Source organism: Phascolarctos cinereus, unplaced genomic scaffold, assembly GCF_003287225.1.
Source record: "Phascolarctos cinereus isolate Bilbo 61053 unplaced genomic scaffold, phaCin_HiC Scaffold_1;HRSCAF=81, whole genome shotgun sequence".
In the NCBI taxonomy this organism is placed as follows: domain Eukaryota; kingdom Metazoa; phylum Chordata; class Mammalia; order Diprotodontia; family Phascolarctidae; genus Phascolarctos; species Phascolarctos cinereus.
The window spans coordinates 142,445,158-142,688,950 of NW_027555514.1; the positions used below are offsets into that span (position 1 = coordinate 142,445,158).

Below are 243,793 nucleotides of genomic sequence, written 5' to 3' on the forward strand. Positions count from 1 at the left end.
AATAGTGAGGAAGAAAGAGGGTATAAAAACATTGAGAAGAGTGAGGTGGGACAAAAGGGGGAGACAGAAAAGAATGTTGCAGGGAGTGGTAAATGCTGCCAATAGGTTTGTCATGGATGCCAGTTAGTGCCTACACCTCGGTATATCATTGCGCTTTGACAAACATTATCAAGAGCCAAGTGTAAGATACTCTAGGGTAGTGAAGATAGCAAAAAAAAAAAAATACAATTGTACCTGCCCTCAAGGAGCTAACTTTTTTTTAGGGATATGCCAGATACACAGACACCAGGTGATTTAGGGGAATCAGCTCAGAGTCAGATAAAATTTCATGGAAGAAGTAGGTCTTGGGTTGGTCCTCGAAGGATGATAAGGCTAATAAAATCAGAGATGAGGAAAGAGTCCATTTCAGATTTGTGCAAGTGCCCAAGGAGGAGATGAAATACAGAGCTGGAAAACAACTTGAGGTCCAGCTTGGCAAGAACAGAGAGTACATGAAGGGGAATGATGTTTACACATTACAGCTATAAAGGTAGAGTTGGAGTTACATCTTCTGTTTAGTAAGTAGAGAATATGGTGTTAGTTTTTAATAGCTAATATTTGTCAGACTCCCCGAGCACATTTTTATGCAGATATAATTACTAATTAACCAGGCTCTTGCTCCACTTGGGTACTCAGAAAAGGATGGGGTTCTCCAGGGTGGCACAGCAAGAAACTCTAGAAGTTATGGAATCAAAAATATCTGTGTTTGAAGAGATCTCAAAAGCAGTCTACCAGAACAGGAATTTCTGTTGTGGGAATATTGTGACAGAGTTGTCTGCTTACAAATTTTTTCTTGAGATCCCAGAATTTGAATTTAAACCACTAAATTTAGACTATTGATACTATTATTTCCAATCTACTTGGTACAATTACTTTCATTTACATTTTGGCAAAATGCACACACTATGATCTGCTATACTGAATGTGTTGTCAATCAATACTCAATCAATGTGCAATTACTAATCATATACTTTGTGTCAGATACTCTGACAGGTACAGAGGAGACAAGAAATAAAACAACTACTCTCAAGCAGTTTACATTCTATCAGGGGAAACAACATTAACACATATAAGTAGGTAGAACAGAAACAAAATAAATGCAATGTAGGTAAATGTAAAGTGTTGACATCAGTGCTAAAGATTACTGCCTTATAGAAACTTCTCACTCACTGGTTTTCATTACTATGAATATTAATCAACAGACTTAGAAGACCTATATATTCAGCCCATCTCACTCCTGAGCTCCAGTCTCAAATCTCCAACTGCCTACTAGACATTTAATGACTGGAACAGTGGTGGTGCTTTGAGAGTATTGGGAAGTTAGGAAGAGGGGAGAATTTGAGAGGGCAGGCAGGGTGTTTGGTTTTTGGACATGTTGAGAGTGAGATGGCTACCGGACATTCAGTCAAGATGTCCAATAGGCAGTTGGAAAGGTGAGTCTGGAGATTAGGGGAGAGGTTACAGCTGGATAACTAGATTTGAAAATCATGAGCACAGAGATGATCATTGAATCCACGTGAGCTGATAAAATCAAGTGAAATAGTATGAAGGAAGAAGAAAAGAGGGTCCAGAACAGAGCCTTGGGGAACCCATAGTTAGTGGGGGGTGACCTGGAGGAAGATTCAACAAAACAGACTAACTGCTTCATCTTAGAGTCTCTGATTTCCTTAAAAAGTCATCTGAAATGCTACCTTTTACATTAAGCCTTTCCAAGCTTCTAGTGCCCCCCAACCCCAATTTACCTTTTAATATTTTGTTTATATCACACACACACAAATGCTTTATAATCCAATAGAATGTAAACTCCTTGAGGGGAGGACTTTCATTTTTGTTTTTGTATTCCCAAAGTTTAGGACAGTGCTTGGCTTAATAAATGTTGGTTGGTCGATTTATAGACAATTCGTATCTTCATCATCCCATAATGTATATCTTCTAATGTCATATTCTTTTTTTTTTTTTAGGCAGTTGGTGTTAAGTGACTTGCCCAGGGTCACACACTAGTAAGTGTCAAGTGTTTGGTCTGAGGCTGCATTTGAACTCAGATCCTCCTGACTTCAGGGCAGGTGCTCTATCTACTGCACCACCTAGTTGCCCCCTCACGTCACATTCTTAACAGAGTGATTTTTAGTGAATTTCATTCCAAAGACACACCCACTGTCATTCATCAAGTCTAATTTGTCCCTGTGGCAGATTAGGCAATGCTAGGTTTTAGAACACCAGAGAGGCTGAGATTCTGAAGCTCGGTAATATTTAGATGTCTCTATACATACATATACAAGTAAATATATACATATATGTATATACATACATCAGAATATATGTAAACATTTGAATACACACATGTACAAATATATGTAAACGTGTGTATACATACAGATATGTGATTATGTATGTATATAAATATATATACATATATAATACATACACATATATTTAGCACCTACTAGGGCATTAGGCTATGGAGTAAGGACACAAAAACAATGAATTAATCAATCTCTACCCTCAAGGCATTTCCATCCTATTGGAAGATACAACAAATACTTATATAAGCATACAGACAATACATACAAATAAATGCAAAGTTGTTAACTATAGGGCAGTTTGGTAGGGAGGGAGCATTCGGAGGAATCGGGAAAGGCTACAGGTAGAATGTGATGCTTGAGCCACACCTCAAATGAAGAGAGATTCTCTGAGAAGATTTGAAGGTAATGTATTCCAGGTACCAGGAGCAGTCAGTGCAAAGACAGGAGAGATGTACTGTCTTGTATGAGAAACAGAAGAAAGGCCAGTTTTTCTGGCTCACTCACAGAATGCAGAGGTGGAATAATAGATACTGAAGCTGGAAAGGTTGGTTGAAGCTTTAAAAGCTAAACAGAGGAACTTCCATTTTATCCTAGAGGCAGCAAAGAGGCTATGAAATTTATTGAGTAGGAGAGTGATGTGGTTACTCTACTCAAGGAAAATCACTTTGATAGTGTGTAGAGATGGAATAGAGTTGGGAAAGACCAGTTAGGAGGCCATTGCAATAATGGAAGAATGAGGGATTATTTTAAGGTAGTAACTGTATGAGCTGAGAGAAGGGATGGGATGCAAGAGAAGCTGAGGAGGTAGAAATGGCAAGATTTGGTAAGTGATAGCATATGTGAGGTAGAGGAACCAGTGAGCCAACTTGTTATGTTTTAGCCTAGACAAAGAACCTTAGTTTGAGCTTGGTGTAAAGAGAAGAGCAAGGAGGTACGTGATAGCTGTAATCAAATATCTGAAGTGTAGCAGGGGTGACCCCACTGCTCTGGCTCCATGGGGATGGACAAGCTTGTCAATTAATCAATCAACATTAAGCATCTACTATGTGCTAGGCACTGTTCTAAGAGCTGGAGACAATCCCTGCCCTCAAGGAGTTTACAATCTAAAGGGGGGGAGGGGACAACATGAAAACAAATATATACAAAAGGAGCTATATACTGGATAAATAGGAAATAATTAAAACAGGGAAGGCACTGGAATTAAGAGGGGTTGGGGAAGACTTTCTGTAGAAGGTAGGACTTATAGGTAGCTCCGGAGGTCAGCAGCTGGAACAAGGGCCAGCCACACCTTGGTCTCTTGCTACTTGAAGACACTTCACCTTGTTGAGAAGCAACAAGAACTCCTGAATGGTTTCTGTGTACCTCCCCTCTTCCCCTGACACATAGTAGGTGATCATTGGGGGTTGTGTTAGTGATCACCATTCCAGACAGACTGTTATAGAGAAAACTGCCCTCAGAGACTGTAAGAACTAGATAAGCTCCATCTCTTCTCTCCTTCAGGCTGCCCTTTCTTAGGACAGATCCATCCCCAACTGTGCTGTGAACTTTCTGCAAGGCAGGAATCTCTTTCCCACCACCTCCTCTTCCACTAGCAATGGCTGCCACAACAGGGTCATATAGCAGCGAGAGCATGTGTTTGCCTGTCAGACCTTAGACCAGACCTCAAATCCTGGCTCCCTCTTCTGCTTTGTGTTTCTTTCCCTCTAATCCTGAGACATTTCAAAGCTTAGCAAGCAGCTACTTCATGTGATTGATAATTCTTAGGCACCTGAGTCAGTGCCCGCTTCCCAGCAGGAAGTGTTCCCTGCAACTACTCTTAGGATAAGAAGATAACCATTGATACCCCTGAACTTGAAGGAACCCAGAGTCCCTGGCTGGCCACAAGACTTCAACTTCATGAACTGTTCAGATAATATAGATCCCAGGTGAAGGTTAAATATCTGTTCAGCAGTTCTACTGATTTTCTATCTCTCAGCAAGGTGAGATTGCCATGAGGGGCAGTTGTTTTAAAGTATTTATTAATATGCATTTATGAGTCTTCTGGGTTTAAGCATTTCCCCTGTAGTTGGAGGGGAAAAATAGCTATCCTATACATGGTATCTACTTTGTACACAGTACTTTTGCTTAAAATGACCCAATTGATCAGTCCCTTTCAGGGAGACCTTAGATACCAGCCATACCCTTGGCTTTATTTTAGAGATTTTCCCTAGAGTTATGTTTTGTCTGGCATAACCAGCCAGAGTAAGAAAACACCTCTCTTCTTTAGGGTCATCTTGCCCCCAGGATGAATCCAGGCCCCATAGCCTCTTTTCTGGCTCCCTAGGCATTGGTGGCTGGTTGGCATTTGGAAGAAAGCTTAGATTTGTTCTTTTGGGATCCTTACACACAATTAGGAACAATGGATTCAAGTTGTAAGGACACAGGCGCTAGTTCCATAAGAAGAAAAACATTCTTAACGATTTAAAGGAATGTTAAAAATTTTTTTTTACAAAGAATTGGAAAAAATAAAATTTTATTCAAAAATAAATTTTTAAAAAGATGAATTGTAATGACAGTTGACTAAGAAATTCTCCATAGAGGCAGCTAGGTGGCGCAGTAGATAGAGCCCCGGCCCTGGAGTCAGGAGGACCTGAGTTCAAATAGAGCCTCAGACACCCAGTATCACTAGCTGTGTGACTCTGGCCAAGTCACTTAGCCCCAACTGCCTCACCAAAAAAGAAAGAAAGAAAGAAAGAAAGAAAGAAAAAGAGAGAGAGAGAGAGAGAGAGAGAGAGAGAGAGAGAGAGAGAGAGAGGGAGGGAGGGAGGGAGGGAGGGAGAGAGGGAGAGAGAGAGAGAGAGAGAGAGAGAGAGAGAGAGAGAGAGAGAGAGAGAGAGAGAGAGAGAGAGAAAGAAAGAAAGAAAGAAAGAAAGAAAGAAAGAAAGAAAGAAAGAAAGAAAGAAAGAAAGAAAGAAAGAAAGAAAGAAAGAAAGAAAAGAAAAGAAATTCTCCATAGAAATTACTGGCAATTGTTGAATGGAAGACTGACATTAAAAAAAAATGGTTTGCCATATAGGGTTTCCCATTCCTGGAAGTCTTCAGGCTGTTACTGGATGGCCACATAAGTCAGCGCAAATGGATGCTGCTAAAATACAGTATTTGATAAAGTACATATAGAATTCTGCCAAATATTTATTAAATGTATATTGTATATAGAACTTGGTGCCTGGCCCCGGGGGAAGAGTTTGGGTAGTCCTCATGGAACTTAGTATTTGTTTGCAAGACATCTATCTATCTATCTATCTATCTATCTATCTATCTATCTATCTATCTATCTATCTATTTATCTATCTATCTATCTATCTATCTATCTATCTATCTATCTATCATCTATCTATCTGTCTGTCCGTCCATCATCTATCTATCTATTTATCTATCTATCTGTCTGTCCGTCCATCATCTATCTATCTATCTATCTATCTATGGCCTACTTTGACCTAGTTAACAATCACATATGTTAATACACAAACATTTACTAATCTATGTGCTAGGTACTAAGGCACTAAGCTCTAGAACTAAATTTCTTTTAAAAAAAAGCTGTGGTGTTTTTTTTTGTAACTCGAACTCTTTATGAACTAAAACGACCCCCCACGCCAAACCCCTGACTAGGCGCCGAGGTTTTGCTCGTTACTTATCGAGAAGACACAATCGGGGTTTTGAATCAATCTGTCCGCAAGTATTTATTAGTCACCTACTATACGAAGGGTACTGTACAAGGAAGCAAACAATTTCCATGCTTACATTAGCACATACCCTGACACATGATTCTAATTTTAACATTTCAAAATCTGTTTAAAATGTGAACATCCGAATCCAAACACACGGAACACAAATGCGACGAAGTCCGGCCGTCCCACGCGAAGCCCAGAAAGGGGGGGGGGGCGCACAGATTGAAGCCGCGAGTGTCCCTGTGTGTGCTAGGGGTGAAGGGCACAGTCCGAGTGTACAGTGTAATAACCCCGGAGGGGCAGGGCGGCGCACAGGAAGCACGTTCGCACCCCCGGCGGCCGGACCACTGGCCAAGAGCCCCTTCCCGAGGAGCAGAAGCAGCGAGACGAACAGGTGCCGCCCCTCCCCCACTCCGATCCCTTTCCTCCACCCCTCCCCCTCCCACGCGCCCCCGCCCCCGCCCCACCGGGCCTTTGTGAGCCGCGCAGCGCCGCCGGAAAGGACAGCGTGGGGCGCGCGCGGACCCGGGGCGGGAGCCTAGTGAGGGCGGCTTGCTTAGGGGGCTGGCTCGGGGAAAGGGAGGGGGGGTTCGCACGCTCAAGACGGCCTCAGATATGAGCTATAGGGTTAGCCACAGGATCAACCGGTTCGGCCAGGTGCACAGGAGCCGCCCCTCCCCCCTTCCTTCCCTCCTTCCTCCCCGCCCTCGCCCCGCCTCTTCTCTGGGCCCAGCCAGGCTGAACGGCCTCCCGGGCCCCACCTCAGGGCGGCTCCGCCCTGCCCCGCCTCCCGGAGCCTCGCTCCGTCAGGTCGACCCTCCCTCCTTCCTTCCCTCCGCCGCTGGGCCGCCTGGGTCTGGCTCGTCCCCAGCGGTCTGGCCGCCCTGACTCTCGCCCTCTTTCCCTCCTTCCCTCAGAGGATGTCGGGCCTCCAGATTAACTTCAGCCCGCTTAAGGAGCCACTGGGCTTCATCAAGATTCTCCAGTGGGTGAGTGGTGCCCATGGGCCCAGCCCTGGGGACCGGCGGGAGCCGAGGGCAGGGAGGGAGGAAGGAAGGAAGGAAGGCTGGCTGGGGAGGAGGCCCGGTGGCCTGACCCCACCGCGGAGGAGGCCTTGGCGGGGTCGGAGTGGTGAGGCCTCGGACGCCCGGGTTCGGCCGGGAAGGCCTGGCCGGTGCCCCGCCCCTGAGGCCGAGCTGGGCAGCAGGCGGCGGGGGATGGGGGCAGGGGGAAGGAAAAGGCCCCCGGGGACCGGGCGGATGCGGCTGCGGCTGTCAAAGGGGATCTGGAGGCTGCGGCCCGGGCCAAGAGAGCCCCTCCCCCTCCCCCGAACTTCACCTGAGGACCGTGGCCGGGGGGGGGGGGCGGGCGAGGTGTTGGGGGGGAGAGAATGCTTCCTCTCGCGATCTAACTGAAAGTCAGTCTTCACGCTTCCATTCCCGAACCTCCCGTTTCCTCAACTGTCTTGAAATTATGAACAGGTAGGAGAACACGTGCTTAAGAAATCTGGAAACCCGCTTGAAGGTGATAACAGCTTAGTAAGCGCCTAGAAGTTTAGCGGTTTGGGTTAGGGGGGGAAAGACAAAGAACTTATTTTTGATAATCTGCTGTAGCATGAAGCCAAACTAGTATTTGAATTTTTTTTTCCTTGAAGCAAGCACAAAAATGAACAAGTCCATTAACTTTCCATTGTTTGTGAAGTCCATTAATTTTCTGAGTTGGAGTCGACATATTAAATAACAAGGTTTTAAAAAAGTTATTGCACTAAGACTTTTGGAAACTCTCATGTACAGCCCTTCATTAAGACTTTTGGAACCATTCAGGGTGCCCTAAAAGTCTTAATGCAGTTTTAATTGGAACAAAAGGTGTTTTAGTCTCAGTGTGGTTTTATGCTAACCCTTCAGCTAGACTTCACGAGGACTTCTGGGATACCCGGTAAATACTTAAATGAGCTGTAGATTCATGGGCGTGTGTGTATATTTGCAGAGAGGCAACTGTGAGCCTGTGCTATATAGAAGTCAGCTTTTCTCCACCGTTTAGAACACCCACTGTCTTTAACATTTAAGGAATCACTGATTTCCTTATCTTACATACACGGAGGTTGGGAATTTGCTGGACACCAAAGAACTTTTGAAATATTGTGTGCTTTGAAGGATGATTTTTCATGGTTGTATTTGCAGAGAGCATCTTCTTGTTACACGTAGGATAAGTATGCTGTAGAAAAATTAACAACTCTTTGTGGTTGTGTTTTGGTGAAAGGTAGGTGATAAGCATTTCCTAGTACTGCCACCACCATCCCCTAATCTAAGCCTTTGGTGAGTGTTTAGGAAAACTGAAATTATGCCAAGAAACACTTAGTTTTGAGTTCATGTTGAACGATTTGCTTTCATTGGGCTTGTAGAATGACGTAAGAATGGTGCTGATTGGGAAAAGCCATTTGTCTATGAAACCTAATAGGAAGATTGTAGATTCCTACAGGTATTTGCTGTTTTTAAATAATTGGCAGTCTTTAATTTGACTCATGTAACCAAATTATTCTCTTTTGCAAAACAAAAACTAGGTATAATATCTAGTGAAAATGAATTTATTAGGAAGTTTGAAAACAAGATATGAGTGTTTGGTGCCTGTCCCTTCTGGCACTAGTGAATATGTGTGGTTAGGGCTTTGTGGTTTTGTTTTGCTTTTTTTTTTTCTGTCCCCTCGGTGGAGGCCATCAGGGTTAAGTAACTTGCCCAGAGCCACACTGCCAGTAAGTATGAGGCTGGATTTGAACTCGGAGTCCTCAACTGGAGGGACTGTGCTCTATCCATGCACCACCTAGCTCCTCCTTTGTGTTTAATATTGAGCCCACCATTTGACACCAAAATAAAAGGGGAAACCTCACAAATTAAGTAGCCTTATCTAATGTAAAATAAACAAAATGTGCTTTTTTAAAGCTGAAAGGAACCTTAGACATTGTTTCTTCAAATTCCTTTTTACAGATGAGGAAACAGACCCAAAGAAATGAAATGACTTGCCCATCATCAAATATTTAATTAGTGATATTTGAAGGAATGCTTCAGACTCCCAAGTTTGATGTTTTCTTCACTATACCACAGTCTTATTTTATTTGCACCTCAATTTATTAATATATTTTTAAAATTGTGGTTCTTAGAAGTTTTAAGTGCATTAAAACTTGTAAAATGAACAATTTTAGAGTACTATAGTAGGACCAATAGTAAGGTCATAGAAACAGAACTGGAAGGGCCTGGGGGAGGGAAGTTCAGCAATAGAACCCCCTAATTTTTCATATGGGAAACCTGAGACTCAAAGAGGCTGTAACTTGTTCAGGGTCTCCCAGGAAGCCAGGATTCGAAAGTGTGCTTTAGGTAGCTGTGTATTTTCATTGGAAACAGTCTTTCCTTAGTTACCTAAGTTGCTGAAATACTTAGAAGTTTATTGCAACTGGTTGGATTTTTAATGGAAAGACTGCTTTTAGTATTTATAAACTCTTTGAAGGCAAAGATAGTGTTGCAAACGTTTTAATTATTTGCCACTCCCTTTCCATGCCTATTGCCTTAAGGGGGAGGGAAATGTGCTTTCAGTTGTTAGGGTAATAAAAGCAGCCTCTGTGCATTTACAACTTCAAGAGTGTTGAATATTAAACTTAATTCTTGGGTAGTTACACAGCTCCTTCGTCTCAAGCACCCTAGGACTTTGTGTCTAAACGACTGCGGTATACAGCTCCCTGTCTCACCCCCACCCCAGTTGCTTTGTTAGACCAAGGATTCAGTTACACTTTAAAGTGAAGTATATCTCTCATTAGGATAATAACAGGTGTGACTAAAGTGTGTTGGTATATGTGTGTACATATATCTTTTATATATATGTAGTGCTTTGAGGTTTACATAGTGCTTTGCAACATATAACACATCCATAAGGTATATATTTACAAATATTATCACTTATTTTTCAAATTAGGAACCTAAAAACTTGGAGAGTTTGTGAGCTCTTAATATAAGGTACTCTCCTATCATATAATCCTAGCATGTAATGAAAGGAGTCCTATTTTTCTTATCTTCTTTTGTTTTTGTTATGATACAGATAAAATGTGTTTAATGTTTGTGTGAGCTGGGTTGTAAACTACTCCTGATATTTTATAACTTAACGTTCCATAAAATATTGGCAGCCTTAAGAACCTTATTTTAATTTGTTTAATATCTTTAAATTTTTAAAGGACCACATTTCTGTATAAACAGCTTCCTGGTCTTTTTAGCAGATTTAAAACAAGGCTTCTAACCACTTAGCATAATTAGCCCAGTTTTTTTATTAGGATCATTTTTATATAAAATTCCTGGACGTCTCTCTTCATAGATTTGGCATTTGGAAACAGTTGCGTTATTTTTTAAAAGACAGTTCTCTAGAATAGAGTCTAGCTTTTGAATTGGTATATAAAAATAAAGATATGGAAATATCAAATACCTTTTGTATTTTAAGTGCAAATTTTAATTAGATTTTTAGATAGCTGAGAAAAGAGGGAGGTACAGGAAGAACTAAAAGAATTGTTTCAGATGGGAATTAAACCCAAACACCCATAGACTAAGTAATTTGCTTTTAGATAGCTTGGAATCAGACCAAAGTAACCTGGAATTAACGTTATCTGTGTTGTATTCTTCATTTTGTTAAATATTTCTCAGTTATATTTTAATCTGATTTAGGTAGCACTTGAGTTTTGCTAGCCTTGAATTTGAGGACTCATTTCTTGGGGACACTAAACATATATAAGATCCCTGTAGGCCACATATTGACTAAGAAAACTGCGTGTTAATATTATCCATATTTTATTGCATATTTATTTTGTTAATTATTGCCCAATTACATTCTAATCAGGATCTGACCATACCTGGCAATGTTATCAGCTCCATGCAGTCCGTGGCTGTGTGTTTGACACCTTTGATCTCATTTTTTAACTTCAGCATTTTCTGTTGCCCTGCTTGATGATTACCTTTGCATATAAGTCATTGACTGTTAAAGTATGCATACATATAGATTTTAATTTGAGAGTACTTCATAAAATTTCTCTGCCTTCTGGACTTATGCTACAGACTGGTGCATAGACCGAAATTATCTTTATAATTGTCTTTGTGCAAATGCTTATCTGCAAAGGGTGACATGACAGCTATCACCTATGAAATTATATTTCTTGTTGACTTTGGATGTTTGATGAAACCAAATGCTATCTCTTTTATTTGCCTAAGGAGAACTAGTGAGGCATCCTTCTATTTATCTGTAACTTCTTTTGTCTTGTTCCATTTATAGTGAAAATGCCAAGATTGATATGGTTCAGTACCCTCTGTGGCATGTCCATTTGTCACTAGACAAAGATTCCATGTTTGTATCTATCAACTGTTAACATTCTAAAAACTGCTTCTCAGCACCCTTTGTTCTACATCGTCACTGTAGAATCAGAAAGGGGTCCTATAGGACTTAAGGATATTTCCTATTTTTCTTTCTTCAAGTGCATTGCTGTAACCAAGGAATTCACACACTTACTGTCCAGGCTACTGGTGATAAGCCTCTTTGTGAACTAACTGGGCTGTTTCTCCAAAAGGAGACTAGCCTGTTGCCAAGATCCTACTGGACCCTTTCTAGTTTGTTATAGCTTTTCACAGCTTGTACTTCTTTGAGAATCTATGTTCTAGGGCAGGGGTGGGGAACCTGTGGCCTTGAGGCCACATGTGGCCTTCTAGGTCCTTGGGTACAGCCTTTTGACTAAATCCAAGTTTTACAGAACAAATCCTTTTATTAAGGGAATTTGTTCTGTAAAGTTTGGATTCTGTCAAAGGGCAGCACTTGAGGACCCTAGAGGGCCACAGGTTCCCCACCTTGTTTTACGGTAATTGTCCTGCCACAAAAAAGGCATCAGAGTACAGTTTGATACATTTCCAGTCGTTTCAATCAATCTTACTTGATTTTGTGTTATGTTCTAGTCTGGAGATCTTTTGGGATCCTGTTTATAATCCACAATGTTAGCTATCTCTAGCACTGTCTTCTGCAAATTTGAGAAATACGACAGTTATGCCTTCATTTAAGTCATTAAATTTTGCTAAATGCACAAGACCAAAGAAACTACTATAGTCTGGAGGTGGAACTAAGAATAAAAGAGACATTTAGACTAGATGATGAAGTCTTAAAGTGAGGCTTTTAAGCAGAATGGAGATAGTCAAGAAATCCTGAGTATTTAGATCATCAGGTTATTAGCCAAAGAAGATAGGTTGCTTGGTGTATAACAGTTAGAGTGCTTGAGGGTTTATAAAGCAGCCTTGTCACAAAAATTCTGAGGTAGAGAACCATCCTTACTTCATCACTAGTGAGACCAGTAACTGAGGTTATGAGCCATCACATGACTTATTCAAGCTCCTAAAGCTGGGGTCCTAGGATTTACGGTAGGAAGGAGATTAGAGATAATGTACTTTATGATTTTACGAAAGGAAGCTGAGGTCAAAAGAGATTCTGACTTCCCCAAGAACAGACCATAGAGTGAGTAAGTATTGAAGGGAGGTGACCTCTTTTGAATCCTGACTTTGAATCCAATATTCCCATCCTTTTTCTTCCCCTGAATTGGGAGGACTGAAAGAAGAAATGACCCTCTTTGGAGAGTGCTCCAGTAAAGATAATGCTAGTGACTTTTCCAGAAAGGCATATGAAGGTGGAGTAAAAAGTAAGCTCAGCAAGGGAAAAGAGTATGTGAGGAAAGAGCAGCTGGGATGAGAGTTATTTGTGTCTCAGCTAGCAACTCTGAGTAAGTAAATGGAAAATAATAGAAATGGAGGTCTGTTGGGGTACATGGTTATTGGAGAAGGATATAACGTTTAACATTATCATTCTCAGTTTCTCATTAGAATACTGATCTTTGCCTGTGACTCGGGTGATGTTGCTGGTTAATTACAAGCCCAGCAATGTATGGGAAAAAGGGAATGAAAATGTATGCCACAAGTTATTAAAAATTGCCGTGATTACTACATTGTGTTACAGTTAAAAAAGAATTAGACTTGGGGTTAGAAATTCAGGTCACTGCTCCAGCACATACTAGCCCTGTGACCATTGGCAAGGTGGCTTCTCTGAGCCTCTAAAAGATGTGTACAAGAATTCCTGTACTAATTATATTACAGGAACATCATGAGGAAAGTGCATATAAATGTAGGAGCTTAGTATTTATAATTCCTTTGAATAGGAATCTACACAACATTAAGATGTGATTTCTAATGGTGATGAGATTCTGGGATGAACAAGAAAACAGTGCTTGGAATCTCATTATTTATAGTGCTGATAAAAAGCTAATATTTGCATGATACACTAAGATTATAACATGTTTTACATAAACTTACTTGCTAAGAAAAAACTTAGGATTAATTTAGTTTACCATTTGTTGTTGCTTTAGTGAACATTCTTTTGTTGTTCAGGGTAGGAGAAAAGGGGAAGTTAGGAATGGCTCATGCTATAAGTAATCTAGTGAAATTAATTTATTCTAGTGAAAGATCATATTAGATATGATTAAGATCTGTTTGAGAACATAAGATATTAGCCGCCTATCAGCAATCAAACTGGTTGTATTTCTGTATTACTAACGGGTAGTAATTTGCTATTGCCAAGTGCAGCAAACGATCTTTAAGCACTTTCAGTGGTAGGCACATTCAAAGAAAAAAACTGGCTGTGCTTGCCCTCAGGGTGCTTATTACTAGAAGGATATGTATGTAAATGTAAAAGATAATTTGAGGAGGAGGAAGGCACTAAAAAATTGGGAGAGAAACTAAACAGGCCCTCCTGTAAGATGCACCTAAGCTCACCCTCAAAGGAAGACAAGGATTCTGAGAATAGAGGTGAGGAAGGAATGCATATCAAATATGGAGGGGAGGGCCTGTGTGAAGGCGTGGAGACAAGAGATGGAAACTATAGTTGGGGGTTAGTATAGCCACTTTAATTTAAAAGTAAAGTATGTGTGAGAGAGAGTGATGTGAAATAAAACTGGAAAGGTAGCTGGGAGCCAGATCATGGAAAACCTTGAATTTAATCCATCTGAAGTATTTGTATTTTATTCTAGAGACAAATAGGAACTAAAGTTTTTGAGCAGGGTGGTCATGTAAGCAAGAACTGTGTCTTGGGAAGATTATTTTCACCAGCTTTGGAGGATACATTGAAGAGGGAATGCATTTGAGTGGATATAATCAGTCCTCCAGGATTTATTAAGCACTTAATATATGCTAGGCACTGATGGTAAGCAATAGGGACAGAAAGTGAAGCCAGAACAGAAGTGATGACCTACTGAAGGGGACACAGGGCTATTTTATGTTTTCCTTTGTTTTATGGATTGCCTTGTTTCATATAGTAACCACCCTCTGCTAGCTGTAAGTCTTCATGTGTTTAAGGTTCACATAGAAAAGGGGTAGTCTGTTCCTAGGACCATATGCAAAACTTTTCCAGCTCCGTAGTCCTTGCTAGATCTTGTATACTGTATAGTCTGAGAACCTAGGGTCAGCTTCTGTGCCACAAGGAAGGTATTTGAGCAGGACTTTAGGTTACTATTAAGAACAAGACTTTTGTTTATTGTACTTTTTTTAATGTATACTAGTTTTCTCTTCCCAACAAATTATAGCTGCTTGATTATAGCCTTTTTAAAAAAATTAATCTTTTCATAGTGGCTGGCACATAATGAGCATTAAATAAAGGGAAGGAGTATGATTGGATTTAAAGTCTTCTGTTATTTCAGGAGAAGAGTTTAGAGAAGAAAAGTATGCTTTTCTTTTTAAAACAATTTTTATTCTTCTTTTTTCAAAAATACCACCTGAGGTCTAAATATCTCCCTCCCACCCTCCAAGTTTCACCTTTTATAACAAAGATGGAAGAAGGGGGAAATTTCCAGCTGAGAACTATCCAACACTTCATTTCAGTTTGACAGTCCACTAGTCCCCTACCTTTGTAATATATTTCTAACAGTGTTAGAAGCAGAAAAGTTGCTTAATTTGGAAATGTTCATGTGAAATAACTTCGGACTTCAAAAAAAAACCCAACTAAGTATTTCCTAGGAAATGTCCTTTATAATGCTAGAAAATTTTTAAAGTTTAATAGAGATAATATGCACACACAGTGGCATTTCATTCCTTCTAAGAAGACAAAGATCTTTTTTTTTTTTTGCCGTCAGCCTATATAAAAACCCCTTTCCTCTTCTAAATTTCATGCCAATCCAAATTCAACCCTATTCCTTCAGTCCCTCTCTCCTTTGCCTTCTTCTTCTTATGTACTCTGGAACAGCCTCTCCTCCCTAATTGTTAACAAAATGTCCTTTATCTTACAAGTCTAATTAACATAATATCCATCTTAAGCTGATAGAAACCCAAGACATTTCATTTCTTACCCTTACCCTTCATGTCTTACTGCTCTTTCCAGATTTATCTTTTGTCACCTTCCTCTATAATTCACTCCTTAACACTAAAATCTACTGGCCTCCTTGCCTTCCTTTTTTAAGAAGTTTAGTATCTGACTCAGTTTTTCTTCTCCACTAATCTTTTCCTTGTTTATATAGGTCTGTATATTAATATTGTTTCTAGTCACTGCATTGATAAGAGTTATTAAGTCAGAGGACCTCGACCTATCAGTTTATCAACCTTTTCTGCTCTTGTGATTTATATCTCCAGTCTACCTCTGCTACTCATAAGGGTGCTCATTTTCTTTTGGCCTATTCCATCACATCTGATTTTTAAAGTTTATCTTATTGATAAATTTTGATTTAACGCAGATGATAGATATAAATTTGGAAAGTGTATTCCTCGAAAACAAGGAAAATAACACTAAAGAATAACTATAACATTAGGTACCTACTGTGTGTACTGTGTACTAAGCCCTGGGGATCCAAATACAAATAAAGACAAAGAACAGTCTTTGCCTTCAAGGAGCTACCACACACATACCTTAAAATCCAGCAACACCTGATTACTGGTTGTCCTCCATCCATGGAAGGTTTTTTGTCTCACTACCACCACCTCTGCCTCCTGGCTTCCTTCAAGATTTGGCTCATATCCCACTTGCTGTAAGAGGCATTTCCTGGTGTGCTGCACTTCTTCCCCTGCCCAGTGCCTTTCCTTTGTACATAGTTGTTTATGTGTTTTTTCAGCTGTAGAGTGTGAGTTCCCCAATTGCTGAGCACTTAGCTTTTGGTTTTTTGGTTTTCAATTAATAATTTATTTTCTTCTCTATCTCCTCTTCCACTGGGAAAAAAAGAAAAACAACCATTATAATAAATATACACAATCAAGCAGAACTAATTCCTATGTCCAAAAAAGTATGTCTCAGGCTGTCCGCTGAGTCCATACCTTTGATAGGACATGAGTAGCATTGTTTCTGGTCACTACATTGATAAGAGTTCTTAAATCTTTGAATTGTTTGCCTTTCTTGCTAGATTTCTCTGAAACTGTCCCCCAAACCATTTTTTTAGGACACAGAAGTATTCCTTCACAGTCATGCACTATAACTTGTTTAGCCATTCCTTCAGTTGATGGGCATCTGCTTAATTTCCAGGTTTATGGTACCGCAAAATAGCTGCTGTAAATATTTTTTTGGAAGTATATGTGGGTCCTTTTCCTGTTTAATCTTTTTGGGATATATACCTGGACCCAATATCACTAGGTCAGACGTTATGTAACAGTTTAATAACTTTTGGGGCATAATTCCAAATTGCTTTCCAGAATGTTTGGACCAGTTCATAAGTCCACCAGTAGTGCATTAATGTAGACATCCACTTTGTTTACAAGTGGTGTGATGTAAAAGTTCCTCCCTTTGGAGGTGTGTGCTTAATGGCAGGTTGTATTATTGGGTCAGAGGAGATACATATTTTAGTGACTTTGGTTCTACCAAAAGTGTATTTAGTCCCCTCCTCCAGTTGCCATCTTCCTTTTTCATCATCTTTGCCTACCCAATGAGTATTGATGTATATCCTCAGAGTTTAGTTTGCATTTCTCTTATTAGTTGTTTGAAGCATTTTTTCATATGGTGTTGATATCTTGGATTTCTACCTGAGAGCTGAACTCCTGCTCTTATCCTTTGAGGATTTACCTATTGGGGAATGAATTTTGATCTTATTTATTTTTATCAATTCCCTACATATTTCTAGTATGACACCTTTATCAGAAATTTGCTACAGATCCCCAGGCCTTTTCTCTGTTAACTGTTTCCCTTCTAATACTAACTGTAATGCTTTTGTTTGTGCAAAAACTTTGCAATTATACGTAAGCTAAATCGTCCATTTTGTTGACTGTGGTCCTTTCTATCTTTTATGCAAGAACTCTTCCCCTATCCATGATTATGAAAGGTATCCCTTCTGTTCTCCCCTAATTTGTTTGTAAGACTTTTTATAAGGTCATGTATCTATTTTGAGCTTATTATGGTATGTATTGATCTAAACCTAATTTCTCCCAGTTCTAATTTCCCAGATTTGGGTGATGGATTGGGCTTATGCCAGGAAGCTGCCTCTGTTGATATAACCACAAGTTTTTATTATTAATATGGTCCATTTTATGTATAATTTTCCTATTACTGAACCAACCTTACCTTGCTGTTATAAATCCAACTAGTTGCCTAAAATTATAACTCTTCCATGAACCTGACCTCTGGAATTTTCCTTTTTGATTTCATTTCCTATCATGTCTCCTGACAAGTCTTCTAAATCTTAAACTTTTGTTTTTGATCCACACTGTGATAACACCCCAGTTCTTCCTTCTTCCACTCCATTACTCTGGCCTATTTCTTCCTGCAGTCTTAGCCCTGTAGTTGACCAGTTTAACTATGTACTATCTGCTGCTTTGGAGGAGGTTGTACAGGCATGCCAGTGGGTCCATTACAGATTCTTGTTATCTGATTTCAACTGGGCTGTCACTACTGCATGGTGATTTTATTCTTCCCTGACTGAATGTCATGAATTTTTTTTTTCATTCTGCATCCACTTCTCTTTTACATAAAAAAATGTGTATTGTGCATTTCAGACTGGATGTCCTGCAAGCATCTCTGACTCAGCATTTGCAAAATAGAACTCACAACCTTTTCCCCCCAAAACCCACCTCTGTTATTGTCAAGGGTGCCATCTTCCTTGACTCATCACTTTCCCTCCCCCAACATAGTTAGTTGCCAAATCTTGTCATTTCTATTTCCACAGCATCTGTTATGCCTTTCACCTTCCCCTCGCCTCACAGTCTCCACCCAAGTTCAGGACTTCCATCATCTCTCACTTCATTGAGTAGTTTCTCTTTCTTTCTTTCTTTCTTTTTTTAAGGCTAGGCAGTGGGGTTAAGTGACTTCTCAGGGTCACACAGCTGGTAAGTGTTACGTGTCTGAGGGTAGATTTGAACTCAGGTCCTCCTGAATCCCAGGGCTGGTGCTCTATCAACTACGCCACCTAGCTGCCCCTAGTTTCTCTTTCTTAATTCTCCTCCCTTTCCAGTCCATTTTCCACACAGCTGACAAAGTAACTTTGCTTCACCACAGCTCTAGCCATGACACTTCTGTAATCATTAAGCTTCAGAGCTTTCTTCTTCCACCTAGGATCAAATGTTTAATGTTATTTCATCTTTTTAAAAGTTTGATAATATACATAATGGACTTTATGTACGTGATTTATAAATAAGTAAATATGCATTTATCGGAGGTATGTGATCAAAGTAGTTTGGAGGTCTCTGGCATGTAATCATTTGGGATATGCTACTGTGTGTACATGCATCTGTTCACATACACGTGTATATTTAACATCTCCCTACTTAGATTGTAAGCCACTAAGTGGCAGGGACCCTGTATTTTTAATCCCAGCACCATACCTTAGCTATACTTATTTGTTGCTTACTCTATCTTTCTGAATTACTGTTAAACTTTTGAAAGATCTGTGATTTATTCTGTATAGTATACTCTTTAAATAGACATAGAACATTGACTTTCCATCATCTCATTAGGTGGTTTTATGATGTTGTAGCAAAAAATATTTTTTGGTGACAACCATTATTGTGCCAAGCCTGTGACTTAGTGATATATAGATTCACTATACTCCTCTGTCAGTAAACATTTGTTAAGCACCTACTATGCACCCAGTACTGGTGATACAAAAAGAGGCAAAAGAGATAGTCCACATCCTCAAGGAGCTCACAGTCTGGTGGGGGAGACAACAAGCTCTCTGTTGGACAAATGAGAAATGAGAGAGGGAAGGCACTGGAATTAACAGGGGTTGGGAAAGGCTTCCTGTGGATGGGGTTTTAGTTGGGACTTAAAGAAAGGCAGAGAGTCGGTAAGCAAATGAGGAGGGGGTGTTCCAGGCATGGGGGGACAGACAGTAAAAACTGCCTAGAGTTGAGAGGAGTATCTTGTTCAAAGAACAGCCAGGAAGCTAGGGTCACTGGATGGAAGACTTATTTCACGGGAGAGTAAAGTGTAAAAAGAGTGGAAATGATAGGAGAGGCCTGGGTTATGAAGGGCTTTGATGTCCTTCCAGCTAAGTAAGACCTAGGTGTCCAGAGTTTGTGCTTCATTGGCATGTTCTTCACCCACAGTCACCTCCGTACCAGAATGAGGCATCCAAGGACCTTAAGGGAGATTACTATCATACTGTACTTTTTGAATCAGTAAAGTACAGTGGAAAGAGTGCTGGATTTGGAGAGAGGACCTGGATTTATACCCCTTGTTCTGCTACTTACTAGGTGACCTTGGGCAAGTCACCTCTATTTCCTCTTTATTTCTGATTCTATGATTTAACTTTTCATGTGACTTCATTGTGTTAGGACTTCGAATGTGATTTCATTGTGTTATGACCTCACAAAGTGTTTAGATGAGCCACCTCTTCACACATATATAACCCAGGGAAAGTGTTGTTGTGAAAGATTACTGTATTAATAATTCATTGAATTTAAAATCTGTCAAAGGCAAAGTGTTTCTCTATATTTTTCATATTTGAGACTTCTTATATGCCTTCTAAATCCCTTAAAGTACTCCATTTCCTCTAGCCTGTCCTCCCTCACCTGAGTATTGGCCTCCCCTTTCTGTACCTGACTTGAATAATGCTTCTTGCAAAAAAGTAACAGAGGCAACATGTTTAACATTAAAAAGCCATGGCTATTTACTGAACTCCACTACAGTATTTTGGTAGTAATAACAGCTCAGGTTTCCATATTACTTAATAGTTTACAGACTTTCTTCTTGATTATCCAGTAAGGTAGGTAAGTGTGTATACTGTGTCCATTTTATATATGAGGAAACTGAGGCTTAGAAAGGTTAAGTGACATGTGTTCACAGTCACACAATTAGGAAATGACAACCTAATCATACCCAACTCAAGTCTTTTTTGATTCTAAGACAAGCGTTCAGTCTTCATATCATACTTGCCTCTCAGGTAGATGGACTTCACATGGTAAACCATATAGGATGTTATTTATGGATCAGTCATACTCAGTAATAGTGTAGTGTTTTTAGTCCATTATTTTAAACTATGTTTTAATTCTAGTCCGTTATTTAAAATATTCTCTGATGGTTATTTTAAGGCTGGTTAAGAGAATAAACTCTTTCCTTTATCCTATCTCAATTTTTATGTAGATAGCTGCCATTTTTTCTTTTGCCACTTGTGGAGGTTTTAAGGGCAAGACAAGTTTCATAGTTTCCTGCTCAAGTCTGAGTATTAAAAATGAGACAATTGAAGCTGCCTTTGCTTATCCATTCAGGTAAGTGTATTTATCCATCCTTTCTTTTCCCCTCCTGTTTTTCTTTAATACTTTGCTCTCTGTGTGTGTGTGTGTGTGTGTGTGTGTGTGTGTTTATGTTGTCACAATAAGATTTTCAGTTGCAAATTTGCTTCATTTTTGTGTTTATATGGTGTCTGTTACATAGAAGTTCCTTAATAATGCTTGTTAATTGCTTTAAGTAAAAGTAATATTCTCAGTACCTTGTTTGTTACACTGTGCCTCATTTTAAGCAATGTATGAAAATGAAGTATTTCCAAAAAGATAAATTACAGAACCAATTATTATTGGTATGCAATAAACTATACTTCTTTCCTTAGTGTATCTTTAAAAAACAAAATCATCAAAAATTCAGTTCATACAAAGTTAGGAATCTGTTTCTGTCACATGAAATATACACACACACATATACATACATATATATATGGTTTATTCTGTTGGAATACAACTTTATATCTCAAACAAAGCTTGATTTATTTGAACTTGATATGGACTCTTATCTGGTGTGCTGCTAAATGTTTAACAGCTAGCTCTTGGGGGATCCACAACACTTTAAAAGTCTAGACAGTCAACAAGACAAAAGCCTGTTTGTCAAAGTAGCATTCATGTGTGTGGCAGTTTTCAGTTCTAGTTAATAACTAATAATTTTTACCAACCAAATTACTTTATTTCAGTATGTCACATATAAAAAGTTTATTAATTTTAAAACTGTCAAATAGAGAGAGGCAGTCTGGTGTAAAAAGAGTACCAGTCTAGGAACTAGGAGAGCTAAATTTTAGTCCCACTCTTGCCATCAACCATCTTTGGGCTAGTCACACCCTCTCTGAACCTCAATTTCATCTACATCTGTAAAGTTGATTTCTAAGATATCTTTTAGCTTTATTATTCTATAAGCCTGTGATATGAATTTAGTTAAACATTGATACATATATCCAGAAAAGGCTCTTGGCCTTTACCTAAATGTGTCCCTGCATTTTTCTTGTCTTCTGTCTTCCTATTAAAATGTGTTTAAAGCTCTTTTTTATCCTCTTTGAACCTAATTACTTAAAAAAAAATTTTTTTTAGGTTGAATCAAGTTTCACTTCATGCAACAGCAGCGCAGGATCCTCTGTGTGGTGTAACTTGGAGCAGTTATTTTCTTATAGGAGATTTCTCTTCTTCTGCCCAGTTCTATGTTACATTTGCAGTCTTGGTTTTCCTATACTGCATTGCTGCACTTGTACTTTATATTGGTTATATGAACCTATATCGGGAGAGTCGAAAAATTCCCTTTATTGTAAGTTATATTCACCTTGATGTTGTTTTCTTTTTGGAAAAAAGTTAAGAATGTCTGCTAATGTGTTTATCTGACTTGACATATAGGTTCTCATATATTGGAATACTTAAGGCTCCAGTTTTGTAAATATCATGGATTCTAGAATCAGAGATTACTCTAATAATTTGAACAGCTTTCTGTGTAGTAAACATATAATTTCAGCTCCTAAGTGGGGAGAGATTTTAGTTCTTTAGTTTATTTTAGATTTTTAAATATGCTATTGGGTAGAAAATAATAGGCTATTAAGTATACTTTAATTCTAAAGAATGGCTTAAATACCAAGAACTTCAAAACTTAAGTAGCTTTCATAGTTCTTTTTTTCCCTTCTATCTCTCACTCTCCCTCCCCCAAAACAAAAATCTTAATAACTTACTTTAAATTTACCTCTAAGACTTTGAATTCCCTCCTTTTGAATCTAAGCAGACGTTTTTTATTTGTGATATCCATGAGCTAATATTTCTGAGTTTGTGATGCTACAAAAGTATTTGGATTTGACTTATCTTGATTGCTGCATGACCACAAAAAGTAATTCTATAGATCTAGACTAGAAATAGCAAAATCACTGATGATTCATAATAGCAGGCTAAGCAGATCTCTACCATATGTGGAATATCTGTAGTTTGCCCTTCATATAACTAGATTTTGTAGTATGTCCATAAGACAATGGCATCAAGTGCTAAAGACCATTGGTCTTGGTATGGTGTCCTTCACTGCCACTAAATATCTTGGCTTATACCGGAAGAGATAGTCTGCCTGCCCCATAGAGGGGCAGGAAGAACAACTACTACAGAACTTAGTTCTTAGGAAATGTCTACCATAGCATAAGCAGAAGGAGGCTAAAAAACTACAAGAGAAAAAACCTTAGTAAGCCCTAGCACAAGCAAATAAGGAAAATTTATTAAAGAAATTAGGAATTAGTTTAGGTCAGGTATTAGAGCTTTTAGCGTAGAATTGAAGTACAATATTTGGCTCAAGAAAAAACTTAAGGATCAGGGATCTCCCAGAACAACATGACTTTTTAAAAAACAAAAAAGAATGCCATAATGCAGTAAATAATAAAAGAAAACTGTCTAGAACTTAAGAATACACACAGCAAAGCTCATTAGAGAATCCACAAATTGCCACACACTATAAAAAACCCTCTTCATTGAGAGCAAATTTTGCAAATGGCTAGGATAAAGACCTTCAGATATCAAGGAGGAAAAATGTGTATAACATGGGATAATTCCACAGTCATGTAAAATGGAATAGCATATCCTAAAAAGCAAAGGGAGATCAAACTCTGCAAACCATAATATCGTACCCTGTAAACCCGAGTCTGTTCATCAGGAATAAATGATATCTGGCTCACAAAAGGAGGGGAAGAAAATGATGTCTGACAAACTCCCAAATCAGTCTTAGTTCCTAAAACAATTATTTGTGCTGAGATTTTGGGAGTGGAGTACAGAAAGTGCATTCATGATGCTGGTCTTATATATTTTTATGATTAATAGCTACACCCTCTCTCAAGTTAATCTACCTGTGCCCCTAAAACAAATAACAATGGCATTTAATTTTAAAATATTACAAATGAAAAGTACAAGCAATATATAAAGTATTAGTAATGTAGAAGATTCTACTCGATGTAGGCAAATATAACTTCTTAGCTCTTACTGAGACTTGGTGAGATGAGATCCATGTTCTGCCTTTTGGAACCTTGGCTTTAAGAGTCAGAGAGACAAACTTAGGCTTGATATAATCATTAGAATACTATTCAAAAGTGGACTATCTCAGGAAGTCGTGTGTTGGTTGTCCCTCAGTGGAGGTCTTAAAGCAAATATATGTTTTGTATGAATATATATCTAGAGGCCGTAGAGGCCAGGTATCATTATATATGGGTTAGACTAAATGTTCTCTGAGACCAACTCTGACATACAGTGATACTTCCAGGAATTCTAAATTTAAAGAAGGTATTTCAAACATTGCCCTACTTTTAAAAAAAAGGTTTTTTTTGAATTAAAGGATATTGAAATTGCTAAGACAGAAGCAGTTGCTTAAATAAGCAGTAAAATGTTTTATTTTTATTTTTGCTGCATGGCTAACAATAAAACAAATGGTAAGTATGGAATATTTTTATCACCTGAAGTTGCTTATTTCCTTAGAAACTTTGCAAAGGTTCTGTTACCTTATTTTAAAAAATTCTTCTGTGTCTTAAGTAGGGCTTAACAGGAAGTTTAAGTACCTATTTGGTAGGAACTGTAAACTAGAATTCTTTGAGTATAGTCTTTGTAGTGTTTGTAAGACTGGTTTATAATTATGACCATCCTATTCATGCTTTGAATAAAATTTCTTGTAGTAAATTAATGCTTTTCTCATTTTCTTAAGTTAAAAAAATTCTACTGTGTGTTAATAAACTACAAATTAAAAATTATACTGAAAATAATTTAATCTGATTGAGGAGATTTGATCTTATATGATTAAGGGACTTTTCAAAATCCTGCAGTGCCTAAGAGTCATTGATCTGTCAGTCAGCAAATATTTATTGAGCACCCTACTGTATACCACGTGCTATATACTAGGACCTAAGGATGCAGGTACAAAAAAATGAAACCATTAACTACTCACAAGGAGCTTGTTTTAATGGGGGAGACTTCAAGGGCAAATGAAAATATTTACAGCATAAGCATGAAGTTTATAAATAGGTAAAAAGTAGTTAAATACAAGGATATTTGAGAGGAGAACCCTAGCAAGTGGGGGATCATGAAAGGATTCATGTAGAAGATTGTGCTTGAGCAACATCTTACAGGAAGAGAGGAACTCTGAAGTAGAGGTAAGCAGGGAATATATTCTAAGCCTGTGTGAGGGCCAGTGTAAAGACACTGGATTGTGGGGAGATGAGGAATATCCTGTGAGGAGCAGGAAAAAAGGCCAGTGTAGCCAGATCAGAGAATGTGAAAGGCAAAGTGATGTTAGCCAATTGCAAAGAAAGGATGGGAGCTAGGTTTAAAGCAAAACAGAGAAGTATATGTTTTACCCAGGAGACAATAGAAGCACTGGAGTTGATTGAATAAGAGTCATGTGGTTGGGTCTGTGCTTAAGGAAAATTACTTTCAGCAGTATGTAGTTTGGATTAGAGTGGTGAGAGACTTGAGGCTGCTGTTGTCATCTAGGTAAGCAGTGGTCAGGATCTGAACTAAGCTGGTAGTTGTGTTAGAAGTGGTCAAGATGCAGGAAATATTATAAAGGTAGATAAAGACAAGATTTAGTTGGCTAAGTAGCGTGAGACAGTAAGGAGTTCAGTATAATGCCAAGTTACAAACTTGGGAGACAGGAAGGATGGAGATGCCCTTTTGTCACCAGCATTAGGGAAGTTTAGAAGAGGGGGAGGGCTTGGGAGAAAGATGAGTTTAATTTTAGATATACTGAGTTTGAGATGTCTGGTACATTCTAGTTGAAAAGTCCAATAAGCATTTGGTGTGATACAGGACCAGAATTCAGCAGAGAGACTAAGGCTAAATGCATAAATATGAGTCATCTGCATAGAGGTATTGGTATCTAATAAGATTACCAAGAAGGATTCTCTGAGAAGAACAAGACAGAATCTTAGGGAATACCCACATTTCCAAGGTATGATGTGGTTGATGGGCCACTAACAGTGGTTGAGAAGTAGCGAAAGTATGCAGGAGGCCGGGGTGGTGAATAGTGTCGCAGGAAGCAGATAGTTTGAGATGGTTGAGGACTAAGAAGAGATCATAAGAAATTTTGAAAAAATAGCTTTGTCTAAGAGTTTGAGGGAGAATGGTAAGGTCTGATGAAATGATAGTTAATCAAATTCTGGTTGATAGGTTGTTGAATGAAGGTATAAGAAAATTGTATACACAAACTTCCAAAGGGGTAATAGGTTTGATCAGCTCTGTTCTCTCATACTGTATCTTAGACAAGTCTGAGTGTCTTTGCTTAGTGGGATCTTAAAAAATAATGTGTAACTAGAGTTATCTGATGTATTAAGTATATAAGTAATTATTTTTCTTTTAGGACTTCGTTATTACTCTTATTGCTACTTTCTTATGGTTGGTGAGCACTTCAGCCTGGGCTAAAGCTCTGACAGACATTAAAATGGCCACCGGTGAAAGTCTTATTGGTCAGATTGACTCATGCAGTGATAAGGATGTACACTGCTACTTTGACTCTGTGACCAGTATGGGATCTCTGAATGTATCTGTGGTATGTATATATTTTTTCCAGAGATTTTGTTTTGCTTTTTAGAAATGTCTTACCTGGTAATTAAAGAAAGTATCAGCTTTTTAAGTCTTAATATTTAAGACTTGTTAACTGTTGTCATGTATAATTTTTCCTTTTAAGACTAAACATGCTATTAAAATCTTAAATTAAGATCCTAATGAATTTATAACATAATTAAACTGAAATAAGAATTGTCTTAATAGTAATAACATTGAGGTGGAATAAAATACTTTGCTTAAAAAGAACAAACTTTTTAAAGACTATTTTAAAATTATTTGATACTAAGTACAACAGATATAAAGTTGGGAAGGGGCCTCAAAGGCCCAATTCAACCCTTGCATTTAAATATTCTGTCCCAGTTTAGTCTAGTATTATAATTGGAACTGTAAACAAGGAGCTTTGTAAAAAAAAAATACAGTTTGACCACATAGCATTATCCAAAATCAAAACATTGGAATGGGGTTTGTTTCTACTCATGAAGATATTCTTTTCAATGGCTGAGTTAAATTTCAAACAAACTTTACATTAACTAATTTGAGATAGAATATTAAAACTCACTGTTATCCTGATATTTTTAAATGGCTCTTTGGGAATTAGGTGTCTTTTTCTTATTACTCTGAAGAGCCTTTGTGGTAGTTCAATTAATTTGGCTCTATTACATTTCTTAGGAAATTCACCTCTCTTTAGAATTGGGGAGTGGAGCAGGATTTGAAGATTCTATTCCACATTGCTCCACCTAACTTTGGATCTTAAGGGGGAGGTGAGAAAGAGAAAAAGAAAAAGGGAGGCAGAATGAAAGGGAAGGAGGAGAAGATGTTTTCTAAAGCAAGATTCACTTGGAAATGAGAGTGAAATGAAAGCTATGAAAAGAAGACTTTGGAGCACAAGATATACTCCTCCATGCAAGATAGTTAGTTGCCTACCTCCTTAAATCATAATATGCTCAATGCAGTTTGGGGCATGTGCTTTTTAAATTCTTATGATTTTAGAAATTTTCATTGAGAATTGCAGGGTCAAAATTTACTGTGAAAGAGAAGTTATACATTAAATTTCTAGTACTTTAGAATTTCATTGGGACATAGATGTTTTCTTCTGAATGTCATGGAAAAACTAGCTTGGATTGAAGAGATTTTTTAAAATCCTTTTTTTTCCCCCCTCCCATAGATCTTTGGTTTTCTGAACATGATACTTTGGGGAGGAAATGCTTGGTTTGTATATAAGGAGACCAGCTTGCACAGTCAGTCAAACGTTTCTACCCATGGCGCAGGAACAGTTGCACCTCCTACAGGAATGTAATTAAAGGAGAGAACTACACTGTGTGAAATTAGAATATATTCTACAACGTATTGCCAGCATCTTTAGAGACAGTGCAATTTGTTTCTAATAAAAGTAATGGTGTTTGCAATAAATTGATGGATTGAAAATTCTGCTAGTTTTTACATGAAATATGTGCCTTAGATACAAATTTTGGATGTAAATGTTTCAATTTGTAGACTCGAAGATCTAGGGATTTATTATGAGGTTGTATACGTAAAAATAAATGTGCAGTTTCTTCACTAAATTTTTTGCATAGCAAAAGTGTTTACCCCTTAGGCCTTAACACGTGTATCTTTATTCAGGAAGTGGATGTATGATTCTATTTTAAGAAAGGAAGAAACTGCATCTGAATTACACACTACTGTAAGTTTGTACAGTTCATATGCTTTAAGACCTGTCTTTGTTTAAAAAAGGCTTATTGCATTATAAATATAGCATGGCAAAAAAAAAGTGTTTAGTTCAGAACTTAAATCTAAATAAATACGGTTCATGTTAAACAAAAATTCCTGAATGCAGAGATAGGTTTTAAAATAAATAACTTTAAATATTTAATAGTTGTACAAAAATGTTTTGAGGATAGAGATTGGAAATTTCAAGTGTGTATAAATGTTCTTTGATACGGTTAATACAGTAATGCTACAATTCAAAGTGTTTACATTATGCTGGTTGGTTTCTTAGACTAAGTATACTCTAAATATGATTCACCTAGACACTTTGAAAATTGCAGGCATAGTCTTATTAATATTTGTCCTGTTATTCACGCTACTTGGTTTCAGGATGGGATAATCCTACAAGTGTAGGAAAAAAAATTTTAAGTTTTTTCCTTTTTTTTAACCCATTGAGAGAAGAAATTAAGTTTGTTTTTTATTTTTGAGATGCATTTAAATGTTTAGAGTCAATGAAGTTACTATTGGAAGCTCAGCACTGATATTATGAAAATAAGAAATGAGATCCAAATTTCATTTTTTTCTTCATGTTCTCATTCTTACTACATAAATGGATGATTTAAAAAATTATGTATGTGTGGTAAACAAAGGAACACAAGTGAGCTAGCTACATAATGGGTGCCTGTTTCTTTGTACACATATTTGGTTGTATTTTGAGTATGCACAAGTCATTCACATTATTTGCTAATCTTTATAGTTGCGTTGTACAGAAATTCAGATTTTTTTTTCTTCCAAATTGATTGTTACTTTGTGAAGCACAACTCACTGTTGCCACATTTTGGTTGCCTTTATTCATGACAAGAATTGTCCTTGTAAGAAATGTATGTCTTTTATGCAGCCAACTTAATAAAAAAAAAAGTTGAAAAATGAGTGAATTGATTTACAGTAAGTCCCATAGTATATACATACACACCTTAACGTTTTTAAGGTAAGTTATAGTTAGGCATAAAGGTATTTTCCCTCTGAAAATGGGAACTGATTGAAACTGATTTCATGGAGTATTTTGGCAGGGAATAAATCAGGGTAGAGTTGGTAAAATCTTAATGTACAGTCTGATTCTATCCTCTCCTTTCCCAGTTCCATTTCAAAGATTGACTTTTGCTCTGTAGATGATTTTTCCATATAAAATTAAGGACATGTAGGAACTTCACCTACATAAGTGTCCTTTGATTCTTGAAGGCAGTGTCATTGAACACCTGGTTGGATAGATACTACATGGTATAGCAGAAAGAACATTGGATTTAGAATGAGGAAATCCTGGATTTGAGTACAAATTCAGACATTTACGAGCTTTCAGAGCATGAAAAAGTCACTTCACCCCTCTGAGCCCTAATTCCTTCATCTCCCAAATGGAAATAACATATGAAGCACCTAGTTCACAGGATTGTTGAACTCAAAAGAAATAATACATGTAAAGTTTTTGTAACCTTGAAGTACTATATAAGCATTTTTTCCAGCTGTTGTTGTTACCCAGTTAGAAAGATTTCGGGTATGGGCCTGGAAAGAGATTGTTACCTGAGTAGGGAGCAGATCAGCACTAGAACATTGGTCACCAAGTGATAGAATTTTATTTGACAAGCCGTGAAACAGAAAACCACAAAATATCCCTAGGTCATTCACGTCTAATCCCTTTTGAATTGATGGCAGGCAGCTTCTAAGAATCAAATTTTAATTAATCTATGAATAGTGACTTGACTGTTAATATATTGGTTTGGTCCAGGGGTGAGAAACCCGTGGTCTGGAAGCCACACATGGCCTTCTAGATCCGTTGGTGTGGCCTCTAAGTCCAAGTTTTCAGAACAGATCTTTTTAAGGGGATTTGTTCTGTGAAGTTTGGATTCCGTCAAAGGGCCACACTTGAGGACATAGAGGGCCACATGTGGCCTCGAGGCTGCAGGATCCCCACCCCTAATTTGGTCTTTGGATGAACGTGAAGAGTACTATTGATGGAAAAGACTTGAGGGATTAGCCTTTGTAAACCCCTCATTTTATAGATGAAGGGACTGAGGCTCAGAGAGGTTTTAACTTTCCCAAAGTCACACATGTACGTAACAGAGTCAAGAACAGAACCCAGGTCCTTTTGAATTTAAATACAGTGCTTTTTCCAAAAGCTAGAAATTTATTTTTTTTTAGTGTTTTGTTGTTGCTCTTTTTAAATATGATTGTCATTTCCCAATGATTCCACCTAACCCTCTCTCCATAAAACCATTCTTTGTAACAAATGCAGTCGAGCACAAATAAATGTATTGGTCATGGCTGAAATGTATGCTTCTCTTTGGTCACTTAGAGTCCACCACCTTTCTGTTGAAAGATTACCTAAAATTTATTGCCAGCTTTCAAGTCATAATTGGTCTTTCAGTAATCTTCCCAGTAGCTATGCTTCCTCCATGATGTTTTCCCTCCAATTTTTACTTGTTAGTGCTGCCTCCTTCCATTTTCCTTATTCTTCACTTAATTGTGTACCTTTTGAATTCCCAGCATCTTAACAGTGCCTTATACCCCACCCTCCTCTATAATAGGTGCTCATTAAGTTTAACACTATTGAGAGTGAGGAGTAGCTGGAGCGTTGGACTGAATGATGAAGGCTTCCAAGATAGTAGATTACCTATGAGATGTACAGATTAAAATAATATGGGACAAAAAGGGGTATGGACTTGTTGAAATCTGTACCATTAAAGGGAGTAAGTTGAGTTGTTGATTTAGATCACTGCTCTCTGTCTTAGTCGTTGATAGATTTTATGAGTTATTGTGCATGTGGCCAAAAAACACATTACCTGGTGGGCAACCTTCTTGTGATAAGCCATTTGAAAATTGTGAGGCCTCAGAAAATACCCTTTGAGTTTATTGCCAGATCTCATGGTAGGACCTGCCAGAGCTTATACCTTCCATAGCCATAGCCTTCAAGAAACCAGCACCATCTCCATGCCACAATGAGGCATCAAAATAGAACTTTGAAATTGGGGAAATTTGGACTTAGTTGGGAAAAGCCTGTTAGAACTTGGTTCTGCTAAATCCATGGGGCAGAAATTGGAAGACATTAGTATAAGTAACAGGCAAATCTGGATTCAAACTTCCTAACTATGAGTTATGATTTTTGGAAGCGACTGCCTCAGGCAGTACATAGTTTCCAAGCACCAGTTTTCAGGCAGAAGTTAGATGTCCACTTGTTAGAGATGTAAAAGGGAATCAACGAGCATTTATTATTAAGTCCCTAGTCTACACTAGGAAATGCTAGGCCCTTGGGATGCAAGTACAAAGAATGAAATAATCTCTCCTTAAGGAGCTTAAGTTCTTATGGGGGAGATAAGTACATATAGATAGTATAAATAAAGAAAATAAATGGGATATGTTTAGAGAAGTCAGATACAAATTAGTTCGGGAGAGAGAACACTAGCCAGTTGAGCCATGAAAGGCTTCAGGTAGAGGTTAGTGCCTGAGCTGCATCTTGAAGGAGAAGGGAATCTGAAGTGGAGGGAATGTATTCTAGGCATCTGATAAGAGTCAGTGCAAAGGTGCTGAACTGAGGGGAGATGGAGTGTTTTATGTGAGCAGCAAAGGACAGTATGGCTAGATCAATGTATTTAAAGGGAAGTGATTGCTATATCCATTGGTGCTGAAAAGATGGCTTCAAGCTAGGTTGTATAGGTAGGGCTTCTAAACCTCAGCAAAGGAGCTTGCATTTTGTCCTTGGGACAAGAGGAAGTGACTGGAGTGGTTGAGCAGGAAAGTCACATGGTCAGATCTGTGCTTAAGGAATATTTCTGTGGCAGAAGTGCATAGGAAGGCCTGGAATGATGAGACGAGGCAGGGAGACTCATTAGGAGGCTGTTGCAGTAATCTAGGTTAAGAGGGATTGAACTAAAGTAGCTATGTGAATGGAGAGCTGGGATGCCATGGGAGAGATGTGGCTGTAAAAATAAAATCAGATAATATGTAGATCAGTATGACTTGTTGATATGTATATAAAATTCACTAATTATATAACATAAAATGGAGATTAAATGAGATAATTGTAACAGTACCTGGCACATAGTAGGTAGGTACTTAATAAATAAATGCTTGTTCCTTTCCCTGTCCATCCTTTAGAAATGGCCAGATTGACATCTGATTAGCTATGTGAGGTGAGGAGAAGAAAGAAAATATTGAGACTTCAGAGCTGGTGCCTTTGACAGAAGTAGGGAAATTTAGAAGAGGAAAGAGGGTTTGAAGGAAAAGATGAGTTTGGTTTTAGACATGTGAGATTTTGAGATCTCTCCAAGACATCCAGTTTTAAATAGCCAATATGCAGTTGGTAATATGGGACTAGAGGTCAGGAGAGACTGGAGGTGTAGAAGAGATTACGGAGTAGCAGATGAACAACTTCACTGGTACCTAGGAAATATTAAAAGACATAGAGGAATGTCTCTGGCTCATTGGGCAGATCTTGAGAATTTGGGAATTCACAGGTAAGAATAGCATAGGATGAGAACAGATATAGGTTAGTATCCAAGCAGTAAGATCAGAGATACACTGAAGCAGTTCTGTGCAGTTAGGTAGTACACCTTAAATGGTCTAAGAACAGTTATGTAAGGATTTGGGAACTGAAGTATTCTTTGGAAATGCAATCAGCTTATTGATATATTCAGATTTTTTTTTTTAAATTTCAGTCCTAGGTTGAGTTTACTCAGGGTTGGCCAACCAGTGACAGTTACTGTACAGCTGTGTGTCAATAGGTGGTTATGCACATTTGTTTAGTGTCTTCTTTCTGGGAGGGTGGTAGAAGTGCCCTAGAAAATGCTCTGTTTACTTAATTTTTTTTTTTGGCTAGGCAGTAGGGTTAAGTGACTTGCCCAGGGTCACACAGCTAGTAAGTGTGTCTGAGGTTGGATTTGAACTCAGATCCTCCTGAATCCAGGGCCAGTACTCTATCCACTATGCCACCTAGCTGCCCCTGCTTACTTAATTTTCGAAGTGGCACATAAGGAAGGTCTAAAATACTTAGATCTGACAACTTCATCTTGGTCTGCTGCTTTTTCCAGCAATCTGTAAAATTTGTTTTTCAGTGATAAGAACTATGGACCTGCTGCCCAAGGCCCTTTCCTATCATATGGGGTGGGGGGGGATGGATAAAGGGTCACTTTAACACCTTAGTATGACTGGTTTACTTGTCAACTTGAACCCAAAAGACAATCTGTCATCTTCACCTTAGATATTTTACCTTCCATTATTCCCACAGCTCCCTCATCAGTCCCAATTTTAGAAATATCATTCATTACACAAGTTTACCTTTTCGGTGACAACAGAAGAAAGGCAAGGGGGTGTCTTATCTGACCAATTGTTCTAATTACAGGAGAGATTGAAGGTGGGAGCTGGAAGTGACCTTTGGTATTTCCTCATGCCATTCCCTTAATATTACCTTGTAAAAAAGAAAAGATGATGTCAGAGAATCCTGCATAGTATAAATTGAGAAGGAGTCTAATGAGCACAACTAGAACAATATATTCAAGAACAACCTTGTAAAAAAAACCTCAAAAACTTGAAAAAGTGATCGACCATGTCTCCAGAGGACCTATGATGAAGTACGTTCTCCACCTCCTGATAAAGGGGTTATGGACAAAAAGTACAAAAGGAGACAACTTTTTTTTTTTTTTGCCCATGTCTGCTGTGCAGATTTATTTTGATTGGCATGCTTATCTGTTACAAGCTTTTGTTTCCTTAATGGGATGGGAAGAGAGGAGTGTTAGCAGTAGTTATACCAGAAAGAAAGGGAGGTGGGGCTGAAATATTTCTTAAAATCCATAGTTGAGAATAGAAGGAAACACAGGACAGTTTTGAAAGTAATGTGTGGAATATGTATGTGTGTGTGTGTATGTATACATATACACATACACATACACATACTTAAAAGCAATCAGAGATGGAGTTAATGATTTCATTTATAATCTTTATGTGTTCTGCGATTTGTGTGTGGAAATGCTCTATTGGAGGTATTTATGTTCAAAATAATAAAAAATTTTAAAAAGAATTTGCTAACACACTGGAAAGTGAAATAAATTTTCTATTGCTTCAGAGTACTTACTCTGAAGTGTCTTGTGGGCCATTAGGTGATCTTTGGCTGCCATTGAATCAGGCATTTACTTATTCATAATTCACATAGTTTATTTCAGTATATGTCTGCACTGAAGCAAGGCAAGTGTATGCTATGAAAAGTTTGTTAAACTAGGGTTCCTTCAGAGCTAGCAAGCTATTTGAGAGTATAGGGTGGGGGTAGAGTTAGAAAAAAATAGGCTTGGCAACAAGTAGTAAGACTGGCCCATCCCTTCCCTACCCAGTAAAACTTTTCTGGTATCATAGAATCTGTCATAAGATTAAGATGTAGTTAGTCAAAAGTTCAAATCTTCCAGTTTACCCTCCATTGGCGAGTGCTTCGAAGGAGGCTGGATGACTGCCATTCCCCTTCCCAGGCATGAAGCTCCTACTTACTACAAACTTGGAGCTTCACCATCTTCCCCTTGTTCTTCCACGTGCCAGTTCCCCCAAATACAACATGCCTGAGTAGGACCAATGAGAAATAGCACTAATACCTGAGGCCCCCTCCCATGCTCTGCACAAGGGCACTGCTGACTCTCCATGCCCTCCCCACCTTGGGTCCGCTAGGGTAAACAGCCAGACTATATTTTGTGCACTTGGGCAGTTCATGACTGCTTTGAAGCTGGTCATGCATCAATAATACTACTTTACAACTTTCATCTCTTGCTAGCATCAAAGAAAGGTAACCCATTGATAAACAAGCCTGCATTAGAAGGGCCCAGGTTGTGACAGGTACTGCTAGAAGTGAATGGAAGGGTGGAATTTGGGGCATGTACTCACTGGAGGAACCACACCTGTTTCTGAATGTGGTAAGATGCAACCACTTAACTTTTCCTAGCTTGTTTTGAACACTGAAAATGTGCCGAGGTGAAAATCCTTTCTCTTACCACTCCCTGTACTCTGATCCTTATTCCTGGATCTGTGACAATTTACCAAGCTGTTCTTTGAGGCTGATTTGGTCCTACACCTTCATATGTGACTTTCTGGGAGTCAATAGGCTCGTAGTTGTTAACGGAAGGGATCTCAGAGGCCATATACTCCAGCTCCCCTCATCTAACAGATAAGGAAAATGAGGTACAAAGAAGTTAAAATAATGTGCCCGAGGGGTCTCAGTCACACTGGCCAGCTCTCCTGAGAAAACGATAGATTGTGATATCATCCTGATAGGCACACACCCTCTGAACCAGCCAGACTTCCATCGCTTCAAGTCTCAGACCCAGCAATCCACTACAATGGGCAAGATGGATTCACAGAGCTATGTGACACCAGACTGTCCCAGTCAGTTTGGACTAGAAGAAAGGAGATCTCCAATCTGCTTTCCAACACCGTGAAACAATGGAGAGAGTGAGAGATTTGGAATCAAGAGACCTAGATTCACATTGCAGACTTGCTACACGTGACCTTGGGAAAGTCACATAATCTCAGTGCCCTGTTTCTTCATCTATCAGATGAGGGTCTTAGGCTAAAGGACCTCACTTTTCCCTTTCAGCTCTAGATCTGTGATCGTATCTCCCTCCGTCCAACCCTTCTAACATCAGTGTGTTTCCCACTCAGAATTCTGATGCCAGGATAGCATGATGCAGAGCAAGAGTCAGTCAGCCAACGAGCAGTTGTAGCGAGTGCCTGTCACGTGCAACATAGGCAGCTTGATGCTGGATGTATAATTTTTAAAATGGAATAGCTTTGCTGTCAAAGTACTTACATTCCAGGCATGAGGGGGCAGCCAGTGCCGTCACAGAATGAGAAAAGGAAGAGCAAGGAGGTTACTTCAACTGGCCTGTGGAGTTCCCTACTTGTATTACCAGTATTGTTTTTTAAAAAACCAGAAACAAAACCCACATCTATGCAAAGCCCACATTCTGAGTGGCTCAGAAAAATCCAAGGATAGTTTTTTTAAAAAAATAATGATAATAGATCTTTCAGGTTCTCAATTTGAATCAACCCAAAAGTTTGGTCTTTCTCTTGATTTCACATGAACCATTCTCCTTCCCCATTTTTTTTCATATTTCTCAACCTTTTCTTCCTCCCATTCCTTTCCCTTTCTCCCCTCCTTGCTTCTCTCTCCTCTATCTATTACCCTTTTTCTTCCTCTCCCCGTTTTCTTTCCCCTTCAGTGGTTTGGATTTTGATGGCTCAGAGTAAGTGTAAATAGCAATTGTCTCTGTTCTGGCCAGAACACTGAGGGTCTTCCCCTCCCCAGACAGATGCAAAGGCAAACTAGACCAACTTTTGCCTCAATTCTTACCTAGCCTTTAATTACCGAATGGGCATTGCCTCAGAGAAACTGAGACCTGGGAAAGACCTTAGTTTAAAAAGGCCAAGGTCTCTCACTGCATCCAGGGCCATCACCAATCTTCTTGACCTGTGTCTTGCCACTGGACTCAGATGACTCTGGAGGAGAGAATGAGGCTGATGACTCCGCACAGCCCTGCCTCGCTTAAATCCAATTCACTTGTAAGTCAAGACATCATCCTCTGGGGATTATTGGCCCTCTTCAAGAATGAGGGATGAACCACAGACATCTTCCTTTCCTAATTCATGGTCACCTGCTGCCTAAGTAGAAACCTCCTTTCCCTTATGAACACTTCCCATCTCTCATCACTATCCACTTCAGCCTTACCTCTCTCTAGTTGTTTTTTGGCTCTGACTACCCTTTTAAAAAAATTAGTTTTTCTCAATTACATGTAAAGAGACACTTTTTAACATTCGGCCCTCAGGAACCTCTCTTCTTTTAATAGATTCCCGTTTATCTTGGACTTTTCTTCTCATACTTTCTGCCTGTCCTCCTTACTTCCTTACCCCTATTGCCTTCCTGGTTGTCCTTTCTAGTACTAAAAGTGCTTCTTGTGCTCTCCTCTGAACAGATTGGCTGAGGGAAAGCAGTAGGCATACCCCCTTCCTCATACCTGTAGACCCTCCCTCTATCACCATCACTCAGCAACTTCAGATATATCAACCTATCCAGATCTCATTGGCAGTAATCTACCAGTTCTCAGGTCATTTCCCCACCTTTCTCAAGGATTTTAGTACTGGCTCATCTTCTTCCCCTCCTTTCCCACTTCCTCACTAACACTTGAGGTCTTCAGTTTACATGTTGATGTCACCTCAAACATCCTAGCTTCCCAGTTCATCAACTTCCTCATTAGCACGAACTATATATCCACTACACCTCATTCACCACATAGGGAGGGTTATACCCTTGATCTAGTCAATCATCACCTTCATTTTCCTGCCTTCCCAGTTTTGACCATAAATTAACCAATTCAACTATAAACTTTCCTCAAGTTTCTTTTGTCCTATTGCCAGATGACACCTTGACAAATCCCCAAATCTGGGTTACCCTAACCATTTGCCTTTCTTGCTGTTACTTGTGCTACTGAGAAAGGAGAATATCACACAATTGGGCAATATTCTAGGTACACTACATATTTATGTTCCCTAATCTCACTGTTGTATAGTAGTTCTTTTTTTCTTTCCCAATTGGCTATCAACCTCCCTGCCCCCATTATGGCTGATCTCTGCAAGCCTCCACAACCATTTCCCATCATTGCCAATGAAGGATCTCTCTTCATCCAAGAAAAGAGGCCTTCCAAAACAAAGTCCCTCTTTTCCCCTATTCTATACCTCAAACCCCCTCAATGTCATCCCCCATTCTCTGCTCCTTAGCTCCAATCTGATGTAGAGGTGGTCCTTTTTACCTCATCCAGCCTTCTAGTGCCCCAAATTTGATCCTCTCGTGTCTCTTATAGAGGCCTCAGCCATGCCCTTCATATTCAATATCTTCTCCTTCAGTGATTCATCTCCTGCTGCCTCAAACACGCCCAGTGTTCAAAAAACAAGAACAAAGAAACCTTCGCTTGACCTTGCCATTTATTCAGGCTAGCCTATAATTCTCCTCCCTTTCCCAGCTACAGTCCTAAACTCATTGTCCATATTTCCTCTCCTCCCTCTAATTTCTCAGCCCCTTGCAACCTGTTTCCCACTTTCCAGCCTGCTTGGACTATTATAAACGACCCCTAATTATAGCCTCCATTCTCTCTCCTGTCCAAGCCATCCTCCCCATAGCTGCCAAATTCTCCTGCTGAAGATGCTACAGTTGCAACCTGCTGCCTCTCGGATTGTTTTAAGCTTTCCTAATCAAGTCACAGCCCAGCTTTCCAGTTATTGATCACTGTTCTTCTTTGCACACTGTATATTCCAGCCAAACCATATACAGTATATTGTTTATATGTTTGTTATTTATATATTGTTCCCCAAACTCAGCACTTCATCGCCCCCTCTCCATGAGCTCTTCATACGGGTGTTGCCCCATGCCAGGAATATAAACTCTCCTCTCAGAATCCCGGGCTTCATTCCAGGTTCAGCTCATCTCCCATGGCAATCCCCATCATTGTCAGGGCTGCCTTCCTCCTCTTATTCTGTATATATGCCTATCCAATTCAGTCTAATCCTATAAACATTAAGTTTCTGCTATCTTTGAGCCTGTTTCTTTTTCAGCAAAACGAGAGGGTTGATATTTTGGAGAGCAATTTGGAACTATGCCCAAACGGCTATACCCTTTGACCCAGCAGTAGCACTTCCAGAGCTATATCCCAGAGAGATCATACAAATGGGAAAAGGACCCATATGTATAAAAATATTGATAGCAGCTCTTTTTGTGGTGGCAAAGAATTGAAATTGAGAGGATGCCCATCAACTGGGGAATGGCTGAACAAGTTGTGGTGTATGAATGTAATGAAATGCTATTGTGCTATAAGAAATGATGAACAGGCTGACTTCAGAAAAACCTGGAAAGACTTGTATGGTCTGATGCTGAGTGAAGTGAGCAGAACCCAGAGGACTTTGTACACAATAACAGCCATGTTATGCAATGACTAAGATTGTTAAACAGAACCCTTCTCAGCATTACGAGGATCTAAGACATCTCCAGAGGCGTCGGGATGGAAAATGCTGTCCACATCCAAAGAAAGAACTATGGAAGTCGAATCGCTATCACTTATTTTTACCTTCTGTTGAGTTTTATTTCATCTTTCTGATGGTTCCTCCTATTGGTTTTAATTTTTACTTACAACTTCACTAATGTGAAAATATGTTTCATGGGTATGTAAATGTAAAGCCTATATCAGATTGTGCGCGTCTTGGGGAGGGTGGTGGGGGAGGAAGGGGGAGAAAAATTTTCAACTGAAAAGCATATGGAAGTGATTGTTGATAAATCAAAATAAATTAATAAAAAGAAATGATGAACAGGCTGACTTCAGAAAAACCTGGAAAGACTTGTATGGTTGATGCTGAGTGAAGTGAGCAGAACCAGGAGAATGATATACACAGCAACAGCCACATTGTGCAATGACTAATATTGATAAACTCAACCCTTTCCAGCAATACGAGGATCTAAGACGTCTCCAAAGGCCTCGTGATGGAAAATGCTATCCACATCCAAAGAAAGAACTATGGAATTTGAATGCAGATCAAACCATACTAATTGCTATTTTTTTTTCTCTTCTGTTGAGTTTTGTTTCCTCTCCTCTAATTCTTACTTACAATATCACTAATGTGAAAATATGTTTAATAGGAATGTGTATGTATAGCCTGATAAATAAATAAATTTTTTTAAAAAAACAACAACAACAAAAACCCGAGAGGGTTGACCTAGATGACCTTTAAGGCCCCTTCCCATTCAGAATTCTGGAAAAATCCCTACTTCTCTCCTGATTAGGGATTATCTAGCTCAGTCCACCACTCCATCAGGGGCCCATGGATGCTTCTGTAATTCCAGGCTCAATTCAGTCTCTGGAATTCTCCCCCACCTCACCAGATTCCTTGCCCTCAAACCTTCCTCTTGACTGCCCCCGCCCCTCTTTCCCGCTTCTCTTTGTATTTCTATCCCCCATTGCTTAGCACCATTTTTGGCACATAGCAAGTACTTAATAAACACATGCTTTAGGTATCTTTTCTCCATGGGAGAATCTTAGGCTACTGGATAGACAGAGAACGGATTAGGCAAGAGGAGGACCCTGGAGATAGAGAGTTAAAGTGAATATTGATAGAACTTTTGTGTCCTGACAGTGATGTTTCTGTACATTATTTGCCTCATTTCATATTTTCCCTCAGTTCCCTAATAAAGTTTTTTAATTTTACGGAGTGCACTGAAGCTGAGGCCAGAGTCAATGAAATATTCCCATTCTCTGTGGTTTTGGGGGGATGCTTGCAACAGTGGGGGGAGAGCACCTTGCTCCTGGTCCAGGGGAGCAGGGCTTATGGAGCTTAGGGGAAATTCATTCCCCGGCTTCTGAATCTTCCAGTTTTCTAGAACCAACCTCTTCACTACTTTTATAATTGCTTTCTTTAAACATGCTTCTCCCTCCTATATGACTCTTTTCCCACCCTTGGAAAGTTTACTTGGGAATGTGATGAAAAAGCATTTAGGGATTAAAGTTAAAAGAGGAGTGGGGTTAGAGGTAGTAGGTAAGTAGAGCAATAGAAAAGACAGTTTATCCTTGCTGCTGGAGAAGAATATGGAGAGGCAAGAGGCCAAAGGGTCCCAAAACAGACAATGACAAAGGTCATACAGGAAAATCCCAAAGGATCCGGCTTCCTTTAAATTTTATCTAGTGGCAAAAATTGTGCAACTAGGTGGATAGAGTACTGGGCCTGGAGTCAGGAAGACCTGAGTTCAAATCTAGCCTCCGATACTTACTAGCTGTGTGACCCTGGGCAAGTCACTTAACCTTGTTTGCCTCAGTTTCCTCATTTGTAAAATGGGCTGGAAAAGGAAATGGCAAGCCACTTCAATATCTTTGCCAAGAAAATCCCAAATGAGGTCACAAAGAGTCAAACACAACTGAACAAGTGGCAAAATCTTACTTTTTTCCTCAGCATAGGAGCATCCAAAAGCTTCAGTCTCATTAAACAGAAGCATCTCCCCCCCCCCCATTTTTTTCGTAGGATGGGCCATGGAGCTTGTAAGTGAGCTAAAAAGCCAAGGCAAGGTGTGTTAGGTATTGTCAGCATGGCGCTGTTTTCTCTTCCATACAAGTTGGTAGGGAGGGTAAGAGGGAGAGGGAGGGCAGAAAGGGGAAAATCAAGGATTCGCAATGGCTGGCTGGAGTCCCAGATGGGAGGTTGCAGGGAAAGTTGAAACAGTGTATCCAGGACTAGCTCACTCAGTCAAGGTCGGGTTAAGGAGACAATCGGAGGAAGCCGCTGAGCAAACCATTGTGCAGACATTTGGCAGCGATCAAGAGAAGGCAAAACCCAGCAGGGGACAATCAAAAGAGCTGCGGAGGCCGAGCACTTGGAGCAGAAGGGGGCCTTACACACCTCCTACTACCTCATCTTCTGACTTCTGAGGGCAGGCTATCCTTACCCCACCTGCGTGACCTTGGACAACTCACCAGTGCCCTGAGCATTAGGTTCCTCATCTGTGAAGTGAAGGGGTTGGACCAGGTTACTAAGGCTCCTTCCCACTCCTGATGCTATGGTCCTATGGGATAAACTGAGTCACAGGTCTCTTAAAATCTCTTCTCCAGTCAGGCTGTTCTCACTGTACCATTAGCAAATCCAGCTTCCTCTCACCTCTGGCCACTCCTTCCATTGTTCCGCTCACCTGGAATGGCTTCCATTCCCTTCTCAACCCAATAAAAACAAATATTTATTAAGTCCAAGGAGCCATGCTTAGATGGTAGGGTTAGGAACTGGACTTACGCTTTCAAGGAGACGAGCATCATCCTTTCCCGAGGCAGGTCGAAACCTTGGCTGCAGCTTGAAATCTGAGAGGGTTGCCTTGAGCCTTGAGATGTTAAGTGACTTTTTGTCCAGGGTCACCCAGACAGTATGTGTCAGCAACAGAATTTGAATCCAGGTCTTCTGCTTTGAAGCTGGCTCACTATCTACCATAATATGCTGCTTATCAGGGGGCAGCTAGGTGGCCCAGTGGGTAGAGCACCGACCCTGGATTCAGGAGGACCTGAGTTCAAATCTGGCCTCAGACACATAACACTAGCTGTGTGACCCTGGGCAAGTCACTTAACCCCATTGCCTAGCCAAAACAAAAATAAAGTAAAATAAATTTTAAAAAATATGCTGCTTATCAAGTCGCCTCAGTGCTAGGGAAATGAAGACAAAAATGAAATAGATGGTTAAATATGAAGAGGGGAATGATGAGAAAACCAAGGCAAACAGGGTTAAAGATTTGCCAGGGTCACATAGCTAGTGTCTGAGGCCAGATTTGAACTCCAAGCCCTGACTCCTGACTCCAAGCCCAGCATTCTATCCATTGCGTCACATAGGTGCCTCAATTTCCTCATCTGTAAAATGAGCTGGAGAAGCTAATGGCAAACCACTCCAGTATCTTTGTCAAGAAAACCCCAAGTCGGGTCATGAAGAGGTGGACATGACTGAAAAATGATTAAACAACAACAGGAAATGATGAGGGCAAGATGCTCTGAGAATATTAAGATTTGGAGCTGGAAGGGACCTTAGAGTTCACCTAATTCAACCCTCTTATTTTAGAGATGAGGAAACTGAGGCCCGAAGATTTTAAATGACCTCCTCAAGGTCACATAGTAAGTAGGAGAACTGAGATTTTAATTCAGGTCATCTGAGTCCAGATTCAGTGTTTTCTCCACCAGGCCACACTTCCTCCAGTGAGGACGGAGGAAACATTTTCATTTGAAATGATCAGCAAAATGTTATGTAATAGAGGTAGCATCAAAGCTGATCCCTAGAGGAAAGTAAGGGAATGCATTCCAGAATGAGAGACAGTCTGTGAAGATGCCATGTTCTGTGTGCAGAATGGTTAGGAATACAGTTTAGGAGGAATGAAAGGAATGAGGTGAAATATTAATGGAAAAGTTATATTGGAGCCAGATTGTGGAGGGCCAAGCTCAAGATTCTTTTTTTTTTTTAAGGCAATTGGGGTTAAGTGACTTGCCCAGGATGACACAGCTAGTAAGTGTCAAGTGTTTGGTCAGAGTTCGGATTTGAACTCAGGTCTTCCTGACTTCAAGGCAGGTGCTTTATCCACTGTACCACCTAGCTGCCCCTCCAAGCTCAAGATTCTTGCATCCTATAGGAAGGTTTCTGAACAGAGGAGTGACATGGCTGGCCTTTAAGATTATTTGGGCAGCATCAATTGGGAAATGGCTGAACAAATTGTGGTATGTGGAATACTATTGTACTATAGGAATTGATGAGTAGGATACTTTCAGAAAAACCTGGAAAGACTTGCATGGGCTGATGCAAAGTGAAATGTACTGTGTACAAAGTAACAGCAATATTGTAAGATGATCAGCTGTGAATGACTTAGCTATTCTCAGCAATACAATGACCTAAGACAACTGTGAAGGACTTGCTATCCATCCCCAGAGAAAGAACTGATGGTGTTTGAATACAAATTGAAGCATCCTTTTTTTAAAAAAAAACTTTATTTTTCTTGACTTTTTTTGTCTGTTTTCTTTCACAACATGACTACTATGGAAATGTTTTTCATGATGACACATGTATAACCTATATCAAAATGCTTGCCTTCTCAATGAGGTGAGGAGAGAAGGAGGAAGAGAGAGAATTTGGAGCTCAAAGTTTTAAAAATGAATGTTAAAAATTTGTTTTTGCATGTAACTGGGGAAAAACAAAATACTAAATAAAATAAATAAAAATTAAAAATAAAAATAAATAAAACAAAATACTAAGTAAAAGAAAAGAAAGATCAACAGAAAAGAAAATGTAAAATATGCAAAAAATAAAGATTATTTGGATAGCTGAGGAAAACATGGAACAGAGAGGGCAGAGACTAAGGGTTGCAACAATTAGGAAGTCCTTATTATAGTCCAGGTAAGTGATGGTGAGGACCTAAACAAGGGGGATACCAGGATGAAGTGGAGAAAAGAGGACAGATGCAACTCATTCAATTTCACCCACCATTTCAAGCCCAGTTCTGGTTCTTTCTCTTCCATGAAAACTTCCTTGACTACTCTGGCCTTCCTTATTCTCTCCAGCCTCTTCTATATTCTCATAGCACTTTAGTCCTCACCATGTATTTTAGCATCCAGCATACAAAGCTTTGTATAGTTTGCTATTGTCTCATATACATTAATCAAATATCTTCTGCTAGGATAAGCTACTTCAGGGAAGGAACCATGGTCTATACCTTTTTGGTAGCCCCTAATAATGCCTAGGGATTTCAGGAGGCACATAGAATGCCTTCAATAATGCCCTGTTGAATGATTGAGAATGAGCCCATTAAAGGGACCCTTATAGCCAAGCTCCTAAAGGAGGTCAGTGCCACAGAGTGACCTTCTAGAAATCCTTCCATAGATGCTGGATTGGGTAGATGGATGGTGCCGTAGATAGAGCCCTGGACCTGGAGTTAGGAAGACCTGAGTTTAAATCTGGCCTCAGACACTTACTGGCTATATGAGCCTGGGCAAGTCACTTAATCCCCGTTGCCTCAGTTCCTCATCGTAACATGAGATGGAGAAGGAAATGTCAAACCACTCCAGTATATTTGCCAAGAAAACCCCAAATGGAGTCATGGAGAGTCGGGCATGACTGAAACAATTTGACGCCAACAAATAGATCATAGTCAACGTGCGTATGTCAAGTATCTACTATTTGCCAGGCACTGTGTTAAGCTCTGGGGATACAAAGAAAGGCAAAAAACTGTCCCTGCTTCCAGGAAAGTCACAGTCTACTAGAGAAGATGATATGCTAACAACTATGTGCAAATAAGATATATACAGGATAAATGGGAGATAATCAGCAAAGAGAAAGCACTAGAATTAAGGAGAATCAGGATGGGTTTGCATTTTCTTCAGCTCATTAATCCCTTCCCTGGAATATGAATCACCCCTGCCTTTCCTCTACTTTGAACTTCATTCCTCTTCCCCACCCACCCCCGATGGAGTAGTATTCCTGTCAGGGAATAAAGCAATGATTACCAGCTGGTCCTTTCTGAAACTAAGACATGCAGGCACCCCAAGGGAATGAAAAAACATTCTGTATTAGCACTGGTCTTTCGACATCACACCAGGCAAGGATTTCTCCTGGCTCTCGCTGGGTCTATTTCTCCTTCCTCAGCTGCCAAAGTAATCATCCTAAAGCCTACAGACAAACCCCCTGAACTCAACAAACCCCTCACGATGGGGCCCCCGAGCTATCTTCCTGGGCTGACTGCACATCACTCTCCCCTCCATTCGTTATATGTTGCAACCCAACTAACTAGCTTGCTCTTTGCTCACCAAGAGCAGCTTGCTTCTGTACGGGTCCACAAATCATTTCACATTCCTACATTTGTAAAGGCTGTCCCCAGGGCCTGGAATATGCTCTCTCTTCTCCCTTTGCTCTTAGCTGCTTTCAAAGCTTGGTTTATTTGCCTTATTCTATGGCAAACCTTTTCCTCATCTCCTTAGCTGGTATTGCTCTCTTCAAAAATGAGCCTGCGTGAAACTTCTTCTTGAAGTGCTGTTCCCCCTCTCCTCCCACTGTATATGCTCCACCCTCAATCCCCAAATGTGGAACAGAAGCTACTTCTTCGGGGATTGTTTGGGTTTTTTTTCCCTTTTGAACCACCAGTGCCTAGTAGAATGTGTTGCATGCAGTAGGCACTAAACAAATGTGTATTACATTCGATTGGATTTGTTAAGGCATAGTTGATTTGTTAGCAATTAAATGGGGTCTGTTTAGAAAGGATCAGAGAAGAAATCAAAAAACAACAGATGGTATCTTTAATGTAACAGTAAAAAGACATCTGAGTGTAAAGATCAATAAGGATTTTAGAGGACCAATGATGAAACATTCTGTGAGAAAGAGGTAATGGATTCATAATGTGACCATGTTTTTTTGGACATGCCGATGTAGAAATTTATTTTGATTGACTACACATATTTCTAATAGCTTTTGTTTTTCTTTAATGGGGGTGGGGTGGATGGGAGGGTGCGAAGGTGGATCCTGGCCAATGAAAACAAAATATTTTTTTTAATAAAGCCTTTCAAAAAATGAGAATTGAGAGGAGGGGGTGGTTGGGGGTAATGTGACAGAGAAAGAATATATGCCCTGGCTGTCAATAGATAAAAATAATTTTTTTAAAAAAAGAACATATGGACTGGAAAAATGGAATCAGTGACTTAGTTCTCCTTTGGTACATAGGAATCCCATGGAGGTGCATTTGAAGCCTTCCCAGTTGCCTCACTGGATTCCATAGGCACTTTAGGGCAGTACTATAAAGAAGACTCTTCTTCCAGAAGCTTTAACCTAAAGGGTAGGTGGAATTTCTTTAAAGTTGGGCATTTACTGGAAAAATCCTCAATCCCTCTAAGTTGATTACAGCAAGAACATTGGAGGTTAAGTAAAAGGAATAACTTCCTGACAGAAAGGTATGCATACCTGCCAGAAAGAACAATGTATACACCCAACATTTGGGATTCATGGGCCTGCTCCAATTATTTACGTTCAGACTTACCCCATTACAATTTCTGGGGCCCTATTAGTATAACATTCCTGCAAACATCCCATTGGGCAGTTAGTCAATAAACATGTATTAAGCACTTTTGTGCCAGGTAATGTGCCAAGCCCTCAGAATACAAAGACAAAAATCCCTGCTGTCAAGGAGCTTGCATTCTAATGAAGGAGACAACATGTAAACACCATGTATAAACAAGATATATACAGGATAAATGGAAGCTAAGCAATAGAAGGAAGGCACTAGAATTAAAGGGGTTAAGGAAAGGCTTCCTGTAGAAAGTGATATTTTAGCTGGGACTTAAAGGAAGTCAGGAGGTAGAGATGAGAAAGGAGAGTGTTCTAGGCATGGGGGAAAGCCATTGAAAACACTCAGAGTCACTTTCAGGTCACTTGACCAACAAGATTGAGAACTAGACATTTTCTCTGATTCTAACAGACCTCTCCAAAATAGAAATTATGCACCAAAGATTAAGCAACTCCAGTTGTGTCCATGGTCTAGAACACCCAGAACCCAAAAGAAGGTTAAAAAAAAAATATGAGCTGAAATGTACTTTGAGCTTTTGCAACACTCCCTTCCCTTCTGCCCACAATGCTGGCAACAAGGCTATACTAGCTGATCTAAGGACCCAAACCACAAGCTGGCAATGAGATCCAACCCTACACTCCCATTCCCCCTCCTCTCCTTCCCTTTTTCCAGTGTTGTGGAGATCTGGGCTTTAGGTTACAACATTTGCAGGAGCCTTGGTGGCTGGCACAGCCAAAACTTTTGGAGTAAAGAACCCAGCATCCAGCTGGGGCTAGTTCTGTCTGCTTAAATGTCACTTGAGGCATGGACCTAGTCTGGTGAACTGTAAATTGCCCAGTCTGGGAGAAGGCTGAAATGCTTTGATGTTCAGCCCCAGAAGACCATTGTCAAAGGGGAAGGAGTTAAAAATGTGAATGACAGGGGAAGCAAAGAAAAAAAAAGACTAAAATTACTCAAGAGCTCAGAAGAAGGTAACTCAAAGACCTTGAACATAAGCTCATAAATCAAAAGAGAAAACAGTAACAAAAGAAGGAAACATGACCTCCATATCCAATAAACAAGTTCAGTTATCTATGAAAAAATGCTGCAAAACAAAGAAAAACAATTCAACACTTGAGACAGAGGACCTTGCAGAATTCAAGAAGAACAAGGAAATACAACATGATGTTCCTGAGTGGTTTAAAAGGGAAATGAGAATTATGAGAGCAGAATTTATGGCCTACAGTACAGCAAAAACAATGGCGGAATAGGAAAACTAAAATCTGTGATGGCAATTCTCACTAAAGAAACAAAAGAGAGAACAACATATTGAGAATGCAAATATACAGAAGTGAAGGAAAATCTAGAAGAAGAGAAGCAAAAAACAATAACATAACAAGAAAATGTACTTACTATCTAAATATCAGATTCCTTGAAAACAAGATGCATAGGGATTACTTAAGGAATATAGGTCTCCCAGAAGAACATGACAAAACAAAAAACCTGAACACAAAAATGCAAGCAATAGTATAAGAAAATTACTCAGAACTTCTGAACACAGAAAATGAAATACCAATTGAAAGAATTCATAGATAACCTCCAGAAAGTCCCAAAGCTGCAAACTCCAAGACATATAGTATTTAAATTGAACAATTCAATTCAGGAACTTCAAGTTCTGCCAGCAAACTGGTCAAAGACCCTTAAATACAAAGGAAAGGAAATTTGAATAACTCAAGCCTATTCTGCTACATAATAGAAAATGCAGGAGGAAATAAAATAATGAGCAGTAGAGCTTAGGATATAGCCCAAGCAAATCTGAGCTTAACCGTAAGTGAAAAAAGATAGACATTCAATAATAAAGAAGCATCTGAAACATTCTGAGAAAAAAAAACCAGATCTGAAGAGATCGTTTGTTTCTCAAACATGCCAGACATCAAAAATGAAGGCAGTGTGAATGAATGCAATAGCCAAATCAGCAACAGAGTGACAACAAAGAGACCAGTAAGAGACTTCAACATGTGAACAAGGACATCGGAGGGAAGGTAGAAGTCAGGTGGAGATAAACCATGGAGCATGGTTAATGGTTAACCATGGTTAACCATGGGCCTGGGGCATCATGAACTGAACTTGATGACACCTGCCTACAGGTGAATCCATTTGTTTGTGAGGCTATATTACCAAATAGGACAGTGTATGAAAGAAGTGATGGGAAAGGGGGAAGGGAAGAAAGTGTGTGATGTACATGGGTTAAATCAAGGGCTAGCAATGAGGGGAAAGTGACCTTCTGTGTGGTCTCTCAAGAAGAAAAGAACCTGCAGGTAAGTGGGTGAGGAGAGGGGGGAATGGATTGAGAAGTGGAATGAAAGAAGGAGGGCTTGTTTTGGTGGTAGGAGGGCATTCCACTGATAAATGCTGCTATGGGTGAAGAGAGATGTTTTGTGAAGGGAGAAAGGGCCTTGGTGCTGGGTGCTGTCTAGGGAATTTGTTGCTTGGAAAGACCATTCATCCTACCTCAGAAGGAGGTGAGGGAAGCTGGAAGTCCTGGGGCAGCTGGAACCTGGGGGAGTGGGAAAACATGGACCCAGTGAGAAAATTTCGAGGTAAATGGAGAAAGAAGGTAACCATGGAGAAAGTATATAGTTCACTGGCAGGCTATGTAATCAGTGACATGGGTGAGGGGGGTGTCCTACCTTGGGGTAGTGAATTCTGTCACTTGCAGGAAGTGGCATTCTAGGAGAGAGGCACAACGGGAAGGGGGAATCTAAGGGTCAAGCTCTATAAGGCAGAGGTAGAAATTGCTTAGAGGAGAGAACCCAGAATGGAGACCTCAGAAGCTTTTTGGTTTTGTTTTCCCAAATCCAATTCTTTAATTTTTTCTTAGAAAAAGTAATCACTTAAAATCTCCCTCTCTTAGCCCCATATAGCATGCAATGCAGTTGTTGTTTTTTTTAAATTGGAGAGGTTTGTTTCTTTAATACCTATTTCGATGGTTTTGTGATTTATTTAAACATCACAACATGTGGGAGAATCTCAAATATATTGCAAAGTAAGAATAAAAATAAGGCGGGGGGGGAAGGCGGGGCAGAATAGATACCAGTAGTTTACAACATAAAGAGCATCATTAACTAAGCCGCAAGAAGACATGGACAGTACCACATTATTGACAAGAGAGTTCAACATCCCTCTCTCAATTTTGGATAAATCTAAAAAAGATAAGCAAAAAGGAACATCCAGAACTGAACAAATTGCTGGAGAAACTAGAGATAAAAGACTTCTCCTAAAAGTCATCTTCTAAATGAGATCAAAGAAGAATATACATATTTTTCATCACCAAAAAGAACTCTTACGAAAATTGACCATGCATTAGAGTACAGTAATATTGTAAACAGAAAAAGGCAGAAATAATAAATACATCTTCTGCAGATCATAATGCATTAAAAGAAAGTCACTGTGACTTTCAAGAACCATAAGAAACACAGACCCAAATGTACACTTAACAAAGGAATCTTAAATAACAAGTGGGTCAAAAACAAATTATAGAAACAATTAATAATTATTTGAAAGAAAACTATAATGATGAAACAACATAACAAAATTTCAGGGATACAGCTAATGCTGTCCTTGAGGGAAAATCATATCTCTACAAACATATATTAACAAAACAGAAAGAGAGGATTAATGAACTGAATATGCGTTTTAAGAATTAAGAAGCCAACAAACAAGCCTGAGAGGAGCACAAGAGATAACATATTTAAAGAAAAAAAGCAGAAATAGAAATGATAAACAAAAATAAAAATTGGTTCTTTGAAAAAAACTGATAAAACTGATAAATCTTTAGCTAATCTGATTTAAAAAGGGAAGAAAAAAATCAAATCAATAAAATAGCAAATGAGCAAGGAAAATCATAACAAAACCACAAGAAATTTAAAAATAATAAGAACATATTGTACACAGTAATATGCCAACAAAACTAAGAACACAAAAGAAATCTCCAAAAATATAAAATATTCAAACCAGCAGAAGGCCAGAGATCTTAAATAGCTTAATCTCAGAAAAGGAAATAAATCTAGCCAAAAAGGAGCTATGAAAGAAAAACTCTCCTGGTCTTTATGGATTCATAGGAGAATTCTATCAAATTTTAAAAGAATATTTAGTATAAATACTTCATAAATTATTCTCAAAAAATGAAATAGAAAGTGCCCTTCCAGAAACTGTGAGACAAAGCCTAACCCAGGAAAAGATAGAATAGAATACTTTCAGCCAAAATCCTATCATACAGACTACAGTGATTTATCCAAGAAATCATTCATTATGAACAAGTAGGATCTATGCCAGGGATGCAAAGATGGTTCAACATTAGGAAAGCAATCAACTTAACTAATCATATTAAAAACCTAAACATCCAAAATTACTTGATCATCTAAATAAATGCAGAAAAAGCCTTTGACAAAGTATAACATTCTTTTGTGCTAAAAATCTTACAAACTGCAAGTATAGAAGGATCTTTAAAAAAAACTATCCTTAAAAGCATCTATCTAAATCCAAAAGCAAGCATCAACTGCAGTGGCGATACACTGGAACCTTTTCCAATAAATATGAGAGTGAAAACAAATAAGCCCAATCCCCTCACTATTTTTTTTGCAAGGTAATCGGGGTTAAGTGGTTTGCCCAGGGTCACACAGCTATTAAGTGTCAAGTGTCTGAGGCGGATTTGAACTCAGGTCCTCCTGACTCCAGAGCCATTGTTTTATCCACTGTGCCACCTACCTGCCCCTCCCCACTATTATGGTGATGCTAGCAACAGCAAGGACAAGAGAAAAAAAATTAAAGACACAAAGATAGGTAAAGAGGAGATAAAATTATTTTTATTTGCTATTTATATACTTGGAAAATCCTAGGAAATCAGCGAAGATACCAATTGAGATAAACAGCTTCAGCAAAGTTGATGGCTAACAAAACATCTCCTCCCAAGTCAGCAGCAAAACCCAAGAAGCAATGATAGAAAGGAAAATTCCATTACCAATAACTGCATAAAAAAATGCATAAAAATGCATTAAAAAAATCTGGGGATAAATCTACCAAAGCACAAAGACTTGTATAGAATCAATTACAAAATGCTTCTTGAAGAAATAAAGAACAACTTAAATAGCTGGAGGAATATTTAGTGCTCATGTCAAAATCCCAGCAATATAATAAAAATAACAATATTACCAAAGTGATTTTACACTTTTAGGGCTATACCAAATTATCAAAGGATTAACAAGTTATAAAATAATAAAATTCATTTAGAAAAACAAAGATCTAGAAATATCAAGGGGAATGATGAAAGGGAGTAAAGCTGAAGGAGGAATAGCACTTTTGGTCCCAATGTACATTATAAAGTAGCAGTCATCAGAACCATCTGGTATTGGTTAAAGAACAGAGAAACAGATCAATGAAACAAACTACAGAAGGACAAATTCAGAAAAAAAAATGGAACTCAATTCAGCCTTCAATAAAGCAGAAAACATATATATAACATATAAATATAAAACATTATACATATATACATATACATATATATTTAGAAAAAAGACCTTTTTTGATAGAAACCTCTTGGAAAACTGAAAGTAGTCTCAGAAACCAGGCATAGAGGGGCAGCTAGGTGGGGCAGTGGATAGAGCTCCAGCCTTGGAATCAGGAGCACGTGAGTTCAAATCCAGTCTCAGACATATGACACTTACTAGCTGTATGACCCTGGGTAAGTCACTTAATCCTGATTGCCTCACCAAAAAGCCAAAAAAAAAAATTAGACTTAGACCAGCAACTTACACCACATTCCACAATACATTCTAAATGGATACACAATCTTAATTTTAAAGAACATATTTTTAAAAAAATAATAAGAGAAGCAAATCATATGTCTCTAACAGCTGTGGGTAAAAGATGTATTCTTAACCAGAGATGCAAATAAATGCAAAAGTCAAAATAGATAACTTTGTTTACACAAAACTGAAAAATTTCTGCTCAAAATTAATACACCAAAGCTAATAAGAGAAACAGAACCTAGAGAACATACGCAATGATTACAGCAATGTACATGCAAAGAACAACCACACACACACACACACAAAAATCAAGAGTGATTGCAACAAAATTCTAAAGATCAAGCATGACTCAAATGAAGAAATATGAGGAGACACTCCCAACTCACCCCATTCATGGAGGTCCACAGGTGTTACACACTTAATGTTTATGGATTTTTTTCAATGTATTGCTCAGGTGTACTGATTTTTTCCCTTTTTCTTTTACAAATATATGGGTTGGCTCTCTGATATAACTAGTATAAAGTGAAGGGAAGAAGAAGAGATACTGAAGAAAACTATGATGATGTAAAAAATAGAAGACATCAATAAAAATACAACTTTTAAAAAAAATTAAGTGAATTAAAAAAAAAAGAAAGAAAATGTCCGGAGCTAAACAATGGAGTTTCAGGCTCAAGGAACAGCAAGGAGGACAGTATCATTAGATCACAGAGTATGTGGTGGGGTTTATGGTGTTTGTTGTTGTACTTAGTTCTTGAAGAGGACCCAAATGACATCACTGTGTTGAGGTCGAGGTGTAGTGTATCCATCTGTGGCTGATCGGACCAATGAGTTCGGAAGGCTCTGCCATAAGTCTGGCACAAATAGTTCATATGAACATTTGGAGTGGAGATGTCTCTAAATTTACGTATCTCACATTTCTTTTGAGCTACTGCAATTCTGCTTTGCTCATACAGCACAGATTCTTCTTTGATGTAGACACACCATGCTGGGCAGTCCTGTGCCAATGTCTCTCATGTCTCACAATCAATTCCAAAGTTCTTTGGAGAGACCTTGAGAGTGTCCTTGTATCACTTCTGACCTCTATCTGAGCACTTGTCTTGTGTGAATTCTCTGTAAGATAGTCTCTTAGGCAAATGTATGTTTGGCATGTGAACCATCGATGTGGCCAGCCCATTTGGACTTGTGCTTTCTGCAGTAAAGTTTGAATAAGTGGCAGGTCTTGGATCTCAGTATCTGGTACCTTATCTTGCCATGTGATCTTCAGAATTTTCTTAAGACAATTCAAATGGAAACGATTCAGTTTTCTGGCATGTCTCTGGCAGTGTCGTCCAGTTTCACAGGTGTACAGCAATCAGGCGCATTGGCTCTGCAGACATTCAATTTGGTAGGCAGTTTAATACCTCTTCTCTCCCACACTTTCCTTTGGAGCCTCCCAAACACTGAGCTAGCTCTGGCAATGTGTGTGTCAACCTCATCATCTATGTGTACGTCCCTGGTAATGGTATGGGTGATGTCTTTTGACTTGCGCATAAATTGGATTTAAGTGAGACACAGTTGCAAAAAGTTGCCAGCTTCACTCTCTTCCGGAGTCATGAGAGTCCGTGACAGGACAAAAGTCAAGATGGCTGATAATGGCCCCGGGACACAGGGATGACCTTGGCATCTTCTAAGTCTGACCAAGCTCTAAGTCCTCCACAGTGCCTGCTTCAGCGCCTTCACAGCAAAACAGGCAGATGAGAGCAATTTGTTCCAATGGCCATGAAGGCAGCAACCCTTTGACCCAGCAATATCACCACGAGGTCTATGTGTACAAAAATATTTATAACAGCTCTTTTTGTGGCGGCAAAGAAAAATTAAGGATGATCAGTTGGGAAATAGCTGAAGAAGTTGTGTCATATGATTGTGGTGTTAATACTATTGTGCTAAAAGAAATGATGAGCAACCTGGAAAGACTTACATGAACTGATATAAAGTGAAGTGAGCAGAACCAGGAGAAAACCGTACACAGTAACAGCAATATTGTATGATGAAGAATTGTGAATGACTTAGCTAATCTCAGCAATACAATGATCCATGACAATCCCAAAGGACACATGATGAAACATACTATCTGCTGCCAGAGAAAAAAAACTGATTATCTGAATACAGACTGAAACATACTATTTTTCACTTTCTTTCATTCTTTTTTTTCCCCTCTCCAAAATAACTAACATGGAAGTGTTTTACGTGATTACACATGTATGACCTATATCAGATTGCATACTATCTCAAGGAGTGGGGAGGAAAGGGAAGGAGGGATAGAATTTGGAGCTCAAAACTTATTTTTAAAAAACAAATGTTTTGTTTTCAGTGTTCCATGATAAATAACTTTTTTCTTGTTCTAAATTAATTTATTTTAAACATAAATACTAAAACTTAAATACACAATAAGAAAAGAAACAGAAATACATTATGAACTTAAATACTAAAACTTAAATACAAAATAAAAAAGCATTACCATGTGCACAGCAGAAAGTATGAAGATTAAAAATATAGAACAATGAATTTCTACTTCTAAAAAGCCTATCTTATATAATAAATACTATGCATTGTGTTCAGAACTTTCCGTCTTTTCTTTGCTTCCTTGTAAGTTTTCTTTTGTTCTCTGCTATACATTTTTTACTTTGTTCTTTTTTCCCTCTTCCCTCCCCTCCCAGAAGGCTACAATTAAGCACAGATATACATAGATAGATACACATACACACACATACGTATACACATATATACATACATATACACATACATATACTTAGATGTCTATAATCAGACTCATATATACACTACTACGTTCACATGCATCTGTGTAATATCTCACTATACTTATTTATCCTCTGTTTCTCTGAGGGTGGATGAACATCTTCCTTCATAAGTCCGAGTCTTTCCATATTTTTCTAAGTCCACCATCTCATCATTTCCTACACCACAGCAATATTCCAACCTTATACTGTCTAGTTATTTTAAATAGTCTAAAACAATATTGATATGGCTGATTTCCCTATTTTACTCTTTTGATTAAATCTATTTAAAAGAAACAAATGTTAAAAATTGTTTTAATGTGTAGTTGGGGGGAAATAAAAACTTTTTTTTTTAAAGAAAGAAATTATGAGGGGGGGTAGTTTCAGGGGAAAAAAAACAATGGAAAGACCTATTTGTACCCATACAAAGTGAAGTGAGAAGAATCTGGAGATCATCATGGCACAATAACAGCAATGTTGTAATCATGATTACATTGTGAATGTAATTCACAGTTGTGAATGACTTAGCTCTTCTCAGTAATACAATGATTCAAGACAATTCCAAAGGACTCATGATGAAAAATGCTATCCCACCTCCAGAGAACTAATGAACTCTGAGTACAAATTGAAGTATAAGTTTCTCTCTCTCTCCCTCTCTCTCTCTCTCTTTCTGGTGATATGACTAATATGGAAATATATTTTGCATGATTTCACATGTATAACTGATATAATTTTGCTTGCCTTTTCCAGTGGGTGGGGGAGAGAATTTGGCCTTAAAATTTAAAAAGAATGCTAAAAATAAATAAATAATAAATTTGTGGCTCCAATTCCCTCACTATTCCAGTGGTTAGATCAACGGACTTGGAATCAACAAGACCTTGGTTTGAGTATCTTCTCCGACAGCTAGCTAGCTATGTGACTCTGTTCAAGTCACTTAACCTCTATGGCCTTAGTTTTGTCATCTATAAAAGGAAAGGGTTGTTTAAAAAAATTAAATTAAAAGTAAATTTTAAAAATAAAAGGGAGGAATTGAACTCGGTGGCCTCTGAGTTCCCTTCCGACTCATATAAATTCCCAATGCTGTACTCACTACTGTGCCAGCTACAGACAGCAGATTCTAGGGGCCCACTGGTGTGAATAGCACATTTGTCATTATGGCTGGCAAGTTCAAATACTTCTCTTATGCTTGCAACCTTATGCTCCTGCAGATAAATATAGAATGGCACATACTCTAGTCATTGTGCGTGCGCTGTGCGTGCATCGAGTGTTCTCTGTAAGACCCAGCTTCCCGACAAAGGGCTGTTTGAAAGGCATCTCATCTGCTGGCAAACAGCAGAGCGGATAGATCTGGCCATCCCGCCCATCTCAGGGCCCGTTACAGATAGTGCCCGAGTCTCCCTCCTCCACCTCTGTTGGACGGGGTCACTTGGGCAGGGGAGAGGCATGAACTCAATGAAGGACCCTAAGCATGTTTCTTCCCTAAAAGCTTCAAGAAAGATTTTTCAGCTTTAAATTCCCTTCCTCCCCCTGAGTTTCTGGAGCAGCGGGAAGAGAAGACAAAAGGAGGCTGGAGGGACGATGGGGAGAGAGCAGGGAAGAAACTTTGCTGTCGGTTTCATTTTCATAAAAGTCCATTTCTGAGAGGGAGGGTTTTGCATTTTTGCTCCCTGACGCATTGGAAAACAGACAAGCCTTGGGGTGGGTCCCTCTAGTGGAGAAGAGCTGTTCTTGCTTTGTGCAGAATTAGGGTGGGAGAGTTTTGGCTCAGGCTGACATTAGGCTTAGGCACGTGCCTTGCTCTCTGGCACACAGATGTGCAGTGGTTCTGTACGGGTTCTGCAAGAGAGAGCCGAGGAATTCCCCATTTTAATTGCTCTTTAATATGTGCCTATTACGTGCAGGATGCCGTGCTAGCTAGCAGAATCACAGAATGTTAGAGCCTAGATTTTAGTCCCTTCAATTTACAGATGAGAAAACTGCAGCCCAAAGGGCTCTCAGGATCACAGATCTATCTAGCTAGAAGGGAACAAAGAATCCAATTGGTCTAACCCTCCACCCATTTTTACAAATGAGGAAACTGAGGCTCAAAGGGAGAATGCACAGAACTGGGATTTGGACTAAAGCATTGATTGAAATCTAGGACCCGATATGCAGGAAGGAGGTACAAACATAAAGCTATGCCCCACCCTTGCTTTTGTTCTTGGGGAAAGGAAACCATAGCTGTCACTCCTCCGACTCTTGACTTGTTGACCCTGGAACTTAACCTGAGAAGAATTATTCTCAGCAGGGATTAAAAAAAAAAAGTTTCTGCTATTCCTCATCGAGAAGGGGAGGGAGGGAAACCTGTGGACAGAAGGCTAAATAGCCGTCCATGGGAAGAAAAGAATGCTGCTGCCCACGTGGAGAAATCTCTCTGTGCCACGGACCTCATCATTCACGTTGGAAAGTCTGAGATAAAAAGATGCTACCCTGACTATAGAAAAGTCACCCTCCCACCCTCATAGAAATATCTGCTGGCCTCCATCAAGTGCTGAGGTTACAGATGGGGTGTACAGGTCCAGAAGGAGTCACGGAATAGGTTGTGGGACATGAAAGCTGTTTTAAGACACAATACTAGCTAGTTTTGTGAAATCAAATGACTCCTGCTGTGTGAAAAGACACACCAGATATCACCCAGTTGGAGTCAGGATCACTTTTAGCGTCAGAGATTTAGAGTTAGAAGAGACTTTTACAAACCTTCAAATACAGCCTTCCCCTCCCCCACCCCCCTACATTTTGCTGATGAGGAAATTGAGGCATGGAGAGATGAAGAGACTTACCCAGGGTCACACAACTAGCAAGTGTTGGAGGCAGGATTTGAACCCCAATCCTCCTGACTGGTTAGGGCTCCCACTGACCTATTCACTAATCCTATCCATATTGCACCATTCTTTAGAGACAGGGCACTACAGCTGATAAGTAGTCTGAAAGTGGTCTCTCTATGAGTTGGTCTTCTAAACTTTGGAATCCTAGTCCTTACAAGCAGCCTCCATGTAGCAGGGAGAGCAAATAGTAGTGATGAGAGACCACCAGACAGAGGTCCCAGAGAGGACGGGCTACTCCTATTTCCAGAATTCCACCTACCTTATAAGAATTCAAAGAGTGAAGATTAATCTGCAGGCCACTGGGCAAAAGGCCACATCGCCCACTGGAGTTAGGGACATTTTTGTCCCAATATCCCCAGCACCTAGCTTGTTGCCTGACACATAGTGGGTGCTTAATGAGGTTTTTCTTGGTTGACGTATGGATTAATTGACAGCCTGCCAGGTTTGTGGATGGAGAGACAAGGCTCCAAAGGGACGTCATGAAAGGCCATCCTTTCCACTCAAGGCAGAAGGCCCAGCATGGGCGCTGACCAGCCAGCAGCCTGAGACACTGGGATCCATCCCCAGAACTCTCTGCCAACCACATGCTAGGATCTGCCAGGGACCAGTGCTGCAGCTAATGACAAATCATCTCATTCTGAGAACAAAGTGGGGCTTTGTGGCTGGGTGTCAGCATATGCCCTCCCAGGGCTAGGCTCTGGGCTGCTCTGGTCCATCCTGCCCAGGGTAGACAATGGAGCTATAGTTGGGTCCGGGCACCAAAGGGAAAATCAGTGTGGAAAGCTGCAAAACCAAGCAAAGTTACTGACAGCCCTGTCCAAACACGCCTCTCTCCCTTTGAGGGGGAGGCAACCAGCCCAGCTGGACTGGTTTTCTGAAGGATAACCAGGCAGTGATTCAACAGACTAAACGAGAAAAATTGATTCCTCACCCAGTCTGGCAATAACCCAGTCAGGCTAAAGAGTCACCCGAGCAGGGCATGATGGTCCTGCTTTTAATCCCCTGGGTCACTTCTTTCCTCCTGATGCATTAGAAGTAGGCAAGTTGGTTTGTGTGTCCAGGCTCTCAAAAAAAAATTTAAGGCAATAAACCAAGGAAAATCAGGAAATTACTGCCTTTCCTTGTCATCTCTAGACAGCACTATAACCAGGGCTTTGCTCCAAGTTGTCAAAATTGGGGGGGGGGGGTGAGACATACATTGATAATGTTTTTCATTAATAATTATTTATTAATAATAATTAATAATGTTTATACTCCTTCAGCAGTCTGAAAACTATACCTAGTTTTTGAGACTTGGTTAAAATAAGAAGATGCTGTCTTGCTTTCCTCTCTCCACCCAGATGCACTCCTCTCGTCCTAAGTAATAGTGACTTCGCTGTATTCAGGAGTCTCTGTCCATGGGGCCCAGTGCCCCCGATTGAAAGGCTTCTTTCGTGCTGCTAGCCTGACAGAATGTTTTTATGAAGTAAAAAATAAGTAAAAAGTAGTGCTAGTTAACAGCTCTAGGTCTTGGTTTGGGTTTTAGTGAATTCTGAAGAAACTCTAAGGGAAGCTATTAGGTTTTCTCAACCTAGCAATCTTATTCTTTTTAGCCCAGCTCCCCAAATTCCTACCCGTATGAATGAGGCCTGCTCCTCCCCCCCATCACCACCTTTATTCCATGATACTGGCTCTCTCTACTGAAAGGCAGCATAACGTGACGTAGGGGAAAGGATTTGGGGTAAGAGGATCTGGGTTTGAATACAGCCACTTGTACTACCTATGTGACCTTGGCTGTATATCATTTCATCTCTCTAAACCTCAGTTTCCTTATTTGTAAAAAAACAAAAAAGAACACAAATTGGATTAGTGACCTCTAAGGACTTTTCTATATCTGAATCCTGTTGTTGTTATTCAGTCATGTCTGACTCTTTGTGATCCCATTTGGGGTTTTCTTGGCAAAGATACTGGAGTACTTTGCCATTTCCTTCTCCAGTTCATTTTACAGATGAGGAAACTGAGGCAAACAGGGTTAAGTGACTTGCCCAGAGTCACAAAGGTAGTTAAGTGTCTGAGGCCAGATTTGAACTCAGGAATAGGAGTCTTCCTGACTCCAGGTCCAGCAGTCTATCCACTGGGCCACCTAGCTGTCATAATTTGAATCCTATCATCTGGGAACGAGCAAAAGAAGGAAGCCTGAAGGGTGATGACATCAGCAAATAGAGATAGGACACAGTCAGACTTTTCTCGGCAAATATAATAATGTCTGTGACCTGATGGCTTTTTGAAGTAAATCCAGGCTGAAGTACCTTTGCACATCAGGAAAGGCCTACCCAGGCTCTCTGGCAGGCCACTTTTAATGTTGGGGTTTTTTTAAAATTTTTAATTTTTTTTAATTTTTTAAAATTTTATTAATTTGTTTTGATTTATCAACAATCACTTCCATATGCTTTTAAGTTGAAAATTTTTCTCCCCCTTCCTCCCCCCACCCTCCCCAAGACGCGCACAATCTGATATAGGCTTTACATTTACATACCCATGAAACATATTTTCACATTAGTGAAGTTGTAAGTAAAAATTAAAACCAATAGGAGGAACCATCAGAAAGATGAAATAAAACTCAACAGAAGGTAAAAATAAGTAAGAGCGATTCGACTTCCATAGTTCTTTCTTTGGATGTGGACAGCATTTTCCATCCCGACGCCTCTGGAGATGTCTTAGATCCTCGTAATGCTTAGTCATCGCATAACATGGCTGTTATTATGTACAAAGTCCTCTGGGGTTCTGCTCACTTCACTCAGCATCAGACCATTACAAGTCTTTCCAGGTTTTTCTGAAGTCAGCCTGTTCATCATTTCTTATAGCACAATAGTATTCCATTACATTCATATACCACAACTTGCTCAGCCATTCCCCAATTGATGGGCATCCTCTCAATTTCCAATTCTTTGCCACCACAAAAAGAGCTGCTATGAATATTTTTATACATGTGGGTCCTTTTCCCATTTGTTTGATCTCTTTGGGATATAGCCCTAGAAGTGCTATTGCTGGATCAAAGGGTATGCCCCATTTTTGTAGCCCTTTGGGCATAGTTCCAAATTGTTCTCCAAAATGGTTGGATCATTTCACAACTCTACCAACAATGTATTAGTGTTCCAATTTTCCCACATCTTCTCCAACATTTATCATTTTCCTGTTTTGTCATGTTGGCCAATCTGATAGGTGTGATGTGGAACCTCAGAGCTGTTTTGATTTGCATTTCTCTGATCAATAACGATTTAGAACATTTTTTCATATGACTATAGATGGCTTTAATTTCTTCATCTGAGAACTGTCTGTTCATATCCTTTGACCATCTAGCAATTGGGGAATGGCTTGTGTTCTTATAAATTTATCTTAGTTCTCTATATATTTTGGAAATGAAGGCCACTTTTAATGCTGCAAAGGGTATATGTCACTTTCCACAAATTCTCTCTCCATGTCACCTTTTGTATTTCTGGCAGCCTTTCTCCAGATCACTGCTTCTTTGCCAGTTTCCCCTTCATAAGGAGAACTGGGCTCAGTCAGGAAAACCTGTGTTCAAATATTGTCAGTGACACTAGTTATGGGGCTCTGGGCAAGTCACTAAATCTCTCTCTTGGTTTCTACATATGTAAGATGTAGGTGGTCTCTAAATCTATGATTTTATCATCCTTCCTTCACTTGCCATAAGTCCTCTCGGGCATAGAAACTCTATGCTCCTGCAATGGGGAATCTGCAAACAGGGAAAGGATATAATTGAAATGATAAACCAAATCTGGCTAAGAACCAGGAATGAGACCCCACGTCTGTGGTTCCATGTCAAGACTTTGCTCTCTTGAATCAAGATGGCCCAGGGAAGCCCAGTTTCTGCTCTTCCTGATTCTGTGACTTCCACTGAATAATGCTGGCTTCGGTCGGTCTATATCTTTAGGAATACCAATTGTGTGACCTCTCTGGGCCTCAGTTTTCTCATCTGTAAAATGAAAAAGTTGGACTAAATAAAACTCAGGTCCCTTTTAGCTCTGAAGTTCTATGATTCTGTGACACATTTCTTCTTGGAGGAGAGAGGTGTGCTCCATAGAAAGTCACTGTACACCTTCTCAAGAATCCAGAGAAAGGACAAATCTTCCCTACCTGGTTTCAACCACAGAACAGAACAGTATTAACACGCTAGCTTTCTAGTTCCACCAGAAAATCTCTTATACAAAAAGCAGACCATGTTTCTCTGCCTAATAAATGCTATACTCCAAGAATTTCTCTTCATTCTCACAGACTCCAATCTATGTCTCCAAAATACTTTCTACCACTACCACCCACCATCATTATTTGTTTTTTCACTCACTGAAAGCTGGGGCTGTTTCAAAATGTATCCCCAGTGCTTAACACAGTGCTTGGCACATAATCAGTGCTTAATCAATGTTTTTTTAGTCATTCATTTACTCTTAGAAAGTAAGGGGATTAATTTTACCTCATCTACCCCTTGTTATTTTGTACAATAGGTAAAAACCTCATGGGACTGTGATACTTTGCCTATTCATTTCCTCTACTTTATCTCCATTGACACAACCAAATGCAGACATTTCCTGCCAAGGTTATTGCAATAGCCTCCCAAGAAGCCTTCAGTCTTCTTCTCTTTTCATCCTTCTATCAATGCCAAACTTCCTTCTGTATAGTTTAGTAACATCACACTTTTACTCAATCATCTTTACTGGCTCCTTACTGCCTGAGTAAATGTTCAAACTTTTTTTTAAACTTTGAAAGCCTTCCATAATTCAATATACAAGGTAGAGAGATATGAGATAGATGATACATAGTACAGTTACATGGATTTGGAACTAGTTGAATGTAGACCCAATAAGGAGTCCTCAGCCAATTGGCCAGTATCAACTTGGAGGGAGTTCTCAAGTGGAGCATTCCAAGATCTACCCATGGTGCTTTACTATTCAATATTTTTATCAGTTACTTAGATGAAGGTATAGATAACAGCCTTGTCAAATTTGCAGATGACACAAAGTGGCAGGATAACCAAGTCGGAGTTGACTGAGTCAGAAACCCAAGAGATCTGGCTTTGGCCCCGCCATTTAACTGCTTTGCCACAATTCTTCATTTATAAAATTTGGGAGTGGACTAACCAGGTTCTAAGGTCCTTTGCTACGCCAAAGCTATGATATATGATTTCAGCATATTAGAATGAAGTGTCAAATTTCATAGCATGAAATTTGACATGGGCAAGTATCAATAGATTTATTTGAGCTTAAGGACAAAAAACAACTTCCCAAGTAGAGGATAGGGGAGAGAGGTCTAAACAATAATTCACGTGAAAAAAAATTGCAGTTTTATTGAATTACAAGCTCAATATGCATCAATATGGTGCAGAGAAGCAAAAAAAAAAAGTTAATTCATTTTCTAGGTTGCATTAAAACATAATGTCTGAGATAACCTAAGGTGATAGGCCTGTCCTTATGAGACCACATGTGGACTATTGTGTTCAATTCTAGGCACCAAGTTCTAGAAAAGATACAGATAAGTAGGAGTACATACAGAAGACGATGGGAAAAGAACATTTGGATTGGAGACCATCCCATGACAAGGAGTGATAGAAGGAACTAGAGAAGACTTAGGAGCTGTCATTCAGAAGAGATGTTAGATTTATTTTGCTTTACTTCAGAAGGTACAACAAAAAACAATAAGTAGACTTTACAGAAAAACAGATACAGGCTTAATGTGAGGAAAAAACTTGCCAGCATCAGAGTTGTCCAAAAGTGGGGGGACCATATTAGGAGGTAGTGGGTTTTGTACCTCTCCCACGAGGACTCTTTAAGAGGAGGCTGGATTACTGCTTGTTGGTATTGTTATAGGGCTCTTTGGCCAGTATAGGTTGGAAGTCCCATCCTACTCTTAGATCTTGTGATAATCTAGCATCATCCGACCCATAGGCATGCACACAATTTGGGCCTGTTGTGGGTTTCCAAGAATTCCATCTTGGTGGGTATAGATACACATCAGTTGTTATCAAGGATGATAATACCAGTCCTGGATGGGATTTGGCATTCAGGGCTCCCTGGTCCCACCAGAGATATGACAGATTCAGGAAATGGCAAATAGATTGTCCCTGATTTCACTTGAGTGATTTCTTGTTTACTTCAGTGGTCATTGACTTCTAAGGGGAGGAAGGAGGAAGATCTTTCTTCCTTGTTTGCACCACACAAGGAAGGAAAATGGGCACGGTTGAGCTCTTCTTGTTAAAGGAGATTTAGCTCAAAGCTCCTATCTTGGTTAAGCTGGTTCAGGATTTCTTTCTGGCCCTCTTCCAAAGGGAAAAGGGACGAGCTTAGGTAAAGAAGCCGATTCAATTCCCCACACCAGGTAATTCAGGCAGCTGTTTCTTAACAAATATCTTGTTCCTTCATTTCCTACAATTATTGTCACTGCTTATGAATCTATTCCCTCCACCAGCTGCCAGATCATTACATGGCATGATGAATGACCCTGGATAGGTTATTTAACCTCTTTGTGTCTTATTAGCTCTAAGTCTCTGATCCCAAAGGAAGCCAGTTATATAATTTTTTTTTAAGTTCAGACAACAGTTTAAGAACCCCTAGTCTAGGGGGCAGCTAGGTGATGCAGTGGATAGAGCACCAGCCCTGGACCTGAGTTCAAATTCAGCCTGAGACACTTGACACTCACTAGCTGTGTGACCTTGGGCAAGTCACTTAACCCTATTGCCTCGCCTGTGCCCCTCCCCCCTCCAAAAAAAGAACTCCTAATCTAGTGCCTCCCTCTTGCCTTTGGGTTCAGATACAAACTTCTTGGCTTAAGGTCAAAAGTCCTTTACAATATTGACTGGAACATATCTTTCCGGCTGATACATTACTTCCCAGGCACACTCAGCATACCAGCCAAACTGGTCCAATTGCAGATTCCCATGCAGGACGTTCCATGTCTCATCTCTGTGACTTTGTACAGACTGTCTCGGGGCTAGAAAGCCTCCCTCCTCACCTCTGCCTCTTGGAACCCTCATTTCCCTTCAAGACTCAGCTAAAGTAACAAGGCCTACAAGAGGTTTTCCCTGATTCCTCCAGGCATGAATACTCCTCCTCTGAAACTAACTGGTGTCTATTTGGTATTTTGCATTTACTTATCTCTGTCCACGTTTCTTTTGCCTCTCCGCCTAACAGAGGGCATACTCCATGGCAGGCGAGGTCTGCTTCATTTTCCTCAGTGGATCCTAGGCACCTTGGCACAGTGCTTGCCACATTATAGGTGCTTAAAAATGCTTTGAATTGAATTGAAATATGAAAAACCAGACCCCCCCACCCTTCCCATTGTAACACAGACCTCAAGACTATTACACAAAATAGAGGAAGACTTGGCAACTGTTTGGTCCTGAGGGCTTCAAGAAGAGTTCACAGGTGCTTGTGGGTGGCACTGACCAGTTATAGGCATAGGCAGGAGGGTAGAAGAAATGGAGGAAGGGTATGGAAGGGAGGAAGACCTTAAGGAAGGTGTGGTAAGGAGCAGTTTTGTGCCAACAACGGCACCGGGCGTTACTAAGGGGGCACTCATGTCTACCCCTTGACTGCATTAGGGCATCCTACTAAAAATCATAATTAAGGCAATACTCCCATTGAAACAGCCTTACAGGTCACAGGTGTCATGGCGCTACAGCCAAGGACTACGGTGTCCAACAACCTCTTACATTTATTCTCCCCACACACACACACTTCTTAGTAATTTTTTATTTTTTTTACCCAATCACACATAAAGACAATTTTAACATTCATTTTTTTAAATTTTAAGTTCCAAATTTTCTCCCTCCCTCCCTCACTTTCCCCCTCCCTGAGATGGTGAACAATTTTATGTAGGTTATACATGTGCAATCATGCAAAACATATTTCCACATTATCTGACTTCTGTTCTCAAAAAGAACAGAGAAGGGCTCAGGTGCTGTCAGTGATAGAGCTGTTACTGACTCTGGGGCAGAGGGATAGCATTACTTGGCTCTTTGTTGTACCATGCCTAAAACCTCAGAAAGCTTGCAACACAACATATGGCTTTTTCCAGGGGCATGTACACCACGGGGGTGAGATGGGGAGTAGGGGAGAGACACAAATACAGACAGAAAAAAACCTATCTTGGTAAACCTGAGTCCCCCGAGCTTTGTATATATGCTGCTTTACTACAAAAAACTTTCAACTGTCTTCTTGTGTTCTCCCTTCCCAGAGTTAAGAGGCACATTACTAGTATGCATTTGAGAAGCCTAGTTTTATATGCTGCCTGTATGTATAATCGGCTTCATTGAGGGGGACAGAGAGGGAGATTCATGCCCTGCAGCAGCTGCTCCCTGCCTGCTCCCGCAAATCAACTGCTTTGTTTCCCAGACTGGGGTAACCATACATACAAGGTAATTCAGTGGTCGCTAGTATACTGCTCATGAAACTACCTGTGCTGTCAGAGTCATTTTACTGGCATCACTCCAGCATGCCTTTCTTATACTAACCCTGGCAGGAAGGTGTTGACCATAAAGGAGAGCCCTTCATCAATGCTGTGTACAACCTCTCTGGGTCTTAGCATGTAGTCATCATGAGTTGCCATGGCTTTAAAAAACAAACGAAGAAACAAAAAACATCGGGTGCCCAAAATTAATGAAACCATTCCAGCTGGGGAGGACATGTCAGCAATCTCTTTCCACTGGCTCAGACTTCAAGAACCCACCTCCACGTCCTGGGGAGGCATCCAGTGGAAGTTTAGGCAAATCATTTGGCCTCTTCAGTATTTCTTACACCTGTTCCCCTTCTCTCCATCATAGCCACCGTAACTGAGATCCTCAGCTCTTCTCACCTACACTACTCCACTGGCCTCTTACTGGGTCTCTCTACCTCCTTTCTCTACCCTTTCTAATCTGCCCTCCATACACGTGACAAATTGACATTCTTCAAGCTCGGTGGAAGCTGGAGTGGTTACCTAGTCTTTTATTAAAAACACCTGGGGGGGGGGGGAAGGTAGGTGGCACAATGGATAGAGCTTCATCCTTAGAATCAGGAGGACCTGAGTTTAAATCTGGCCTCAAACACTTGACACTTACTAGCTGTGTGACCCTGGGCAAGTCCCTTAACTACATTGCCTAGCAAAAACAAAACAAAACAAAAGGGATGTGGGAAAAACACCTCTGTTTAACATTTAAAGTCTCTAGTAACCTGGTTCTAATCTACCTTGCTAAATGCAAAGCTTCTTAAACTTTTTCCACTTGAGGCCCTTTCAGCACTTCTTAAAGTGTGGGCCAAGACCCCATATGGGAAGCGCTAGCCTGTGCTATCAGGAAGCATCATCCTTCAAGATGGTATCAGCTTGGGTACTTACTCTTCATTGAGAGAAATGATTCTTTTTTCTTGTATTAATAACTAATTATTGAATGAGGACCAAGGTTTCTTCCCTTTCCTACTTCCTCTTCCAAACATCTACCAATGTGGGAAATCTAGGGCCGAAACTTATCCAGGCTAAGGTCTAATCAGACAGTAAAAGAAACTCTAAGTTTAGGCTAATAGATGGATTCCCACTCCTTGTGTTTACTCAGGGAGGTCTGGGAGAATGTGGATTCTCCCTTTTGTCAGACAGGTGATATGGAAATGATAAGTCTCTTTGACTAAGACTTGGGTGATGCAAATCAGTACCCCCAATATAGCCTGTCTGGAATATAGCCCAGCCCCTCATTGTAATATTCATTCACTGTTAACCAGAGGTGATTGCCACCCTCAGGAACACTGGCTCTTCCAAGAGCATATAAACTGTCAATCCACTGCCATGAAGGATCTTTGGTATTTGAGAGTGCCACTGACCCGTTTTTATTAGGAAGCATGCTAACCTTATTAATAAAAAGATGAAATTACCCAGAAACCATGTCTATTGAACTTTTTAAACATCACATCATCAATACTCTCAGTACTACCTGTCTCTCTGATTGTAGGACTGGAGGGTAAAGCAAAGAACTCTTCCCAAACCTGCTTCCATTGAATCAGGGTTCCCAGACTAGCCATCTCTCAATTTCCCATCAGCTTGCACTCCTTAGATTGGACTCCATCTCTTAATTTCCCATCAGCTTGCAGTCCTGAGATTGGACTCCATCTCTTAATTTCCCATCAGCTTGCAGTCCTGAGATTGGACTCTTTCTTTTTTAAATTTTTTAAATTTTTGTTTATTTTTATTTTTAGATTGGACTCTCTTGAAATGCCAGGTTGAATATCTTGTTTCACACACTCCCTTCCCCACTCCTTTTCAGCTTCCTTTTCTGTGTTGTCTTCCCTCATTAGATTGTAACCTCCTTGAGGGCAGGTACTATCATTCTTTTTCATCTTTGTGTCACCAGTGCTTAACAATAGTGCCCAATACATAGGATCCCACCCTTTGCAATCCCATTTGGGATTTTCTTGGCAAAGATACTGGAGTGGTTTGTCATTTACTTCTCCAGCCCATTTTACAGATGAGGAGACTGAGGCAAACAGAATTAAGTGACTTACACAGCTAGTAAGATTTGAACTCGGGTCTTGTCGCACCTTCCACTTCCACGGCACCACCTACCTACACATGTTTGACAAATAGTAGGTGCTTAATAAATGTTCGACATTACTTGCCCTCGAGTACTCTATTTTCCAGTCAAATTGTCTTCCTTGATACTCTTTGTCCAACACATTCCATATTCTGTGGTTGGGCCTTTGCATGGGCTAGCCCCTACATGAAATGCTCTCCTTCTTCCCCTTGACCTACAAGACCCCTCTGTCCCTTTGAGGCTCAGCTCAAATCCTGCCTCCTTAAAGAGCCTTTCCTCGATTTCCCCTATTATTAGTGTGACTTCATTTTGCATTTATTTTGCATGTAACCTATTTTTTACTTCCCCATAATAAGTTGTATCTCTCTCCCTCCATTAGAATGTACGTTCCCTTGGGGGTAAGGACTCCTCCTCTTGTCTACGCATCCCCAGCACCCAGCACAGAGGTGGTCAATAAAGGCCCATTGACTGAATAACTCAAACACTAGGTCCCCCCCCCCGTACTAGAGGCTCAGAGAGTTTGTGTCGTGTCCAGCATCACTTGGGTGGGAGAAGCAGAATCAGGACTTGAACCCGGGTCTTCTGACTCCAATTCTTCCCACTTTTCTACTTCAGTTGAGACTAAGAACTCTTAATATAAAAATATTTCAGATGCCCATATTATAGAAATCATGCTTCAGGTATGGGTGGATTGAGAAGATAAATATTAAAAAATAATAATGAATTGAGTTGTGCTTTTAAAATGAATTTTCATTTTACTTATTGAAACATCTACATACATTTGACAACAAGACTTAATGCATTTATGTGTGAGCATTCAGGCTACAGAAATTGTTTGCTCATTGATAGATTTGCATATGGATGCTTTGGGGCCCTTTTGCAATAACTCTGTCTCCCCCACCATCACCCCTGGGTTCAGCAGCCCCCAGGTTGGAAACCATTGCACTATTCTGCCTTGCCTCTTAGGAAGACCTGGGGAAAGGATTTCCCATAAGCAACCGAGGCTCACAGGTTTTGCTGTGTATTCATTATGTCTCTCATCACAGGCTATACACCAGCCTATAGCTGAGACATTCGAATACTCAGACTAGTATGGGCACTGCTACTCCCTTTTGTTATCTTCCCTACCCTTGGTCCTGTCCCTGTGAAGAATAAATGTATTTGATTGTAACAACCCAAAATCTTAGAGGTGTGCCATTTTCTTCACTTAAAAGACTCCTTTTCCTCAGTCACTGGAAACACGTCTCAAAGTTGGTTGGGGAAGGGGGAAAGGGGAGGGAAGGAGTGTGAACGGAATGGTGGGAAGAGAATGGGGAGGGAACAGATGGTATATACTAAGGCTACAAGATTTTTTTCTTCTGTTAATCTGAGAGTGGCCTGATTTGCATGTTATTTGCATAAATTTACATACCAAATTAATGCGCCTCTAACTCCCCCAATATAGGCAAAAATAAATTAATTGAGGCCATCTCTCCCAATTGTATTAAAGCCCAATACTCAGGTCTTGACCCATATGAAATGCAACACAAATTTTTAAACTCCATGGAGGCAAAGGGAGAGAGGTTTGCACACTATTAGCTCACAGTAGGGGTTTAGAATAAGATTACTATTTTCTCAAAGTAGCTAAAAATACCTACGTGGTCCCAGGGCCCCAGAGTGAGAGAGGCTTAAAAAAGTCGCTCCCCTCTCGTCTGCTTTTGTTTTTCTCTTCCAGGGGAACTGTTTCTCCAGGTTATTTTCTAAAACCAGGCAGGGGCAGCTCTAAGGATAAGTTACATTGAGTGGCAGTCTAGAATAATGGTCAGAGCTAGGGGACTTGTCCTTAGGAAGATGCGGGTTCAAATCCTGCTGTCGATGCTTATGTGGCTGTGTGATCTTGGGGAAGTTTTCCCATCTGTAAAATGGGTTTAATACCTAACCTCACAGCATTGTTGTGAATTGCAAAAGATCTCAAAGTTTGTTTGGCAAACTTGATGAGCTATGTAAATGTTACTTGTTATTAGGAACAGAAATGACAAAAACCAGAGACATCTAGTAAAGTAAAATAAGAGTGGATTGAAAGTCAGAAGATGTGGGTTCAAATCTCAGCTCTGCTACTTTCTGTCTGTGTGACTTTGGGCCAGTCACTCAACTTCTCTAGAGGGGCCTCTGTTTCCTCAATGGTAAAATGAGGTGTCTCCCACTCCCAATGTCTCTATTAGATTATAAACTATTTGAAAACAGAGTAGAAGGAAGGAAAATGGGGGCAGCTTGGTGGATAGAGTGTTGGCCCTGGAGTCCTGAGGATCTGAGTTCAAATCCAGCCTCAGACCAGACACTTTATACTTACTAACTGTGTGACCCTGGGCAAGTCACTTAACCCCAACTGCCTTGCCAAAAAGAAAAGAAAAGAAAAGAAAAAAGGAAAAGAAAGAAAAAAAACAACCTAGGAAGAAGAAACGTGTAGTGGAAAGAACACAGGATTTGGAATCTGGATGCCAGAGTCCAAATACTGGCTCTGATGCTTATTAATTGTAGGATCTTAAGCAAGTTACATGGAGAAGGAAATGGCAAACCACTCCAGTATCTTTGCCAAGAAAGCCCCAAACGGGGTCATGGAGAGTCTGAAATGACTGAACAACGATAAAGCAAGTCACAGCTGAGCTTCTTGGAACTTCAGTTTCCTTCTCTGTAAAATGAGGACAACAATATTTGTCTTAACCTGCCTCCCAGGATTGTTGTGAAGAAATGCTTATCTAAATGTGAGCTGAAAGTATTTTATCTTTGTATTTCTAGTGCCTAGCATAGTACCTCAAAGAAAGCAAATGATTAATAAATGTTTGCACAATTGAGTTGAGTCCCAGCAACACAATGGGTCCATTCGTTTTAATGGATCTTTGAGAACAATTCACTGGTAATGAATTTTCATCAGAGAGGGGACAGGGTGGAGCCCAGAGGACTCCTAAAAGGCAAAATGAAAGCTCATGGGGATGTAGATCATAGATCTAGAGTTGAAGTACCCCCCCCATTTTACAGATAAGGAAACTGAGGTTGAGAGAGTTTAAATGACTTGTCCAAAATCTTATGGCTAAGAAGTAGGAAAGCTGAGATTTGAACCTAGGCCCTTTAACTTCAAACTTAGCATTCTTTATATTGTACCACACCAGCTTCTCTCAGAAAACAATCTGTCAGACACAGGCTGTAGCCTTGTTCCACCTATTGATAGATACCATCCACCCAGTCCCGCATCCTTGCTTGTCCTTAATGTATTCCAATCATTTCCCTGGGGCTCCTTTGATGGTCCCTGTCTGTCCAGGAAAGGCTATGCTTTTGAGAGCCAAGGGATCCTCGACCCAGCACTGGGTGAAGACTATATGCTTTAGTCACTGTGAGTTAAATCGTACTAGAGGAATAGAAGTGAATTTAAAAAGCAGGAGGAGGCAGTTAGGTGGCTCAGTGGATAGAGCCCAGGATCTGGAGTAAGGAAGACTGGCCTCATACAGAAACTGTATGACTCTGGGCAAGTCACTTAACCTCTGTTTGCCTTAATCCCCTGGAAAAGGAAATGGCAAACCACTCTAGTATCTTTGCCAAGAAAAACCCATGAACAGTATTGGTGTGCTGTGGTCCACAGGGTCACGAAGAGTCAGATATGACTGAATAACTCAACAACAACAAAGAAAAACCAAGACGTTCACAGCCCAGGGCTATATGTACAGCTGGAAAAGTTCTCTGTTCTTTGGAATGAAATATTGTTTTTGTAGTTCATAATGTTCCAGATAGTGGTGTCACTTGTAGATACAAAAGAGACATGGACAGCTGGTATAACCACTGGTACAAAACAAGACAGCAAGATAACAAGTAGGTAGCTCTCTAGTGGCAGCTGGTTTGTCTAGTGATTTCTCAGATGTTTCTGGACTTCTTTGATATACCCTTTGATTCCCAAGTTAAATTTTTAAAGGTTAGTCATATGAATGGTTTTTTCAGACCCAGTCTTATTTCTCTGAGCTTTTGAAGTAGTTGGTAATGAATATGTATGTGTCTGTATATGACCTCAAACATGCCTCTTGCATCCGTAACCAGTGTGGTCCCAGATTTCCACTGTCCCTTGCCTTCAGCAAAAGTCAGTAAGAAATTGGATGTCTGCCATACCCCTACCCACATATTCCCTTTCCCCGTTTTTATAGGCATACCTCAGAGATATTGCAGGTTCAGTTCCAGACCACCACAATGAAGCTAATATCGCAATAAAGCAAATCACACAAAGTTTCCCAGTGCATATAAAAGTTATGTTTATACTATATTGGAGTCAGTTAAGTGTGCAATAGTATTATGTCTAAAAAATATACATACCTTAATTAATTAAAAAATACTTACTCGTCATTTAATCCCTGCTGCCTTGCCAAAAAAAAAAATTAGCTGATTTTCTTTCTCACAAGAGAAGTCTCACTAAGTGATGTTATGGGAGGGCATATGTCTGGAAATGATGTAGAAATAAATGGATGCTGTAGAAATAAATAAGATGAAGAGAGAAGGGGAAGGGAGGAAGGAGAGGGGAGGAGAAGAAAGAAGCAAGACATAGCTCTGTCTGGTTACTAGAGGAAAAGATCATATTTCAATATGCCCGTCAATTTTTATTTGTAATTATAGCAGTAATGTTTAGTTTGGGGGTACCTTCTGCTCAGTTCCCTTGATCTAACTTTTTATGACTGGGCCTCTAGGTCCATCACCATCATCTCACCTATTTTTATATGTTATCTAGTTATCAAAGTCTTTCCTGGTCATCTTCACAACCTGGCACCACATGTCCCAGCCTCTTCCCATCCCCCTTTCAAAATCTCTTTTATATATTGCTTTCCTTCATTTAACTGTAAGCCTCTTGAGGACAGGGACCTGATTGCTGGTGGTTGCTGAAGGTTGGGGTGGCTGTGGCAATTTATTAAAATAAGAGAACTATGAAGTTTGCCATATTGATTGACTCTTCCTCTTACTTGAATACTTAGAGGCCATTGTACAGTCATTAATTGGCCTAATTTCAATATTGCTGTGTCTCATGGAATAGGAAGTCTCCAGGAGAGGCAGAGAGATGGGAATGGAAGGTTGGTGGAGTAGTCAGAAGATTTACAGCATTTATCATTTCATTTAGCCATCTTACACGGGTGTGTGACTTCTGTGTGAAGGTTTGTGGTGCCCCAAAATAATTCTAGTAGTAACATCAAAGATCACTGATCACAGAACACCATAACAGATATATTAATAATGAAAAAAATTGAAATATTGAGAGAGTCACCAAAATGTGACACAGAGACACAATATGGGCACATACTGTTGAAAAAGTGGCACTAATAGATTTGTTTCATGCAGGGTTGCTAGAAACCTTCAGTTTGTCAAAACAAAAACAAAAACCAAACAAAAAAACCTGCAGTATTTGCAAAGGTCAATAAAATGAGGTATCCCTGTACTTCTTTCTCAGGAATTAACAATCAAACAGCCCTACATTTACTTCTATGAAGGGTGTCACATTTTACCATGATATGGCTGTACTTGGAATCTCTATACTTGTGAGGCTTAGGCTGCCTAGAGGAAAGCTACCTTCTCTGAACACTACTCCCTGCTCCGTAATTCACATATTTCAGCCACATCTACATTGTTCTAACTCATTCTTGTCATCTTTCTCTTACTGTGCCCTCTGGAACCCTTGTTTAGTTGTATATATATTGTTCCCCTTCCCCCCTCCCAAATAGAATGTAAGCTCCCCGAGGGCAGAGGATGTTTCATTTTGTCTTAGTATCCCTAGAGCCTATGACTCTGGCATTAATAAATGCTAGTTGAATTTAATTGAATTGTCTGTTTATGCCCTTGTGTATGTAAAACTCTGACAGCTAAACTTTTCAGCTGCTAACCTATATACTTGCATGCTGGAAGATGGGCAAGCTAGCTTTTAGAACGAGGGTTAATCACATAATTGACTTCCCATTGCTGACCACCCAGTTCTAAGCACATGCAATGGACTGCCTTGTAGTTTACCAGGGGTAGAATATAACCCGCAGGTCAGTGAAAGTTAAACCCCCCGGGAGAACTCTATCATAAAGCCAAGAGGAAGGTCCCTACCCCTGGTCTACACTTTCCACTTTTCAGCCAACAATGTGTCATCACCTTGGAGAGCTAGGTAACAAATTTCAAGAACAAGCCATCCAGTGGAACATAAAAGAAAACTATGTCAGGGTATGATGATAATAGTTCACATTAATGCAACACTTTCCCTTACCAGTGCTCCAGGAGATAGGTCATAGAAGTTTTATTATCCCCATTTTACAGATAAGGAAACTGAAACTTAGAAAAGTTAAGTGATTGGCCCAGTTCACAGAGGTAGTAAGTATCAGAACTAGCACTCAAACTCCTATTGTCGTACTGTTTGTCCTTAAGGTAACTGATGGCAGGAACCAAATGGTACAGTGGATAGAGTGCTGGAACTGGAGTCAGGAAGACGAGCTCAAACCCAGCCACAGACATTTCTCAGCTGTGTGACCCTAGGCAAGTCACTTAACCTCCGCCTCAGTTTCCTTATCTGTAAGACAGGGATCATAATAGCACCTACTCTCCAGGGTTGTTGAGAGGATAAATTAGATAGTATATATTTTTAATATATTAGATAATATATTTTATATTTATATATAAATATATATTTAATGTATTTGACAATATATTTTATATATTTATATAAATGTATATTTAATATATTAGATGATATATTTTTTAAATAAATTAGATAATATATATTTTGCACTTAGAAAGGAATGCAGTAGCATCTCCCTCTCTAGAAAGCAATCTCTACTAACAGGGAGGCAAAAAGCTGCAGGCTACCTTCAAATTTTATACAGCAGCAAGGTTATCTGCTCTAGACATCACCTATCGTTTCTCAAGCTGCTTCTTTGCACCCTACTTCATCTAGCATCAGATGTTTAAATGGGATCACTTTACTTCTCATACATCTTTCCAAGACTGCCACCCACAGGTCTGGGAGCGCTCTCAGGCTACTGGCCCCTGGCCAAGTTTCCAGCTAAAATCTCCTTCCAGTCTTTGGATAGATAATTATAATGTGAACTATGCAGAAAGCTGTTGTAAAAACCAAGATTTCACACTGTATTTTGTAACACTGTTTTGATTAAGAATAAACCTTATCTATTTCTAAGCTGTAAACAGTAAGGAGCTGTAAATTCAGTACTGGTTTGCGAGCATGCATTATGAAATAAAAGCAGTAACTGAGGACAACCTTACATAAACCTCTTGCTGCTTTTGTACAGCCAGGGCTACTGAAGAACACCGAGTAACGGCTTGATTTTGCTCTAAAGATTTCTGCTTTTCCAGCCCAGAAGTCTGGACTAGAAGACTTTTAAGGTCACTTCCAACACTTTGGGTTTTACAGTATCAGATCACTGAGTGTCATGGCACCCTGTGGAAAGGTGATGATGGTGCTGTGAAATCTAGCTGACTGTACAGACTCTCTTACCCCACTGTTCCAGCTTTCTGCTATCTTCCTTCAGCTTGCTAGGAAAAGACAAGAAGGAACGAAAGAAGGAAGGAAGGAAGGAAGGAAGGAAGAAAGGAAGGAAGGAAGGAAGGAAGGAAGGAAGGAAGGAAGGAAAGGAAAGGAAAGAGGGGGAGAAGGGAGAGAGAGAGAGAGAGAGAGAGAGAGAGAGAGAGAGAGAGAGAGAGAGAGAGAGAGAGAGAGAGAGAGAGAGAATTACTATTTGCCAAGTGTTATGCTAAGAGCTAGGGATACAAATACAATCAATCAGGTCCCTGCCCTCAAGAAGCTTACATTTGAATGAAGGAAAGCAATATATAAAGGAGATTTTGAAGGGGGGATGGGAAGAGGCTGGGACATGTGGTGCCAGGTTGTGAAGATGACCAGGAAAGACTTTGATAACTAGATAACATATAAAAATAGGTGAGATGATGGTGATGGACCTAGAGGCCCAGTCATAAAAAGTTAGATTGAGGGAACTGAGCAGAAGGTACCCCCAAACTAAACATTACTGCTATAATTACAAATAAAAATTGACGGGCATATTGAAATATGATCTTTTCCTCTAGTAACCAGACAGAGCTATGTCTTACTTCTTTCTTTCCCTCCCTTCCCCTTCTCTCTTCTCCATCTTATTTATTTCTACAGCATCCATTTATTTCTACAGCATCCATTTATTTCTACATCATTTCCAGACATATGCCCTCCCATAACATCACTTAGTGAGCCTTCTCTTGTAACAAAGAAAATCAGTTAAACAAATTCAGTTGACACAGTGAGCTTCTGTCTGTTAGAGTATGCTACACCCCAGACTCCTACCTAATTCCCTACCACCGCCATCCTCCCCACCACCGCTGCTGCTGCTATTGTTGTTTGCCTTTCTTGAAGAGGACCCTGACGTCAGGGAGGTGATGTCATGACTGCAAGTGAATTGGATTTAGGTGAGGGAGGGTCATGCAAAGTCACCAGCCTCATTTTGTCCTCCAGAGCCATCTGAGTGAAGTGGCAAGATGGCACTCTGAGGAAAGGAGGCAGAGGCAGGGCCATTTCACTAGGCTGGTTTTGACTTTTTATTGGCTTTTTTTCTAGGTGAAATACTCAGGTTATCCAAGAAAGAAACGGAAGCCAATTAGTCCTAAGCTCTGATAGACTCAAATAGCTCCTTGTGGTGTTTCATAAAAATGTGGTGCTCTCTCTGTCTCTATAAATATATCCACGATTAATTGTAGCCTCCAGGGTGGGGAGGGGGGAAGAACAAAGTAAAAAATGCACAGCAGAGAACAAAAGAAAACCTACAAGGAAGCAAAGAAAGATGGACAGCTTTCAACACAAGGAGTAACATTTAATATATAGGCTTTCTTGAAATGGAAGTTATTGCTGTATATTTTGAACCCTCTCTTATGTTCTGTTGTGCACATGCCATGTTTTTTTTTCTTTTCTTATTTTATATTTAAGTTTTAATATTTAAGTTTATGTTTCTTTTTCTTTTCTTGTTTTAGTATTTATGTATTTCTTTTGTATTTAATTTCTTATTTGCATTTATTATGTATTTAAGTTTTAGTATTCAAGTCTAAAATAAAAAAGATTTTAAAATGTGGCTTTCAGTAGCTCATATTATTGTTAATATGTTCTGGGTTTATTATCCCAGAGCTGGGCTGGCTACATCACTCCTTCAGGAGTCAAAGGGTGGCCCTGAAGGGTTGGGGTGTTTCTTCTCTAATGCCTTTGGCCTGAGCCTCCATTTCAGGTGCATTGTGTCCCCTATTCTCCCACTGTTAGTCAACAATAATTAGAGACACAGTTCCATTTCAACAATTAGTATCAATTAGCTTTTACTAAAGGAAATTCATTTCAAAGATATAGTAAGAAAAGAAATGCCAAAAAAAAAAAAGAAATTTCCTTCTAGCTCATTGGGGCCCACTCTCTCCTATGTCATCTTGATCTCTAACTCCACAGCCAACGTACTTTCAAATTTAAGGAGATTCCAAAAGCCGGGAGATGGAGATAACTGGGAGGAATCTGGAACTGGCACAGAGTAGGTGCTTAATAAATGTTTATTGATTGAGACTGATTGATTGAACTAAGAACTGGATGCCACCCTAGATACCTCAAGGGAACAACCCCAAAATTTCACTGGTCACCAGAGGTACTGATGGGGCATTCAGCAGCCTAGATATAGCTACTAAGCAACAAAATTCTTCATGCAAAAGCGCTTTTGGCTAGGCCCAGGGCATGTCCTATGTCAGTCTCTGAGTAGAATCTCTGTTGTGAACAGACTTTTCTTTTTTTAATAATATTTTCTTTTTTCCAATTACATGTAAAGACAATTTTTAACATTTATTTTTTAAATAAAATTTTGAGTTCCAAGTTTTCCTGTCTTGCCTCTCCCCTCCCTAAGACAGTAAGCAATTTGATGTAGGTTCCATACGTACAATAATGTCAAATCTATTGTGGACAGACTTTTCTTAAGGGACTGTGCTAGTTCCCAAGTCAAGTGACTTTTCCCAGGGTTGATGACCACATCGGAATTGGAGCTCAAGTCCCTGAGGATTCTCCTCTCACTCCATGGAGCATCTTTGTCAGAGACAGAGCTAACACTAATAGACATCCCCATTTCCTTCGGTGGATGAGTGGGCAGCTGGAGCTGCTCCTTTCTCTTCCATTCCTAGTGCTATGTCTACAAGACGTGTTGCTCATCTAAAAAGCCACAGAACCGTAAAGGAAAGCCCCAGACAGAAGAAAACCAGCAAGATGGGTCTTCTCACTGAGCCCACTTAACGTGTCGGTTGTACTTTGGGATTGCCCACAACTGAACTTCCCCATTCTGAGAAGTTTCTGGTCCCCGGCCTCCGCTCAAGAACCAGCAGCATTGACAACGGCCTCTAGGCTCTAGGAAGGTAGAACAGGTTTAGTTCAAGCCAGACACATTCTCTGCTGTTGGGTAACAAAGCTATTGCTCTCATTCCACTGGGAAAAGCATAAGAAGTGTGATTTACCTCATAGAGCTCCAGCAAAGTGCCTACTTAGCTTCTGAGGGACTCCTAGCTAGCTAGCAAATGATCATATTTGATGCCATTACTGATGCAGCGGAGGAAATTACCCAGTTCCCAGTCAAAGGATGTATCAAATAATGGGAAATCTCAAAAACTGGGATCACCCATTAGCAAAACTCAAGTAGATACAATTTGTCTTTGACCTACTCTAACTTCCCCTTTTACACTTCTCCCTTCTTCTCGGCCCCAGCTGCTCCATGCTTAACACACACACTCATCCTTACAAAAGTGTCAGCTGTAAGATGGCAGAGGAAAAGCAGTGACTTGCTTAAGCTCTCCCTCAAACCCCTCCAAATACCTGTAAAAAAAATGGCTCTAAACTGTCAGTTGATAGGGCTTAAGGTATTATCCCACCCAGAGTGATTTATATTTTTTGATAGAGAACCCTTAAAAAGGGCAGCTAGGTGGCGCAGTGGATAGAGCCCCCAGAGGGGGACTTAGGAAGACTCATCTTCCTGAATTCAGATCTGGCCTCAGACACTTAATAGCAGTTTGACCCCTGGGCAAGTCACTTAACTCTGTTTGCCTCAGTTTTCTCCTTTGTAAAATGAGCTGGAAAAGGACAGGGCAAACCAGTCCAGTATCTTTGCCAAGAAAATCCCAAACGGAATCATGAAGAGTCAGACAAAACTGAACAACAAAAAAGATCTGAAGGAATGACTCTTAGTGGTGGACTTTCATTCAGGCTGCAACTAGTCAGAGGTGGAACCATTTGAGATGAGAGCTTTTTTTGTGCTCCTCAAGCAATGTCAATGTCAGCCATCTATTTGTTCTACCCAGGAAGCTATTCCGGGTAAAATATACCATTAACCAAATTGACAGTTGTATAGGTTATGATCCAAAATCGAAAATAACTGACCTATAAATAAATTACAATAAACTTTAGGAGTCAGCGGTTGCCTTCTTTTTGGAACTCTGCATGTATGACCTCTAATCATTCCATCTAATTCAGATCTGCTCAGAATTGTACTCAGGTTTCCTATGGTTTTAAAACACCTTCCAGGGTATGCTACCCAAATTTGATGACACTGGAAAATTAATCACATGCTGATTAACCTGATCCTCTTGCATCTCCCTCAGATAGATCCTTTTTGTTGTTGTTATTCAGTTACATCCAACTCTTCACAACCTAATTTGGTGTTTTCTTGCCAAAGACACTGGGATAGTTTGCCATTTCCTTCTCTAGCTCATTTTACAGATGAGGAAACTGAGGCAAATAGGGTTAAGTGACATACCCAGGGTCACACAGCTAATAATTGTCTGGGGTCAAATTTGAGCTCAGGTCTTCCTGATTCCAGGTCCTGTGTTCTATTAGCTGCATCACCTAGCTGCCCAGATAGATCCTTAGAACGAATATTTTTAATAGAGCTTCTTAGTTCCTGTTCCAGAATGACAAATGCTTTCTTTCTTTTATAATCTTCAATATACCCAAATAGATGGCTTGGTTTGGTCATGGCCACAAGTCTGGGGCCTCCTTGTTATTCTGAAAACACTTTGGTTTAAAGTTGAAGATGTCATGTTATTCTCTGAATTATAGGATTATAGATTTAGAACCAGAAGACTCATTTAAAAATCATCTTGACCAAGGGCACCATTTTACCAAGAAAGCTGAGTATTGGTGCAATAACACAGGCCAGATAGGGGACAGATCATTAACCTGGGCTCGCCCAATCACGTCATCATTATATGACTTTTCAAGCTTTTCCCCTGTTCCCCCACACACACTTTTAACTCCTTAAGAAGCTTTTTCATGTGTGCAACATCATGCACCTGAAATCTTTCTGAGAACTGAGACTTTGGAGCCACTCATTACTTTTCGCAAGGGCAGTGTAGGTTCAATTGTAAATGTGCAGAGCCCTTGGCCCAAGCCTCAACTGTTGAGACACTCTATTCCAAGACCATTAAGCCACAAATCCAATAGCAAGGGCATTTCATGAAGACAGAAAAGCACTATAAGTAACAAGAGAGAAATGACTAGTAGAATCATTCTCTGGTCCATACACAGAGGGTGTCACACCCTTATAGGCTCCAGGAAGAATATAATCTAATTGCCCCCTTAATTTTCACACCAGAAGATTAGAGGAGCAACTGAATTCATGACCTCCTGGTAAATATATCTTAAGCTTAATTGTGTACTGCCTCAGGGGAAAAAGGAAGAAAATCTCACAGGGAATCTGGCCAACTGCTGAAGCCTCTTGGGATAAACAGACAATTGCTAAAGCCTGGTCACTTGGCTCCAGGATAATCAGGTTGATCAGGGGACAATCATTGCTATTGCTCCATCTGCACTGCTTCCTCCCCCGTGTTCTGACCACAGCCCAAGGCTGTTTTCAGTTCACAAACACCTACAGAAGCTCTGCTTTTTAAACCTCCTATTTCCTTGTAGACTCTCCATCAATGAGTCCTTAACACAGTCTTAAACCAGACACAGAGTCTTATGGGAAATGTAGTCAAGGAATTCTCCCAGTGAATCATGCTCTCAGGCAAGGAACACTGAGTCTCGGGCATTATAGGAAATGGAGTCCTGCTGATGTTTTACTCTCCAAATGCAGATCAATGGCTGTGTTCTCTGCAGGATTGTTTCTCATTGCAATTTCGTATTATCAGAAAACTTTTTTAGGCCAGCATATAGAAATCAAAATGGAGACAGGCTAGAATGCTTCAGCGGCGCTCACCAAGAGCCTGGTTGGAGTCCAGAGTGGATGCCAGTGACTTTTCAGGGCTCTACCAGGCTCTGCTTCTTTAATGAACACATAGCAATTAATAGAAGCCATCGCTTTCCTGGAAGAAGATGAGTGAGCAAAAATTTTAATCCAATGTGAAGGATGAGATTATATGGAGCCAGAACAAGCGATACATTTTTCCATCTTTAATAATAATGATGATGATTTTGTTCAGTCACGTCCAACTCTTTGTGACTCCAATTTGGGCTTTCTTGGCAAAGGTACTAAAGCGGTTTGCCATTTCCTTCTCCAGCTCATTTTTACAGATGAGGAAGCTGAGGTAAACAGGGTTAAGTGACTTGCCCAGGGTCACACAGCTAGTAAGTGTCTAAGGCCAGATTTGAACTCAGGAAGATGAGTCTTCATGTCTCTAGGCCCAGCACTCTATCTACTGTGCTATCTTAGCTGGCCCATGATGATGGTAGCTAACATTTTATAGTACTTACTATGTGCCAGGCCCTTTGCTAAGCAGAAGAAGAAGAAGAAGAAGAAGAAGAAGAAGAAGAAGAAGAAGAAGAAGAAGAAGAACAACAACAACAACAACAACAACAACAACAACAACAACAACAGCAGCAGCAACAACATTTATAAAGCACTTACTATGTGCCCAGCACTATCTTAAGTGCTTTACAATTATTAACTCATTTGATCTTCAAAACAATTTTGGGAGGTAGGTACTATTATTATCCCACTTTACCGATGAGAAGACGGAGGTAAATAGAGATTAAGTGACTTGCCCAGGGTCACACAACTAGTAAATATCTGAGGCTAGATTTGAACTCTGGATCTTCCTGACTCCAGGCCCCAGCACTAGCTGTTCTTTAAGACAGAACAGCCATAAAGCTAGTATGGCTTCGGGGATTGCTGGCCTGGACTAAAGAAACACATTGCAATCTATCCTCTGAGTGAGTGGTTATTGAGGCCCCCTGTCAGTGGCTCAGCCTCCTCACTTAGGAGGCTGCTTCAGAGATTAGGCTAATATGGGCCAGTTTGGGCTACCCATTCTAGAGTACCCTTATGATTCATAAAAAGCCCACTAAACAGATTATGTTCTACAGGAGCAAAAATAAAACAAATATCAGATTTATCATTTTAGTTTGATATTCTTTACCACCTCAAGCTCTAATGTAGAAAAGTCATTATACTTCGTCAATTTTTACCTCTACCCTGTGGAAGCTAGACATTTAGTGTAATTTCAAATGCTTTTATTCAAAGGCTGTGGTCTATTTCATATGGCATATGAATGAAAAAATTTCAAAATGACACCTGAGAACATACAAATACAACACACTTTAACAGGTGTGCAACGTGTAGGAAATAGAGAGTTGCTAGTGAGAAAGAGCAGTTAATTCATCCAATCCATAGCTAAGTGCCTAATATATGCATTGTGCTAGGACTTGAATACAAAGATAAATTGAATAACAATTCTGGTTCTCAGGGACCTTACATTCTTCTGGGGCTACAGCATATAAAAAGATAAAATTTGGGGAGGGGGAATTTCATCTTCCCTTACTCATATTTCAGTCATTTGCAATCTAACTTCTGACCTCACTTAGCTAAAACTTCTCTCCAAAGTTACCAATGATCTCTTAAATGACAAATCTAATGACATTTTTTTCAGTCTTCATTTTTCCTTCACCTCTCCACCGTGTTTCACACTGTTGACCACCTCTTGCTTACTCTCATGATACCACTCACTCATGCTTCTCTTTCCTGTTTCACCTTTCCTTCTCGGTCTCCTTTGCTGACTCTTTGTCCATATCATCCCCCTTTCTGGGAGTGTACCTCACAGATCCTGGGCCTTCTCTTCTCTTTACATTCCTTCTCCTGGTGACCTCATGAATCAATCAAACATTTCATAAGTGCCTACTATGTGCCAGGCACTGTGCTAAGCACTGGGGAATTAAAAAGAAAGAGTCAAAAGACAGCCCCTGCCCTCAAGGAGCTTATAATTTAATGAAAGACAACATGCAGTTCCTACTGTTGAATTGAATTTTGACCTCTCCACTAAGTCCAGAGATCTATACCCAACAACAAAACCTCCCCAACCTCTTTATTTCTTTTGGGACCTACCACCCTACTAGTCAGTCAAGTTTTCAGTCTTGAAGTCATTCTCTGCTTTTCCGTCTCTATCACCTCCCATGTCTAATCAGTTGTCAGGCCTTGCAGATTCTGCCTTCACAACATCTCCCCCATCTTCCTTCTCCATTAATCTTGGTTCAGGCCCTTATCTCCTCTCACCTAGACTGTGGGAAGTCTCTTGATTTGTCTCCCTCAAGTCTCTCCCTTTTCTCGTCCACCATCTACACAACTGCCATATTGATATTGTTGAGCACAGGTCTCATCATGTCACTTTCCTGCTCAATTATCTGTAGTGAGTCCTCATTGCTTTCTGGATAAAATAAACACGTTGCCATGTTGAACTTAAAACTCTTTACAATCTAGCTCCCTTCTACCTTTTCAGGTTTATTCTACATTACCCCTCTCATGTGCTCAGTGTTCCTGTCCGACTAGCCTACTCTAAGTAGGTAGATGGCGTGACAATCCATTTCCCATCTCTCAAGCCTGGAATGTTTTGCCTTCTCATGGCTGCCTTAGAATCCCTAGCTACTTTTGTGGCTGAGACCAAGTTCTATCTCCTATAAAAGGCCTATCCTAATTCCCCCATTTGTTAGTGTCTTCTACCCACCAAATCAGGTTCTTAAGACCATAGCATAGGTCTTAGAGCTGGAGAGGACCTTAGATACCATCCACTTTAATCCTCTTACTTTGCAGGCAGTTGCACTTTGTATTAACTTTCATATATTTTGTACTTTCTTATATTTGTGTGTGTTATTCCCATTCAATAACAATATAAGCTCTTTGAGCATAGCGGCTGTTTCGTTTTTGTCTTTGTAACCCAATCACTCAGCACAGTGCTTGGTGAACAGTCAGGACTTAGTAAATGCTTGTTTAATCAGTAAATGAACCTTTCTTTCTCTGTAGCTGTCCATAGCAAATTTCTACACAGAAAAACCAGTGACGATGCTGGCTTAGGATCTCACAGTGACCACAGACTGAGCAATCTCCTGCATCTCCTTCTCTTGAGCCCCAGGGGAGTTTATTTCATCTTGACAATTTCCTTTAGATTTGGATCTGTCCATTCTGGGCCGTTTTGCACATGTATTTAATCTCATGAACCACTGGGTGTCACTGTTGACCCATGACAATGAGATGTTATAAAGGGCAAACTTTGGTTGGTCTGCTTTTATCAACACATTGTCATTTCTGTCCCCACAGTCACTGGGAATGTGCAAGGAATTCTTATTTCTTGAGAAATCTTGTGACTCAGAAGGTTTTGGTTTGCTCTGTTGGAAATGAAGAAAATTGCTCACTCCCTTTCTAGTCCCTTGATAAGGTAGTCAGCCAGCTTAAAGCATCAATACCCTAAGGAGGACAGTTTCTCTTTCCCTTCCTCCTCCCCCTCCCCCTTCTTCTTCCTGTTCTCCCTCCTCTTCTCCCTTCCTCTCCCCTTCTCCATTTCTTTTCCTCCCCCTTCTCTTCCCTACTCCTGCTTCTCTCCCTTTCTCCCTCCTCCTTCCCTCCACTTCTCCCCCTCCTCCTTCTTCCTCTTCTCCCTTCCACCCATTCTCCCTCTCCTCCTTTCCACTTCTTCCCCTTCTTCCTCCCCCCCTTTCCCCAATCCTTCCTCCCTTTCTTCTTCTTTCCCCCTCCCTCTTCTCTCCCCCCATCCTTCTCTCCATCTGTCTCTGTTTCTCTACCCTGCCTCCCTCCTCACCTTCCTCTTTCCATCTTCTTTCTCTTTTGCTATGTAAAGGTACACCTGGCCTTCACTTTGAGTTGCTAAGACAGTTTTCTGACACTCTTCTTAAATTAACTCAGACTTTCCAAACTATGTTTGGACGATGATTTCACATTAGCATCCTCCCTTTCCCCAACCTCCCTTCTCTACATTTCAACCAAACTGGGCTATCTTCTGTTCCCTTTTCACGATATTCCATCTTCTCACTCATATCCGCCCGTCCCCACCTTGGAATGTGGTTCCTCCTCACCTCTGCCTCTTATAGGCTACAAAGCTCAACTCGAGAGTCCCCTCCTAGAGGCTGGGAATTTTCTGACGGGCCCCACATCCCACCTAGCTATCAGTGTTTTCTGACCCCTTGCCCCATAGAAACACCCCTCGAATGTAAGCTGCTGGAAGGCAAGGGCTCTTTCATCTTCTGTCTTTGTGTTCTTGGCATGGAACACAGGACCTGGGCACATAGTAGATGTTTTCTAAGTCCTTGTTGACTTGAATTGCTTCTGTTCAAAGGAAAAAGTTGCTTCAAACTGACCAGACCTTTTGGTACGAACAATATTTCACTAAACCCTCCTTTTTCCTCCTCTGTCTCAGATACCTCTAACTGCCACAGACCTGCCCTGAGATTATTTGAAGGTGAAGATAAGGCCGAGAGGCAGTAAGCTGAACTGCAGAGACAGTACTAGGGGTAGACAAGGTAGACAGCTGCCTACTGTGCCAGATGCAGGTAGGAGGAAGGGGGATAACATGGAACAAGGCACACTTTTTAATGTTGCTTTTTATAAATGCCTATACCTTCTGATGCCAGGAAAATCCATTCTCCATATTATATAAAGTGTAGGAGGGGAAGATCATAAATCTAGGGCTAGAAGAGAACTCAGAGGTCATCTAGTCTAACTCTCTCGTTTTACAGATTAGGAAACTGAGTCCCAGGAAGCGATTTGTTCCAGGGTGCCCAGGCAGTGATTGTCAAGGGTGCGATCTCCTCTGAGTTCTCTGACTCTAAAGCCAGGATATTTGTTTTGTGATTCATGGAGCCAAGATGGCTCAAGGCCTACAGTGGACTCCAATTGTAGGAGAGGTAGGGTTCAATTTTCAAATACTGTGGTGGTGGGGAACTTATTAGCAAGGCCAATGTTCAGACCTTCCTAGGGAGCCTCCTTACCTGTTGGGAGATAGCCTGCTGAAAATCCCAGATCTTATCCTTTTTTTTTAATTGTAAATACCTTTCTCTTTTTTCTAACAAATTTGTGGAATTCAGGGGCCTTACCTATCTCTAACCTTGAGTAAGGTGGTTTGGCTTGGGAGAGAAGAACTCTAGGATATGGGTTGGGAGGTGTCAAGTACCACAGTTGACTCTTAATCCCTCTTCCTATTGAAATCAGTGAAAAAGTCACTCAGGCAGGACTATTTTTGCCTTATAGGGGAATGAAAGTGAAACCTGTTAGCTACCCGAGTCCAAAGACAATTTCTTAAGTAGGTCTTTTCTGTACTGAGCTCCCTGTGTTCTGCTAAAGCAGATTATAGTGGTGGCACCTTTTGTCTGGCCTTCTCAAGCTGTAGGTACCCATCTTTAAAATCCCTACATTGTTTACATATTGAGACTACAAAGAAACGGGAAGTGGGGGCTGAGTAGTCTCAGGAGATTACAGTAACTAGAGTGACAGGGGTGTCAAAGGATGGGGGTGGGGGAGAGAGAAAATGGTGGGGGGAGCACAAAGTGTCTTTTCACACTTCCCAGGCCTTATTTTGAGGACTCTCTTGATCTGGCCATTCTTGCTCTCAAGCTTCCAAGGGGTCCAAACTGACAGCATTCGCACTTGAAAATGGGTGATCACATTTACAGCCCAATGGCTGTGGAGAAGAAAGCTGGCCAGCTGCCTCATGGAGGCATAAAGCAGTAGATGCCCTTTGAGCATTCTGGAGCCGTGATTGGGACTCCCAGGTGGACACCTGGGACACTTCATGAGGAAACATGGATAAAGACATTGGTTGCACTCCCCTTGGGCATCTGGATTAGTTGTTTACTGGCAGACTCGCCTAGCAGATGAGGTGTATCCATCTGAAAGCTAGGTGGGTCTTCTAGCTATACCTGAAATTGAAGAATTTTAGCCTGGCTTGCTGGCAAGGAACAGGGGGAGCATGGTGAGATAATGTTGTACTCCTTTCTTGTAAATTTGGTATCAGGGATGTTTGGAGGTACTTCTCTATCAAGCACTCTCTATTTATGATTCCTTCCTCTTCCCTTTGAGGACAAGGATGCATATCACAAAAGAGAATGAGAGTAGTTTTTTATGGGGACCAAAGGATTATCCTGGCTCAGAATCCTTTAAGAATTATCTTTTGTTTTTATTTTCCCCAATATCTCTCTCTATCTCCCTCCCTGAGAGTCATTCCTTGTAGGAAAAAAAAAATTTAATAAGAAAGAAAAAGAGGAAAAGAAAAAAAATCATCCAAATGGACCAATACATTTTAAAAAATCTGATGTTTTATGTAGTGTTCCATACCTGTGGACCTCCTACCTCTGCAAAGGAACAGAAGGAGGTATCTTTTCATATCTCTTCTTGGAGGACAAGTTTGTTTTATATAAATGGGACCAGCCTAAAACAATCAAAATTGAATATTATAAAGTAAACAGAGTTCTTTTAAAAGCTTTACTTATCTTGCTTTTGCTTCTGTACTTAATTCAAGTGAGTGTGTCAGTGAGTACCCCTTTCAAGATCACTTTAAACCAGAAAATAGACTGAAATCCTATGGTGATTAGAGCTAGAGACATTTTATTAGTTATGAATTCTTGTTGAGGATATCCATACCCCTGGATGAGAGAGAAATCTTGTAAGTTACTGGAAAGGAAGGCCAAGGGAGAGGGATGGTCCTCTGCTTCCACATGGGCTGCTTGAGTGAGCTGATGGCTCAGAGCCGAGGACGCCAAGGATGGTTTTGCATGTCCGATTGTTTGAACTGGTGGCTCAAGTTGATAGGACCACCTCACGGCTTTCACAGATAAAATACCCCAAGCAGTTAGTTACCTAGCCATCCAATTTAGTGCCAAGGTAAAGTAGTTCCTCCTAAGTGTGGGGGAACATTAATAACAATAATGATGATGCCCTTTAAGGTTTATATAGTGCTTTACAAATATTATCTTATTTTATCCTCACAACAACTCTTGGAGGAAGGTAATGTTATTATAGATTTTATAAATGAGGAAACTGAGGCAGACAGAGATTAAGTGACTTCTTCAGAATCACCATGTCTGGGTCAGGATTTGAGCTCAAGTCTTCCTGATTCCCCATCCATCACTCTAGCCACTGTGCTACTTAGCTGCCCTTTCACGCTGTATGAGCAGCCACTAATTTCAGGTATAGTTCATTCCTAGAAGTGATGGCTTAAAGTGGGTTGGGTCATTTCACAACTCCACCAACAATGCATTAGTGTTCCAATTTTCCCACATCTTCTCCAACATGTATCATTTTCCTGTTTTGTCATGTTGGCCAATTTGATAAGTGCGATGTGAAACCTCAGAGTTGTTTTGATTTGCATTTCTCTAATCAATAATGATTTAGAGCATTTTTTTCATATGACTATAGATGGCTTTAATTTCTTCATCTGAGAACTGTCTGTTCATATCCTTTGACCATTTATCAATTGGGGAATGGCTTGTATTCTTATAAATTTGTCTTAACTCTATATATTTTAGAAATGAGGCCCTTATCAGAGAGACTGGTTGTAAAAATTCTTTCCCAATTTTCTACCTTCCTTCTAATCTTAGTTGCATTGGCTTTGTTTGTGCAAAAACTTTTCAATTTAATAATCAAAATTATCCATTTTGCTTTTTGTAATGTTCTCTATCTCTTGTTTGGTCATGAATTCTTCTGTTCTCCATAGATCTGATAGGTAAACTATTCCTTGTTCTCCCAGTTTGCTTATAGTATCAGCCTTTATATCTAAATCATGAACCATTTTGACTTTATTTTGGTATATGGTGTGAGATTTTGGTCTATGCCTAGTTTCTGCCATACTCTTTTCCAGTTTTCCCAGCAGTTTTTTTTCAAAGAGTGGGTTCTTATCCCAGAAGCTGGGGTCTTTGGGTTTATCAAATAATAGATTACTATAGTCATTGACTACTGTGTCTTGCATATTTAACCTATTCCACTGATCCACCACTCTATTTCTTAGCCAGTACCAAGCAGTTTTGATGATTGCTGCTTTATAATACAATTTAAGATCTGGAATTGCTAGGCCACTTTCCCCTGCATTTCTTTTCATTAGTTTCCTTGATTTTCTAGATCTTTTGTTCTTCCAAATGAATCTTATTATTTTTTCTAACTCTATAAAATAATTTTTTGGTAGTTTGGTATGGCACTGAATAAGTACATTAGCTTAGGTAGAATTCAGCCATTTTGGAGAACAATTTGGAAATATGCCCAAAGGGCTATAAAAATGTGCATACCCTTTGACCCAGCAAATAGCACTTCTATGGCTGTATCCCAAAGAGATCATACAAACGGGAAAAGGACCCACATATACAAAAATATTCGTAGCAGCTCTTTTTGTGGTGGCAAAGAATTGGAAATGGAGAGGATGCCCACCAATTGGGGAATGGCTGAGCAAGTTGTGGTATATGAATGTAATGGAATACTATTGTGCTATAAGAAATGATGAACAGGCTGACTTCAGAAAAACCTGGAAAGACTTGTATGGTCTGACGCTGAGTGAAATGAGCAGAACCAAGAGAACATTGTACACAATAACAGCCACATCGTGCGATGACTAATATTGATAAACTTAACACTTCCCAGCAATACAAGGATCTAAGACATCTCCAGAGGCCTCGTGATGGAAAATGCTATCCACATCCAAAGAATGAACTATGAAAGTTGAATTGCTATTTTTTTCTCTTCTGTTGAGTTTTGTTTCCTCTTTCTGATGGTTCCTCCTATTGGTTTTAATTTTTACTTACAACACCACAAATGTGAAAATATGTTTAATAGGAATGTAAATATATAGCCTATATCAGATTGTGAGTCATCTTGGGGAGGGTGGTGGGGAGGAAGGGGGATAAAAATTTTAAACTCAAAAACATATGGAAGTGATTATTGATAAATCAAAATAAATTAATAATTTTTTTTTAAAAAGGTGGGTTGAGAAATCCCAAATTCATTACATTCGCTGTTTTCTAAAGGTATAAACATTGTTCCTTTGACTGTACTGATGGTGTCCTAAATGACTGCATGAATAGCGCATTGGAGAAAGAAACCTGGATTCTAATCATTAGTTTTGTGACTTTGAGTAAGTCACATCTCCTTTGCGGACTTCGGCTCCTTATGTGTACTGGGTTCAGATCTAGGTACAACATGCCAGCAAAGACAATTGATAAGCTGTAGCTTTTCCAGAAGAGGGTAACCAAGATGGTGAGAGGAGTGGAGAATGTACCATGTAAGGACTGGCTGAAGAAAATAGGTAGATTTCACCCAGAGAAAAGAAAATGGGGGGAGGTGGATATGATAGCCGATGAGTGTTTGAAGGGCTGTTGCAGGGAAAGGGGATTAGACTTGCTCTACTTGGCCCCAGAGGACACAACAGGAAACATTGGGTAGAAGCTACAAAGAAGAAAAGTTAAGCTTGATATCAAGAAAAACGTCCTAACAAGTTTTGTTGTTATTCAGTCATTTCAGTTGTGTCTGACTCTTCTGGACCCCATTTGGGGTTTTCTTGGCCAATATATTGGAGTGGTTTGCTATTTCCTTCTCCGGCTCTTTTTACAGATGAGGAAACTGAGGCAAAACGGTTAAGTGAGTTGCCCAAGGTCATACAGCTAGTAAGTGTCTGAGGCTAGATTTAAACTCAGGAAGATGAGTCTTCCTGAATTAAGGCCCAGCATTCAATCCATGTTTAAGGCAACTTTCAAATGAATGGAGCTTTAAAACATCTCTACCTATCTAAGCATAAAGACTCCTAACAGTGCCGCAAGATAGCTTTCTGCTTTCTATTAAACTCCTTTTAGAAGAAGAGGCTATTAGGGGCTAGCTGGATTTTTGTTTATATATTATTTGGGAGCTGCTTGAACGACTTAAAAGCCAAGATGAGAGAAATGCTGTTCCCTTTAAGTGATTCCTCGAGTGATGAAGTAGAGAGGGAGAGAGAAGAGAAAGGAGACACACAGAAAAAGGGGGGGGAGAAAGAAAGGAGGGGAGAGAGAGAAAGAGGAGGGAGAAAGGGACAGGGTTGGGGGAAGAGAACAGGGAGGGAGAAAGAAGAAGGGAGAGAGATGGGAGAAGGGAGAAAGAAAGGAAGGGGGGGAGGAAAGGGAGAGAGACAGAGGCAGACAGAGAGCTCATTGGGGTTCTTTAAGCAGAAGCTGAATGAACACTTGTAGTGAAGAGTCTCTTTCAGATAAGGGTTAGACCAGATGGCTGCTGGGGTCACTTCAGATTCTGAAATTCTGTGATTCTGTGGGTGGGAAGGAGTGCTGATTCCTCCTCTGTCATGACTAAGTCACACAGCCTAAAGCCACACGTCCAGGGCATGTGGACAGCTTGGCTGTTAAGCAGAAGTCAATTTGTGAGGCTGCTTCAGATCTAAACCCAAACCAGCCCTGGCAAATGGAGGCTAGTCTCTCAGCACACATCTTCCCAGCCAGAAGCCTGTGTTGACATCTGTGTCTTTCAAACCGGTTTCTGCAGCCTAGAGAAAACCTTGATTTTCTCGCTATCAAGAAAAGTAACATACATCCCCCTATTTCCAAGAAGTCTGGGAGAAAACCAATGGGAAAGGCAGAAGAGAGGGAGGTGGGGAAGAAGAGACAGAGACAGACAGAGACAGACAGAGACAGACAGGCAAAAACAGCGACAGAGACAGAGCAGAGAGACAGAGAAAGACAGAGACAAAGAAACAAAGAACTCTCATATCGTTAGGTAATAGTGTCCATGTTCCACTTTTCCCCATCTGAACAGAAGTGTGGAGTACTACTTGCCAGAGTCTTCAAGACCACATTTACAAAGCCCTTTGAATTGTTGAGAAAAGAGGTATTTTTTTTTCACAATTTTGATTTTAGATGCAGAACCTGGGAAAACCACAATCCTAAAGCCAACAGACCCAGACCACAGCCAGGATCCTTTCCTTTGGCCAAGAGGAAGAAGGGTTTTCCAGTGCTGACAGCAGAATCATATGCAAGCTGTTTTCTGTGAAGAGGTCCCAGGCTCAGGCAACTGTTCTGAGAACATGAGCACCGTAGGACCGAGCTGCCCCTCGTATTCTCGGCTTTACAGGCCAGTTAGCTGGCCATCTGGGAAGCGCCATTGACAAGGATGAACAAATGAAGTTGTCAGGACAGGGAATGCAGGCTCTTTATGAGATGCACAGACAAATCAGATAAGCCACCCTTCCGTTCCTCAAGCAGACAGGTCCAACCCTGAAGGGGTGACCTTGCAAGCAGACATTTTCTACATATTGTGGACAAAAAAGGCTTCTGTGTGCGGAGGGACCCAGAGCCAGACCTTTTGGCAGCAACCAGATGAGCCTCTAAGCTCTCAGCCCACCTCAGTGACATGAGCCCAAATAAGAAGAAAGCAGAATAGGTGGTAATTTGGTGAATCTCCAAACCTCTCCTCCCTCCCCACCCGAAACAACATAAAGCCCAACACTCTTTGGGGCCCCCTGGAAACCAATCCTCCCTGCCTCCTTCTTCTCCTCAGCTTGCCCCCCTCCCCAACATATCCAAGGCTCCTTCTCCCAATCAAAGGGGCCGAATTCTTCTGGCTCCAGCTCCGACTTGCCTTGGAAGGGGAGTGGGGGCTTGAAGCCATCTTTGCAGTGGAGCCAGCAGAAGCTGGGAGCAAAGGAACAACGCTTGCCCTGTTACCATGGCACAGGCATTGCAATCTCGCCAGGAAGCTAGTGGGGCAGAAACACTCTGGGGTTCTGCTTATATTAACCCACCCACAAGCAGCGGGAGGAACCACAAACAAATCCATGGTGCATCTGCCTTGGGAAGGGCCTGTCATTGGCCTAGCAATCGCATTTGGCTGCTTCCTCTAGACAGAGTCTGAGCCCAGTTGGGCAAGATCCATCATCAGGAATTCTTTCACCTGGGGAAAAAATCAATCGATATTGGGGAAGAGAGTTAAGATGGGTGAGGCGAATAATAATGCAAAGGGCAGAATGAGCATGGGAGAATTTGTACCGGGCGATGGGGCCATCCATCTCCCCAAAGAGACTAGTCCAAGTCCCTTTAGGGGTTGCAGCAGAAGGCAGACCGGGTGAGAATGGCACCACAGTGGTGGGACCTTAACAATGACAACCTGGAGGGGGGGAGGAAGAAACATGGTTCTGCCCAGTGAAAGACCACACAGCATGAAGATGGCACTCGGGAAATGCCTGGCACTTCAGGAGAGACATGCATGCCACTACTGCTCCAAAGCTACAACTTTGCAACAACAAAACTCTTAAAATACCTTCCCCTCTTTTTTCTACCTTTCATTCCTACCTGTGGTTAGTTTGTAGGAGTGTAATTCTTTGTTGTTGTTCAGTCATGTTTCAGTCATGTCTGACTCTTCATGAGCCCATTTGGGGTTTTCTTGGCAAAGATACTAGAGTTGTTTGCCATTTTCTTCTCCAGCTCATTTTACAGATGAGGAAACTGAAGCAGAGTCAAATGACTTGCCCAGGGTCACACGGCTAGTAAGTGTCTGAGGCCAGTTTTAGACTCAGACTCCTGAACTTCCTGACTCCAGGCCCAGCACTCTATCCACTGAGTCCTTCCTTTAAGCTCAATCTTTTCCATGAAGCCTCCCCTGATCACCCTAACTCCATGATCTTGCCTTATCCCGACTTCTATAACAACTATTGTCTAGGCCTATTTATTTGAAATATATTAGTCTGCCTTATTCATTTACCTTTTTATGTAAATCAGTCTTCTCTTCCCAACTAGACTGTAAGCTCCTCAAGGGCAGGAACCGTTTGTCATACTTCTGCTTTGTATCTCTCAGTGTCTGAAACCCATGTAGGTTCTCAAATACTTGCTCACTGATCCTCCTATCATTGTCCACACCCGAGATGGCCTAAGCATTTCAAAATGCATAGGGATATCTCTTGTTTTTAAAGATCTCCAGAGAAGGTGATTTCACAACCTTCCCTAATGTCTAATAACTTCAATTGACTAGAAAGTCTTTCTTGCTTTCATTAACAGCAACCTCAACTATCAATGGTCACTCTTAGCACCCTTTTCAACCCTTGTATATGGTATAAAAGAGTCAATGTGAAGAGTGGGAAAGAGTTCAAATACTGGCTCTACCACTTACTAGCTGTGTAACTCAGCGCAAGTCATTTAAACTCTCTGTCTCAGTTTTCTCATTTGTAAAATGGGGATAATCATATGCACACTACTTACCTCATTGAGTTGTTGGGAAAGTCCAGTAAGGTAGTGTATGGGAAAGCGGCTTTAGTCCCACTTAATCAATCAGCATTTGTCCAGTGGACACTGTGTCTTTGAAGTATGTGTGTGGCTTTGTAGCCATAAAGTATTCCAGAAATGTAAACAAATCTCCAATGTTCTTCTCCCCCTGCCATCCTACTCTGTAGTCATGCTGTCCATGCAGCACTTGGTCTAGACAACCTCACCCTCCTCATTGAATGTTCCTGGGCATGAAGGCCCTTGTTTGAAAAGTCTACTGAAGGTCTTGGGATGAAAGATGTGATACCAATTCAAATTATTAATAGCCTAAAACATTGCACTTTCTCTAAGATACAAGTACTAATTAGCCCTGATACCTTCCTATTTGTCAATCAGCATAATCATCTGGGTACTTATCGTGGGAAAAATTATCAGCCTTAGGAGGGCTTTCTACCTGCTACCCTGTCCGTCCCCTTGCAGAGGCAAGGGAGGGGTTATTATACTTTACAGCCATAATTCTCTATACTGTTCTTTAGGAAGGACATTCCAAGTTGTTTTACCTCATTTTGAGAGAGAGAGAGAGAGAGAGAGAGAGAGAGAGAGAGAGAGAGAGAGAGAGAGAGAGAGAGAGAGAGATTATGAAGAATCAAGAATTTGACTGAAGTGTGGACTAAGAAATTGACAGACTTGCCCAGAGTCAGTGAGGCCTTACAACAACTGAGAGTCCACTCAACAGAGAGGAGAGCGGCGAGCCACTCTAATTGTGGCTCTCCTGCCAGTTGCTTAGAGAATGAGCAGACACCTCAGAAATGTTGATGTTCAATAGTGATCACGTTCAGGCTTTCCTGATCTTGCTGTCATAAAATGTATTAAATAATTCCAAAAGGCAAACAGCAAAGCCACAGATGAGAAAGAGATGGGTTGTCAAGGACTTAAGGTGATATTTACCAAGCTTTATTTGTGAATCACAAATACTTTGGCAGTGTAGAATAATATTTGTATCCTGCTTCCTACTGAGCACTGTATACAGCTTAACTTCACATTTCAATGTCAAGGTTAAAACTGTTCATAAATGGTACCTAATAACACTCCCCTCCCCATTCCTTTTCCCTAAGCAAGCTGTCCCAATTTTAAGATAGTAATGAATCTGGGGAATAAACAGAGGATATGATAAAGTCCAGCACAGCTAAGGAAGGCCTTAAGTAGAGAAATGTGGGAAAATCTCTTACAAGACAATGACTTTGATACTGACTTCACCTTACCCTTCTCCCTTCCCCAAAGCTGATGAATTTTAGATCTGGTCCCTGACCCCCTGAATTCTCTCACATCCAGTAGAATGTGATATGTTTGGAAAAGGGCTAAACTTTCAGCCAGGAGATCCAGGTTTGAATTCTGTCTCCAATGTTAATAGCTACATGACTTTAAACAAATTCTCAGTTTCTTCATCTGTAAAATGAAGGGGTTGTACTATATAATCTCTAATGTCCCTTTCATTAGAAGCTGGGGAGGTTGTGGCCAATAAGGAAAAATGAGAATAAGATGTGCCCTGGAGCTTGCATAGGATATATCTACCTGCATGGTATAGGGCTGTCATTAACATCATGGCATAGTGGAATGAGAGCTGGTACTGGAGCCTGAATAGACCTGGGTTCAAGTCCTGTCTTTGACTCATACTGGCTAGGTGACCCTGGGCAAGTCACTACAAGGTTCCCAAAGGGTGCTGAGCAGAAGTGACAGATTTGCTCTTTTGGGGCTTCTCTCTATCAATGAAATCACAGGTCTAGTTCTTGTTTAAGAAAATCAAACTGTAGCATCTGGACTGAATTTAAGGGACTGGAAATGGAAAGAGCTGCCTAGGAATCAATATTAAGGAAACAAGAAAGGAGAACTTTCTGGTTATTTGAGGGAATGAGAGTGAGAGGAAAGTCATACTATTAGGGAAGAGCTGAGCATAAGAGTGTTTTCAGCAGCTGTAATTTGGGATAGGAAGAGGAAGTGTGAGTGTGACATTCTCAGTAATAACCTGCTAGTTCTATGTGACATAAGATTGCCTGTGGGCTTCTGGGTAGAGAGCACAGGGCATAGGTGTGCATGACAATAATGTGACAGCACTGTTTTGGAGGCAATTCTCTCACTGCCATGTTGGTCTTTGGAGGGGTTGGAGGGCTTGGAGAGGTAAGAGGAGAAAGAGGATTTCCTGGTATAGGTTATATGATCGGGGGTGTGCTGGAGTCAGCTTAGCCTGGTGGACAGCTGATTGAACTTTCAGTGTGAACATTTATACCTTGGAAATCTTAGCAAGCACTGATTTATAAATCAGGACTTGATTTATTGTTTTATTGATTGTCTAGAGCAGGGGTGGGAACCTGAGGCCTCAAGACCACATGTGATCCTCTAGGCCCTTAAGTGCAGCCCTTTGACGGAATCCAAACTTCACAGAAAAAAATCTCCTTACTAAAAGGATTTGTTCTGTAAAACTTGGACTCAGTCAAAAGGCCGCACCAAAGGACCTAGACGGCCATGTGTGGCCTCAAGGCTGCAGGTTCCCTACCCCTGGTACAGTTAAGAAAGTGATGGGAAAATGTTAATAATGAAGATTCAAATTAAAAGTGTGTTGTAGGTACATCTTTTCCCCTTCTAGAGGGCTGGTTGTGAATCATTTACTAGCACACCACTGCATTGACTGCTTCCCCAATCCTGGCACTTCCACAGAAGCCAATAATCATCTCCTTCCTGATGTGCCCCATTTTCCAGGGGCAACAAGAGACCCTGTCCTTTCTGGGATAGTGTTCTGGGTACAGTTCCCCATATTTACAACTGAACAAGCCCAGGTAGCTTGTGTTATCCACAAACTGGAGCAGACACCATACCCTTGGTAGAAAAGGGTGGCATTTTTCTGGATAACCACCAGCCCTCTGAAGCTGAGTACTGAGAGAAGCTTGCATACACTCACAGGAAGGCTGAAGCTTTGATGCCAAATCATCAGGCAGGAAATGAGGCCCATGCCAGGGTATATGAATGAATTCAGACATTTGAGAATTATTTTGCATTGAGAGGAGGTGGCCTTGGCAGAGACTTTAAGGTTTAAGTTCAGTGGCAAATTCTAAGACCACCTAGCAGTCACCATGCACCTGAGGATCTGACAGGTCCGATTGTCATACTAATCCAGTTGGAAAACAAACTAAAATATCAAAGGAGGTAGAGTATTGGACCCAAAAGATCTATTGGGGGGGAAGGGCATGAAAAATAAACAAATCTATGTAGCTGGATATCACCCAGCATGGGCGGGCATCCTAATGTTGGCAATACAGGATATGGTATGACCTTGGCTTTCGGCATCGAACCCCATATCATCTGGCCCGTCAGTGTTATTGGTCATAGGTTCAGGATCTCTAGGACCTCTAGAGATGCTGCCCAGAACAGGGAAATAGCCACTAGGGGTCAGCCTGGGGCTTTAGATACCCAGGGCTTAGCCGTACTAAGCATACCCAGACCTGAGTTTTCAAGGTGGAGGTTAGGCTTTTGGTCTATTGAAATGGAAAACCCAGACACAACTAGTCTGAGGCTAGGCTTTTCTCCAGGCACTAAAATTTGGAAGGTGCTGACAACACTTATTCTCTTTCTCCTGGTAGAAACAAATGAGCTTAGCAAGAATAATTACCGAAAACAGGAAACTGCAATAGCAGTTGCCACCCTTCCACTTCCTCCCCTCCACTAGCAACCTATTCCAGTTAATCTTTTCCCTGTTCTGATTCCCTTCTGCCAGGCCTTCTTGCCCAGGGGTGGTCTCTTGGCATCCCTGGATCTCCCTCACCCTCCGTGGGGTATCATGGCATCTTGTGTTCTGAAGTTTAATGTCTCCTCAAATTCTTCTCAACTGAGCTTGCTGTAGAATATCGTGTGATATTTTCTGTGGGTGCTAGAATTGCTTGTTATGATTGTGACAGGCAATGCTACCTTTCAACTGGATGGAAGTCTGGGAAGAAGAAATAAAGAACCCTGGGAAGAGCATTGACTCTAGAATCAGAGGAACTGGATTCAAATCCTTCTTCTGATGTTTACTACCTGGGTGACTCGGGGAAATGACTGAACCGCTCTGGGCCTCAGTGTCCTCATCTGTAAAATGAGGAGGTTGGAATAGATAACCTCTGAGGTCCCTTCTGGCTCTAGATTTATGATCCTGTTGGGTCCTTCTCAAGGATGGACTAATGGGGGTAAGGCAAAGATACCCCACTTTCCAGCCCAAGTCCAAGGTCATTAGACAGGAGAGAGTCTTTGTCTGAAATGCGTGGAAAAGAGCAAAGACCACCTTCCTAGCACTTATCAGGAGATTCAGGGAGAAAGGTAGTAAGGAGGAGACAGGATATTGGTGGACAGGACCTGAAAATTAAATGGATTAAAAAAATTAACTGAAAGGTTAAGTGATTTACTAAGGGTCACACAGACAATATGTGTCAGAGATAGGACTTGAACCCAGGTCTGGTATGTGCTACAGAATAGCACTGGATTTGGAGTCAGGGGGCCCATATTAAAATCCTACCCCTGTCACTTACTCTCTGTGTTCTTGGGCAAGTCATTGAGTTTCTCTGGGCCTCAGTTTCTTCATCTGTAAAATGAGGAGATTGGATGGCTTTTATGGGCCCTTCCAGTTCTAAATCTATAATGCTATAACTCCAAGACCTGTTCTCTATCCACTATGTCCCACTTTGAGGTATTCTGACCTAAATACACCCAAAAAAGAGAGACTTTTCTTTCTAGTGGTTGTCATCTGTTTGTTGACCTATTAACTTGACTTCTCAGATTCCCTCAGGGGCGCAGCTTCATCAAAACTCAAGGCTTCCAAGATACCCTTGCTGTTGTTACTAAGTGATTTTTCAATTGTGTCTGACTCTTTGTAACCCCATTTGGGGCTTTCTTGGCAAAGCCATTGTAGTGGTTTGCCATTTCTTTCTTATTTGAAAGATGAGGAAACTGAGGCAAACAGGCTTAAGTGACTTGCCCAGGGTCACACAGCTCGAAAGTATGAAAGTTTAGATTTGAACTCAGGAAGAAAAGTCTTCCTGACTCAAGCCTGGTACTCTACCAACTGTACCACCCAGCTGCTCCAAGACATCTTAAAAATCATCAAAGATGGTGATCCCTTCACTGATTTGAATGTCTGTCTTGCCCATCAGAAAGTTCCTCCTAAGTCTAACTAAATCTCTGTGATCATTAAACACAATTCCCTCTTGTGCTCGCCATCCATGGTGAAGGAAGAACAGCTGCTCACCATCCTTTGTTTAATAATCCTTAATGGGTTTACAAACAGTTATTAGGTCACCCTTCAGCTTTCTCTTAATCTTATTTTATTTAAATAGAGGCTGACAGCTTCAGAGCAAAGCATTTCAGTCACAAGCACACAGAGAGAAATAGCAGGAAATCCAACTGGGTGATCAGCCACTTTGGCTGTCCAACTGCCCACTTCAACCTAGACAGATGAGTCAGTTTGCTTTCTTTTGCAAACTTTTAATAGATGGGAGGGAAGTTTCCTGGCTATCACCTGAATTAAATAAACCACTCCTGACCTGGGTCAGAGAGTGAAGGAATGAGTCTATCAGTCAATCAATCAATCAAAAAAGCATTTATCAAGCAATTAGTCCATGTTAGGCACTGTCAATACAAAGACAAACATGAAACAGCCCCTGCCTTCAGGGAGTTTACATTCTACTGAAAGAAACGTATACATGCGAAGAGAGATTTAAAAAGTGTTCCACTTTGATCCAACCATTTTGGAAAGCAATTTGGAACTATGCCCAAAGGGCTATAAAAATGTGCATACCCTTTGACCCAGCAATAGCACTTCTAGGGCTGTATCCCAAAAAGATCATAAAAATGGAAAAAAGATACACATGTACAAAAATATTTATAGCAGCTCTTTCTGTGATGGCAAAGAATTGGAAATTGAGGGGATGTCCATCAGTTGGGGAATGGCTGAACAAGTTGTGGTGTACGAATGTAATGGAATACTATTGTGCTATAAGAAATGATGAGCAGGTGGACTTCAGAAAAACCTGGAAAGAATTGTATGGACTAATGCTGAGTGAAATGAGCAGAACCAGGATAACATTGTACACAGTAACAGCCATGTTGTGCGATGATTAACTTTGATAGACTTAGCTCTTCTCAGCAATTCAAGGATCTAAGACATCTCCAAAAGTCTCATGATGGAAAATGCTATCTATATCCAGAAAAAGAACTATGGAGTTTGCATGTAGATCGAAGCATACTATTTGCTCTTTTTTTCCTTCTGTTTCATTTTGTTTCTTTTTTCTTGTGGTTCCTCCTATTGGTTCCAATTCTTCTTTACAGAATGACTAATGTGAAAATATGTTTAATAGGAATGCATATGTAGAGCCTATATCAGATTGCATGTCATCTTGCGGAGGGAGGAGGGGAAGAAGGGGAGAAAATTTAAAGCTCAAAAGCTTATGAAGTCAATGTTGAAAACTAAAAATAAATTAATTAATTTTAAAAAAGTATTCCACTTTAATGAAGAGACAAAATACTGTCTCCACATTTGCAAAGAGAAAAGGCAAGATCCATTCTCCTATTTCAGGCAGGCAGATCAGAGTTTCTGGTGATGTTACCCTGACTGAAGGTATAGGAGGGGCTGTGGATTGTATAGGGTTGGACTGATTCCCTCAGTTACATATCTGTCTCTAATTATGGATAATGAGGGTTAGGAGGAGGGAGAGAAGAGGGGGCACACTCAGGGCTTAGGGGAGGCCTCAGCTGACTGCACATTTTAAAGCTTCCTCTCCCTTTCATGCTATATGTTTATTCTTGGTTCATCACTCAGATTGACAGGTGAAAGTCTGTGTTAGCTGGCTGAGGTGGGTTTCATGCTGTGCCTTGAGTCAGCACTCCAATATTCCCAATGAAACAAAGAGTTGCAGAGGAAAAGCACAGATGGGCTAGAGGAAATTTGGTGAGGTTTAAAAACCCTTTTTGCTGTTGTTATTAAGTATAAATAGGGGTACATGACCTCCACCTCCTGCTCCATCGTTTGGCCAGGCTATCCACCCCCCCCCATCAGACCTGGAAGGCTTTCCCTCCTCACCTCTTAGAATCCCTATTTTACATCAAAGTACAGCTCAGACACTCCTAAAGGAGGCCTTTCTCTATTCCCCAGAATGGTTAGTTTGCTCTATGTTTTGAAATTATTTTGAGTATAATTTTTATTTGCTTAGTGTATCTATGTCCCCTTATAAGCTCCTTGGAGGCAGGGACTGCTTTATTTTTGTCCCTCGTATTCCCAGTGCCTAATACAGTATCTTCCTTTCCATGTAATCAGTTGTTGTTGTTACTTGGTTGTGTCCAACTCCAATTCCTTGTGACCCCATTTGGGATTTTCTTGGCAAAGATACTGGAGTGGTTTGTCATTTCCCTCTCCAGCTCATTTTATAGAGGAGGAAACTGAGGCAAACTGGGTTAAGTCATTTGCCCAGGGTCACATAGCTAGTAAGTGTCTGAGGCCAGATTTGAACTCAGGAAGAGTTTTCCTGACTCTAGGACTGGTACTCTATTCATTGTACCACCCAGCTGCACATACTACTACTACTACTACTGCTACTACTACTGCTGCTACTACTACTACTACTACTACTACTACTACTACTACTTACTACTAGCTAACATTTATATAGAGCTTATCATGTGCCAGGCACTGTGCTAAGCGTTTTACAAATATTATCTCATTTGATCCTCATGATAACCCTGGGAGGTAAGTGCTACTATCATCCCATTTTACAGATGAAGAAACTGAGGCAAATAGAGATTAAGTGACTTGCCCAGGGATACAACTGCTGGTAAATATCTAAAGCTGGATTTGAATTCAGATCTTCCTGATACCAGGTCTAGTGCTCTATCCACTGCTCCACTTATCTATCTGCCCTATTGCTTAACAAATGCTTGTTGAGTTGGACTTTCTGTGGAGTTTGTTTTAGGGGTAGGGAAAACATCTTGTTGAAGACCACTGGACACTCTATCCCACTTCTTTTTCTCCCTTGGCCAAGGTTTTAGGATAAGGATCTATCCCTCTGAGCAGGATCAGCTAAGGTCAGTTTCCTATTCTGTAAGTCCTAAATACCATGGCAATTTTTTCCACCCCCAACCTGGAACACATGGTCCGACAAAGTGTATTCCTTTTGCAAAGTTTCATTAAATACACTGGCTTATGTTGTTGTTGTTGTTGTTTTGGGGTTGGTTTTTTTTTTTTGAGAAGTTTGGAGGCTAGAAAATCTGAGGTGCTTGGTTACCATACCCACACACACCACGATGCTACTTATTTCCCAGTTGTTTTCACTGGAGAATGGGGATGTATTTTGGGAGAAGCCCTGCCTAGGAGGACTGGGGAAGACCCCTGTCCCATTATTCTTTCTCTGGATTTCTGAATTCCAGGGGTACCTAGGCTTTGCGATGATTCCATCTTCCCTTCATCACTCTTAAGTCCCACACTGATGTCATCAGCTTCCATTTTCCCAGTCTTTCCATCTGTTTCCTTGTTAGTCCCTTCAAGGGGGTTCATCCCTTCACCACCATTTGCCACAGTCCAAACAGCTCCTTGTTCACTCAAGTCTTTCTCTCCTGACCAAATCTGGAGTGATGGGTTTTTCCACCTCCTGGCACCAGATTTTGAGTTGAATTCATATATTTTGCCAGTAACTAGAAGAAAAAGAGAGCAACAGTTAGGCCTATTTCTTCTCAAAAGAAGCAAACCAGAAGCTCTGAATGACTAAATGATATAAAACAGCCTTGCAGATAAGCAGGGACCATTTACTGGCCCATAAAAGTCTAGCTAACCTGTCCCTTCCAAAGATTACACAACTTAGACACACACCACAGGCAGTAAAGAAATGAAATGAATAGCCTATAATTCATAGTCACTGGTTCTGTGAACTCACTCTGAGCAGAGGTTCTTAATCTTTTTTTTTATGTCAAGGACCTCTTTGGCAGTTTGACAAAGTCTATGTTCACCTTTTCATCTTACCGGGTTTTTTTTAAGACTTCTTTTATTAATTTATTTTGAATTATCAACAATCACTTCTGAGTTGATTCAACAACTTTTGAGTTTTAAATTTTTCTCCCCCTCCCTCTCCACCTCCCTCCCCAAGACAGCACACAATCTGATATAGGCCATACATATACATGCCTATTAAACGTTTTCACATTAGTGATGCTGTAAGTAAGAATTAGAACCAATAGGAGGAACCACCAGAAAGAGGAAACAAAAGTCAACAGAAGAAAAAAAATAGCAAATAGTATGCTTCCATCGGCATTCAAACTCCATATTTCTTTCTTTGGATGTGGATAGCATTTTCCATCATGAGGCCTTTGGAGATGTCTTATCAGCTTATTGTTTTTAAATGCATAAAACAAAAGTCACAGAATTACAAAGGAAACCAACAGTGAAAAAACAGAGACATAATTTTTTTCTCCGTCCAAGTTCACAGAGTCTCTACAAGGGGAGTGCTGGTAAATATTTAACAACCAGCTCTCCAAAAATGCATGACCCTTTTAATTTAATGTTATTAGCATTTTCTCCATAACTTTCTTAAAAAATAAGTCAAGCCCTAATTGACACCCTTTGCCAATTTCAAAGGTGTAAATGTTCACATGGAAAATTTAACAATCAGCTCTCCCAAGCCAGTCTGACCCAGCTCCAGCCCACCTACAGTCTATGCCTAGACCCCTTGGGGATCCATGGACTCCAAGTTAAAACTCCTTATTCTATGCCATCTTGATTATGTAGTGAAAAGAGTGTTTGAAATCTTGAATTTAATATGGACTTGGGATAATTCAGATTCCAGTTTTAGTGGGAACCCAATTACTTCCCAGTTTGTTTGTGTTTTTAAAGAGAGTCCTCATCACTGGTATAAAGAAGATACCAAGAAAATAAATTGTTATATGTGTGTGTATACATGTCTGTGGGGGCAGGGTACTGTGTCTGGAGTCAGCAAGACTTATCTTCCTGATTTCAAATCTGAACTCAGATGCTTACTAGCTATGTGACCCTGGGCAAGTCATTTAATCCTGTTTGCCTCAGTTTCTTCATCTGTAAAATGAGCTGGAGAAGAAAATGACAAACCACTGCAGTATCTTTTCCAAGAAAACCCCAAATGGGATCATGAAGAGTCTGACACGATTGAAAAATGACTGAAGGACAACAACAATATATCTATGGGCCTGTGATCATAAATTTAGAGATGGAAGGGGCCTTAAAGGCCATGTAATTCAACTTCCTCATTTTACAAATGAGGAAACTGAGAATCAGAGAAGCCCTGCCTAAGGACACCCAGGAAGTAAATGATTGAGGCAGGATATATGTGCAGGTCCCCTGACTCTAAAAAGCACAGGGTGGGTTGTGTGTGTGTGTGTGTGTGTGTGTGTGTGTTTTGCACCAAAAGCTCTAAACTTAGGTGAAAAGATGTGATACAAGTTGAGATCTTATTTCTAAGGTATGATGATAACAGCCATTGGTTTTCGTGCCAGGGGACCAGGTTTGAATTCTGTCATCTCTGTTTTTCGCCACTGGGCAAGTCACATCCTCTGAACCCTGGTTTCTTGGAAGCTAGACTACATGACCTCTCTAAACCCTAAAGTCATAGGAGTGACATTCTCATTATGTCCTCCCTTCCCCCAAGGTTTCTTTGCTCTTGGTATTCCAGCTGGCTCCCAGATTTCGCTCTTTATCATAGATACATCTACACACAGGGCACCTCTGTCTCCACCCTGAATATGTCTATTTCCCAGACCAAGTATCTTTAGGGGTATGGTAGGGTCAGGGGAGACTCTGCGGTGTCATTTCCCTGAAACCTCCGAGGCTGTCTGCTGTGGATTCCTCCAGCACTTATGCTAATGTGGGCACATTATGGTAACAAGTACCTAATAATAGAGGGAAATGTAATTCCAACTGCAGCCTCTTGCTGGAGAGGAGCCATTCTCCTTCAGAGAAGGACTGAAGCATTTTGCATATGAAGGTGGCCAGGAGCCAAAACACTTGCCTCCTGAATTTGGTTTCCTTCCCTCTATTCCCATCTATAATTGAGCCTTTGTAAGTGGCAGAAATGTGTGTAAAGGAGCTAAATCTAGTGGCTGACTTCAGGGAGGTTATGTGAGCTCAGGGAGACTGGCTTTACCTTTCATTTATCTTTCCCAGCCAAAGAAATTCTGGGCTGTGCTATCTGGAAACACTCATACACTGACCGCTGCATTTCACCTATAGCTCAACCATCTACCCAATGGGAAAAAATGGATTCATTCTGTAACTGTGTGGGGAAAAAATGTGTTCTCAGGGACACTATCCTCAGTAGGTGGCTTATTTCTTGGGAGAATAAGGGAGAAAAAAAATAGGATTTTTTTTTCGCTTTATCAATCAAGGAAGCAAGCAAGCATTTATGAAGTTCCTACTATGTGCCAAGTATTGCTTTAGGTAAAGACAAAAAAAGAAACAGTCTCCAGCTTCAAGGACCTTACCTTCTATTGGCTGGGCTTACCTGAAAACTAGCCAAGACTTTGGGTAGCTGAGTGTCTATAAGGCAAGTCACTTCTTTAACCTGAGTCTAATTTCCTCATCAGTAAAATGGCAGTGGTATGAGGCCATGGGGTAGGCTGAGAGTTGGAATAAGTGATTGCTAAGGTTCTCCCCAGACCAGGATTGGGGAACCTGCGGCCTTGAGACCATGCAGCCCTCTAGGTCCTCAAGTGTGGCCCTGAATTGGAGTCGGTCAAAAGGCCACACTTGAGGACCTAGAGGACCGAATGTGGCCTCGAGGCTGCAGGTTCCCTGCCTCTGGTCTGGACTATTGCAAGAGCCTTCAGATTGGCCTTCTTGTATCCAGACTATTCTCCTCTCCTATTGATTATTTAACGGCCAAGATTAATATTCCTAAAACATTTGGGTCTTTTTTTCCCCAGTAACTCTCTATTGCCTCTAAGGGGAAAACAGACTTCTCGAGCTGGCATTTAAAGTCATACACAATCTGTCTTACCACCTCTCTGTCCAGACTTATTACTCCCCTTCATATAGTCTACATTCCAGCCAAAATAACCTGCTAGCGACTCCCCTGAATTACATGTGCAGACCTCCCATTTCTTCGCCTTTCCTTCAAGTTCAGCTCAATGACCTAAGTGCCACTTCCTGGATGAAGCCTCTCCAGATTCCCCCAGTTTTTAAGTACTCTTTTCACCCTATGATTCCTCCGAATCTAGCTCCCGGAGGACAGGGATGGTTCCATTTTTGTCTTTATCTCAAGTACCTCAAAACAGTGCCTACCTTGAACATAATAAGCACTTAATAAATGTTGAATTGAATTTCAAGTTCTAAATCCTATAATCTTAAGGAGACATAGTCATCACCCTAATATTGGGCCTATGTGGGCATGGAATGCCTCGGAAAATTTTACACAAGATGTTACAAAAGTGTTAGAACAGTTTTAAGCTTTAATAGCTTATGCTATTAAAATAGCTTTTAAAATTAAAATACATTAATAAATTAAGTAAATAAATAAAGAACAATTAAAAAGAACTTATGCTATTAGCTTTAAACTGAACTAAGGCTTTTGGGACACCATGTACACCTTACCATATCCTGACCTGCAATACCTTTGAGAGAGAGACAGAGAGACAGAGAGAATGTGCATTTATATAGTGCCTACTATGTACCAGGCAATGTGCTAAGTGCTTTACAAATATTTGATCCCCTTGATCAATTTGAATATTCTATTTGATCCTACCTGTGAGGTAGGTGCTGTTATCATTCCCATTTTAAAGCTGAGAAAATGGAGACAGAGTATGGGACTTGCCTAGGGCACAGAGCTAGGGAGCTGCTGAGATGGGATTCAAACTCAGGTCTCCCTAACTTCAAGCCTCAAAGTCTAATCACTGAGCCACTTAGATAACATTCAGACAAGACATAATTTGCCAAATCCTTAAAATACTTTGCAAATGTTGGCTATTATTACAATAATGTATTAAGACTTGCAAAGTGTCTTTCTCACCATTACCCTGTGAAGTATTATTATTAGTCATATAATTATTAGTATTATTATTTCCCATTTTACATATGAGGAAACTGAGGCCCAGAGAAATAAAGTCACTTGCCCAGCACCAAACAGGTAGCAAGTGTTGAATCTGAGATTTGAACTCAGGTCTTATGACTGTAAGACCCGTGTTCAATGTGCTATATGCCATACTGCCTTCTATTTTACAAATCAACCAAGTGGGACCCACATGGAAAATCAAATATTCTCTTTGAAAACAGCAGGTTAGGAACAACAAATGATGTGGGGAAAAAAATGAAGGCTTACTGTACTTCCACTCATTTATCAATAATGGTACTATCTCCTTTTAAAGTGGTATTTCCCACTTATATTACCTGGGTCTAGGGCTTCTCCATCAAAGACAGTGTTAATCTTGGTCATTTCCTAAGGAGACAGAGAGACACAACGTGAAATAAAGCTAGGCGCTGACCCAGGAGAAGGCTGTCATTACTTTGAGAAATTCAAACCTGGGTGAGTTTGGCAGCCAAGCCACATGGTACCTCCGCCTGCTGAATGTTCAGCCACTGAGCTCAATAAGGAAAAAGCCACAGAGATTTCTGCGGGCCTGCCCAATGCTCAATCGAGAACTAATCACGTCTGACAGACTAAGTGACTTCGAATAGGCAATCAGAGAGGTTCACCTCCTCTGGGCAAAGGGCCTAGGAGCTCCCTGTTGGGAGGTGGGTAGAATCAGAACTGAGGAGGGGTACCTAATAGACTGCAAGGGAAGGAAAGCAGTTCTCAGACATCCGATGCCAAGCGGGCTGTGCTTGAAGAATAATTAGCCTATTCGAGCTGGAAGGAACACTGAAAGCATCTAGTTCAGTTCACCCCCACTACCTTTTTTTTTTTTTAACACGCTGAGGCCCAGAGATGTTAAGTGACTTCCCCAACATTACACAGCTATTGAGTTCTCCTGACAAAGAATTCAATGGACTTTCTATCCCATTTAATACCACTTAAACCAAATCCTCTCCAGGGGCCCTGGCCTGTGGTGCGTGCCACCCTCCATGCATTCCATACGGCCCCACAGCTGGCTAAGATTTAAAAAGGCCTAGGCAGAAGGAAGCTCTCTAGTCCCAGCTTTCAGGGTTTGGAAAAGAAGTATTCAGATCAAGGGAGACAATGATCCTACTGTATTTTTCACTAGTCAGACCATGCCTGGAATAATGCATTCAGTTCTGGGCACTTTGACAAGCCGAGGCACATTCAGAGGAGGATAACAAGGATGGTGAAGGGTTTCAAAACAACATTAGAGACAGCTCCTTCAGAGCAGGGACTTTTACCTTTCTTTGTATCCCAATCACTTAGCACAGTGCCCCGCACATAGTAGAGACTTAATAAATGTTTATAGACTGAGTGATTGACAGTGTCACATGAGGAGGGAACTGGGGAGATAGAGATAGTTGACCTGGAGAAGACTTGGTGGAGACAAAAGAGCTGACTTCCACATTTTGAAGAGTTTCCTGGTGAATGAGGGATCAAATTTATTCTCTCTAGCAGAGAGAAACAGGTTCAAGAGGTAGAAGTCAGAGACAGATTTTTGGCTCAACATAAAGGAGAAATTCTTAACAATTAGAGCTGACCAAAAAAATGGAACAGACTGCTTTATGAAGCAATGAGTTATCTATCTCTGGAGTTATTCAAGCAGAGGCTGAACAACCACGCTTTCAGGATATTGGAGAAGGGGTTCCACATGGTAAGGAGTAGTGCTAGATGCTGTCACACCAAAGGCCAATAATAACAACTATTTCTATAGCATTTGAAAGTTTTTGAACTGCCTTCCTTCCTACAACTTTGTGATGTAGGTAGTTCAAGTATTATTGATGACGTTTTATAGTTGGGGAAACTGAGGCACAGATAGGTGAAGTGACTTGTTGGGAGGAGAAGGGGGATGAGCAGTACACAACTAATAAGTAATAGTGTGTGTAGTGGTGGTGCATAGTGGTAGTAGTGTTGGTGTTGTTAAGTTGTTTCAGTTGTGTCTGACTCTTTGTGACTCTATTTGGGGTCTTCCTGGCAAAGATACTGGTGTAGTTTGCCATTTCCTTCACCAGCACATTTTACAGATGAGGAAACTGAGGCAAACAGGGTTAAGTGACTTGCCCGAGGTCACACAGCTATTACAGGTCTGAGGCCAGATTTGAACTCAGGAAGATGAGTCTTCCTGACTCTAGACCTGACACTCTACCCTAAAGTACCATGTAACTGCCCAGCAGTAGTTGTATCAGGATTTGAACTCAGGTCTCCTGATTCCATGGCCTTTACTCTGAATGCCTGTGTAAAAAGAGCCTGGATGGTTTATCTTCTAGAACTAGTCATATAAGAAAGAGCTAAAGTCATATCCCATTTGTCAGCTGGTCACAGGCAATGAAGACTTGTTTATTAGACTAATAGATAATTAACAGTTACTGGGCATTCACCCGTCAGGAGGCAGCTTGGTAGGGTAGAATGAGCCCTTGACTCAGAGTGTAGTTCTGACTTCTGATCCCAACTCCTTCAGTTATGATCTGTGCAACCATGGGCACACCATTTAATGTCCCTGGGCCTCAATTTCTTCATCTGTAAAATGGGGGGTGGACTTCCAGGTCTAAGTTGATAATCCTAAAAACCCAGGACCACAGAATATTAGAGCTAGAAGGGACTTCTAGAGATCACCAATTCACCAGCTTACCATAAAGGGACCACAAAACCAAACAGGTGAAATGACTGGCCCAAGGTCACCAGGTGCATGTTGAGTTGAGACCACCTGGAACTGGCCTTTATTCTTTCAATAGCACTAGATAAAGAAGTCTGGCAGAAATACGGTCAGTGAGTCAGCCTTTTTTTTTTTTAAACCTGCTCTCTCTTGAAGAGAGTCTGGCAGCCCAGGGAAAGGTCCTTGGGCTACCAAAAAAGCCTTCCTCCAACATCCCCTACTCCTACATGTTTCCTTACAAGTAAGGTGATAGGATCCTGTTTCTCCATCCCTCAGGACCCTTATCTTTTCCTCACTGCTCCTTGCACATAGAACATGGTATAGTGGATGGAGTGTTGAGTTTAAACAGATCTGAGTTCAAAGCCTGCCTCAGACCCTGGACAAGTCACCTAACGTCTCTCAGCCTCAGTTTCCTCATCTGTAAAATGGGGATAATAATATCACTTATTTCACCAGGTGGTTGTGATATGTGAAATGCTTTGCAAACCTTAAAGCACTGTACAAAGGCTAGCTATCATCATCATCATTAATACTATCATTAGCAATGATTATGTATTTACTCCTCCTGTTCCTTGGCAGCACTGACTGCCAGGTCCCTAGTCAGTATCCTGCCAGATCCCCAGGTTTCAACCACGCTGGTGTGGGTAAGTGCCTCTTCGGCCCAGGGGAGTCAGAGGAGGCCCTCCGTGTGCTGTACAATTCTTCTGCCCTTTGCCGCACACAGAGACAGCCAGGTGGGCAGCAGCTGGCTCACCCTCTGGCCAGTCTGACTGCTTAGGCATGCACACTGAGGCAGCTGCCACCCATCTGCCTCCTCAGCCTTTGCGCTGCCGTTCCCCGTTTCATTTATCTCCCAGCCCTTCTTTCTCAGAGTTACAGTGACATAGTCCACCCAACCGTGAAAGACGAGCAGGGACACAGTGGTTGTGCTTCCCCCACCCCCACGGCTCCGCAGCCTTCGCAGAGATCACAAAAGCTCAGAACTGGAAGGGACCTGGGCCCCAAACCCCTTTACAGCTTTCCTGGCAATGGTCAACCAGCCTCTGCTTGAAGACCATTAGTGAAGGGAAACGGACTCTTTCCTGAAATAGCATATTCCACTTTGGGATAGTTCTCATTTTGGTGGGGAGAAGTATTTCCTTATATGCAGCTTAATTCTGTCTCACGACAACTGATCCCGCCCCCCACCCACCGCCTGAGCTTTGCTCCTAGTTCTGCTCTCTGGGGCCAAGCCGAGCGTTCTAATCCCTCAGCCCTGTGACAGCCTTCAGATTCTGGAAGATAGCGATTATGCCTCCCCCCTCCCCACCTCCCGCCCCCAGGCTGCCCTTCTCCCAGGTCTACATCTTGAGTTCCTTCAACTGATCTTGGCACCGCATATCTTTCAGCATTCTCGCCATTCTACCTGCCACCTATTGAGATGAATTCTAGATTGTCAATGTCTTTCCTGAAATATACAGCACCCAGTACGGAATACAATCTGGACAGGAAGGGGCACCCTGGGGTAACTGACTCCATTCTGAACATTATGTCTTGTCCTCACATTTTCTTTTTTTCCTACATGCAGTGAAGACCCTGTCTTGCTTGCATCTGGATACCTAGAGCTTAGCACAGTGCCTGGCACATAGTAAGCTCTTAAATGCTTGTTCACTCTACGATTCCCTTCCTTCCTTCCTTTCTTCCCTCCCTTCCTCCCCTTCTTCCTTCCTTCCTTCCTCTCTCCCTCCCTCGCTCCCTCTCTCCCTCCTTTCCTCTCACTCCCTTCCTTGCTTCCTCCCTCTGTCCCTCCCTGCCTCTCTTCTTCCCTCCCTCTCTCTCTTCTTCCCTCCTCTCTTCCTTTCTCCCTTCCTTCCTTCTCTCCTTTTCTCCGTTTCTCCTTTCCTTGCTTTATCCCTCCCTCCCTACTTTCCATCCTTCCTTCCTTCCTTCCTTCCTTCCTTCCTTCCTTCCTTCCTTCCTTCCTTCCTTCCTTCCTTCCTTCCTTCCTTCCTTCCTTCCTATCCTATCCTATCTCTCCTAGATAGAGATTACTTTAGGCAAGACAGTGGAGGCCAAGATTGATTTTCACAGGCTCCCATCTCTTCTCCTGGCCTCTCTTTGTATCAGGTACTCAGTTCTCTCAAGGAGCCTCTCAGGTTCTTGGAAGGTACTTCTCCATGGATTTGCTTTCCCTTCACTATTCCGGGGTTCATACCTACACCATGCCCTTCAAAACTTCCATGCCCCATGCTCCTGAAGGCTCTGATTCCTGCTTTCTGAAGTAATAACCAGTCAGTTGGCCAGCTAGCATTTATTAAGCACTTAACTATCTGCCAGGTGGGGCAGCTAGGTGGCAAAGTGGATAGAGTGATAAGCTGAAAGTCAGGAAGACCTGAGTTCAAATTCAGCTTCAAGATGCTTGCTAGCTGTGTGGTCCTGGGCAAATCATTTAACCCTGTTTGTCTCAGTTTCCTCATCTGTAAAATGAACTGGAGAAGGAAATGGCAAACCACTCCAGCATCTTTACCAAGAAAACCTCAAACGGGGTCATGAACAGTTAGACATGACTGAAACGACTGAATGACAACAAAATGTGCCAGGCACTGGGGATACATAAAAGCACATAAAAGCAAAATAAAACAAGACAAACCCAGTTCCTGCTCTCAAGGAGTGCATAGTCTTTGGGGGAGACAATGGAAGGAATATTATTTTCTATAGCAAAGTGATGAGTAGGTAGGGACCTTACTGGGACCTTAGAGGGGTCAAATTTTACCAGGGAGATGACCAACTACTCTCCCCACCCTTTGAGCTAGCACTAGCCATGGGCTCAGAGGGGATAGGCAGTGAACACTATTTAAATTTTAATCATTTGATCAAAAGGATAATTTTTCAATTACTTATGTGCCTGGAAGGTATTCAATGACTAAAGCCAGTTTTCTTTTGGCATCAGCAAAGTGCCTTAAACTTTAAGTTCTTAGAGGGCGAGGGCTGTATATTTTTAATAAATTCTTTTGGATTAAGACATCTAGAGGCCTGGCATATACAGGATGGTATAGAGGACTGAACTTGGAGTCAGGAAAATTAGGGTTCAAACACTATCTCTGACACATCCTACTGTGTAACCTTAGGCAAATCATAGAACTGCTCAGGGTCCAGGTCATTTTCTGCCTATAAGTTAGAAGAGTTGCTGATTTGCATTGGTGGAATGAATTCCCATACAAGGAGTTCTCTGCATGTATAAAATTCTAGGTTCTGACAAAAAAAATTATGTTAGGGATGGTAAAATACCTAGGACGCTTACTGACAATGCTTTGAACTTCTTAAGTGTGCATTTCACCCAAAGATTTCATGGCTCTTGGATCAGAATAAATATATCCTTTTGCCATCCTAAACAAGAGGTAAGGGTCAAGATAAGACATTTCATTATTATCATATTTTAATCCCTCACTTCTCATCTGGGGAATTTAAGACAGGAAAAGATAAACATAACCTGTTTTGCTATCCCATGATCTCTTATTCTCATAATCCTTTAAACTTTTCCTTTTTAAATTTACTTCCATTTTTTTTTCAATGAACAAAATTGATTTTCTCTCCCTCCTACCCTTTCAAGCTTTTCAAAGCCCCTTTCATTTGCAGTCTCTCATCAGATTCCTACATCATCCCTATAAGGAAGATGAGATAGGCATTATTGCCCTCATTTTATAGATGAGGAAAAGGAGAACCAAGTGACCTGTCCAAAGTCACACAACTTTTCAGTGGCAGAGCTGTGCTTGGAACCCAAGTTTCTTGACTCAAAACCCAACCCTCTAGCCCCATTTCTTTTGACCTCTGCCTATTTTGTAGATGAGGAAACAGGCCCTGAGAGGCTAAGTTCACAGCCAGAGCTGGGACTAGAATTCAGGCCTCCTGATACCTAGCCCCATACCCTTCCCATATTCCCTTTCTATAATGTTCTGGGAGAGTAGAGAAATAGAGTCTTTGGAAGTGCTATAGTGGAGTTGTGATCTTTAAGCATCATTCCCCCATCCCACTTACTCTCCTGGAGGGCTGATGGAGATAATAAACACCACTATTCAATATTTATGAAATCCAGTTCTTCTGCAAATATATCACAAGACATGCTCAGTGGAGGGAACCAATTCTATCAAGAGCTCGTCACACAGCAATCTGTTCCAGTGGCCAAGTACAAGCATCTCACTGAATAACAAACACCCCCAGAGGATAATGCGGAAAGGCTGGTTTGGGGAGAAAGGGGAGAAAACAGCATCCTCTAATGGGATTCGTTTGATAACTGGCCACACTTACCAACACAACTTCTCTCTTTGCCTTCTTGGTTTCTGCAGGGAAGAAGACAGATGAAAGTCAAGTTGCCTACTCCTGCCTCCCTTTAAAATCCCACCTCCCACAGTGGGGTTCCCTTAAGCAGGCTTCCAGCTCAGTGTTGCAAACATAGCAAAGAATTTATCAGCTCATGGAAATGTTTTAGCAGCCTGCCATCCTTCCTGGAAATGAAATCCATATTTTTCCCTTATTCTGTCTGGCACACTGGCAGTACCAGTTGTGGGGGAAGGCAAGTGGGTGTTTCAGTTATTTACAAGGCTTTTTAATAGGTCAAAACTAAGATTTAATGAATTCCCCAGTCATGCTGGGATCCTGGTATAGTAGTAGATAAAGGGCTGGATTTGGGTCAGCAAGAACTGAGTTTGAATCTCACCTCAGATACTTGCTTATTCTGTGACTCAGGGCAAGTCACTTCTTTGAGCCTCAGTTTCCTTATCTATAAAATGATGAGGTTGGATTCCATGACCCCTAATGTCCTAAATCTATGATATTTTCCTTACCACCCACTTCTAATATCCATCTCATGAAGCAAAGGAGACTGGAATCTTAGACCATAAAAATCCTAGGTTTAGAGTTCAAACATATCATACAGGTTATGGAGTCCCACCTCATCATTTTATAAATTAAGAAAGTGAGGCAGAAAAAGGGCTTTGCCCACAGTCACAGAGTCAGTAAGCAGCACAGCCAAGATTCAAACTTGGGTTTTCTGACTCCAAATTCTCTCTCTCTCTCTCTCTCTCTCTCTCTCTCTCTCTCTCTCTCTCTCTCTCTCTCTCTCTCTCTCTCTCTCTCTCTCTCTCCTGCATCCTTTGCCCTTTGACCTGCTTTTGTGTACCCATTTTCAACGGGCCTAGTCCTCTATGTACAGGAATCCCCTAGAAATATATGAGGAAATGGACAGAGGAATGATGAGCCACAGAAAGAGAGGGCTCCAATGGGGAAATTGAAAAGTTAAATAAAGAATACTGTTTTCATTTGTCTTCTTATTTACTTCTTACCTACTAACAGATCTTAAGAAGTCATTTTCCCTCAAAATTCTTTTTTTTTAATTTTGAGTTATATAAGGAGAGTAGGAGCTATCCGCCTTCAAACTCGGCCCCCAAGTACACTGTCTATGTATAACTCATCAAAAATGGATGGGAAAAGGGAAGAGAATTTGTTTTCAAGTGCGCAGGAGGCATGGAAAGACAGTGGGCTTCAAACTCAGAGGAGCTTGGTTCACATTCCAGCTCTGTTACTTACAATCTCTGTGATGCAGGGCAAGTTTTCTAACCTCTCTAGGTCTGAGTTAAAAATGAGGGGTTGAACTATATGATGAGGACGATGTGATGGCACAGTGAATGGAGCGCTGGATCTGGAGTCAGGAAGACCTGAGTTCAAATCTTGAGTTCAAAACACGTTTCTAGGTCCTTTCTAACTCTCAATTTCTGATCCTTTATTCTTCTTTAAGGGGCATCTTACCCAGCATATTGCAATACTGAATGCTCAATAAGTAAAGGGAACACAAGATGCTCCATAAATGTGCTATTTGTTGTTTTGATTGATTAAAGTAGATATCTCCTTCAGGAACTTGAAAATGTCTTTCCACTCTCTACCTCCACTCTTCCTCCCACTATTATTCAACAGTTCAGGGCAGTCATAAGTTGGGGCCATACTGAACACACCCTATCAAGGTGGAAGCTATAAAGTCAAAATATTATCCCTGGAACCTTCAAGGTCATCTAATCCAACCCCCTTATTTTGTGGTTGAGTAAACTGAAGCCCATTAGAGGTAAAATGACTTCCCCAAGGTCATGCAGGAAATAAGTAGCAGTGCTAAGATTTGAATCCAGGTTCTTTGGCTCTAAATCCAGCACTCTTTCCACTGCACCCTGACAATTACCTTTCAATCACAGTCTTACTCAGATGAAATTTTCTTCCTTAAAAAAGCTAGTTCACATTTCCAGTTATAAAAGGAGGGTAGGAGCTAGCCTCTTTCAAGTTCTACCCCAAGTACACTGTTCAGTTAAAACACATTTCTAATTCATTACACCAGCTTTCATTACTCTGCAAGGGATTGCCTTCTAGGTGTTCAAATTAAATCCAGCAGGTGCCCTAAGCTTAACAGACACATCCAATTGAAGGAGTCCTGGCTCCTTAGCAATACTGGTTCATCTTTGTTTTGCACAAATGGTCCCCTTGGTCTGGAATGCACTCCTGCTTCCACTCAACCTGGAAGGTAGAAATCCCTACATCCCCTCCAAGGCTAGCTCAGGTGCCACATTCTCTGAACATCTTGCTTGACTGCTCCTGTTTTTAGCCCTCTCACTCTCAAAATTGATACATATTACTTTGTATTTCATTTACTTGTGTGTATGTTGTATCTCCTGGTAAAATGTAAACTTTGTAAAGGTGGAGATGCTTTCATTTTTATGTCCCTAGCACCTAGCACTATCCCTTGCACAAAGGAAGTAATTAATAAAGTCTTTGTTGAAAAATTATTATTAGTGATAACAATAATAACAGCTAACATTTATATAGCACCTACTATGTGCCCGGTACTGTGCTAAGCACTTTACAGATATTATTTCATTTGATGCCCACAACAACTCTGGGAGGTAGGTGCTATTGTTACCCCTATTTTACAGATGAAGTACTGGGTAAAGAGAGGTTAAGTGACTTGTGCAATGTCACACAGTTAGTAAGTGTCCGAGGCTGGATTTGAACTCAGGTCTTCCTGACTCCAGATCCAGCACTCCATTCACTGTATGATCACATTAGCAGCAGCAGCGTCATCATCTTCTTCTTCTTCTTCTTCCTCTTCTTCTTCTTCTTCTTCTTCCTCTTCTTCTTCTTCTTCCCCTTCTTCTTCCCCTTCCCCTTTCCCTTCCCCTTCCCCTCCTTCTCCTCCTCCTCCTCTCCTTCTTCTTCTCTTTCTCCTTCTCCTTCTCCTTCTCCTTCTCCTTCTCCTTTCCTTCCTTCTTCTTCTTCTTCTTCTTTCTTCTTCTTCTTCTTCTTCTTCTTCTTCTTCTTCTTCTTCTTCTTCTCTTCCTCCTCCTCCTCCTCCTTTCTATTGTGTCTTAAGGTTTAATAAGCACTACTCTCTCATGCTACATTCTGACTCTTGCTTTCCTCCAGGTGCTGATTATGTAGTTCAATTCAATTCACTTCAATTCAGTTCAGTTCAGTAAGTACTTATTGGGCATCTCCTCAATACCAGGAGCTGTGAGAATCTGCATTGCTCTTTTATCCTCCACTGAGCAGAATTCCTTCCATGTACACCCACCAAGTCCCAGAAGCCAGTAGAATAGACAGCATACATACCTCCTTTTTTCACCCTATGACAAAATAAAAGATTGGCATTAATTACCAGGAGACTATTGCACATCACTACACACATAACCAGACGGGCTTCTTTGGGGAGCTTCCTTCAGAAATATAATATTTCTTCCTCTGGCAATTTCATTTGATAAATGCCTCCTGTCTTATCATATTACAACTCATTTTCAGACAGATCAGGCTTAGTTCAGAATTTCTTGAAGGTTTCCTTTTATTAAATAACCCATATTAGAAATTATTAGCTTTGGGAGTACGTCTTAAAATGGCCAGGTTCATTTGCATATTTAACGTGAGTAGGTATTTCATACCGGTCCTAGTCTCTTTGTAGTTCCTCCTCGCCCCAGCCTGAAACATTACTATATCTAAGCCCATCATGGATCACTGCCATGTTTGTCAGCATAACAGTCATTTCCCTCCATTCTATCGTGAAGCTAATGCTACCAGTGGAAGTAATTTCCCTAATATGGTATGGTAATGGAACAGACAACTCATGCCAAATCCTCATGCTTTTACTCTAGTCATCCATCCATTGATTTCAAACCATTTGAAAAATACTAGAGATTCTTCTGAATATTTCTGTGAAGCATGTGGTTACTATTATCCCTTTTTTTTTTGTCCAGACCTATGATTTCAATGGCATGGGGGAATCTCCAATGTGAAAACTCTTTCCATCCATACAATTTATAAATTACTCATCTGCAATTTATAGATTGACACAGTTGTGTGACCTGAGAGGGCAAAATGAGTAGCCTAAGGTCACCCAGCTATATGGGTCAGATTCAGGACTTGAACTCAAGTCTCACTGAATATAGCACAGCTTTCTTTCCCTCTACTACCCCATAAACATATGTCATCACCATTTTCCCTATGAAGAAAAAAAAGAAACTAAGACATGTATAATACTCACAAAGTTCATGTTAAATAGAACTAAGATTAAAACCCAGAGCTCTACATACACGGGAAATCAGCACCCAAGGCTACCATGCTGCCTTATTTTAGAACTCAGCACAGGAGGGCAAGGACAATCAGAAAGGGATTCTTCTTCTATGTGTTAAGGATCTGTGGTTTTCATAGTGTAGTAATGCACTTTGCCAACACAGGTCATCAACTTCTCTTCATAATAGTGAAGAGTCTTCATGAATTGCTATGGGCCAAAAAAAAATATTCACCTGGTATCTAGCCCTTTCCAAGCTTAATTAAGCTAGCCCTTAGATGGTAGACATATAGTCAGTCACCAGACAATCCTTTAAACATTCCCAGCTTGGAAGGATCTTCCTGAGCCTAAACTTTGCTGCCACAGCCTTTGAGAGTACAGGATAAATCAGCCAATCAAGCACTTATTCCATAGCTACTATGTGCCAGTCACTGTGCTAGGGGCTGGGGTTACATTCTTTTTTTTAGGGGGGCAAGGCAATTGGGGTTAAGTGACTTGTCCACTGTCACATAGCTAGTAAGTGTCAAGTGTCTGAGGCCAGATTTGAACTCAGGTCCTCCTGACTCTAGGGATGGTGCTCTATCCACTGTACCACCTAGCATCCCAAGGGTTGGGGTTACAAAGACAAAAATGAAACTATGCCTGCCCTCAGGGAACTTCTACTGTAATATGTGCTGGGGATGGGGGAGAGACTAGTATGCTATACTAAGGCATTAGAATAGGGCTTTGATAGAGGCAGCATTTTATTTTTCAGTGAGGGAATCAGAGTTAAGTGACTTGCCCAGGGTCACATAGCTAGTAAGTGCCTAGTGTCTGAGGCTGGATTTGAACTCAGATCCTCCTGAGTCCAGGGCCCATGGTTTCTCCACTCTACCACCTAGCTGCCCCTGGAGGCAGCATCTTATTATCTTGATGCTTTCTCTAATTCCATCTCTGTTCTACTTTTAGAATTTTTTTTTAAATTGTTTTTGGCCTTGAGCTGTAATTTAGTCATTATATGAATCTAAAAATTAGGAAACTCTCTTTACCATTGTAGACCAGCACCTGCTTTGCAACTTACAGTCTTAACGAATTGTCTGGGTCATTAAAAGGTTCAGAGACTTGTTGGGAGGTCGCATAGTGTGAGTCAGATGTGGAATTTGAACCAGGTCTTCCTGACTCCAAGGCTAGCTCTCTATCCACCACATCATACTGCCTTTGTGGTCCTTTTCTAAACAGAAAATAAGTAAGTAGATATGCTTTTCTATTACTATTCAAAATGGTACTCCTCAGTAATTAGACAATGGCAGAGGCACAAAAAATTGGAAGGCCTAATTCTTTAGAGTTCTTGCCAGATCAGCTACAGGTCATCTTACCAGGGAAAGAGAAGGAATGGTTTCTCAATACAGAGTGATTACTTGGTACTTTTGAGCCTGTGGAAAGCATCTACTTCTTTGTCATCTCCCTGCCCCTTGCCTTCTCCCAGGAGGCCCCAGGATATGCAGAAAAAGGTCATCTTTTTCATCTAAGTTGGTATAACTGAAATCGGTTCCTCTGGGTTGTAGAAAGGATCAGGCTCACAGAGTAACTTACAGAGATTCTTTATCTTCCTTGGGCTTGAAGGAGCAGTGTCTTCTGATGAATTTCACCAGTAGGAAGAACTGGCATCCCAGGAGACCCAAGAGTAACACGGAGCCCACCGTAATAATGAATGGTACATACCAAGCTGATGAAGAATAAACATTTTCCCTCTGAATCAGGTATGTGACTCTGGGCTTGAAAAGAAGAGAGGGAAGGGGATGGTGGTGGTGGTGGTGAGCTGATCTTAGTATAAATTAGAGCTTACATTTTCTACTCATGATGTTTCATTTCCATTTCTACTCAAATTTTGTTTTAGAAATTGGATAGTGGTATACCTGGGACTCTTTCTGCTTCCACTCTTCTTTATTTCATCCTGTGCTCTGGTGTAAAAATATATATTCTCAAGTATCCATTAGTTCAAAGTCCAAAAAAGTTAAGGAATACATGAGGGCTGGCAGTCCCAACTTTAAACTTTATCGCAATCTGGCTTCTCAAGGAGATACACACACATGCACACATACATATAGACACACACACATGTGTAACATGCATTATGCATATGCAAACACACGTGTGCAACACACATTTGTGTACAATGCAATCTGTGCATGCCTATATGTATATCTATATGTGTGTGAGTATATACGTATATATATGTATATACACGTATGATTACACTGATTGAGGAAATTTCTGATGAGAAAATTCCCTCTACCAATGCAAATTTATGACTTTTCTGCAACTTCACATCTTGGAGAATTGCCTAGTATGTGGTGGAGAGCTTATGTGTATCAGAGTAGGATTTGAACATAGGCTTTCCTGAGTCCAAGGCTAGCTGTCTATCTACTATAGCACACACCTCCCCAAAGAGCCAAGTTCCCAACCCCTATTGGCTCTCGCCAACACATGCATACTCCAAAGTCTGACTTGGTGACAAGTATTTCACTGAGAAGGCACAATGCCACTCTAGTTTCTTTCAATCCTCTCAAGAGTAGTTACTCTTAGATTCCTTCAGCTGCACATCATCACTTCAAGGTTAGCGAGTGAGCTGGGTGATGGCCAAACAGTGACTAAATTTCCTTCTGCTTTAAATCCTGTCAGATTCTTCTGTAAGGGGGGTGGGGGTGGGAAGACAACACTTGTCAACCTGGTGGGTTTCTGGTAGTGGCTGTAATAGTGTCAACTGGACAATAAAAATCAGCCGTCAGCCAAGCTATGGCTTATCGATGGTTGGTTAAGAAAGAACACATTGTTGCTTAGAGCCACATGACCAAAGCATGAGAAGCTAAATTTCTTTCTCTCTTTTTTTTTGGGGGGGGGCTAGGCAATGGGGTTAAGTGACTTGCCCAGGGTCACACAGCTAGTAAGTGTTATGTGTCTGAGGCCAGATTTGAACTCAGGTCTTCCTGAATCCAAGGCCAGTGCTCTATCCACTATGCCTCCTAGCTGCCCCGAGAAGCTAAATTTCTTGATGACTTTTATGAATGCAGCAGTCAAGGCATCGTGCATTTCCATCTGAGTATGAAGCCTGCTTCCCTTCCCAGAGATTGGTGGGCTCTAGCACACACAGGATTCCATCCCCTAACACACATCCTAGCCACCAAGTTCTCAAGTCCTTAGCATTTCCTTCAGGGTTCAAAGAGCTTTAACTGAATGTGAGTGGAGGCCAAGGCCCTTACCATGGAGGTGGTGGTGATGATTGTGGTTGGTTGAGGGACAACTTGGATATGCAGTGCCACTGTTCCTGTCTGAACAAAAACCTCTGCTTTCTTCCGGCTGGCCAGCAAATTGTCATCTGTTATGTAAATGAGTAGCTTGTAGTCCCAGGCTTTATCAAAACCACTGGAATAATCAAAAGGGGTTGCAAGCAGGAGGCTTGTGGTATTTGATCCAGCATTGGGTGAGAAAGTGAAATGATTGTTCTTGTTGCCTAAATAGATTTTTAGAACAAGATCATGGAGGCGAGAGGTAGACAGAGGGGAGAGAAAATGGAGATAATCAGGCAAATAGTAATAGATTTTAAAAGACTTCAGAAGTCATCTAGTGCTATTCATACCTGACCAAAAAAAATCATATTATCTATCAATCAGTCAGTCAACAAGTATTTCTTAAGCACCTACTATACAAATATGAAGATAGAAACGAAACAGTCCCAGCTCTCAAAAGGTTTGCAGTTTATTGAGGTAGACAACATGTGTGTTGTTGTGTATATATACATAGAGAATAAGTGTGAAAGAGATACAAGGTAGTTCAGGGAAAGTAGATGGTAGTAATTGGAGGGATCAGGAAGGGCTTCACATAGAAGGTACGGATTGAGCTGAATTTTGAAGGAAGAGAGGGATTCTATGAGAAAGGTGACCAAAGAGAGCATTCCCAGCATGAGGGATGGCCAGTGGAGAGGCATCAAGGGTGAATTGTAGAAAGGTTAGTTTGACTAGGCCAGGGGTATGGGAAGAGGAATAAAGCATAATGAGATCAGGAACATAAGTTGGGGCCAGGCTGCAAAGGACTTTAAAAACCAGAGGAGTTTATATGTGATCCTAGAATCGATAGGTAGCCCCTGGCGTTTATTAAGTAAAGGAGTAAAACAGCCAGACCCACACTTAAGGAAAATCACTTTGGCAACTCGGTAAAGGGTGGATTGGACTGGGGAGAGACTTGTGGAAAGAAGACTGATTAGGAGGTTTTTGAAATATCCCTGACAAGTGATCATCCGGTTGCCTCCTTGAGACTGTTGGTGAAAGAGAATTCATTACCTCACAAGGCAATCCTTTCCACACTGGGACAGCTCTAATTACTAGACAGCTTGCTTTTTCCCACCTCCCAGGCCTCCCCCTGTCCAACTCCATCCTTCCAAAAAAAAAAACCCAATCCTACCCTTTTGGTGAACAACGTGTCTATTCCACTAATGACATCCCTAGGTTCAACGTGTGTCTTGATTTAGTTTAGAAACAGTGACAGATTTCCAGGATATTCAATTTTGTTGAGGATTAAAATAAGGAGAAAAAAGGACATGTGCTATATAGCATCTTTGTGGTAACACTTAGATATGAGCTAAATCTTCAGTGATTTTTATCTTTATTATGATAAGCATTTACTTAAGGAGGATAAAAATGCAGGTGTCAAGATAGTCGCTCCCCTTTGAAAGGGGGAACAGAACATCTACAGGACAAATCCCAAAGGGGTTGGGGTGTGTTTGCAGTAGCATAGTTTTGAAATGGCCAGAAAGTGATACGAAGACCTGATTCCAGGCAAGAGAAATGGAAGGTTTACTAGTAGAGCCCAGAGTCCCAGGGCAGGGTCAAGGAGCCAGTGGAAAGGGAATGAAGAGAAGACTCACTCTTTTTTTTTTTTGGTATTTTTTGGGGTTTTTTGTCTATTTTTTGTTAGGCAATGGGGTTAAGTGACTTGCCCAGGGTCACACAGCTAGTAAGTGTCAAGTGTCTAAGGCTGGATTTGAACTCAGGTCCTCCTGACTTTAGGCCGGTGCTCTGTCCATTGTGCCACCTAGCTACCCTGAGACTGACTCTTGATATGTTTGATAGCTCACTCCAGGGCATTCCCTTCTGACTTTGCAGATGAACAGAACTACAGTCCCCTGAAGGAAGTTTTGTCCACATTATAGTGACCCTAAGTACCCAATAGCTCACAGTTAAGGTCAAGAGATAAGGGCCACGAGGCTCTGGGATACAATCCCTGCCTTCGTGATACAGACAGCCATGTCTGAGTGGTGTAACATCCACAGAATCTACATTCACTTGTTTCACTCCTGTCTAACTCTTTTTTATCCCATTTGGGGTTTTCTTGGCAAAGGTACTGGAGTGTTTTTCCATTTTCTTCTCCAGATCATTTTACAAATGAGGAAACTGAGGCAAACAGGGTTCAGTAACTTGCCCAGGAGCTACGAAGTATCTGAGGCTAGATTTGAACTCACAAAGATGAGTCTTTCTGACTCCAGGCCAAACACTCTATCCACTGTGCCACCCAGCTGCCCCTCCTGGAGCACAGCCCACAGGTAGTAAATGAGGAGAGGTTTCTGGTACTTTTAGAAAGAAAAGATTTATCAGACACCATTGGGACCCTTCCTCATGCTCTTAAGCATTCCTACAATCTTCTCATAAGCTTCCCATTCCTGCCCAGGCTTACGTCATCTTCTTTATTTCCATTCCACTGAATCCTAGCAGTCCCTAAGACTTTGGGCTGCAGAGTGCCAGGCCTAGAGTCAAGAAAACCTGAGCTCAAATCCAGTCTCAGAAACTTACTAGCTATGTGATCCTAGGCAAGTCACTTAACCTCTGTTTGCCTCAGTTTCCTTATCTGTAAAATGGAGATAATAATAACACCTACCTCCCGAGGTTGTTGTAAGTGTTTAGTGGTTAGCCCAATGCCTGGCACAGAGTAACTAGCACTTTGTGTTAGTTACGATGATGACGATGAATAGGTGAGTTTTTTCATCCTACCTAGAACCAGGTCTCCATATCACTCCCCATACTTCCAAATCATGCTGAAATATCTTCTCACTATTTCGTCTCCTCTTCATATACTGTGTCTCCCCATTAGAAAGTAAGTTCCTTCAGGGCAGGGGCTACCTTGCTTGTATCTATATTCTCAGCACTCTGTAGGGTGCCTGACTTTTTCCAATGACTTTTCATTCATTTCAGTCATTCTTGTCTGAGTGAGGCCTATGAGGTTTCATCATATTGCCTGTATCCATTATATTCAACTCATTTCTCCAGTGACTCCAGACTTGTTACTGAGTGAAAACTAGTAAATGGAGCAGGGGATGATGCAATTTTCTCTCTCTTCACAGCAGGGCTCACCAAAAGGCCTTTGGGGTCTTGCTAAGTATGGATTATTTTCATCTTATAAGACTTCCAATCTGGAGGCAGTTTTTACCTTTGGGTTTTGTGACGCACATGCTTGGTGAGAGCCCCCACTGCTTTGGGATCCTGCCACTCCAGAGTTCAGCAGGAGGCGAAGAATAGATTTTCTTCTTTTACTTAGAACTGTTTTACTTGTTTGGGCTTAAATCTCTGGCCTTTAACATTTCATTAGAGAAGTTATTTTTGGTCTAATTTCCATTGAGAGGTATTCTTTTTCCTTTTTCCATGGTACTGCATTTTTAAGGAAAGAAAATGAATGGGGCATAGGAGAATCCCAGAGGGCAAATTTCTCAAAATGCATTTAATCCATTATTACCCTGACAGATGACTCTGATTCCCTGCAACCCATTATAAGCCCTCACAAAAGGAGGTGCTCAGGGAGTTAGTCTAAAATGAAAACACAATGAAACTAATATGGATTCCTGAATCTTGGGAACCGTCTGCGCATTGGGTCAAGGGATCACCATCAATGACAGAGACGTCCCACCTACTTACTCTCTACCTTAGGCAAACACTGGCCTGGGGGTCTTCGAAGAGAAAGGGGAGCAAGGGAGAGCAGAAGAGGAGCCGTGGCAGCACCGGGCAAATTTAATTTTCCCTTCCCAAACCCTATCGCATTTTCACAAGCCCGTAGCCTAGATCAGCCCATAAGCACAGTCACTTATTCATTCCATATTTAGTGAGTGCTTTTATGTCCAAAGGCATTCTGCTGTGCACATCTTCCTGACCATCCAAAATGGCTTTCTAAGACCTCAAACTATAATTGTTTTGGGGGGCATAGTTTTGGGGCCATAGGAAACTATATATCAGAAATATACTAACGTGTATGTGTGCATATCTATTAATAAAAATATAAGGAGTATATATACAGATATATGTTTGTTTATAAACAACTTAGTATATATATATATATATATATATGAATTTATATACATATTTTGTTATACAAGTGAAAGGGAAGGAAAGGGGAATAAGCATTTGTATGGCTCTTACTATGTGCTAGGCACTGTGCTAAGTGCTTTTTACAAATTTTTTCATTTGATCCTCACAATAATCCCACAAGGTAGGTGCTGTTATTACTCTATTTTATAGTTGTAGAAACTGAGCCAAACTGAGGTTAAATGACTTGCCCAAGGTCTCACAGCTAGTAAATGTTTGCGGTCAGATTTGAATTCAGGTCTTCCTGATTCCAGGCCCAGCACTCTATCCACTGTGCCACCAGTTGCCACCTCCTCCTCCTCCTCCTCCTCCTCTTCCTCCTCTTCTTCCTCTTCTTCTTCTCCTTCTTCTTCTTGTTCTCCTCATCCTCCTCCTTCTCTTTCTCTCTCTCTCTCATACATATTTCTTATTCAGTCATTTTCAGTCACATCCTCTTTGTGACCCCATTTGTTTGTTTGGTTTTTTTTGGCAAAGATACTAGAATGGTTTGCCATTTCCTTCTCCAGCTCATTTTACAGATGAGGAACTGAGGCAAACAGGGTATTTGCTAATTTATATAAAACCATGTATTGGTTGCATACTAATTTAGATCAGATTTGTGGATGACACAAAAATAGAAAGGACAACTAACACGCTAGATAACAACATCAAAATTCAAAAACATCTGGATAGGCTAGAATACCAGGCTGGTTAGAATAACATGAAATTTAATAGGGATATACGTAAAGCATTATATTTTGGTTCAAAAAACCAATGACGCAAGTACAAAATCAGAGAATCATGGCAAGACAGCAATTCATCTGAAAAAGATCTGGGGATTTTAGTGGAATACATGATTAATCAATATGGCAGCTAAGTTAATGTGATGCTTGTCTACATTAAGAAAGGCACGGTATCCAGAAGCAGGAAGGTGATGCTACTACTTTATGCTACCCTCGTCAGACTATTATGTTTGATTGTAGGTAGGACATGGATAAGCCAGAGGATATCTAGAGAGGCCAAGTAGAATGGGGGAGGGCTTTGAGTTTTGCCATTTAAAGCCTATATATGGAAATGCATAAGTCTAGCCAGGAGAAGAAAAAGCTTAAGGAGGGCATGATAGCTGTCTTTTAATATTTGAAGGGCTGTCGTATAGAAGGATCCAATTTGTTCTCCTCAACCACAGAGGAGAGAATTAGGAACAAAAAGTACAAGTTGCAGAGATACAGATTTAGTCTTAAGCAGGGAAATACTTCCTATCCATTAGACCAATCCCAATACCTAAGAAGAATGGGTATTCCTCCTAAGCAGAGGGTTTCAAGTGGACAAGTACAACTTGTTGGGTACATTATGGAGTCAATACTTATTTGAGTGGGACTAGATGGCCAGTGAGGTCCTGACCGAGATTCTGTGATTCTGAGTCCATACTGTACCTTGACCAATGAAGTAGCGGAAAGATGTGGGGCTGGAATCTTTGTCAATGCAAGTTAGTTTGAAATTGTGAATGTTTGTGCCAACTCTGAGGTCCACAGGGATTGTCAGGAAATAGAAATTTGGTTCACATATTGGTTTTTCATCATTTTCATCAAGAATGTTCACAGTCACCTAGAGAAAGAAGATCACCAGTTAGATGAGGGACTCTCAATCACCTCCACAGAACCATATTCTTCTGCTATAACAATTAGACATTTAAAAATATACATATATATGATACAGCAAGGTGATACACTGAACTCAAATCCCATCTCAGACACTTTCTAGCTGTCTGATCATGGGCAAGCCATTTCACATCTGTCAGCCCCAGTCTCTTCATCTATAAAATGGGCATAATAATAGCATATACCTTCCAGTTTGTTGTGAAAATAAAATATGATGATATTGGTTAAAAAACCACTATTGGCAAACCTCAAAGTGCTATTTAAATTCTAGATATACAAAAATGATGCCAGATTGTTTCCCCAGGAATGGCTGTAGATTGCCCATACTACTTTCTTCCCTACTGTTGTGTGTGGCCAGTGAGAAGCCTGAGTTAGGGATATAGTCTATATGGTCACAGGAGGCTGGACACTACTGGTCCCACTGAGTTCAAATCCAGGACTTTGATTTCACTGCCTTGAGACTCTAACCAGCTAAGCTAGGCAGCCTCACACAGTGGCCATACTCTGATCTCCTTCACTGTTTCCTTCTAGGGCTGCTAATTTGGAATATATACTGTCAGGTCATTCAGTTCAGTTTCCACCTTGACCCACTAGTACCTACCTACATCCATTTGTGAAATGTGGGCAAATTTAGTCTAACTTTGGAATTTAGGCATTTCGACTATTTCTAAATTTAGAACTGAAATTTTAGCTTACTCAGTCCCCCAATCAGGCATCTATTGATTTTTTTAGAGAACTTTACACAATCCCCAGTTAGTCTCTGATTTAATACTATCTATCCCTGGCCAAGCCAGCAATTCTGAGTCTTTGGTTTCATTTAAAAAAAAAAACCACCTTAAAACCCATTGATTCAAAACAAGTTATTCCTGGGGCTGGACTTTGTTCGCATTTAGTTATAATTTTAATTTCTGCTTAGTAGGTAGAGAAATAGGATGGGGAATTACATATTGCTCAAAATCTCATGGAAAATTAGGAAGAAAGTGGAGAAATAAACTCAGTTTCTTGACTTCTTCCCAAATGTTCTCTCCACTTGACCAGACTAGCTATTAGTTCAGTTTATGTTTCTTTCACACTTCTCTGAGTTTGCTGATAGAATAGGGGGAGAAATGGTTCCCCGTAAGTAGTCATCCCATTATCTTCAACTAGTTTTAATTACTGACAGTGCAACTGATCCAGTGGTTGCCCCCTTTTCCAGCCATGCTTCCAGATAGGCTATATCCTGCTGCAGCATCTAAACAATAAGAATGAGAGGTGTGAAACTGCGCGCTGCTAGTGGCAAAGCTGTAGCCAGCAGAGAACAAAAAGGGTCTTGTCCTAGGGTCCACACTCCACTCTGCATCTGCTGCCTTGACTGGTTTTAACTCCATGGAACAGGATGCCCCTCCCAGGAAAAGCTCATCACTTTAAACTCTACCATGCTGCTAATTCAATTCTTGATTGACACCACCCCCTTAGCCTCATCTCCCTCTGATTGGAGGACTGAGTACTAAACTCCTCCCAATGCCTTCCTTTATAAAGGTCAGAAACTGAACTCTCAGCTAATCACTCCACTTTGTACCTGCTACCCTGTCTGGTTCCAGTTCTTCCTTCACCAGGTCCCTCCCAGTATCCTCCCCACCCCAAGGCTTTCCTGCCTCCTGTTATGTGTTATCTCCCCATTGTAATCTCCTTGAGGGCAGGGACTATCTCTGTATTTATTCATCACATCCCCAGCATTTAGCACTATGTGCCTGGCACACAGTAGGGATTTAATAAATAAATGTTGACTGAATTGGATTGGATTGGATTGACATGGGTTAGGGAGAGAGGGGAGTGCCCTTTCTTCCTGAAAGGACACTCTTCTTTCCTAGGTTGATCACCAATCCCTACTTCACCTGTTTTCTGCTGGCCTGTTCTGCCACGTGGCATGGCCACCACTCCAGAGTACTATCACCTGAGCTGCAGATCAACAGAGTCATGTCTCCCCACCCCCATTCCACTGGGGCCCGTCCTGGACGTGCCTCCTTTCTGGATCCACTTTTTTACCTAATTCTTAAGGGGGCAAAGGGCAGACTGCCTCCTCTCTTGCAATAAACATATCCACAACACTTTCCCACTTTGCTCACTCAGCTGTTTTTGTCCTGGGTGGAAAATGTCATTACTACATCAAAGGTAGGTGACTATACCTGTCACTTTTTGGGTCTCACAGCAATTTGGAAATACAGTCAGGCTCACTGTGTATGGGAATGTATGATGTGCATTAGAATTTATTAATGGATGAAAGCAGTAGCTTGGGAATTAGGCAGTCTGCCCATTCATCCTAGCTCTTATCTTGACTCAAGATGTGCCCTTGGGCATAGAGACTTTCATTTTGTCCATTTCTACCATGTGACAGGGATGCTTGCTGCTGGCTACTCTCACTCTCCTGGAAACACTGTAATGCTATGGCAAATGTATTGATTCCTCAAAACTGTACCTAGTCCAAGAGCTACAGGTTATGTTTCACCATTAGCATGACTTCTGGCTGAGCTCAGAGATTCTGCCCCCAACTTTTTTCAGCCCATGATGTTTGAAAAGCTTAAGGAAAACCCGACAGGTAGGCTCTCATTACTCACAGTGGCCGCTGCTCTCCTCTCTGTTCGTGGCCTGTACCGTAAGGATGTGCTGTGGGACTGATTCAAAGTCAGCCTTAGTCATGAGCTGGAGCACCCCTGTTTTAGGGTTAATCCAGAATAGGCCCATGTACTGGATGGTGGAGCCCCCAGTGAGAATGGAATAGGTGATTTCACTTTGTGGGTAGTCTGCATCCCTTGCATGAACCTGGCCAATGCGTGATTGAACTGAAAGAAATAAAGCATTTCAGATGAGTACTTTTTTTTAAATTTTGATTTAATTTTTTTTTTCGCAGAGGGGAGGGCAGAGGGAAAGAACATATGCTGAAATAGATGTGTCTCCAATCACCACAGGGAGGCAGTATTGTAACCATGGCTAGAGTACTAGAATTAGGAAGCTGTTCAGCTGTTGTCACAGCTCTTCATGACCCTGTGAACTATACTATCCATGAGGTTTTCTTGTCAAAGATACTGGAATGATTTGCCATTTCCTTCTGCAGCGGATTAAGGCAAACAGAGGTTAAGTGACTTGCCCAGGGCCACATATCACAGTGTCTGAGTCTGGATTTGAACTCAGGTCTTCCCCACTCCAGGCCCTGCGTTCTACCTGGGTTTAAATCCTGACTCTGGCATGCATCAGCGGTGTGACCCTGGGCCAGTCACATAACTGCTGTGACCCTCAGTTTTCCCATTGGTGAACTGACTACGATCCTGTAGTACCTACCTCACGGGGTTGTTACAAGGCTCAAATGACATAATGTATCTAAATTACTTTGCAAACTTCTTAGCAACATAAGGATGTTCATTAGTATTGTTACTGTAGGGCTACCGGATTTCAGGGCCTTCCTTTTAAGATCCAGGGGCACTAGAGTCCTAATCCTTATCACCGCCATTTATTGACTTCACAGGATACTCTGCCAGCTTCTTCAATGGCTTTAGCTCTTTGTGTTTATGCTGTATAGTTTGCTGGTTTTAAACTTACCCTGAATGATTTTTTTTATTTTTAAGGGAGTGCAAAAAGTTTTGGCCCAGAGGAGGAATGTAACCTTGAGCTCAGGTCTTCTGACTCTGCCGAATATTCTATCCACTACACTATATAATGTAACCTACAGTACACCATAATGTAACCTTAATCCTCCAAGGCTTGGAGCAATTCCCTTAAGGACAAACTTGTGACACTGTATCACAGAAGGGCGGATTGGACTCCTCTTTGGCTGAGATGCCTCTTAACTTAGGAAAGGAGCAGGCAGAGAGCAAACTTTTGAATGTCAGATGGGAGATTTCTCTGGAGCCACAGTGATGTGGGAAGTTAGCCCTTGACACGTCCTTTCATTCTTCTGCACATGCAATCCTAGAGGCTGATATAAGCTAAAATATGAGAGAAGTTAAGAGTGGACTTTCCTGATGAGATCATTCTCCCCTTGGTTGAGGTGAGATTTTATTTTACTTCTAGTCAACAAACTCACCTACTCATTTGTCTTTTTTCCCTCTGCACTAATCTGTATAACTCCCCCCAATTTCTGCTTACTGTTTGCTTAGATAAATGTGTTTGCTTGATATCTGAGACTGTTTTGTGTGGAACCAGCATGAAGACGAAGTTAACTCCCTAGGTGGCCAATAGTAAGCTAAGTGTTACCCTCCCTTTTAGAGTGATCGGGAAAGTGGTGTTTATCCTGAACTTCAAAAGAATCAGACTCCTAGACTACAAATATTTGGTGCGTGGCAGACAGACACGATTTGAGTCTAATTCCCTCCTGGAGAGAGAGGAGTGGAGAACTGATCATTCGGCCACATTCTTCCTTTTGCTACCCACAAAAGCAGAAATCCTAGTCTTTCTTCAAAAATGAGGTAGGCCAGATCTCAGATCAGATAGCTACATATCCATGCTACACATAGGCCAGCCATTTTATATCATATGAAAGGATCCACATCTATATTACACAGATGAGAAAACTGAATCTCATTGAGGTGAAAGTGATTTGCCTGGAGTTTTTGTTGTTAAGTCATTTCAGTGATGTCCAACTCTTCATAACCGCATTTGGGGTTTTCTTGGCAAAGATACTGAAGTGGTTTGCCATTTCCTTCTCTAGCTTGTTTTACAGATAAGGAAACTGAAGCAAACACATTTAAGTGACTTGCCCAGGGTCACACAGCTAGTAAGTGTCTGAGGCCAGTGTGAACTCAGGAAGATGAGGCTTCCTGCCTTCAGAACCAAAGCTCTATCCACTGCACCACCTAGCTGTCCCTGCCCAGAGTTACCTGGCTAGTAAATGGTAGATCTGGGGCTTGAACTCAGGCCTTCTGACTCTGTCTAATATTCTATCCACTATACTCTGCTGTTTGTACTTTTAAAAAATTTTTTTGGGGAGTAATCAGAGTTAAGTGACTTGCCGAGGGTCACACAGCTAGTGAGTATCATGTGTCTGAGGGCAGATTTGAATTCAGGTCCTCCTGACTCCAGGGCCATTGCTCTATCCACTGTGCCACCTAGCTGCCCCATTATATTCTACTTTTAATCTGTATCACAGGAATGTTATGAAAGGAGACCTTTTTTTTTTCTTTTTAAAAAAAGGAGCTGGGTGAAAATCTGAGAGGTAGATAGCGGAGATGACAGGAGAGGTTGGGATGCAAAAACAGCAAATAGGCATAAAAGGGAATCTCATGTTTTTTCAGTAAACAGGTGAGAGAAACTAAATTTTCTCCAGTAAATGACACTTGGGCAGCTGTGTCAATTTTGGAAACTAAGAGGTAGGCCAGGTAGGCCAGGTATTTCCCAACTGTGAGTAACTATGTAAAATGAGACCTATGGGCTTACCAGTGCGTGCCCTCTCTGAAGAGACTGGAAAAAAGCATTAACTTTGAACTGAGAAGATCTTGGTGGTAATCCCATCTCTGACGCTTATTAGCTGTGTGACTTTGAGCAAGTCACTTAGCCTCTAGGGACCTCACTTTACTCCTCTGTAAAATCTACTAGATGGCTTCTGAGGTCACCCCTGGCACTAGATCTATTAATTCTGATGAGATAATAGCACAGTGCCTAGTACATAGTAGGTGCTTGTTCCCTTTCCCCATACCCCCAAAAAAGAATACATCCTTTGGCTCTAGATTTCTATCAATAGTACTATCATTTTATTTTATTGTTGTTTAGTCGTGTCCAACTCTTTGTGACCCCATTTGGGGTTTTCTTGGCAAAGATACTGGAGTGGTTTGCTATTTCCTTCTCCAGCTCATTTTACAGATGAGGAAACAGAGGCAAATAAGATTAAGCGACTTGCCCAGGGTCATAAAGCTAGTAAGTGTTGGGGGCCAGATTTGAACTCAGGAAGATGAGTCTTCCTGATTCCCATCCCAGTGTTCTATCCACTAACTGCCGTCATTTTATTACCTATCTGCTTTACTCACCTGACTTCAATTCTAAAACTTCAAATACATAGGAAGCACTATCAAACTGTAGAAGATGTTCATTTTCTGGAATTGTTTGGATATAAATGTAGATGGTATCTGAAAAAGGAACAGAGAGAATATTCTGAAATTTGAAAGTTCTCTTCTGGCATCTTCTTTTGAATATGTGTGTGTCAACTAATTTATTTATTTCTACTCTCGTGGTAGAACATCTGCTAGGTAAGAAGCCAAGGGCACACTTACTTTTATAGTAAGGAGATGCAATGTCCTGCACCTGGATTATTAAAGCATATTCATTCCCCACTGCTAGATTACTCGAATTTTCATAATCCAGATTACCCACGAGCTAGATGAAAAATCAACAGATCTTAGGTCATAAAGGGAAAAACTCACACACTGTAAATAACATTAGCAATATTATCCTTCCTTTCAAAAAAATTGAAGTGCTAAGGGTGGGGTGATGGTGAATGGGGAAGAAGACAAAGAGACATCTTCCAAATTGTTTATATACTTTCGAGTATACAAAATGTCTTATGTGCAGAATGCCTCCAAACTTTTAGCGCTATTTTGAGACACCCCCACATACACATACATTGTATCATATGAGCTAGCTACTATGGATATTATTAACCCTATTTTGCAGATGAAGAAACTGAGAGGATTTAGATGACTTGCCCATGGTACTTTGTAAAAAGCAGATTTGGAACCCAGGATTTCCTCCCTCTGAGTCCAATATTCCCTTCATTGGCCTATGCCATACTTTTCCATTAGAGACTTAACTTGATCTTCCAATATAAAATTCCCTCTCACCTTCTTTTCTTTTTATCCCCCTTCCTTTTTCTTTATCTCTCCGCCCCCCCACCTCCTAGTTCCTTTCTAGACTCTCATTTTGTTTAAGTGTTGAGTAGTTATGAATGGCTCAAGGCTAAACAATAAACTGATTCAATTATTTTTCCCCACCCCAAACTATGGATTAACAGTTGAAAATGGGATGACAACACTCTACTGCTCACTCCAGTTTTCCTCAAATAAATTTTTGTATACATGTTTTGTTTCATCTTCATTTCCTTCCCAAAGAGCCATCCTTTTTAACAAAGCATAAAAAGAAGGGGGGGGTGGTGAGGGGAACAGTTCTGCAAAACTAATTAACAAATACACTGAGTCAGATAATATTTCCAATGTTCCAGACCCACAGACTCTACCATTCCAATGAACAGAAGTTTATACACTTTCTCATCTCTTCTGGGCCAGACTTGATCCTTACAACAAAACATATTCAGTTTCATTTCTGTTTATGTGTTTCCACTCATTTTTTTTTGCATTCATTGCATATATCGTTCCTTGTTCTGTTTACTCCCTTCGACTTTGTCTGCTCATTAGGTAAGGGGTGGAATGCCCATACCCCACCTTTCCATTGTTTTCAATAGAGTTTCCACTGCTTATATTATAAAAATGCACTAGCATCTTGTACCATTAAGAAACAGAATGGAACAAAGAAAGGAACCCTGAATTTGGAGTCTGAGGACCAGAGTTCAAGTTCTGACTCTTCTGCTTACTGTCTATATGACCTTGGACAAACTCTGTAAGCCTCAGTTTCCTCACTTGTAAAATGAGGAAGTTGGCCTAGATCAGTGCTTCTTAAACTGCAGGTTGTGACCCCATATGAGGTCTTGAAAAATCTGGCAACAGTAAAAGGTTTCTGAATGGGCAATAACCAAAAATTAATGAAAAATCAAAAGCATAATGAATCCAAAGTGTTTCTGTCAAGGCTTGCCCATGTTGCATCCTGAAACTTCACTGAAGGCTAGGTTCTGAACACAAAGCATGGGCACTTTGCACTGAACATGCCATCACAACCACACAACTGCCAACTAAAACTGCTGAAACCTGAAAAGGGGTCTGGAGTGGAAAAAGTTTAAGAAGCCCTTCGATGACCTCTGAGGTCATCTTTTAGTGCTTTTAAATCTGTTCTCCCCTCATACTTCTATGCTTCAGATCAAGGTTTTTGAAAAAATAGAAGCACTTAAACATACTGAATGTTAGTATGACCATGGAGTAACAAATTTTTAAAAATAATGCATCATACAAGCCCTTAGAGCCTCAGCATTGTTGTATGTTGCTACATGCAACAAACTGTTCCCATATTCTGATAAAATAATGAGGAAATGTCAGAAGTCTTTCAAAATGAGCTATATCAGCCACATTATCTTGCTGCAGCAGTTAGCTCATATATGTCTTTCCTGGGGGTAGCCAACATTTCCTACAATCTATAGCAACATTGCCAAGATTCCCCTTTAATGACACAGAGATCATTAGCTTACCAAAATCTTCCCAGAGCCATCTGAATCCTGAAAAAATTTTACATTGCTTCCTACTCCAGATAGATTAGTGAAATTGAACTGGTTGTTTGGCGATTCGGCATCATTATCAAAGCAATGGTCTACCAGATCCAGAAGCAGCATTTTCTTGGTTTGTTCAGGCACAGAGATGCTGTTGAAAAGATCTGGTTCAATGTTTTTCCCAATTGACAAACGACTATCCCCATGTGTGGGATACTTCAACTTCAATTTGTTTATATTTAGCAGGCATTTATTAAGTATTTACTGTGGGCCCAGGAGTGTGCCAGGTAGTATGGGGAAGGGAAGGGAAGGGAAGAGAAGGGAAGGAAAGGGAAGGGGAGGGGAGGGGAGGAGAGAGGAGGGGAGGGGAAGGGAAAGGGGGAAAGGAAGGGACAAGAGAAGGAAAGAAAGGAGAAAGGAAGGGAAGAAAAGAGGAGGAAGGAGGAAAAGCATTTATTAAACAGAGTATTGCCAGGTACTGAACTGGTAAAGAACTGAAGCTGTTGAGCTTAGAGAAGAGAAGACTTTAGGGTGCACATGAGACATCTGACAGATTTCTTGCCTGTTGGGGAGATTTGCAGGGCCACTATTTATCATTGGTAGGATCTGGCTTCATAGGATCCTTAGATCTAGTCCAACTCCATCATTTTACACATGAGAAAACTGAGGCCCAAAGAGGATAAATCTGCCTAATGTCAAACAGGAAGTAAGTAGATTCAAACCTAGATTCTCTAATTCCAAATCTAGCACTTTCTCTACTATATCTAGGTGGACTTGGACGGTATTGGTGTGTTTCAAGGACTCTGCCATCAGAGAAGTGCCTCCTGACCCCAAGCTGTGTTGTCAGGAGTTTTGTTTTCTGATCCAGGCTTTGTACAAGGTTTAAAAATAATGTATTTTTCTGAATTGTAGGCATAACTGTAGGTTCTTCCCATAAACTCTAGTTATTGGAGAGTTGGTCCCTTGAGAAAGATTGTGAATGCCATCTCTTGGAGCTAGAGGAGAATAGCAAAACTAACTGGTGGAGGACAGTGAATGAAGCTGACATGGGAATACCCACCCTCAGAGGAGCTGCTGAGAGTATCAGGAAACAGGAACCACAGAAGACAGTCTTGCTGAGAACTAAGGAGAGCTACAGTAGAACTGCAGAAGGAACAGAGCCACAGGGAATAGTGATGAGTGGCAGGAAGTGATCAATCAGAAGCAAACAGAGACAGAGGGAAGCAATTATGTGGAAGATAATAATGCCCTGGACACTTCCTTGCTAGAGTCCTAGACAGGGTAGGACCATAAGTCACAGATATGGTACAGGTCTATGAGGGAAGGGTTGCTTATCGCTTTCCATGGGCTCAAAAATGTCTCATCTGTTTCCAAATCTGTTACCTTCTCAATCAAATTCTTTATCTTTTGGTCTTTTGATCCTATGTGCTTGTAAAGGGAGCCAGTGAATCTTCCTGGGAGGAAATGCTAACAGATATCAAGATCATCTTGGTGGGGACAAGAAGCCAGAGAAATGGGAAATCTCTCAAGGTATACCTGGACCCTTTGTGTCAAAAGGATACAAGAGAGTTATGCATAGGAAGTATTTTGAAAAATGCTTATGTAAATGTGAGCTATTATTGTTAGGGAAATACAATGAGTACAGCTTTGTTCAAAGTCACTGTTTGAGGTGAAGCCTCAAAATGAAATGTAGATCAACAAGCTGGAAAAAATATGACGGAGATGATGAGAAACATTATAGTTGTATCAAAGTGAGTTTCTATATTTCTAAAATGGAGATGATAATGGAGGATCTTTAAACCATCACTGTCTCTTTTACTTCTGGGGCCAAAGGTTTCTCTTTCATCATCTCCACAGTCTTCCTGGATAAACTTAGAAATAGCTCACCAGAAGCTGAGCAAAGTCTGACAGCAAGGATGGCTGTTGGCTGCTGAGAAGAGACGGGTTTTGCTTTCTGGAAAGAGGCCACCCTAGCTAGCACGGGTAACTAAGGTTGCTTGATGCCTTGCTCAGCCAAAATGCCTTTGTGCTTTCTTACAAACTGGTATCTATGCATTTTGAGTCCTGGGCCGAGCATCCACACTACTATGGTTTTAGCTGATTTATCAGCTACCCCAGGCTCTTTTCTAAAATTAAAAAAAAAACCACAACAACACAGAAACCCAAACAGCTCTCTGTTTAGAAAAATAAAGCTGGAAACTGAGTAGTCCAAGACCTCGTCTGTGAGGCAAGGGAGGTGTGCCATTCTTGCAGATCTGAGAGAAGTTTGAGGTGGCGGCATTTGAAGACCTACAAGTTTGGGAGCCAAAAGTTCAGGGACATGGAGAGACCTGTCATATTGTCCTTCAGGGCCATGCTGGGGGCGGCTTTTGGTTTCTTCCCTGCCACGTGCTATTTTTAATCCTAAACTGGCATCATTTGAAACCACATTGTCCCCATCCATCATGTCACCTGCCACTGAAAGCAGCTGCTTTGGCTACCTTGCAAACATGACCTTGGTTTATTTGCCATCCAAAGGTGAAAGAGCTAGGCTGCGTTGCAGAATGGGCTGTCAGTAGTTTCTGCTCTTGCTCACAAACAGCTTGTGATGTGCTCTCAGCCAAATGCCTGACAATTTACGACCAGAACACGAGCTGTCAGGCAGAGCCTTTGATGCCTCCAACCAGTAATGCTTGTTCATCACCTGTTAGGCACAGGAGTAGACCCTCCGTCATGGATAAGAGCTGTCAAACTCTGGAGGCCTTCCCGAGAGCTTGAAGCAAGTGGCTGAGAACAGAATGAGGTTTATGCTCTTCTTCTCTTATCGATGGGAGCTTCCTGATTTTCTGGCACAGAGCCAGGGCGACCTCGACAATCCCAGATGCTCTCACCCGGCTTGATTTCACATCTCACTTGCCATTCTGCCAGCTCTTGAACACTCTCTCAGAAAGAAGGACACTTCTCTAGTCTCATGACAGAGGAATAAATATTCAAGGGCCAAGATTCATCTGAGAACTTGCAGAGGGGGAGTTTGTTTTTAAATATCCCCACTGTGATCTTCTTTTTACTCAAATAAATAAATAAGACTTGCAACTTGAATATAGATAATGGTAGGAATGCAAGAGGAAGCAAGAGTGGGAGAAATGTGAGGCAATACCAGGGGTGTGTTGGTAAATGTTTTATAACCAGATATCTGGAAAAAAAAATGTTCACAGGGCACACTTTTCAGTGTAATCTGAAGGATTAACATTTTCTTTATTACTTTCTTAAACCAATAAAGCAGGCCCTAATTTGTAACATTAGTCAATTTTCAAGGTGTAAATGTTCACTGAAAATTTAACCATCAGCTCTCAAAAGCCACTTCAGGCTCGCTCCAGCACATTCCTGTGTTTCTTAACATCACAGATCTGCTAATAACATATAAGTAATATGCACAAGAGTGGAAATAGTCTTGTATTGAACATTGCAATGCTGGTTTCAAATCCTGACTGTTCCACTCCCTGGATGCCCTTGGACAAATTACCTGAAGGATTTCACTCCAACCATAATAGAAAAAAAGCCTCATTCTGCTGCCCTTCTCCTCACCTAGATGCCAGTCACTTCCCTTGTGGTAACATATTCTGGAAGAGACTTAAAGGATGCATTTGACAATCCGTTAAGTTCTATGACGGCAAAGATTGGTTTTGTTTTGTCTTTGGACTTTAGTGCCTAGCATGGTGCCTTATGCATAGCAGGTAGATAGTATTAGTAGTAGTAGTAGTAACAACAACAATAATAGTCAATATTGACATGGCACTTTAAGGTTTGCAAAGTGCTTTATATAGGTTATCCCACTTGATCATCACAAGGAAATAGGTGCTATTATCATCCCCATTTTACAGATGAGGAAACAGCCTGAGAGAAGTAACTTGACACAGTTCACATAGCTAGTCAGTGACTGAGGCAGGATTTGTACTCAGGTCATTCTGACTCTATGTCCAACATTCTATCCACTGTGCCATCTACTACTACTACTAGTAATAATAACTATAATGATGGTGATGGTGATGATAGAAATAGCTCCTTCAAAGCCCAACTCGTCATCCACACAACATCCGAGTAAAGGTATATGATATATAGCAGACTGCCTGTGCTCTGAGACATCTATAGCAACTATGAAAGCCTAGACGGAATTGTGAAACATTAGCCAGTTAGGCTCTGGTGATCCCACTGATTGGGTTGGCCGTCTGGTCAGTGCGATGTGATTATTCGTCTGAATCCAAGAAACAGAAGGGGAGCTAGAGGGTTGTAAGCTGGCCCTCCTTGGAATCATTGTGATGATCAGCTTGACTAATTAAAAGAATAATAATAACCATTAATGTTATTGTTATAGTAGAATTTATGTAATGCTTTAAGGTTTGCAAAATACTTTGCAAATATTATCTCATTTCATCCTCATAACCGCAAGAGGTATAGTGTTACTTTTATACCCTCTTTACAGATGAGGAAACTGAGGCTGAGAGAGGCTAAGTAACTTGCCCAGGGTCACATAGCTAAGAAATATATGAGGCAGGATTTGAACTCAGGTGTTCTTGACTCCAAGTCCCGTACTCCATCCGCTGTGCTTTCAATAGCTGCCTTGGTGTGGAGGACAGTGGAGCAAGTGATGCTCCTTCGAGTCCTGGAACCACAAGTAGGCAAGGTGTGTTGGAAAAGCTCAGTAATACCAATACCCCATCTGCTGGAAATGCCTTGGTGCAGATGGCACTGACAAAGCAGGCAAAACAGGTGTGCACAAATTCAGTACTCAAGGTGTGAATGTTTTCATTATGTGCCAGGGTGACATTATGACAAAACTGGAAACAGATATTACCACTCATGAGCATGGGCTCCATATAGCTTTTTGTAACTGGTACACTCAGTTCTGAGTGGCGAAACAACTTATTGAAGAAATAATTCCCTTCTTAAACCCAGAGTAGATAAAACAAGTGAGGAAATTAGAGCATTACCTAAATCTGAAGCAAGAAAAGCTGAAGAATTTGAAGGCACTAAAAATCTATCCTTAACAAAAACTCCAGAAGTGCTACCTAATAATGAAACAGATGGACAAAATAATGCCACTGCCTCAGATGATTGTGAAAAGGAAATGGGCATATTTAGACTGGAATTTCAAAAAGCTTCTTTAGTGTTGATAGGAATATGAGTAATAAATACCTAGGCAGCTAAGTAGCATTGTAGATGGAGCGCTGGGCCTGAATTCAGGAAGATCTGAGCGCAAATTCAGCCTCTGACGCTTTCTAGCTGTGTGACCCTAGGCAAGTCACTTATTTGCTTCAGTTTCCTCAACTATAAAATGGGGATTCTAATAGCATCTATCTCCCAGGGTTGTTGTAAGGATCAAATGAGATAATATTTGTAAAGTACTTAGCACAGTGCCTGGCACGTAGTAGGCACCATTAAAGCCTTATTCCCTTTCCTCCTCCTCTTCTACTGCCCACAGAAACATGACTAATAGTCCAACTATATCACAGGAAAGCAATTCAAAAAGGTTGATGTCTGCTAGTACCATTAGGAACAAGCAACATTTGACTGAGAGTATAAAAACTTTTGAAGACCAGTTCACATACAAGACCCATGGTCATTGCTATGGTAAGGACCGTAGGAAGAAAGATAGAGCGAGCTAGTGATACTCCTAAGGACTGACGTCAAATACTACTATGGCTGATGATGTTACCAAGAACTAGCAAAGACCTGTGAAGTGACATTGAAAGATTCCATCAATATCTAGCCTGTAAAGCCTTGAGCACCATATTACCCAAACAAAAAGAAACATGCGGAATGGAATCTGGAAAATAAAAATATATCGGAAATTATTAATACCGTTAATCGACAACCAAAATTAAAAGCCAAAAGGATAAGGCAATAGAAGAAGTCAAAGCAGCACAAAAAAAAAATTCAACATCAATCAGAAACTATATTACAGAGGTTTGAGAAGCAAACAAATTAGAGGAGAAGTGGAATATTTCCACTCGGTCTGAGTGTTGAAAGAAATTCAACATAACAAAAAAAGAAAGTTTGAATAGGTGTAATACATAAACCTTGTGTACTATAGTAATATAATGAGCAATGTAAAGGGAAGTAATTTAAACTTCCTTGCAAAATTAGAAAGTAGTATATCCATTAACTTGAAATGCTTCACAGAGGCATATGAATTCCTAGCAAAGTGATTTTCTACTTTACTTTGTCTCTAATGCAAGCCTGCTTTCATCTTTCTTAACAGAAAGCATCACTTATTTATCTCCAAGTAATGACAACACACCAATGACCTCCTCCAAACATAAGCCAACTACTTATTTATATACTTCACACTAAACCTTTATAGCTTATATAGCTCAAAAAATACAAACACTTACAGGAAAACAACATATCAATTGAGAAGCAATGAGGGTATGCCAAGGAGTCTCATGGATGTAAAGAGCAATTCATTATTAATTTGATGATGATAGATCAAGCCACTCAAAAGTGCTCTAACATTTACACCTCCCTCATTTTTACAAAGCCTTTGGCTCAGTTCTGCATCCATAGCTTTGTCATGCATTATTATAAAATGTTCATGTGGACTATTTGTGGCTTATCTGTGGTAGAGTCTTCCAAGCTCATATTGATCTGATCAGTCATAGTTGGACATACTGCACCTTGATTCCAATGTAATAATGTCTTTTTAATCCTCTTTGAGAACAGACAACCAAATACATAAAATAGATCCAAGCACTGAAAGAAAGCTGGAAGATCTGATGTCTATGTAGAAAGCTGTTCTCTAATCAAGACATACCTCCAATACAATGTCAAGAAAATTGAAATAAAAGATGGCATCTTCCAGAGAGATAGTTTAAGCCTGTTACAATTCAGCTTGGCCTGAAACATTTTACCATTGTTCGGGAATAGAACTAAGTATGGCTTCTAAGTCAAAAAAGAAAGTCATATCAAAGCATTGTATTAATGACTTTTGATCTCTATGTATGACATCAAGTTATATGAAGGCAGGTAGGTGGATAGAGTGCTGGGTTGGGAGTCAAGAAGTCTCATCTTCCTGAGTTCGAATTTGGTTTCAGACAGTTACTAGCTGTGTTACCCGGCAAATCATTTAACTGTTTGCCTCAGTTTCCTCATCTATAAAATGAGCTGGAGAAGAAAATGGCAAACTACTCCAGTATCTTTGGCAAGAAAACCCTAAAGGGGGTCATGAGGAGTCTGTCACAACTGAAAAATAACTGAACAACAAGTCATATGGCTCTACTGAAAAACACATTAAACAGACACTTCATCTCGTGGAAACTTTCTCCACTGATAGCAAAACGTCATTTGGATTATAGCCTATACCCTTCTCAATGTGTGCCAAGGAAGAATAAAGACTGAAATTTGAACACAGAGAACAAATAAAACCAATGGATGAAGGCAATACTGAAAAATACCTTGGTTTTCTCTTGGCAAAACATTATTGAACTATGGAAAGATTAGTACTTCATAGTAAAAAAAAAAAAAAGAGGAGGAAGAGGATTGATAAATGTTCTCAGATCATACAATTAACAGTTTAAAATGTACAGAAATACTTTTGGAATACAAAGACCTCACTTCTGAGAGCATTTATGATAAGGATAATAGATAGTGTTTAGCGCTTCAAAGTTTGCAAAGTGCCATATGTATGTTATCTCATTTGTGGCTGACAATTGGTATATGCCACTGGATTTGTCAATTATAGCTGAAAGTAGATTATCTCTGAACAGAGACTATGAAACTACTAAGTTTTGTCTTTGTTTCTCTAGTATTTTGCATAGTACACAAGCATGAACACTTAATAAATGTTGGTTGATTGTCTCCTTATCTTTGTTGGTGGAGTCCGTAGAGAAACGGTCTAGAGACAAGTCGAAATCCCTCTGTTATTCTCTTATAATTCACATTCTGTAGTCTGTTGAGCACATGGACAGAGTGATTGGGTTTTTTTTTCAATTAAATGAGAGTATTGAAATAAAATCTCATGTACTAAGTACAGTCTTCATATAGATGCTGGGGGTCCCTATCCCAACTTTCACTTGCACTGGCAAGCCAGGTCTCTAGAGGACAGCTAGGTTCTATGGGGTGCCCCTGAAAGGCAGTGGCATTCTCCTAAAATTATTCACTCAAGCCCCCATTTAGTGTTGTCCCCAATATCACCAGTTACAGTTAATATCACCATTATGTCATTGATTGACACAGTGATTAATGTCATAATGTCACCTTTACAGAGATATATTTGCTGAAAATATATGGCAAGATCTGAAATACAAAACCTCCCATAGAGGGGAGAGCTCCCCTATATAGAGGCATGATCTTCTCTATATCACCTTAGTCCCTGGGGAGAGTGGGTTCAAACCAGGGTTTGCTATAAAGCATTTGCTAATTTCCTTTCTAATCTATTAATTCTTAAAATTATATTAATTTATTTAATTTTTAAAAATTAATTTATTAAATTAATTTATCTAATTTAATTAATTTTATGCTAAGCTCATTTCCAAATGCAGAATAGCCATTGGATGAATTGTTCCGTTGCTGCAGGGTATGGCATCTTGGCTACTAGAATGACTTACTGCTGCAATGAATTAAGATGGTTTGTTCTCAGTATTGTGCTGGTGCCTCACTGGGTTCAGCTGTTAGCAAACTCTACTATGGACTCCAGCTTCTGGACTTAAAGGAAGCTTGCTCATCTGGCCCTTTAAAGTTCAGAAGGTCATAGCTATCTCCAATATTCCTACAACTAAAAATAGGAAAGAATTGACACAACAAAGAAGCAACAGCAGGGTTGTGTGCTTATTATGGACCATGGACTGGGTGGGGCCTTATGCACCCAGTCCCAGCTTAGTAGCTGATCAAAAAACCTCTCTTTGCCATAGAGTAAGAGGACAGGAATCAGTCATGCTCCAAAGTCCATGATGGGGATTGCTTCAGGCAGAACATGTTGCACATACTAATAAGGACTGGGTACTTACTGGCCAGTCACCTATTACATAAAATCTCATTGTAAGCATCTTCAGAGCAACTTCAATAACATAGGATGGCATGTACCTCATCCTTCTCCCAAACTTGAATGCTTAGAAAGGGAGCTGATGATTAATATCCAAAAGAGCCAGATACTAAAGTTTCCCAGTTCTGCCTTTATAAGGGCAACGAATAGAGACATAGGAAGTCCCCAAAGTATAACTACTCCTTTCCTGATAGTAGAAATACTTTAACATAAGAGTTACACACAAAATGCAATCTTATACTAAATCCCCTATTTTAAACTGTACCTTTCAGTTTAAAGACTATGTAAGCAATATTAGATATGAAGAAATTAATAAAAATTGTGATCTTTTTCTCAGTAATTAATTAGCTTGGCTGCCCACTCCACTTTCTTAAGCATTATTTATTTAATAAACTGGAGAGACCTCCTTTCCCAATAGTAATTACTCTTATTTCTCTATATAGTAACTCCATTAATTTCCTATAATTTAACAGATATTAAAGTTATTTAAAATATACAATTTGATAAAGGAAATACATGATAACAAATATATACATAATCATTTGCAATATTTTGGCTATAAGAAACATCACATTCAGAGTCATCTCAAATCCTCCCTTAAATCAGCAATTTGTTTCTCTTCATTTGTGAAAATGAAGTCTCACACCATTTAGTTTCTTTAAAGATACCAAGCAAAATCTTCTTTTAAAAATCCTCTTCATGAGGCAGCTAGGTAGCACACAGGCCCTAGGACCATGAGGACCTGAATTCAAATCCAGCCCCAGACACACTTGCCACTTACTACCTGTATGGCTCTGGACAAGTCACTTAACCCCAATTGCCTCCCCATCCCAAAAAACTCCTTTTCATAAGATAAAGGTGAAATAGCTTGATCAAAAAGGATTTCTCCACCTCCTTTTTCTCTTTTTTCTTTAACTTCTCTCTAGCCATGACAAGAAACAATCTTCTCAGTTTCTCTCAAGCTACCATTTTTAATAATCTCTCTCCAGTTTATCTCATAGATCTTCACAGATCAAAAGAAAAAAATGCCCTCTTTTCTTGACTTATAGAGAAGCAACCCATAGCAAGACATTTTCAGCTGCATAGTCTATCTGCCAGCAGAAATTGCCTTTTCCACAATATTTCATTTGGCTCTTAAAGACACAGTAATAGTATCTATAGTTTCTTTGGTAGAGTTAAATGAAACTGGTGTTACACAGAGATTAGTTCAAAGAAGAGATTTATTCCAGAGAGGAGTAAAAGGGACAGGACTGCTTCAACAAGAACCATAGAAGAGACTTTTTTTTCTAAAAGATTTTGCTTTTGGTAGAGATTTCTTTCAAAATGTCAGAAGTCTCACTATTTTGAAATCCTATGGAAGCTGCTTGCCCAAAGAATTCTTGACTTTGTGACTTTCAATACACTAGCAACAAAACTAAAAAGGAAGAGATAGAAAGATAAATGTCATTCAAAATAATTGCAGAATGTATAAAATATTTGGGTTTCTACCTTCCAAATCACACACAAGAATTATATCAACACAGCTATGAAACACTCTTTACAAAAATACAGACCTAAATAGAGAAATACTAATTGTTTATGGTTAGGGCATACCGTAATATAATAAAAAATGACAATACTACCTAAATGAATTTTCTTTTTCAGTGTCATAACAAGTAAACTTTCAAAAGACTGCTTTATAAATCTTGGGAAAATTATTAAAAAATTCAACTAGAGGAAAAATATCAAGAATCTCAAGGGAAGTAATGAAAAAAGTGGAAAGAAAAGGGGCCTAGCAGTAACAGATTTAAAACTATACTACAAACCAGCTTTCATTAAAACTGTTTGGAACTGGTTAAAGAGCGGAGAAGTCAATCAGTGGAACAGATTAGGTACACAACCTACAGAACTAAATGTAATGGAAGACTGATTTCTATTTATCCAGTTCTTCTGACCTCCAGTCTCACATCTCTAACTACCTATTAGACATCGCAATGTGGATGTCTTATAGACATCTTTTACTTAACATATCCAAAACTTAACTCATTATCTTCTCATTATTTCTCTGTTGGTATTGGGGTTCAGGGAGGCTTCTGCGAGCAGTACAAGGTGCTTTTCAGGGACCACAATGAGCTCATTGTAGAAAGTAGGATGCCAGATCTTCTCCATGTTGTCCCTGTTGGTGACAATACCATGCTCACCACGCTACTTCAGGGTCAGAATATCTCTCTTGCTCTGGGCCTCATTGCCCATGTAATTGTCTTTCTGGCCCACACCTACCATCACACCCTGATGTCTGAGTTGCCCAACAACGGAAGGGAAGGCAGCCCAAGAGGCATCCTTTCTTGCAAAGCCGGCTTTGCACTTTCAGGAGCCACTGTCAACAATGGAGGTAGCAATATCATCATTCCTGACAAATTTTGAAATGGTGAGTTTAAATCCATGAGAGAGAGAGGAGGTGATGGGGAGGCAAGTGTACGCTGGGTGGAAGAGCTCATAGCTACCCAAATTGGCATGCTTACAGCACAAGTGTGATGACATCACCACTCTCCAAATTCAATAAATTCCAATGGCTCCCTCTCAATTATAAAATTGATGTCAAATATGAAATATAAACCACATCAAAGGATCAAATGTAAAATTCTCTGACTTTTAAAGCCCTTCATAACCTGGTCCCTTCCTACCTTTCTAGTCTTCTTAGACTTCTTTTTCCACATATTCTGATCCAGAAATGCTGGCCTCCTTGCTGTTCCTTGAATAAGATGCTCTGTCTCCTGACTCTGAACATTTTCATTGGCTGTTCCCCTTGCCTACAACTCTCTCCTTCATCATCTTGTGCTTCTTCCTTCTTTGGCTTCCTTTAGGTTTCAGCTAAAATCCCATCTTCTGCAAGAAGACTTTCCTAGTCCTGCTTAACCATAGTGCCTTCCCTCTGAGATGATGTCCAATTTATCCTAGCAGACTTTGTTTTTACATAGTTGTTTGCATGTTATCTCCCCTAATGGACCGTGAGTCCCTTGAGAGCAGGGACTCTTTTTTGCCTTTGTGGTATCCCCAACTTTTAGTATAATGCTTGGCATTTAGTAAAGTGCTTAATAAATGCTTGTTGACTTGATTTATGATGCAACTCTCCACACTGAAGAGGCTGGGGAACTTGCTTCTGGGAAAGGAACAGTGAAGGATCTTGGAGAGATTTGTAGCACATGTAAACATCCCGTAACTGGTTTGGGTCTGACAAGTAGGTGGTTAATAGGATCCTCTTTGATTGGCTATTCAACCAGTTAAAAAAAAAAGAATGGTGTATTCAGAACTGAGTGGGGAAGGTATTCAAAATGCACTTGGGGCAGCTAGGTGGCACAGTGGATAGAGTACTGCCCCTGGATTCAGGAGTATCTGAGTTCAGATCTGACCTCAGACACATAACACTTACTAGCTGTGTGACCCTGGGCAAGTCACTTAACCCCACTGCCTAACTAAAAAAAAATGTCCTTTTGGGGCAGCCAGGTGGCGCAGTGGATAGAGTTCTGTCCCTGACATCAGGAGGACCTGGGTTCAAATACGGCCTCAGACCAAACACTTGACATTTACTAGCTGTGTGACCCTGGGCAAGTCACTTAACCCCACTGCCTAACTAAAAAAAAAATGTCCTTTTGGGGCAGCCAGGTGGCGCAGTGGATAGAGTTCTGTCCCTGACATCAGGAGGACCTGGGTTCAAATACGGCCTCAGACCAAACACTTGACATTTACTAGCTGTGTGACCCTGGGCAAGTCACTTAACCCCACTGCCTAACTAAAAAAAAAATGTCCTTTTGGGGCAGCCAGGTGGCGCAGTGGATAGAGTTCTGTCCCTGACATCAGGAGGACCTGGGTTCAAATACGGCCTCAGACCAAACACTTGACATTTACTAGCTGTGTGACCCTGGGCAAGTCACTTAACCCCAATTGCCTAAAACCAAAAAACAAAGAAACAAAATGCACTCAACAGACTTGCCCCTTGCCTTGGTGCAGCCCCTTCTATTTTAACTGTGATGGGACTTCTAGTGAGACAAGAGAAATAATGCTCTAAGGAGAGAGGCCTTGTGTCCCCCCCCCACCATGTTAGGCTGACATGTGCATGTCAACATAGGCCTCAGTACTGTATCCCAAAGAGATCATAAAAAAGGGAAAAGGACCCACAAGTGCAAAAATATTTATAGCAGCCCTATTCATGGTAGCAAAATATTGGAAACTGAAGGGATGCCCATCAATTGGTGAATGGCTGAACAAGCTATGGTATGTGAAAGTAATGGAATACTATTGTGCAATAAGACATGATAAACAGGCAGATTTCAGGAAACCCTGGAAAGACCTTGCACAAACTGATGCAAAGTGAAATGAGCAGAACCAGGAAAACATTGTACACAGTATCAGCAACATTGTGTGATAATCATCTATGAATGACTCTGCTCTTCTCACAATGATCCAAGACAAGTCCAAAGTACTCATGAAGGAAAATGCTATCCACATCCAGATAAAGAACTGGTGGACTCTGAATGCAGATTGAAGCATTTTTTTTCACTTACTTTATTCTTTCTCATGGTTTTTTGTTTGTTTTGTTTTGTTTTGTTTTGTGTGTGTGTGTGTGTGTGCGTGTGTGTGTGTGGCAACTGGGATTAAATGACTTGCCCTGAGTCACGCAGCTAGTAAGTATTATGTGTCTGAGGCCAAATTTGAACTCATGTCCTCCTGACTCCAGGGTTGGTGCTTTATCCACTTCACCACCTGGCTGCCCCTTTCTCATGGTTTTGTTTGTTTGTTTTTTTAATCTGTTTCTTCTTTTACAACTGTGACTAATCTAGAAATATCTTTTTTACATGATAGTACATATATAAACTATATCAAACCCCCTATCATTTTCAGAAGAGGAGAAGGAAAGGAGAAAAATTTGGAACTCAAAATATTGTGAAAATGAATGCTAAAAATTTTCTTGACCATGTAACTGGGGGAAAAACAAAGTTCTATTAAAAAAAACATAGATCTCAGTACTTTGTCTTGGTGTCTGTCCTTCCATTTTAGGTGAAGGATACTGAACATGGCTAAGAAGTGGTAAGTCTGATAAGGTCAAGAAAGCAAACCACCAAAAGTGAGGGAATCCAGGAATGAAATCCATGCCAGATTTTGCAGCTAGCCTGGCACTGAAGTCCTGGGGAGCAAGGAGTGACCTGGAGCAGTAGCTGATATGATGACTCTCCATCTGGATCTGAATTTAGCGCAACCAATAATATCAAGAAATGGTGTTAAATCAGAGCCCATTCTCCCCAGGCACTGAGGTAGTATAGGGGAGAGTGCACTCCCAGTGGCTGAGGAAAATGTTTGTCTTTTTGTTTTTGCTATATATTGGAAGTAAATATCCCTTCGTTAAAGTTAGTTATCTGGTTAAGTAGAATAAGGTTACTACAGTTATTCCTTCCAAATTCCAGGGGTTAGGGGAACTGCACCCTCATGATCTGGAAAATCTGCGTAAAATTTTTTGGCCCTCCCTTTGTACCAGAGGAGAAGTCTGACTTTTTTTCTTTTTCTTTTATGGAGCGTTTATAGTACCTTATTGTAAAATTTGGGTTAAGTATTTGGTCATAGGTTCTGTTATGTGCTGGCCTTTCTGTGTAGTCTGCAACTTCCACAAAACTCCCCTAAAATTCCCATTTAATTTCTTATGCTGACCTGCCATATATTGAAACTTTGACAGGGAAAGTCACAATGTGGAAGGGATAACTGTAGCCGCTGGTGGCTAATAGCGAGACAAACACACTGGAATTAGGGTATGCACTGAAGACATTAGCAGAAGTTACCCCAACCCCTCAGGAGAAGTGAGGTGAGAGAACACTGGCTTTACAGAGAATACACAAATAAACACAATATAAATACATAATACTGAGAATACACAAACAAACTGTATTGTACCTCAGTGAATCCAAAGACTCTAACTACTGGATTAGGGGCTCACAATTTGACAAAAACTGGAAAATAAGTCTAAGAGAAATTAGGCTTAGGTCATCATCTCACATAATATGCCACAAAAATTCATCAAATGGATATATGACTTAGATATAAAAGAGAATATCATAAATAAATTAGAGGAACAAGAAAGAAAATACCTTTGGTAACTATGGATAGTAGAGTTCCTAACTAAACAAAGGACAGAAAGTATCACAGAAGATAAACTGGAAATGCTGATTATAAAAAATTGGAAAGTTTTTGCATAAATAAAACTAATGCAATCAAAACTAGAAGGGAAACAGTTATTAAGGTAAAAAATCTTTGCAGCAGGTTTGTTTTTTTTTTTTTTTCCGATAAAGGTCTGGATAGCGAAAGTATATAAGGAATTGATTCGAATAGAATAGCCATCATGTTTCTAAGAAATATGCAAGAATAATAGCCATTGCCCAATAAATAAACGGTCAAAGGATAAGAGCAGACAATTCTCAAAGGAAAAAATCAAAGCTAGCAACACCATATGGAAATAAAGCTCTTAAACACTGATAATGAGAGAAATGCAATTCCACCTCACATCCATCAGATTGCCAAAGGTGACCAAAAGAGAAAACGATAATTGTCAGAGTGTCTGGGGAAAGAGTCACACCAGTGTACCAATTGTAGAATTGTGAATTGATTTAACCATCCAAAAGCAATTTGGATCTATAACTCAGAAGTCACTAAACCAGGTATACCTTTCAAACCAGAAGTAAAACTACTAAGCTTTACCCCAAAGAGAAAAAAGAAAGAAAGAAGGAAAAGACCTATACATGCAAAAATATTTATAGCAGTTCTTCTTCTTGCAGTAAAGAACTGGAAACAAAGGCAAAATCCATCATTTAGCATGTGGTTAGAAAAATTATGGTATGTGAAAAAAATGAAATATTATTTAGATATAAGAAATGAGGAAACAGAGGGTTTCAGAGAAACTTGGGAAAACTTGTGTATGAAATAATGCAAAATGAAGTAAGAACCCAGGGAATGATTTATACAAAAACAATAAAACTAATTAAAAAAAACCTTATAAGACTTAACTCTTATCAATGCAATGACCACCCACATTTCCAAAGGCCTAATGATGAAGCATGCTATCAGGGAGCAAGACAAGAGATGTGAGGAACACAAGGTATAACTAACCCTGCATTTTCAGACCTGAATAATGTGGGAAGTTGTTTGTTTGACTACATTTATTTGTTACAAAGTTTCTTCTTTTTCTGTTTTTTTTTTCCAAAGAGGAGGATTGGTAAGCAGAGTGAAGTTAAGCAATTGGGTTGTCAAAAAGAAAACAAAGAAGAGGGCCTTTGAAGCATGTTTTTTTTAAAGGCACACAGATAACAGAAAGAAAACCAGTAGGTGACACAGACAAGCAAGACAACTTTGAAGGTTACCTGTTGAGTTTATTATCTACTTAAAAAAGCAAAGCCCTGCACAGTAGAGATTTATGTTTTCACATGCAATCCCCCTTTTCTGTTTGACTTTGTGCATGGAGATTCTAATTTATTTGGTGTTCATTAATTTCATAAAATGAAAATTAAATTTAAAATGCATTATTAGCTAGGAATCAAAAATGATCTTTGACTGTTTAAAAAGTCAGGCATACTCCAATTATGTGAGGGGGAGAGTCAAAATCAATGTGCTGAAAGTTAGGTTAGAAAGAAGCAGGAGGCTGCATGTACTTGGGTTTTGTTTTGTTTTCCTTTTCCTAATATTTTGTTATTAATTGTTGTGATCATGATGTAAAAAGTAAATTAACTACTCTAAGTTTTATTTGTAAATAAGTATTTAGTTTGGTGTATCTATAACACTGGCATAGCATTTCCCTGAGACTTTTTACTTGTAAATGACATTTATATAGTACATGAGAGGCTTATGAAGCTCTTTACATAAATTACTTCCCTCAATCCTCACAACAGCCCTATCAGGTAAGTGTTGTTTTTTATCATCCCCATTTTGCTGATGAGGAAACTGTGACTTGCTTTTATGGTTACACATGTAGGAAATATTAGCAACAGGATTGGAACTCAAGTCATTTTGGACTCCCAGTCCAGCATTCTTTCAACTACACCATGCTGTATTACACCACCACCTCCCACTGCCATGTTTGAAAAATAGAAAATGCAGGTGTCCCAAAGAACAATGGGGAGAAACATGGTGGGTATAAGTAGGCTTCAACATATTATCTACTATGACTTACACACAAGAATATTGGTGAAAGAGGTATCCTGAAAATATATGACCAGAAATGGAGCATACAGTAATGGACAGATGGACAACCCAAGTGCTGGACTGGTACCCATGGGATGTCCTAAGCCACTGAGGGAGACCTCTAGTACATTAGATAGATCATCTTAGGAGTTTCATGGAAGGGGATGAACTAGGATCTCACAGGATGAGAAAGCATGGATGGCTTGTGGTCTGTACTATTAAATCAACATATTCCTATTTATCAGTCTTAAGTTGTTAGCCCAGATCCATATGGCTTTGCTCTTGAAATTATTACCACACGTGTAAAGAATCTTAGGATAATAATAACATTATTATCATATAATTAATCATAACTCTAGAGCTATAAGGGAGCTTGAAGGTTATCTAGTTTAATTTCCTCAGTCAGTCAAATAGCAAACATTTATTAAGTGCTTGCTATATACTCTATAGCACTGGAGATATGAAAAAAAGGCAAAACCTCACCAAGTTTAAATGACTTGCCTAAGGTCATAAGGCCTAGTTGAGATGTTAATTTAGGTCATGTGATTCCAGGTTCAGTGCCCATCAGTTCAATGACTCCACAGTTTACCACTGGCACCCCATAATCAAGGGAGAGTCAAATCACACAAAGGTCTAATCACACAAACAGGTCTAAGACTTAGCACAAATAGTGATAGGAATATCAAAGCTGTGATTAAAAAAAGGAGTGGGGGGACAACATTGAAGGCAGAAAGAAGAGGAAGAAGACCAAAATAGGAGGGGAGAAGGGGGATGGGGAAAACAATAGAGAAGCAGAAGCAAATAGAATTAAAAAAAAACCCTGACAAAATAGCACTTCTTTAATACTTTGAAAGATCTGTGATTTAATCAGTGTGGGCGCTCTACACCAGACCTGCACAACTTGGCAGTAGGTAGGGGCCAAAATTAAAATAGGCTAAACTTCTTCGTACCACATACAGACTGATGATGGTTGGTTGTCGTGGGTCATGTGACAAACCAGGAGAGAATATGCAGTGCCAACCCTATGTTTTTCGTGGGCCATCCAAAATCCTTGGCCTGTGGGCCATATGTTGTGCCAACCTGCTCTATGCTAACCCTTTTCTGCATACCTTAGCAGATGTCTTCATAAATTCTTATGGTTAAAAATAAATTCATCACCAGGGAACCCACTTTCTGGTGAGGTACCTCTTAGCACTCATCTAGGCTGATCCTCAGATGACAATCATCTAGTTCATTGCCAGTTCTATCCTCCTTCCTATCTTGATAGGACTTTCCAAAACTTGTAGTTCTCTGCTATATATATAGCCTTTGAGATCTCAGGGTCATCAGCATGTTGTGACAAAGCAGAGGCGTAGAATTTTGGTGGAGGTAGCCTTTAATTCTTTAAAGAGCCATTCTCCAATATCCTTAAAATCTCCTTTGCTTCCCTCAAAAGTTCATTGAAAGTGTTTCAGAGAAACCAAAAGGCTAGGCTGGAGCCACATTAAGAAATTATGTAAAGCAAAAGAGGCAAAGACTTGAGTACCTGAAGGTAAACTGATCGCATGCTGAAGGGTTGTCATTAATGTCTTCAATGATGAACATTATCTGAATGCGGTTCTCCTGACCCCCTTTGGGTCTATCCTTCACAAGAACTTCCAGAAGGATGTTCGGATTTTGCTTCAATTTACCAGCATCTCGATTTAGCCTACTAGCTATTTGAATGGTACCAGTCACTAAGCAGACAGGAGACAAAGGGAAGAACTTGACCTTTTGAAGAGGAAGGAAGAATGGCTACATAGGTGCTTATCTAGAACTTAAAAGCTCAGGAAAAATAGGAATAAGATGTCCTTATGTGAGGGTGGCCTGTGGTGGGATGGGATTGGATTTCACCAATTTTGGAAGCTCGTAGGACAGTAGAATTACGGCTAGAAGGGCCTTGAAGCCTTTCATTTTATGGATAAGGAATTTAAGACCCAAAGTAGTTAAGAGATTAGTCCAGGCTCACAACAGAGAGCTAGCAGCATGGAGAAGATTCAAACTAAAGTCTTTTGAATTCAAATCTAATGCTTTTCCCACAGCATTATAAATAGAAGACATGTTCCTTGGGAGCCTAAATTAGTATTGTGGTAGTGTTCAATAATTTTCTTCGTGACCTCATTTGGGGATTTCTTGGCAAAGATATAGGAGTCATTTGCCAAATCCTTCTCCAGCTCTTTTTACAGATGAGGAAACTGAGGCCAACAGGGTTAAGTGATTTACCCAAGCTCACACAGCTAGTAAGTGTCTGAGTTTAGATTTGGACTCAGGTCCCCCAGACTCCAGGGCTGGCACTCTATCTACTGTGCCACCTAGCTGTCCCTCTCAAATTAGTATTACAGAACATTAAAATCAGTCGTTACTAAGAATTGAGACCATAATAGGGCTGGTCAGGACTGGATGGGGCTGCCTGAATATCTAATAAGTGTAGACATCTGATATATCCTGTTGTCAGTGAATAATTGTAATCACACCTCACATTTATCTAGCACTCTTAAGGTTTGCCAAGGGCTTTGCATATAGCTAGAGGCACCCAGATGAGGCAGTGGATGGAGTACCACCCTGCTGCTCATAGTACCATGCTGCGTCCTCTACCAATGCAAATTGGCATCTCCCCTGCCACTTCTAGTCTTAGACACCTTCCTAGGACAATGAGAAGGTGAGTGACTTGTCCAGGCAAACTTGAAACCAGGTCTTGGCTACCTATCCACTATGCCAAATACAGTGGTGCAGAGGAGGGGGCAGCAAAAGGATGAAGGGAGGGAAGTCCTGACTACATATGGTTAGAGGAGCTTTTCCTCTTATTCTAAGACTGCTTGCCTCCCACAGAGGAAATTGACTAGAAAAAAGAGCCCATTTGCCTATTGGTCAATAGGATCCCTTGCAATGCTATACTTTAATAATAATGACCCCCCTCAGGGCAGGTAGGTGGCAGCAGTAGATAGAGCACCAGCCCTGGAATCAGAAGGACTTGAGTTCAAATCCAGCCTCAGACACTTGACACTTACTAGCTGTGTGACCCTGGGCCTAGCCAAAAGATAATAATAATAATAATAATAATAATAATAATAATAATAATAATAATAATAATAATAATGACTCCAGTTCTCTGACAAGTTTAAAGAATATGTTCAAATTTAACTTTTGTACAGCCCCTCCTAAGTAAGCTCTACAAATTTCCATCATACTAGGCAGTTTCCAGAGGTAGGTAACCACTGCTACCCCACTTCCCCTCCCTTATCCCTTTAAGAAAAGTACCCAAAGTGCACACAACCCTAACGGCTACTGGGCAAATGCCTTATTGTTCTACTAGGGTAGCCCACATATAAGTCTATAGGCTTATGCAAAGATGCCATTTGAAAAAGAATGTCTTTTTTGCAATACAGAAGCATTCTAGTCAAATCTTTCCAGTGTCTTGGCCAGGGTATATTCTTGTAAAAGAAGAACAGAACCCAATAAAGCATTGGATTAAGGTGCTCCTTTGAAAGAGACCAAAATGCTATTTACATCAACTAACTTATCTCTAACAATACTCATATTTGTCCAGGCATACCACCATCTAATATCTTTAACTGGTTCCTCAAAAAAGGTAAATTAACGTTGTAGGGGGGAAAACAACAATGACAACTACTACAACAAAAATCCATATTGCAGCAGTCAATTAGTTCTATGGCAACAGTGTTATAAATAGAAGACGTTCCTTGGGAGTCCAAATTAGTATTATAGACTTTAAAATCAATTGATGCTGACAACTGAGATTGTGAGAGGCTGGGCTGGGCTGGATGGGGCTGCCTGAGTGTCTAATAAGTGTAGACAACTTATAGAACAAGTTTATCAGAGAATAATCATAATGATATTTCACATTTATCTAGCATTGTAAGGTTTGCCAAGGGCTTTACATATAGCTGGAGGCACTTAGGTGAGGCAGTGGAAAGACTTAGAGTCAGGAAAATCTGAGTTCAGATCTGGCCTTAGTCACCTATTAGCTTTATGACCCTAGGCAAGTTAATTAACTATTGGCTGTCTTAATTTCCTCATCTGTAAAATGGAGATCATAATAGCACTTACCTCTCAAAGGCGTGATAAGGATAAAAGATATCTTAATGTGCTTTACAGACTTTTTAAAGCACTAATAAATGCTAGATATACAAATGTACATATATATGCACATTTATTCATATACACACAGATATAAAATTTGTTCCTCACAACAAATTTGTGAGGCAAGTGGTATTATTTTCCTGTTTTACAGAAGAATCTAAAATGGCCCTTGTAGCTCATGGCCTCAGAGTAACATGTCCAGGGGCCAAAAAACTGATAAGCGTGAAAAAGCCAGCGAAATGACCAAATTGAAGGATGCATACGGCAGGCTCTGTATGTGTAAATGCATGTAGGTATGTCTTACACTGGTTTATTGTGAAATACTCATTAGGGGTGGTGAGCTGATAGAGGAGCCTGCCCATAAAGCCTTCATCATCAGGATCCTTGGCAGTGATATTGGCAACAATAGTTCCGGGGCTCAGTTCCTCTGGAATTCTGTAAATTCTTACTGAGCTGAAACACAAATACAGCAGAGAAGCAAATCAGTGCCTGGAGGACTGGAGGTGGAGGCAGTCTAGATTAGTAGCTAGAGGGAAAGTGAAGCAAGAGTTCACACTCTCTCCACCCAATCTCTGGACCTGATTCTCTGGAATTTCATAGGGAATTCTTCTAAAAGTCAACCTAGAAGGGCTGTGGATGCTGCCACAACCCTTGTATCAATATAACTGCCTAGCTGCATCTGAGAAATTGAATCCAGTTGTGACGAAACAAGTTCTACTTCAGATGTAATAAAGGGAGTCTATTTAAAAACAACAACAGTAAATCCTGCAAGGCAGGGAATGTTTTGATAATACAAATCATCTAGATAATACAAACCATCTCTAGTTTATCTGGATTATAAATACGAATTCTGATGAAGTATAAACACACTTCAGAATTCTATGTAGTACCTTGGTTCTATTGCATTCAAAGCTTTCGGGGGTTTTAACATTTTTTTATTCTGAAATTAAACACCAAAGGGTGGGAATGGGAATGTGTGTGTGTGTGTGTATGTGTGTGGAGAAAGACAGAGACAGAGATAGAAAACAAAGAGAGAGAACAGAAACAGAGGATTGTATATGAATCTACAGGTCTCTATTTTGTACAGCTCTATAACGCAGTAGGTGGCCTAACACATAGCGTGCTGGACTTGGCACAAGGAAGAAGAGAGTTCAAATCCTGCCTCATATACTTACTGACTGTGTTACCCTGGGCAAATAATTTCATTTATCTGTGCCTCAGTTTCTTCATGTGTAAAATGGAAGTAATAATAACATCTACTTCACAAGATTGTTGTGAGGAACAAATGAGATAATTAAACTCATGAAAATTAATGAGTTCAATAAGAAGTTTCATTCCAATGGGAGAGACAACACTCCAAGGGGAATATTAGCCCAGGGAATGCAGTATGATCTAGGAAATCACAAAAGTGGTGAGTAGAGCTAGAGCGGTCCACCATGAGCACATCCTTTCCAGAAGCAATGGTAGTGGCTCAGTTCTAAGAGCAAGAGATGGAAACAGGGGACTGATATACCCAGCAAGGCAGAAAACAGCCTGGGTGAAGAGGACTCATGATCGCAGGGAACAGAGAGCTGAGTGGCTTAGCTCTTCCCTGGCAAGGCCTCCAGTGGGTAGGGCAAGAGCAGAATCAAGGTGGGTGGAGTTAGGAGACACCTGGATTTAAGCCCTGCCTCTCACTCATACCTGACTGTGGCCTTGGGCAAGTCACTCCACAGTGCCCCATTAGCAATTTGATATTGGTTATAACACGGGCTTTTACATAATAAGTCCTTAATAAATGTTTGTTTGAATTGAATTAGATAACACACTGCTTTATAAAATAAACAACAGCAACACCCTAAAGAATTTCTACTTTTTAGGACTTGATAGAACCTGCCAAAACGTGCAGCTGTTTACAAACATGTTTGCTCTTGCATGGGCAGAGCATCTGGGCAACTAGACAGGCTCATCATTTTCCATCTGGATGATTGGTGTCTAAAGAAAACCTCTGCTGGCTTCTTTTCCTAAACCTGAAAGGAGAGCAATAAAAAAGATTCCTGACAGATCTCAAGGGTGAGAAAACACCCAGCCAGGATGCTGCTATCTGTGAATTGTACTGTGAGTCAATCACTTGACTTCGGGATGATTTAGTACGAGCCAAGCACCTTTACAAATTCTGTCTCCTATGAACTCCGAAAACCAACTCACTTTCCCCTTAGAGATCCTGTTAACCTGATTTCCCACCTCCCTGATTAGAGTAATGCAGCAGAATGCGCTCAGCTCAAGTCACACTTCACCTTTCTGGAAAGGGTTGTTTGTGCGTCAGCAGTGATGTACAGTGACAGTTCCTGACCCTACATCCAGTCTTTGATGTCACAACCTATTTATAAATGGGCCGTGCTGTGTGCTCAGGGATGTGGGATGTCAGCTAAAATCCCCATCCCTATCTGTTTAGTTTTCGTCCAGGAACCAACATTGATGTGTTGTTTGGCTCCTTCTGGAAGGCGCTAAATAGGGGGTTGCTTGATATTGTCCCACCTGAGCTTAAACCAGGCAAATTTTTCACCATTCAGGCATCCATATTTAAGGTATGGATGCTAAGGTGAAGGACTGAAATGTCAAGAGCATTAAAGTGGAGGTCACAGGTGGAGAGTTCATTTTACAGATGAAGGTGGTTAAGTGACTTGCCCAAAAATGATATTACAAATATCATCCACATTTTACAGATGAGTAAACAGCATAAGCAAAGTTAAGTGACTTTGTCCATAATCACAGAACCATTGTCAGAGGTGGGATTCAGGATAATAGGTCAATAGGTGGAAGGCCATCTAGTCCAACCCCTCATTTTACAGAGGAGGAGATTGAGGGCCAACTTGCCCAAGGTCATCCAGATAGTAAGAGACAGAGGCAATTTCTGTACTCTGGTCCTGACTCCAAAGCTCACTCTCTTTCCATCATGCAACAATGTCTCTCCATTTCCTGTTTCCCAGTCCAGCATTCTATCCACTTATACCAGGCTGCCTTTCATCTTACCTTGGCTTTATTCACATCTGCAAATGTAGTTAAACTGAGCAACTGTTTTTCACATTTTCCTAGTGACTAACTGGTCTCTTGCATGTGTTTTGGGGGACCAAAGAGACAGGCAATAAAAGATACTGTGCCTCTGTAGCCAAATAACAAAAGTATGCTAGGGTAGGACTTCAAAGGTGGAATAAGAAAGATCAGAGCATGTAATGGTGACTATGCCCACTGGGTTAAGTCATCAAATAAAATTATATCCTTTCCCCATTACCCAAAAATAGACACCAGGCCTTCCTCCCCACAGGGAATCATCCCAACATCTATTTTCCAAAAAAGGCAGAGAAATGAAAAATATAAAAGCCTGGAGCCAGAATGAATTGATGAGAGACGGGAAGACAGACAGAGATAGAAAAGCAGAGACAGAGAGACTGGGACAGAGACACAGAAAGAGACAGAGTCCATGAGACATGAGAGAGAGAGAGAGAGAGAGAGAGAGAGAGAGAGAGAGAGAGAGAGAGAGAGAGAGAGAGAAACAGAGACAGAGAGACAGAGAGACAGAGAAACTGAAAAATTAGCCATTGTTTTCTTGTCTTTCCCTTAGGAAAAAAAAAAAACAACACAGGTCAGAAAGCATGAAAGCTCTTTGAAATTGTGCCTCTCCACTTCCCCACCTCAGTGAGGGATGTCTGGCAAAGAACCAGAATAGGAGAAAGGGTGAATTTTGGGCTTACCTGGTAAAGTAAGGAGTTTCATCATTAACATTTATGATGTTTACTAGGAATGTTCTTGTGGCTTTAAGCTTCCCACTGTCCTCTACTTCCACATCAATCACATAACTGTCAGGGAGAAATAAACCCGAGTTAGGGTTTCAGATTTTAGATAATTGTGAAAAATGGGGTGAGAGGGAATGGTGAGAGATGATCCTCTTCTCTTCCCTCAGTCACCAAGTGTTGCTTTTCCCCATAACAGCAAAAGAGCACCAAAGATAAAAATGAAAGCTAAGACGTTAGCATAGTTCATACAATAATAGATGTAGAATTGGAAGGGATCTCAGAAGTCATGTAGTCCAAAGCCCTCATTTTACAGATGGGGAAATAGTCCTGGTGAGATTGAGAGGTTTGTCCAGGGTCACACAGATAGAAAGTGGCAATGAGGTATTCAAACTCAGATCCTAGGACTATAGATTTAGTGCTTTTGGATAAGATTTGAGCAAAAAAAAAACAAAACTAAAAATCCTGAGTAAGGTACAGGCAGGAGAGGAAATTGCCCATTTAATACTGTGACATCATGACCATCCTCTTCTTTTTCGATCTCTCCAAGACCCTTTCTCCATTTCTTTTCCTTATCTCTTATTCTTTCCTCCTGAGTAACTCACCTACACACCGGAATCTTACCCGAAGCCATCTCACTTTACTTTGTCTCTATTTCTCTACTCACAAAATAGAGTGAAGACCTAAAGTTAGATCCAGCTGACTCAAGAGCCCCACCCTCCCCTTTCCCGATCACTTTTACTGTGGTTATTTGGATGTTTCTGGCAATCATAACTGAGTCAGTGTGAAGGTAGTTCCCCCTACCATTTTTTTTTTCAAGGTGGATGGAAGAAGAGTGATAGGAGAGGAGGACTGGGCAGAGTCATCCAGATAATTTCCTCAACTTTGCTCTCCATGTTTAGACATCATCTGAGTGGAGTTCAGGAGGGAAACAGAATATGCAGGGTTACACAGGCCTTCCTCACTTGGAAAGTCCTTATTCATAACGTTTCTTTTGCCAGTGATTATTCCCCCTTGAGCTCCCACCTATCCCCACTAATGCATCCAAACAACTCTAAAAGAAAGGGCATTGGCCAGTTCCTACCTGTTGTGTCCTGCTTCAAAATCAAATGTTGTTGTGGAGAAAAGGATGCCATCTGTAGAGACATTGAAGTGCTTCAAGGGAGAAATCAAGGAAAACTAAAACAAAAAAAAATACTGAGTGAGAGGCAGTGTCTCTTCTCTTTCTTTTTGCTTGTTTGTTTTTTATTTTTTGTTAGGCAATGGGGTTAAATGACTTGCCCAGAGTCACACAGTTAGTAAGTGTCAAGTGTTTGGTCTGAGGCTGTATTTGAGCTCAGGTCCTCCTGACTCCAGGGCGAGTACTCTATCCACTTTGCCACCTAGCTGCCCCCCCCCTTCTTTTTTTATAATTCATGTATTTATTTTTAGTTTTTAACATTCACTTTCATAAGATTTTGAGTTTTAAATTTTCTCCCCTTCCATTTCTTCCTCCCTCCCCAAGATGACATGCAATCTGATATAGGCTCTCCTTATACATTCACATTAAACATATTTTCACATTAGTCATGATGTAAAGAAGAATTAGAACTGATGGGAGAAACCACGAGAATGAAGCAATAAAACAAAACAACAAAAGAAAAGGAGAGCCAATAGTATACTTCCATCTGCATTCAGACCCCATGGTTCTTTCTCTGATTGTGGATAGTATTTTCCATCATGAGTCTTTTTGAATTGTCTTAGATCCTGGCATCGCTGAGAAGAGCTGAGTCTATCGAAGTCAGTCATTGCACAATGTAGCTGTTACTGTGTACAATGTTCTGGTTCTGCTCATTTTACTTTGTATCAGTTCTTGTAAGTCTTTCCAGGTTTTTCTAAGAGCATCCTGCTTGTCATTTCTTGTAGCACAATAGTATTCTATTACTACCATATACAGCAACTTTTCAGCCATTCCCCAATTGATGGACATCCCCTCAATTTCCAATTCTTTGCCACCACAAAAAGAGCTGCTATGAATATTTTTGTACATGTGGGTCCTTTTCCCATTTTTATGATCTCTTTGGGGTACATCCCTAGAAGAGGTGCTGCTGGGTCAAAGGGTATGCATAGTTTCATAGCCCTTTGGGCATAGCTCCAAATTGTTCTCCAGAATGGTTAGATTAGTTCACAGCTCCACCAATAATGCATTAGTGTTCCAATTTCCCCACATCTTCTCCAACGTTTATCATTTTCCTGTTTTGTAATGTTGGCCAATCTGATAGGTGTGATATGGTACCACAGAGTCGTTTTGATTTGCATTTCTCTAATCAATAGTGATTTACAGCATTTTTTCATATGACTATAGATAGCTTTAATTTCTTCCTCTGAAAACTGCCTGTTCATATCCAGACTATTTATCAATTGGTGAAAGACTTGCATTCTTATAAATTTGACTCAGTTCTCTATATATTTTAGAAATGAGGCTTTTATCATAGACAGGCAGTGTCTCTTTTTACTAAAGGCATATTTGTATAGTCACTGTAAACTAGTGACTGAACAAATAGTCTTTGTCAATAGAATACTCTTGGTTTTTCTGGAATGAGCTCCCAAAATAGCAATTCTCAGACTTAATAGTTTCTTGGCTAGGAGCTATCAGGATTTGCCAAATGCGTTGAGGTGCTGCCCTGGGAAGGAAGCCATTGGCTCTTGAAACAGCATAACTATAAAAGGTGTCCAGTCTGAGAGAGAACTTGCTTCAATTGAAAACCCCCTTGTTACTGGCATGTTGTGACCACTTCTGTTTTCCTACATACATACCTGGCTTTGCCCCCATTCGCTGCCTTGGCCTCATCTCTGGTTTCTGTGTGCTTCCTGGCTCTGATTTATCTACTTTGGCCCTCCTGAGGCCTAGCTTGTCACTCTATCTCAGGGACAGCCCAGCATGAGAGGGACACCCTGGCTTGTGTGCTAGTACACAAGGGACCAATCCAAAGAAAATACAAAGCCCCGCCATCTGTCAGTATTCAGTAAAATTCACCCCTAGCTCCAGATAGGGCCTTAATATGTGGATCAGATAATCTGATTCTGGCTGTAGTCACTACTCATTAACCAGGGATTTCCAGCACAGTTACTGGACTGCTTAACTCAGTGCCCAGTGGGAAAGAGAGAGAGTGCACAGAAAATAGAGTGAAAAGTTCCTTTGAGGTCAGCTTAAACTTCTTAGACTCTGTTTTTGACAGAGACGCTTTATAATGCCAAAAAGAATAATTCCGGTAGATAGGATTAGACAGATGAAAGATTCTAGGCTATCGAATTAGGAGGGACCTTGGAGTTCAATCAGTCCAAAGGTTCCTAACCCAAGGTTTGTGAACTTGTTTTTTAAAAAATACTTTGATAACTGTATTTCAATATAATTGGCTTCCTTGGTTAAACTACGTATTTTATTCGATGCATTTAAAAACATTCTGAGAAGGGGACCATAGGCTTCATCCAGACTGCCAAAGGAATCCATAATACACATAAAAAGGTTAAGAATACCTGAACTAGTCCAACTCCTTTATTTGATAGGTAAGAAAGGTGAGACCCAAAAAAGTTAAGTATTTTGCCTGTGGTAATACAGATAATAAACACCAGAGCTGGAATGTGAACTTGGGTCCTGTGACCATGCCCCTCAAAAAAAAAATCTGTACCATGTCCTCTGCTTATTTCTCTGTGTGGAATTGCCTTGAAGGTTCCTTACATACATACTTTTTCCATACACCCCCTACCCCTTGTTTCAGCTAATATAGGCTTGCACAACTTGACAGTAGGTAGGGGCCAAAATTAAAATGGGGTAAACTTCTTCAGGCTGCAGATAAGGTTTTAGTGGCTCACTTTCCAAGTAAAGGTATAATTAATAATTAAACTATTTTAGAAATAAATATATTTTTTAGAAAGAGAAATTTCAATTAATATCAATTAATTATACTTAAATTACTTAAGATTTTTATTTATCATATCATTGCATTATTGTTAAAAAATTACATTGCTAAGCAGTACAAGTTTTAATACATTTTTCAGGTTTTCTTACTATTTACATTTAGTTAATGGGACATATTACACTTCTTGTCAGCAATCAGTTTATCATACTGTGTAATCATGCTTGGAATTGCTTTCTTTAGAAATCTGAAAACTAAGTTTACTCATTTTCTGAGTTTACTTCTTGAAAAACCATTTTTCCCCACTGAGATTTTTCAGCAATTTGGATGCTTTAATTTGTTTTTCATTGGTGTCCAATTTGCTTAAGTCAAGATGTTTTGATTTGAAATGGCGATGAAGATTGTATTCCTTCGGAACAGCTATTACTTCCCGGCAAACAAGGCACAATATTTTGTCTCTCAATTTGTCCACTCCAGATTAAGTATTCTGTGTTCTGATTCAATCTTCCATTTCTTTTTATCACCCATTTTACAAAGTCACCCCAAAAACTTTAACGCTAGAACCAAAAAAATCTCCGCAGCCACTGCTCACATACAAAGAAATACTGAACTGAGTCTCTGACCTTGGAGAGAGCGCCAGACACTCCTGTAACTAGCCGGGCAGCCACAGGGAGGGAGGGAAGAAGCCCTCAAGTTGCTGCCACTCAACACAAAGCCACCGTCAGCGGCATTGGTGTGAGACTGCACTCACTTTGTCCCTGTTCAACACCAGAAATGACAGAAAACACAGCAAAAAGTAAGACTCTCACTCCTCTGAGACCAGAGACAGACTGATGATGGGCGATTGCCGTGGGTCACGTGACAAACAGGAGTGAGTGCGCAGCGGCAACCCTCCCGCCAAGTTACATGACCGGCACAATAGTGACTAATAGAAGATGGGTTAAGCGGGGCGGACAAAGCACTCTTTAGATCTTTACTTTCTTTTATCGCCTCTACATTTTTTGAAATCCTTTGGTGGGCTGCAAGCAGCCTCTGGGCCATATGTTGTGCAGGCCTGATCTAATACAATCTAAGCACAGTTAAGAAGCAAATAATGACAACAACAATTTGGATGAAATCTACCCTCTTAGTTAAATCCTAGGCCCTGGAGAAAATTTTTGCAAAGCTGTAGGCCAGGGGTGGGGAACCTGTGGCCTCAAGGCCACGTGTGGCCCTCTAGGTCCCCAAGTGCAGCTCTTTGACTGAATTCAAACTTCACAGAACAAATCCCCTTAATAAAAGGATTTGTTCTGTAAAACTTGGATTCAGTCAAAAGGCTGCACTCAAGGACCTAGAAGGCCACATGTGGCCTCAAGACTGCAATTTCCCCACCCCTGCACCTCAGCCATCAGACATCAGGCTCCTCTGTATAGTTTCTTGGATTAGAGAGCAAACTCTCATGGAGCAAATAAAAAACAACGGGTGATGTTTTGCACAGACAGTAGACAAAAGACTCGGATTTGAGTCCCAGGTCTGCCACTCATTGGTTCTTTGACTTCAGGGGATCAATCAATCAACAAACATTTATTAAGCACTTAGTACATGCCAAGCACTTGGTGCTAAGCACTGGAGATATAAGGAAGAAAGTGAAACAAGTCACAGCCTCTCCAATCTTGTTTCTTCATTTGTAAAAAGGGGTGATAATGCTTGTCCTACCTAAATCAATCAACAAGACTTTATTAAGCAAATATTCTGTGCCAGGCATTGTGCTCGATGCTGGGGGATACAGAGATAAAAGTGAAACCGTCCCTTCTCTGAAGAAACTTAAATTCTATCAATTCAGTCCATCTGTGAGGTGGAAGTAAGGAGGGTTTGTATACCAGGTATGAGGCACAGCCAGTGTAATGGCTTAGAGATGGGATATGTATTGTCATATGTGAAGAATAGTAAGATGTCCAGTTTAGCTGGAACAAAGAGAGCATGAAGGACATTAATGTGTAATAAAGCTAGAATGTTAGGTTGGAGTCATGTTGTAAAGGGTTTGAAATGCCAACAGAGGTGTTTGTATTTGATCCCAGTTGATAGGAAACCACTGGGATTTGCTGATCAGGGCAATGGCATGGCCAGACCTGTGATTTAGAATATCACTTCAGTAGCTGTCTGGAGGATGGATTGAGAGGGGAAAGGCTGGATGCAGAGGCCGATTAGAAGGTTATTGTAATAGACCAAGCAGAAGGTGATGAGGTCTGATCTAGAGTTACGGTATGAGTGGAAGAAAGAGGAACAGACTTGAGAGATGTCATAAAGGTAGAATTGACTAGCTTTGGCAACTGATTGGGTATACACAGTGAGGGAGAGTGAAGAATCAGAGATGATCTGAAGTTGCAAATCAAGATGACTGGAAGGATGGCGGTGCCCAATACAGAAATACAGTTCAGAAAAGTGATAAGTTTGAGTTCCATTTTGGATATTTTGAGATAGAGATGCCTAAAAGAATTTAGTTTAAAATGTCCAATAAGTAGTAGGGCTGGAATAAGGAAAGAGATTAGGATATATAGATCTAGGAGTCATCTTCATAGAAATGATAGTTAAACATATGGGAATTGATCAGGGCACCAAGAAACACTATGTAGATAGAATAGAATACAGGCTATACACAAAGTTAAGGAAAATGTTTTCCTTCTTGTTCCTTTCTACACACACACACATACACACATATCCCTATGTTGGAATAGCTAAGACCTTAAAGTTTCTTTTTGGGAAAAGGAAAAAAACCCAAATTATTTGCAGATGTGTGTCTGTACATACAATATATGTATGAATATGCCTATATATGCATGTGTGTATATGTGTACATATGTGTGTATACATATATGTATATTTGTTCCTAGTGATGTTTTACTAGCCCATGAAATTTTCTTCAATCTCACTTCCACTAATGAATCCCCCTTGACAATAAATTTAGCAAGAGTGTATAGTGATGGCCTAGAGGAAGAGAGCTAAGGGTACAGATTTTTGTTTTCAGAGCTATAACTAGACTGGGCTAACTGGGGATTTGCCCCAGGGCACCAAAATTTAGAGATTTCTCACAGCACTTACACTTCTTCAGCAGGTGGAAATAGCTGAGTTTAACATGAAGTTAGCAAGAATAATTACTTAAAATATGAAGCTACCAGATGCTTCCACCCCTTGGCTGCCACATCCATGGTGAATTTTTTCTAACCAGCCTCAGTATGTCCTAGGGTTTCTACCACCTCTTTTCCCTGACCCTTTCTCCACACCCACATCTGATTTTGTCTTAAAAAGTTTACTTGGGGGATGCATGTCATGCTGCTTATCCTGCCTTATATCATGAAACGTGCCCTAAGTAAAAAATGTTAGTTAAAGATCTTTTTGTTATTTTTTTATTGTTTACTTTCTCCATATCTCAATTTAGTTTAGGGTCAGGCTTATTTCTTCTGTCCTTGAATCTATTTAACATTTCAGTGGAAATGGGCCCCTTTGTACTAAGACAAAAAGAGAAGTGGCAGGACAAAAAATTTTGTGCAGCATGGACATTTGCCAGTAAATCTGGACAGCTTTCTGAACATTCTGGCATTCTCCATTTTGAAAGGCTTGTTTAACCAAAGCAACTCCCCTGATATTCATTCTTTGAAAACAGAAATTAAATAGAATGGAAAGCAATCCCAACCCCCCCACACACACACACCTTTGCCTGATACATTAACTGCAGTTGCTGAGAAAGTTGCTGAGTAATCAGATCAATTCTGTTAACAAATTCTTGTCAAATGGTCTCTCCAGTTTCCCTGCTGGGAATATTACCTTACCAGCCACCCAATGTTTCTACATTTGCAGTCCTTTATTATAGCTGTGGTTTGCTCAGCCACTCAAAGGTTTCAGTTTGGGAGACAAAGAGTCACCATTTCCTGCCCTGATCACCCTTCATTGAATAGTTGGTCTCTGAGGGGAGTTGAGATAAAGTCGTGCCCCAGTTTCCTGAAATGTCAGGATCCCCAGAGGAGCCAGGCTCTCTCTAGCTTGAAGTTTGTGCCCGAAACAGCAAACAGATCCTTCTTAGTATTCCAACTGCACGTTTCCATTTTAAAATAGGATGCCCCAATCCCTTGCTTTTCATTTCTCACTTTAATCAGAATACTGCTTTATCTTTTTTTTTCCTTCTCCAAGATAAGAGTTGTTACAGTTTGGAAATGTTTCAACAGCCACCTTTCCTGTGTAGTCCCCACAAATGAAACCAAAAGAGAATCTTGTGGGCAAGGCAGAATTCCACCTTACAGTTCAGAAGGAGATAAGATAGGAATTCTGCCCATATTTCTTCCACATTCCAGAGATTTGGAGAGAGGGAATTTCAAAGATTCCTGTGAAAATATTAGTAGGATCCCATGGCCTGAGATGCTACAAGAAAGTCAACTCAAGAAGAAGAGTAGGCTCTGGAGAAGAAAATTCTGATGACTTCTTTAAAAATGACTGATATAGAAGAAAACAAGGAGTCTAAAAAAGACCAATATGCTTTCATTGATAGGTCAGCAGCAGCTCAGATTTTCAAAGGACTTGTACATACTACAGTAACTGTTTTAAGCATCATAAACAAAATGAGGAGGAAGGGCAGAGAGTGGAAGAAAATAAACATTTATTAATTGCCTACTATATGCCAGGTGCTTTATGAATCTCTCATTTGAGCCTTGCTACAACCTGAGAGGTAGACACTATAATTATCCCCAGTTTACAGATGAGGAAACTGAGGCAAACAGAGGTTAAGTGCCTTGCCCAGGGTCACACAGACAGAGGCCATATTTGGACCCAGGTCTTTCTGACTCCAGGCCCACTGCTGTATCCACTGCTCTGTCTCACTACCTTGGGCAAGAGGCTGGCAGGGGTGGGGAAAAGGATTTGTTCTGTAAAACTTGGACTCAGTCAAAAGGCCACATCCAAGGACCTAGAAAGCCACATGTGGCCTTGAGGCCACCACCGGCTAGGGCAATGGTTTGCTCAGGTTCCAGGATGGGCCTCTATAATATTTAGAAATAACCTTGGAGATACAGGAGGAGAAGGTGGGAGGGAGAGAGGAGATAGCAATAGGGATTTTGGAGGGAGGGAGGGAGGGAAAACTGAAGGAAGGAAGAGAAGGAAGGGAAGGGAGGGAGAGAGGGAGGAATGGTGGAAGGGAGGAAAGAGAAGGAATAGAGGGAGGGAAGGGGAAAGGAAGGGAGGAAGGAAGGAAGGGAAGGAAGGAGGGAGGGAGAGAAGGAGAAAGGAAGGAAAGAGAAGGGAAAGGAAGAACGAGAGAGAGGGGAGAATAGAAAGAAGGAGGAATGAAAAGAGGGAAGAAGGGAAGAAGGAAGAGAGAGAATAGAGGGAGGGAGGAAAGAGAAGAAGGAATGGAGGAGGGATGAATGAAGAGAAGAAATGGGGAGGAGGGAGGAGGGAATGAAGGAAGGAAAGAAGAAAGAAAGGGAGAAAGAGAGAGAAAAAAGAAGCAAAGAAAAAGGGAAAGAGGGAAGAAAGAAAAGTGAAGGGTTTTTTTTTAATTACATAGACTAGATCAGTAGGAAGGCTAGAAGAAAATACCAACAAGTAGGAAATCATTGAAAGTTAAACATTGAATATGTTAACCAGCTGTACATGGTGGAGATCCATGATTTCACATGCAGTCCTCTTTCCCTGTCCTGCTTTGTAGGGCTCATTTTGTTTGGCGTTTACTGAATTTAGAATAGAAAAAGACTTTTTTTTTAAAGAAAGAACCTTACCAGCTTTAGCAATTAGTCTCATTTGTCACAAGCATTTTAATTCAAGAAATACAAGAGGAGACAGGATGAGGTCTTGAAGTGACAGCTGAGAAGGATTTAATGGACACCATCTCCTAAGAAGCCATTGGAAGGTCAGAGTAGCAGGTCATAAGTCAAGGTAAACAGATGCCCTGATAACAATTTGTCCTAATTTTCAAAAAAGGGAAGAGAATGCTGCCTTCAAACTATGGACCAGTGAGCTTAATTTTAATTCCTGGCAAACAAACAAACAAAAAAACAACAACAGAAACAAAAAACAAAACCCCAACTAGAATGTATTATTAAAGGGATAAATAATGAACACGAGATCATAGGATCATAGATTTAGAGATGGAAGAGACCTCAGGAACCATTGAGTCCAAACTTCCAATTTTATAAATGATCTAGAGAAGGAAATGGTGATCAAAAGAATCAGAATGGCTTCCTCAAGAAGATGTTAGGCTAAGGATAGCTGGGTTGCCAAGTGGATAGAGCACTAGCCCTGGATTCAGGAAAACCTGAGTTCAAATCCAGACTCAGACACATAACACTTATGAGCTGTGTGACCCTGGGCAATTCACTTAATTCACTTAACCCCATTGCCTAACCAAAAAAAAAAAAAAGACGAGATTAGGCTAGAAGACCCTTATTTCCCCTTTTGATAAAGTTACAAACTGAGAGTTTAGAATCAGAATTCAAATGCTGGTCCTGTGATTCTAAAAATATTGGTCTTTTTTGCCTTACCATAGCAACTTCCTTAGGAGCTACTAGCGAAGCTTGGAACTGAGCACTGGGAAAATGGTTTAAGATGATGTAATTTAAGAGTTTATTAAAGGCATTTCATGCTCAAAGTAACAGAAAAGTACTACTGAAGTATTTAACACCATCACTGTAACTTGTAGCTGGCTATAAGTTAAAATAGACAGAGCCTGCCTCAAATAGTGATAATCATCTGGAGAAACTCAAGCTGGGATCCTTTCTTTTTAGAGACAGACCTGAAAACAGTTTAAGCTAGTAACAAGGTATACCTTTTGTACTTAGAAATTAGTGGTTATCATCTAGAGAAACTCCTTGCTGGAATTCTTTCTTTTTTGAGATAGATTTTAAAACAGTTTAAGGTAGTAACAAGATACAGCATTTGTACTTAGAAATTGTTTTTCTTTCAATACTTTCTTAAAATGGCACAAGTTGCAAATCATAAGTAGAAAGCAGTCAACTAATTTATTTGCTATTGTCTAAATCAACAATGACATCTTCATTAAAAATTTTTTTGAGTTAGTATATTAAATGGAACAGCCAGAATTTTCTCAGTTATCCTTGCCTGACTACTGTTGATTAGTTATCCCATTGAGGTACCATTAATAAGTCTCCTGGTGCCAGCTACTTTTGGTGAAGAAGAGTGCCTAGGAGGAACTTTTTTTTTTTTACTTTCTAGAAAACCCTATATATTCAACCCCACATAAAACATGTCAGTCAGTTGGCCAATTATTCATACTGATAGGGAAGAGTAGTGGTAAAGATAAACCAAAATGTGGCCAATCAGAAGTCATAGCTTTTGGCTTGGGGGATATGATTAGTTCTGTAGTGTTACTTTAGACTAGTAAGATTGGTTTGTATTCCCTGAGAGGCACAGCCTGGATGATGGATAGGGGTTGGGGTGTGGGGGGAGTAATGAGGGAAGATTAAAAATATATTGGAGACTTGGACTTTCAGGAGCCAAGATGGCAGAGTAAGTAGTAAATCGCTGTAACTCTCCTGTCTTCACCTCCAAACAATCATAAAATATCACCCTGGAACAGGAGAACGAGCAAAGACAAGGTGAAACAATCTTAGAAACTTAGAAGACGGGAAACAAAGGTCTGTCTCACTTGGGTAAAAGGGCAGCACATTCCAGGACAGGAAGCATCCCAGCAAGCCAACAGCAAGCCCCACCTCAGCAAACCAACAGTATATCCTGAGCTCCAGTGTAATGGAGCAGGCAAACGCCAACATCAGGATCCCGCACATGCCTCAGTGTAGCCAGGAGACTAGGCAGACTCCAGCTCCAAAAACCACTGTGTTCTTTAGGGTAGCCCTGGACAAACAGGCAGCCGCCAGTGGCCAGACAGTTATTTGCTTCAGTGTAGACCCAGGGAAACACAGAAACACTCCACTGGCCTCAGCACATGCCAGACACCACCACTAGGATGCCAGTTCAGCACCAGGTAAGCTGCCAGACCCCTATGGCCTCCAGCAGTGCCAACCATCCCCCACCCCAACCCATCAGAGCAGCACCAGATACAAGGGTCCCCCATGGGCCTCAGGGCAACATCAGTGCAGCACTAGGTAAACAGCCAGGCCCTCCAGCTCCTGGCACAAGAAGCTTGAGACAGTGCCCCTTCCACCCTGGGAGCAGAGCTCAAATTTAAAAGAAAGGGAAAAGGCCAAAATTGATGAGCAAAAAAAACCCCAAAACAAAACAGAAAAAGAATCTGACCATACAAAGTCATTATGGTGACAGGGAAGATCAAGACACAAACTCAGAAGAGGACAATAATATCAAAACAGCCATGCGCAAAACCCTAAAGAAAAATAAGAAGTGGTCTCAAGCCCAGAAAGAACTCATGGAAGAGCTCAAAAAGGAGCTTAAAAATAATATAAGAGAAGTAGAAGAAAAACTGGGGAAAAAAATGAAAGTGATGCAAGAGAATTATGAAGAAAAAAAAAAGAAAAGAGCCAACAGCTTGGAAAAAGAAAACAATTGCTTAAAAAGTAGAATTGGACAAATGGAAAAGGAGATACAAAAATCCGCTGAAGAAAACAACTCCCTGAAAAGTACAATTGTCCAAATGGAATGGGAAGTACGAAAGCTATTTTGGAGAAAACAATTCCTTAAAAGTTAGAATTGGACAAGTGGAAACTAATGACTCTATGAGACATCAAGAATCAATCAAACAAATTCAAAAGAATGAAAAAAATAGAAGAAAGTGGAAAATACCTCATTAGAAAAACCACTGACCTAGAAAATAGATCCAGGAGAGACAACATCAGAATTATTGGACTACCTGAAAGCCATAATCAAATGGAGGATTTGGACAGCATCTTTCAGGAAATTACCATGGAAACTGCCCTGATATTCTAGAACCAGAGGGCAAAGTAGGCATTGAAAGAATCTACTAATAACCTCAGGAAAGCGATCCCAAAATAAAAACTCCAAGGAACATTATAGCCAAATTATAGGACTATCAGGTCAGGGGAAAAAGACTGCAAGTGGCCAGAAAGAAACAATCAAATATTAGGGAGCCACAATCAGGATTACATAGGGCTTAGCAGCTACAACATTAAAGGATTGGAGGTCATAAAGCATGAAATTCCAGAAGGCAAAGGAGTTAGGACTACAACAAAAAAATCACCTACCAGTGAAATTAAGCATAATGCTCCAAGGGAAAAAAATGGTAATTCAAGGAAATAGAAGGATTTCAAGCTTTCAAAAGGAAAAGATCAGAATTGAACAAAAAAAAATTGATTTCCAATATCAAGACCTAAGAGAAGTTTAAAAAAGGAAAAAAGGAAAATAAAACATAAGGTAGCCAATGGAGCTGAACTGTTTACATCCCCACATGGGAAGATGATACTGTAATTCTTAAAAATTGCACCACTAATAGTATAGAAAGAAGGAATATACATAGACAGAGGGTACAGGTATGAGGTGAATTTGAGGGATAATTAAGGGATGTTAAAGAGGAGTACAGTGGGTGCAGAAGGAAGGGGGAGGTAGAATGGGATAAATTATTTAACAAGGAGAGGTGCAAAAAACCTATTACACTGGAGGAAAGATGGGAGGGTGGGCAATGGGCATCACTTGAACCTTATTCTCATCAGTAATGGCCCAAAAAGGGAAAATATACACAGTCAGTTGAGTATAGAAATCTATTTTTCCCAACAGGGAAGTAGGAGGGGGAGAAGATTAAATAAAAAGGGGAGTACTGATAGAAGGGAGGGAAGATCAGAGGATGTGGTAGATAAAAACAAAACACTAGTGAGCAGGGAAAGGGTGAAAGGAGAGATAGGACAAATACAAGGAAAAATAGAATGGAGGGAAATACACAGTAGTAATTATAACTTGTGATGTGAATGAGATGAACTCTCCCATAAAATGGAAGTGGATAGCAGAGTGGATCAAAAACCAGAATCCTACAATATGTTGTTTACAAGAAACACACGTGAAGTAGAGACACACACAGGGCAAAGGTAAGGGGCTGGAGCAGAATCTATCATGCTTTAGCTGAAGTAAAAAAAAAATCGGGGGTAGCAATCCTGATGTCAGACAAAGCAAAAGCAAAAATAGACCTAATTAAAAGAGATAAGGAAGGAAACTACATCTTGCTAAAAGGTACCATAGACAATGATGCAATATCAATACTAAACATACATGCACCAAGTAGTATAGCATCCAAATCCTAAAGGAGAAGTTAAGTGAGTTACAGGTTCATGACCAAACAAGAGATAGAGAGCATTATGAAATGTAAAATAGATAATTTTGATTATATTAAATTAAAAAGCTTTTGCACAAACAAAATTAATGCAACCAAGATTAGAAGGAAAACTTGAAATCTGGAGAACAATCTTTACAGCCAGAGTCTCTGGTAAAAGTCCCATTTCTCAAATATATAGCGAACTGCATTTATGAGAATACAAGTCATTCCCCAATTAGTAAATGATCAAAGGATACAAACAAGCAGTTCTCAGATGAAGAAATCAAAGCTATCTATAGGCATATGAAGAAGTGCTCTACTTTTGATTAGAGAAATGCAAATTAAAACAACTCTGAGGTACCACTTCACACCTACCAGACTTACTAATATGACAAAAAAGGAAAATGATAGCTGTTGGAGAAGGTGTGGGAAAAATGAGACACTAATGCAGTATTGGTGGAGTTGTGAATTGATCCAACCATTCTGGAGAGCAATTTGGAACTATCCATACCCTTTGATCTAGCAATATCACTACTAGGTCTATAACCCAAAGAGATCATAACAAAGGAGAAAGGACCTACATATGCAAATATATTTATAGCAGCCCTTTTCTTGGTGGTGAAATATTGGAAATTGAGGGGCTGCCTATCAATTGGGGAATGGCTGAACAAGCTGTGGCATATAAATGTAATGGAATACTATTGTGCAATAAGAAATGAACAGGTAGATTTCAGGAAAACCTGGAAAGACTTGTACGAACTGATACAAAGTGAAATGAACAGAATCAGGAAAACATTGTACACAGTATCAGCAGCATTGCGTGATGATCAAATTGTCAGCAATACGATGATCCAAGACAAGTGCAAAGAACTCATGAAGGAAAATGCTATCCACTTCCAGTTCAAGAAGTGATGGACTCTGAATGCAGATTGAAGCATACTTTTTAAAGGTACTTTATTCTTTTTCATAGGTTTTTTTTCTTTTGATCTGTTCCTTCTTTCACAACTGGGACTAATGTGGAAATATGTTTTATGTGATAGAACATGTACAACCTATATCAAATCGCCTACCATTTTAGGAAGAGGGGACGGGAGGGAGAAAAATCTGGAACTCAAAATCTTATAAAAATGAATGCTAAAAAGTGTCTTGACGTGTAATTGGGAAAAATAAAACTATTTAAAAATGTATTGGAGAAATGGGTAATCCAGAAAACATAATCTGCATATGGACCACTTGGATAATTGAGTGTTGATTACTGTATTTGCTAATTTATTTCCTTCTTCCCCCTTCCTCCGACCTCCACTTTCTCCTCCTTTTCCTTGGGAAGATCAAGAAAATAATTATTCTTTCCCATAATCCCCCTTTTCATTTTGTCCCCTTCTTCCTTCTTTCTTTTTTTTCTCTTTCCTTCTTTGAAATAGCAGTCCTGGCTGCCAGGAGAGGCTCCTCAGAGACTTTGAAGATATGAATCGGTTTCACAGCTGGAGACAGAGTGATTTACTGCAGCAATTCCTCAATTAAAGTGCTTTCTCTTCCACTTATGATTGGACCCTTCCATTAGGGAATGAACACCTTTTGTAGATGGTAAAATGGATATTGTACTCCCTTGCAGAGAAAGGATTAAGTTACAGGAGCCTTGTAAACTGGCTGGACTGGTAGGAGAGGTAAAGAGAAGGAGAGAAGGGGAAAAAAGCAGTCACTCTTCCCTCCTTGTCTAACTGTTTGTTTGTTAGTTAGTTTTTATGCCTTCCTCCCTACCTCACTCCTATTTCCTTGATCTGGCAGTCAACCATGAGTGGTTCTTCTTCCCTTCATCCAAAGATACTTAAATCATAAACTTGAAACTCAGAGGAAAAAGAAAATCAAACTGCCAAGACCAGTTTTCAATCATATCATAAAGTCATAAAGGTGGAAGAGACAATGTAATTACCTAGTTCAACTCTTTCATTTTGCAGATGAGGAAGCTAGGGTCCAGCTTAAGTCACAAGGCTAGTTAGTGACAGACTAGAACTCAGATCTCCTGACTTCTGATGCTAAACCACCCTGCTAGTGAAGTTTGTTTTTATTATCATAAATCTAGGGCTTGCAGGGACTTTGGAGGACCTTGAGTTATCAACCTTCATTTTACAACTGAGGAGGAAGAACATGTCTGGAGCCAGAGGAACTGGGTTCAGTTCCTGCCTTTGCCACTCTACCTATGTGACCTTGGGAAAGAGGCCCTTTCTGGGCCTTGGTTTCCTCAACAGTAAAAGGACATTGTTGGACTTGTGACCCTCTCAACCCTACATCCATGATCTATAATGACATTCATTTAGGGAGTTAAAGTAATTTGCTTAAGGTCATACATATAAGTATTAAAAGTGGGATTTTAACTCAAGCCTCCTATGACAGGCAATGTTCTTCACTGTTCTTAGATTCAGATTTAAGTTTTAGTCCTGATTCTGATATTGACCAGTTTTTTGACCACTATCAAGTCATTTAACCTCTCTGTGCTTAATTAATCTAAGGACTTTAATTTTTAATTAACTTTAGTTAATTTAGTGACTTTAAAAAAAATTTGTATCTGTAATGCTTAGCATAGTGGGAGGTTGGGGGGTTTTTTTTTGGGGGGGGGAGGCAATCAGGGTTAAATGACTTGCCCAGGATCACACAGCTAGTAAGTATCTGAGGCCGGATTTGATTCAGGTCCTCCTGATGCCAGGGCCAGTGCTCTATCCACTGTGTCACCTAGCTGCCCCCATAGTGTTTGACACAAGGTGATGATGAATAAATGCCTTTTGATTCATTCATTCATATACTCATTTTATCAATGAAGAAACTTGTGCCCAGAAGTATAAATATAGACCAGGGTTACATAGCTAGTTAATGGTAGAACTGGGATTATAACCCTGACTTTCTAATTATCATTCCATTCTTCTGTCTATTACATCATGACGAGAAGATCAAAGGTTTATGAAGGTTGACTAGTAGGTACCCGATGGTCATATGCTTCCCCTTTATTATGAAAAAGGGTAGGAGGACATTATCAGTCAGTCAGTGAACATTAATTAAATGTCTGCTATTTGCCAGGCACTTTATTAGGTGCTGGAGAAACAAAGAAAGAAGCACCTTTAAAGGGCTTATGTTCTATCTGATGAGACAAGATAATACACATATATTCAAAGGAGATACAAGTTGATTTTGTAGGGGAGGCACAAAGAGGCTAGTGGGGATCAGGAAAAGGCTCAATCAGGTATTTATTAGATGCCTACCACGTGCCAGGCATTGTGCCATGTGCAAACTGAGCTGATCTTTGAAGGACAATAAGGATTCTAAAAGGAGGCAGTAAGGAGGGGATGGGGACAGTGCAAAGGCACTGAGTGGGACTATTATAGTGGAGATGGAGTATTTTAATGTATAAGGAACAAGAAAGCCAGTTTGGCTTGTCTGAAGTGTACCTGAAAGGGGGAGGCTAGGTGGTGCTGTGGATAGAGCACCAGGCCTGGAGTCGGTAAGACTGAGTTCAAATCTGTCCTCAGATACTTACTAGCTGTATGACCCTAGGCAAGTCATTTAACCCCTACTTGTCTCCGTTCCTCAACTGTAAAATGGGGACACACTGGAGAAGGAAGTGGCAAACCACTCCAGTATCATTGCCAAGAAAACGCCATGGACAAGTTCATGGGGTCACAAAGAGTCAGGACACAACTAAACAACAACAACAATGAATACAGATCTGGAAAGTTGAGTTAGAAGCAGGGATCTATACAGGAGATGTCGTAGAGATAAAACAGAAATGTGACATGCTTAGACCTGTACTTTAGGAATTTCACTTTGGTAGCCATGTGGAGGGTGAATTGGAGAGGGGAGAGACTTCAGGCGAGGAGACCCATCAGGAGGCTACTGAAAAAGTCCAAGTTGAGAAGTCATAGGATGATACATCCAAATCTAGAGGAGCTTCAAAGGTCATCTAGTCCAACTCTCTCATCTTACACAGGAGGAGACACAGTGAGTTTAAGTCACTTGCCCAAGGTCATACAGGTAGTCAATATTAGATGTGGGATTAGAACCTAGATTTCTTGACTCCAGGGTCTGTGTTCTTTCTACTGTACCAAGGTGGTGATGGTGTGAGCATAATGAAGAAGATAGATATGAGAGATGATGTGGTGGCAGAATGGCAAAGACTTGGTAAGTGGTGGGGTATGAAGGGTTGGGAAAAGTGAAGAGTCAGGGATGAGCCTGAGGTTCTAAACATGGAAGGCCAAAAGGCAGTGGTATCATCTACAGAAATAGGGATGTTGGGAAGAGCAGGGAAGAAAATATGTTGTTTTAGTAATGCTCAGCTTGTAATATCTATAGTCTAGCAGACTAAATGTCCACTAGATAGTCTAGCAGACAACTGGTGATGTAGAAAGAGCTGAGAAGAAATTATGGTGGATATGTAGATCTGAGAATGATCTGTGTAGAAATCTGAAATTGAAGGATCTGAGGTCACCAAGAGAAAAGAGAGAGAGAGAGAGAGAGAGAGAGAAGAGAGAGAGAGAGAAGAGAGAGAGAGAGAGAGAGAGAGAAGAAGAAGAAGAAGAAGAAGAAGAAGAAGAAGAAGAAGAAGAAGAAGAAGAAGAAGAAGAGGGAGAAGAGGAAGAGGAAGAAAAAGAAGAAGAGGGAGAAGAAGAGGAAGAAGAAGAGGGAGAGGAAGAAGAAGAAGAGGAAGAGGAGGAGGAGGAGGAAGGAGAAGAGAGGAGAAGAGAGGAGAGGGGAGGGGAGGGGAAGGTGGGGAAGGAGGGGAGGGGAAGGGAAGGGGGCTCAGGACAGAGCCTTGAGGGTAATACCTACAATTGTGGGGGTCAGGATACGAATGATGATGATACAGCAAAGGAAACTGAGAAGGAGCAATCAGACAAGCAGGATAACCATGAGAAAGCAAAAAATCTCTGAAATGAAAAAGTCTCCAGGAGAGGAAGGAGAAAGAGAAAGGAGGAGAGAGTAGTCCACCATGTTGCAGTAGAGAGTTCAAGTAGAATGATGACTGAGAAAGGGCCATCAGATTTGGCCATTAAGAGATCGTGGATAACTTTAGAGGGAGCAGTTTCAGTTAGATGATTAAGTCAGAAGCCAGATTTCAAAGATGTGAGAAGTGAGTGAAATGAGAGGAAGTGGAGGCACTGAGTACAGACAACTTTTTCTAAGTTTGGCTGAAAAAGGAAGGAAAGATACAGGATGATACCTTAGGGGAAGGGAAGGGTCCAGAGAGGGTTTTTTCTTTAAGAATGAGGGAGCCCTGTGAATGTTTGTAGGTGGCTGAAAAGGAACCAGTAGATGGGAAGAGATTGAAGTGGGGTGGGGGGTGATTATAGAGGAAATCTTCTAGAAGGTGATGGGAGTGGTCTGGATCACATGATCAAGAATACAAGTCAATGGGGTTGGTCTTGGAGGAGAAGGATGATCTCTGCAACAGAAGCTAGAATGGTGAGAACAGAATGGGGGGAATAACCTCAAGGAATTTGGGGGTCCAGAATAGGAAAACAAAATTTCCTGTGTCTATTAGTGTATTCTTAAGGCAATGTTCCACTGATCATAGTTATATTCTGGGCCGCTCTTTGTTCTTTAGCCTCCTTCTCTTTGAACTGGCTAAGTGAACCGTATGAGCTTCTCAAAGCCCAGGATTTATTTCTATCTGCTGGGATTTCAAAGAAGAGTCTCCAGAGAGTGATAGTACTTTATTTTTTTTTTGACTGATAGTACTTTAGAGATGGTAAGACCCCTTACTATGTGTTTGTACTTCAGAACTATTCATCTTAGACCCTCGGGAATAAACATTTAACCACAAACATTTATTTAGCACCTACCATGGGGTAGGGAGCCTGGTATAATTGGAGAGAGGAATGTAATGGCCTAGAAACCCGGAAGACCTTAGTTCAATCCCATCTCTGACACACACTGGCTGGGTGACCCCGGGCAAGTCATGTCACTCCACAATGCTCTAGGTGGCTCTCTAAGACTTCAATGGAAAATGTTGTAGGCATTAACAGATGGAGTTTCCTCACTTGGGAGGGGTTCCTCACACCTTTGAAACTACAAGTCTAGCCATTATGAATAGAGTGCTACACTACTTGCTCGAAAGATACAAATTCTGGTTAAAACACAGTCCCTTATACCATGCATCTTAGGGTCTAATGGGAGGATAAGATACAAACATAGACAATCGTCATACGTGACATCACATGATAAATGTACTAGAGAGAAGGTAGGATCATAGATAAGTCCTTGGACACTATCTAGTCTAATCCCTCCTCCCCTTTTTTAGTCAGTCAGTTGATAAGCATTTATTAAACACCAAGTGCCAAGTGGGATACAGAAAAAGGCAAAACATAGACCCTGCCCTCAAGGAGCTCACAGTCAAATGGAAGAGGCAACCTGCAAACAGCTGTGTTCAAATAAGCTATGGAACAGGATAAATAGGAAATAATCAACAGATGGAAGGCACTAGAATACTAAGGCCTAGAGAGACTGAGTGATTAGTAAGTAGTAGAGCCAAGATTGGAACCCAGGTTCTGTGACTCCAAATCCAGGTGGTTGGTTTTTTTTTCTTTTGCCCATCACCGATCCCTGAGTGAGGCTCTAGTGGAGCCATCTAGGCAGATCAGAGAATAGTTCAGAAATGCTGCTGGCAGAAGAGGAAAAGCACTTAGGGTATTTTTCAATTCCTTCCTTGGGAAAGGAAAGGCACTGGACTAAATGTTCTCTACGGTTCCTCGTCGGCCCCAATACTTGGTGATTACTTTATCACTGGCCTAGCATCTTTTGCTTTTCCTAGGAGCCTTAAGTACAGGCCCCTTCTGAAAAGGAAACAAGCTGCTCTTCTGTAGAAATCAGAGAGCCACAGAATCTTGGAAAATTCAGGTGTTTCACATCTTACATTTCCATCCAGGCCCAATTCAACAACCAGACAAAAATGTTGCCAGTGTTAGGAAACTATAATCAAACAACCTCCATGCCTATGTTTTATTGCTTCACTTTTACAAGTTTCATAAAACTTCGATCCCCCACGTAGGAGCTAGGGGGAAGCTATGGAAGCCTGACACAAGGCCTCTTCTTTGGGGGTTGATCCCTTTACTCAGCCCACAGAACTATACCAAGGTGGGTGTTGGATTTGAGGGCAAACTACATGGTGCACTTCCTTTTCCCTCCTTTCTCCCCCCATTGTATAGCAGCAAACAAAGTCAGAAATTAATGTCAGCTTGCCTGGAAAGCGAATGGGGGAAAGTCACAAAAAAGGCAACATGCAGCCCGAGACACATATGTAGAAGGAGGGAAAAGGCAGAAACCCCTACTATCATCTTCAAGAAATTGAGGGTTGCCCATCAGTTGGGGAATTGCTGAACAGGTTGTGGTATGTGATTTTAGAATACTATTGTGCTCTAAGAAATGATGAACAGGATGCTCTTAGAAAAACCTGGAAAAACTTGCATGGGCTGATGCAAAGTGAAATATACTGTGTTCAAAGTAACAGCAATCTTGTAAGATGATCAGCTGTGAATGACTTAGCTATTCTCAGTAATACAATGATCCAAGACAACTTTGAAGGACTTGGGATGAAAAATGCTATCCATCCCCAGAGAAATAACTGATGATGCCTGAATATAGATTGAAGCATACTTATCTTTTTTGCTTTCTTTATTTTTCTTGAGTTTCCATTTGACTGTGAGCTCCTTGAGAGCAGGGTCTATCTTTTGCCTTTTTCTGTATCCTGAATGGCACTTGGTGTTTAATAAATGCTTATCAACCGACTGACTGAAAGGGGGGGGGGAGGGATTAGACTAGATAGTGTCCAAGGACTTATCTATACTCCTACCTTCCACATGACTATTATGGATATGTTTTGCATGACTACACATGTATAACCTATGCCTTCTCAATGAGGTGGTGTGGGGAGGGAGGAAGGGAGAGAATTTGGAACTCAGTGTTTTAAAAATGAATTAAAATTGTTTTTACATGTAACTGGGGAAAATAAAATACTAAATGAAGCATAAAAAAGACATCAAAAAAAAAAGAAAGAAAAAGGGGAAATAAAAACAATAGCATCTATGTGCCGAGTACCGTGCTAAGCACTTTACAGATATTTTTTGTTTGATCCTCATAACAACCTGAGAGGTAGGTGCTATTATTATCCTCATATTATAAATAAGGAAACTGAGGTAAAGAGAGGTTAATGCGACCTGCCCCAGGGTCATAGAGCTAGTAAGTGTCTGATGCCAGTTTTGAATTCAGAGGTTTCTGACTCCCAGCTGGGCACTCTATCCACTGCACTATCTAGCTAAAAAAAGGTTCAGCAAAACCAGCTAACACATCAGCTAAGTATGGAGAGAATATTCACACCCATAGTCCCCCAACTCTGCAAAGAGGGGAGAAAGGTGTATTTTTTTCAACTCTTTGGGGGTCCAAGCTTGGTCATTTGCATATATGGTTTTGGCAAGGGATAAAACTTTGGATGTGTGATCAAAGGATATGAACAATCAATTCTCTAGTAGAATGGTAAATAAACTATTAACAATCAGATGAAAGAACACTCCAAGTCATTAATAATTAGACAGACAAAAGTAGAAGAAACCCAGAACTTTCACTGCATGCCCAGTAAATTGGCTAAGATGACAAAAGATGAGAATAATAAATGTTGAAGGGATTGTAGAGAGGCAGGCAAACTAACATATTGTCAGTGAAGCTCTAAATTTGCATAACCATTCTAGAATACAATTTGGATTTGACCCAGAGGGTCCATGTATGGTATATCTCAAGACCAGTGACAAGAAAACGGTTCCATATGTACTAAAACAGCACATTCTATGGCAGCAAAAAAAAACAACCCAAAAACAAAGTAGATGCCCATTCATTGGGGAACAACTGTAAAACGATCAAAACTTTATATTGTAAAATTATAAAGAACAAGCTTGGTCCTAAAGGGGATATATGACAAGGAACCTCCCTGCTCCTTACTAGAGGTAGGGATCTATGGACATGGAACATTGCATACATCATCAGGTTTCTTTAATCTGTTGATGGTTTTTACAGATTTTTTTTTCTCTTCTCTCTACGAAAAAAAAATCTTTGTTATAATCTCTGGGAAGGGTCACAGGGCAAGAGATACAGGGGGAAATGGAGGCTAAGAAAAATAAAAGATATTGATAAAAATCTATTGAAATGAAAAATTAAAAAAGGATGTGGGGTTTTTTTTGTTTCCAATTTGGTACCTTTTAAAGATGTAAGGGGCAAGGTATCATGCTCCCACAATTCAAGATAACCTTTGGTATTTTACAACATCAGCAAGTTGCATTGTTCTAGAAAGCTTGCAAAATCTTGCAACAACAGAAAAACAGGGGAAGGGGCAGCCAATGAGATAGACCCTAGTCTCAGAAAACAGACTCCAAAGTTCTTGCTTTTCAGTCCAGAGGGTAGATCTGGTTTCAACTGATCCTATGTAGGATAAAGGGCATGGGCCTCTTGAACTGAGCATGCTTAACTAGCTAATCTCATATTAACTGACACACCTTGAATAAAATTAGAGCCTCATTAATGCATCAGGGGTTGCATGACAAGGCATGAGGAGAAAGGGGTGACATGTCAAGGGGTGGGTGGCTAAGGAAGATTGTAACATGGAAAGGAACAGACCAATATAGGCCTGAAAGGGAGGAGTCTCGGTGTTCTAACAGTATAAAGCTGTCTCTCACTTCTGTATTGGGCACACTCTCTTCTGAGAGGTGTGCCCCATTCTCCCAAGAACCATAAAATATATGATTCTTCACTCACTCCGAGCTTAGTTTCGTTTTTAACTAGAAGGCTTGATTTTTCTAAGGCCTCATTTCTAACAAAGGTAAATGTGAGGAGCAGGCAACATGGAGTAGTGGATATTGAATTGGCCTACAGGTCAGGGAAACCTCTGATGTAGACAGTGGTCTCGTACCCCTGGGAACATCACTCAATCTTTTGGTGTTCTAGGCAACTCTTTAAGACCATATGTTGCAGAGAAAGTGCTGATCTGGTAGAGGAACTGTCCTCATTGGGAATTCCTTATACCAATGAAATCAGAGGTCCAGGCCCCATTTCATGAAGAGAGGAGGAAAGGAAAAATTGCCTTGATCTCAGAACTGTCCTTACATGTGGGCAGAACAGTTAGTTGCCTTATGATTTAAGGCATGCTATAAAAATCTGACTCAGATACTTAACTAGTTGTGTGACCCTGGGCAAGTCACTCAACTCTGCCTCAGTTTTCTCATCTGTAAAATGATCTGGAGAAAGAAGTGACAAACCACTCCAGTATCTTTGCCAGGAAAACCCCAAACAAGGTCAGGAAGCGCTAGACACGATTGAAAACAACTGAACAACAACAACATAAAAGATCTTATCTAATATGATCTCTCTCCCTCTTCCTATTCCAATACTTAAAATGTCAACAATTAGACATTAATTTGTTTTAACATTTTTAAAAAAAATTTTTTTTTAAATCTTCCTGGTAGAGTTAAGGGAAGTATCTACCACTTACACATTAGTAGGAATTAGTTTAATCAAATTTTTGTTTTGCTAATGGGGACCTGAGATTAGAGTCACTGAAGGAATAGGAGTTTTGATAGGTAGTGCTAGAGAGAAAGGCAGTTTGGGAAACCATGGAGAGAAAGGAAATCTGAGTGAGACACAATGAGGGGATTTGGGAGTCCTATACAGCTGGAAAACTCATTGAATAAAGAGCTGAACTTAATGTAGGAAAACATGGATTTTAATCCAGTTCTGCTGTGCACTACCTGTGCCTGTACCTGACCTTAGCTAAGTAATTTAACCTCACAAGGCCTCAGTTTCCTTACAAAGAACTTGGGCTACATGACCTCTAATATCCTCACTAGAGCTAGACCCATGAATTTATGAATAGGGTAGATGGTGTTAGGAAGTAAGAGAGGGGCACAGAAAGAGAGCGCTGGGTTCCAAGACACGCTTTGTTTGCTACAAAATCTCACCAGGGGTCAGCCTTGTTCAGCCTGGCATTGAAAATGAAGGAGATCAGATTCTAATCTCCTTTTTAAATTCCCAACTTTGAAGCATAAAGTATATTTTCTCCAGTTCCAAAGCCCAAAGTCATCCTATACAAACACAGGATGTCAGGTTCACACATGTATCAGTCCAGGCTCCCAAGTGGTAAAATGGATCACTCAAAGCCCCAGAATTCAAAGCCTTTTTTATACTAAAAACATATTCCAATGTCTTCAGGTAAAAGATAAAAATAGATAAGGCAAGTAGGTCCCATGGGGTCTCCAGAGCTTTCTACTGAAGGCTTAAAAACTGTTTTTATATTCTTCTTCCCCAAAGAGCCAAAAGATAGGTCATAGATCAATCTACCTGAGGACAAACTGTCCACATCTGTGCTACAACTTCCTTGCTTGAAACAGTCAGGGCTTGTGGTAGGAGGTGTGTGTGTGTGTGTGTGTGTGTGTGTGTGTGTGTGTGTGTGTAGAGTATATGTGTATCCGGGCTCACAATATCACACCAGAACCAGAACAGGCCAAGATGTAATAATAATACATTTTAAATTGTAATATAATATATAATATTATATTGTATCTTAATTTTAATATTATTTAATAGTATATATTATATATTATTTAATATCATGCATATAATATTATATTTAGTAGAATTGTATATGCTTATTTATATATTCATGTTATTTATTTAATATTTTGTATTATAGTATATAAATTACACAATAATTTAATTTATGTTATGTATACATTTATATTATTTATCTATTTTATCTATTTTTTGCATTGTTATAATATATAAATTATATATCAATTTATTTTATATTATTTATATGTATTTATTTATATATTTGTACATATTACCTAAAATATTTTATATTGTAATATGACATGATACAATACAATGTAATAATGATAATAATACATTTTAATAAGACTTACCATGAGGGGCTTATTTTCAGGATCAACTGCCTCCATCTGGTAAATGGGTCCAGGGCTTATTCCTTCCAAGATATAGAGCTCTACAGCTACAGAGGAGTTCAAAGTATAATAACATTTAAAGATATAAAGCAAGTATGTTATTCTGATGCACTTAAGAAATACAAATAAGAAAACAAAGTTTCCCAAGTATGGCCTAATTTATCAAACCTGAAGAATCAGGATGTAATTAGAAAGAAGTAGACAGGCAGACTGACTTATTGGGCTGGATCTTGAGTCAGGAGGACCTGGGTTTCAACTTCGTTTGCTGTGTCACTTTGAGCAAGTCATTTAATTTCTGTGCATCTCAGACAACTCTACTAAATTGAAGAAGGGTTACAATCTAAATCCATCAGTTGACTGAGTTCCCAAACCAACAAAATGTTGACATATGAAGAAACACCCTATTTACAGAGTGCATTCAAACAAATTATAGGGAACCAAACAGTACTGGTTCAGAAGGCTTTTCAGAGCTGGTGTACTAAATTCTCATTTTCTCAGTCTTCCAGCAGAGACTGAGAGGAGGTAAAAATGACTAGAAGGTAACCCTTAGAAACTCTTTGGCATGAGGTTTTCCTGTCTCCAAAAATCCTATTTTAAAATGCAAAAATACCCTTGGGAATTCTTATAACTTAAATGGTTTTTCCGCTAATTTGTGAATTTTTTTTTAATATTGTAAGAATATGGAAGACTGAACTCATGTCTGGAATGGGAAAAGGGCCCTGTGAAAGAGGAAAAAAGATTAGTTTTGAGGGGAAAGATGAGAAGATGGCCAAGGAATACTGCAAAATTGGACCTGACTACTATCCACCGCTTCTGGTGAGTCAGTTGTATGGTTTTTTTTACCACCCAAGTATAAAGAAAGGGGAGAGGAACTGATAACTGGAAAGAGGTGGTTGTTCCTTTATTTTTCTGTCCTTTACTTTTCTGTCTGGAGCAGCCTTATCCACTGAAAACATGTCTGTTTAATCATTTTTATCTGTCTCCCAGAATCTCAAACATTATTTTTCATTCTACAGCACAGATACACCATATCTTACTTCCTTTTGCCAAGTTGTCTAGAAACAGAGGAGGTTCATTAACATCTTCTAACTGGACAGTCAAGAGTCCCAGGTCCATTGCACCAGCTTCATCTTCAACATAAACCTGTAATTGAAATCTGTTTGGCATTGTTTCAAAATCAAGTGGAGGGTTCCCAGTGGCGACTACCTGAAAAACAAAATAAAGGTTCTTAGTGGGACTGTGAAAAGAAGGGAGGTTTAGATAAAGATTTAAATGGGATCTTTTCAAGGAATCAATAATGAATGGTTTGTGAATGATCTTTTCCTTGGCAGTCAAAGGGCCCAGACTTAATTAGCATCGTCTATTTCAAAGACCCCTAACTGAAAGAACATTAGTACTTGAATAGGCTGACCACAAAGGCACACAGTGAAGTAAAACTTTGAGAGACTCTTATAGCAAAGCAGAGAAGTGGAGAGAGAGTCAGCCTCGTAAGTTAAGACCTAGGCTCATGTCCCACACAGATGTGTGACCCTGGGCAAATCACTCAACCTCTCTTTAGACGCAGTAAAGCAGCTCAGTGGATAGCTCACTGGCCCTGCAGTCCAGAAGGCCTGAGTTGAAATGTGACCTCAGACACTTACTAGCCTACACAAATCACTTAACTTCTATCTGCTTCAGTCTCCTCCCAATGTTGTTATGAGGATCAAATGAGATAATATTTATAAAGCATTTAGCATACGGCCTGGTATATAACAAGAGCTTAATAAATGCTTGTTTATCCCCCACCCCCTGTACTCTAGACCATTCTTTAAGACTAAAAGTTGCAGAATAGGTACTAAGTTGAATTGGGAGAGGGAGTTTCCTCCCTGGGATTTCCCTATACCTATGTCCCCCACAAAATAACATCATAGAGTAAGTGCCACACTGGACAGCTAAATGTTGTGAGTTTAAACACTGTGAAAAAGTAAGTTATCTTCCCTGAAATTACCTTAATTTTCTTGTCTGTAAGACTAAAATGGATACAAAATTGAATAGGAAGTGGTGGAAAGTAGCCTAGATTGTGTCTGGAAAATGGTCCCATATTTTCAACCATCTAAAGATGCTCCTTCATAGGTGACACTAACACCAGCTCTCTCTTAGTTTGGGTTCAATATTGGCCTGAAATGAAGCACTCACAAGTTATTGAACAGTTAACAAAGGGAAGTTTCCTTTGTCTTAACACAGCTAGGATATGCACCAAACATCCAGTGGGACTTAGTTTCTCTGTATGTGGTCCCCCAGTTTCCACATGGAAATGTAGCTGGTCGTCAGGGTGGGACATGGTGAAGAGGATTTTTTTTAAGGCATAGAGCTAAAAAAATGTCATTATTATTATTATTATTAAATATTTGCAAGAAATGATACAGAAATACAAAAGAAATAGATCTAGGGCCCCTCTCTTTGAGAAGTTTATACTTTATTTGGAGAGGGGAAATATGCCTACATGAAACAAATAAAGAACCACACAACCAAGAGCTAGATTGTCAGTGTAGGGCAGACTTGTTGGGGTTGTTCAAGTCATCCAGTCATGTGCATTTTTTCATGACCCCATGCACTATCTTTTCCATGGGGTTTTCTCAGCAAAGATACTGGAATGGTTTGCCATTTCCTTCTTACGTGGATCACCCCCCTTTTTCTGTCAGAGCTGTCCACTTTGACCTGTCCGTCTTGGGTAACCCTGCACAGTAACCTCATAGTTTCATTGAGCTACGCAAGTCCCTCCACCACAGCAAGGCAGTGATCCAGGAGGGACTTTTTTTTTTTTAGGCAAACAGGGGTTGGTGACTTACCTAGGGTCCCACAGCTAGTAAGTGTCTGTGGCTGGATTTAAACTCAAGTCTTCCTGTCTCCAGGATCAGTGATCTAACCACTTCACCACCTAGCTGCCCCCAGCTGCTAGTGGTGTAGACTAGAAGACTAAAAATTCAGAGAATAAAAAGTCCACTGTAGCTGAGTTTAGTCAGTCAAGGCTTCATAGGGGAGGTGAACCTTAACCTTGGCTTTGAAGAAAGTGTAATATCCTTAAGATTAGGTTAACACAAGAGCTAAGGCGCAAAGGTGGAAATGAGCATGGAATGCTGGGAAGGAAGGATTAATTGGACTGAAGTATTGAATTGAAAAAAAAAATGGGACCTGATTCTTTCCTTGAAGGAAAATTGTCACAGATGTAGAGTGGCCTGAGCAAAACCACAATAATAGGAGAGGGCAGAAGAGAAAAGGAACCCATGAGAAGTTCGGTTTAGATAACACACTGATTTCATCAGAAGGGGAAACTGGATGCCACAAAGCAGAGTGTAGAAGGCATTGAATACTAGGCTAATGAATATATACTTCATTGAGCAGAAAATTAACAATCATTGAAGAGTGAGACAGCGATGTGATCAGGACAGTGCATCAGAAAAAATACTTTAGCATTGGGATGAAAGATGGATGGAGATGGAGAGAGATTGGAAAGAAGCCAATAGATTCATAGGATTCAAAACAACCTCTGAGGTTATGTAGTCCAAACCATGCCTAATTAAGAGTTTCCTCTGCAGCATCTTTAGCAAGGAGTTACTCAGCTTGAAGCTCCCCAGTGAGCAGCAGCTCATTCCCCTCTCAGAGAGCTCTAATTGTTAGGAAGTTGGTTTTTTTTCTCATGTTAGGCCAAATAACAGCTCCCTCACTGTTCCTAGCTCTGTGCTCTGGCACTAAGCAAAACAAACTTAAGATCTCTTCGACAGGCATCGTGGCTCTCCTAAGTCTTCTTTTGTTTATTCTGATCAAGTCAATGAGCTTGAGTTAAGTGCTTGCTATGTGCCAGGCACTGTGCTAAATGCTGGGAATGGAGACATAAGCAGAAAGAAAGCTAGCCCCTGCCCTCAAGGAGCTTACATTCTAATGGGGGAAGAAAATTCATAAAAGGGAGCTGGAAAGATGATGAGGGGGAGGACTGGTACAGGGGCATGATAGACAAAGTCTAGAGTCAGAAGTGGAGCCTGAAGAGGATGAAGACATGGCTGGCTTGGGCATTTTCCTTAAAATGTAGGTTCTAGGAAGAACCATCAAATCAGAAGAAGTAGAGAGGACTTCCATCGGGAGAAGACCAGGATTACACTCCTATTTAGGCCAGGTAGAACATCCTCATTTTTCCCATCCAATGCCTATATGACATGTTTCCATCTCCTCACTACTGGACTCATTGCAATTTTCTCAATGTTCCTAAGTTGCGACCCCTCCCCCCCAGAACTGAGTGGACACTAAGCTTCAATGACTGAAGTCCAGCATCACATTAGCTGTTATCTGTTTTGGTTTGTTTTGGTTTGGTTTTTTTGTGAGGCAATCAGGGTTAAGTGACTTGCCCAGAGTCACACAGCTAGTAAGTGTCTAAGGGCAGATTTGAACTCAGGTCCTCCTGATTCCAAGGCTGGAGCTCTATCCACCGCACCACCTAGCTGCCCCTGCTATCTGTTATTTGATACTGTTTGTTCACCTTGAGATTTCAATCCCCATCCCCCATGAACTATTGACTAGCTATATCTTCCCTAAGTTGAATTCATGCAGTTGATATGTTTTTAGACATATATAAGACTTTACATTTTATAGGATCATAGATTTAGATATTGAATGGACCTTAGAGATGATCAAGTTCAATGGCCTAATTTTACAGAGGAGGAGACTGAAGTGAAGAAAATAATAAGTGACTTGCCCAAGGTCACACAGCTAAGTAAGTGTCTGAGGCAAGATTTGAACACTGACCTTCCTGACTCCACATACAGCTATTTGATCCACTATGCTACCTAGCTGTCGATTACATTTCACCTAAGCAGATTTGGTCCATGGTTCTAACCTTGTGATTCTATCAGGATCCCAATTTCAATAGAAATAGATAGATATGGTGGTGCAGGCCTGTCACCCCAGCTATCAGGGAGACTGAGGCTAGCAGTTCCCCTGAGCTCAGGAGTTCTGAGCTACAGTGGGCTACACTGATCAGGTGTCTGCATGAAGTTTGGTATTAATATGGCAAGTCCTATGAGAACTGAGAGTAACTAAGTTGCTTAGGGAGGGGCAACAGGTCGGAAACAAAATAGATCAAAGCTCCCATACTGATCAGAGTAGGATCAGGCCCATGAGTAGCACCTGGAAAAGACAGGGAGACCTAGTCTTTAAAAAAAAAAAAGCAAGAAAGGGAAGATAGAAGGAAGGGAGGGGGAAGAAAGGAAGGTAGGAAAGAAGGAAGAAAGAAAATAAAAGAAGAAAAAGAAAGAAAAGAAAGAAGAAAGGAAGGAAAGGAGAGAGGGAGGAAGGGAGAAAGGAAGGAAGAAAAAAGAATGAGGGGGAAGGAGGGAAGGAGGGAAAAAGGAAGAAATAGAGAAGCTAGGGGAAAGAACAAGTTTTGTAGAGGTGATAGGTTCAGGTCTGCATGTGTTGTTTGATGTTCCAAATTGGCATTTAGATAGCGATCTCCTAAGGGCAGTTAGAGGTTCAGTAATGTAGCTCTAGTGAGAACTCTGGGGCAGCCGGGTGGTGCAATGGATAGAGTTCTGGGCCTGGAGTCAGGAAGACCTAAGTTAAAATCCTGCCTAAGACACTTATTAGCTGTATGACCTTGGGAAAAGTCACTTAATCCTGTTTGCCTCAGTTTCCTCATTTGTAAAATGAGCTGGAGAAGGAAATGGCAAACCACTCCAGTATCTTTGCCAAGAAAATCCCAAAAAATGGATCACAAAGAGTCAGACATGACTGAAAAAATGACCAAACAGCAAAAGCAGAAAAGTGGCATAATAAACAACCAAGAAATGGTCTGTATGATACCTGGAGAAGATGAAGCTAGAGGCAAGAAGGTCAGTAGCCGGCAGTGTAGGGAGGAGGTGATGAGGCATGATGGCACTGGGAGGTGAGAAGAAACAGCTCTGAGAGATATCACCCACAAAAGCATCAACAAGACTGAATATAGAGGGGTGAAAGGAGAAATCAAGGATGATCTCAAGGATTTGCACCTAGAAGACCTGAGGAATGAATGGTGTTGCAAATGGCAGAAAGGCAGAAGTTGAGAAAGGGAGATGATCAGAAGGAAGATATCTCATTTGGATTTAGGCATGTTGGGTTTCAGCTTGCCCTGCACCAAGCTAAATAGCCAGAAACTCCAGATACCATGGCAGGGTAGACCCTGGGGACTCAGGCAAGGAACCAGGTGATAGGCAACGCTAGATCCAGGGTCAGGAGAGGCTATGTGATGGACTTGAAAGAACCCTGGATTTGGAACCAGATGATATGGGCACTAGTCCTAGACCCTGGGGGAGTCACTGACTGTCTTAGAACCTCAGTTTCCTCATCTGGAAAATCCAGATGATTTCATTTTCAATACTGACCTCACAGAGCTATTGTGATGGAAACATTGTAAACTGCTGGATAAGAATGAGTTAGAGCTAGAAAGAGCAAACCTATGGTTTTTGACATCTGTCTCCATGGGAGACATTAGCTACTGTAAAAGTACATTTTTCTATTTCAACTGGATATTTAAAAAGCAGACTAGTACCCTGGCTTAAGGGGAAATGGCAACTTTGGGAATCACTCAGAAGAAGTGGAAAGCTAAATAACTGTAAGCAGATGTGACTGTCCCTCTTAAAAGTGAATGTTTATTATACTTGGTTTATCTATTCTAAAAGGAAAATATTTATGCAGTCAGAACCTAGGCGCCTATATATTTAGAGTTCTTTGATGTGGCATTTCTTTATTAGTGACATGTGCTTTCGACAGAAAACAAGTCTTCCTGGTATGAGCTGATACCAAGTGAATTGAGCAGTACCAGGAGAAAAATTTATATAATAACATCAACATTATAAAGACAAACAACTTTGAAAGACAGAAGAATTCTGAACAATGCAATGACTGACCATAATTCCAGAGAACTGATGATGAAATAGGCTACCAACCTCCTGATAGAGAAGTGAAGGACTCAAGAGGCAGAATGACATATACATTTTTTAACATGGTCAATGAGGGAATTGGTTTTGCTTGACTAGATATACATGCATGCTTACATACATACATATGCATATATATATATAAGTGCAAGGGTCTTTTTTTCCTTTTTTTTAATTGAGGGGTTGAGATTAAAAAAATTAAAATTCCAAAAATATAGAAAAGTCTTTGTCACTTTTGAGACCACATTGAAAAAAAGAACCATGGGGCAGATAGGTGGCGAAGAGGACCTGAGTTCAAATCCAGCCTCAGACCAAACACTTGACACTCACTAGCTGTGTGACCCTGGGCAAGTCATTTAACCCCAATTGCCTAAAAAAACAATAAAACTCAACATATCCAAAATTTATTTAAAAAAAAGAAAAAGAACCACATAATCAGAATAAGAGCTGTCAGGGAACTTGAGTGATCATCTGAGCTCCAGGAAGGTCTAAACTGTCCATAGCAAATAACTCCATCATCTTACCTGATATCAGTTTTCAGGAAGGTCTACCCATAGCAAACAATCTCACCATCTCACCTGCTATCCTAACACCTCCTCTGGGATAATCACAATAACTCCTTCTATAGTACTTTATGGTTTACAAAGCACTTTCCTCCAGTCATAATTTAAGCTATATAGTGAGAGTATTATCATCTCTGTTTTACAAAAAAGGAAGATGAGATTCAGAGAGATTGTGTTTTGCCAAAGGTCACATAGTAAGTGATTGAACCAGGAATCTAACCAGGGGCTCCAGATTCAGTGTGGTACAATGGAAAGAGCATCAGCTCTGAAGTAAAAGGAGCTGGGTTCAAATTCTGCTTCTTGGCACATGTGATCATGAGCAAATCACTTAATATCCCTTGGTCTCAGCCCTGACTCTAAAACAAGGAAGTTGGACTCAATGGCCTTTGAAGTTCTTCCAGCTCTGGTTCCTGCGACTCCACACCCAAATTCTTTGCACTCCACTGTGCCAAATGCTTTCAGTAATAAGTCATATCTGACAAAGATGTTGGTCATTGGTCTTCAGAGAGATGGACTTTAGGAAAAAGAGACAGCCCTATCAAATGTGTGGTCATAAGAGTCTCTGGTGCAAAGTGCTCCAAATGAACATATAACATGGCATCTCCACCAGAGCACTTTCTCCAGACACTCTTATGACTACAAACAAAATTCCTAGACCGCCTGAAGAAAAACACTCCCTGAAAGGATGATAAGAAGAAGAGTTGTGAGAGGAATAAACTTTCCTTTACTAAGAATTCAACCCAACTCTTGTCATCAGTAACAAATTTTCCTGTGCAACAGGAAATCCAAACCAAACCAGGGGCACCTTGATGAGCTAGAACAGTTGAGGAGACTTACTTCAAAGTTTTTCTCTGATAATCCATTAATACAGAAGGCTTGAGTCAGAGGGCTTGAATTTACTATCAAAGGAAACCCAAAGCTCACAGGCGATGCTGATGGTGATAAGGTCACATTAAAGCTGTAGACTCTAGTGCCAGGTGAAACATTCTCTTGGAGAAAGCAGCTCACTGGAAACTGGTTTAGTTGTAGACAGTCTCCCCCTACAAATTGAGAACAAATATGAAATAATAAATAGCATGTATATAGTGCTTTAAAATGTGCAAAGGATTTCATTTTAGACTCACAACCATCAGGTACTTAGAAGTGTTATTTTCATCCCCATTTTTCAGATGAAAAAACTGAGGGGTTCAGTGACTTGCCCAGGGATAAGATTTGGATCATGGTATCATAGATTCAGAGCTGGAAGGAGCCACAGAGGTCATTTAGCACAATCCCTTCATCTTCCAACTGAGGAAGCTGGGGCTATGGAATAAGTGACTTGCCCATGGTGATATCACACACTAAAATCACATTTGAACACAGGACTTCCTGTCCTGAGTCTAATACACTCCCTAATAATTTAGTTACATTGCTATGCTGCTTCAGAATATCAAGCATTCTGTTAAGAGTCTGGTGGTTTGGAGTTGTGATTAGAGTTTAATTTTTTTGTCATCTTCCCTGTCCCAAAAGGTAAAAGCTAAGACTTTCCAGTGTTCCCAAAATTGTTTTTATGGTAGAAACTGCTTCTTCATAATTCTGACTTACGACACTTTCTGGCTGTGTGACTTTGGACAAGTAATTTAATCTCTCTGGACCTTGTTTTCCTTACCTATAAAATGAAGGTGTTGAACTAGCTAGATGATTGCTTAGACCCCTTCTGGCTCTTTTCCCCTTCTTTTCCTTCCCCTTACATTAAGCCAAAAGCAGTAATATACAGTTTCTGAAAGGATAGCCACTAATGCATTGTTGGTTGATTTGTGAACTGATCCAACCATTCTGGAAAGCATTTTGGAACTATACCCAAAAGGTAACCAAACTGTTCATAACCTTTGATCCAGCAATACCACTACTAGGTTTATATTCCAAAGAGGTCATAAAAAAGGGGAAAGAACCTCCATGTGCAAATATATTTATAGCAGCCCTTTTCATGGTGGTAAAATATTGGAAATTATGAGGATGCCCATCAACTGGGGAATGGCTGAACAAGGTATCATATATAAATATAATGAAATACTACTGTGCAATATGAAATGATGAACAGGCAGATTTCAGAAAAACCTGGAAAAACTTGCATGAACTGATGCAAAGTGAAATGAGCAGGACCAGGAAAACACTGTATACTGTATCAGCAGCATTGTGTGATGATCAACTTCTCAGCAACACAATGATCCAAGACAAGTACAAAGGATTCACAAAGGAAAATGCTATTCACATCCAGATAAAGAACTGATGGACTTTGAATACAGATTATAGCATACTTTTTCAGTTACTTTATTCTTTGTTGTGTTTTTTTTACTTTTGATCTGTTTCTCCTTTCACAACTATGAGTAATATGGAAATATATTCTACATGATAGAACATATACAACCTATATCAAATTGTCTACCATTTTAGGAAGAGGAGAGAGGAAGGAGAAAAATTTGGAATTGACAATCTTGTAAAAATGAATGCTAAAAATTGTCTTGACATGTAAGTGGGGAAAAAATAAAATACTATTAAAAATAAATTTGGGGCAAATCATTTCACTTTTCCTAGCCCTCAGTTTCTTCACCCATAAAATAAAGGGCTGGAAAAGAGATTCAGAAGCAAACTTTCCTCTTTTCCTTGTAGGAAGTGGGAGACTATGAGTGCAGGGTGTTGTACGCAATGTTAGACCCGATCCTTGCTTTGGTTTTGCTCAAGTGTTTTTCTTGTTTAAAGGGAATGCTCTCTGGGAGTGGGTGTTATCTCCAGAAATGACTCTTACATAAGAACAAAAGTTACCAATAAAACTTAAAAAAATAAAATAAAATAAAATCAGGGGTTGAAAGGGATGATCAATAATGAACTTTCCAGCTTTAAATCCTTGGATCTTATGAAATTACAACGTCCAGATTACCTGGTATTTCTGTTGCTTAAAGGAGTCAATTTTCTTCCTGCTTATGAGCACTTTTGTGACAAAGAAAATGCTTTACTCCTTGGGATTATTTGAAGATTAGACCTGTAATTATAGTCAGTCCTTGATTTATTCATGCTTGATTCACATATGTTTCTTACATTGAGAACAGGTGGCATAGCCAGGTGGTTGGTTGTAGGAAGTCCCTTTCTTTCATGATGCATGTACCTCTCAGGATTGCCCTCTACTTCTACTGATCTCTATGGTCACTTCCAAGATTTTAATGCCTTAATGATTCCCCTTCTCCTTTTCCATAGCAAACCCCATTTTTGCCTGGAACTCATCTTGCCCAGCCCTGGATCTCACTTCTCACCTCCTTAAGAGGTCCAAGGTGAATCTGCAGTGGCAAAATAATAAGTACAAAGGAAAAAAGGGGTGAGAAGATAGATTTCAGAGGCAGCTCCTCCCTCTCTCTCCTTTAATGCAGGTCTTATAGGTAGGATCATTAACCCCCTTCTTATCTCCTCATTTCTCCCCATATAGTACTATTTCTATGCTTCTTCCTCTCTTCAAAGTCAAAGTATGCACGTAGTCATTGGTCAAAAAGGGAAAAAGAGCCCTGGTTCCACCCAAAATGCAGATGACTCTAATTTCAGTATTTAGTGTACCTAAAAGCCCACCATTATTACTTGTATGAGACCCATTAAAGAAAAATGAATTGATTTAGGAGTTGACAAGATTTACACTGGCCTCAGACAAATTAGCTTCTATGGTTATACTTTAAACATATTATGGGTAAATTTGTGGGCTAACTTGGGAACCTATTCATTAGCATTAGTCCCAAGAGAAAATGCATTCCCAGGCCCATTCAGCCAATTTACAAATGTAGTTTTGAAATGTATCACATTTATAAACTGGTTCCTGTACAGAGAGACTGATATTCATGTCTATAGTACAGTATTTTGCCATAATATTTGAGAGTCATTGAGTTGGTCCTAACTTTGCCTCCTAAAGATCAGTATTAGGTAAATCCTAGAGGTTCAACAACCATATATTTATTGATTAATTGATTGAACTCATTTTCAACAAAATAGGAGGTAAGGGAGAGCTCTATCACTTGCCTCAAGTTGTATTTCATATGAGGGGCAGCAGTGTCATGCGATTACAATACTGGTACATTTGGAATCACAGGAGCTGAATATGAATCTCTGAATTGCCATTTCATCTCAGTGGCTAAGTCACTTGTTCTCTCTGGACTTCAGGCAACTCATCTGTAAAATGAGGGGGTCAGTCTCACTCATTTCTAGATCCATGATCCTAAGAAGAAAGTCTGGGAAACCTTGAGAGAAAGGCCAACAAGGGCAGGTGCTTTGCTCAAAGATATAAATCCCAGTGTAACTTCAGGTATTGTGGTACAGTTGTACAATGTCTCTCAAATCAGAACATGACCACTACATTTTTGTCTATGCATAAAGCTACTCCTGGACGACATCGAGTTGGTTGGTTGTTTTTTGTCCTTCATTCTCAAAGAGGACCAAAATGACATCACTATGTTGAAGTGGTTACATTGTGTCTGACTGGCTGATCAGACCGATATGAGCTTGGAATGCTCTACCACAAGTTGGGCCCATATAGCTCATGTGAACATTTGGAGTAGAGAGAATGATTTTGAGTAGGAAGGAGAAAAGGGCTCCCTCTTAGCCGCGATCCCCCAAAGGGCCAAGAGAAATCCGAATCCTCCTCTTAATGCAGTTAGGGTGTCATTAGGTGTGACAATTCTCTTGTCACCTATGTGACATGTGCAGTAGTTGGGTTTTTTTGGTTTGTTTGGGTTTTTTTAGTGAGACAATTGGGGTTAAGTGACTTTCCCACAGTCATACAGCTAGGAAGTATTATGTGTCTGAGGCCGGATTTGAACCTCAAGTCCTCCTGACTCCAGGGCCAGTGCTCTATCCGTTGTGCCACCTAGCTGCCCCCTCAGGAGTTGTTCTTATCCATCCTTCATTTTCCATCATGCGGGATGTCTTGACTTGCCCGTGAACTGGATTTATGTGAGGCAAGGTAATGCAAAGTTGTCAGCCAAACTTAAAGACCAGCAGCTGGTCTCCAAATTTACAGTCTTACAAATTCAGAGTTTTGTCTTCTGAGACTCTCCATTCACTTGGAATGAGGAAATGTAATGACAACAAAGGGAGTTTTTCAGTCCAGGCCCAGGGCTACAGCATTATAAGGAAATGTGACAGGACTAGCATGTCACCACCATAAAAAAAAAACAAACCCAGGCAGAGGAGCTGTGAGTCAAACCATCATTTCACTGAAATCCATTGTCATCCTTCTTCATATTTTCTTCCTGACTTGATATGGACTTCCTTGATGTTATTACACCACTGTAAACTCCCTTTCCTTCTCCTTAGTGACCCCTTTGGATTCAATTATCCCATTATGGCTTGATCTATAAGGACATTCTGTTTGCTATCTCTGTTTAATACTTGGACCACTATTTCATTTACCCTTGAGGCAGCTGGGTGGTGCAGTGGATAGAGCGCTGGGCCTGAGGTCAGAAAGGCCTGAGTTCAAATCTGGTCTCACATACTAGCTGTGTGACCCTGCACAAATCACTTAACATCTCTGTGCCTCAGTTTCCTCAGTGGTAAAATGAAAATATTAACAGCACTTAGCTTGCAGTGTTGTTGTAAGGCTCAAATGAGATAATATTGGTAAAGTGCTTAGCACAGTGCCTGGCATGCAGTAGACACTAAATAAATGCTTATTCCCTTGCTTCTCTTGAGCCCTATTGATTGCCTCTAACCACCAGCATATGTCAACATCTTCCACCATAGAGGGCAGGGATTCGACAGCATAGAATATATAAAAAGATTGATTCACATATACTCCATTTTCATACTCATATCTTGGGCTTTCCAGTTCTTTGATCATGGAATGTTAAAAATGGAAAGGACCTTAGAGATCATTTAGTCAAACCCCCTTCTTTTACAGATGGTGAATCTGAAGCCCAGTGGGGATGTGAGTAACCCAGGGACACACAGCTAGTTAGCAATACAACATGGGCTGGAACAGAGGTCTCTTGACTCTCAAATCAATGTGACTTGCTATACCACCATCTTTTCTACCAGAGTGTTCTCCCACGCTTTGGTGGTCTGTGAGACAAGAGAGCAAGAGAGAGACAGACTTTAATGGAATTTGACTTATAAATGCATCTTAATTAAGATCCAAATTAGAATTACTTGAAGCATACCCTAAAAAAAAAAAGAAAGAATATGCAAAAGATTTATTATCAGTCACTGGACTCACTGAAACATCTCCTCAATTGTGATTAAGATCTGGATGGATGATGTGTCTATCTTGTTTCCCTTGTATTAGGCCCATTCCAGTAATTTACAAATAGGGACACCTCACTTAAAGCTGGTGTTGTAGAATAAATTAGGCCTTAATAGACACAGCTGTGGAATCATCCTTACGGTCCTCTTCAAAATTTTCTTACTAGGAAGCTTATCATCCATATACTACAGACATTGAATATGACTTCATAAATACACGATGGCATCTTTTTTACCCTCCCTGACTGGTAGGTTCAGAAGATAAAACCTTTAGCTCTGACCTCAGGTACTAATGCAGTACTGCTCAGAGGAGGAGCTCACCAAGTATTTGCTAACTCTCTCTGGTAACATAGTAATGATTTAAAAATATGTTTTCAAATATACTTTCCAGGAGAAAATATAATTAATGAACTACAGTATCCTATATATACAACCTCTACCTAGAGCTCTTGTTGCCATGGTGCAGAGTAACTAACACAGAGCAAAGATATGCCCATATATCATCTACCTGATATTTAATATACATGACACCCATAACTCAGGTGTTTAAATTCAATTAAATACTTACTGAGGGTTAAACCTTATTCTTTGCTGGACATAGAAAGATGGACTATGTCTTACCTGTGGTTCTAAGAAGCTGTAGCATGTCCAGTGGGCACACTCCAGTAAACTATCGCAGCAGATGGGTTAAAACAGGTTGAGGCCTCAAACCTGTCAATAAGTTGGGAAATATCTACCCCAAACATGTGAAGACTTTCCCCAGCAGAACAGATAGATGAGAACAATTTGTTCCAATGGCCATGAAGGTAGCTGAAGTAGGACCTGTGGAGTACTTAGGGCTTAGTCAGACATCAAAGACACCAAGGTCACCTGCAGCTGCCTGGGCCATCACCAGTCATCTTGACTTTTGTCCTACCACTGGACTTCAATGACTCAGGAAGAAAAAGTGAGTCTGTTGACTGTGCAAAACTGCCTCACTTAAATCCAATTCATATACAAGTCAGGACATCACCAGCAATGTCATTGATCCTCTTCAAAACAAAGGATTAGCAACAACAGAGGGATGATTAGATCAGTGGTCTTCAAACTGGAGACTAGGCCTTGGCCTAAGAGGGCTGCGAATTGATCCCAAGGAGTTTATGATCAGTTATTTGGGAGAGTGGGAAGATGGGCCACGCCTTCCTCAAAACAGCTTGTCTCAAACACAACCTCATTTATCCTCATCTACTCCAAGTCACCTTCTCCTTCCTCATGCAAGATCCCAGTGCATTTACCGTTTCCCTCCTTTTGTGTTTTGCATGGTGGGGCACAGGGAGTCACACAGGATGAACAGGCATGGATCTGTATTGCAGAACTCATTACATGATCTTTTCTCCAAGATCATTGGGTCCCATAGACATCTCAAACTTAACATGTTCAAAAAAGACCTCATTAATTCTTCCCTCCCCATACCCATCCCTCTTTCAAACTTTCTCATAGCTGTAGAGAGTACCATCAGCCTTCCAGTCTCCCAGGTTAGGAACTTGCAACCTTGGTTTTGTCCTGGACTCCTTGTTCGCCTTTATAGCCTCTTGTCATTTCTATTTTTGTAACACCTCCTACATCCATACCCTTCTTTCTACTCACAGAGACACTACCCTAGCTCTGGCCTTAACCACATTGCTCCTAGACTTAATGGGGCTTCCAGCCTCAAGTTTCTTCCCTCCCTAAATCATCCTCCACACAGCTGTCAAAGAGATTTTTCTTAAGCACCGATCTGACATTGTCATTCCTTTCATTGGGAAACTCCAGGAATCCCTTATTGATTGTGGGATCAAACATTTCACCTTTAACACATCCTTTTAAAATTTCTATTTCTGGCATAATTTTTAAGTTTAAGTCATAAATTTCTAATTTCACTAATATAGGGAACCCAGATAAGGAAACACTCTCCACCATTGCAGACTTATATTCTTAGGGAGCTGCTTATAGTTAAGTGCTTTGCTCACAGTCAGAACTCAACAGAATTCACATCTTGCATCAGATACCTAATGGCTATGTGACCCTGGGCTATGTGACCCTGGGCAAGTCACTTAACCTCAGTTTCTTTATCTATAACGTTGGGAGGTAGCAGCACTTGTCTTCCAGGTTATAATAATAAAATATTATTGTAAAGTGCTTTGCAAACATTAACACACTGTATAGTTGCATCTGACTCTTCATGACCCTATTTGGCTTTATTTGGTTTTGTTTTGTGTTGGGTTTTTTTTGACAAAGATACTAGAGTGGTTTACCATTTCCTTCTCCAATTCATTCTGTAGATGAAGAAACTGAGGCAAACAGGGTTAAGTGACTTGCCCAGGGTCACACAACTAGTAAGTGTCTGAGATAGAATTTGAACTCAGGTACCCCTGACTCCAGGGCTGGCACTCTATCCACTTTGCCACCTAGGTGGCCTATGTAAATGCTAGCTATTATTATTTGACCAAGATCTTCCTACTTCTAAATTCCAGATGCTATTCCCTATACCATAATCCTCTCACATACTCTTCTCTAATCTGGAAAATATTTAATAAACACTTACTTTGTACAAGGCATTATACTGAGCACTGGAGATATAAAGATAAAAACAAAGAACAGCCCCCTATTGAGGAGCTTAGATTCTCCTGGATCTGTTGAATTGAATGGGCTGAAGAATTTCAGAATCTTCTGAAAGAATGGACTTACATAACCATGAAGAAATGTAGACTCAGAGACCTAGAGGTAGGAGGGACCTTAGAGGTCATCTAGTCCAACCCCTAACTGAGGTCTCAACCCCTTCAATATGCCCAAGCGAAAACCACAAAAACATTTTTTTCCCCTCAAGTCCTCTTAAGAATTTCATCTGCAGCCCAAAGAAAATGGTAGGAGAAATACAAGCAAAGCTGAGGCAAACTCAGCAAATCAGTGTGGCTTCTTAGAGAAGACCTAAGCTTTTTTTTTTCTGTGTGGGAGAAGTGAGTAGGAGGGATTAAGCATAGAGAAAGTATAGCCCAAGGAAAAATAAAGAAAGAAAGAAGAAAAGAAAGAAAGAGGAAGGAAAGAAAGAAGGAAAAATTATCAGTGAAGCATTTTTAAATACACAAAAGAAGACAGAAGGGGGAGTCAGAAAGAATCACAGACAATCAAGTACAACTTTGAATTTGTACAACATGTTGAATTTGGGATCTCTTTAAAAAGAAAAGCAAGCTATACATAATGGAGATCTGCAGTTTCATGTACAATCCTCTTTTTCCGTTCTACAATGCATTTGGAAATGCCTGTTTTATTTGAGGTTTGCTAAGTTCAGAAGAAATTTTTAAAAATATATATTCTTCCTAATTTCTGAAACAGTCTCAAGTTCCAAACCAAGTAATTCAATGTCAAAGCCATTTCTGGTTTAACAGAGCATCTCCAGATAGTCTTTTAAGCTGTTGACTTTCAACTCCATGCAATTTAATCCCCTAAAGACATTATAAGACCAACCATCTCTTTCAATAAACTGGAATAGATTATACAGTACATCCAATGTAAAATGAACAATAAGACTGGGTTCTTACCAGTTACCATCCCTAGCAGGACAAGGAGACAGACTGTTTCATGCATGTTTCTTAGTTCACTGCTGTTCCAGGGGCCAGCATATTAGTGAGAAGCTGATTCCAGTTTCCCAAAGCATGTCCCACTCATCTTTGTTTTTTTCCCTCTTGGTCCGACTACCAAGTAAGAAATCAAACAAAACCTCTCACTTGTATCTAAGGGAGATTCTAAACACAGCTGGCTTATTGTCCTCCAGTCACCTGCTTTGGGCTGACGTACACATGGGCTGAATGGTACCTGAGTTTCATCATGAAACTCTTCTCTTAAAAGGACTCTCAAAGAATTTCATTTCTCTTCTCACTCAAATGTGATAATAATAATAATAATGATAGCTAACATTTATAACATTGACTATGTGCCAGGCACTATGCTATGTTTCACCATTATTATCACATTCGGTCCTTACAACCCTGGGAGGAGGTGCTATTATTATCCTCATTTTTACAGATGAGGAAACTAAGGCAGACAGAGGTTAAGTGACTCACCCAAGGTTACACTGCTGGTAAGTTTCTAAGGTTAAATCTGAACCCAGGTCTTCCAGAGTTTAAGTTCAGTGCTCTATCCACTGTTCCAGGGGCCAGCTAGCTACTTCTGATAAGAGGGGCAGCCTAGTTTAATGGGAACGCGTGATGACAGCTTAGGAGTCAAAGGACCTAGAGTCCCAGCACTATCATTTACTATCTGTGTGGTCTTAGGCACTTCACTCACTTCTCTGGTCTAATCTTCTAACCCTTTCTCTCTTTAATCTTCAATCTTTTCTTACCTCTTGGTTCATATCCTGCTGCTTCCCAACAAGCCCAAGTTATACCATCCTTAAAGACCATCGGCCTTCCTTTCCCAGAAAAAACTCCAAGAGGAAGTTGATTACATCCCTGACTTTTGCTTCTTCTCCCTTAGGTTGCTTCTCAATACTTAGCAATATCTTGTTTTACTCAATTGAAACTACTCACTCCAAAGTTAGCAATGATCTCTTAATTGTCACATCAGATGGTTTTTTGCTTAGTCCTCAGCATCCTCAGCTGCAGTCCCACAACACCAACTGCCCATTGGATATTTCAAACAGGCTGCCTCATAGACATCTCAAACTCAATCTATCCAAAACAGAACTAATTTGCTTTCCCCCAAACCCACCCCTTTTCTAAACTTCCCTATCTCCATAGAGCATGATACCATCCTTCCTATCTCCCAGATTTTCAACCTCAGTGTTGTCCTTGACTCCTCACTTTCTGTCTTACTCCACATATAAATCCATCACAAAATCTTGCCATTTCTGCCTCCACAACATGTCTTCCTTCACTACCTTTTTCCCTACTCAAACAGCCACCACCTTAGGTCAAGCCCTCATCATGTCTCCCATGTACCATTGTTATAATAGCCTCCTAATTGATCTCCATGCCTCAAGCCTCTCCTCTCTCTGATCCACTCTCCACAGAGCTGCCAAAGAAATATTCCTTGAGCATAGGTCTGAACATGTCATTCCCCTGCTCATTAAATCCATGGGCTTCCTATTGGCCCTAGGCTCAAAAGTAAACTCTATTTAACATTTAAAAACCTTTGTAACCTGGCTCTTTTCTACCTTTGCCAAATCCTTCACAAAAATCTTGATAAACTATTGTAAAAGAGACTGATGTAAGCACAGAGTACATCTGCATATTCAACTGATGCAAATTTTCCACATAGAGTTGTGATGACATTGATTAGATATTTATTGGAGAAACTATGGAGCATGGATCGATATTCTTTAACTGATTCTGGTCTGCTAATTGTCAGGTGTGCTAATAGGGCACTGAGGTGACACAGTCAATAGAGTGCCAGACCTCAAGCTGGGAAGATTCGACTTCCTGAATTCAAATCTGGCCTCAGACATTTACTAGCGTGACCCTGGGCAAGTCACTTAATCCTGTTTGCCTCAGTTCCTCATCTGTAAAATGAGCTGGAGAAGAAAATGGCAAACCATTCCAGTATCTTTGCAGGAAAACCCCAAGCAGGGTCATGAAGAATCAGACACAACATTTTAGTCATTTTTGACTGAACAACAATAAATTGTGTAAAAGAAGTCTTTTTTGATTGGCTGCATAGCTAGAATGAGGGGCATCTTCAAAAAGGAGTCAGTTGGCCTCAGCCATTCTCTTTGCTCCGTCTTGGTGGGTCTTGTTGACTCCTTCACTCATGGCATCCAGTGAGGGACAATGCTTTAAGGAGAAATGCCTTGTACCTTCTCCCCTCCAAGAGTATTTGGTCATATGAGTTTTTTGACAACTTCAGCACTTATTTTCTTCTGTTTTAGGTGAAGTGTCTCATCACCTGGGTTTTGCAACTAGCTCAATACTAATGACCCAAGGAACAAGAAGTAACCTTCTGGACCTAGCCCATAAGTGTCTGAGATAAGGGCTTATCCAACAGCAATGCTTTATTTGGACATGAATTTATGTGAACTACTACTGTTTAGAAACTAAGCTAATTTTGAGCCCACTCCCACCAGAGCCCGAGGTGGGAAAAGGAAGAATGTGCTCCTGAGGTGTTTGGAGGAAATATTTTATGCTTCAGTTCTTGCCATATCTTTGATATCTCTTCATAAAAGGTGATTGATGTTGACATCAATTTAACCACTTAAACCACTTAAGTGGTTAAACGCAACTGAGGCACAACTCAGTGATGCCTAACAGTGAGAGGAACATAGTTGGAGGGGGCTTGAGTCAAGGGCTTTAGAGAAGAGATATACCTCAAAATTGCTCAGGATAGCCAGAAAGCCCAAGGGAACAAATGAGCTGGCCTCAATCTGGAAGACTGAACCATAGCATACTTGCTAGAAGAGAAATATGGCATTGTCTCAGTCTTCTAGTCTAGTCTAATTACCCTGTCAAAAAAAGAAATGTGATTAGTCTGGAATATCCTGCTCTTGCTGAAGATATACTGGACTTAGTTATCACTGCTTCCTCTACTTTGGTGTTCACAAACCATCCCATTAATATTTCCTTGACTTTGTCCTGGAATTAAAGTTAAGCTCAGAGACCTATACTTATCAGGCACCACTTTCAGCCTCTTTGTTTTTTAATTGTAATGACAATCAATAATATTAGGATTTTTTTCTCTCTCTCTGTTGTCCTCTACCTTGTGGGAAGCAAGGTGGTTCACTGGATAGAGAGCCAGGCCTAGAGCTAGGAAGACTCATCTTCATGAGTTCAAATCTGGCCTAGACACTTCCTAGCTATGTGACCTAAGCAAGTCACTTAACCCTGTTTGCCTCAGTTTCCTCATCTGTAAAATGAGCTGGAGAAGGAAATGGCAAGCAACTCCTGTATCTTTGCCAAGAAAACCCCAAAAGGCCATGACAAGTCAGACGATTGAAAAACAACTACAATACTACTGAGATTACCTCCAAAATGTTTAAAGCATTACTCATCATGTTTCTATTCTCAATGCCACCACCCTAATTTAGGTACTTATTTCCTCTTTCCTATCAACTACAACAATCTTTTTAACTGATTTCATTGGTTTCATTGGCATTTCCTTCCAAAACATCCAACATGCTGTTGCAAGATGGATCATGCTAAATCATGCCATTCCTTAACTCATATTTTTTTTGTCTTCTTGTTGACTCAAGTTCAAATTCCTCAGTTTAGCATTCAGGGCCCTACATTTCATGGCCCCAATATGTCTTTCCTATTTTGGGCTCTCCCTACTCCCCTAATTATAGCCTATGATCCAGCTAATTAGCCAATTCATCATTACCTACATATACCCCTCCATGCTTCTGCTCGTATCATGTCTTCTACCTTGAGCTCTTTCACCATCTTTTCCTGCTCTATTCTTATCCAAATCCTTTCTCTTGAGAAGGGGAGCCAAGATGGCTGAGTAGAAAAAAGTACAGCAAGCATTCCCTCAACTACACCCCTACCCCCTACAGTCATTTTCTCTAGCCCAAGTCAGCCTAAGAAGAAAGATAAAGAGGTCTGCAAATATTTAGGATGGGTTTTGGTCAGTCAGTCAATAAACATTTATGAAGCAACTACTGCATGCCAAACACTGTGCTAATTACTGGGGATGTGTTCGACACAATAAAAACAAAGACATTCCTTGCCTTCAAGGACCTTACAATCCAACGGACGAAGATAATGCACAAAAAAGAAGCTGAAAAGAGGGCAGAGGAGAAGGTACTAGGCATGGGGGCATTATGAAGAGTTCCAAAGAAGTCCAAAAGTAGTGTAGCTACTGCACAATGGTTAGGAGTACCCTACACAGGGACAGGCAGGAAATGTTTCAGATCCAGCACACAGGGACCTCAATTTGTGCAGGGTACAGGAACAAGTACCTACTAATAGTTCTGATGATCACTACTCAGCTCCAGGTCACAGATCTAGGGCAGGCTGAGGAAGGGACCTGTGCCTAGGCATAGTGCTCCAAGATTAGAAGCCACTGTGGGTAATAGCCTGCGTACTCAACAGGCAGCAGCTGTGTAGCTCAGGTCCTAAGAGTGGAGTAGGGTCTCGACTGCAACCTCCAAACCAGTTTGAAGCCTACAGAAGAATAACTAGGGCAAGATCTGAGGCCAAAGAGAAGTCTGTGGTTCTGCCACTCAGAACCAACAGAGTTTTTCAGCTGGTTGATCATGGTTGAGTCTAGCAGCAGTCTACTGGAATTCCAAATTGGGCAAACCCATAGGCATATTGCTCAGACTCAAAGCCAGGTCAGGAACTTGTATAGTTCAGACTGAGTGGCAGCAATCATATTTTGCTCTGGATCAAACTACTTTTGGAGCACTGAAAGCTTGTAGCTCCCCATCCTGAGATGTCTCTGAGAGCCTAGAATAACAAATACTTAATAGCCTAAGAAAGAATCGACAGGATTTGGACATTTCTTTCAGAGGTGCACAACCTAACACTAATCTGGTTAGAAAGTAGGTTGGAAGAATGAGCACACGCACAAAAAGAACCCCACCATAAAATGCATTATGGTGGCAGGGACACTAGAAGAAGAGAATAGATTAGACAAGAGAAACACATGAACAAATAATAATAAGGGACTAAACAAGGATAAACTTTATATTCTAATCTGAAAAGATGATACATGTATCCTCTCTGAACCTTATTATCATCTGGGATCATAGAGGAAGTCTAATTAGACAAGGCATCTGGGAGTGTTTTTGGTATGTCTTGATGATCTTAAAGGAAGAATGGAAAGGGAAAGGAAGAGGAATACACTAGATGGGAGCGGCAAGGAAGAAGGTTAGGGAAAAGTATCTTATATAAGTTGGGTACCCAGTAGAAGTCAAAATAAACAAGGAAGAAGGGGTTGGATTGGAGTGGGTGACACAAACTAGACTCTCATCTGAATTGGTCAAAGAAGGAGAATACCAACACACACACACACACACACACACATACACATATGATTGAGTGCAGAAATATATTTCATTAAACAGAGAAATAGGAGAGAGAGAGGGTAATGGGAAGTGTAGGGAATAAGAGGGATTAGTCCTAAGCAAAACAAATTCTAATTTACAATATACAAAAATATCGATAGCAGATGAATTTGTTGTGGCAAAAAAATTGGAAACTGTGAGGAGATGCCCCCCAACTGAGCAGCAGATGAATAAGTTATGGTATATAAATGTGATACAACACTATTGTGTTGTAAAAGATGAAAGGAATGGTTTCAGAAAAGCCTGGAATACTTGTATGAACTGATGAAGAGTGAAGTGAGCAGAACCAGGAGAACAATTTATACAATGACAACAATGTTGAAAAAATAAACAGCTTTGTAAGACTTAGGAATTCTTACTAGCATCATAACTGACCAATGTTCAGTTATTCACCACTAAAGATGAAATATGTTACCTACCCCTGACCCTGGAAAAATCACTTTTTTCTTACTATGACTTAATTTTCCTTTTACTCCACCCCCAGCATCTTGTATAGTGCCTTGCACATAAAAGTGATTCAATATATTTCTGTCTCCAATCAACAAACATCAACTACATTCCAAAATCCTGATTCCCTGGCTTTTTTCCTACCATATTAGGTATTGTAAATAATCCATTCTATAATGTATAATTACAGCTGAAGTGATGGCTCAGATTAAGTTACAGCAAGACATCAAAATAATTAGGGATCTGAATTATAGAAATTCACATCTGTTTAATTTTCAGCCTGGCTGCACAGTGGATTTTTTTCTTCTTAATGCCCTGTTCTCCATGACAGCACAAAATCATCTCCCTCCATTTGACTTCCCAGTCTCTGAGATCACAAGGGTCACATTTGGGAATCTGTTATAAGGTTTGTGGTAAGACTGTGTCATTCAATGATAGAATCTGATTCTAGCCCCTGAGATTGGCTCTACAATTATACTATAACACTGTTCCTTTGCCTGAGTCTGCCTCTGACTAAAGACCCATAACCCTGATGCTAAGGAGAATTGTACCAAAATCCTACCATGAAGACTAGTGATGAACAAAAAACATATTGTGCTAAGTCTATTTTTTCCCTACCTCCTACAGAGTAAAGCCTCTTTTTCTTTTTCTAATAATGTAGCTGTGACAAATATATAAGGTAGAATTCAGGCAGAGCTCATATTTAGGACTGATAAGGCTGTCTCTATGACTTTAGTTGCCAACTTAGGAAGCTTTTTTTCCTCACAATTTGTGCCATTAATTCATTTTTAAAATGTTTAAGTACCTACTATGTGCAGAGGTGCTATAATGACATAGGTATGACATACAAAATGGTCTTACTCTGCACTTACCTGTGGGCATATTCCAACTCACCAATGACTTATGTTTCACATGTTTCATAGCGTCATAGACTAGTACAGCTGGAAGGAACCTTAGAAATGACCTAGCCCAATACTAATGCCTTCATTTTGTAGATGAGAAAAAAATGAAAGTCCTTTTATAAATTGGTCAGTTAGAGGTCAGGATGAATATTCCTATAAAAAATGCTACAACCCAAGGTTAAGTTCTCAGGCTAGCCCAAAAGAGCTAATTTAACTTATGAAAAGATGAGAATATGTAGAGCGTCTATCATCACAAAGTCTTTTTGAAGCCTCCTTCTCCTTTTTAAAAGCTCCTTTGTTGTTGTTGTAGATGTTCAATTGCACCCAACTCTTTTTAAAATAAATTTATTTATTTTTAGTTTTCAACAATAACTTCCATAAGCTTTTGAGTTTTAAATTTTCTCCCCCTCTCTCCCTACCTCCCTCCCCAAGATGGTGTGCAATCTGATATTGGTTCTACATATACATTCCTATTAAACTTATGTTCACATTAATCATGTTGTAAAGAAGAATTAGAACCAATAGGAGGAAACACAAGAAAGAGGAAACAAAACAGAAGGGAAAAAAAAGAGCAAATAGTATGCTTTGATCTGCATTCAAACTCCATATTCTTTCTTTGGATGTGGATAGCATTTCCATTATGAGACTTTTGGGGATATCCTAGATCTTTGCATTGCTGAGAAGAGCTAAGTCTATCAAAGTTAGTCATCACACAATGTGGCTATTACTGTGTACAATGTTCTCCTGGTTCTGCTCACTTCACTCAGTATCAGTTCATACAAGTCTTTCTAGGTTTTTCTGAAGTCTGCTTGCTCATCATTTCTTATAGCAGAATAGTATTCCATTACATTCATATACCACAACTTGTTCAGCCATTCCCCAATTGATGGGCATCCCCTCAATATCCAATTCTTTGCACCACACACAGAGTTGCTATAAGTATTTTTGTACATGTGGGTCCTTTTCCCATTTTTATGATCTCTTTGGGATACAGCCCTAGAAGTGATATTGCTGTGTCAAAGGGTATACACATTTTTATAACTCTTTGGGCATAGTTCCAATTGCTCTCCAAAATGGTTGAATCATTTCACAACTCCACCAACAATGCATTAGTGTTCCAATTTTCCCTCATCTTCTCCAATATTCATCATTTTCCTGTTTTGTCATGTTAGACAATCTGATAGATGTGATGTGGTACCTCAGAGTTGTTTCTGATTTGCATTCCTCTAATCAATAATGATTTAGAGCATTTTTTCATATGATTATAGATAGCTTTAATTTCCTCATCTGAAAACTGCCTGTTTATATCCTTTGCCCATTTATCAATTAGGGAATGACTCGTATTCTTACAAATTTGACTCAGTTCTCTATATATTTTAGAAATGAGGCCCTTATCAGAGACACTGGTTGTAAAAATTCTTTCCCAGTTTTCTGCTTCACATTCAACTCTTTATTACCCCATGTACCATAGCACATCAGGCCCTTCTATCCTCCACTATCTCTCAAAGTCTCTCCAAGTTCCCATTCATTGTTTCCATGACACCATCTATCCATCTCATCCTCTGTCATCTCTTTTTCCTTTTGCCTTCCATCTTTCCCAACATCAGCATCTTTTCCAATGAGTCCCATCTTCTCATTATGTGGCCAAAGTATTTAAGCTTCAGCTTCAGTATTTGACCTTTCAGTAAATAGCCTAAATTAATTTCTTTAAGTATCAACTTATTTGATCTCCTTGTTGTCCAAAGGACTCTCCAAATTCTTCTCCAGCACCACAACTTAAAAGCATTGATTCTGTGACACTCACTTTTCCTTATAGTCCAACTTTCACAGCTGGAGAAACCAGGACTATACAGACCTTTGTTGGCAAGGTGATGTCTCTGATTTTTAGTATGCTGTCCAAATTTGCCATAGCTTTCCTTCCAAGGAGCAAACCTACCTAGCTCTAGGTACACCCCTTGCACCTTTATTGCTTCTGGCTCTTCCCTCCATATTTTTTCATGAGCCGTTTTCTATCTCTGGAATTGCTTTTCCTCCTCACTTCTGATTCTTGGAACTTCGAGTATATTTCATTGCTCAGTTCAAATTCCACTTCCTTCCAAAAGTCTCTCCTGATTCTTCTAGCTTTTAGTTCCTTGCCCTAAATCACTGTACATTTATTTTACATATGTTTTGTACATATATACAGGGTGTCTCAAAAGTGTTAGGACAATTTTAAGCTGTTAAAACTATTAAAGTTTAAATTGCATTAAGACTTTTGGAATACCCTCTATCTACACACATCACACACACACACATACATACGTACGTGCACATGCCCATGCCAAATACACACATGTCCAGTCCCTATCCCTATCTGTGCTACACACTTATCTGGGAAATGCTAGCTCCTTGAGGGCAGGGACTGTCTCACTTGTTATTAATCTCTACATAAGCCAGAAGTTTGTGTAATGCTTGGCAGAGTTTTTTCTCATCTTTATATCTTTATAACTTAAGGTTGGTTCTACTATTAGTCTACATCACTGGTCCTTTGCTTGTGCTTGCCTCAGACTGAAGGCATGTGGTGACGGCATGGGAAAGGAATAGGGAGGCTTTTAAAAATAATCATTTAAAGCAGACTAGGTGCAAAATATACCTATTATAGATGCAAAATATATGCATTACATATGTAATATGTGCATATGTTATGTACTTATCATATATATATATATATATATATATATATATATATATATAATATATGCAGAACATGAAAGGTGCAGAGATAACAGACCTTGTTATGAGATCATAGATGCAGAACTGGAAGGAACCTTAGAGGTCATCCAACCCAACCCTTTGATGTTATAGATAAGGAAACTGGGCCCAAGGAGGTTAAGTGACTTGTCCAATGTCACAGAAGTACAGAGTATCAGAGGTCATATTAGAACCCAGATCCTCTGATTCCAGACTCAGTCTTCTTTCTACTAGATTATGCTACTTCTAGGAAGATTGTTCATCTGTAAGGCTCCTCCAGGAAACCACATGGTCCCAGGAATAGCATCAGCAGTGTGTGGGAGACAGTTCAAACTGACTCATGAGAGCCAATTGCTAACTTTTTCAGTGTAAGCCATTATACCTTGAAAATCTGCAAACCCTACAAATCAGGACTTAATTTATTGTTTTATTGATTGTCTAGACTCTGGAAATTGATAGAGAAAAATGTTAATAATGTAGATTGGACTTATAAATGTGTCATGCATCCTTTTTTCCTTTTCTTTCTTTCTTTCTTTCTTTCTCTTTTTTTTTTGAGAGCCAATTGTTGAATGCTTTATCAGGATACTCCTGGATAGCAATAAATGGAGGCAGCAATGGATCATCTAGGAGTTCCTGGACCATAGCCAAAGGCTGTAGGAATGTGAGGAGGAAGCAGCAGAACAGTGGTGGTAAAGGGACCAAGGAGTTCCTGGATAATCAGGGGACTTACTAAACCTTATTTCTTAGACCAAGAAGGGTTCCTAGACTGTGAAAGAACTGGAGCAAAGGAAGAACAGGGCCTAAGTCAATAGGTGGAACAGTGAAATTGGGCCTTGTCAGTCACTAAGCTCTGTGAGCTGCTCAGGTCCCAGGTAACTGGTCAACCCTCTAATTATCAGTGAATGATTTCCCTTTTCAGGATGTCCTTCATCCCAGATCAGTGCCATAAGTTTAGAGGACTATAGATTCTGAGGCAAAGAGAGAGCTCACCAGAGGAAGGACAGTTATTTTGACTGTGGTGCTTGACGTGAACCTTTGTGTTTTACATTTGTTGGTCAAGTTTAATAAAGCTTGTCGTATACTGGATGCCTTGTTAGCTTGAACACTTGAATGGGAGTTCGCATATTCTCTGCATGTGGAAACCTACACACAAGTAAAACTTTGACATTCCCACGGGAAGAATATGGATGAGAAATGAAATAAACCAAATTATGATGTTTTAGGGGGAAACCTGTGTGAAACATGAACCAAAAGAGTTTTTTGTTTGTTTTTGGTTTTTTGCTGAAAATCTTCCAAGAACCTAAACTCTGTAAACATGCTTTCCTGTGTTATGGGACATGGACTGCATTTGGGTTGTTTTTTAAGGATTTTTTTTTAGTTATATGTGTGTGTGTGTGTGTGTGTGTGTGTGTGTGTGTGTGTTCCAAGATCTATGCCACAAGCATGAGGAATGTATGAATCATAATAGAGCAGAGGTTACCAAAGTGGGAGATACCACCCTCCTGGGGGGTGCTGGAACAATCCAGGGGGGTGATAGTAGCTCAGGTGCACTTAGGGGTGTTGAATAAAAATAAGGGGGTGGTGGAAGCATAAGAAAAGAAGAGAAGAGAAGAAAATCTTGAAAAACCATTTGTACATGTTTCATCTGTTGTGTAACAGAATTAAAGTCATAGCGATTACATTATTTTCCAAATAAACACACAATTGTTGGGAAGCCCAGAATTCATTGGCAGGAATAGGTGCATGTAATGACTTGTTTACAATACAATACTATACAGTTACATGAAGCAATATTGGGTCATTAAAATTTTAATTTAGAAAAAACCCACAAATTTACAATAAATTATTAAATTTAAGATGTGTCTTTTTAAAAAAATTTTATATATTTTTGAAGTGACACAAATTTTTTTTTAAAAACACATTAAAGGGTTAAAGATTTCCAGGGGGGTGCTGAGTAATTTTTTTTAAAGGGGGCAGTAGGCCAAATCAGTTTGGGAACTTCTGGAATAGACTTTCCAAAATTGTACCATATGAGTTGCCTTTGAGAAGACTCATCCACAGTTTTTAAAATTTTGATTTTCTGTTTGGGGGCCTAGGTTTCTGCACTACCAATAGTAATGTATACACAGTCTCTTGCAACTGCTATGGCAGGTATGAACATAGAGGAGCACTGGATAATTATGGGTTAGGGTGACTGAGCATCAGCCCTGCCTAATTATAGGAGACCTAAGCTCTCACAAAGAAGTTTTGAGGGATGCCTACGAACTGCTGCAAGGACACCAATGAAAAGTTTTTACAAACACATTTGGTGTCTATGTGGGATTCACAGTACTGGCTGTACAGGTAGTATACAGTATGGACCAAAACCTTATATTAGGCACACTTTCAGAAATTTCACAGGAAATGGGTGAAAATTATCATTTTAAAATATTCTGAGTGGTCAAGGACATACATGAACATAGTTTTTTAAAAGTATTACAAACCCTTAACTGTATAAAAGATTCCTCTAAATCACTAATAATAAAAGAAAAAATCAAAACAACTCTAAGATTTTACCGTACATCCAGCAAACTGGCAAAACTGACAAAAGATAGAAATAGTCAATGTTGGAGGATTGTAGAAAGACAACAAATTTATATACTGTTGGTGGAGCTATAAATTAGCACAGCCATTCTAGGAAGCAATCTGGAATTATGTTAAAATAACTAGCATATTCATAACCTTTGACCCAGAGTTCCCTCTGTTAGGCATATACCCTAAGAAAGATAGAAAGAAAAGTCCCATATACACCAAAATTATAGCAGCACCAAAACATATACGAACGTAACAAAATATTACTGTACCACAAAAATCAAAGAAAATGAAGAATGGGACACAGTATATGCTGTTATATTTGATTAGTATGGAGCCTACTTTTGGTTAATGACTTTCTTTTTTATTTGTTATAAGACTGCTCTCTGGGTGGAATTGAAGGAGGGGCTATATTGGGAAATGAAAGTGATATAAAGGGGCAGCTACATGGCGCAGTGGATAGAGCACTGGCTCTAGATTCAGAAGGACCTGAGTTCAAATATGGCCTCAGACACGTAACACTTATTAGCTGTGTGACCCTGGGCAAGTCACTTAACCCCATTGCCTAGCCCAAAAAGAAAAAAAAAAAGAATTCTAAAAGTAAATAAATATTAGGGGTACCTAGATGGCACAGTGGATAGAGTACCAGCCCTGAAGTCAGGAGGACCTGAGTTCAAATCCGGCCTCAGACCAAACATTTGACTAGCTGTGTGACCTGGACAAGTCACTTAACTCCAATTGCCTAAAAAAAAAAATGAAGTTAATGAGAATTTTTAAACCTCTAAAAAAGAAAAAAAATCATCCGTGTAGCTTAACAGTCTAAGTTTCTATCTCGTTTCATTTATTGACATAGCATGTTGATTCTCAAGTTTCATGTAGGGCTCCCAAGTCTGGTCAGTGGTACCTTTCCTTAGGCAGCCTTCCTAGGTCATTAGCCATTTCAGTCAACATTTATTATCCCTCTGTTGCACAAAACTCTAACCTGGCAATAAAGATAATGCCTCACATTTATATAATACTTCACTATTTATAAAGTACTTTCACATACATTGTTTCATTTGATTTTCAGAAGGCTTTAAGGTAGGTGGGGATGCATTATTCACCTTTTGCAAATGAGGAAATTGAGATTCAGTCACTACTTGACTTTCTTAGAGTCACAAAGCTTGTGAATAGTAGAGCTGAGATTTGAACTCAAGTGTCTTTGTTTCCATAAGTGCCCTCTTCACTAACCCAATTCCTTTGATGACATCTCACCTCATACTAGGTGCTGAGACTTTTCTGTCAGAGACATGGAGCTCCCAAAGTCTACATGAAGATAAATGGCATTTTGAGTGTCATTAAGTATAACATAACATGGGTTTCTAATTGGGAATAGGTTTAAATTACTAGGTTCACAGCAGATGTCTTCATCAATCAGAGTTTCTCTCATTGTCTGCTTGGGGGCAAATAAAGAGGATAAGGGTAGTCCATCTTCTCTGTCTAAGCATGGAATGATGTGTGAGATGTCGAATGTATAATTCTAAAGAAGACTCACTTCCCCACTGTGGGAAATAAAGAGAGGTATGATAAAGTTGTCCAATTCAACAGCCCTGTATGGGGTGTAGGGATGAGGAGAGGGTGGATGGGAGGTGGGGAAGGTTACTATGTACAAAACAGACGCTTGACATGTGCTGACAATGAATCACCCACTGGTGTGCACACTCTTTCAAATGATGATGGACGTTAAACTAAAGGAAAACAAGCTCTGTCTTGTCCTTCCACTCACTTGGGCAGGCCCAGAAATGAGAGAATGTCCACCTTAAAGTCCAGGACAAAGATAAACCCATCCCTCCCCCTGTGGCTGTGCTAACAGACTTAGAATGTGCTTTGTGTCCTGCCTCTTTGATCTCTGATGAAATTCTTGCTCCTTTCTTTTCAAAGACGGGTCCAAAGCAGTCTGGAAGAAAATTCCTTCAAATTAAAAGTTGTATTTTGCAACTAGTTGTTCTTTGGATGTGCAAAGCAAACTGTGGTGAAGAAATGCTTTAAAGGTTGAGGAGGGCAAGGTCTGTTCTGTCCCATGGACGAGTGGATAATGAGCCCAAACAGGGATGTTGTTATAAAGTCTTCTTTTCAATCACATTTGACTCTTTGTGATCCTATTTGGGGTTTTCTTGACAAAGATTCTAAGGAGTGGTTTGTCATTTCCTTCTCCAGCTCATTTTGCAGATGAGGAACCCAGCTACTAAGTGTCTGAAGCCAGATCTGAACTCACAAAGAGGAGTCTTCCTGACTCTAGACTCAGTGCTCTATCCACTGCACCACCTAGCTGCCCCCATACAGGAAAAGAATGGACTTTATAGACATGCATTTAACAATTCATCAAGGTGTGTATCCAAGGAATTTTTAAAATCTTTTTTTTAAGAGACCTAGTATGATATAATCAATCAGTCAATAAACATTTATTATGTGCCTACTATGTGCCAGGCACTATGCTAGGCACTGAAGATACCAAAAAAAGGGAAAAGACAAAGTCCCTGCCCTCATGGAGCTTACAATCTAATAAGGGAGACAACATGCAAATAAATATATATGAAGAAATATATATGAAGCAAGCAATATACAGGATAAATAAGAGAAAATTAACAGATGAAAAGCACTAGAATCAAGAGGTATTAGGGAAAGCTTCCTGTGGAAGGGGGGATTTTAGCTGGACCTAAAGGAAGCTAGAGAAGTCAGTAGTCAGAGCAGAGGAGGGAGAATATTCCAAGCATGGGGGAAAACCAGAGAAAGTGCCCCAAGCTGAGAAATGGAAAGTGTTGGTTGTGGAACAGCCAAGAGTCTGGGAAGGAGTGGGGGAGTGGGGATCAGAGTATGTGGTAGGAAGTTAGGTATAAGAAGACTGGAAAAGTAGTAGGGGAATAAGTTTTGAAGGACTTTGAATGCCTAGAGAATAGATAGAGTGGGTAGAGAGCCAGGAAGCCCTGAATTTAAGTTCTGTTTCTAACACATAGTAGTTATGTAAAACACGGGCCAGTCACTTACCTCCTCAAGGCTCTAGGCAGTTCTCTATAGGTATGTTACAAAGAAGGTCCTGACTTGCAATGGTTAATGGAGTTTTTTAAATGAAGAAATAACACATCTAATCCCTATTCTTATTTTTAAATGAACATTTATTAAATAATCATAAAGGATATTTTTAAATTATCAAGCTAAAGGAACTAAACCTATTTTAATAGTTTTTTGATACTTTTTATTTTTTACAGAGCCTACATTTGTTCTTGTATTCCTTTCCCCTTTGCCCTTCCAGAAACCCCTCCCTTGTAACAAAGAATAAATGGAGATAATAATACTTGAAGTACCTACCTCCCAGGGTTGTTGGGGGAGTCAAATGAGATAACGCATTAAAGTACTCTGTGAATCGTAAACTGTTGTAAAAATGTCAGCTGTTATTACTACTTAGCAACCCACTCAGACTCTGGGCTAGGTAGGGATATTGGCTGGCAAGGCTTCCAAGCTTAAGAATACTTGACTTACAAACATTCCTTATACATGAATGACTGACTTACGTAGATCCAAGGATGGGCCTTAGATGTTAGGGATGAGGGTTAGAAGTATCCTACAAGTCACTCTTTTCCTTTTTCACAATGAGAATTAGACGACACAATGAAGGGGCAGGGCAGTGAGGAGCTGGTCAGGAAGTACAAGTTCCCAAGACCTGCAAAAAGCTTCTTAACATATGCAGAGTGGCCACTGCTATGGGGGTGGGAACTCATGCTCAGGGGAGATGGGTTTCCTTCTTTGGGAGAGAGTTCCCTGGATCACTTAGATCCCAGGCATCAAGTTCTAGCTCCAGGGCTTGGCCAATAAGGATTCCAAGGTCTTGAAGCCCCAGGACTTAGTTCTTAGAGGTATAAATGGGGTTTCTAAGACGTGAACAATGAGGAAGAATCTGGTTCCTTCCATCTCCCACCAGTTTCTGCTCAGATATTCGAATCTTCATTTTCTTTGAACTCTTAACTTCCCAGTACCCTCAAACCCCTCAGTCCTTTCAAATCACCCTGGCAGATAGTGATGGGGGAAAGATTTGATCATCCCCATGTTCCTATCTAACCATGGAGCATAGCACTTACATTCCCATGGAAATAATATTTTAAATGATGAAGTTCTTGAGCTAGCCCAAAAATGATTACATAACCCACAACATAGATAAAATACTGCACACTGGCAACAATAATGTTTTCTATTGGTTTTCACAATAAATATATAATATTTCAGCTATATTAACTGAACTTAGAGTTTGAGCCCTAGTTCTGCTACTAAGTGTCATGTTGAACAATTGACTTAATTTCTTCAGGTTTAGTTCCTATACCTATAAAAATGGAAATAAAGAATATATAACTGAAAGGGTCATTGTGAAGAAACTGCCTTGTTAACCATAAAAATTTAGACATTAGATTATAATGTAGAGGTCATGCACCAGCCTGGTAAAGTCTTCCTGAATTTATCTTGCATTTCTTTAACAAGGTGTAAATCACTGTGATAAGTTAGCTCTTTCATAAGGGATTACTTTAAGTATGCCCTACTTCTCTCCTTTAACATCACATGAAGGAGTTTGCTTATGTATCTGGCCTCTACCATTGGACTGTGTCTTGGCCTTTAAAAAGAGGTACAGAGATGGAGGGAGTCCTGTGCTAAGAAAGACTCAGATTAGACATGAACTATCTCCTCAGAGATTCTGGTTTGGTTCTCTGAAAGGGAGCCTGTTCTTCTATTAAGCTCTCCAGGGAATACCTGACCCCAGAGATGGAAACAGATGAAGAAAGCCAGTAGAGTGTTCAAGAGATTCTGGACCAAGCTGGGAGTTACAGGTATATGAAGCAGTAGGAAAGCAGTTCCCAGGTACACAGAAGAATTCATAGATCAGGCTTTTGGATGAAGGAGGAATCACTGGACAACGAGCCAACCAACCACGAGCCAGAACTGAGGAGCAGCGATGGACAGAGCCACATTGTAGAGGAGGAAACCCAGACCTTATCCTTCACTAGTACTTTCAGTTACATGGACTGTGTAAGTCTGTAGGAAAAGGGTGATAACAACAATAATAACATCTAGCATCTACACAGTGCTTTAAGATTTGAAAAGAAGTTTTACAAATATTATCTACTTTTATCCTCACAATAACCCTGAGAGGTAGGTGCTAGTGTTATCATCATTTTACAGATAACGAAATTGAGGCAAACAAGTTATAAGACTTACCCAGGGTCACACAGCTAGTAAGTGTCTGAAACATGATTTGAACTCAGATCTTCCTGATTCCAAGTCTGCCTGCTAACCACTGAACCACCTACTTGCCTGTAGGGTAGACTCTTTGGCAATCCTAAGCATTGCTTGCAAGGAGTAAGGGGACCTTAATTTTAGGGTGATATTTTATGTCTAGAGGACTATATAGATCCCTGGGAGTAGCTGTGGCTCAATGGAGCAGAATATCAACCCTCTAGCAATCCTGAGTTCTTTTCCCCTGTAGGGCAAGCCTCAACCTAATGGAAATACTTAGTCAAAAGGAGGCATAAGACCCTGGGGGAGATGGGGTTCACCATTGACTGTAGCAAAATTATTACATCACAACTCTTATATCAAGACATGCATTGACTTAACTTAGAAAGTCTTATCAAGTCTTTGTTGAGATTTTTTTTTAATTTTTAGGTAATTGGAGTTAAGTGACTTGCCCAGGGTCACACAGCTAGTAAGTGTCAAGTGTTTGGTCTGAGGCCAGATTTGAACTCAGGTACTTCTGACTTCAGGGCCGGTGCTCTAACCACTGTGCCACCTAGCTGCCCCCCTTTGTTGAGATTTTAGCACATAGGCTACAAACATTTTGTTGGCGATGTTTCCACTTACGCTCATCAGAAACATCACAAGGTAAGATGACCAAATGTTCATGAAAGTGTTTCTTGCTTTCTTTGGGTCTATGATGTAACCAAATTTGCCAAATCTTTTGCTTGCCTCTCTAAAGGAAACCATCCTTCCATTAGCTTCACCTTCTTTATGTCTTCCAGTTTTAATTACAATGAGAATGTCAATACAGATCTGATTTCATTCATATACTCAGCTATCAACGTCTTGATTATAGGACAAAGATTTCCCATTAAAAGTGTCTGTGGTTACATCATTTATTGAAAACTAAGAACTGTATGATTCTTACCACCATTTGCTTTCATTTCTGCCACTTTGTCCCTATCACTGTGGAAAGAAAAGGGCTACAATGGGACGGAGGGCCATTTGGCACTAGATCTGTTTCATGAGGTACCATGGCCAAAAAATCCATCTCTTGGTAGCCTACCTTCTGGCCACTGTTCTTTGCTGGCTGGTCATCAGACAGCAGGCAATATGTTGCCAAATTAGTACTCAAACCCTGTTCAGCTCAGTAGACTCTGTCCAGACTTTAACTTTATTGGTGTAGACTTTGATGACTCCTCATCTCCATAGTACATGACGCATCAGAATATGAATTTTGTGGGGTTGAAAACATAGATACCTATAATATATCAAATCATATAATAGGTACATTAGAGGGTTGCAAGTCAAATTCTATGTGAGGTCTGAGGAGAAAATTCACTACTGATTGGGCATTAGGAAAGGCTTCGTGGAAAAGGTAACATTTGCTGTGGAATTTAAGGATGGATACATGTAGGTGCAAGTTATCTGTAAAGTATACATACAAAGACTGTTTGGAATTCTGTTAGCAGTTAGTTGCCTTTTAGAGGTGGTGTTCCAAATGTCTGGGGGTGTGAGGAGAAGATGAGCATAATGGCTTTCACTCATAAGTCATCATCTATCTCCAATTCAACAAGCATTTATTATGCACCTACTACATGCAAGGTACTATGCTAAGCAAAAGACAAAAACAAAACAGTTCCTGTCCCCAAGGAGCTTACAGTGTACCTCCACCTATAGAAGCTACATTAGTATGAACCAATAATGCCTGAGTTTTAATTCAATTCAATTTGATAAACATTTATTAAGCACCTATACGTGCCAAGTGCTGTGCTAACCTTTGGATTTTGACTGATGCTTACTAGATGAGTGATTAGGGGCAAATCATTTTACATCTTCAAATCTCAGTTTCCTCACTGGTAAAATGGGGATAATGATAACTATACCACCTTCCTCAGAAGAGATAGAAATGGATGAGTGTTATGTTAAAAGGACATGGATGTCAGTGATACAGGAAACTCCCAGACAAGGCAACTCTCTCTCTACCAATGCAGGTCTTTCTCAAGAATTCTCAAGAATTAACTGTCTTAGAGAGATGCTTGGACATTAAGATGTTATGTAACTTGTCAAGGGATCACATGGTCAATATTCATCAGAGGCAGGACTTGAACTCAGGTTTTCCTGGCTCTGAGACCAGTTCTCTCTCTACTACACAATGCTACCTACCTCTCTCTCTCTCTCTCTCTCTCTCTCTCTCTCTCTCTCTCTCTCTCTCTCTTTCTCTCTCCTATTATTTTGAGGTTAAAAAGAAAACAGTATTTGTTGTCCTTTGTGGGAAACTGAATTTATAGTCCCTATAAATGGTTAATTTGATGAATATACACTAAATTCAGAGTGGCTTAGTGGCACAGTGGATAGAGCACTAGGCCTGGAGTCAGGAAGACCTGAGTTAAAATCTAGCCTCAGACATTTACTAGCTGGTGTGACCCTGGGCAAGTCACTTAACTCTGTTTACCTCAGTTTCCTCATCTGTAGTGAACTGGAGAGGAAATGGCAAACTATTCCAGTGTCTTTGCCAAGAAAACCCCAAAGAGGGGCCATGAAGAAGCAGACACAACTGAAACAACTGAACAATAACAAATACTAAACTCACTTTTATATAGCATGGCCTCCTGCCAGTGAATAGCCTCCTTCCTCAGTCCTCTCTCTACTGGTGCGTCCAGCTGGTAAAATAACCTTGGGTCTACTAGGTCACAGGGGTGTGTGGAGGGGTTAAAAAGGGACTGAGTTAATACACTTGCTGGCTCTGCTTCAGACTGCAATCCCACCCCACATCTGGAGCTGTGCATCTGGAATCTACTGAGGTACAAGGCTGCACTCAAACAGAAGAAACATTTTATCTTCTCTAAGGTGATGAAATATACCAGCTGAGGAAAGGCAGTATAGGAGTGTTAGGAGCATTGGATCTGATGACAGCAAAGACGGGGATTCAAATCCCACAGCTGATATTTACAGCCCTATGACCCTAAGCAAGCTAATTAAGCTCTCTGGGCCTCAGTTCACTCAACTGTAAAAAAGGTATAATTATGCCTATCCTGCAAGGGTATTGTGATGACAAAATGAGGTATTGTATGCACAATACTTTGCAAATCATAAAGTCCTATATAAATGTCAGCTGATATTATTATAGAAGGCAGGGCTAGTCTTGTAAATGACCAAAACACCCCCAAATTAGTTGATCCTGGAAATGGTACCATTAGAATTTAATGCTTTGATTCCTGCTAAAATAAAAATATCCCATGGAGCAGTATTCGAAGCCTTACCAGTCACTGAATCCTTAGTTTTGATCTGGGTGACCATGGACTAGGAGAATGAGAAGACAGTACCACAGAGGAAGGGAGAAGGTGGGAAGGGAGGTGAAAGAAAATGCTCATCTTAGTTGCATTTTTCCATTGGAAATGATAACCTGAACGCCCCCCAGCAACCCCAGAGCAAAGAATCACTCTGCTGCTCTCAAGTTACATACTATTCATCCAAGTTGTGTTGAATGCTCTAGGATTCATGGGGGCTAGCTTGACTAATTGACTGAGGTTACTAGTCTAATTCTTTTATTGGTACTTTCCATTTGTGCTACCCAGCTCCCCTCTGTACAAAATGATTCCAGGTGAAAGCTGACAGCTTGGACTTTGGGGATGCTTCTTAAGTCTCTGTCTCCTAAGTATACCCTACTTATCAGGGAAAAGGAGTGATTTTAATTGGTACAATCATATCACTGCCCAAAGTTGAACCAAGGACTCAAGACATCATTGTTCCCAGTCCCCAGTGATGAGATCTATGTCAAGACCCTCATGGATAGTAGTAAGATTATGGATGGAGATTGAATGGACTTTAGCAGTAATTGAGACTGTCATTTTACAGATGAGTAAATTGAGAACCAGAAAGACTAAATGCTTGCCCCAAAGTTACACAGGCAGCAAGTGAATGAGGTAGGATTTTATCCCAGGTCTTCCTAACCACAAATCAGGTTGAGCTCCATAATAGTGAAAGCCCACCTTCTTTTGGTTTTTATGTGCTTGCTACAGCAAGACCTAAGATAAAAAACCGCTGGTACAGTTTTCAGAAATATTGACCACAGTTCTTCCTTTCCCTCGGACAGACTTTAAGAGATAGTGGAAGACAGGAGGGCCTCGAGTGCTATGAACCATGGAGTCATGAAGAGTCAGATACAGCTGAACAACCGAAGATTTACTTCCTTTTGCTCCAGGCCCAGTGTCTTTACCTTCCTTATCAGGACAACAGTGGTTTTGTTTTTCTCCTTCCTCAGTACTTTTCTTTCATATTCTTTTCCTCCACCACTTTGTGAATTAATATGATGGCTAACCATGATTCAATTTTGATTCTATAGTATATATAATATATAATATGTATATTCTATGTAATATAATAATATATAATGCTATAATAAGTAAGCAGTGACACATTGCTTAATTCATCACTTTGCCAAGGGCTGAATCTATTGGAAGATTTCACAGAATCACAACATTTAATAGTTGGAAGGGACCTCAGAGGTTATATAGCCCAATATGTAAATGAACAGGAATATCCTTTACAAATTCCCTGATAAGTGCAAACCAACCTGAAGACTTCACGTGAGAGGGAACTCCTACCTCCCCAGGCAGCTTATCTCACTTTTGGGCACCTCTTATAGTTGGGGGGGTTCCCCTTACACATATATATCAAAATGAAATTTGCTTCCCCATAACTTAGATCCATGGAACCTCATTTTGCCCTCAAGAATCAAGCAGGACATATCTAACCCTTCTTCCACATGATAAACTTTAAAAACTTGAATACAACTATCATGTCCTCCCTAAGTCTTTTCTTCTCTAGACTAAACTTCCCCAGTTCTATCAAAAGATCCTATTTCTCCTTTGTCTCTGTTTCTCTCACTATTCTGATCACCTTCTTCTAGTCTAGATGTATTACAATTCAGACTCCAGATTTGACACCCAGAACTCAATAAAATACTCTAAGTATAAATTGACCAGGGAAGGACATGATGAGACCATCAGCTCCATTATTTTGAACACCATCTCTCTAGCAATGTAGCCTAGGTCAAAGCTAGATTTTTGGGTGTCATTTTTCATTACTGATTCATATTAAGCTTTCAAATCCTTAGTTCCCCCACTATGACCCTCTGATCTTTTTTCTCATGGACTCCTGTCTAATCACATCTCTCTCATCCTGTACTTGTAGAGCTGATTATATTTACATTTATCCCTACTCAATGTAATCTTAAAAGATTGGTCCATCATTCTAATACGTCAAGATCTTTTTGGATCCTAACTTCCTCATCTAGAGGAGTAGAAGTCAGTCCTAGGGACATCTAGGTGGCTCAGTGGATAGAGCACCGGCTCTAGATTCAGGAGGACCTGAGTTCAAATCCAGCCTCAGACACATAACACTCACTAGCTGAATGACCCTGGGCAAGTCACTTAACCCCATTGCCTACTGCCCCCCCCAAAGAAAGAAGTCAATCCTAGACAAAATTATAGGATTATACTCTACCAATTTCATCCTTGGTGTTTATATTCCAGAAAGAAATTGCCAAAGTGATCTCCCTAAAGTGCACATCTGACCATGACAACCTTTTCCCCTACTCAATAACTCCAGTAACTCTCCCTTACCTCCAGGATCAAATATAAAATCATTTCTGGCTTTTAAGAGCCTTTCATGACCTAGCTCTTTGCTACCTTCCTGGTCTTCTTATTCCCCTCCACATACTGGCTTCCTTGTTGTTCTCAAACTCAACACTCCATCTCCTGATTTTAGCATACACACACACACACACACACACACACACACACACACACACACACAGATCTATAGATATCTACACGTCTATCCATAGATTCATAGATATCTATAGATAGAACTATCAATCTATATATAAACATTTATATACATAATTATATACACATACAATATATGTATATAACATGTATAGAGAGATGTACCTACATATATGTGTGTGTGTATACATATACATAAAAGTAAAAGCAATCTCAGAAGGAAAACACTAACAGTGGAGAGAGGGGGACTGAGAAAAGCCTCTAATACAACGTGAGATTCAAATTGAGACTTAAAGGAAGCCAGAGAGAGCATTCCAGGCATGGAAGATAACCAAGGAAAAGGCCCAGAGTCAGGAGATGACATATTGAATTCAAGAATAGTTAGGGAACAGGGCAGCTAGTTGGTGCAGTGAATAGAGCTCTGGCCTTGGAGTCAGGAGGTCCTGAGTTCAAATCCAGCCTCAAACACCTAACACTTACTAGCTGTGTGACCTTGGACAAGTCACTTAACCCCAATCACCTTACCAAAAAGCAAAAAAAAAGAAGAAGAAAGAAAGAATAGTTAAGGAAGCCAGTATGTGGAGGGGAATAAGAAGACCAGAAAGGTAGCAAAGAGCTAGGTTGTGAAAAGCCAGAAAAGATTGATATAGATATAGATATAGATATAGATATAGATATAGATATAGATATAGATATAGATATAGATATAGATATAGATATAGATATAGATATAGATATAGATATAGATATATAGATATATAGATATAGATAGATATATAGATATGTATGTATGTATACACACATGTTGTTGTTGTTCGGTCATTTCAGTCATGCCTGACTCTTCGTGATCCCATTTGGGGTTTTCTTGGCAAGGATACTGGAGTGGTTTGCCATTTCCTTCTCCAGATGAGGAAACTGAGGCAAACAGGATTAAGTGATTTGCCAAGTGTCACATAGCTAGTAAATGTCTGAGGTCAAATTTGAACTCAGGACCTCATATATATATATATATGATACCTATATATATATGATACCTATATTTATATATCTATCTATACACACATACATATATATACATATACATATATATATGTACATATACACATATACATATATCTTGTATGTGCATGGTTGCTTTCATGTTGTCTCCCACATTAGAATTTGAGCTTTTTAAGGGTAAGAACCATATCTTGTTCCTTTCTTCATACTCCCCAATTCTTGGCACAATGACTGGCCCACAGTAAGCACTTAATAAATTCTTGTTGACTTGATTTGATTTGAGAGACAGGTTTTCAGATGATCTGGACTCTGGGATTTTTGTGAGGCTTGTGGAAAAGGAAACCTAAAACACCCTCATTTTCTTCTTCATTCAATTCTCCATCCATGATGAGGCAAGTCACATAGCCTTGGATGGAACTGATGTCTGTAACGGTAGGAAGGGGAAAGGGCAAACAAGGAACTTTTCATCTGAAAGCTGTTTACTGAGCAATAGGAACAGTTCTGTTAAGCTAATCATCCCTTGAACAAGCACTCATTAGGCACTGACTGTATAACACATTTTACTCATCCTTGGGAAAGAAACGAGGATAACTTAGATAAATATGACAGTCAGTTAAAGGAACTGAAGATATTTGGTGTGTAGAAGAGATGACTCAAATATTGAACAATTGGTTCTCACAAGAGCTGGGTCAAGCTGGCTACAATATACCTCTGACCCCAAATATCACCTGAGCTTCTGAAACTCAATCAAGTCCAGGGAATAGAATATCCATAGCAAAAGAACCGTTGCTCCTAAGGGACAGTGATTTTACTGTCCAGAAGGATTCTTTCCTCTGAAAAGTTTCTGAAAAGTCCCCTATCAAAAATTAAAAGATTTTGTAATCTTTTTTTGGCCGCTAGGTGGTGCAGTGAATAGAATGCTGTGCCTGGAATCAGACAGGCCAGAACTCAGATCGAGCCTCTTAGACACTTACTAACTAGCTCTACAACTCTGGACAAATAACTTAACCTCTGTTTGCCTCCATTTCCTCAACTGTAAAATGGGGATAACACCTACCTTGCTAGGTTGTTGTGAGGATCAAATGAAATAGTATCTGTAAAGCACTTAGCATAGTGAATGGCACATAGCAGATGCTATATAAATGTTTATTTCCTTTTCTTCCCCCTCATCCTAATGTTATACCCCACCCAGAGAGGCAGAATTCCTATCCACCTTGTGATAAAGATGCTAACAATGGATATAAATGGGCCCTGGGTCAAGAGGAGGTAAGATGCCAACCAGTCAGTTTCAATCATTGTTTGCAGATGGAGGGACAATGTTTTATGGGAAAAGAAATTGAAACTTTTGGCTAAACTGATGTTAGGAAATTATCTATAAATTTAAACTATTCATGAGAGTCTTCTTTCCTCTGATTCAGCAGTGTGAATGCAATCCATGATGGTTGCTAGAGACTTTTTGTTTCCTGGACTTGTGGTCTATTTGCATACTATGGCCAGTGCTTCCTGGGAGTGAATTGAAGACCAATGGAAGGAGTCTAGTACGTGATCCTTCAGGGCAAAACCCCTCACCATCTTGTAAGGAAGTTTGTAAGGACAAGTGAAATGGCGGTGAGACACAGATCACCTTAAGTAGACAGATTTAATGACCCCCTAAGTCAAGAGAAAGAGTTATGAAGGTCAAGAGTCAAGCTACAAAAAAGAAAAGTTGTGTTTCTCTGAAGGAGTGATAAAAAGAGCTTTCTCTTGGGGAGTTCTTGTGTAAGCGAAGGGAGCTCCTAGGGAACAAGGTTGTGATGTTCCACAAACATGAAACAAATACCCCATCCCTGGGTGATTCTCTGGGTGTAACAAATAATAAGTGGTGTTTATTCATCCCTTTCCTCAAAAAAAAACCACCCAGAATTATAAATTAAGCAAACATTGTAATCATTATTTCACAGATGAAAAGTCATGCATGGTCAGAGCAGTTTAGTAACTTATTCAGAGTCATTTAATGTTAATGAATGTCAGAGTTGATATTTGAACTCAGGTCTCTTGACTCCAAGGCCACCACTCTACCATTCCAACCAATCAGAGACTGGTAGACAATTGACCCTTTAAGCAATCGACAAGCACTTATTAAGTACCTATTCTGCATCAGGTAAGAGGCACAGTTGAGATAGCCGTCCTTGGAGTCAGGAAGGACCAGGTTCAAATTCTGTCTCATCTGTGTGTGTGTGTGTGTGTGTGTGTGCGTATGTGTGTGTATACACACATAATATAAATACTATATACATATATGCACACACATATGTGTGTGTATATATATGCTTATGTATATGTACTTGTATATACACTTCTTGTGTGATGCTAGGCAAGTCACTTACCTTATCAGGGCCTCAAAGGTAACTGTCTACGACTCTAAGTTGCAGAGAAGATGCTGATCTGGACTGGTAAAGGAGGTCCTCACCCAAAGTCCCCTACGCCTAGGAAATCCTAGGTACGGGTTTTTAAAAGCGCCAGTCACTATGTGGGGATACAATACAAAAGTGGAATCATCCCTGCCCTCAAAAAGCTTACATTCTATTAGAGGAGAGAAGATAGATGGATAGACAGACAGACAGACAGCTAGCTATCTATAGATAGATAGATAGATAGATAGATAGATAGATAGATAGATAGATAGAGCTGTGTATACACATACACACAAAATAAATACAAGGTAATTTGTGGAGGAAAGAGGCGCTAACACCTGGGAAGATCAAGAAAGGCTTAATGTAGAAAATGATACCTAATCTGAGACATGAAGGAAAATAGGGATTCTAAGAGTCAGAGGTGAAAAGAGAGTACATTTCAGGTGGGGGTAATAATGAATGCAAAGCTATAAAGATGGGAGATGGATATATATATATATGAAGAACAGTGAGAAGACCATTTTCCTGATAAGGGAGAAAGTCCTGTCTAGTCTGGCATCTCACTGTTAGAGCTATGGAATTACAGGAAAGATATGTAACCACTGGCCATTCTAAGAGAGGAACTCTTAGGATCCCCACACTAACTAATATGTAGGGTCCCTGGAAGAGCTATGGGCATCATGAATAACTGAACAAAAACAATGAGTAGAATAAGGGTTCTTAACCTTCTCAGTGTGTATCAATAACTCCTTTGTCAGTGTGATGAAACCTAGTACCACTCAGAAATGAATAAAATAAAATATGCAGAATTGCAAAGAAACCAACTGTATTGAAATAACAGTTATAAAAATATTTTTAAAAAATAAGTTCGCAGACTCCAAGTTAAGAACGTCTTGGGTTAAAGAAGTCGTTTGAGGACATAGAAGCAACACTTGTACTATGCATGAATGACAATGAGTAAAACTCATCTTAGGATCTTTAGGACTGTCTGTTGGTCCAGGTTACTGGTTGTAGAATATTTAATGTTCATTGGTTTTATGAAAATCTTCCTATGATATATTGTGGCCAGAATTCTTCTGAGTTTGGCATTGGTACCAGCCTGTTGAACTGTTACAGATTTTCAGAAGTTTCCTACTTGGGCCTTGAGGATGTGTTATTTCCTAACATAACATGGGTTCTTGGTGCCATAGGCACCTGTGGAGGGGATGAGGATCACACAGGCATTGGATATTGGCTACATTGTTCTATGAATAAATGAGCTGCATCTTCACTAAATCACATTTAGCCTTAGTCATGAACTTGTCTAAGAAGTGAAAGAGGGTTGGGACAATTCAAAGCCAAGTTAGGTAATCTTCCAAGGGCCACGGTGTAAACATGGCTCTAGCAGAACCTCAACAGGGGTGTGGCAAGTTGTCTCAACCTCCTGTTGGGTACGGGAAAGGGGACAAGCCAAGGGATTTATGCATGACTGGTTTCAGGGATATTAAGTGATGACTGGGCTTAAGAAATAGAGTTCTGATATCAAGAGATAGTGTGACATAGTGGAAAGATCACTGGATCTGAAGTCAGAAGACTCTCAAGTCCCAGCTCTTATGTTCACTATTCATGTGGCCTTGGGCAAGTGGCAGAATCATGGGATTTCAGAGTTAGAAGGGACCTCAATGACTATCTAATACAATCATAGGTGTGCTGATAAAAGTTTAACTGCCTCTCAGAAAAGAAAAAATGTACCTACAGTTTGCTTTTAACTTTAACTTGCATAATTAACATTTTCTCCTTTCCACTCTTAAATCCTGACAATCAATAAAGCAATGAATCAAGCCTTGATTTGTAGCAGTTGCTGATTTCTAAGGTGTAAATGTTCACAATGAAAATTTAACAATTGATTCTAGGGAGCTTGTTTGAGCTGGTACCAGCACATCCTTAAATACAACACAACAATGAAAAAAAAATACTTGCCATAAAGTGTCCTACAAGCGGTCATCCACTTTGAGGATCTCAAGGCACCTTTCAATACAGCCAATATTACTTATGGACAACTCTAATTATTATAAAGTTTTTGCTGATATCTGGCCTATACTTTTTTTTTGGCCCTTTTCTTAACTCCCACCTTGCTAAAACCTCTGTTTTCAAATACTTGAAGTCAGCTCTCATGCCCCCCACCCTCCTAAGTTTTCTCTTCTCTAGGCTAAATATGCCCAGTTTCTTCAACCATCACCACCCTAAGCCTCTGCAAAATGGAAAGTGCATTACCTATCTTAGATAGTTGCTATAGGCATCAAATTAGATAATCTATATAAAGCGCTTTGTGGTACAGGCTAGTTACACTGGGTCCTTTTCCTGACAGGGAGGTGGGGAGGCATGCAAATGTAAACAACTAGAATGATTGATGAATTCATGAATGTTGTCCCTGACACAAAACTGCATAAAGATAAACCTGAGCTAGGCACAGCCCTAGCCAGAAGCCATGAAGTAAACTTCTTTCCCCACAAATCACATTTAAAATTTGAGGTGGTACCTGGAAATGAGTGCGAGGACAGAATTCTTCCACAACATGTCACAATTAGAAGTTCAGCTGTCATCTAATCCAATGCATACCTAATTGGAGATACCATCTATGACACAAGTTAAAAGTAGGCAACCAACCTGTGCCTGAAACCTTCCAATGAGGGGGAAAGCCATCTTTTCTCACAACAATCCATCCATCTTACCCAACTCTACTTGTTAGGAAAAGTTTCCTTACATGAAGTCAAAATCTGCCTCCTCTTGACCAATCAATCTAGTCCCTCCATCAAAAAAAGATGTGTAGTTAGTCTCATACAACAAAAAACCTGATTCAGTCCCAGGAGGCCCAAGGTACCTTTTCCAATAAAGAGCCCAAGGCTTTTGACTCATGGGGAGACAGGTCATTCCTACAAAAGCCTGGTCTCTAAAGAGAGGAGTCAGGCTCTTTTTCTCATGTTCTTTCTCTTCATGTTCCCTATTTCAGAGCCTAGAGAAAAATTACTTAAAGAAAGCTGAGTCTTCCTAGAAGTAACTAAAGAGATTTTCTATGTAAGATGTGGGGCAGCTATTTATTTCCTCCACACAAAAGAAATGTTTATAATATAAAAGACTTATAACATGTACTGACAAAGACTTAAAAAACAAAACCCATAATTCCTATTATACTCTCGAGTAGTAAATACTTAAAACACCAAAACATGAAACATTTCACAGGACTATCAAGTAACCATTTCACTTTCACCTCAGTTCTTCACTGATCCATGCCTTCAGGTCCCCATTTTCTAGCAAGACAGGATGTGCCTTGGGTTCATCCTCCTGTTATTGGTCATTTCTCTAAAAAGGATGTAGCTTCAGAAAGTTCCTCCTATACCTAGTTAGCTTCAACTGAGGAACTGAAGAGCTCAGGTCCTCTTGAACTCACAAGACTGTCACCATCATCTAAACAATCATCTTATGACCACTGTTCAAACAGCTATGCCATGGGAAAGAAACACAAAGCAGAAGAGGTAGCCAAGGGCCCAAGATCTAGATTCTGGCTTACCCAGGTAGCACAAGTGGCCATTTCCATGTGCCAACAACTTCCACAGCTGCTGGGGAAAGTAGGCCCCTCCTCCAATCCTGGGAAGTCCAAAAGAGAGCCTCCAGAGTGACTTCATCCTTGGCAAAGATCCTTGGAGAGAGAGTGAGAGCACAAGTTCCAGAATTCTCAGGTCAAGGAGAAAATATTGCAGGCAGCCAGAAAGAAACAATTCAAGTATTGTGGAAACACAATCAGGATAACACAAGATTTAGCAGCTTCTACATTAAGGGTCGGAGGGCATGGAGTATGATATTCCAAAGGACAAAAGAGATAGGATTACAACTAAGAATCACCTACCCAGCAAAACTGAGAATAATCTTTCAGGGTAAAAAATAGTCATTCAATGAAATGGGGGACTTTCAAGCATTCCTGAGGAAAAGATCAGAACTGAATATAAAATTTGACTTTCAAATACAAGACTCAAGTGAAACATGGAAGAGGTAAACAGGAAAGAGAAATCATAAGAGACTTATTAAGGTTGAACTGTTTACATTCCTGCATGGAAAAATGATATTTGTAACTCATGAGTCTTTTCTCAGTATTAGGATAGCGGGAGGGAAAAAAATTATATGTATGGATAGATAGATAGATAGATAGATAGATAGATAGATAGATAGATAGATAGATAGATAGATAGATAGATGGCACAGGGTGAGTTGAAGATGAAGGGGTGATATCTGGAAAATAAAATTAAGAGGTGAGAGAGGATTATACTGAGAGAGGGAGAAAGGGAGAAGTAGAATGGGGTAAATTATCTCACGTGAAACAGACAAGAAAAGGCTTTTACAGTGGAGGGGAAATGGGGGAAAGTGAGAGGAAATGAGTGAATCTTATTCTCATAGGATTTGGCTTAAGGAGGGAATAACATACACAACGAGGTATGGAAATCTATCTTACCCTTCAGGAAAATAAGGGGGGAAGGGAACAAGAGAGCAAGAGGTTGATAGAGGGGAGGGCAGATTGGGGGAGAGGATAATCAGAAGCAAACACTTCTGAGGAAGGACAGGGTCAAAAGAGAGAATAGAATGAATGAGGGGCAGGATAGGATGAAGGGAAATATACTTAGCTTTTCATAACAACAACAAAAAATTATATTCCCTCTACCCCACCCAGAGAGCCACCCATCTCATATGGATAAAAAAGAAAGGTGGGGGAGGAGGGAGTCCATTTAGCAAAGCTTGCTGGCGTATCAACCAATTCTGATGACATATGGACTGTTTTTCATCCACTGCCTCCCTCCTCTGGAAAGAAGAGATGGCTCCTTCCACTCTCATAAGAGATCACAGATTTAGAACTGAAAGTGTACTGAAAGGTCATTTAGTCCAATCCCTCCTCCATTTCACAGCTGAGGAAACAGACCCAGAAAGGCTAAATAATTTGCCCCAAATCACATTCCTAAAGGGATAGTGCAAGGATTTAAACCCAGATTATCTAACACCAAATAGAGTATGTGTTCCACTTGTGCCATATGTCCTCTCTGATTCATCTCCTCCAGGACAAAACTTGAACCTTAACTGTTACTTCCTCCTTGGGTACTTTGTCCACCCCCCACTTAACTGGCCTACGCTCTGAAAGAAGCTGTTTTTCCCTTTAAAGTCTATTGTGTGGGCAGTTGTTCCCAACTCAGTGGTCAATCCTCTTTGACACAGCCGCTCTGCAGTCATCTGAGGGAGCAAGGCATTGCTACGTCGTATTTGTGACTTCTTTCTTGATCAGCTGCTGCAACCTCTTACCTCACCTCATGACTTCATCTGTCCTTCCATTTTCCACACTGCTACTAGGTTGAGCATTCTAGTTCTAGTTGTATCACAATTAGGTCTAGTTGTATGATAACTAGCTCTAGTCATATTCTCATGCTCAAAAATCTGTACTGATTCCACACTGACTCCTGAATCAAGATCAGATTCCTCAGGTGTGTATTCAAGGCTGTGCATGATCTGGCTGCAACCTGTCTTTCCTGTTTTTCACTATTCTTCTACATATACTCTAAGCTCCAGTTAAGCTATTCCATTTGCTTTCCTCTTAATAATTATTTGGATCCACATCCAGAGAAAGAACTATGGAGTCTGAATACAGATTGAAGCATACTATTTGCTTTTTTTTTTCTTCTGTTTTGTTTCTTCTTTCTTGTGGTTCCTCCTATTGGTTCTAATTCTTCTTTACAATATGTCTAATGTGAAAATATGTTTAATAGGAATATATATGTAGAACCTATATCAGATTGCATGCCATCTTGGGGAGGGAGGAGGGCAAGGAGGGGAAAAAATTAAAAATTCAAAAGCTTATGGAAGTGAATGTTGAAAACTAAAAATAAATTAATTTAAAAATAATTATTATTATTTAGGTTTTTATGTACTTAGAATTTCGTTGTTGAGAACTTCTCATTGCCTTTGCACAGATTAACTTTATTTTTAATCTGAGATCTTAAAGTCTCTGAAATCCACTGTCTCAAAATCTAGTGGGCATATCAAACTATGCCCAAATTTTCTATCCTACTCTATAATAGATAATGAGATGGAATGCCCACTGAATCTCAAGTTTTCCCACATTTCTACTTTAGCAGCTACCTTTTTCCTGTTGGTCAGAACCAGTTCCAAAAGACAGTTTTCCTGTTGCTTCCTCTACCTTTTGAAGAATGCAATTATTAGGTAAGTCAAGCATTTGTCAACCTGGACAGAAAGAATTCCAGCTACTGTTCAAATAATGTAGTGGTCTATCACTACTGTATCATAATCTCTCACCAGATTTGTGATTTCTTTCCTGAATTCCTCATCTATTTCCTCACTCCTGTTCAAGTGTTCTGTGATATAGGTCACATCTGGGAGTCATTTCTATCCATGTCAATCACTGATAAATTTTGGAAATTTCTCTTGTCACATCCTGAAGACATGTCCCAGAAAGACAGCAAACTCTCTGTTGTTAGGCCAACAAATAGCTGCCTCAGTACCCATCAGCAGGGAGTAACTGAGCAGCATTGATCATCTTGCCTCCCTCTGACTATTCCCTCTCTTCTTGTGGCACACATGGATTCCCAATATCATTCCTTGGAGCACAAGAAGCTGCTGCGTCTTTGAAGTGTTCAGCTCTACCCCTGTAGCGGAAGAGCGGAATACTTCAAAACCTCCTATTTATGATGTAGCTTACAATTTTCAGCTGGCATTCTTTCTCCTCCCTTCTCTGTACTGCAGTTTTCCACCCTCCCAAATCCTGATGCAGATTAGGATTCCCACATACCTCCTCAAATTTATTTTATTTTTGAAGCACTCCATTTTTTTCCAGGAGCTATGCGTCCACATTGCTGCTTCTGTCAGCTACAATTATTTTGTCAATCAGTTTTGTTTGAATGTTTTATTTGTTACAAGGAAGGGTTTGATGGCAGAGGGTGACTTGAGAAATGCCTGATTTAAAAATGCAAAAGGCAAAAAATACAAAAAGTATATTGTTTTGCATATACAAAGGATATTATATAGCATCTACAAATACAAAGTGTATTGCACATACAATATACAAAGTATATTATATTGCATATATAATGTACAAAATGCAAAAAGCAAAAAAATACAAAATACAAAAATTAAAACAAGAAAGAAATATAAGTATAACCCATGGCTCAAAGCTCATTTGAATGGGACTCTTATTATTGGCAGAAATTGATTCAGTTAGAGAAATAGGAAAACTAAAAGAGTTCTTGAGGTATCTTTAAAGCTATGTGAGAAAAGCATATAAAGAAGGAAAATGAAAGTATCCATGAGAACTTGTCAAATGGTAGCCTAAGGGTTGGGGGTAGGGGTGGGGAGAGGTGGCTATGAAATAATAGAAAGTGGTTCATGGAAGATGTTGACCCATCTCTAGACCTCACCAATAATAGAAGTGCTAAGAATAAGAGAAATACATGGGCAGAGATAGTGTTTCTGCATAGAGACAGCCCAAAGATCATAGCTTTAAGCACATAAATCTGGCTACTAGTAGTTTCAATCTACTTCTAGATGCCTTCTGAGAATGACCCTCTGCACCTTGTTTCCATGGCTCTTTAATCTTATTTTTCTGTCTTCCCCGCAGCAACCCCTGTATGGGAATACTACTAGCAGTAGATAGTGCTAGGCCTGAAGTCAAGAAGACTCATTTTCCTAAGTTCAAATTTGGCATTAGACACTTACTTAGCTGTGTGATCCTGGGCAAGTCACTTAACCTTGTTCACCTCAGTTTCTTCATCTGTAAAAGGAATTGGAGAAGGAAATGGCAAATCGCTCGAGTATCTTTGCCAAAAAAACAAAACAAAACAAAACAAAATCATATAGTGTCATGAAGAGTCAGACACGACTGAAACAACTGAACCACAACAACATAAGAATACTAGAAAAAAACTGTAAAAACCAACAATAGAAAAACCACATCCAGAAAATAATTTGTTAAGGTTTTCATGACCTGAATGATTATCTCAGAATGAATATTAAGAGGCTTGCACCAAGTTCTATTTAGATGCATTTTCAAATAATATTACCCTAAGACACCTACATGTATTTGCAGAATCTTAGTACACTATCTGGCACATAGTAGGTGCTTACTATATTTTTACTGATTGATTGATTGACTTTAAAATTGTGAAGGGAGTATAGCGATTTTTGTCGCTTATGAGAAATAGGGCAAAGTTTGACAGCTTTATGAGCTCTACCTCATTATTTTTTCAGTCTTGCTCCTGAGTTGATGGATATGGCAACTCATGGCATTTTAGGGGTTGGAAAGAATCTCCTTGCTTCTGTTCTATACATTTCCTTTGAAGTTTTGCTAAGTGGAACCCCCAGAATGATTTTGAAGAAGATCTAGGCTCCAGATCCAGGAATATGACAAGAAAGAAAAGACATTGTGGACCATAACTAATGAGTTTACATCAAAGAAAACAGCAGCAAATTAAAAAAAAAAAAGAATTCAAAGGGCAGACTCAGAAATATCTCAGGGCTTTCTGATTATTTGGCTGGGTGTACCTGGCTGGGGTCTATATCATGAAAGAATTAGATAACCCTAGAGCTATAACTAAAGAGTTCATGGACCCTTCCCACTAATGGGAAGAAACCACATAAGAAGCTGATATACAGTGGATGATAGAAAAGCACTAGTATCAGAAGCAGTGGAGATTTCCAGCAGAAAACAGCTCAGCAAAGATACCTATCAGAAAATATGATGGCAAAAAAAATGGAGCAGTAGAGGGACCCCAGCCTCGCTGAGAAAGTAGCTTACCCAGTAACATCAGTGGACATCAATTTTTCTGGAATATAAGAGGCATGACTTATTATGGTCAAACATGTGCCTCACCAAATATGTTCCCTATATGGGTGTCCCTCCCTACATGTTCTCTCTTCATAGGTGTTATTTGTGTGTGCCCCTTTCCCCAGGGGTAACCTATGAGAAAATGCACCCCTATATTTATGAGGAAAATCTTTCTTATCACTTATTTTTCTTTGAAGTATAATTAAATGTATTTTGAATTAATGTGGCCCCTGGTTGACATAGTAAAAGCAAATCTATCAGAGAAGGCTCATGATCTATGGCTTTGAGTGGATGCTAAGTAATAATGTGCCTTGAATCTGGGATAACTTTCTGGGGCCCTAAAGAGAGGGGAATGGGGGATGGGTGCTACACTTAAAAGAAAAAGGCAAGAAAGAGAGAGAGAAAGAAAAACAGAGAGAGAAACAGAGAGACAGACAGAGAAACAGAGAGATAGAGAGAGACACAGAGACAGAGAGACAAAGAGTTATAGATAAGGATAAGGATAAGAATGACTTCATATCTACCTTCCCCTCAGACTGGGAGAAAATCTACACAAAGACCAAAAAAAATGGAACTTTTTCTTAACTGTAAATACAATAACTGGACAAGTTTACTTTACTCTTTGAAGAAAGAGTATTGTCAGAAATAGAGGACTGGAAATAACTTGTCAATAAATTCCCACAGCTACAAAGAACAGTAGAGATCTGACACAAGAAGAATAAAACTTGAAGAAAATTCAATAAGTGCATTAGGACATGAACAAAGGACATTAAGTCCGCTTAATGATATGAAGTAAAATTTATCATCAAATTAGACAAACAGGGTTAGAACTGTAGGCAACAGATAGAAAATTTCATTCAAGGCTGCAGCATACTTAACTATAACAACACATATGCTCCTGGAGAGGGAGAGCTAATCCTGGAAGCTAACTTCATATCATTTCTAGAAGGAAGTCCAAGGTTTTTTGTTTTTTGGTTTGTTTGGTTTTTTTTTTACACAATAATAGAAACTAGAGAGCGTTTGGCCTAGTGAACGGCAAGCAGTTCTCAAAGTGGGGAAGGTTTAGTTCACCCTCTGATACATACTGGCTGGATCACCACAGTCACTGAACCTGTCAGTGCCCTAGACAATCCTCCAAGACTCTAAAGTGTAGTGAAGGTGTTGTCCTGCATTGGTAGGGGGAGTTATGTCACTGGGGAGTTCCCTATACCACTGAAATCACAGGCACATCCCCTATCTCTATCTCAACAGAAACTAATAAGAAAAAATAAAGAAACAGTCATGTTAAAAAATGTTGATGCTATGTATAACCTATACATATGGGACTGCTTCCCATCTTAGGGAGAGGGGAGGGCAGAAAGGGAAGGAGAAAAAAATTTAGAACTCAAAATGTTATAAAAGTGAATGTTGAAAACAATATTTACACATAATTGGAAAAAATACTATTAAGTGGGAAAAATATTGATGCTAATAATGTCAGAATAGGTAATTCATACAAAGTTCCCTAAGGATCAAGTTTAAAGAGACACACAGTCCACTACAGACACCTTTGTTAATTAAAAAAAGAAAAAAGCAAAGAGCAATAGCAATAAAAAATAAATTTACTAGGCATCAGAGGTGCAAATGTATCAATTATTCCATTAAATATAAATTTCCCTACACAAAGAAGTATCTTTAACTAGATTTAAAAGACTCCAACAATTTATTGCCTAGAGGATGCACACTTATTCAATTCAATTCAATTTACCAAGCATTTATTAAGTGTTTACTGTGGGTGAGACACCAAGCTAAGTATTACATACCCTTAGGGTAATCAGACACAGTCTCAGGGCAAACACTGTTTCAGAAATAAAGAGAAAGCAATGTCTGAAAGGTCCTCTCTTCACATATTCAACCATTATTAGGACAATGCCCTTGTCACATAGGAAGCATTCTAAGTACTGCCACAAAACACTAGACTCCTGGGAAAGGAATATATAGATACATACACTTTACCCAGATGGCCAGCACACTGGGGAAGAGATACATGGGGAGGCACATTATCATCATCATCATCATAGCTAACGTTTGTAGCACTTTATAAATATAAAATATAAATTATATTATAAATTAAATATAAACATATAAATATAAATTATAAATATAAAATGAGATAATTCTCATTTAATCCTCACAACAACTCTGGGAAGTATTTATTACTATTATTATCCCCACTTTACAGGAAAGTAAACTGAGGCAGACAGAGGTTAAATGACTTGCCCAGGATCACATAGCTAGTAAATGTCTCAGGTAGGATTTGAACTCATATCTTCCTGACCCCATATCCAGTGCTCTATCCATTGTACCACGTAGCTGCCACATCAAAGGAGATCCTCCCTCCAGAGAATTCAGGAAATGCGGTTTAATGGAAAGAACACTAGACTTGGAGGTTTAATCATATCTATCTCTACCACTAACTATGTGACTGTAAGCAAGCTATTTGTGTTTCTCTGAGTCCCAGTTTCCTAACTTGCAAAATAAAGATCATATTACCCATAATACCTGCCTTTTGGTATAATTAATGTAAAATGCCCCCCTCTTTTTTGTGAAGCAGTGTGGTATAATGCAAATAGTCCTGGATTTAGAATCAGGAGACCTGGGATTGAATCCCACCTCAGAAACTTATTGCCCATATGGCCAAAGGCAAGTCAATTAACTTCCTCAGAAACCTTATTTCTTTCTCAGTAAGCTGGGGATAGGAAGCTTTCACCACATATCTCACAGGATTATGGTGAGGAAAGTCCATTTAAAACCTTAGGGTGCTAGAGAAATGTGAGTTATTTTTATTACTGTTATAATGCAGCAGCAACCTTGGCCCTCATACATTCTCACTCTGGACAACTGAACCATAGAAAAAAAGGTTGTCCAGATTAATTAAATAATTAAATCAGATGAACACCTTTCCTCCTCCCTAAATATCCCAAATAATTCTACAACTGATATAACTATACATCTAGCAGGGGCTATATGGTCACCTACCACCTGCAACTTCAGAACTGAAACAACCAGCTATCTGTTGCATCATTGTCTCACCTCTTGACCTTGGTGATGACTCTCTTCTC

General features: G+C 40.2%; 2 protein-coding genes and 1 long non-coding RNA gene across 4 annotated transcripts; 2 read left to right on the forward strand and 1 right to left on the reverse strand.

The window, feature by feature from the left end:
- The first annotated feature begins 6,349 nt into the window (after positions 1-6,349).
- Positions 6,350-28,956, forward strand: SYPL1 (synaptophysin like 1). 2 transcript variants are annotated; one of them, XM_020984576.2, is made up of 6 exons: positions 6,350-6,443; positions 6,967-7,038; positions 20,645-20,769; positions 21,853-22,063; positions 26,117-26,305; positions 27,488-28,956. In XM_020984576.2, exons 2-6 carry the CDS (start codon positions 6,970-6,972, stop codon positions 27,617-27,619), a joined length of 726 nt encoding a protein of 241 aa, XP_020840235.1. In that variant the 5' UTR covers positions 6,350-6,443; positions 6,967-6,969; the 3' UTR covers positions 27,620-28,956. The 2 variants fall into 2 exon arrangements, with proteins under 2 accessions (XP_020840235.1, XP_020840233.1); XM_020984574.2 differs by lacking the exon at positions 6,350-6,443 and adding an exon at positions 6,636-6,706.
- Positions 28,957-100,683: 71,727 nt separating this feature from the next.
- CDHR3 (cadherin related family member 3) lies at positions 100,684-205,426 on the reverse strand. Its single transcript, XM_078154425.1, has 20 exons — positions 205,293-205,426; positions 196,321-196,523; positions 189,014-189,182; positions 187,938-188,023; positions 162,965-163,059; positions 161,842-161,946; positions 158,415-158,563; positions 155,517-155,706; positions 136,762-136,930; positions 134,684-134,786; positions 134,441-134,539; positions 131,054-131,266; positions 130,820-130,833; positions 128,223-128,394; positions 122,668-122,918; positions 121,001-121,182; positions 118,480-118,493; positions 115,141-115,172; positions 108,494-108,542; positions 100,684-103,782 (listed from the first exon to the last, which is right to left on the reverse strand). The coding sequence occupies exons 1-20, from the start codon at positions 205,336-205,338 to the stop codon at positions 103,403-103,405; spliced, it is 2,721 nt and encodes a 906-aa protein (XP_078010551.1). The 5' UTR covers positions 205,339-205,426; the 3' UTR covers positions 100,684-103,402.
- On the forward strand, positions 188,690-220,784 carry LOC144457147 (uncharacterized). Its single transcript, XR_013486506.1, has 3 exons — positions 188,690-188,792; positions 219,598-219,767; positions 220,647-220,784. It is a non-coding gene; the product is annotated as an uncharacterized LOC144457147 (long non-coding RNA).
- The last annotated feature ends 23,009 nt before the right edge of the window (positions 220,785-243,793 follow it).

Bases quoted from the DNA above. Each gene is read 5' to 3' on its own strand.
- CDHR3 (XM_078154425.1), bottom strand. From the start codon at position 205,338: ATGCATGAAACAGTCTGTCTCCTTGTCCTGCTAGGGATGGTAACTG. The intron at 188,024-189,013 runs GTAAGATATGGT...ACTCCTCTGTAG, and splicing joins AGACAACTTGGCAAAAGGAA to CTGTAGAGCTCTATATCTTG. The intron at 121,183-122,667 runs GTAAGGGCCTTG...CTTCTTTTCAAG, and splicing joins TCATCACCACCACCTCCATG to CCCAGAGTCACATACCTGAT.
- SYPL1 (XM_020984574.2), top strand. From the start codon at position 6,665: ATGAGCTATAGGGTTAGCCACAGGATCAACCGGTTCGGCCAG. The intron at 6,707-6,966 runs GTGCACAGGAGC...TCCTTCCCTCAG, and splicing joins GGATCAACCGGTTCGGCCAG to AGGATGTCGGGCCTCCAGAT. The intron at 20,770-21,852 runs GTAAGTGTATTT...AATTTTTTTTAG, and splicing joins GCCTTTGCTTATCCATTCAG to GTTGAATCAAGTTTCACTTC.